At 43.4% G+C, this 288358-nt stretch overlaps 7 protein-coding genes across 13 annotated transcripts; 4 read left to right on the top strand and 3 right to left on the bottom strand.

Moving 5' to 3' along the window:
- Positions 1-10413: 10413 nt before the first annotated feature.
- Positions 10414-16688, top strand: LOC115105054 (tissue factor-like). The gene is made up of 6 exons (XM_029626596.2): positions 10414-10719; positions 11009-11117; positions 13003-13196; positions 13414-13598; positions 15369-15543; positions 16481-16688. Exons 1-6 carry the CDS (start codon positions 10644-10646, stop codon positions 16606-16608), a joined length of 867 nt encoding a protein of 288 aa, XP_029482456.1. The 5' UTR covers positions 10414-10643; the 3' UTR covers positions 16609-16688.
- Positions 16689-71168: 54480 nt separating this feature from the next.
- On the top strand, positions 71169-81801 carry LOC115105053 (tissue factor-like). The gene is made up of 6 exons (XM_029626595.2): positions 71169-71534; positions 71822-71930; positions 72576-72769; positions 73033-73217; positions 78967-79141; positions 80470-81801. The coding sequence occupies exons 1-6, from the start codon at positions 71465-71467 to the stop codon at positions 80613-80615; spliced, it is 879 nt and encodes a 292-aa protein (XP_029482455.1). The 5' UTR covers positions 71169-71464; the 3' UTR covers positions 80616-81801.
- LOC115105052 (tartrate-resistant acid phosphatase type 5-like) lies at positions 81731-89956 on the bottom strand. Its single transcript, XM_029626594.2, has 6 exons — positions 89687-89956; positions 89303-89493; positions 88310-88437; positions 83495-83686; positions 82661-82808; positions 81731-82517 (listed from the first exon to the last, which is right to left on the bottom strand). Exons 1-6 carry the CDS (start codon positions 89757-89759, stop codon positions 82278-82280), a joined length of 972 nt encoding a protein of 323 aa, XP_029482454.1. The 5' UTR covers positions 89760-89956; the 3' UTR covers positions 81731-82277.
- A 3002-nt stretch (positions 89957-92958) lies between these two features.
- On the bottom strand, positions 92959-109346 carry LOC115105050 (ATP-binding cassette sub-family D member 3-like). Of its 2 annotated transcripts, XM_029626593.2 has the most exons (20): positions 108663-109346; positions 107012-107048; positions 106814-106915; positions 106008-106096; positions 105019-105088; positions 104335-104432; positions 104027-104150; positions 103757-103813; positions 103528-103670; positions 103306-103375; positions 102237-102306; positions 101848-102037; positions 101453-101617; positions 101223-101286; positions 100826-100903; positions 100566-100631; positions 100201-100410; positions 99951-100055; positions 99651-99707; positions 92959-94547 (listed from the first exon to the last, which is right to left on the bottom strand). In XM_029626593.2, exons 1-20 carry the CDS (start codon positions 108770-108772, stop codon positions 94470-94472), a joined length of 1983 nt encoding a protein of 660 aa, XP_029482453.1. In that variant the 5' UTR covers positions 108773-109346; the 3' UTR covers positions 92959-94469. The 2 variants fall into 2 exon arrangements, with proteins under 2 accessions (XP_029482453.1, XP_064863177.1); XM_065007105.1 differs by lacking the exon at positions 108663-109346 and having other exon boundaries at positions 107004-107021.
- A 9128-nt stretch (positions 109347-118474) lies between these two features.
- On the top strand, positions 118475-206092 carry arhgap29a (Rho GTPase activating protein 29a). Of its 4 annotated transcripts, none has more exons than XM_065007101.1 (23): positions 118475-118611; positions 122365-122854; positions 149812-149955; positions 156841-156937; positions 157300-157372; positions 157753-157813; positions 161860-162015; positions 163501-163565; positions 163728-163838; positions 163989-164069; positions 187549-187710; positions 188343-188480; positions 188740-188942; positions 190172-190356; positions 191509-191637; positions 192767-192865; positions 196267-196430; positions 200350-200538; positions 200690-200827; positions 201071-201306; positions 201558-201894; positions 203328-203433; positions 203530-206092. In XM_065007101.1, exons 2-23 carry the CDS (start codon positions 122377-122379, stop codon positions 204537-204539), a joined length of 4362 nt encoding a protein of 1453 aa, XP_064863173.1. In that variant the 5' UTR covers positions 118475-118611; positions 122365-122376; the 3' UTR covers positions 204540-206092. The 4 variants fall into 4 exon arrangements, with proteins under 4 accessions (XP_064863173.1, XP_064863172.1, XP_064863174.1 ...); XM_065007100.1 differs by having other exon boundaries at positions 203325-203433; XM_065007102.1 differs by lacking the exons at positions 118475-118611; positions 122365-122854; positions 149812-149955 and adding an exon at positions 154938-155462 and having other exon boundaries at positions 203325-203433.
- A 64-nt stretch (positions 206093-206156) lies between these two features.
- Positions 206157-259198, top strand: abca4b (ATP-binding cassette, sub-family A (ABC1), member 4b). Of its 2 annotated transcripts, XM_029649637.2 has the most exons (49): positions 206157-206330; positions 208094-208205; positions 209000-209093; positions 209377-209518; positions 209920-210059; positions 211243-211370; positions 212002-212199; positions 216936-217025; positions 219287-219539; positions 219994-220133; positions 222808-222924; positions 229569-229766; positions 232825-233030; positions 233327-233503; positions 233727-233949; positions 234229-234450; positions 234772-234976; positions 235301-235603; positions 236459-236645; positions 236915-237046; positions 237606-237745; positions 237957-238094; positions 239433-239617; positions 239761-239863; positions 240131-240336; positions 240428-240482; positions 240882-240959; positions 241280-241455; positions 241642-241766; positions 241973-242071; positions 242423-242612; positions 242773-242867; positions 242958-242990; positions 243188-243293; positions 243389-243463; positions 243593-243762; positions 243945-244122; positions 244426-244541; positions 244946-245093; positions 245324-245447; positions 252909-253038; positions 253290-253410; positions 253646-253708; positions 255324-255430; positions 255621-255762; positions 256097-256231; positions 256359-256555; positions 256760-257009; positions 257649-259198. In XM_029649637.2, the coding sequence occupies exons 2-49, from the start codon at positions 208140-208142 to the stop codon at positions 257769-257771; spliced, it is 7029 nt and encodes a 2342-aa protein (XP_029505497.1). In that variant the 5' UTR covers positions 206157-206330; positions 208094-208139; the 3' UTR covers positions 257772-259198. The 2 variants fall into 2 exon arrangements, with proteins under 2 accessions (XP_029505497.1, XP_029505498.1); XM_029649638.2 differs by lacking the exon at positions 240882-240959.
- Positions 259199-259263: 65 nt separating this feature from the next.
- Positions 259264-272108, bottom strand: tecrl2a (trans-2,3-enoyl-CoA reductase-like 2a). Of its 2 annotated transcripts, XM_029649639.2 has the most exons (12): positions 271975-272108; positions 266790-266840; positions 265925-265976; positions 265652-265696; positions 262650-262753; positions 262377-262492; positions 262066-262171; positions 261493-261565; positions 261281-261324; positions 261024-261173; positions 260590-260635; positions 259264-260418 (listed from the first exon to the last, which is right to left on the bottom strand). In XM_029649639.2, exons 1-12 carry the CDS (start codon positions 271996-271998, stop codon positions 260291-260293), a joined length of 939 nt encoding a protein of 312 aa, XP_029505499.1. In that variant the 5' UTR covers positions 271999-272108; the 3' UTR covers positions 259264-260290. The 2 variants fall into 2 exon arrangements, with proteins under 2 accessions (XP_029505499.1, XP_064863802.1); XM_065007730.1 differs by lacking the exon at positions 271975-272108 and having other exon boundaries at positions 266790-266948.
- Positions 272109-288358: the final 16250 nt, after the last annotated feature.

Raw genomic sequence — 288358 nt, 5'->3', positions numbered from 1 at the left:
CATTTCAGCTAGCTAGCTGCTATCCGAGTGGCTACTCCTGGCTAACGTCTCTGTCCCGAAGCAAGCACCAGTTGGCCTGGAGTAGCCTCGAGCTAGGCCCATCTCACGGCTAGCCGAAGAGATCCATCAGACAATTCCTGGGCTTCAATACCTCTTTTGCCAATCACTCAATGCCTAGGTTTACCTCCACTGTACTCACATCCTACCATACCTTTGTCTGTACATTATGCCTTGAGTCTATTCTCCCGCGCCCAGAAATCTGCTCCTTTTACTCTCTGTTCCGAACGCACTAGATGACCAGTTCTTATAGCCTTTAGCCGTACCCTTATCCTACTCCTCCTCTGTTCCTCTGGTGATGTAGAGGTTAACCCTGAAGACCCAGCATCACACCCATTCCCCAGGCGCTATCATTTGTTGACTTCTGTAACCGTAAAAGCCTTGGTTCCATGCATGTTAACATTGGAAGCCTCCTCCCTAAGTTTGTTTTATTCGCTGCTTTAGCACACTCCACCAACCTGGATGTCCTAGCCGTGTCTGAATCCTGGCTTAGAAAGGCCACCAAAAATCCTGAAATTCCCATCCCTAACTATAACATTTTCCAACAAGATATAACTGCCAAAGGGGGCAGAGTTGCAATCTACTGCAGAGAGAGCCTGCAGAGTTCTGTCATACTAACCAGGTCTGTGTCAAAACAATTCAATCTTCTACTTTTAAAAATCCACCTTTCCAGAAACAAGTCTTTCACTGTTGCCATTGGTTATAGACCCCCTTCAGCCCCAAGCTGTGCCCTGGACACCATATGTGAATTGATTGCCCCCCATCTATCTTCAGAGTTCGTACTGTTAGGTGACCTAAACTGGTACATGCTTAACACCGAGCCATCCTACAATCTAAGATAGATGCCCTCAATCTCACACAAATTATTAAGGAAACTACCAGGTACAACCCTAAATCCGTAACCATGGGCACCCTCTTAGATATCATCCTGATCAACTTGCCATCTAAATACACCTCTGCTGTCTTCAACCAGGATCTCAGTGATCACTGCCTCATTGCCTGCATGCGTAATGGGCCCGCTATATGCAACTTTGAAGGGAAGTCAGGAACCAATATACTCAGTCAGTTAGGAAAGCTAAGGCTAGGTTTTTCATCCATAAATTTGCTTCCTGTAGCACTAACTCCAAAAAGTTTTGGGACACCTTAAAGTCCATGGAGAATATGAGCACCTCCTCCCAGCTGCCCAAAGCACTGAGGATAGGAAACATTGTCACCACCGATAAATCTACCATAATCGATCATTTCAATAAGCATTTTTTTTTACGGCTGGCCATGCTTTCCACCTGGCTACCGCTACCCCAGCCAACATCTCTGCCCCCCCTGAAAAACTTGCCCAAGCCCCCCCCCCCCCTGCTTCTCATTCATCCAAATCCAGACAGCTGATGTTCTGAAAGAGCTGCAAAATCTGGATCCCTACAAATCAGCTCTGCTAGACAATCTGGACCCTCTCTTTCTAAAATTATCCGCCAAAATTGTTGCAACCCCTATTACTAGCCTATTCAACCTCTCTTTCATATCGTCTGAGATCCCCAAAGATTAGAAAGCTGCCGGGGTCTCCCCTCTTCAAAGGGGAGACACTCTAGACCCAAACTGTTATAGACCTATATCCATCCTGCCCTGCCATTCTAAAATCTTCAACAGCCAAGTTAACAAACAGATCACTGGCCATTTCGAATCCCAACGTACCTTCTCCACTATGCAATCTGATTTCCGAGCTGGTCATGGGTGCACCTCATCCACACTCAAGGTCCTAAGCGATATCATAACCGCCATCTTCATCAACCTGGCCAAGGCTTTCGACTCTGTCGATCACTGCATTATTATCAGCAGACTCAATAGTCTTGGCTTCTCAAATGACTGCCTCGCCTGGTTCACCAACTACTCAGATAGAGTTCAGTGTGTCAAATCGGAGGGCCTGTTGTCCGGACCTCTGGCAGTTTCTATGGGGGTGCCACAGGGTTCAATTCTCGGGCTGACTCTTTTCTCTCTATATATCAATGATGTTGCTCTTGCTGCTGGTGATTCTCTGATCCACCTCTACGCAGACGACACCATTCTGTATACATCTGGCCCTTCTTTGGACACTGCTGACAAACCTCCAAACAAGCTTCAACGCCATACAACACTCCTTCCGTGGCCTCCAACTGCTGTTAAATGCTAGTAAAACTAAGTGCATGCGCTTCATCCGATTGCTGTCCGCACCCTCCCACCCGACTAGCATCACTACTCTGGACGGTTCTGACTTCGAATATGTGGACAACTACAAATATCTAGGTATTTGGATTGGAGATGCTTAATGTGAGTCTGGAAGGAGAGTTTACAGTTTAACCAGACCTGGTTAAACTGTAAACTCTCCTTCCAAACTCACATTAAGCATCTCGAATCCAAAATTAAATCTAGAAACAGCTTCCTATTTTGCAACAAAGCCTCCTTCACTCATGCTGCTAAACATACCCTCGTAAAACTGACTATCCTACCAATCCTTGACATCAGCGATGTCGTTTACAAAATAGCCCCCAACACTCTACCCAGAAAACTGGATGTAGTCTATCACAGTGCCATCTGTTTTGTCACCAAAGACTCATATACTACCCACCACTGCGACCTGTATGCTCTCGTTGGCTGGCCCTCACTACATATTCGTCGCCAAACCCACTGGCTCCAGGTCATCCATAAGTCTTTGCTAGGTAAAGCCCCACCTTATCTCAGCTCACGGGTCACCACAGCAACACCCACCCATAGCACGCCCTCCAACAGGTATATTTCAGTGAATATCCCCAAAGCCAACATTTCCTTTGGCCGCCTTTCCTTCCAGTTATCTGCTGCCAATGACTGGAACAAATTGCAAAAAATCACTGAAGCTGGAGTCTTATATCTCCTTCTCTAACTTTAAGCATCAGCTATCAGAGCAGTTTACCGATCACTGTACCTGTACACAGCCAATCTGTAAATAGCACATCCAACTACCTCATCCCCATATTATTACTTATGTAACAGTATAACTTTAGACCGTCCCCTCGCCCATACCCGGGCGCGAACCAGGGACTCTCTGCACACATCAACAACAGTCACCCACGAAGCATCGTTACTCATCGCTCCACAAAAGCCTCTTCAACAGAGCAACAGAAGCCTCTTGCAGAGCAAGGGGAACCTCTACTTCAAGGTCTCAGAGCAAGTGACGTCACCAATTGAAACGCTATTTAGCGCACACCACCGCTAACTAGCTAGTCGTTTCACATCTGTTACACTTACCCTCTTTCTCTTTTGCACCCCAGTATCTCTACTTGCACATCATCATCTGCACATCTATCACTCCAGTGTTAATGCTAAATTAATATTTATTGCCTACCTCCCTACTCTTCTACATTTGCACACACTGTACATAGATTTTAAATGTTTTCTATTGTGTTATGATTGTATGTTTGCTTATGTGTAACTCTGTGTTGTTGTTTTTGCCACAATGCTTTGCTTTATCTTGGCCAGGTCGCAGTTGTAAATGAGAACTTGTTCTCAACTGGCCTACCTGGTTAAATAAAGGTGAAATTAAAAAATAAAAATAAAATAAATTGTTTTCCCTCTTGATAGCTAGCTCAACAGTTGCTTAAAAACGATGACAGAAACAACAACGCTTTGGAGAGTATTTGCACAATGAATCCCAGAATGCATTATATTGTAGCGACCCGCACAGACAGCTGTGTGTTATGTGTTAGGCTAGGAGGTGGTTGTGTTGTACTGACCAGTACCCGGTGTTCGCGGGGCCCGACATGTCAATCAACCTGCTATCTGCCAATCACGGGAATGCCTGGAATGTTCTGATGCCGGGCATCCTGGTGGTTGGCGGAGTGGCGTGGAGGGGGGTTGGGCAGGGGGGTGGAGCATTGGAAGTTAAGACCAGGTTCAGCTTTTGTTCTCTCTCTCTTACGTCTGGGCTTCACAAGAGAAGGTCACGATTGGCTTGTGGGTTATCTGTCATCTTTTTGGCGTGTGCTACGGCCCAAACAGTAGCCTGTGTAAAGTTGGTTTAATAAACCGTCAATTCGCAAACTCAAGCCTCTGTCTGGACAATTGTTCATTTATGATCTAGTCAGGTCATTACATTGGTGTCAGAAGTAAAAACGTTGATACAAGTTAGCCAGCTAGCTAGCTGACTTATGTGGCTAGCTACCGTAGGTGAGAACGGGGATTGAAAATGCTTCGAGGGAATCCGAAAGTGAAGGTGGAGGTAGGGGACGATTATGGCCAAGGAGGTGTGTGTGAATGGACGTCGGGGTTCTGTCTGAGGAGATCGCCAGGGCGTCGGAGCGCAGAGGCCGCTTGAGGGAGGACGTTAGAGCGATGGCGGATGAAGCGGGCATGAGTGCTTCGTCGACTGTATTTCGCGCGGATTCTGGTGGGCGGACCGAAGTGGTGACGTCGACGCGGCGTGACGAGGAATCTGGGGCTCAGGATGTAAACAAACATGGCGGCGCCCAGTTCCCGGCTGCGTCCGTATCTGTTAAGACCCCGAAGTATTCCGGTAAGGCGGATTGGGAAGCTTTTCATGCTCAGTTTGAACTGTTAGCTCATTTTAGGGGGTGGTCGGATGAAGAAAGGGCACTGCAGTTGGCTTTATGCCTCACGGATGAAGCTCTGGCCTGTTTGATATTGATTAGCCCCGAGGACAGGCATGATTATGGTGCTTTAGTGGGAGCACTGAGGAGGCGCTATGGACAGTGTGTACAGCCCGGGCTACTGCGCTCCGAACTGAGTAATAGACGCAGGCAGCCTGGAAAGCCTCTACGGGTGCTAGCTAATGACATTGAGAGCCTCTCTCGGCGGGCATATGCTCACATGCCCCCCCTCCGTGCAGAGCGAGCTAGCACGGGACCAGTTCATACAGGCGCTCTCTCCTACGGAGCTGCGCATACAGACCCAGCTGGCTCATCCTGAGTCATTGCAGACAGCCTTGGAGATGGCTTTGGAGAGGGAGCTGGTGTGGGCTGGGGCTTCAGCTGGGGCTTTGGTGGGGGTGCAGGGAGACACACCCTCTGTGCGAGCTGGGGGGGCAGAGCAGCCCGGAGCCGGAAAAGCCTGCTTGGGTGGCCGAAATGACAAAACTCATTCGTGCTGTGTCGCTACAGGCGGAACGAAACACACGCCCTGGTCCCAGGGTCTGCTGGGGTTGTGGCCAGCCAGGCCATCTGCGCCGAGATTGCCCCATGTCCCCCAGAGCTCAGGGAAGCGGCTCGGGGTCCGCATAGACCGGGTAGTGCGGACCCCTGGCTTTCTATCCCAACCACCATCATCTTCAGGAGGAGCCCACCGGCACAGACGGGAAGCAAGGCTCCACTTCCCCCAGAAGCAGACGAGGGCAAGCGGATGGAGCCTGTTGTTGTGGTGGGCCGGACCTGTGTTGGGGACTTTTGTCATGTCCCTGTCACTGTGGAGGGGGTGCCCTGCTCCGCCCTGGTGGACACTGGGTCCACAGTAACCCTGGTGAGGCCAGATATTGTGCCAGGTTGGACTCAGTGTGAGCCTACAACTGTGCAGCTCCGCACAGTCACAGGTGAGCTGGCACCCATGAAAGGGAAGGGAATAATGACTCTGACAGTAGGGGGCAGGACTGTGCGTCATCCTGTGTGGGTGGCGGCTGTGCAGGACCCTTGTATCCTGGGGTTGGACTTTCTTAGGAGCACAGGCTGCCAGTTAGACCTAAATAGGGGCACACTGAGCTTCCAGGGAGGGACGGAAGTCACCATGGCCCCCCCTAATGTCACATTCACTCAACCCAACAAACCCTTTACTCCAACAGTTAAAGCAGCAGAGACTCATGGCTGCGCCCCCTCCCCCACAGCTGTGTGTGACTTTTCCCCAGTCCCCCTGTCACCTACGGCGGTGTGTTACGTTCCCCCAGCTACCTCCATGACACAGCCCTCTGTGAGCCCGGGCCGCACCCCCCCCCAGCCCAGCTACCCCAGATGGGAGAGGAGAGGACACTGTCTGCAGTGAGGGAGATATGGGGGAGGAACTGTGTTGGTCTTGACCCCGAGCAGCAGGAACGGTTGTGGCAGTTGCTGTTTGAATTCAGAGACAGCTTTGCGTTGAGTGAGGAAGAGGTGAGTCAGACTCATCTGGTGCAGCATGAGATCGACACAGGTGATCAAATCAAATCAAATCAAATCAAATGTATTTATATAGCCCTTCGTACATCAGCTGATATCTCAAAGTGCTGTACAGAAACCCAGCCTAAAACCCCAAACAGCAAACAATGCAGGTGTAAAAGCACGGTGGCTAGGAAAAAATGCTCGACCCATCAAGATGCGTCCCCGCCGTATCCTGCTGGCACGCCAGGAGGCGGCAGACAAGGCTGTGTTGGAGATGCAGCGGGCAGACTTCATTGAGCCCTCAGACAGCCCCTGGGCGGCGCCAGTCGTCATGGTTCCGAAGAAGGGGGGCAAGCTGAGGTTCTGTGCGGACTACAGGCGGCTGAATGAGGTAACCAGGAAGGACTCATACCCCATACCACGTATCGATGAGTCGCTGGACCTGGTTAGGGGGTCCTCCTGGTTCTCCTCACTAGACCTCCGCAGTGGCTACTGGCAGGTGCCCCTCTCCCCAGAGGCCAGAGCCAAAACTGCGTTCTCCACTAACAGAGGACACTGGCAGTTCAAGGTCCTGTGCTTTGGCCTGTGCAACGCTCCAGCTACTTTTGAGCGTTTGATGGACAGGGTGCTGGATGGCATCCCCCGACAGCAGTGTCTGGTATACATCGATGACATCCTGGCCCATGGCAGCTCCTTCCAGTCAGCCCTGGGGGCGCTACGGCGTGTGCTGGAGAGGGTGGCTGCCGCAGGTCTGAAGCTCCACCCCGAGAAGTGCCACTTCATGAGGAGAGAGGTGTCCTTCTTGGGCCACCGAGTGGGGAAGGAGGGGATCAGCACCATGGAGGACAAGGTAGGGGCTGTCAGAGACTGGCCCACCGCCACCGACCAGCGTCAGCTGAAGAGCTTCCTGGGCCTGGCCTCGTACTACAGGAGGTTTGTACGGGGCTTCTCAAGCGTCGCTGCTCCACTGAACCGCCTGCTGCCGAAGGACAAGGCTTTCACTTGGACAGTGGAGTGTGAGGAGGCGTTCAACACCCTCAAACGTGCACTGATCGAGGCCCCCGTGCTCGCCCCCCCTGACCTCACCTTGCCCTTTATCCTGGACACAGACGCGAGCAATGTGGGCATGGGTGGGGTGCTGGCCCAGGTGGGGCCAGAGGGGGAGAGAGTGGTGGCGTACTTCAGCAAAACATTTGACAAACATGAGCGCCGCTACTGTGTCACCCGGCGGGAGCTCTTGGCTGTTGTGGCTTCCGTCAAACACTTCAAGTACTACCTGGGTGGTCTGCCCTTTACTGTAAGGACTGACCACTCTGCTCTCCAGTGGCTCATGTCTTTCAGAGAGCCAGAGGGGCAGGTGGCACGCTGGTTGGAGGAGCTTCAGCTGTATGACTTCACGGTGGTGCTCAGGGCAGGGGCACGCCACTCCAACGCCGACGCCATGTCCCGTCGGCCCTGTACTGCAGACGGCTGCCGCCACTGTGAACGGAGAGAGGGACGGGAGAGAGAGCTGCGGGCAGAGGAGGGTGTCTGGGCCACAGTGTGTCGGGCGAGCGGGCCTGTCTGCTGTGAGCTGCAGACTGTCGACGTGGCTGAATGGCGGCAGCAGCAGGGACGGGACACAGACCTACAGCCAGTGCTACAGTGGGTAGAGGCGCAGGTGAGGCCACCATGGGAAGAGGTGACAGCGCTCTCACTCGCGACCAAAGGGTTGTGGTCGAAGTTTGAGAGACTGCGGCTGGCTGATGGCGTGCTACAGCGGGCATGGAAGGAGTCAGCTACGGGAGAGGAGAGGTAGCAGGTGGTGGTCCCAAAAGCATTGCGGGAGGCTGTGCTCCAGAGTACTCATGGGGGGGTGGGGACTGGACACTTTGGGGTCACAAAAACACTGCGCCGTCTCCGTCAGGGCTTCTACTGGGGGCAGCACAAGAGGGATGTGGAGGACTTTTGTCGCCGCTGTGACAACTGCACAGCGAGAAAGGGCCCCCCAGGCCGCTCTCATGCTCAGCTCCAACAGTTCCCCGTGGGGGCTCCCATGGAGAGGGTGGGAGTGGATGTAGTTGGGCCGTTCCCCACCACAGACAGTGGAAACCGCTGGGTGCTCACGGCCATGGACTATTTCACAAAATGGCCCGAGGCCTATGCTCTGCCTGACCAGGAGGCAGAGACCATCGTCGACGCCCTGACAGCGGGGATGTTCAGCAGTTTTGGAGCTGCAGAGTCCATCCACAGCGACCAAGGCAGAAACTTTGAGTCCTGTGTGTTCGCCACCATGTGTGAGAGGCTGGGTATGCACAAGACCCGCACTACTCCTCTCCATCCTCAAAGTGATGGCCTTGTGGAGCGCTTCAACAAAACGCTTGGACAGCAGCTGGCCATCGTCTCTTCCAAACACCAGCGTGACTGGGACAAGCACCTGCCTATGGTCCTCATGGCATGCCGCTCCGCCGTCCAAGACTCCACCTCCTGCACGCCTGCCCTCCTCATGCTGGGGAGAGAGATCCGCACCCCTGCGGAGATGGCGTTTGGTCAGCCCCTGGATAGCCCTCATGTTCCTCCGGGGCCGGAGTATGCCCGGAGACTCCAGGACCGCCTGGAGACAGCCCACACCTTCGCCAGAGAGCAGCTGGTGAATGCAGGTGTGAGGCAGAAAGGAACTATGACGTGCACACCCGCGGAAGGCACTTTGTGGCTGGGGAGCTGGTCTGGGTCTACAGCCCCCTAAGGAAAAAAGGCAGATGCAACAAGTTGGACAGTCACTGGGTGGGACCCTGCAGTGTCCTGGAGAGGGTAGGGGAGGTTGTGTACCGGGTGCAGCTTCCTCCCAGGGGGAGAAAGGTGGCACTGCACCGGGACAGGTTAGCCCCATACAGAGGGGCCTCTTCTCCCCAAACCCCAGGAACCCCCACAATTCCCCTCTCTGGCAATGACATTCTCCAGGCACCCACCCTCAGGTGCCGCAGAAAAGGCTCCAGACAGCCCACTCCCCCTGTCTCCCCCCCTGTGTCACCGCGTGGTTCCCCAGAGCCACGGACTGTATTACCCGTTCCCGCTTCCTTGTCCCCCATATCCCTGCCTTCATCCCCTGGTTCCCAGAGGGGCACTCTGCGACCATCACGGCCACGCAGGCAAAGGAGACCTCCGGGTCGCTTCAGAGACTTTGTTTGTTCCCTCGGGGACGAGGGACTTTGTGGTGGGGGGGCTGTGTAGCGACCCGCACAGACAGCTGTGTGTTATGTGTTAGGCTAGGAGGTGGTTGTGTTGTACTGACCAGTACCCGGTGTTCGCGGGGCCCGACATGTCAATCAACCTGCTATCTGCCAATCACGGGAATGCCTGGAATGTTCTGATGCCGGGCATCCTGGTGGTTGGCGGAGTGGCGTGGAGGGGGGTTGGGCAGGGGGGTGGAGCATTGGAAGTTAAGACCAGGTTCAGCTTTTGTTCTCTCTCTCTTATGTCTGGGCTTCACAAGAGAAGGTCACGATTGGCTTGTGGGTTATCTGTCATCTTTTTGGCGTGTGCTACGGCCCAAACAGTAGCCTGTGTAAAGTTGGTTTAATAAACCGTCAATTCGCAAACTCAAGCCTCTGTCTGGACAATTGTTCATTTATGATCTAGTCAGGTCATTACAATATTATCTTAACATGGTATTGAAACTATTGAATAATATGATTTATTTAGCACATTAATTTGATTTATTGTCATCAATACACTAAAATATCACCCTGGCTTATGTAGTGGCAAAAAAAAACATTTTGTTGGTGAAACCATTAGTTGGATCATTTATCATATAGCATAGGTTAAAGCAAGCTTCTTTTCTACTCGAAAACTTAATAGGCCAGTGTCAGCAATTAATGCTTAGGCATGGTGGTGTGGTATTCAAATTATATAATGTGCCCACGGCTCTGCAGATCTGGACCTGTACGGAGGGACCTGGAGTGACTGCACCGGCTGACGCTTCGCCACTGACTACTGCTGATAATTCATTAATACTAACTTAATGGCAGAGTGAGAGAGAGGCTAATGGTCAAAACTTGGTAGCCTATGTAAGCTGTGCTAGCTGGGGCTGGATAGGATAGTCTTTTGAACGATCCTTGGCCAGTGTGTACACAGATAGTGCGCGAAACCACTCACTCCCTGTCTTGTCTGTCAGTAAAGCCATCAAGGCAGCTAGCTAATTAACTCACATTACTTGTTGGTGGCCCTTATTGTAACTAACCTATCGAAAAGCTTGCTAGCTGGAGCAATGGTCATGTAACGTCAGATAGTCACATAGCTTTTACTTTGAAACCGATAGAACACGTAACCTGTTGCAGCTGCTCCTCTACACGCCCAAACAGTCTCTGCTCATTAATTCAATATTTTGGGTGACAGAAAAAGGAATTCATGCAGTCGAAATTATTATCCGTCTTCGTTGTTTAAGGACGGATATTGATTAAAGAAACCGTGCACGGATCAATCCAATCGGATTACTGTTTTTACACTTACCTGTTGGAATATAAAATGATGAGAATGGAAAGGAAAATGTTTTTTTTAACAAAATTGTGTACTGTACTCATCTTTACAAACTGTGTTTCAGGTGAGGCAAATGGGCTATTAAAATATAGCCTACAATCCTAAAAGCTATACACTAGACAAATAGTGTGGATAAATAAAATACTTATGCACATAGACCTACTGCATTATTTAAAAGCCATAATGTCCATATCTTTTGTTGATAACTTCTTGGGACTGCTTGGGACCAGCCTGATTTACAGTACAGGCAATGCACCCTGTGACCCTCTCATGAAAAGGCACACTGTACCTAATGTACCTAATGTCAATGTCTAACATTACATGTAGTTAAACTGATCTTGCTCTTTTTGTAGGGGACTATCCCAAGGCACAGAACGTTTCTTGGTTGTCTATCAACTTCAAAACACTGCTTTTGTGGGATCCTGAACCCACCAACTATTCATACACCGTTGAATATTCAGTGTAAGTAAATCATTCACATACTGATATTACTGGTTTATGCATTTACAGGAAGAGAGAACAATTTCAATCATTCCATGGAATAGTGTGTTTATCGGGCACTTCAATCATTATTGAATAGTTGGTTAAAAAAGGTCAGTTGCCGACATATCAAGTTATTACCAAATGCTGCATTACTGCCTTATACTATTCATTAAATGAAACGTCTCCATGAAATATTAAAAAGTTGTTGCCTATAATCACATTATCATGGGAGGTCTGCACTAACCTATTCCCAGTCTCAGTCTCTGACCCAGAAGAGTCAGGGTCAGGACTGATGCGATCAGACTACACTATTGATCTGCTAAAAGGGTTTTCAGAAATGCATGCATCTTATACACAGAAAAAGTCAATGGTGTACATTTAACTTGGAAAGTTTCAAATGTACACAATTTTCAGTGAACATATGATCCCCACTGTACTGGTCTTAAAATAACACTTTTGAAAGCGGTAAAGATTTAACTGTGTTTCCGTGTTCCCTTTTTACTCTTGAATTGTTCAAAGGAACTCGATTGTAGTGTTAGCATAGCTCTACTGTAGAGTAATACGCAACACCTACAGTGTAAAACATAACACTTGATTCAGAGTAAACTGGACTCACTTTGCTTAGTGCTGACGCTGTTACACTTTCTCAGTGTAAGAAGTTAAAACCTTTAGTGTTACAGTAAATCATTTTTGGTGTTGTTTTAACACTGGATGGTGTAAAGCCTAATTTGCAGATTTCCCAGGGTTCATTTTCTTTTTGACTAAATCGTAGAGTTAATACCCATGACTATATTTGTTAGTTGTTGAATTCATTCCTTTTGAAGTCCTGTGGCTTTCACCAAGTGAGTTCCTAGGCGAATGTTATCATTAAAATGAAACTATGACAATACATTACATATTGTATATCATAAGGTCTTGCTTATTGGCCTAGTTGATGGCCCATTTTTACTCTAACACGGTAGTGTTAGTAAACACCTGGTTAAAAGGCCTCATCAGGCCTGCAAATCACATTATGCTGGCTTGTAAAGTGATATGGAAATCCTGTTGCAATCCAGCCAGTTAGGTATCCAAGTTAGATATTTTTATTCACCAGGAACCTGCATTCTTAATTAATTGACATGGTTAGTAAACTTAATTTTTAAAAACAGTACTTAAACCATTTAAATGGGAACAACTATTTCCTTAATGGGTGCTATAAATCTTACTAACTGATTGGATTAGTTGTAAAAAATGTGTTCTATATCTTGGTGTAGCATAAGATTAATTAATCAATCAATCAATCAATGTTGGCAACATGCAAAAACACAGATATTAAAAACAATCCTAAAAAACATGCTGGGAAATATGAAAATAACAGGTGTGGTTTTGATGGGACTGTTTTAATGTCAACATTGTAAAACAATAACTCTGTTTATTAACACCAACACTTTATTTTACACCACTGAGTGTTATTTTACACCACTTTAACTCCTGAATGAACACTAGAAATGTTACTGAAAAATCAACACCGGCCAATTTTCTGTGTACCGTCGAATAGATCAAGGGAGTTTGGAGCTGAAAATAGAAAAAATACAAATATTTTTTTATGAAGTACAATGTGTGTGATATGTGGTGCAAAGAGCTCAATACTATGATTCAAGTCAAAGATTCATATTTGGTACTTTTCTTATTGTTGAACTAAGATTCCAATCCAGACCCAATGAATGACCTAAATGCAACAAAAAAACATGTTTGAAGATAATGATAATCCTTTGACTGAAACCTACAATTATGTCTATTTCAGTATTGGCCAGAACAGAGAGAGGAACGCTAACAGTATCAGAACGATGTTGTGACTGTATCATAAATATCTTCTTTATTTCAGAATCGGTCAGAACAGAAAGAAGAACCAACACTGTATCAGGACTATGGAGACAGAGTGTGACCTGTCCAACTCTCTGGTGGACCTGAAGGCCATATACTCCGCTGATGTCCTCTCAAAACCCCTACTTGGTGTGAACTCTGACCTCATAGAGTTCCCCCACACAACCTCGGAGAGGTTCAGCCCTTACAATGACAGTAGGTACCCCAGCCATACAATGACACATTTTTTGCATGCCCTGATACATGGCTGTTGACACCTGTGGTGCCATAGGAATCAACAGCCATGTATCAGGCCCATTTTCTGCATGCCAGTGTAGAAATGTTGGTTCTTCTATAAATCACAGGGAGAAAGAAGAGTGTGCGCCAGGTGTGACAAGCAGCTTGTCAACCTCTCATGGTATTTCCCTTCCAGCGCTTATAGGTAGACCTGAGTTCAAGATCGAGGTGAGCAAAGACAAGAGGAAGATCACCCTGCATGTAGAAGACCCTCCCACAGCCCTGTTCAATGAGCAGAACCAACAGAGAACCATCCGGGACGTCTTCGCTGATGAACTGCAGTACAAAGTCACCTTTGGAAAAGCAACAAGCACTGGCAAGGTAAGCTTAAAGGGGAGGGTAATAAAAATGGCAGCCCTACACTAGATATTTACATTTCCTAAAAGTACTCTAGGGCCTGGGGTCGAACCAAGTGAGACAGACGTTCATCAATGATGTATGCTCCTTAAAGGTTCAAGCTAAGGAATATAATTATGATGAACAAAAAGATAAATGCAACATGTAAAGTGTTGGTCCCATGTTTGATGAGCTGAAATAAAAGATCTCTGAAATGTTCCATATGCAAAAAAGCTTATTTCTCTCAATTGTTTTGCGCACATTTCTTTACATCCTTGTTAGTGAGCATTTCTCCTTTGCCAAGATAACCCATCCACCTGAAAGGAGTGGCATTACAAGAAGCTGATTAAACAGCATGATCATTACACTTGTGCATATTGTGCTGGGAACAATGAAAGGCCACTCTACAATGTGCAGTTTTGTACCATTATGTCTCAAGTCTTTGTGTGCATTTAGTTGGCATGCTGACTGCAGGAATGTCCACCAGAGCTGTTGCCAGAGCTGTTTTAGAGCATTTGTCAGTAAGTCCAACCGGCCTCACAACCGCAGACCACGTGTTACCACACCAGTCCAGGATCTCCACATCCGGCTTTTTCACCTGTGGGATGGTCTGAGACGAACCACCCGGAATGCTGATGAAACTGTGGGTTTGAACAACCGAAGAATTTCTGCACAAACTGTCAAAAACTGTCTCAAGGAAGCTCATCTGCGTGCTCGTCGTCCTCACCAGAGTCTTGACCTGACTGCAGTTTGGCGTCGTAACCAACTTCAGTGGGCAAATGCTCACCTTCGATGGCTACTGGCATGCTGGAGAAGTGTGCTCTTCACGGATTAATCCCGGTTTCAACTGTACTGGGCAGATAGCAGACACTGTGTATGGCGTCGTGTGGACGAGCGGTTTGCTGATATCAACATTGTGAACAGTGCCCCATGTTTGCGGTGGAGTTATGGTACGGGCAGTCATAAGCTACGGACAACAAACACAATTGCATTTTATTGATGGCAATTTGAATGCACAGAGATACCGTGACTAAATCCTGAGGCCCATTGTGGTGCCAATCATCCACCGCCATCCCCTCACGTTTCAGGATGATATTGCATGGCCCTATGTTGCAAGGAGCTGTACACAATTCCTGAAAGCTGAAAATGTCCCAGTGTTTCTATGCCCTGCATTCTCACCAGCCATGTCACCCATTGAGCATGTTTGGGATGCTCTGGTTTGACGTGTACGACAGCATGTTCCAGTTCCCGCCAATATCCTCCAACTTCGCACATTGAAGAGGAGTGGGACAACAGGCCACAATCAACAGCCTGATCAACTCTATGCAAAGGAGATGTGTCGTGCTGCATGAGCAAATGATTGTCACACCAGATACTGACTGGTTTTCTGATCCATGCCCCTACCTTTTTTTTATGTATCTGTGACCAACAGATGCATATCTGTATTTCCAGTCATGTAAAATCCATAGATTAGGGCCTAATGAATTTATTTCAATTGACTGATTTCCTTAAATGAACTGTAACTCAGTAAAACCTTTGAAATTGTTGCAAGTTGTGTTTATATTTTTGTTCAGTATAAATTAAATGCACTAAGTGGATGATTAGCAAGCTTACTTCTGATTATATTGCATGGGGAATCTCTCTGTGTGTGTTATGCATATTTGATGTTTTTATGATAGTAAAACAGTAATGAACAAGTTATACAAAATTAAATATATCAGAAGACATGCCTTCTTTATGTATTTCTCCCTCTAGAAAACAAAGATCTCTGCAAGCAGTGAGATAGAGCTAGAAGAGGGGGATATAGATCCTGGGGTGAGTTACTGCTTCAACGTCCAGGCCTACATCCCCTCCCGCAGCACAGACAATCAGCTGGGAGAGCTCAGTCAAAGACAGTGCTCACCGGGCGACGATAAGTCTGTCTTTGAAGGTAAGGATACTAACAATGCCAAGGTTGTGGGTTCAAGTCCCACAGGGATCACATACTAAAATGGAATGCTCTCATTGTCTCTGTACTGCAAATGGCTTTGGATTAAAGCATCTGCTAAGTGGTATACGTATATATGGGGTGGGAGGGTAGCCTAGTGGTTAGAGAATTGAACTAGTAACCAGAAGGTTGCAAGTTCAAATCCCCGAGCTGACAAGGTACAAATTTGTCATTCTGCCCCTGAACAGGCAGTTAACCCACTGTTCCTAGGCCGTCATTGAAAATAAGAATTTGTTCTTAACTGACTTGCCTAGTAAAATAAAAATATTATCGGGATAAATAGTACTTCTGAGGTGTACTGTAGCAGGGTTGGTGTCTTTTATTTTCCAGTATACATTTCTGGCTCATGGGTCAGCCATTATCTTTTTGACAAGTTGTGTTCAATAAGGAAATCTGGCCCTGTTTTAATATATTCTGTAACTCGATAATTCATGTTGGCCATTATATTTTTAAGGGAGTTCAGATATGCATCTGTGGTACTGAAGATATCGAATCCTTAGCCACTTAGCTAATGCCAAGTCCTAGTATGACAAATGTAGAATCATTCATGTGCATCTTACTCGCTGTGAGGAATGATGAGAAGAGGGTTAGAGGTGCTGATCTTATCTCCTAGTGGGCCAATCGGGATGGGAATGCGAAGGATAAAATAAGCAAATTAATTACTAATGTTTAGACTGAATGTGAAATGCAACACTGGAGAAGTCCTTTCCTAAAAGTACTCTAGGGCCTGAGTGTGTGTGTGTGTGTGTGTGTGTGTGTGTGTGTGTGTGTGTGTGTGTGTGTGTGTGTGTGTGTGTGTGAGTGTGTGTGTGTGTGCGTGTGCGTGCGTGTGAATCATTGTCCAGCCCAATAATGGTCGACAACCCTGTTTCTTCTCCAGAGTATGGGATCGGAGTGATCGTTGGGTTCATCCCAGCCGCTTTCGGGGCCCTAAGCGAGATTCGGTTGTGGGGGGGCTCCAACCTCGCGGCAAAACATTTTAGTGGAGACGATGGAGAGAAGCCTTAGGTTAATTTCCTACAATTCTACACATTTTGCCATGGGCCATATAGAAAATATATTGATGCTTTAAAGGTTTGAGGGCTCCGTAGATAGGTTATATGTTTAAACTAAATTGTTTTGCGTGAGTATTGTCTGGACATCTTTAATATATGAATAACAAACAGTTAGATGACAGAACATGATGTAAAATAATCAGAGCAAAATGAAACACAACTGTGGAATGTGGTACTAATATGGTACTCTGTTTGATTGTGATGGCATGTTCATAATAAAGTCTTGTCATTCATTTGTGGTAATGTGTTTTTCTTTGATTTGAGACACTGTTGAAGAGTGGGGGAAGGTTACGCAAATTGAGTGTTATCACAGCAGACATCAGTCTTATGTAGTTTCCTGCAAAAAGGGTCTAACTAGCAGCACCTACAGGTCATTCAACTGACATTAGTGTCACACAACAACTTGTAATTAAAACTTTCAAAACATTATACAATTACAATTCTGTGAAAATCTTATGCACACATTTTTTGGGGGAGTCCAAGGCAAATACTTTAAAAACACAAAGGTTAAAAGATCAATGGAAATGGAATGAGGAGATGTTTTCAGTTTTGTAAATGGATTAAAGATACAGTATAGTAACAGTCAGCATTTTAGGCCTGCAGTAGTTCATTGTTGACTATCTCGTGATGCCTGCATTTATTTTAATGCATTCCAAAGTATACTTAAATATACAAATAAATCAAATAATATATCTGGAGAATACTATAAATATAATATCATTACACTTCAACACACTTATTACAAGTGTACTTTTATATTCATTGTTTATTCAGTGTTTTAGTATACTATAATATGCTATCCTCACACTTCAATACACTTATTAAAGTGTACTATAAATTTATTGTTTTTCAGTCTATGTATACTATATGTTCACTATCATTAAACTTAAACACACTGTAATGTGTAATGATAATGAACATATAGTATACTTACACTGAAATATATATTTTTTTTAAGTGCACTTTTAATACATGTATTGAAGGTAGATTATATTATATTTATACTATACTAAAAGACTGAAAAAAATATTAATATAAAGTACACTTTTAATAAGTGCTTTGAAGTGTTGTGATAGCATATTTATAGTTTAATGAAAAATACTGAAAAAAACAATGAATATAAAGTACACTTAATAATTGTGTTGAAGTGTAATGATATCATATTTATACTGTACTTCAGATACACTGGAAAAATACATCTCGTCTTTGAAGTATGTTATTACTTTTGAGACTTTTTGTATATTTAAGTATACTTGTAACATATTATAATATACTTTTTTTCACTTGGGTGTTGATGTTATAAGTGGACATTTCCCACTCCTGCTGACCAAACAGGAACTCCCATCATCCTCTCTGAGAAACTGGTGAGAGTGTGGAGAGTTAGTTAACATCAAGTTTAAGTTAATATAGCGATCATAAAACATTTGGTTATTTCACCTCAAACTGCTATTTTAATGTACATTTTTGGTCATGATAATTATCCAAACAACGTACCCACCTGTATACTGTGGTCATGACCACTCAGGTAGACTGTGACATCATACTTATTCAGCAGTGGTCGTAGTCTGTTTACAAGACACATTGTGGGGCCATTGGGATTGATGGACCACACAGGATAGTGACCGGCTACCACAATGAACTCTGACCTGGGAGAGCAGGATAGACACAAGACTGTGCTAGCAGTCTGATCTAAAGCCTAGGCATTAGCTTCGGGGACCTAAAACAACTCTTCAGGTCTCAAGGAAAGGTTACTCATAATGTAAGTCTGGCTTACTGAACCTTTTCTCTTACAGGAGTATCTAGTCCTCATACAATAACAGTAAGAGTTAAGGAATGTGCAGTATGTGTAGCGGTGTGAAGGTCTCGCTTGATTAAAAGAGTGATTGGAGTTTTGTGGAGGACTGGAGTCATTCAGGGAACTCTACAAACATGCTCTGAAATCTTCACATTGTTTTCCTGAGGCTAAAACAACAACTTGTCGATTCAGAGACTTCTCTTTTCCTCTGAACTGTGACAAAACAAAACATTGAATCCATCCAAGCCATTATTTACCCACAGAACAAGTTGTCTACTGTTTTACCACAATGCTTTCCCAGATGCACTGAGCTATATTGTGTGCAAAAAAATATATACGTATATATATATATTATTTTATAATATTACAAATATTACAAGATTTTGTTAAACAATTCATCTTTCATTTTCTCAAAAAAAGATAGGTGACAAAATGATTGCCACCCCAGTTTGTAATACTTTGTGCACCCTCTCCTAGGATAACAGCACTGCACCTTTTTCTATAACGTTTTATGAGATTGGAGAACACATTGGGATGGATCTTAGACCATTCCTCCATTTACAATGTTTCCAGTTCCATTGATATCCATTGGTCTGTGCTTACGGACTGCCCTTTTCAAATCAAACCACAGGTATTCAATGGGTTTCAAGTCCGGAGACTGAGATGTCCATTGCAAAATGTTTATTTTGTGGCCAATTAACCATTTCTGTTTGGATACCGATGTGTGCTTTGGGTTATTGTCTTGTTGGAAGATTCACTTCTGGCCAAGTTTCAACCTCCTGGCAGAGGCAAACAGGTTTTTGGCAAAAATGTCTTGGCACTGGGTAAAGTTCATGATACTGTTGATCTTGCCAAGGGCCCAGGAACAGTGGAAGCAAAATATCCCCATAACATCAAAGATCCACCACCATATTTTACAGTAGGTATGGGGTTCTTTTCTACTGATGCATTCTCATCTCGATGCCAAACTCCCTACTGGTGTGCATGGACAAAGAACTCTATTTTCATGTCATCCAACAAATGTAAACGCATGGAGTTTGCTAAACGGCATTGGCACTTGGATTGGAACGGGTGCTTTGGTCAGACGTCATGAAAATAGAGCTCTTTGGCCACACAATCCAGTGGTAAGTTTGTTTTTGTATGGTTTATTAAAGGTGCAATATGAAGAAATCGTTCCGCCATTCCGTGGTTGCTAAAATTCTAATAGTTCACCTAATTTCAGTTTATGTGACAAAACAAGCAAGTATAGTGTAGAGAATCATTGTACCATCTAAACCGCTGTGAATTTTCCATAACCAAAAATATTGTATTTTCAGCTGTTTGAAGCTTGTGTACCAAACCAAATAGCGCACATAGAGCAGATCAGCAAATTCTTAAACTTGCTTTCAATGAAAATGACAGATCTATAACTCAAATTTCTATGTGAATTTGGTCAGGTTGCCGAAAAAGTTACATATTGCATCTTTAAGAGAGATGATCAGGACACCATGAGACAATTTTCAGCATGTTGCAACTATGAAATATATTTTTAAGGGACATTAATATAAAATGTTACCATTTGTTACCAAGACAAATTCTTTAGTGTGAATGTTTTGCTCTCTTTCAGGAAAACATAGAACTGGTTGTGGTGACATTCAATTAAAATGATGGAATTTTGTTCATGAGCAAAATGCGAAGTAGAACATTTTTACAAGCTCTCTGTGAACGAACTGTTTGTCTTTATATAGAACTGAAGTCTGTGATCTTTGCGTTGAATTCCATAGACATCCCATTTCTGTTTCATACAAGCACACCATGTTTTATGATCCACATCTCTTCTAAAATGAGTCTATAAACCACACTGAGTGGCCGTCTGCAGTTTACAGGCCTTTCAGGGCACTATCAACTTTTATGTCAGCAGTGTGATAACCTCTCATCCATGTCTGTCCCTACATTCTCAACCCTATTCTTAAAAAGCCACTGAACACAATGATTCTGAATGTGTTTCTCTGTTGCTCATTAAGAAAAACAAGATTTCAGTCTTGGGGTGTGGTTCAATGTGGCAGTTACGGATGTTTGTCCCCCATGAGACACCATAGGAACAAAGCCAGAATTACTTCCCCAAAATAGTCAGAATGAATCTAAGATTAAATTAATAACAGATTTCTTGAGTTGACGTTTTTGCGGAGGAGGTTTTAGTCGTGAAATTTGACATCTAGCTAAGGTGTTCGGGGAGTATTTCTCATGTTATAAAATGTGCGATGTGTTGTCTTACAAAAACAGTCAGATCCGCTGCTCTGATTGCAAGATCTGTCTCAATGTCTGTGTTCTGCGGTAGGATTGGATAGAGAGCAATCACCGCAGCTGTGTGTCCTGTTTTAGTTGTCAAGTGAGCATGTCAAAGTCAAAACCCCACCCTCAAGTAAGTCATGACTAACTCACTTACAAAACTCTGTTTTGGACGAGACCGACTTTGTTCATAAAATTATCCTATTTAAACTTTGTAGCCCATTTTGACAATACAATAAATGTTTCTGACTAATATTGATGCCACATAGATAACTTGTTTGTTGGCTTCAGTTACATTTTAAATATACATTATGAGTTTGTTCTATGTGATTAATGCCAAAACCAACTTTGAACTTAAAACAATAATTGTGTGCCCAGAGCAGTCATCACATCAAGTTGCTAAATTGTCCAATCAACTGCATGACAGCCCAAAAATAGAGTTGAACCTGTTCCTGAGTAGAGTGGAGGTACCATAGTCTGGTCCCAGATCTGTTTGTGTTGTTTTGCTAACTTTTATGGTCATTGTCATAGGAATTGGCAAGACAACACAAACAGATCTGGGACCAGGCTGGATACACCAGATACCTGCCGGTGGCCTTGGGAGATGCAATAGTCTCACTCACTACAGTAACAAAGACCTCATTGTTCTAAAGACCTGGCAGAGATTGCACAACCCTGTGGCATGCCGTGTACTCAACTTCATGGGACTGACTAACAAACTAACTAACTGTAATATGAGACATGCATGGCTCGATTACACGACTAGGTCTTTAGAATAGTTATATCATAAAAACATATTATATAAACAATTGGAGTCATAAATGTGTGATTGTGATTTATATGCTGGGAGGTTTAGAATCTGCTTGATTTTTAAAATATAATATATATATATATATATATATATATATACACTGCTCAAAAAAATAAAGGGAACACTAAAATAACACATCCCAGATCTGAATGAATGAAATATTCTTATTAAATACTTTTTTCTTTACATAGTTGAATGTGCTGACAACAAAATCACACAACAATTATCAATGGAAATCAAATTTATCAACCCATGGAGGTCTGGATTTGGAGTCACACTCAAAATTAAAGTGGAAAACCACACTACAGGCTGATCCAACTTTGATGTAATGTCCTTAAAACAAGTCAAAATGAGGCTCAGTTGTTTGTGTGGCCTCCACGTGCCTGTATGACCTCCCTACAATGCCTTGCCCAGGCTTCTGATGAGGTGGTGGATGGTCTCCTGAGGGATCTCCTCCCAGACCTGGACTAAAGCATCTGCCAACTCCTGGACAGTCTGTGGTGCAACGTGGCGTTGGTAGATGGAGCGAGACATGATGTCCCAGATGTGCTCAATTGGATTCAGGTCTGGGGAACGTGCGGGCCAGTCCATTGCATCAATGCCTTCCTCTTGCAGGAACTGCTGACACACTCCAGCCACATGAGGTCTAGCATTGTCTTGCATTAGGAGGAACCCAGGGCCAACCGCACCAGCATATGGTCTCACAAGGGGTCTGAAGATCTCATCTCGGTACCTAATGGCAGTCAGGCTACCTCTGGCGAGCACATGGAGGGCTGTGCGGCTCCCCAAAGAAATGCCACCCCACACCATGACTGACCCACCACCAAACCGGTCATGCTGGAGGATGTTGCAGGCAGCAGAACGTTGTCCACGGCGTCTCCAGACTGTCACGTCTGCCACATGTGCTCAATGTGAACCTGCTTTCATCTGTGTAGAGCACAGGGCGCCAGTGGCGAATTTGCCAATCTTGGTGTTCTCTGGCAAATGCCAAACGTCCTGCACGGTGTTGGGCTGTAAGCACAACCCCCACCTGTGGACGTCGGGCCCTCATACCACCCTCATGGAGTCTGCTTCTGACTGTTTGAGCAGACACATGCACATTTGTGGCCTGCTGGAGGTCATTTTGCAGGGCTCTGGCAGTGCTCCTCCTGCTCCTCCTTGCACAAAGGTGGAGGTAGCGGTCCTGCTGCTGGGTTGTTGCCCTCCTACGGCCTCCTCCACGTCTCCTGATGTACTGGCCTGTCTCCTGGTAGCGCCTCCATGCTCTGGACACTACGCTGACAGACACAGCAAACCTTCTTGCCACAGCTCGCATTGATGGTCCATCCTGGATGAGCTGCACTACCTGAGCCACTTGTGTGGGTTGTAGACTCCGTCTCATGATACCACTAGAGTGAAAGCACAGCCAGCATTCAAAAGTGACCAAAACATCAGCCAGGAAGCATAGGAACTGAGAAGTGGTCTGTGGTCACCACCTGCAGAACCACTCCTTTATTGGTGGTGTCTTGCTAATTGCCTATCATTTCCACCTGTTGTCTATTCCATTTGCACAACAGCATGTGAAATGTATTGTCAATCAGTGTTGCTTCCTAAGTGGACAGTTTGATTTCACAGAAGTGTGATTGACTTGGAGTTACATTGTGTTGTTTAAGTGTTCCCTTTATTTTTTTGAGCAGTGTATATTTTTACACAAAAACAAAACATATATTAGATACGAACAACAACTTACAGACACACACAAACATCGACTACATCTCATCTGCCCAGACCTGCATGCTCACACCCCCACCCCTAGTACCTGCATTATTGTTTTCCACTTGGACTTACTGTAAATTGTACCAATTTGTTTTTCTCGATGCCCATGCTATTTCAATATTTCAGTAATAAATTATTAGATTTTTCCATTGTGTTAATGATGGCTGATTGATTGACTAAGTTTTTAGTATACTTTTTTTCAAGATGAGGGATGATTAGAGAATCGTTCAGCCCATTGGATATCTCACTACACCTCCATAGACCATGTTTTGAAATATGCAGACAGATGGATTAAAAGTAAGTGTACATTGTAATACTTCTGGCAGCCAACTTTCTAGCTCCGCCCACAACTTCCGGACTTGGTAGCGTTCCAAGAAAGCATGGATTATTGAATCATTATTAGTTTTACACTTGAGACATGACTCTGCCATTGTGCTGTAGAACTTTGTCTCTTGTATAATACATTCTATACATTCGTTTATACTGGATTAAGCATACATTTTAGTTAACTGTAATTGAATTAGTTATGCTCCAACATTCCTTCCATCAATAGTTTATATATTTTTTCTAAGACATTGTCAGTTGGATATGCTCTCTGTAAGAGTTTGTATATCTTACCAATCATCCTTTTCTGACCCAAATAAGATTCCCTCAAGGTTGCTCTGATGTCCAAAATATTATTGTTTTTTTATTGTCACAATTTATTATACTTATGGGTCTATAATCAGCAGGGGACTCTCCCGATTTTCCTGGTTTTAATATAACTGAAATAATTGTTTGATAAATGGAACTAGGAAGTGCTGAATTGAGTGATGTGTGTTGTCATTTGTGTAAATAGGGGGGCTATTTCTATGGGAAAGCCATCCATTCCTGGTGCTTTTTTCTGTGTGAATGTTTTAACAGTATCTAATATTTCTTCCTGGGTGATCTCTGTTTTTAATAATCATTTTTTTGACTGCTGATATTTGCTTCCAAGTTGTTGAGTCTAAGAAGGCTACAGGATACGTACTTTTGATTTATTTACATTTTCATCGAAGATTTTAAAATGATCATTCATCTTTTTGTTGTTTGTAATTACAGCTTCTGTATCTTTAACTCTTAAAATAATAACTGGTTTAACATGTAATCGTTTTGTGAGAACTGCAAGATATGAATTAGGTTTATTTGACAAAGTAGTATGCTTTATTTGAGTTTAACCTGTAGTTGTTCACTCTCTTCAGAATTAAATGATGGTATTTCTGCTTAAGTTCAGAAATTGTATTTACTTCTTTACCTTTGTTTCAGATTTTTTTATAGGCTTCTTCTAAGATAGTGATTTATTTTTCTTAAATTTTAATTTCTAAATCACATTGAACTTTTGCCCAATATGAAACGACCATTCCCCTAATGTACACCTTCTCTGTCCTCCATGTCTACATTTAATGGTAATGGTAAAGCTTGAAATGTTTTCATTCACGTATTTAATACTTTTCAGGTCCAGAAGAGGCGCTCTGTTCATTCTCCAAATTCTGTCACTAAATAGGAATAGGTTTTATCGTGCCCTCTTCACCACTGTCTTGGTGTGCTTGGACCATGTCAGTTTGTTGGTGATGTGGACACCAAGGACCTTGGAACCACTACAGCCCCGTTGATAAGAAATGGGGGAGTGCTCGGTCCTCTTTTTCCTGTAGTCCACAATCATCTCCTTTGTCTTGATCACGTTGAGGGAGAGGTTGTTGTCCTGGCACCACACGGCCAGGTCTCTGACCTCCTCCCTATAGGCTGTCTCGGCGATGTCAGTGATCAGGCCTTCCGCTGTTGTGTCATCGGCAAACTTAATGATGGTGTTGGAGTCGTGCCTGGCCATGCAGTCATGAGTGAACAGGGAGTACAGGAGGGGACAGAGCACGCACTCCAGGAGGGCCCCTGTGTTGAGGATCAGCGTGGCAGATGTGTTGTTACCTACCCTTACCACCTAGGGGGTCGGCCCGCCAGGAACTCCAGGATCCAGTTGCGGAGGGAGGTGTTTAGTCCCAGGGTCCTTAGCTTATTGATGAGCTTTGAGGGCACTAGGGTGTTGAACGGTGAGCTGTAGTCAATGAATAGCATTCTCACATAGATGTTCCTTTTGTCCAGGTGGGAAAGGGCAGTGGGGAGTGCAATATAGATTGCATCATCTGTAGATCTGTTGGGACGGTATGCAAATTGGAATGGGTCTAGGATTTCTGGGATAATGGTGTCGATGTGAGCCATGACCAGCCTTTCAAAGCACTTCATGGTTACAGACGTGAGTGCTAAGGGTTGGTAGTCATTTAGGAAGATTACCTTAGTGTTCTTCGGCACCGGCACTATGGTGGTCTGCTGAAAACATGTTGGTATTACAGACTCGGACAGAAAGAGGTTGAAAATGTTTGAAGGTAGGCCTTGAAATACACCCACAGGCAATGTTGCCAACTCATCAGTAAGGAAAGTAGCTATTGGTTGTCCTAAATGTCGCTAGAAGTCGCTAAATGATGTCATCGCCTAATTTGTATAATTGGCCATGTGCATGTAATTGTGATGGATGCTGTAGGAGAGAGTAATAACGTTGTGGGAGAGACAAAAACGTGAATTGGGGACCCCGATCGGAAACGATGTCCTCAGGCACCCCATAGTGCCGGAAGACATGGGTAAACAAGGCCTCCGCAGTCTGCAGGGCCGTAGGGAGACCGGGCAACGGGATGAGACGGCAGGGCTTAGAAAACCGATCCACAACGACCAGCATCATAGTGAGGTCCGTGAGGAAGTCCACCGACAAGTGTGACCACGGTCATTGCGGAACGAGGAGGGGCTGTAACTTCCCTCTAGGCAGGTGTCGGGGAGCCTTGCTCTGAGCGCATAGTGAGCAGGAGGAGACATAAAACCTCACGTCCTTTGCCAACGTGGGCCACGAGTACCTCCCCCTAAGACTCCGCACTGTCCTCTAGATGCCAGGATGAGCCGAGGAGGGTAGAGTATGGGCCCAACGAAATAACCTATCACGGACACCCCGCGGCACATACTGAGCCTCTGCTGGACACTGAGGGGGTGCAGGCTCCAACCGTGATGCCCTCTCGATCTCCGCGTCCACCTCCCATACCACCGGTGCAATGAGACATGAGGGTGGAAGTATGGGGGTCGGCTCGATGGATCGCTCCTCGGTATCATATAGGCGGGACAGCGCGTCGGCCTTCGTGTTTTGGGAGCCTGGCCGGTATGAAATGGGGAAACTGAACCGGGTAAAGAACATGACCCACCTAGCCTGACGCGGATTCAATCTCCTCGCTGCCCGGATATACTCGAGAATACGATGGTCAGTCCAGATAAGGAAAGGGTTCTTAGCCCCATCAAGCCAATGTCTCTACGCCTTCAGAGCCTTGACTACAGCTAACAACTCCCAGTCCCACACGTCATAGTTTCGCTCCGTCGGACCGAGCTTCTTCGAAAAAAAAAGGACAAGGGCGGAGCGTTGGTGGAGCGCTGTGAACGCTAAAGAGGGGTCCGGATGCGCCAACATGGGCGCATTGGTGAACAGCTCCTTCAGCTGACTGAAAGCTCTGCCCGCCTCTGCTGACCAGCAAATACGTGCCAGTCCTCCCTTCAGTAGTGAGGTAATGGGAGCAGCCACCTGACCAAAACCCGGTTAAACCTCCGGTAGTAATTGGCAAACCCTAAAAACCGCTGCACCTCTTTTACCGTGGTCGGAGTCGGCCAATTACACACGGCTGTAACGCGGTCACACTCCATCAACCCCCCCAGAGGTGGAAATGATAACCCAGGAAGGAAACGGCTTGTTTGGAGAACACACATTTCTCAGCCTTGACGTACATGTCATGCCCCAGCAGTCGCCCAAGTACCTTACGCACCAGAGACACGTGCGCGGCGCGTGTGGCAGAATAGATCAGTATGTCATCGATGTACACTACCACTCCCTGCCCGTGCAGGTCTCGGAGAATCTTGTCTACGAAAGATTGGAAAACGGCTGGAGCATTCTTGGCATGACGAGGTACTCATAATGGCCAGATGTAGTACTAAATGCGGTCTTCCACTCATCTCCCCCCCGGATACGCACAAGGTTATACGCACTCTTAAGGTCCAGTTTTGTGAAGAAACGTGAAATGATTCCACTGCCGTGGCGATGAGAGGTAATGGGTAACTAAACCCCACTGTGATTGAATTTAAACCTCTCTAATCAATGCACAGACGCAGACCTCCCTCCTTCTTCTTCACAAAAAAGAAGTTCAAGGAGACGGGTGACGTGGAGGGCCGAATGTACCCCTGTCCCAGAGATTCAGTAACATATGTCTCCATGGCCACTGTCTCCTCCTGGGACAACGGGTACACGTGACTCCTAGGAAGTGCAGCGTTCTCCAGGAGGTTTATCGTCGATGGGGTCCCCTCGTAGATGGGGTGGTAATTGGGAAGGCGATAGCAGAAGGCGATAGCCAAATTGGCATATTCAGAGGGAATTCGCAACTACGGAAACTTCTATACACCTGCCCGAACACTCCTCTGACCACCCCCGAAAAGCCCTCTGTCTCCATGAAATCACCGGAATGTGATGAGCTAGCCAGGGAATTCCCAGCACCACTGGAAACGCAGGTGAATCGATAAGGAAGAGACTAATCCGCTCCTTATGATCCCCCTGTGTTACCATGTCCAGTGGAACCGTGGCCTCCCTGACCAGCCCTGACCCTAATGGTCGGCTATCTAAGGCGTGCACGGGGAAAGGTTGGTCAAACGACACCAGGGGAATCCCTAGCCTTAGCGCGAGCCCACGATCCATGAAGTTCCCAGCTGCGCCTGAATCGACGAGTGTCTTATGCTGTAGAGAGGGAGAAAACCCAGGAAAAGAAGTTAGCAAAAACATATGGCCGACAGGAAGCTCTGGGTGAGTCTGGTGCTGACTCACCTGGGGTGAACGAGTAGTGCTCTGCCTGCCTTCCCGACTCCCAGACGAGCTCCTCCAGCACCGATCGGCAGTGTGTCCTCGCCGACCACAACTGGTGCAGGAGGAAACTCCTCCTCCGGTCCCCCTCGATGCAGTCCTCCGAAACTCCATGGGGATGTGAGCAGGAGGTGGAATCGACAGGGCCCGTTCTGGACGCCCGCGGGCAGCCAGCAGGTTGTCCAGACGAATGGACATGGCAATCAGTTCATCCTGGGAGATGGTAGTGTCCCGACACGCTAGCTCCCTGTGGAAGTCCTCCCTGAGGCTACAACAGTAGTGGTCCATCAGCTAGGTACTACTCCAGTTGTAGGCATGACACCCAGCCGCCGTCCCATCGTACTCCCTGGGGAGCGCCAGACGCAGGGCAACGGAGCCAGACGCTGAAGCAGGGGTAGGTGGTGCTGGTGGAAGGGGTGCTGGAGGAGAGGTAGGAAGGCCACTCCTCTCCCATCGGTCCATCCTCTCCATAATCTGATCCATAGCTGACCCAATCCGGTGAAGAATGGTGGTGTGATGGAGGACCCTGTCCTCCATCGATGGGAGAGGAGGTGCGGCTGCTCCTGATGACTTCATAGTACCGGTGCGGGATTCTGTCACGGATGAATAGGAGTGGAAGGTAGGAGTCAGGTGCAGAGAGCAGAGGGTTCAAGAAAAATAGGTAATTTATTCCATGCCCAAACACACGGCGGAAAACACTGACCAACCCAAAACACAGGGTAAAACAGTCCGGAGCACAAATCCACATCCAACACAAAATAATCCCGTACAAACTAGAGCGGGCCCAACAGGCTTAAATAGACTAAACTAAACTAGGAAAAAGGGATCGGTGGCAGCTAGGAGGCCGATGACAACTTCGGCGGGAGTCGTGACACTAAGTGTATGTAAACATCCGACTTCAACTGTATATAGCGTGTGGGGATGTAGGGTGAGCAGACATTTAACAAAAAACACAAAATAAAAACATAAAGCAAAATACGACTTTTTACTTGAGGCGCTATGCCTTTTTAGGGCTTTTTATCTCCTCTCCTAATATACCAAAAAACAATGTGGATACATACATTGTACATACTTTTGAAAAAAGACTGCCACTTATATACTGTAGTTGGTTTGTATTACCTTACAAATTACATTCAAGTATAGTGGCTAGTGGGGGTCTGCTTGGGGTGAGTGGGTCCTCTGAGCGACTGAAATAGGATGAGTGGAGGCCTCACGCACACCTCAGAGAAGTGTCTGATGCCCTCCCAGTCATCCCATTCCAGTCCCCTGGATATAGCCCCTCACTATTCTCCCCCCCCTTGCCCTCCCTTACCCACCCAGGCCCAGTTTATCCCAACCTCTGTCTTTTCCCCCCTCCCCTCTTCTCATACACCTCTACACCCCTATATACTGTACATCCACCCACTTATCCGTTCTCATTCATTCACACACAACATACACCCCATGTCTCTGCACACCCATTCTCTCCTGCCTTCCCACACACATCCACATTCACCCTCCCTCACTCTCCCACTCATATGCACAGACATATACCCACACATACACCCACTCAGACACTCCCATCCATAGAACTATTCTTGACAATTCTTGACTTACATGCTATATTTCCTCTTTTATATTGTCTTGATCGCTGGTCCCTCCTTTGCTCTCAGAATGTTGACTTTGGTCTGATAGTTCCATACCTTAAAGATTCACAATGCAAGGGTATTTAGCATTCTCCTGCTTCACGCCAGATCCTCCGTCGACACATCCACGCCAGGCTCCTCCGATATCAGCTTGATCACGTAGCTGGAATGTTCCCTTTTTCCTCGTTCTCTGCTAAGGACAATATTCTCATATTATTTTGTCTCAATCTGTTTTGTAGCTGATCCAATTGATTATTTAATCTGTCTGTGAATGAGTGCAGTCTAATCTTCTAGAATAGACCTATACTTGGACAATACCATGCCCATAACAGTATGAGTGCAATGGTGCAATGGTGAGTATCTGTCATGACGTTACCTTAAACAATTGTGTCCATGTTAAAATACAGGGAGACAAATGCACTAACACGTACTAAATATTTACAAATCATAAAATGTACGGTAAGGCAGACCTGCCCCAACGGGAAGGAAACTCATACGTCCTGCATTCAGTGACACCAGCCCAACACACCCACCTCAGCGCTGGGAAGGGGCATTGTTTCCTGGGTGAGTCAACGAGGTAAGGAGGGGTCTCTCCTTCAACTCCAACAGAGATTCACATATCCATGAAAGGAGGCCACACTGCAGTGACGATGAGAGGAAAGTAGGGACCTCTCAACACAGAGTGTTCCAGTCAGAGACTCTGAGTATCAACATAGAGATAATGGAGTATGAGCTCATATGGTTTCAGACACACAAGATACAGCACACAGCACCATAAATTACATTTTGGGCAAAAAGGCGAACTCAGCCACATTCTTCATTGAATCAGATGGCTCATAAATGTTTTTATTTAATTTAATTAGGCAAGTAAAATTCATCTCAAAACCCACTGATATTGCCAACTTATTGAATGACATTTTCATTGCCAAGATTAGTAAACTTAGGCAGGACATGACAACAACAAACGCTGAACCTTCATATCCTTGCATAACTGATTAAATTATGAAAGACAAGCATTGTAACTTTGAATTCCGTGACGTGAGCTTGGAAGAGGTGAAAGAATTATTGTGGTCTATCGACAATGACAAACCATCTGGCACGACAATTTGGATGGAAAACCTTTGAGGATGGTAGCGGACTATATTGCCACTCCTATTTGCCATCTCTTAAAACTAAGCCTGCAGGAATTTGTGCATGCCCCCAGGCCTGGAGGGAAGAAAAAGTCATACAATTTCCCATGAATAGCAAAGCACCCTTTAATAGTTCAATCAGCCAACCAATCAGCCTGCTACCGACCCTTAGTAAAATGTTGGAAAAAATGGTGTTTGAACAAATGCAATGGAATTTCAGAGTAAACAAATGAACAACTGACTTTCGGCATGCTTTTGGGGAAGGGCACTCAACATGTACGGCATTAACACAAATTACAGATGATTGGGTGAAAGAAATTGTGGGAACTGTTCAGTATAGTTTTTTACATGATCGAAAATAGTCTTCTGCTGAAAAAACATATGTGTTATGGCTTTACATCATCTGCCATATCGTGGATCGAGAGTGCAGCTTTTGGCAGCAGCAAATGGAGATCCTAATATATACTCAAAAATACGGACAGGACAATGCAGCATACCAAAGTCAGACAGAGGAGGCACAGTTCATATGTCATGATTTTACTGTAAAAACCTTACTGCCGGAAGTCTCTGAGTCTTAATGAAATGAGAACAAGAGGGTCAATGTCATGATCAAAGTTTAAGAAAACACTAACAAAGAAAACAGCCAAGAAACACGGTGATAGAGACTAAATATAATTTTTTAATTTTTTTTTACAGTGCCCAACCACAGTAGTCAGTCTGTTTCTTTTTGCAAATGGTTTATACTGACTCTGTCTGACTGCCTTTGGTTTCTGTGCCGTCTCTTTAAAACCAAGCATGAAGTACAGCCATTCGGTATAATGACTTGACTTCCTGTAATGTGTGTGTAAAGCCCTGTTAAACTGGTCAACCTTGGTCTTGATGGAGTTGGTAGATCCTTGTTTTAATTTGTGCCAATCTCTCTAAACTCTGCTGGGCAGAGTGGTTGTGGAATGCATGCAGAGCAGGGCCAAAGCTAAGCAACACTACAGATAATCTGGATCCCCTCCAAACCAGACCCCTCTCAGCTGATAAAGACATTGTATGCGTCCCAGATGGCTCCCTATTCCCTATGCAGGCCTGTAGGCCCTGGTCAAAAGTAGTACACTATATAGGGAATAGGGTGCCATTTGGGAGGCGCCCAGTAACTTCTTCACAAGTACTTGTGCTGATGATAGATGACAGAGGTATGAGCCTGTACTGTACTGTACATCATGTGTCGTTCTGTTGCATGAGCACACAATGCACCAAACCCACACAGGACGTTCACTCATTGGAAGTTTGAATTTAATTAGAATTTGAAGATTTTCAGCAAGTCTACTCAAAGTAAGAACTAGGAATTGATGATAACCACTGAACTACTCCAAGGTGGTATATCTGTGGTCTAAGTTGAATGATACCCTGGTCCATATATTGCTACTGGCTGGCCAATTCTTTGCATGTCTATCCAAAGTCCATGGATTCACCCACTATTAGCCTCCTTAAGCTTCTTTCAGTAAATTATTTAGATTAAATGTGAGAGAAAACTGTGAGAGAGTCAAGACCAAGACCAGACACCATGAAGTGTCTGGAGAGCGTTTCCTTATCTGGTTATTTTCCAAACCTCCAAAGTAGCGTTGAGAAGAAATCTCTGAGGCAGACCTAGATGGATTGTGTGTTCTGCCTCTTAAACTAATTCTTGGATCTCTCCTTTATCAAACATATTGTTAGAAGGTTAAGCCAATGGTGGACAGTTGTAGACACAGTAATAGCACTCTGGTATGAGAGCTGTGTTTTAGATTTGTAGAATTACAGGAAGTCTAAAAGGGGACTAATTCAGGGAAGGGGCGTGTATGTTGGTGTAATTGTATCCCCTCACATTGTTTATCTGTTTGTAATTGCCATCAGGGTTAACAGAAGGTTTACTAACCACAGTCACTGGTTAGTATACTAAGAATAATCAGGGATAACTTGGCTCCAGAGAGTGGTGGATGGTACTATTGACCCATACTCCTAGTAAAGGAATGTTGTTAGGTATTGGTGTTTAGTTAGGATCCCCATTAGCTGTTGCGAAAGCAGCAGCTACTCTTCCTGGGATCCACACATGACATGAACCATGACGTAATACAGAACATTCATAGACAAGGGCATACATTTAAAAACGGCATACATAGCCTGCATATCAATACATACACAAACTGAAAGTCATGAGCCGTGAGGTGTTGCTTTATATGCTTTTTTAAAACCAGGTTTGCAGTAAGAGATGGAAGGGAGTTCCATGCAATAATTTCTCTATATAATACTGTACGCTTTTTTGAAATTGTTCTGTATTTGGGGACTGTGAAAAGACCTCTGGTGTCATGTCTGGTGGGTTAAGTGTCAGAGCTGTGTGTAAGTTGACTATGCAAACAATTTAAATTCTTCAACACAATTAATTCAACAATGAATGTTTATTTTTGTATTTAAAAAAAAAATTTTTTAGCCCATTTTCTCCCCAATTTCGTGGTATCCAATTGTTTAGTAGCTACTGTTAGCAATTGGATATGTAGATGGGTGAGCCGGTCAAGGATCGATTCAGACTAAGTGGTAAATTTTATGACAAGTAAACAGTTTATTCAGAGTGAAAATATTGTAATGACCTGACTAGCTCATAAATGAACAATTGTCCAGACAGAAGCTTGAGTTTGCGAATTGACGGTTTATTGAACCAACTCTACACAGGCTACTGTTTGGGCCGTAGCACACGCCAAATAGATAACCCACAATCCAACCGTGACCTTCTCTTGTGAAGCCCAGATGTAAGAGAGAGAGAACAAAGGCTGAACCTGGTCTTAACTTCCAATGCCCAACCCCCCCTCCACGCCACTCCGCCAACCACCAGGATGCCCGGCATCAGAACATTCCAGGCATTCCCGTGATTGGCAGATAGCAGGTTGATTGACATGTCGGACCCCGCGAACACCGGGTACTGGTCAGTACAACACAACCACCTCCTAGCCTAGCACATAACACACAGCTGTCTGTGCGGGTCGCTACACAGCCCCCCCACCACAAAGTCCTTCGTCCCCGAGGGAACAAACAAAGTCTCTGAAGCGACCCGGAGGTCTCCTTTGCCTGCGTGGCCGTGATGGTCGCAGAGTGCCCCTCTGGGAACCAGGGGATGAAGGCAGGGATATGGGGGACAAGGAAGCGGGAACGGGTAATACAGTCCGTGGTTCTGGGAACCACGCGGTGACACAGGGGGAGACAGGGGGAGTGGGCTGTCTGGAGCCTTGTCTGCGGCACCTGAGGGTGGGTGCCTGGAGAATGTCATTGCCAGAGAGGGGAATTGTGGGGGTTCCTGGGGTTTGGGGAGAAGAGGCCCCTCTGTATGGGGCTAACCTGTCCCGGTGCAGTGCCACCTTTCTCCCCTGGGAGGAAGCTGCACCCGGTACACAACCTCCCCTACCCTCTCCAGGACACTGCAGGGTCCCACCCAGTGACTGTCCAACTTGGGGCATCTGCCTTTTTTCCTTAGGGGGCTGTAGACCCAGACCAGCTCCCCAGCCACAAAGTGCCTTCCCGGGTGTGCACGTCATAGTTCCTTTTCTGCCTCACACCTGCATTCACCAGCTGCTCTCTGGCGAAGGTGTGGGCTGTCTCCAGGCGGTCCTGGAGTCTCCGGGCATACTCCGGCCCCGGAGGAACATGAGGGCTATCCAGGGGCCGACCAAACGCCATCTCCGCAGGGGTGCGGATCTCTCCCCAGCATGAGGAGGGCAGGCGTGCAGGAGGTGGAGTCTTGGACAGCGGAGCGGCATGCCATGAGGACCATAGGCAGGTGCTTGTCCCAGTCACGCTGGTGTTTGGAAGAGACGATGGCCAGCTGCTGTCCAAGCGTTTTGTTGAAGCGCTCCACAAGGCCATCACTTTGAGGATGGAGAGGAGTAGTGCGGGTCTTGTGCATACCCAGCCTCTCACACATGGTGGCGAACACACGGGACTCAAAGTTTCTGCCTTGGTCGCTGTGGATGGACTCTGCAGCTCCAAACCTGCTGAACATCCCCGCTGTCAGGGCGTCGACGATGGTCTCTGCCTCCTGGTCAGGCAGAGCATAGGCCTCGGGCCATTTTGTGAAATAGTCCATGGCCGTGAGCACCCAGCGGTTTCCACTGTCTGTGGTGGGGAACGGCCCAACTACATCCACTCCCACCCTCTCCATGGGAGCCCCCACTGGGAACTGTTGGAGCTGAGCATGAGAGCGGCCTGGGGGGCCCTTTCTCGCTGTGCAGTTGTCACAGCGGCGACAAAAGTCCTCCACATCCCTCTTGTGCTGCCCCCAGTAGAAGCCCTGACGGAGACGGCGCAGTGTTTTTGTGACCCCAAAGTGTCCAGTCCCCACCCCCCCATGAGTACTCTGGAGCACAGCCTCCCGCAATGCTTTTGGGACCACCACCTGCCACCTCTCCTCTCCCGTAGCTGACTCCTTCCATGCCCGCTGTAGCACGCCATCAGCCAGCCGCAGTCTCTCAAACTTCGACCACAACCCTTTGGTCGCGAGTGAGAGCGCTGTCACCTCTTCCCATGGTGGCCTCACCTGCGCCTCTACCCACTGTAGCACTGGCTGTAGGTCTGTGTCCCGTCCCTGCTGCTGCCGCCATTCAGCCACGTCGACAGTCTGCAGCTCACAGCAGACAGGCCCGCTCGCCCGACACACTGTGGCACAGACACCCTCCTCTGCCCGCAGCTCTCTCTCCCGTCCCTCTCTCCGTTCACAGTGGCGGCAGCCGTCTGCAGTACAGGGCCGACGGGACATGGCGTCGGCGTTGGAGTGGCGTGCCCCTGCCCTGTGCACCACCGTGAAGTCATACGGCTGAAGCTCCTCCAACCAGCGTGCCACCTGCCCCTCTGGCTCTCTGAAAGACATGAGCCACTGGAGAGCAGAGTGGTCAGTCCTTACAGTAAAGGGCAGACCACCCAGGTAGTACTTGAAGTGTTTGACGGAAGCCACAACAGCCAAGAGCTCCCGCCGGGTGACACAGTAGCGGCGCTCATGTTTGTCAAATGTTTTGCTGAAGTACGCCACCACTCTCTCCCCCTCTGGCCCCACCTGGGCCAGCACCCCACCCATGCCCACATTGCTCGCGTCTGTGTCCAGGATAAAGGGCAAGGTGAGGTCAGGGGGCGAGCACGGGGCCTCGATCAGTGCACGTTTGAGGGTGTTGAACGCCTCCTCACACTCCACTGTCCAAGTGAAAGCCTTGTCCTTCGGCAGCAGGCGGTTCAGTGGAGCAGCAACGCTTGAGAAGCCCCGTACAAACCTCCTGTAGTACGAGGCCAGGCCCAGGAAGCTCTTCAGCTGACGCTGGTCGGTGGGGGTGGGCCAGTCTCTGACAGCCCCTACCTTGTCCTCCATGGTGCTGATCCCCTCCTTCCCCACTCGGTGGCCCAAGAAGGACACCTCTCTCCTCATGAAGTGGCACTTCTCGGGGTGGAGCTTCAGACCTGCGGCAGCCACCCTCTCCAGCACACGCCGTAGCGCCCCCAGGGCTGACTGGAAGGAGCTGCCATGGGCCAGGATGTCATCGAGGTATACCAGACACTGCTGTCGGGGATGCCATCCAGCACCCTGTCCATCAAACGCTCAAAAGTAGCTGGAGCGTTGCACAGGCCAAAGCACAGGACCTTGAACTGCCAGTGTCCTCTGTTAGTGGAGAACGCAGTTTTGGCTCTGGCCTCTGGGGAGAGGGGCACCTGCCAGTAGCCGCTGCGGAGGTCTAGTGAGGAGAACCAGGAGGACCCCCTAACCAGGTCCAGCGACTCATCGATACGTGGTATGGGGTATGAGTCCTTCCTGGTTACCTCATTCAGCCGCCTGTAGTCCGCACAGAACCTCAGCTTGCCCCCTTCTTCGGAACCATGACGACTGGCGCCGCCCAGGGGCTGTCTGAGGGCTCAATGAAGTCTGCCCGCTGCATCTCCAACACAGCCTTGTCTGCCGCCTCCTGGCGTGCCAGCGGGATACGGCGGGGGGACGCATCTTGATGGGTCGAGCATCACCTGTGTCGATCTCATGCTGCACCAGAAGAGTCTGACCCACCTCTTCCTCACTCAACGCAAAGCTGTCTCTGAATTCAAACAGCAACTGCCACAACCGTTCCTGCTGCTCAGGGTCAAGACCAACACAGTTCCTCCCCCATATCTCCCTCACTGCAGACAGTGTCCTCTCCTCTCCCATCTGGGGTAGCTGGGCTGGGGGGTGCGGCCCGGGCTCACAGAGGGCTGTGTCATGGAGGTAGCTGGGGGAATGTAACACACCGCCGTAGGTGACAGGGGGACTGGGGAAAAGTCACACACAGCTGTGGGGGAGGGGGCGCAGCCATGAGTCTCTGCTGCTTTAACTGTTGGAGTAAAGGGTTTGTTGGGTTGAGTGAATGTGACATTAGGGGGGGCCATGGTGATTTCCGTCCCTCCCTGGAAGCTCAATGTGCCCCTATTTAGGTCTAACTGGCAGCCTGTGCTCCTAAGAAAGTCCAACCCCAGGATACAAGGGTCCTGCACAGCCGCCACCCACACAGGATGACGCACAGTCCTGCCCCCTACAGTCAGAGTCATTATTCCCTTCCCTTTCATGGGTGCCAGCTCACCTGTGACTGTGCGGAGCTGCACAGTTGTAGGCTCACACTGAGTCCAACCTGGCACAATATCTGGCCTCACCAGGGTTACTGTGGACCCAGTGTCCACCAGGGCGGAGCAGGGCACCCCCTCCACAGTGACAGGGACATGACAAAGTCCCCAACACAGGTCCGGCCCACCACAACAACAGGCTCCCTCCGCTTGCCCTCGTCTGCTTCTGGGGAAGTGGAGCCTTGCTTCCCGTCTGTGCCGGTGGGCTCCTCCTGAAGATGATGGTGGTTGGGATAGAAAGCCAGGGGTCCGCACTACCCGGTCTATGCGGACCCCGAGCCGTTTCCCTGAGCTCTGGGGGACATGGGGCAATCTCGGCGCAGATGGCCTGGCTGGCCACAACCCCAGCAGACCCTGGGACCAGGGCTTGTGTTTCGTGCCGCCTGTAGCGACACAGCCCGAATGAGTTCTGTCATTTCGGCCACCCAAGCAGGCTTTTCCGGCTCCGGGCTGCTCTGCCCCCCAGCTCGCACAGAGGGTGTGTCTCCCTGCACCCCCACCAAAGCCCCAGCTGAAGCCCCAGCCCACACCAGCTCCCTCTCCAAAGCCATCTCCAAGGCTGTCTGCAATGACTCAGGATGAGCCAGCTGGGTCTGTATGCGCAGCTCCGTAGGGGAGAGCGCCTGTATGAACTGGTCCCGTGCTAGCTCGCTCTGCACGGAGGGGGGCATGTGAGCATATGCCCGCCGAGAGAGGCTCTCAATGTCATTAGCTAGCACCCGTAGAGGCTCTCCAGGCTGCCTGCGTCTATTCCTCAGTTCGGAGCGCAGTAGCCCGGGCTGTACACACTGTCCATAGCGCCTCCTCAGTGCTCCCACTAGAGCACCATAATCATGCCTGTCCTCGGGGCTAATCAATATCAAACAGGCCAGAGCTTCATCCGTGAGGCATAAAGCCAACTGCAGTGCCCTTTCTTCATCCGACCACCCCTAAAATGAGCTAACAGTTCAAACTGAGCATGAAAAGCTTCCCAATCCGCCTTACCGGAATACTTCGGGGTCTTAACAGATACGGACGCAGCCGGGAACTGGGCGCCGCCATGTTTGTTTACATCCTGAGCCCCAGATTCCTCGTCACGCCGCGTCGACGTCGCCACTTCGGTCCGCCCACCAGAATCCGCGCGAAATACACTCGACGAAGCACTCATGCCCGCTTCAGCCACCATCACTCCAACGTCCTCCCTCAAGCGGCCTCTGCGCTCCGACGCCCTGGCGATCTCCTCAGACAGAACCCCCGACGTCCATTCACACGCACCTCCTTGGCCATAATCGTCCCCTACCTCCACCTTCACTTTCGGATTCCCTCAAAGCATTTTCAATCCCCGTTCTCACCTACGGTAGCTAGCCACATAAGTCAGCTAGCTAGCTGGCTAACTTGTATCAACGTTTTTACTTCTGACACCAATGTAATGACCTGACTAGCTCATAAATGAACAATTGTCCAGACAGAAGCTTGAGTTTGCGAATTGACGGTTTATTGAACCAACTCTACACAGGCTACTGTTTGGGCCGTAGCACACGCCAAATAGATAACCCACAATCCAACCGTGACCTTCTCTTGTGAAGCCCAGATGTAAGAGAGAGAGAACAAAGGCTGAACCTGGTCTTAACTTCCAATGCCCAACCCCCCCTCCACGCCACTCCGCCAACCACCAGGATGCCCGGCATCAGAACATTCCAGGCATTCCCGTGATTGGCAGATAGCAGGTTGATTGACATGTCGGACCCCGCGAACACCGGGTACTGGTCAGTACAACACAACCACCTCCTAGCCTAGCACATAACACACAGCTGTCTGTGCGGGTCGCTACAATATGTAGTACAGCGTAATTACGGCTCTTCCGTTAGTTCGTGTTGGAACAGCGTAAACAGTCAGCACAGCCCTTATATACGTCACAGGAAGTAGGTTGACTCTAGGAAGATCGGATCTCCGGATTGGTTCAGCTGGTTGTAGTCTGTAGTCTTCCGCCATTGGCTCAGTTGTCTGTCCGTCATCGTAGAATCTTCTTCGGGCACACAGTGTTCGGTTACAAAGGAGATTATGTGTGTAATGTGGGAGCTATCCTGTAGGGGACCCCACAGGCTTTACTGTGAGTTGTAGCCATGTAATTAGCAGTAAGTTAGTCACCTGCATACGAAATAGCAATTCCTTACACTATCTTGTCTCATCGCTACAACTCCCGTATGGACTCGGGAGAGACAAAGGTTGAAAGTCATGCGTCCTCCGATACACAACCCAACCAAGCCGCACTGCTTCTTAACACAGTGCGCATCCAACCCGGAAGCCAGCCACACCAATGTGTTGGAGGAAACACGTGCACCTGGCAACCTTGGTTAGCGCGCACTGCGCCCGGCCGGCCACAGGAGTTGCTGGTGCGCAATGAGACAAGGATATCCCTACCGGCCGACCTCTCCCTAACCCGGACAACGCTAGGCCAATTGTGCGTCGCCCCACAGACCTCCCGGTCGCGGCCAGTTACGACAGAGCCTGGGCTCAAACCCAGAGTCTCTGGTGGCACAGCTGGCGCTGCAGTACAGCGCCCTTAACCACTGCGCCACCCGGGAGGCCCAACAATGAATGTTTCTCATAAAAAGACAGACTGGCATTCGTAGTATTTATATCAGCCCTCTGATTACAATGAAGAGCAAGATGTGCTGCTCTGTTCTGGGTCAGCTGCAGCTTAACTAGGTGTTTCTTTGCAGTACTTGACCACATGACTGGGCAATAATCAAGATAAGTCAAAAATAGAGTCTGCACTCTGCAGTGGGGTGTCAAAATAGCAGAGCATCTCTTTATTATGGATAGAGCTCTTTTACAACCCCATCTTTCCCCATCTTTACAACTATTAAATCTATATGTTTTGACCATGACAGTTTACAATCTAAGGTAACACCAAGTAATTTATTCTCCTCAGCTTGTTCAACAGCCACACCATTCATTACTAGATTACGCTGAGGTCTGGAGCTTGTGGAAGGATTTGTACCAAATACAATGCTTCTAGTTTTAAAGATGTTCAGAACCAGGTTATTACTGGCTACCCATTCCAAAACAGAATGCAACTCATTATTAAGAGTTTCAGTGACTTCATTGAATCATCATCAAACGTGGACACACAGGCTTTGTTTAATGCCAGTGGCAGATCATCTGTAAAAATAGAAAAATGAGGGCCCTGCGATACATCACACCCGACATGTTTGATATTAGAGAGCCTTCCATTGAAGAAAACCCTCTTGAGTTCTATTAGATAGATACAGTAGCTCTGAATGCATGATATGGCAAAGGTTGAAAAGCTATAAAACATATGTTTTCTCAACAACAGATTATGGTCAGTAATATCAAAGGCTGCACTGAAATCTAACAGTAGAGCTCCCACAATCTTTGTATTATCAATGTCTTTCAACCAATCATCAGTACTTTGTGTCAGTGCAGTACATGTTGAGTGCCCTTCATGAGGAAAGACTGTATGCTGTTGTCAATTTGTTTGCAGAGAAATAGCATTGTATTTGGTCAAACACTATTTTCTCCAACAGTTTGCTGAGAGCTGGCAACAAGCTGATAGGTCTGCTGTTAGAACCAGTGAAGGCCACTTTACCCCTCTTGGGTAGAGGAATGACTTTGGCTTCCCTCCAGGCCTGAGGACAACACCTTCCTCCAGACTCAGATTAAAGATATGACAGATAGGAGTGGCCATAGAATCAGCTACCATCCCCAGTTGATTTCCATCTAAATGGGCAATTCCAGGAGGCTTGTCATTATTGATCCATAACAGTCATTCTGTGTAGTGTATGGTAAATATGAACAGTAATGAAAACTATTTCAGTTCATTTCAATTATTTATTCAATTCATCTTGCCTTACCACTGTCAGCATAAAGAAAGAAAATACCACTAGTCATGCTCTGAGTGTATAAAAAAAACTGTCTGTCAGTCTCAATGAAAGACCATACTAATGTTTATAATGACAAAGTGTTTTATGGAGTTGTTCATGTATCTATGACATCTCAACTAAGCTTGTGTATGCATTTCCATCATAGTTGTTTAGACATCTGGTGATATTAGTAAGAAGAATATCAATTTATGGAACATTTAAGGCTGGTTTCCCAGACACAGATTAAGCCTGGTCCTCGATTAAAAAGCATTCTCAATAGAGATTCTCCACTGAAAGCGCCTTCTAGTCGGGAGGCGGCTTGATTTGTGTCTGGGAAACCGCCCCTTAGATTCCTCATTTAAATCTACAAGATTATAGATCTTTTCCCTTCAGCTAAGTGAGGCACCTCACAGCTGGTTGCAGAACTCTCAACCTCTTGTCTTCCTAAGAGAGCTATAGATAATAATGCTGTGCTTAATTTAGCTAACCGACTATGGAGCATTTTTGATTTCCCACATGAGCAAAGGGATGCATCTACAGAGTGGGCGTCCTTAGCTCTGAGGAATTGTGAAAAGTTGCCTTGGGGCTGTGTGTGAGACAGACAGTATCTCCTCATATAAGCCTGTTTGGATAATCTTGGTACAGTTTTTAACTACATTTCCTTTCAGTGCTGTAATCTCTACATTTCTCTCCTTTTCTTTTTAAAACCAGTGGGTATCATATCTCGAAAGAGAAAGGAAATAAGAATAGGTTGGTTGGGGTGTTTGAGAAGTGGGCGTTTTGTAATGAAATATCTCACATGCTTGTGGTTAGATAACTGGTTTTATCATGTTTAAGACGTCCTAAAGAGAAGACAGTCTGTGCAGAACTGAATAATATCATACGGTAGCGGCAATCTGTCCTGTTCTGTTAATTGACAAACTGTACATGGTGGTTATGACTCAGAACAACAGCCATCCTGCATAATCCCTAAACCATTAAACCTGAGCAATAGAACTGTATTAAAAACACATCTAGCAAAGATGATGTTGAAAGAAATCGATGAATCTCTTTCTAAAAATGTAGGTACTGTACGAAATTAATGCTGTTGATTATTATATGTGTTAATGCATTTTGGCCTCAAATACACTACTGTTAAAACATCTTTCAATCAGCCTAGTATCTTAAGTTTAAACCATTGTGTCCTTACTTTGCGTCTATGGACAGTTAACTAAACATCATACTTCCCGGAGTATTGTGCTCTTGTGGTAGGAGAACATGATTTGTGGTTGTTTTCTTCCCCCGGTCTATGAGTCCATGTGATGTAAAACATGCTGTTGTGAACCACAGACGCATTCAGAATCATTTACTGTGTGACTGTGGTCTTGTCACAATGCAGTAGGCAGTCAGCTAAGGACAATCAGACATCCCTTACGGAGTGTGTTTCTTTTACACAACATTACTGTTCACAAACACCCACACACACGTATCGTGGTTGGGGAAACTCCTAAGCCTGATCAGACTGTACAGTATGTACAGCATGCCTAGAGTATATCCTTTATTACCACCTCTGTACACACCTTTTCTATTTATATAATGTTCATACTGTCTGTACACACCTTTTCTATTTATATACTGTTCATACTGTCTGTACACACCATTATATATATATATATATATATATATATATATATATATATATATATATATATGTACAGTAGTAACCAAGAAAAAGAAAAAAAAATCGAAAATATTTTATATTTCAGATTCTTCAAAGTAGCCACCCTTTTCCTTGATGACAGCTTTGCACACTCTTGGCATTCTCTCAACAAGCTACATGAGGTAATCACCTGGCATGCCTTTCAATTAACAGGTGTGCCTTGTTAAAAGTAAATTTGCGGAATTTCTTTCCTTCTTAATGAGTTTGAGCCAATCAGTTGTGTTGTGACAAGTTAGGGGAGGCATACAGAAGATGGTCCATATTAGGTATCAATCAAAGTTTGGACACACCAACTCATTCCAGGGTTTTTCTTTATTTTTACTATTTCCTACATGTGGCAAACAAAAAAGTGTTCAACAAATCAATATATATTTTAGATTTTAGATTCTTCAAAGTAGCCACCCTTTGCCCTGAACAATTTTGGCATTCTCTCAACCAGCTTCACCTGGAATGCTTTTCCAACAGTCTTGAAGGAGTATATATAGTTCCTACATATACAGAGCACTGCTTGGTTACTTTTTCTTCACTCTGCGGTCCAACTCATCCCAAACCATCTCAATTGGGTTGAGGTCGGGTGATTGGTAAAATTGCCCTTAAAAAGCCTGGAGGTGTGTTGGGTCATTGTCCTGTTGAAAAACAAATGATAGTCCCACTAAGTGCAAACCAGATGGGATGGCGTATCGCTGTAGAATGCTGTGGTAGCCATGCTGGTTAAGTGTGCATTGAAAAAGTGTCCACCAAAAGTGTCACCAGCAAAATACTCCCACACCATCTACACCTCCTCCTCCATGCTTCACGGTGGGAACCACACATGAGGAAATAATCCGTTCACCTAGTCTGCGTCTCACGAAGACACAGCGGTTGGAACCAAACATCTAAAATTTAGACTCATCAGACCAAAGGACAGATTTCCACCAATCTAATGTCCATTTTGTCACGTCTGCTCCTACCCGACTCCCCCCCCCCAGCGCTTGAGGGCGCCAGGCTGCCCTGCATCACGCACTCCTATCATCCATTACGCACACCTGCCTTCCCTCGTCATGCGCATCAGCAATATTGGACTCACCTGGATCCACTCATCACATGCTACTACCTCCCCTATATTTGTCAGTTCACCAGCTCTGTTCCCCACTTCTGCATTGATTGTCTTTTGTTTGTGTTATTAGTTTGCTGACGCTGTTCCTGTCTCGTTCCATGTCTGTTCTTTATTAATTGTTTTACTCCCCGTACCTGCTTCGTCTCTCCAGGGTCATCCCATTTGACAGAATGCAGAAGCCATCACACAAAGCATCAGGGAGTACTGGCTTTCCAGTTGGTATGGTGGCATCGGCTCTGGGTTGCCACCGATGGAACCGGGGATGCCTAGCCAGCTCATCGGGCTAGGGGGCGCATAAGCCAGCCTGTCAGGCATTCACACCCTGGCTGGCTCGAGAGGTTTCCGTGCCTCGGTTGGCTCGGCGGCTTCCCATCCCACGTCACACTCCACCGGATCTTCGGGCTTCCTCCCTGCAGCGGGATCGACAGGCATCTTGCCTCAGCTGGATTGTCGGGCTTCCATGCCTCAGCCGGCTCGCCAGCCTCTCACGCTCCTGCCGGTTCGTTGGGCTTCCACGCCCCAACCGGCTTGCCCAGCGCCCATGTCTCGACCGGTTCACCCAGGTGGGATGCCGGGTGGCGCCCCTAGAGGGGGGGTACTGTCAGGTCTGCTCCCGCTCTCCCCCCCCCGGTGCTTGAGGGCGCCAGGCTGCTCACTCGTCATCTGTTATTACTTCCATTATATTTGTCAGTTCCCCAGCTCTGTTCCCCGCTTCTGCATTGATTGTCTTTTGCTTGTGTTATTAGTTTGCTGACGCTGTTCCTGTCTTATTCCATGTCTGTTCTTTCTTAAATGTTTTACACCCCATACCTGCTTCGTCTCTCCAGCATCATCCCATGTGACACATTGGTCGTGTTTCTTGGCACAAGCAAGTTTCTTCATATTATTGGTGTCCTTTAGTAGTGGTTTCTTTGCAGCAATTCGAGCATGAAGGCCTGATTCACGCAGTCTCTTCTGAACAGTTGATGTTGAGATGTGTCTGTTACTTGAACTCTGTGAAGCATTTATTTGGGCTGCAATTTCTGAGGCTGGTAACTCTAATGGACATATCCTCTGTAGCAGAGGTAACTCTGGGTCTTCCTTTCCTGTGGGGGTCCTCATGAGAGCCAGTTTCATCATAGCGCTTGAAGAAACTTTAAAAGTTCTTGACATGTTCCGCATTGACTGACCTTCATGCCTTAAAGTAATGATGGACTGTTGTTGCTATTTGCTTATCTGAGCTGTTCTTGCCATTATATGGACTTGGTCTTTCACCAAATACAGCTATCTTCTGTATACTACCCAATACTTTGTAGAGTCACCTTTTGTAGCAATTACAGATGCAAGTCACTTGGGATATGTCTCTATAAGCTTGGCACATCTAGCCACTGGGATTTTTGCCCATTCTTCAAGGCAAAACTGCTCCAGCTCCTTCAAGTTGGATGGGTTCCTGCTGGTGTACAGCAATCTTTATGTCATACCACAAACATTTCAACGTTTTCCCTTAAACTAATCAAGTGGGGTCATTGCAGGGTAGCCTAGTGGTTAAAGCGTTGAACTAGTAACAAAAAAGTTGCAAGTTCAAATCCCCCAGCTGACAAGGTACAAATCTGTCGTTCTGCCCCTGAACAGGCAGTTAACCCACTGTTCCTAGGCCGTCATTGAAAATAAGAATTTGTTTCCTAACTGACTTGCCTAGTTAAATAAAGGTACAAATAATAATAATAATTGTCCTGCTGGAAGGTGAACCTCTGTCCCAATCTCAAATCTCTGGAAGACTGAAACAGATTTTCCCTCAAGAATTTTCCTGTATTTAGCACCATCCATCAATCCCTCAATTCTGACCAGTTTCCCAGTCCTTGCCGATGAAAAACATCTCCACATCTCCTCGATGGTGTTCTCGAGGTGTTGAGTTTGTGCTAGACATAGCGTTTTCCTTGATGGCCAAAAAGCTCAATTTTAGTCTCATCTGACCAGAGTACCTTCTTCCATATGTTTGGGAGTCTCCCACATGCCAGTTGGCAAACACCAAACGTGTTTGCTAATTTTTTCTTTAAGCAATAGCTTTTTTCTGGCCACTCTTCCATAAAGCCCAGCTCTGTGTAGTGTACAGCTTAATGTTGTCCTATGGACAGATACTCCAATCTCCACTGTGGAGTTTTGCAGCTCCTTCAGGGTTATCTTTGGTCTCTTTGTTGCCTCTACGATTAATGCCCTCCTTGCCTCATTCGTGAGTTTTGGTGGGCGGCCCTCTCATGGCAGGTTTGTTGTGGTGCCATATTCTTTCCCTTTTTTAAATTATGGATTTAATGGTGCTCCATGGGATGTTCAAAGTTTCAGATATTTTCTTATACCCCAACCCTGATCTGTACTTCTCCACAACTTTGTCCCTGACCTGTTTGGAGAGCTCCTTGGTCTTCATTGTGCCACTTGCTTGGTGGTGCCCCTTGCTTAGTGGTGTGGCAGACTCTGGGGCCTTTCAGAACAGATGGTACTGAGATCATGTGACAGATCATGTGACACTTGGATTGCACATAGGTGGACTATTTAATTAATTTTGTGACTTCTGATGGTAATTGGTTGCACCAGAGCTTCATAGCAAAGGGGATGAATACATATGCACGCATCACTTTTCCGTTTACATTTTTTTGCATGATTTTATTTCACTTCACTAATTTAGACTATTTTGGACATGTCCATTACATGAAATCGAAATTAAAATCCATTAAAATTACAGGCTGTAATGCAACAAAATAGGAAATAATGCCAAGGGGGTGAATACTTTTGCAAGGCACTGAATGACCAAAAGTATGTGGACACCTACTTGTCGACATCTCATTCCAGAATCATGTGTATTAACATGTTGTTAATTAATGTTGTTTAATGGGGTTGAGGTCAGGGCTCTGTGCAGGCCAGTCAAGTTCTTCCACACCAATCTTGACAAACCATTTCTGTATGGCTCTCGCTTTGTGCATAGGGGCATTGTCATGCTGAAACAGGAAATAGTCTTTACCAAACTGTTGCCATAAAGTTGGAAGCACAGAATCGTCTACAATGTCATTGTATGCTGTAGAGTTAAGATTTCCCTTCACTGGAACTAAGGGGCCCGAACCATGAAAAACAGCCCCAGACCATTACTCCTCCTCCACCAAACCGTACAGTTGGCAGTATGCGTTCGATCAGGTAACGTTCTTCTGGCAACCGCCAAACCCAGATACGTCCGTCGGACTGCCAGATGGTGAAGCGTGATTCATCACTCCAGAGAACGCGTTTCCACTGCGTCCAATGGCGGCGAGCTTTAAACCACTCCAGCTGACGCTTGGCATTGCGCACGGTCATTTTAGACTTGTTCGCGGATGCTCGGCCATAGAAACCCATTTCATGAAACTCCCAATGAACAGTTATTGTGCTGAAGTTGCTTGCAGAGGCAGTTTGGAACTCGGTAGTGAGTGTTGCATAGGAGGACAGAAGATTTTTATGCGCTACGTGCTTCTCGTTTTGTGAGCTTGTGTGGCCTACCACTTCGAGGCTGAGCCGTTGTAGCTCCTAGATGTTTCCACTTCACAATAACAGCACTTACAGTTGACCGGGGCAGCTCCTAGATGTTTCCACTTCACAATAACAGCACTCACAGTTGACCGGGGTAGCTCTAGCAGGGCAGAAATCTGACGAACTGACTTGTTGGAATGGTGGATCCTATGATGGTGCCACGTTGAAAATCACTGAGCTATTCAATAAACTCATTCTACTGCCAATGTTTGTCTATGGAGATTGCATGGATGTGTGCTCGACTTTATACACCTGTCAGCAATGGGTGTGGCTGAAATAGCCGAATCCACTCATTTGAAAGGGTGTCCACATACTTTTGTATAAATATATATTCCGGACTTAGACATTGATTGTTCTGATATTTCTTAATTTCTTTCTTTTTGGATCATGTGCGTATTGTTTTTGTATCACTATATATTATTACTGCACTGTTGGAGCTAGAAACACAAGCATTAAGCTTAAGCAGGGGCGTGGCTGTCTGTGTGAATTCCCAATCGGTGAATGTGATCGTTGAGACTATAGAGTAGGTTTCCCCACACCCATTTTTCTCTTGTTTGACATTATTCATCGTTCTGGTAGTGGCATGCCTTTTTATCACAACACTAATTTAGCTCTGGAACAATGTTATAAAAGTTGAGATGATGCACAGTTTCCATGTGTGTTGTTGTCAGATGGAATCTTAATAGCAGTATATTGTTCGTATAATTTTTCTTCCATATCTACATTTGTCACCTCTGAAATGATTTATTTGGCCATTCAGCTGTTGAAACAATTTCTCAATTTTAAATCATGTTCTTCATATCCTGTGGTGATCTAGTAAGCTACATCAAGATATCAGATGTCATTGTCTGGACAGCCACGTGATTGCATAAAAAAACGTACCATTTTGTCTGCATCTAGACCAAACAGCATTCCACATCTCGTGTTCCCGCGTCCATTATTTCCCGGCTAATCCAAGTCCATGGCAGGGAATAAGTAAATACAACCTCGAATGTTTATTTTTCCTGTTAAAGACATAAATTACACTCAAATTATTTAGGTCTTTAGGGAAAGACACATATGCCATTTGCAAATATTTGCACTCCTGTTGGATGATGTAAAGTCTGAAAGGAGAAGGCAGAGAAGGTAACAGCAAGACTCAGACAGCTTGCTTCACATATTTTCAGCCAAAATGTGGAACAAGTTTTGGTCTATTAGCAAACCACAGATATGTTATTTTTGGGGAGAAAAACTCATTTTCTATTTTGCTGTTCCAGAAATGTTTATCCATCTGTAAAATAGGTGGTTTTCTAATGCTAGCCACTGTATGAATCACCTTTGTTTGGTTAGGAGTGGTTGATTTTACAGTGGGGCAGAGAATAAGTAGACTCTAACTTGTATATTAGCTTATAAAATAACTATTTACTAATTTACGATAGGCCTACTACTGCTGTCTGACCATTTATGTTCATACAGTAATCCCCCCATTGGAATCATACCATGTTCTTGCAATTATTCAGCTAAGATATTTAACTTAAAAAGGTCAATAAACATACACTAGACAGACTAAAGGGATCAGCTTTTCATAAAAAATTCACTCAGTATTTTCCTGCTCGCCATCACAGTTATTTGTGAGATGATATCTGTGCAGAAGCTGAAAGTACTTTGGCCAGTTAAAATACCATTAGTACCCTTGGTCTTGTGGTATCTGGGCAGCAGGCCACCTGCCAGATGTGGTGCATCCATCTGCTCTCCACTCGCGTACTCCCTTCAGATAAAATACACAGTATGACTTCATAGTGAGATAGGTTTCCTATTTTACCACTGTAGGAGAGAGACGAAATCGGGATCGGAAGGTTCTTCTTAGTCATGATCCACAGTATGAAATTAAATCCACTTCTTTCCCATAGCATGCACATCATGACTTCATAGTGAGTTAGATTGGCCAGAAACATCATACGGACCAGAAAGCCCCAGTCTGGAAATGGAACATCCTGCCACTTTTTGGTTCCAGGTAGAATCCTTTCGGCCTTCATGTAAAACTCTTTCCACAAAGGGTTCTACATGGAACCCAAAAGTGTTCTAGCTGGAACCGAAAAGGGTTCTCCTATGGGGACAGCCGAAGAACCCTTTTGGAACCCTTTCTTCTAACAGTGTAGAATGAAATGACTGTCACAGTAGCTGTTATACCACAAACAGGGTTGTTCATGAGTCAGTAGGGTCAAAGTTCATCTATAGTATAATCTAATCTATCACTTCTTATTTTTGGCCAGACTTGTGATGAATGTAGCAGAATGTGGGAATATGATTTTTCATGGGTTTTTACATAATGCATGTACTTTAGTAGAGAGTTGGATTGTCTAATTGATGCAGAAGGATTACCCGGCATTGATTGAGCCTATTCCAATGAAATGCTTTGGCGGAGTTGTTTATCAGACGGATACTGTTCTCCTCTCCCAGGCTGACTGCATCTGTATGAAATAAAGTGGGAATAATCTAGAACCACAAAGGCCCCTGGGAACAGAATTTAGAAGGATTCCCAGAATTCAAGGGTCTAGGACAGTATATCACGCAGACAGGGAAAAATAAGACGAAGAGTTTGAATTCCGAATTAAAGCTAAAGCCTCGTAGTGACTGCATCATGTCATACTCATACAGCAACGGTTACCTCATACTTATTGGGAATGTAATCTACTCATTCCTGGGGGGGAAAACTGTTGATTACAGTATTCTTTCAGGAGAAGACACACCACGAACATTGGCTGTGTGCATACATGAAACATCTGCTGTGTGCAGCGGACGGCTATCCTATCGCCTCTTACCACAGAACATGGGCCTTCATTTTCTTTCAATTTTCCGATGATTCCACACGATGAATCACCACCATTCATCCACACCCAGCAGGTGATCTACTGTGCACGGCCACGCACAGCCGACGTTCATTATGGTGTGTCCAGTCTTTTAGACTGCTTCTGATCTACTTTGTGACTCCTACAATCCACTATCACTCATTTTTAGCCACCATGGGGGCTACTGTACTGTCATGTCTACAGGAGTCTCAGCTCCCTATCTGATTCCTCAATCTGTTATTCTCGAGGGGAGCAGCCAGGAATCTGCAGCATTGACGAGCAGACAGCATGTCATAACACGCCTGTACAGGTGAGCCGCTCCAACACCCAACCCGTGTTCCCTCCCATACCTCTACGGTTCCTCCGACTGCTATTTTATCTCCGCTAACCAACCGAGACTTCAAATTCCTAAGCAGGCAGGGGCGACACGCGGGGACCTGCAAAGAACCCGTGGAAAAATACTGTCTTTACCACAGATCAGGGACAATTCATGTTCTTGGGCATGCTTGAATTGTGTGAAAGAACTTGCATATTTTGGTTAAACTGCTGGTAACAAACTGGTGTAAAAACTTGGGTTACTAAGTTTAAAACTGTACAGTGAAACAACTCAAATAAAGACCATATTTTGAAACCATATGGACACAGCATCAACACTGAAATTAGTACAAATTCAATCTCTCTGTGCGAAAGCCTTTTCTACACAGTCATCTGTTCCGATCCGCTGGGCTTTGAACTTCCATTTGGATGTTTGTTTTGTGCCTGAGTAGAAAAAGACCATTAGCTCCTCTGATTGCTGCTTCACAGCAACTTGATGGCAGGCAGGCCATTTAGTCTGCCTGGGGCTTTGTTTTTTCCAAGGCATATTCTCATGGCTAGAACGGTAAGGGGTGAAAAAGGACAGCCCTAACTTTGCTGAACTTTGGCAGATTTTTTGTGTAAAAACAAATTTGCTTATTAATTGATTAACACTTCCTATCACTTATTCAATGTATTCTTTGTTTACTGGCAGTGGGGATTAGTATTTTATATCAGGCTTCCTGTGAAAACCTCATTTGCTTTTATCAACTTAATCCTTCCTATTGGCTTACTGTATTGTATTGTTCGGATATGGGCAGTGAGATGAAGATTAGTCTTTTAGTGACAAACAGCAGCATACAGAATTTTGCAGGATGCTGTTTTGACTGAATGGACATTGGGTCAGTGTTGTTGCTGGGAAACAATGTCTGTTCTGACAGCTCAAAATGCTGGGAATGCGGGAGGAATTGTTGGCACATCTCGATGTGGATATTGTTTGAACATTGCCATTGTGACACACTAATGTCCGTGCTGTTGTGGATGTATCACCTTTAACCAATAGCAAGCACAAATTAATTGGAGTGTTTAAGGTACTCTTTCCTTTTCACATTGTGTTGTTACGTGTTAATAACATTTAGACTATGTTACCCAGCAGGCTATGCGGGTGGCAAGGTGGATGAAGAATGCCTTGCATGGCTAAACATGGAGTTTTCTAGCTGAAGAATATGTTCATTAAAATTAGTTAAACCTACACCCCGGTTTGTCATTATATAAGGAACAAACATAACATGCTGTCAGATTGGAAGTCGCTATGACGAGACAGAGAAAAGAAAGGACTAACTCTGCAAATTTCCTGATGAAAATGGAACATTCTTCCACAATTGAAGTGGCGTGAGTAGTCGAAGATGCTAGCTTGCAAGAGCGAGGACCATGAGCCGCTGCAGCGAGAGTGACAGCAGCGAGAGCGACAGCAGCGAGAGTGAGGCTGCATTGGAATCTGTTGACGAGCAAGATGATGAGCAACATACTGAAGTAAGAGAAATTGACACTGTTCCTGTTCTCCGTCATGGATAGGCGTCGTCCTCCTACTCCTATGCAGTTAACAGGCAATCTAGCTGACAATTGGAAATGTTTCAAGCAGAGATTCAATATCTACCTAGCAGCAAAGTACCATTTCAATGTTTGTGTTTTTGTGTGTGTCTGTACTGCATCAAATTTCACTATAACATTTCACTAGTGAGTTTCACTAGTGAGTCTTTCAGATTTTCAAATTCAAATTTTTGCTCAGTGTGTTCAGCTCAGCCAAATACTGGTCAAAACTGACTCCCTGTTTCTGATCATGAGAGAAAAACTTGTATCTCTCAAACATGACGTTCTGGCTTGGTACAAAGTACATCCTCAAATTTAGCCATTAGCACAGTCAATATCAAGTTTGCCTCGTCTTGTTGAAAGCTATTGTAAATGTCCAATGCATCCTCTCCAATAACATGCAGAAAAATGGAAGCTTTCAATTTGTCATCATCTCCCCCTGCACCACTGGACAGTTCTGGTAAACACAAAATGAAATGAAAATATGTGTGTTATGTTTGTTCCTTATATAATGACACACTGGAGGTAGTTGGCAGTGTTGCTACTTCAGGGTAGTTTGAGTAGTAGTCGGTAACAACAATGTGACTTTTGCCATTGCGTTCAAAAAGGTCAACTCCAACTTTGTAGTAGGGTCTGTTGGGTATTGGAGGAGGCATTAGCGGCTCTGCTTGCTGCTTTGGCCTGTAGGCCAAACACAGTTCACATGAAGCAGTGGTCTGGCTGATTTCCTGAAACTAATCTAATGTGAACCTGTGTGAACTTTGGGTTGGAGGAAAAGTGCACTTCTGTGTGTGGGCAGGAAACGTGATAATTATCCGAACAGAAACTGAAACTGGGAATGGGAAATCAGGTGCCTAGTAAGAAAATTGAAGAGAAAGTACCACAGAAAATGTGATTCAACTGTCCCAGGAGGCCTCCCGAGTGGCGCAGCGATCTAGCAGTGCTAGAGGCATCAGTACAGAACCGTGATCGATCCCAGTTTCTGTCGCAGCCGGCAGCAACCGCAACCCATGAGGCAGGATATACTTGTCCCATCGCTCTCTAGCGACTCCTTGTGGAGGGCCGGGCGCATGTTTGCTGACTTTGGTCACCAGCTGTACTGTGCTTCCTCCAACGCATTGGTGGGGCTGGCTTCCAGGTTAAGTGAGCAGTGTGTCAGGAAGCTTGGTGGCGTCGTGTTTTGGAGGACGCATGGCTCTCGACCTTCGCCTCTCCCGAGTCCGTATGGGAGTTGTAGCGATGAGACAAGACTGTAACTACCAATCGGATATCACGAAATTGGGGAGAAAAAGGTGTAAAAATAAATACAAATAAAAAACTATATATTTTTTAACTATCCCAAGGATGTTAATTATGCAATGGAAGCATGATATTTGCCCATGGGACTGCCACCATCACACCAAGTGTTGTTAGGAGAGGTTACAAAAGCCTCCTTTAGAGATGACTATACAATTCATTGCACAGCACATTCACAAAGACCCCCACCTTCAGTCTGGAATGACTACAGTTTGCACTTTCCAGGAGAAAACTGCTTTTAAATGTTCAGTAAATCAGATGTTTATGCGTTAAACTTTGCTTCAGCTTTTTATGTTGTTCAGACTACTGATCCTCTAAGTCAAAGTCCCAGAGAGAGGATTATCTTCTTTCAGATCTCACCTCAACACAGGATGGATGCAGAAACATGGAGGGGAAGTTTGTACTAGAAACAATGCAACACTGTCATTAGTCATTTGAGAGAAAGGGTCAGTTTTGGGTCAGAAAACCTCAGGAATTTCATACAAACCCATAACCTTCCCAGAGCACATTTTGTTACTACATTACCTGGAAACCTAATAAGATCCTTAGGGGAATGTTCTGTGTTGTGGATATTACAGATGTTGTGCACAACATTTTTGTGAATGTTAGGACAACATTCCCAGGATATTTCATTTCAAACATTTTCTGAAAATATTATTTTAATGTTCTTGGGATGATCCTCATGTGATCCTAATCATGATCCTAATAATCCTAATGTTAGATAAAACATAACTAGAACTTAATGGGAATGTTAGCTAATGTCCTGGTAGTCTTCCCGGTTTGCTGGGGATATTCAACATGGTCCTCAAAACCAAGAGATTTGAGGACCATGATTAATTAGGATACTGATCCACCAGAAAAGAGAGAGATGGGGTTGAGACCATCTCCCAAAAGTTTAAATAGTCTCTCAATAAAAGTTAGTTGTTCAGCTGTGGTATAAAATGTCCAAATCAAACAAACAAGGAGAAGTCAGACAGCTACAGAGTATTGTTTTTAATCTACCACAGACTGAGAGAAAGGGGAGCAAAAACAAGACAAGAGGACATTTTATTCCAAATCGGAAAACAAATGAGTCTTATCATGGGAAATGTACCACTGTACATCTGGATATCATAGACCTCCCGCAAAAAATCCTGACCCCTTCACTGAGCCCTTCACAGCTACAGTATACCACCGACCACACTCCCTTTCTTCCTCTCTCCACCCCCCCCCTTCTCTGTCTCATTCTTTTTTCCCCCACTTTTTTTTTCTTTCTTTCTTTCTTTCTTTCTTTCTTTCTTTCTTTCTTTCTTTCTCTCTCTCTCTCTCTCTCTCTCTCTCTCTCTCTCTCTCTCTGTCTCTGTCTCTGTCTCTGTCTCCCCTCTCATAATTCGGCTGCTACAGAGAATGTAACACCTCTGGTATTCTGGCTCCGCTCCCAGGGTGCTGTTAGAAACCTGGACTTCCCATGGTAACTGTTGTTAGCCAATCCCTGTGGAGCAAGAGGAGCTAGTGTCCTGGTCACAGCTGTGTGATTGGGCGTACCTGCACTCTCTGTATCCTCCATGGACTTGAATGACACTTCAGGGACTAGACATTTTAGAATGGAGTTAAGATCATGGAAGAGTGATCAGACAGAGTGATATTTTGTTTAATCTGGATGAATGTTAATTCTTTGAGGATTTCAGGGAAGAGAGTCCATTCTGTGTTTAATATCTGTATGGACCAATGTATAGAAAGGCCTGACTGATCTTACAAATCATGCATAGTCTACACGAAACATATTTCAGTGATGTGTATACAGTTGAAGTCAGAAGTTTACATACACCTTAGCCAAATACATTTAAACTCAGTTTTTCACAATTCCTGACATTCAATCCTAGTAAAAATTCCCTGTCTTAGGTCAGTTAGGATCAACACTTTATTTTAAGAATGTGAAATGTCTTAATAATAGTAGGATTTATTTCAGCTATTATTTATTCATCATTCAAGTTTACGTACACTCAATTAGTATTTGGTAGCATTGTCTTTAAATTGTTTAACTTGGGTCAAACGTTACGGGTAGCCTTTCATAAGCTTCCCACAATGAGGTGGGAGAATTTTGTCCCATTCCTCCTGACAGAGCTGGTGTAACTGAGTCAGGTTTGCAGGCCTCCTTGCTCGCACACGCTTTTTCAGTTCTGCCCACACATTTTCTATAGGATTGAAGTCAGGGCTTTGTGATGGCCACTCCAATACCTTGACTTTGTTGTCATTAAGCCATTTTGCCACAACTTTGGAAGTATGATTGGGGTCATTGTCCATTTGGAAGACCCATTTGGAACCAAGCTTTAACTTCCTGACTGATGTCTTGAGATGTTGCTTCAATATATATCCACATAATTGTCCTGCCTCATGATGCCATCTATTTTGTGAAGTGTACCAGTCCCTCCTGCAGCAAAGCACCCCCACAACATGATGCTGCCACCCCCATGCTTCACAGTTGGGCTGGTGTTCTTCGGCTTGCAAGCCTCCCCTTTTTCCTCCAAACATAACGATGGTCATTATGGCCAAATAGTTCTATTTATGTTTCATCAGACCAGAGGACATTTCTCCAAAAAGTACGATCTTTGTCCCCATGTGCAGTTTCAAACCGTAGTCTGGCTTTTTTATGGCGATTTTGGAGCAATGGCTTCTTCCTTGCTGAGCGGCCATTCAGGTTATGTCGATATTGGACTCGTTTTACTGTGGATATAGATACTTTTGTAGCTGTTTCCTCCAGCATCTTCACAAGATCCTTTGCTGTTGTTCTGGGATTGATTTGTACTTTTCACACCGAAGTACGTTCATCTCTAGGAGACAGAACATGTCTCGTTCTTGAGCAGTATGACAGCTGCGTGGTCCCATGATGTTTATACTTGCGTACTATTGTTTGTACAGATGAATGTGGTACTTTCAGGCATTTGGAAATTGCTCCCAAGGATGAACCAGACTTTTGGAGGTCTACAATTTTTTTTCTGAGGTCTCGGCTGATTTCTTTTGATTTTCCCATGATGTCAAGCAAAGAGGCACTGAGTTTGAAGGCAGGCCTTGAAATACATCCACAGGTACACCTCCAATTGACTCAAATGATGTCAATTAGCCTATCAGAAGCTTCTAAAGCCATGACATAATTTTCTGGAATTTTCCAAGCTGTTTAAAGGCACAGTCAACTTAGTGTATGAAAACTTTTGACCCACTGGAATTGTGATACAGTGAAATAATCTGTCTGTAAACAATTTATAGAAAAATGACTTGTGTCATGCACAAAGTAGATGTCCTAACCGGTTTGCCAAAGCTATAGTTTGTTAACAAGAAATTTGTGGAGTGGTTGAAAAAACTAGTTTTAATGACTCCAACCTAAGTGTATGTAAACCTCGGACTTCAACTGTAAATCTGAAAACCATGTTTCAACAATATTGTCATTTGAGTTTCCCAGTCAGCGTGGAACTTGTAACTACTGTATATGGCGTAATTCGTGAAGACATTTATGGGAGAAGGAACACCTTGTTCCTGAGAAACAGACGTGAAACTACAATCAACCATTTGACACTGACTCATTCTTTACCTAAGCTAGCGAGATTCTCATCCTTTAGAAACACAAAACACTTATCCAAGCCAAACATTTAATCATCTGATACGGCAAACCGATATGTTTCCTCCCTAGTGTATGGGATGAGCTATAAGGGTCAATTCCATCGAATACAACCTGCATTGCAGTAGTCACCCAGTATCTGATGGTTAGAAGGAAACCACAGAATGATGATGAATAATGTTTTTGAAAGAAATAGTGACAAATTGGGCTGCGTGTGAAAGAAGAACTTTATCTTTGGCAGTAAATCATTTGCCACTCCTGTGAACTGAGCTACCTTTTTGTTCATCTCTAATTCCCCATGATAATACAAAACCTTCAGAGCAGTCTCTCTACGAAACAACAAATTCTTCTCCTCTGGCTAAGGCCTTATAGCTGCAAGCCTAATGATGTTGTCCCATAAAAAAAAGCCTTGCATATCTCCTAATCTGCAGTACTCTGCCCCTATTCAACCCCTGAACGTCTTCCTTTAAAGTGTGGCAGTATACCCGGTCCCTTAAATAAAACACATCTGGCAGCGTAGGAATGTAAACTATATGTTATCAGTCACCTGTGCTGGCTTGATGATAAACGAACCATGTAAACTGAGTCCTTTGTGACCTCTTATTGACTCTACAAACCACCAAACAAACATGCCAACTCTGGCCCTGCTCACATCAGAGCTCAGAAGATCCTGGTCGAGAGGGTAATTGTGATAATTATGAATAGGAATGTACTGCATGCATATCTGTGGGTGTTTAGTGTAAATCATTGAAAGGGGAGCAAATGTTTTTTGTTGCATGTTTAACTTGCTGTTCACTTAGCTTTGAACGTTTTGTGGTTGATCTTTAATAAATATAAATGTTGAAAATCAACTTACAGTGTCATACTTAATATGATAGATACAGTGCCTTCCGAAAGCATTCACACCCCTTAACTTTTTCCACATTTTGTTGTGTTACAGCCTGAATTTAAAATGGCTTGAATTTAGATTTTGTGTCACTGGCCTACACACAATACCCCATCATGTCAAAGTGGAATTATGTTTTTAGATTTAAAAAAAATTCTAATTAATGAAAAATGAAAAGCTGAAATGTCTTCAGTCAATAAGTATTCAACCCCTTTGTTATGGCAAGCCTAAATAAGTTCAGGTATCAAAATGTGCTTAACAAGTCACATATCAACCTGAATGGACTCACTCTGTGTGCAATAATAGATTTTAACATGATTTTTGAATGACTACCTCATCTCTTTACCCCACACATACAATTATCTGTAACATCCCTCACTTAATAAGTGCATTTCAAACACAGATTCAACCACAAGGACCAGGGAGGTTTTCTAATGCCTTGCAAAGAAGGGTACCAATTGGTAGATTTTTTTTCTTCAAAGCAGACATTGAATATCCCTATGAGCATGGTGAAGTTATTAATTACACTTTGGATGGTGTATCAATACACCCAGTCACTACAAAGATACAGGCATCCTTCCTAACTCAGTTGCCGGAGAGGAAGGAAACCACTCAGGGACTTCACCATGAGGCCAATGGTGACTTTGAAACAGTTACCAAGTTTAAAACATGCATCTTGTTTGCAATAAGGCACTAAAGTATAATTGCAAAACATTTGGAAAATAAATTAACTTCATGTCCTGAATACAAAGAGTTATATTTGGGGCAAATCCCACACAACACATCACCGAGTACCACTGGAGTTGCTGAACAAGACAACATTAAATGCACAATTCAGGTGAGCAAAGCTCTTAGAGACTTACCCAGAAAGTCTCACAGCTGTAAACGCTGCCAAAGGGGAGTCTAGCATCAGTGGCAGTCGGTGCTTTTTAAGGTAAGGGAGGACCATTCATTCTTAATGAGCATGGTCTTATTTCTATTACAGCATATTGGATGACTGTCATTCATATTACATTCACCCAGCTCAATGTAGCATCGCTAAGTTTAGGCTACTGCATGATATTAAAATATTTCCTATACATATCATGAGGTTGCTACATCCTAGCCTACGAATTAAAGTTTACAACGTAAGTGCACAGGTCGAGAGAAAATTTGAGTCATCAAGGTGGCAGACAGTGACACAATTAATACCGCCTTGCACACTCTTGCCTGTGTCTAGCTGATCTACAGTGTCATCATTCGTCCAACAGTTGCAAATGAGAGCTTCTATTGGACAAATTCAGGTAAGTTTATACCGGCTTCGTTCCGTTTGCTTCAGTGTAAGATATGTTTTTCAACAGAACCAGCAGAATGAATACACCCTTGATCACCAGCAAACACCATACAAACAAACAGCATGATCACTTTGCTCATTTTATAATTCCTTCTCGCATCTTCGCACTCTTGTGGACTTCAGTGCACAACACAACAGCTGTCTGTGACCAGGTGAAAAAACCTTTCCAAACTAAACCTTTATACCATGGCTAACCGCTACACACAGCGGTTAGCTATGTCACCATATTAGCCAACGTCATAGTCAACATGGCTACTAGAACTAACATGTTAGTAATTCTGCTACAATCATGCAGTACAGTGTAGTCAGCAAGCAGTTTAGCAGTAAAACCGGATAGCATCTGTGTCAATAAATGAATAAAACCAAAAGCTTACCTTGACTTGGAAGAGGTCCAGTGTTGGAAAGCCATAGCCTGCTAGCTAACATAGCATCCCTCTCTGTTTGAGCCGGGTGTTTGACTAGGCTAAACTAGCTAGCTGCATTCTAAGTAAGAAAGTGAAAGTGAAGAAAATTCTACAAAATATAGCTATCTCTCTCTCTCTCTCGCTTCTCCTTCATTTTTTAAGAAATTAATTTGCTCAAAACTGTTCAACTATTGTCTTTCTCTCGCTTTGAGTCAACTACACACCACATTTTATGAACTGTAGTGCTCGCTAGCTGTAGCTTTTGCTTTCAGTACTAGATTAATTCTCTGATCCTTTGATCGGGTGTACAACATATCAGTTCATGCTTCTAGATTGCTGTGTACGTCTATGGAAGGGGATGAGAACCACGAGCCTCCTAGGTTTTGTATTGAAGTCAATGTACCCAGAGGAGGATGGAAACTAGCTGTCCTCCAGCTACACCGTGGTGCTACCCTAGAGAGGTCTGTTGACACTACTTTAGACCTTCATTGCAAAACAATATGTTTTTATCAATTATTTGATGATGTGAATGTATTTACTATCTAAAAAGGAAAACTTATTTTTTGTTTCACCATTAAAAAAAAAAAATTCACTGAGGAGGATGGTCCTCACCTCCCTCCTTCGAGGAGCCACCACCGTAACGTGTTGACTCAGGGGTACTTAGGTAAATTAGATATTTCTGTATTTTTTTTTTCCAATACATTTGGAAACATTTCTAAAAACACGTTTTCACTTTGTCATTATGGGGTGTTGTGTGTAGATGAGTGAAAGAAAAATATTTTGGATCCATTTTGTATTCAGGCTGTAACACAACCAAATGTGGAATAAGTCAAGGGGTATGCATACTTGTTTTTTATTTATTTTATTTTTTTACCTTTATTTAACTAGGCAAGTCAGTTAAGAACAAATTCTTATTTTCAATGACGGAAGAATGGCAGATTTGTACCTTGTCAGCTCAGGGATTGGAACTTCCGGTTACTAGTCCAACGCTCTAACCACTAGGCTACCCTGCCACCCCTTCCTGAAGGCTCTGTATGTGAAACATAGAATAATTAACTCTAAGACTTGAACTCTTCACCATTTCATTCAGTTTGGTCATTTTTCCTGGAATTTTTATTAATATATAGGGAGGAGTACGGTACGCCGTAGGTGACTACCAGTGGAGACTGCAGATGGGAGAACGGCTCATAAGAATGTCTGGAACGGAGTAAATGGATTGGCATCGAACACCTGGAAACCATGTGTTTGATACCATTCCACCTATTCCGCACCAGTTATTACCATGAGCCCGTCCTCCCCAATTAAGGTGCCACCAACCTCCTGTGGTGGTTACATCAAACGTCAAAAGTCAAATCTGCACATCAAATTTCACAATTTAAAGTCGTTTTGAAACCCACAGAATACTATTGGGATTGCTCATGTCTTCATCTTATTTCTGTCTGGGACTTTTTTGTTTTGATTCAAACAGGTTTAAACTCGCCTCATTGGCCTCCTAGTCCCACTGTGAATCAAGCAAACTCATCTTGTTAATAACTACTGATGTACTGTTCTGTAACAGGATATGGTTTGCGTGACATTACATTGTATTAAATACACAATCCACTGAAATAATGACCAGCCATCCAATCATTATGGTGTACTAAAGTAAACAGTCTTGTATTCTTCCACAGCTCACTGTTGCAAAAGACCTGAAGACTCTAGATAAATACTACAACACAAACGCGGTAGAAAAACAGGATGCATCTCAATACCCTGCCCAACCTACCGGGTCATCAGTGCTGAAGAAATCCCATAAGAAAAGGAAATGTAGGATTTCCTTGGACACCAATGAAAAACATGGAATGTGAGGTTCGGCTTTAAAGACCAAACAAATTTAGCAGAGGGAGAACCCCCTAGCTGTGTCACAAAATGAAAGTTATATATATAGAGAGGTCCATCTTCCGTCTAGTGTGGTTTTCTTCCATTCAGAATGCAAAGGTCCCTATAAGCCTGCTTAGTCCTTGATATAAATTCAGATTTGGATCAAGCATGGTTAAAGTTCAGGGTGCAGAAGACGAGCAACAATTGTTTTGGCAACTACCAGGGAAGGTTATAACCGCCTTGTTAGGATGGGGCTTTACCGGGGTAGAAGGAAAGCAAAATATAGTTGGGTAAATTGCTAATGAGAATGCTGAAATCAGCAGACATGTTACTCATGGATGGAGCCTTCTGAAGATACAAGTGAATCTCAGCAAGCAGCTACAGTGGCTTGCAAAGTATTCACCCTCCCATTGCATTTTTCCTATTTTGTTGCCGTACAACCTGGAATTTAAATATATTTTTTTTGTGGGTTTGTATCATTTGATTTACACAACATGCCTACCACTTTGAAGATGCAAAATATGTTTTATTGCGAAACAAACAAGACAAAAAAAAGAAAACTAGATCGGGCATAACAAAGTCAATACTTTGTAGAGCCACCTTTTGCAACAATGTTACGTACGCCTCTAGGAAGAGGGAACGCAACACCCTGATACAACTCAACTCCCCGTGGAGTGAAAGAGGTATGGGATTGTAGGTGCGAGTAAGGATGACAAAAGGCAGAGAATGTACCGTTTACAGGGAATTTATTCTGTCACACTGTCATTTGGGGGGGAAAGGGGCTGGACGGAACCAAAGCAAAGAAAGTAAATGTCAAAGTCCCCCTCTCCTACCTTACCTGCCTACCCACTACTTACCTAACTAGCACCACCTGGCACACTAACCAAAATACAGGGGATGGTCCACCCAGGTCTTACCTAGTGTGCATACAGTATATACTACGGGTATATGTATGCCCGCAGGCCTCTTGCCTAAGCACTCCCAAGGTGCCTTCCCCTTCCCTCCTGGGAACAAAAACAGAATAATTACTAATCACAGACCTTTTGGCATACACATACCTTTACAGGACCGGCTACAAAAACACTATACACAAACAATTTGAGCAACAACCAGCACAAGATATCAAAGAAGCTCTCTCTGAGCAACAACCAATACAGCCTATACTGGGGAACGTAACAAGCAATTACAGCTGCAAGTCTCTTGGGGTACTTCTCTATAAGCTTCGCGAATCTAGCCACGGGGATTTTTGCCCATTCTTCAAGGCAATACTGCGCCAGCTCCTTTAAGTTGGATGGGTTCCGCTTGTGTACAGCAATCTTTAAGTCATGCCACAGATTCTCAATTGGATTGAAGTCTGGGCTTTGACTAGGCCATTCCAAGACATTTCAATGTTTTCCCTTAAACCACTCGATGTTGCTTTAGGAGTATGCTTAGGTTCATTGTCCTGCTGGAAGATAATCCTCCGTCCCAGTCTCAAATCTCTGGAAGACTGAAACAGGTTTCCCTCAATAATTTCCTTGTAGTTAGCACCATCCATCATTCCTTCAATTCTGACCAGTTTCCCAGTCCCTGCAGGTGAAAAACATCACCACAGCATGATGCTGCCACCACCATGCTTCATTGTAGGGATGGTGTTCTCGGGGTGATGAGAGGTGTTGGGTTTGCGCCAGACAGTGTATTCCTTGATGGCCAAAAAGCTCAGTTTTCGTCTCATCTGACCAGAGTACCTTCTTCCATATTTGGGGAGTCTTCCACATGCATTTTGGCGAACACCAAGCATGTTTGCTTATTTTTTTCTGGCCCAGCTCTGTGGAGTGTACGGCTTAAAGTGGTCCTATGGACAGGTACTCCAATCTCCGCTGTGGATCTTTGCAGCTCCTTCAGGTTTATCTTTGGTCTCTTTGTTGCCTCTCTGATTAATGCCCTCCTTGACTCGTCTGTGAGTTTTGTTGGGGGGCCCTCTTTCGGCAGATTTGTTGCCGTGACATATTCTTGCCATTTTGTTAATAATGGAATTAATGGTGCTCCATGGGATATTCAAAGTTTCTAATATGTTTTTATAGCCCAACCCTGATCTGTACTTCTCCACAACTTTGTCCTTGACCTGTTTGGAGAGGTCCTTGGCCTCATAGTGCCCCTTGCTTGGTGGTGCCCCTTGCTTAATGGTGTTGCAGACTCTGAGGCCTTTCAGAACAGGTGTATATATACTGAGATCATGTGACACTTAGATTGCACACAGGTGGACTTTATTTAATTAATTATGTGACTTCTGAAGGTTATTGGTTGCACCAGATCTTATTTAGAGGCTTCATAGCAAAGGGGGTGAATACATATGCATCCACCACTTTGCCGTTTTTTATTATTATTTGAAACAATATTTTTTTTTCATCTCACTTCACTATTTTTGACAATTTTGTGTATGTCCATTACATGAAATCCAAATAAAAATCCATTTAAATGACAGGTTGTAATGCAACAAAATAGGAAAAACGCCAAGGGGGGTGAATAGTTTTGCAAGGCACTGTACAGAGAATAAGCCAAACTAAACAACTACTTGGTAATTTGGCATATGAACTGATTTCAAGGCATGCTAAAGTTTTCCAGAGAGTAGTGACATTTCGTAAAGTGAGATGTACACTCAGTGGCTAGTTTATTAGGTACACCCATCTAGTACCGGGTCGGACCACTCTTTGCATCCAGAACAGCCTAAATTCTTTGGGGCACGGAAACATTGCTCAATTAGTTTCAAGGGACCTAACGTGTGCCAGGAAAGAATACCCCACACCATTAGACCACTACGAGCCTGTAACGTTGACCCCAGTAAAGATGGGGCCATGGACTCATGCTGCTTACGCCAAATCCTTACACTGCCATCAGCATAATGCAACAGGAGCCAGGATTTGTCAGACCAGGGGACGTTTTTCCACTCCTCAATTGTCCAGTGTTGGCGACCGTGTGCCCACTGGAGACGCTTCTTCTTGTTTTTAGCTGATAGGAGCAGAACCTGGTGTGGTCATCTGCTGCAATAACCCATCTGTGACAAGGGCCGACGAGTTGTGCGTTCCGAGATGCAGTTCTGCACACCACTGTTGTAATATGCCGTTATTTGATTGTTTGTGGTCCGCATGTTATCTTGCTAAATTCTTGCCATTCTCCTTCAACCTCTCATCAACAAGCTGTTTTCACCCACAGGACTGCCTCTGACTGGATTTCATTTTTTTCATTTTCGGTAAACCCTAGACAGGTTCTTGCCTGAAAAGCCCAGGAGGCCTTCCGTTTCTGAGATACTGGAACCGGCACGCCTTGCACTGACTATCATACCACACTCAAAGTCGCTTAGGTCACTCGTTTTGCCCATTCTAACGTTCAATCGAACAGTAACTGAATACCTCAATGCCTGCTTTAGCAAGCCATGGCCACATGTCTCACTGTCTGTAGGAGTGAACCATTTTCGTGAATGGGGTGGTATACTTATTAAAAGTGTAAGTGTTGCTGAGAAGAATAACACTAGAAAATACCAAATTCCTGTAAAAACACATCATGGAACTTCCCCTTGAACTGAATCTAATTTTATGCTTTTCAATTTATCATCCCTTATCATCCCTAATATATTTTACTAAGGTTCAATGAATGGAATTCCAGAGACATCTGGAAATACGTTTTCTCTTCATGTGGCTCACAACTTCTCTCTGAACATATGTCCCAAATGTGACATTTAGAAAATGACTCTCAGCCATCACCATAACAAGAACAGTAGCTTGTACTGAAAGACAATATTAAGTTGTTCCATTCCCCTATATGTCAGAGATTCTCCTTTGAAAATGAATCAGTCAACTAAACCTCTAAGTCTGCAAGTCGTTCACCCCATTTACTGACTCAGTCCCAATCCGCCATATGTTTTCCCTCCAACTTGGAATGAAAGGATGTAAATAAATTAATACAACCAAGATGAATAGAATTTTGGGATAGCCGACCATTCTAAATGTGGACCATGTCTCTTCACTTACTCATCAGTAGCTACCTCATTGAGCTGACGGAGTCTAATTCATGTTACTCATTCTATGAGTGTACTATTGGCAAACTGTGAGAGGGGAATATCATGAAATGAAGTCGTTTCATAGAAACAAGCCATGCTCGCAGTCAGACTTTCAGTATAATATCTTCTCATTTCCCAATGGACGTGACTGGTAAATATTTAGACAATGGAGTTCAGAGGAGGCCTATGATGTCATTTCCACATGCATTCTTCAGCCTAATTGTCCTGAAAGGAAAACAGTAGATCAGCGTCCAGCAGTAATGTATGGTGAATGACTATGCTTACTGTGCTGGCTGGTGTCTGAAGTGGGACTCGTCCTTTATATTGCTGATAATGAATGAATTGAGAGAGTCACACAGCACTGTTGGCCTTAGATTTGGTTGTTTGAGTGATGCTAGTTTGGTATTATTCCATGATTTATAACCACAAATGAACAGAACATGTGAATGTATGTATTTGGTATTATTCCATGATTTATAACCACAAATGAACAGAAAATGTGAATGTATGTATTTGGTATTATTTAAAAAAAATGTTGAGTAACTCACACAGCATAAATGTGGAATCAGCTGTTTTTAGTGATGCTTTGTAAATTATAATTTCCTCAAAAATATTATTTCATTTTGTCATCATGCTTTTAATTCCCTGAGTTTTTTTAGGGTTAGCCTGGGAATTACATTTACATTACATTTAAGTCATTTAGCAGACGCTCTTATCCAGAGCGACTTACAAATTGGTGCATTCACCTTATGACATCCAGTGGAACAGTAGTGCATCTAAATCTTTTAAGGGGGGGGGGGGTGAGAGGGATTACTTTATCCTATCCTAGAGCAGAATTAGGCCGATAATTATCAAGATCCAGAAAAGAGACGTTAAATTCTACAACCACCTAAAAGGAAGCGATTCCCAAACCTTCCATAACAAAACCATCACCTACAGAGAGATGAACCTAGAGAAGAATCCCCTAAGCAAGCTGGTCCTGGGGCTCTGTTCACACAGAGCACCAGGACAGCAACACAATTAGACCCAACCAAATCATGAGAAAACAAAAAGATAATTACTTAACACATTGGAAAGAATTAACAAAAAACGGAGAAAATTAGAATGCTATTTGGCCCTAAACAGAGAGTACACAGCGGCAGAATACCTGACCACTGTGACTGACCCAAAATTACTATGTACAGACTCAGTGAGCATAGCCTTGCTATTGAGAAAGGCCGCCGTAGGCAGACCTGGCTCTCAAGAGAAGACAGGCTATGTGCACACTGCCCACAAAATGAGGTGGAAACTGAGCTGCATTTCATAACCTCCTGCCAAATGTATGACCATGTTAGAGACACATTTTTTCAGATTACACAGATCCACAAAGAATATGAAAACAAACCCGATTTTGATAAATTCCTATATCTACTGGGTGAAATACCACAGTTATTTATTTTCCTTTTTGTACTTTAACCATTTGCACATTGTTACAACACTGTATATACAGTGCCTTGCTAAAGCATTTAAGGGACAGTGTATAATAAGTGTATTAAACATTTTTCTAAAGAAAATATAACGTAATATTCCCCTGTGAGACACAAGTCCAGAGAATGTGGGTGCTTTTCATTCCAACCTGTCCTCTCTGTCAATCAGCAACTCCTTCTAACTGTATTGGATATGGAAACTGTGCGAACGCTTTGCTTTTCTCTGTCGTTTCTTTCTAAAGGCATTCAGATTTGTATCATTAGTCATAGCTAGACTATAGTCAGTAGTCTAGTAACGGTGGTCACACATAATCTTCTAATGAGCCCGGTCTGCCTGTCCCAGGCCTGCTTTCTGTGCCTCGTTCAATGGAAGGCATTTTCCTGCTCCTGTAATGGTATTCAGACTCTCCAGTAAGTGTTTTTACATTCAAAGCCACAGGCGATTGTGTGAGGCACCATCCAGACCCTGATTAGCATAAGCTTATTGGGGGAAAGCCTCCCCTGGCATCGGTTCTGGAGTGAATGAGTGCCACTGCCAGTGAGCCAACCACATTGGTATTCTACCACACTGGTAGCTAAAAACTAAAGAAGATGGGAGTCATTCTTTCTCTTGTAGGCCTACCAAAGATGATCACACCATTAGTAAAATTGCGCCAGGTCGCAATTGTAAATGAGAACTTGTTCTCAACTTGCCTACCTGGTTAAATAAAGGTGAAATAAAAAAATAAAAATGTAAGCAACCAACATTGTTGTCATGGCAATCCATAAAAACTCAGACATGTTATCCACAACATGTGCTTATGTGGGGAAAGTTTGTATGACATTTAATTTCTCTTTTGTTGTGGAGCGTCTGACAATTAATTTTATGGATCGTAATTTTCATGCCTCCAAGAAATAAATCTGTATTTTCAATACTAGAACATGTACTCTAAAAGTATTCTGAAAGTACTTATTAGTGTATAAATTAATTTCTTCATCTTATTGCTACCTTTGAGAGGTCTGAAATATTTAGTCATATGAGGTTTGGCCTTGATATGTGAAAGAGAGCAAACCCGCTATACGTATTTCCTCGTCTGTGTTCCACTGCCCCCCCCAAGAGACAGCCCAAGAGTTAACACACTTTCAGCATGACATCACATGACATCATGCAGTGGTAAAAGTGTTCCTTTGCTGAGAGTGAGTTGTACATACCACCAGTGGTGGAAAAGGTACCCAATTTTCATACTTGAATAAAAGTTAAGATACCTTAATAGAAAATAATAAATAAAAGTACAATCCTACTTGAGTAAAAGTCTAAAAGTGTTTGGTTTTAAATAAACATATAAATATAATTATCAAAAGTAAATGTAATAGCTAAAATATAAAGTATCAAAAGTAGAAGTAAAAGTATAAATCATTTCAAATTCCTTAGATTAATTAAGCAAACCATACGGCACCATTTTCTTGTTGTTTTTAATTACAGATAGACAGGGGCACACTCCAACACTCATAGATCATTTACAAATTAAGCATGTGTTTAGTGAGTCCATCAGATCAGAGGCAGTACTTTTGGGTGCCAGGGAAAATGTATGGAGTAAAAAGTGCATCCTTTTCTTTAGTAATGTAGTGAAGTAAAAGTAAACGTTGACAAAATTATAAATAGTAAAGTACAGATACCCCAAAAAATGATTTAAGTAGTACTTTAAAGTATTTTTACTTAAGTGCTTTATACCACTGCATACCACAGGGACAAAATCACTGAAATGTAGTCTTCAGACGACAGTATTATGTATTTTCTAAGCTGCACAGCCAATATATCCTCTTGAACGGGCAGTTTTTTTAAGACTAGACACTTTACCCTAATGGACAATAAAGCTTTTGAACTTGACATTTAAGTTGACATGAAGCCATTGAAAGCATGACTGACTCCATTAAAGAACAACTAAAAATAAGATGCCTGTCTGAACACTTAATGAGGTGACTCATATGGCATTGTCATGGCTTTGTCTTAGTATGCAGATGCCTCGTACAATATATTTTACTAATAATATTGCTCAACATGTTTTAATGACAACACCCTTTAGATGTCCTCTTGTTGAATACCTGTGGTGGGCATCATGCCATGCTGTTTGTAGGATTCCGCTGGCTTCCCCCCTTACCCCATGGTCTCACCTTGACTCTGCCTCCACCAACAGGTAAATTAATCTCTCTGGAACAAGTGTGCTCAGGCCCAGTCCTGGCTGTTCTGCCGCCCTAGGCGAGACACACAAAATAATCCGCTCTCCTCCCCAGCAAAACCAGTTACCCCAGTACTTGCGTAAAACGCCCCTTTTCTTACATTGTATTAAATAACAAAAAATGTATAAACTATAGCCACTTATTCCCCTTCATAGTTTGTTTGCCTAAGCATGACCATCATCCACATACCAAATTTATATCAAACTTTGCTTTGTCAGCAATTGGCCATTGTTCTTAGGGGTGGCTAGTTACCCAATGTTACCCTACAAACCTGAACTCCCTGATTATCACTACAATTTAGCCCACGGGGGGAAACTCCTGGACAGCAGTTGTGAGTAGACTGATTTTCCATTCCAGAAAAAAATGCATGATGACATTGTCATGAATGTGATCTCCACAGTTTATATCTTAGGATATTATTATATTACACTGAACATAAATATAAACTCAACATATAAAGTGTTGGTCCCATGTTTCATGAGCTGAAAAAAAAGCTTATTTCTCAAAAATGTGTTTACATCCAAGATAATACATTCACCTGACAGGTGTGGTATATCAAGAAGCTGATTAAACAGCATGATCATTACACAGGTGCACCTTGTGTTGGGGACAATAAAAGGCCACTCTAAAATGTGCAGTTTAGTCACACAACACAATCCCACAGACGTCTCAAGTTTTGAGGGAGCGTGCTGACTGCGGGAATGTCCACCAGAGCTGTTGCCAGATCATTTAATGTTAATTTCTCTACCATAAGCCGCCTCCAATTTCACATTAAATCCAACTGGCCTCAAACGCAGAGCGGTTTGCTGATGTTAAAGTTGTGAACAGAGTAGCCCTTTGTGGAGGTGGGGTTATGGTATGGGCAGGCATAAACTACAGACATGAACACAATTGTATTTTATAGATGGCTATTTGAATGCACAGAGATACGGTGACAAGATCCTGAGGCCCATTGTCGAGACCTTCATCCGCCACATGATAATGCACAGCCCCATGTTGCAAGGATCTGTACACAATTCCTGGAAGCTGAAAATCTCCCAGTTCTTCCATTGCCTGCATACTCACCATACATGCCAACCATTGCGCATGTTTGGGATGCTCTGGATCGATGTGTATGACAGTGTGTTCCAGTTCCCGACAATATCCAGCAACTTTGTACTGCCATTGAAAAGGAGCAGCCTGATCAACTCTATGCTAAGGAAATGTGTCCTGCTGCATGAGGCAAACGGTGGTCACACCAGATGCTGACTGGTTTTCTGCCCCTACCTTTTTCTTTAGGTATATGTGACCAACAGATGCATATCAGTTTTTCCAGTCATGTGAAATCCATGAATTCATTTCAATTTACAGATGTCCTTGTCCTTGTAATTCTTAGAAATTGTTGCAGTTTCAGTGTCGATACTTTTTTGACCGAGCATTGGTGGAGCGACACAGCAGCTGCTCTTTGAAATACAGGCTACGATCATTTTCATCACATACAATTCAGCAAGTTGCAATACAATAAACTCTCATAAGCCCATCCCACCAGGCATGAAACCACAAACCGGACAATCCTTATTTGGTCGACACACGCGTCTTTATATCGCTAGACAGTACGTTTGACAGATATAGCTGGCTGAGACAAGGAGACTGAATTATCAGAGGTGAATCGTCGCCGACCACCCCATTCTAATCTTGCCATCATTTATTCCCCCCGAGACGCGCGCCTGTTCAAAGGGATTTTTCTAAACAAAGAGAGAGTTGTATTACTTTTGAGACCACCGCTGCTGTGTGCGTCTACATTCCGCATTCACCTATCTCTACCTCGACGGGATTACTGTTTTTACACTGACCTGTTGGAATATACAATGTTGAACATGGAAAGGGTAATTTTTACCACATTGTGTTCTGCATTCTTTTTTACAAACTGTGTTTCAGGTGAGTCAGAAACATCATGAACAATTAAAATATAGCCTACAATCCTAAACACTGTACACTAGAACGACAGTATATGGATTAATCAAATGATGCTGATACTGCATTTAAAAGCCATTATGTCCTAATTATTCGTTGGAAATTTCTTGGAACCAGTCTGGTTTACAGTACAGGCAATGCACCCTGTGACCCTCTCATGAAAAGGCACACTGTACCTAATTATTTTAAGTTTCACTCATTGTCAATGTCTAACATTACATGTAGTTAAACTGATCTTGCTTTTTTGGTAGGTGACTATCCCAAGGCACAGAACGTTTCTTGGTTGTCTATCAACTTCAAAACACTGCTTATGTGGGATCCTAAACCCACCAACTATTCATACACCGTTGAATATTCAGTGTAAGTAAAGCATTTACATACTGATATTACTGGTTTTTGCATTTACAGGAAGACGGAACACACACACACACACACACACACACACACACACACACACACACACACACTAGCCTATGTCTCCACTAAATATTAAGAAGACCGTGCCTGTATAACATTATCATGGTAAGTATGCACTAACCTATTCCCAGACTCGGTCTCTGACATTGAAGAGTCGGGGTGATGTGTTGGAGGGCAGGAAAGATGTGAGGAAAGTTGTGATCAGACTACACTTTAGAACCGCTAAAAATGATTTTCAGGAATTGAAGCATCTTAACCTGGTGAATAGTTCAAGAACAAAATAAGGAATACAAATGTTGTATTTATTTAAGTACAATTTGTGTGATGTGTGGTGCAATGAGATAAATATTCAAATGCAAGTCAAATATTAAAATAAAATGTGGTACCTTTCTTATTGTTGAACTAAGATATCAATCCAGACCCAATGAATGACCTAAATGCAACAAAAAACATGTTTGAAGATAATGATAATCCTTTGACTGAAACCTACCATTATGTCTATTTCAGTATTGGCCAGAACAGAGAGAGGAACGCTAACAGTATCAGAACGATGTTGTGACTGTATCATAAATATCTTCTTTATTTCAGAATCGGTCAGAACAGAAAGAAGAACCAACACTGTATCAGGACTATGGAGACAGAGTGTGACCTGTCCAACTCTCTGGTGGACCTGAAGGCCATATACTCTGCTGATGTCCTCTCAGAACCTCTACGTGGTGTGAACTCTGACCTCATAGAGTTCCCCCACACAACCTCGGAGAGGTTCACCCCCTACGAAGACAGTAAGTATTGCATCGCAGCCACCTACACTACATGTCATACCATTTATACTATGTTGTCCCTACGAGGACACTAAGTCATCCAACTACCACCTGTCTATAGTCTTATCAATACACATTTTCCACATTTACCCAGACAAGCACCCCATTGTTATAGAAACCTTTGGTTAAACTGCCATACTAGTGCATACTATATTTTCCACATGCGAAGTGGCTCCAAATGTGACAAGCAAGCATGTCAATCTCAACTGTTATTTCCCTTCCAGCGCTTATAGGCAGACCTGAGTTCAAGATCGAGGTGAGCAAAGACAAGAGGAAGATCACCCTGTATGTAGAAGACCCTCTCACAGCCCTGTTCAATAAGCAGAACCAACAGAGAACCATCCGGGATGTCTTCGCTGATGAACTGCAGTACAAAGTCACCTTTGGGAAAGCAACAAGCACGGGCAAGGTAAGCTTAAAGGGGAGGGTAATACAAATGGCAGCCCTACACTAGATATTTACATTTCCTCAATGAACTAGAGCCTGGGGCCGAACCAAGTGAGATAGAGGACATTTGTCAATCGTGTAAGCTCCTTTAAAGGAGCAAGTCAAGGAATATAATTAAATGAAATGCAGTGGATGATATAAGCTTTGCAAAGCTCACTTCTGATTATATTGCATGGGAAATCTCTCCCTCCCACTGAATCGGTCAGAACAGAAAGAGGTTAAAGAGGTTAAATCAACGTTGTTTCAGTGTAATTGGAATCTAGGTGGAAAATAAATTGTAATTGTTGTTGTTTTAAGGGTAAAATTTCAACCGCAGGATTATGTCATCATGGTAACCAATTTTCAACATACCGGTAGACAAACCTTGTATGAAATATGTTGAATTTGTACCTTTAAAACAATGGCAGATCTTCAACGTAATATCCACTATCAGAAAAAAAATAACTATAAGCTTGGCAGCACCTCCTACTGGAGAATGTATCTACTCTTTCATCTCCTGTCCAGGGTTATAACCAAACCCAGCCCTGCCAAGCTATGATATTTGTCACTGATTATAACCAATGTGCAATTGTGAGAATGATTGTTGAAAAATCTCCACTTAAAAACAAAATAGATTCACTGTTGCTATATATGTCATTCCAAAGGGTAGGTTTAACAGAGCAAATGAAATGTGACCATACTTTATCACTAATATATATTAAATGATGCTATTTAGGCCTATATAGCATTTGCGAAGTCCTCAACAGCTATTGTTTCGATTCAACCCAGAATTCACCTAAAATAGACAATACAATTGGCCTAGAGTTTCAAGCTGTGGTTGATTTCAAATGTAATGATTTTTTGTGTTATACAACAGCATTGTTGAATAGTTGTTTCTGATTGGCTAGAAGGGCATTCTAGAATGGACATTAAAACCAGATACCAGGACAGTTGGAAAGGATATCGGGAAAATTGGAAAAGATATTGGGACACCTTGTAATCATGACCGTACTTGCTACAACTTTACAGAAAAGCTAAACCAACAACCACACAAACCGAAATTGGATACCTTGAAAACGCAGGTCCAGCGAGGAAAAACGTAGCTAGCTAGCATTTATTTGTTTTTGTAGAGACATGTTTTTTTTAGAACATCTGATGACCTAACGTGGTGAGTGATGAACATGAATTTCTCTGGTCCCTACTAGAGGTCGACCGATTATGATTTTTCAACGCCGATACCGATTATTGGAGGAACAAAAAGCCGATAAAAAAATTGATTTATTTGTAATAATGACAATTACAACAATACTGAATCAACACTTATTTTAACTTAATATAATACATAAATAAAAATCCATTTAGCCTCAAATAAACAATGAAACATGTTCAATTTGGTTTAAATAATGCAAAAACAAAGTGTTGGAGAAGTAAAAGTGCAATATGTGCCATGTAAAGAAGCTAACGTTTGAGTTCCTTGCTCAGAACATGAGAACATATGAAAGTTGGTGGTTCCTTTTAACATGAAACTTCAATATTCCAAGGTTAGAGGTTTTAGGTTGTAGTTAATATAGTATTTATAGGACTATTTCTCTCTATACCATTTGTATTTCATATACCTTTGATTATTGGATGTTCTTATAGGCACTATTGCCAGTGTAACAGTATAGCTTCCGTCCCTCTTCGCGCCCCTACCTGGGCTCGAACCAGGAACACATCGACAACAGCCACACTCGAAGCAGCGTTACCCATGCAGAGCAAGGGGAACAACTACTCCAAGTCTCAGAGAGAGTGACGTTTGAAACACTATTAGCGCACACCCAGCTAACTAGCTAGCCATTTCACATCGGTTACACCAGCCATTAGGCTGATAGGCTTGAAGTCATAAACAGCGCTGTGCTTGCGAAGAGCTGCTGGCAAAACGCACGAAAGTGCTGTTTGAATGAATGCTTACGAGCCTGCTGCTGCCTACCATCGCTCAGTCAGACTGCTCTATCAAATCATAGACTTAATTATAACATAATAACACGCAGAAATGCGAGCCTTTGGTCATTAATATGGTCGAATCCAGAAACTATAGTTTCGAAAACAAAACGTTTATTATTTCAGTGAAATACGGAACCGTTCTGTATTTGATCTAACGGGTGGCATCCCTAAGTCTAAATATTCTTGTTACATTGCACAACCTTCAATGTTATGTCATAATTATGTAAAATTCTGGCTAATTAGTTCGCAATGAGCCAGGCTGCCCAAATTGTTGCATATACCCTGACTCTGCGTGCAATGAATGCAAGAGAAATGACTCAATTTCACCTGGTTAATATTGCCTGCTAACCTGGATTTCTTTTAGCTAAATATGCAGGTTTACAAATATATACTTCTGTGTATTGATTTTAAGAAAGGCATTGGTGTTTATGGTTAGGTACAGTCGTCCAACGATTGTGCTTTTTTCGCAAATGCTTTTGTTAAATCATCCCCCAGCATTGCATCGATTATATGCAACGCAGGACACGCTAGACAAACTAGTAATATCATCAACCATGTGTAGTTATAACTAGTGATTGATTGATTGATTGTTTTTTATAAGATAAGTTTGATGCTAGCTAGCAACTTACCTTGGCTTCTACTGCATTTGCGTAACAGGCAGGCTCCTCGTGGAGTGCAATGAGAGGCAGGTGGTTAGAGCTTTGGACTAGTTAACTGTAAGGTTGCAAGGTTAGATCCCCCGAGCTGACAAGGTGAAAATCTGTCGTTTTGCCCCTGAACAAGGCAATTAACCCACCGTTCCTAGGCCGTCATTGAAAATAAGAATGTGTTCTTAACTGACTTGCCTAGTTAAATAAAGGTATTTAAAAAAATAAAATCGGCGCCCAAAAATACCGATTTCCGAATGTTATGAAAACTTGAAACCGGCCCTAATTAATCGGCCATTCCAATTAATCGGTCGACCTCTAGTCCCTACTGTTGCAGTCATGACGCAAGTGGCGTTACGCTGTCAAATCCTCCCACAGACCAGCTGTTTTCAGAAACTGGTATTTTTGAATTTGGTCATATTGGCAGGATTGCTAGCAACAAACTATTTAGCTAGCTTCTAGTTTAGTGTTTATTGTGCAATGCGATCTCCTCATAATGAACCGGACTACTTTGCTGTAGTCTGGCTACAATTTTATTTGTCACATACACATGGTTAGCAGACGTTTGTGCTAGTGTAGCGAAATGCTTGTGCTTCTAGTTCCGACAATGCAGTAATAACCAACAAGTAATCTAGCTAACAATTCCAAAACTACTACCTTATAGACACAAGTGTAAGGGGATAAAGAATATGTACATAAAGATATATGAATGAGTGATGGTACAGAGCGGCATAGGCAATATACAGTAGATGGTATTGAGTGCAGTATATATATATGAGATGAGTATGTAAACAAAGTGGCATAGTTAAAGTGGCTAGTGATACATGTATTACATAAGGATGCAGTAGATGATATAGAGTACATTATATACGTATACATATGAGATGAATAATGTAGGGTATGTAAACATTATATTAGGTAGCATTGTTTAAAGTGGCTAGTGATATATTTTACATCATTTCCCATCAATTCCCATTATTAAAGTGGCTGGAGTTGAGTCAGTGTCAGTGTGTTGGCAGCAGCCACTCAATGTTAGTGGCAGCTGTTTAACAGTCTGATGGCCTTGAGATAGAAGCTGTTTTTCAGTCTCTCGGTCCCAGCTTTGATGCACCTGTACTGACCTCGCCTTCTGGATGATAGCGGGGTGAACAGGCAGTGGCTCGGGTGGTTGTTGTCCTTGATGATCTTTATGGCCTTCCTGTGACATCGGGTGGTGTAGGTGTCCTGGAGGGCAGGTAGTTTGCCCCCGGTGATGCGTTGTGCAGACCTCACTACCCTCTGGAGAGCCTTACGGTTGTGGGCGGAGCAGTTGCCGTACCAGGCGGTGATACAGCCCGACAGGATGCTCTCGATTGTGCATCTGTAGAAGTTTGTGAGTGCTTTTGGTGACAAGCCAAATTTCTTCAGCCTCCTAAGGTTGAAGAGATCGTGCCTGTGTTAGCTGTAGCGAGTTGCCTAGCTAGAAAGCAAGGGACAACTTTGCCAGCGAGCAAGGCAACGGAACATATAGAACGAACAACTGGATCGCGTCCATAAATATAAAACTAATCGAATGAACGACTGGGTCGCGTCTCTAGCAACCAAAAGATGAGAAAGTATCTCTTATAAAAATGAAAATGTAAACTTTGTTTTTTTTCTACTACCGGTAAATGTGTGCTTTGGTATTATTTTCTTTAGCAACTGTGGTATAAGCAGGATAAATTTGAACATCTTGGCCCATTTGAACATATTGGCCATGTTCTGTTGTAATCTCCACACGGCACAGCCAGAAGAGGGCTGGCCACCCCTCATAGCCTGGTTCCTCTCTAGGTTTCTTCCTAGGGTTTGGCCTTTCTAGGGAGTTTTTCCAAGCCACCGTACTTCTACACCTGCATTGCTTGCTGTTTGGGGTTTTAGGCTGGGTTTCTGTACAGCACTTTGATATATCAGCTGATGTAAGAAGGGCTATATAAATACGTTTGATTTGATAAATACCTCTGTTCTGTACATTACCTTGGAAAAATGAACTCCGCAAAGGGACTTGGCTACACCTTGTCCTGCTGAGTCGTTCATTATTTCCAAGGTAATGTACAGAACGTCGGCATTTATCCCTTACATATTGAATTGTGTTTGGTTGTCAACGCAACCAAATATCAACATTTGAAGATGCTCCATCTGCTAGGATAGTTCCATCTGTGCCACCAACTTAGTCTGGCTTTAATTCCAGTTTGTATACAAATGAATAATTGATATGCTGGATTCACATCTCCATCTCAACCAAACATTTAAGTTAAAGAATAAGACTAAATAAAATCAAACTTTATTGAAAGTGCCTTTAAAGTTTGATTTGATTTATTTAGTCAATTTTTTTTAACTTAGATTTTGGTTTGAGATGACAACCAAACACAATTCAATATTACCTTTGAAATACAATAACTAGCTTATTACCAAATGAACTAATAATATGTTGGATTCACATCGCCAACTCGCCAACTCAGTAGAGACTTTAAACGTTGATATATGGTTGCAATGTCAACCAAACACAATTTAATATGACTTTTGTAATACAGTAAATAACCCAAAGTTACAAACTCTTACAAACTAATGTAACATTCAACCTTAAAATGAGTAACACATCCATGGTCACATTTAGGAGCTACCGTAGCTATACATGTCTTCTTATGTAATCATATAAAGCATGTTCAAGATAGCATGCATAGGTCATCGCAGGTCTGTGAAGATCTTCACAGTTACTGTAACAATCTGCGCAGAATCAAACGGCATTGATTCATTGCACCATGTACTTTTAATGTAATCTCAACTGCAATCCAGGTCATTTGGTTCTGACCAAGCAAAGCGATAACACATTCATCTGTTGTATAAATAAACAAAATATTTGATATTGTATTCCCGTTTGAACTTTGCTGTGCTTTTAAATGGTTGAAAGCATTGTGATAAAAAAATGAGAAATTAAATAACTTTTGGCTGTCTTTTTGAGTGGGTGAATATAGGTTTGAATGTAATTGATCAACGTCTCAACCAAATGTTTTTATGAATGTGTTATGAATATTTTATAGATTTATGACATAATATAAGTCCTTCTTTATGTAATTCTCCCTCTAGAAAACAAAGATCTCTGCAAGCAGTGAGATAGAGTTAGACAGGAGGGATGTAGATCCTGGGGTGAGTTACTGCTTCAACGTCCAGGCCTACATCCCCTCCCGCAGCACAGACAAACAGCTGGGAGAGCTCAGTCAAAGACAGTGCTCACCGGGCGACGATAAGTCTGTCTTTGAAGGTAAGGATACTAACAATGCCAAGGTTGTGGGTTCAAGTCCCACAGGGATCACATAAAAACACTGTACTGTTAGTTGCTTTGGATAAAAGCATCTGCTAAGTGGTATTTCTTTATTTATCCGTTATTTTACCAGGTAAGTTGACTGAGAACACGTTCTCATTTACAGCAACGACCTGGGGAATAGTTACAGGGGAGAGGAGGGGGATGAATGAGCCAATTGTAAACTGGGGATTATTATACAGTGCCTTGCAACAGTATTTATCCCCCTTGGCGTTTTTCCTCTTTTGTTGTATTACAACCTGTCATTTAAATAGATTCCATGTGATAGACATACACAAAATAATCCAAATTGGTGAAGTTAAATGAAAAAAATAACTTGTTTCAAAACAACAACAAAAAATGGAAAATGTATTCGCCCCCTGTGCTATGAAGCCCCTAAATAATATCTGGTGCAACCAATTACCTTCAGAAGTCACATAATTAGTTAGATTGCACACAGGTGGACTTTATTTAAATGTCACATGATCTGTCACATGATCTCAGTATATAGACACCTGTTCTGGAAGGCCCCAGAGTCTGCAACACCACTAAGAAAGGGGCACCACCAAGCAAGGAGCACCACCAAGCAAGCAGCACTATGAAGACCAAGGAGTTCTCCAAATTGGTCAGGGACAAAGTCCAGATCAGGGTTGGGTTATAAAAAAAAACTACACTACAGACACCCTGGTTCGATTCCAGGCTGTATCACAACCGGATGTGATTGGTCCCATAGGGCGGCGAATAATTGGCCCAGCATCGTCTGGGTTTGGCCGGTGTAGGCCGTCATTGTAAATACTTGCCTAGTTAAATAAAGGTTACATATATATATATATATATTTAAAATACATTCATGGCCCATGTGTCAGCCTTGATATTTTTGACAAGTTGTGTTCAATAAGGAAATCTGGCCCTGTTTTAATATATTCTGTAACTCGATAATTCATGTTGGCCATTATATTTTTAAGGGAGTTTAGATTTGCATCTGTGGTACTGAGGATATCGAATCCTTAGCCACTTAGCTAATGCCAAGTCCTAGTATTACAAATGTAGAATCATTCATGTGCATCTTACTAGCTGTGAGGAATGATGAGAAGAGGGTTAGAGGTGCTGATCATATCTCCTAGTGGGCCAATTGGTATGGGAATGCGAAGGATAAAATAAGCTAAAGAATTACTAATGTTTAGACTGAATGTGAAATGCAACACTGGAAACGTCCCTGTGCGTGTTTGTGTGTGTATGTGAATCACTGTCTAGCCAAATAACGGTTCGCATCCCTATTTCCTCTCCAGAGTATGGGATCGGTGTGATTGCTACGTTCATCCTACTTATCATTATGATCATAGTAGTGGCTATCGGAGTCACAGTGGTGTGCTGCAAACGCAGAAGGAATGCCAACAGAAGTGGAAAAGAGGGAGTGCCACTAAGAAGTGTGTGAAAAGGGAGTGCATCATTGACAGATGCTTGGGAATACAAGGTACAACTTAACTGGATTTACTCTTTGAAAGGGAGTCTGCAGGGGCTGCCCCAGTTCAACATTCCACCGTCAAACACTGGAGTTCACCATTTTGTTTCTGTGAAACTGCACAGTGAATATGGTACATGTGCTGTAGTGTATACTTTGTTTCCATACAATGCTGCAAATATCCACCTTTTTGATTTTGTGTCTTTTACTACTGCTGTGAATATTATCTTTTAGAAACACTACCAACTCTTATTTTATTGTGTTTTATTAAGTTTTAACTTGATTTTGGGAGACTGCTGAATACTAAATCATATGGGAAATTAAGATTAGTAGGATTATATATATCATTTTTTATTAAGATGCTTAATTTATTATATGTAGCCATTCTGAAAGTAATCTTTGTATTTTAGGTTATTTTAAACATTTAGGGGATCAGTAGATAAATCATTTTGCCTTATATATATTTAATATATATTTACACTGAGTGTACAAAACATTAGGAACAGCTTCTCTTTCCATAATATAGACTGACCAGGTGAAAGCTATGATCCCTTATACATGTCACCTGTTAAATCCACTTCAATCAGTGTAGATGAAGGGGAGGAGACAGGTGAAATAATAGTTTTTAAACCTTGAGACAATTGAGACATGGATTGTGTATGTGTGCTATTCAGAGGGTGACTGGGCAAGACAGAAGATTTACTCTAAGTGCCTTTGAGCAGGGTATGTTAGTAGGTGCCCTGTGCACCGGTTTGAGTGCGTCAATAACTGCAATGCTGCTGGGTTTCTCACGCTCAACAGTTTCCCGTGTGTATCAAGAATGGTCCACCACTCAAAGGACATCCAGCAAACTTGAAATAACTGTGGGAAGTAGTGGAGTCAACATGGGCCGGCATCCCTGTGGAACGCTCTTGACACCATGTAGAGTCCATGCCCCGAAGAATTGAGGCTGTTCTGAGGGCAAAAGTGTTGCAACTCAATATTAGGAAGGTGTTCTTTATATTTTGTACACTCAGTGTAAACCAAACAGTTAGATGATAAAACATGATGTAAAATAATCAAAGCAAAATGAAACACTTTTATAACTGTGGAGTCTGGTACTAATATGGTACTCTTGTTTGATTTTATTGACATTTTCATAATAAAGTCTTACCATTCATTTGTGGTAATGTGTTTATCTTTGATATGAGACATTGTTGAATAGTGGGGTATGTTATGTTAATGTGACTACGTCTGGTGAGAATGCTCAAGTTACGTAATCTTTATCACAGCAGACATCAGTCTTGTATAGTTCCTGCAAAAAGATCTAACCACCACCATCTACAGGTCATTCAACTCACAATTATTTCACACAATTTTTGGGGGCGGGGATTTTCAATAAAAATAGAACACATTCAAAACATTAAAATTACATTAGAATTGCAATTCAGAGAAAATCATATTCATTTTTTTTTGTTACAGTCCAAGACAATTATTAACCAAAAGAAAACAGAGTTAAAAGATTAATTGAACTAGAACAAGGAGATGTTTTCAGTTTTGTAAACTGCTTAAAGATACAGTTTGCTCTTAGAAACAGTCAGCATATTAGGCCTGCAGTAGTTGATTGTTGACTATCTCGTGATGCCATTGCCTGTGTCAGACTTTGCGTTTTGCCAGTCCTGTTTGGTAAACACATTTCCCATCAGTCTGGATGTAGCTGACGGTCATATTGTTCTCTGTGACTTCAAAGTAAGCGAACCCACCGGATGTATGGTTGACAGCGTTGGAGAACCGTTGCCATGAAGTCGGGAAGCTGTTGATGTTATGAATGGACATTTCTGTAAAGGCCCCACTCCCGCTGACCACATAAGAACTCCCATCATCCTCTCTGATAAACTGGTAGAAGTATGGAAAGTCAGGTCAACATCAGTTGTTCAAATAAGTGACTTTGAAATGGTAACATTTGTCTATTCAAACTGTAACATTGAACCCATGTTATTGTATGTATGTATATGGTCCTAACATGCATGATAACCCACCTGTATACTGTGGTCATGACCACTCAGGTAGACTGTGACATCATACTTCTTCAGCAGTGGCCGTAGTCTATCCACAAGACACTTAGTGGGGCCGTGATCACCAATGGACCACACAGGATAGTGACCAGCTACCACAATGAACTCTGACCTGGGAGAAAAAGATAGACACAAGACTGTGTTAGCCAGCTGAGCTAAAGCCTAGGCATTCTCTTCGGGGAGCTAAAACAATTTTTTGTCTCAGGCAAGGTTACTCATAATGTAAGTCTGGCTTACTGAACCTTTTCTGTTACAGGAGAATCTAGTCCTCATACAGTAACAACTTGAGGAATGTATGTGTAGCGGTGTGAAGTGAAGGTCTCTTGATTAAAAGTGATGAGAGTGGAGGAGTGAAGTTTTGAGAGTGGAGGAGGCTAGTCAGTCAGGGATCTCGACAAACATGCTCTGAAATGTTCACATTCTTTTCCCGAGACTCAAACAACAACTTGTCAGATCTGAGACTTTTCTTTCCTCTGAACCGTGAAAAACATTGAATCCATCCATGTTTTATTTAAGTGTTAAGTTGTTCCACCTCAGTGGTTTGACAGATGTAATTGAACAGTGTACTTAAGAGGCTGTGTTTGACCAGTTGTATTTTAGGGCCAGTTTCTCGAATCTAGATTAAGCCTAGTCCTGGACTGAAAAGCAGGGTCAAATCTCCATTGGGCTTTTCAGTCCAGGACTAGGCTTAATCTAGATTTGAGAAACTGGCACTAAAACACAACAGGTCAAACACGGGCTCTTAAGTACACACTATGCTTACTCTAGGTCCAGGAAACTGGACCATATGGACCTTACTTGCTGTTTGCCAGTCTGGAGTTGATCCAGTCGAACTGCTTGGCAGCAGCCTCCGGGTCCTCTTCTCCTTTGGGCTGGGTCCCCTCATAGGTGTTCCCACAAAGCACTACGGTGTCAACCATCAGGACGGTCACAGACACGTTACTCTGGGGAACCTTGAACTGGAGCTCATAGTACAACTCAGGGAACCTCCTGAGGTAACAAGGAGAGAAGAACACAGCCGTTATGGTTCTGTGTAGCTCAGTTGGTAAGCAACAAAAAGGTTAGTGGGCAATTGCCACAGGGATCACATACTAAAAGTGTATGCACAACTTGGATAAAAACATCTGATAAGTTGAATATGAATATTGGGTCCCACTTTAAACTAATTACAACTAATAAGGCTATATACACTAAGTGTACAAAACATTAAGAACACCTGCTCTTTCAGTGACAGACTGACCAGGTGAATCCATGTGAAAGCTATGATCCCTTATTCATGTCACTTCAATCGGTGTAGATGAAGCGGAGGAGACCGGTTAAATAATGATTTTCAAGCATGGTGACAATTGAGACATGGATTATTTTTATTATTTTTTTATTTAGTTCACCTTTATTTAACCAGGTAGGCTAGTTGAGAACAAGTTCTCATTTGCAACTGCGACCTGGCCAAGATAAAGCATAGCAGTGTGAACAGACAACACAGAGTTACACATGGAGTAAACAATTAACAAGTCAATAACACAGTAGAAAAAAAAAAATGGGCAGTCTATATACAATGTGTGCAAAAGGCATGAGGAGGTAGGCGAATAATACAATTTTGCAGATTAACACTGGGGTGATAAATGATCAGATGGTCATGTACAGGTAGAGATATTGGTGTGCAAAAGAGCAGAAAAGTAAATAAAAAAATAAAAAAAACAGTATAAAAACAGTATGGGAATGAGGTAGGTGAAAATGGGTGGGCTATTTACCAATAGACTATGTACAGCTGCAGCGATCGGTTAGCTGCTCGGATAGCTGATGTTTGAAGTTGGTGAGGGAGATAAAAGTCTCCAACTTCAGCGATTTTTGCAGTTCGTTCCAGTCACAGGCAGCAGAGTACTGGAACGAAAGGCGGCCAAATGAGGTGTTGACTTTAGGGATGATCAGTGAGATACACCTGCTGGAGCGTGTGCTACGGATGGGTGTTGCCATCGTGACCAGTGAACTGAGATAACGCGGAGCTTTACCTAGCATGGACTTGTAGATGACCTGGAGCCAGTGGGTCTGGCGACGAATATGTAGCGAGGGCCAGCCGACTAGAGCATACAAGTCGCAGTGGTGGGTGGTATAAGGTGCTTTGGTGACAAAACGGATGGCACTATGATAGACTGCATCCAGTTTGCTGAGTAGAGTGTTGGAAGCCATTTTGTAGATGACATCGCCGAAATCGAGGATCGGTAGGATAGTCAGTTTTACTAGGGTAAGCTTGGCGGCGTGAGTGAAGGAGGCTTTGTTGCGGAATAGAAAGCCGACTCTTGATTTGATTTTCGATTGGAGATGTTTGATGTGAGTCTGGAAGGAGAGTTTGCAGTCTAGCCAGACACCTAGGTACTTATAGATGTCCACATATTCAAGGTCGGAACCATCCAGGGTGGTGATGCTAGTCGGGCATGCGGGTGCAGGCAGCGATCGGTTGAAAAGCATGCATTTGGTTTTACTCGCGTTTAAGAGCAGTTGGAGGCCACGGAAGGAGTGCTGTATGGCATTGAAGCTCGTTTGGAGGTTAGATAGCACAGTGTCCAATGACGGGCCGAAAGTATATAGAATGGTGTCGTCTGCGTAGAGGTGGATCAGGGAATCGCCCGCAGCAAGAGCAACATCATTGATATATACAGAGAAAAGAGTCGGCCCGAGAATTGAACCCTGTGGCACCCCCATAGAGACTGCCAGAGGACCGGACAGCATGCCCTCCGATTTGACACACTGAACTCGTCTGCAAAGTAATTGGTGAACCAGGCAAGGCAGTCATCCGAGAAACCGAGGCTATTGAGTCTGTGTGTGTGTGTGCCATTCAGAGGGTGAATGGGCAAGACAAAATATTTAAACCCCCTAGAGTCGATTAAATCCCCATCAAAACTCATCAGTTTAAACTAGAGATATCTTTTTTTATGTTGCATTGGATGCATCTCAATCACACTTCTACATCAACAGGGAAAAGTGGCAGAGCTAGAGCTGTGTTTGTCCTACCATGAGACATCCCAATTTCTCACGAAATTGTCTGTAGCACCCGAACAGCCTACAAACTATTATGACCACTCTATGGAAAGGCGAGACTCTCACTCACGAGCACGATGGTGTTCTCCGTTTTGCTCTATGACCCCCACAAGTGTCATGGGACTCATCTGAAGTCGGTACCGCTGATGTGCCAACTTCTGTTTTGAAGCGACCAAACCGTTTGGGCTACAAACTCATTTGACCCCACTGTGGAAACGAGACATTGTCACGAATATGATGGTGTTCACTGTTTTTCTCTAACACCTCCACTAGTGTCATGGGACTTGTCTGAAGGTAACTCGTAGAGAGAATTCTGGTGTATGGAGAATGGAGGTAGTTTTGTGCCTACCCCATAAAATGGGTTAAATATGTGTAAAAAAAATATATCATGACAATAATAATTGTAGTAAAGGCCAAATTCAATATTTTATCTCGAAAAAATGTATACATAGTAAGAGTCAAAAGTTTGGATACACCTACTCATTCCAGGGTTTTTCTTTATTTCTTTATTATTTTCAACATTGTAGAGTGTTAAACAAATCAAAATATATGTTTATTTTAGAATCTTCAAAGTAGCCACCCTTTGCCTTGATGACAGCTTTGCACACTCTTGGCATTCTCTCAACCAGTTTCATGAGGTAGTCACCGGGAATGCATTTAAATTAACAGGTGTGCCTTGTTTGTGGAATTTCTTTCCTTCTTAATGCAGGTGTTTTGTGACACGTTAGGGGTGGTATACAGAAGATAGCCCTATTTGGTCCATATTATCGCAAGAACAGCTCAAATAAGCAAAGAGAAACGACAGTCCATCATTACTTTAAGACATGAAGGTCACTCAATGCGGAACATTTCAAGAACTTTGAAAGTTTCTTCAAGTACAGTCGCCAAAACCATCAAGCTATGATGAAACTGGCTCTCATGAGGACCGCCACAGGAAAGAAAGACCCAGAGTTACCTCTGCTGCAGAGGATCAGTTCATTAGAGTTAACTACACCTCAGATTGCAGCCCAAATAAATGCTTCACAGAGTTCAAGTAACAGACACATCTCAACATCAACTGTTCAGGGGAGACTGCGTGAATCAGGCATTCATGGTCAAATTGCTGCAAAGAAACCACTACTAAAGGACACCAATGAGAAGAAGAGACTTGCTTTGGCCAAGAAACATGAGCAATAGACATTAGACCGGTGGAAATCTGTCCTTTGGTCTGATGAGTCCAAATTGATAATTTTGGGTACCAACCGCCATGTCTTTGTGAGACGCAGAGTAGGTGAACAGATGATTTCCGCATGTATGGTTCCCACTGTGAAGCATGGAGGAGTGATGGTGTGGAGGTGCTTTGCTGGTGACACTGTCTGTGATTTATTTAGAATTCAAGGCACACTTAACCAGCATTCTGCAGCAATACCCCATCCCATCTGGTTTGCACTTAGTGGGACTATCATTTGTTTTTCAACAGGACAATGACCCAAAACACACCTCTAGACTGTGTAAGGACTATTTGACCAAGGAGAGTGATGGAGTGCTGCATCAGATGACCTGGCCTACACAATCACCCAACCTTAATCCAATTTAAATGTTTTGGGATGAGTTGAACCACAGAGTGAAGGAAAAGCAGCCAACAAATGCCCAGCATATTTTGAACCTCCTTCAAGACTGTTGGAAAAGCATTCCAGGTGAAGCTGGTTGAGATAATGCCAAGAGTGTGCAAAGCTGTTATCAAGGCAAAGGGTGGCTAATTTGAAGAATCTAAACTCTAAAATATATGTTGATTTGTTTGTTACTACATGATTCCACATGTGTTATTTCATAGTTTTGATGTCTTCACTATTATTCTACCATGTCGAAAAATAGTACAAATAAAGAAAAACCCTTGAATGAGTAGGTGTGTCCAAACGTTTGTCCAATCAAATAGCTAAAGGATCCATAGTATGACCATCTTAAAACAATTCCACACATCAGTCTAGAACCCCCTCCCAAAGTGCCTTTGAATGGGGCAAGGTGATAGGTGCCAGGCGCACTGGTTTGAATGTGTCAAGTTCAAGAACTGCAACGCTGCTGGGTTTTTCATGCTCAACATTTTCCCGTGTGTATCAAAATAGGTCCACCACCCAAAGGACATCCAGTCAACTTGACACAACTGTGGGAAGAATCTCTGTGGAATGCTTTTGACCCCCTGTAGAGTCCATGCACCGACAAATTGAGGCTCTTCTAAGGGCAAAAGGGCGAGCAACTCAATATTAGGAAGGTGTTCCTAATGTTTTGTACACTCAGTGTACAGTATATAGCATATAGTAATAATTATATTAGCACTGCATAAAGGCTTCACAAATCCTCTGTAAGCTTATGTCATACATATTCACAGTGCCAATTAGGCAATTCACCTTTTAGTGGGATTGTTTATTTCACCCTTTTATATACCATGAAATTCTCTTAGAGGATTTGTGAATCCTTTCTGTATGCTATATAAAGCCTTTTTAAGTTGTACTTTTAAAGTGGGACAAAATATTGTGTTCACGATGTGGTGAAAACAATCAAAACACACAGTTTATCTAGTGCACCGTTAGAGATGCTCACCATCTCCCCGATCTGTTGGAGTAAGCAATCTGAGCAGACACATTTTTTAGATGGTCGTGGTTTCCCGCCACAAGGTACCACGGGACGTCAACGAGTGATGGTTGAGAGAAGACACGCTCGAAGGTGTGCTGCAGGAAGAAAAATGATATTATTATCAACCAGGAAAATGACTGATGCAAATTCACAAACAAGTCAATTAAAAAAGTAAAGAACAAAGAATGGTGGAAAGGCTCATGTTTTTTGTTCCTATTTTCTGTTATCCATTGTAACATAATTATGTTACAAATCATCCTGTGTGGTGCAAAACTACTAATATCCCAATGCTCTGTAGAACTAGTTAATCTACAATATGCTACCACAAGAGGGCAGGCATTTGCTTCACTTAAACAAAATTGACAAGAAGATAATCACATCCATCTTGTGGATCCAGTGGGATGGCTCTAGAAGAGTTCGTTGAGCGAAAGTGCCTTCTCCACTCTCATCTTAATACAGCTCCATCTGTCAATCTGTGTTACGTCACTCTGTGTACTCAACAAACTACATTCCCTCTGTTACAAAGCTGGGTGGCTAGAAACACGGAACCACTGTGAATAGCTCATCGTAATATACCTACTACTGTACATACCATTTTATCTTCCTAATTATATTGTCTGTACTCACCACATATTTATATTCTCACTAATATATCTACCTTGATCGTTATTTCTTGTTTAGAGTTTTATATTATTCTGTATTTGTATTGTATTTGCGAGACATTCTACTGAACTGACGGAATACAAGCATAACACCTGCAAATCTGTGTACGAGACCAATACACTTTGATTTGATACTGTACACAACACCAATGTACACAACACCTATCTCAACACAGACTGGATCATAATATATTTAGCCTGCCCTTTGTAGTTAGCAAAGTGTCATACGTTTTACAATATGATATTACCACTGTGTATTGAAGTGTGAACTATGAACTTGGTTTTCCTGTGAACTGACCTTGAAGCGTGGGTCATCCACGTCCTTCACTCCGCCATAGTAGAAGTGGTCTCCCAGACTGAGGACAAAGTCCAGTCCCAGGGTCTGGGCCGCCCAGGACATCTCCTCAGCGATGGCCTCCTCATGAGGGGTGTAGTAAGGGAAGAGCGGGAGTCCTCCCCAGTCCCCCAGCCCAATGAACCGCAGTGATGCTAAAGGACAGGTATAACCAACACAGCAGACCAATCACACATCATTCTTCTGCTACTTTTTATTTCATACTATCTCATGTGCTTGAACCAAAAACAGATGAGTCTTTGGTAAAATTACCTTACAGTCTAATTTCAAATTGATAATAGAAAACAGCCACACTTACAGATAACAGTGATAGATAGAAAACTGTACCTTGGTCCAGTGGTTGGCAGTGAGGCCAGAATGAATGTAAGCACACCAGTAGCAGCAGATACAACCTATCCATTATGCCAGAGTGGAGAGGAATAGACTTACTAACAAAGAAAACGAACAGTTGAGCAGTTGGTCAGTGTGTCACACGCTGTAACAGGAAGAAGATTTCCATTTGTTCTCTTTAGAACTGTTCCTATAGAGGAAGCAGTATTGTGGTTTCAGATAACTTCCTTTATTGAGCCATGTCAGAAGACAAGACAGAACAATGGACAGGCTAGCCGCTAGACAATCAATTTAAGTGATCAAATTAGCATATAATAGTATATTTGGAATGTGATACATTAGCTACATATATGAATATTACAATTAGATGAAAACAAGACATTTAGTAAAAATACATATATACACAATTTCACCTAAATGTATCACCTGGACATATTTACAGTCCAACTATAAAACTTCCCTTAGTCTGTCTCTTGATTTAATGATTAACATGGAAAGAAAGGTAGTCACGTGTGTACTTGAGTTCTGTACTCTGTACCAGTGGATGTCAATGACCTTTCACCTATTACACCAGAGGTGTACAAAGACAGGGTATGTTCAATGTAAAGCTCAGGTACCTTTTTACGACTCTGCTGTCTGTGCCAAGGTTCAAATGGGAGTCATTGTTACATCACGTGCCTTTACGAAACGCATCTATGAGCAACTCAAGTATCCTTATAAAACAAAGACATACTGTAAAATCACAGCACTTATCAAACTTAACTCTATGAAATAAAATATACAGCAAATTACTACTCTGTATGTGGAGTTAATTCAGAGGACGACAGAACACACTTATTTTCTGACGATATGTTTGAACTCTGACCAAGGTAACCTTTCACCCACATTCTCCAGAGAGGTATCAGCCGTTTCTGTCTCCTCCCATCAGGCGACCCCAGCACAGACTTCAGTCATACTACCTACCAAAGAGAATGCATTAAGGTTGAAAAACTCTGTCTACCTGCCCTTCCCATTTCTCCTATTTACAGTCTAGATCCTCTATGGGCTTTGTAGAACATAAGCCAACTAAACACCTGTTCCCCCATGTAACCTTGTGATAATATGGCAGTCTAGTCCAGTCACAGTCTCTTTTTAATGAAAATGTTATGTTGATACAGTTATTGCAGGTCCATGCTCTTTTTAGTGTCAAGCCACAATATTATAGTCTCTCTCCCATATAAAACCATGCGTTCTGCAGAGGCTGTTTATTTACAGTTCAGTAAAAAAATGTACTCTGTTACAGTATATTACACTGAAAAACAGAGGCAACTATTGGGTAGTAGTCACTGTAGCGGCGAGGGGCCAAGAAAAAAGGTTTCTGGGGTCTGCTGATCAAGTGCACCATCCTGATGTCACATTTCATACAATTCCACATAAATCAATAGTCAGTCATCAAGTGCCAAGCCTACATACTGCTACACGCAGCCTGAGAATTACTGTAGTGATGGAAGTAGTGCCTCAGAGACAGACGTTGTGTTCGAAGAGGGTCGCCTGAGCGCTGCACAGATATCGACCACATAGTGAGTACTTATTTGGAATGAAAGATTTGTCATTCTGGCAAGAGCCTTACTCAGGCTGCTCCTCTGGAACGCTTTGGTAGCATCCCAAATGGCACCGATCCACTAGATGGCACTGGACAAAAGTAGTGCACTATATATGGAAAAGGGAGCCATTTGGGACGAAGTCACTGAGAGGACGGGAGTCTCAAGCTTCAGGCTTCACTTCCCCTTTACTCTACAGCAGATCAGATATTCTCTCCTCCATAAGGAATAGCCTGGTCCTTGACAGTACCAAAGGATCAGGAACTAGGCTAGGAAATCACATGGAGCGATTTCACCCGGAGGGGCAAGCAGCAGCTTCATCTGAATATTATACAGCTGAAGTGGGAAGTTTACATACACTTAGGTTGGAGTTATTAAAACTCATTTTTCAACCACTACACAAATTTCTTGTGAACAAACTATAGTTTTGGCAAGTCGGTTAGGACATCTACTTTGTGCATGACACAAGTCATTTTTCCAACAATTGTTTACAGACAGATTATTTCACTGTATCACAATTCCAGTGGGTCAGAAGTTTACATACACTAAGTTGACTGTGCCTTTATACTGCTTGGGAAATTCCAGAAAATGATATGGCTTTAGAAGCTTCTGACATCATTTGAGTCAATTTGAGGTGTACCTGTGGATGTATTTCAAGGCCTACCTTCAAACTCAGTGCCTCTTTCCTTGACATCATGGGAAAATCAAAAGAAATCAGCCGAGACCTCAGAAAAAAAATTGTAGACCTCCGCAAGTCTGGTTCATCCTTGGGAGCAATTTCCAAACACCTTAAGGTACCACGTTCATCTGTACAAACAATAGTACGCAAGTATAAACACCATGGGACCACACAGCCGTCATACCGCTCAGGAAGGAGACGCGTTCTGTCTCCCAGAGGTGAAAGTACTTTGGTGCAAAAACTGCAAATCAATCCCAGAACAGCAAAGGACCTTGTGAAGATGCTGAAGGAAACAGGTACAAAAGTATCTATATCCACAGTAAAACAAGTTCTATAATCGACATAACCTGAATGGCCGCTCAGCAAGGAAGAAGCCACTGCTCCAAAACCGCAATAAAATAGCCAGACTACGGTTTGCAACTTTTTGGAGAAATGTCCTCCAGTCTGATGAAACAAAAATAGAACGGTTTGGCCATAATGACCGTCATTATGTTTGGAGGAAAAAGGGGGAGCCTTGCAAGCTGAAGAACACCATCCCAAACGTGAACCACGGGATTGGCAGCATCATGTTGTGGGGGTGCTTTGCTGCAGGAGGGACTGGTGCACTTCACAAAATAGTATGGTAGCATGAGGAAGGAAAATGATGTGGATATATTAAAGCAACATCAAGTCATCAGTCAGGAAGTTAAAGTTTGGTCGTAAATGGGTCTGAATGGGAGTGGTTGAAAAAAAAGTTTTAATGACTCCAACCTAAGTGTATGTAAACTTCAGACTTCAACTGTACATATACCTTGGTAAAAATTGCTCTTAGCAAAAGACAAGATATTGATTATACTGTTGCGTTCCCTCAGTTACTTGCCTACAGGATCACTAAACCCATCACCTAGGCAGTGCAGTTATCTGTATGAGCTAACTCATATTAATTATTATGAAATATGAATTCAGTTTGCAGGTGTATAATGCAATCATAATTCATCTAGGCCAACTTGGACCATAAATTACAAGTCATATTTTTATATAATTATTTATTCAACTAGGCAAGTCAGTTAAGAACAAATTCTTATTTACAATGACGGCCTACCAAAAGGCCTCCTGCCCGGACGAGGGCTGGGATTAGAAATAATAAAATGAAAATAGGACAAAACACACATCACAACAAGAGAGAGACCACAACACAAAGAGAGACCGAAGACAACATAGCATGGCAGCATCACATGGAAACACAGCATTGTAGCAACACAACATAGCAGCAGCACAAAACATGGTGCAAACATTATTGGGAAAGGGGGATACCTAGTCAGTTGTACAACTTAATGCCTTCAACTGAAATGGGTCTTTTTTAAGCCAACCGCACAGAATCAGAGAGGTGCGGGGGGCTGCCTTAATCAACATCCATGTTTTTGATGATTGGGGAACAGGGGGTTCACTGCCGTGCCCAGAAGCAGGACATTTTTATCTTGTCACCTCAGGGATTCGATCCAGCAACCTTTCAGTTACTGGCCCAACACTCTAACCACCAGGCTGCCTGCCGCCCCTATTGGGCACAGACAACAACAAAGGGCAAGAAGGTAGAGACAACAATATGTCACGCAAAGCAGCCACATCTGTAAGTATCCATGATTGACTCTTTGAATGAAGAGATGGAGATAAAAATGGTCCAATTTGAGTGTTTTTTGCAGCTCGTTTCAGTCGCTAGCTGCAGCAAACTGAAAAGAGGAGCGACCCAGGGATGTGTGTGCTTTGGGGACCTTTAACAGAATGTGACTGGGTGTTGTATGTTGAGGATGAGGGCTGCAGTAGGTATCTGAGATAGGGGGAGTGAGGCCTTGCGACGGGTATACAGAGATGACAAGTTTACAGAGGAGTATAAAGTGCAGTGATGTGTCCTATAAGGAGCATTGGTGACAAATCTGATGGCCGAATGGTAAAGAACATCTAACCGCTCGAGAGCACCCTTACCTGCTGATCTATAAATGGTGTCTCCATAGTCTAGCATGGTCATCGGAATCAGGATTAGTTTGGCAGCTGGGGTGAAAGAGGAGCATTTACAATAGAGGAAAAACCAAGTCTAGATTTAACTTTAGCCTGCAGCTTTGATATGTGCTGAGAGAAGGACAGTGTACCGTCTAGCCATACTACCAAGTACTTCTATGAGGTGACTACCTCAAGCTCTAAACCCTCAGAGGTAGAAATCACACTGGTGGGGAGAGGGGCATTCTTCTTACTAAACCACGTGACCTTTGTTTTGGAGGTGTTCAGAACAAGGTTAAGGGCAGAAAAAGCTTGTTGGACACTAAGAAAGCGTTGTTGTAGAGCGTTTAACAAACACATACAATCACCGTTGACAAATGTTTACTTAACCAGACTAACATATCTGATCATTTAAATACATCTTGTCAAAAGAAAACAACAAAAGAGGTTACAAATGATTAAAAACAGTAGTCTAGGTTTGTTTTAAGTGCAGAATTAGTGGGCGCCTTTCTTCAGGCCGGAGGATGGTGTGTGTGTCGTTGACGCTCCTCTAGGAGCCGAACTCTATGGTCTCCTCGGTGATAGGTTTGAAGTCGTAGTTCCCTCTTCCGTCCATGTGAAGGTAGTACTGGAGGAAGTTACAAAACAACAATTCAAAGGGTATTTCTGGCAGCAAAATGTTTTCAAAGTGTGGTTCCATAACCAGGCATTTACAAAAATAATGTAGGGTAGATCAGCTTTGATATTGCAGATAGATTGCAGATTGCAGCTTCCATCAATGTAATTGAAGTCCTGTCCTTCCTCTACCCTCAACCTCTCCCATCTATTTCTGATGTCCATCCAGTTTGATTTCTAGTTGCCACATATTTTTTAACTGTGCTGTTCCACAAAAGTTGTGAACCTATATACATTTTACAGACACAGTATATTTACCTTTGTTATCTTGTTGTCATTAGTCCCACCCTTCAGCTCCACTCAACCCCTCCCATCTATCTCTGAACACCGTCCATACTGGATTTCTATTTGCCATATATTTTTGAACTGTGCTGTTTCACAAAAGTTCTGTACCTTTCTATTCTTATAGTTTCTATAGATTTTAAATTACAGATGAACATTTTTGGTAAAATTATTATTATATTAGTGATTGATTGACTATGACTTTTCAAAATCCCATAATAGTGCTATCTGCAGAGTTAGCTCCAGGTAAATGTTGCATTTCTTCAGCCATTCCTGGACCTGCGACCAGAAACAAGCTACATATGGACAGTACCAAAACAAATGATCTAATGACTATGTCTCCTTGCAGCTTTCTGCAGAGCCCCCATATATATCTATATACATACAACATTCTCTTGTTTGGAAGAATTTTGTAGAATAATTTAAATAAAAACAATTGTGCTATGGAATCGGTACATTGAAAATCACTTCCCAACTTCCTTGCAATCTATATGGCACAGGTGCCAACTTTTTGGTCCTTAAATTAAACTGGTATACTTTTATATTTATCACAATTTTCTTTAACCAATTTTGGTCTTTAATGCAGGGCCGACAGACAAGTTCATTACTTTTCCCCCTTTCACTTGCCTCTTCCATTTTTGCGGTAATGCTTCAATTAGTAGGTTGTACTTTTGGGTAGAACCATATATTTTTGTTAGCTGCTTGTGTGACATAATTCCACCAGTCCTATTTATTATATAATTTACCAAGATTATACTTTTTTAAATTTTAAAATTGTATTGAATTTTTTTACATTTTTTTATCAGTTAGTATATTTGAGTTAAACCACAATATTTGTGGTATTATTTGTTCTGTCTTTTCTGGTGAATTAAACTGAAATTGCAACCAACTTTCTATGGCTTCTTTAAAGAAAAGTGATATTTTGGAGATTTCATTTTCAAATAACCGAAAGTGAGAGGTTGTAATCTGAATAAAGGGAAAAAGGCCATTCTTGAACATGGGGTGCGATATTCCTACTAATTTGTTAGAGGACCAGTTCGGATTGAAGTATAACTTTTGTATGATTGATGCCTTTAGTGAGAGGTCAAATGCTTTAATATTTCAGAATATCTGCCCTCCTAATTATAATTCATTATATAAATAAGACTTTAATTTAGTCTGACTTGCCATTCCAAATCAAATGGAATATTTTTTGCATTTTTCCATTTTTCCAAAAATAGACAGGTATTTTCCTTTCCATTGTAGCAAGATTTGATCCATTTTTGGTAACTTTCTATTAAATGTATTGGAGTGAGATAAAAAAAATTTTTCAGGATATATATACCGAGTATGTCCACATCACTGTCAGACCATTTTATTGGTCAACTACACAGTAATGTAAAAGTTGTATTTTTTGTGATCCAATACGTAATAGAGTACACATAATTTTGTTGTAAAAATATCAAGATCCTCTTAGCCTCGATGAGGCTGTGGCAGGATCCAAATTGTGGATTTAAAAGAAAAGTCATCAGCGTACAGTGGATTCTAACCCCTTGATATTATTGCCAGATCTGATTTTAACAGCTAACTTTTCAATGGCAATAAGAAATAGATATGCCAATAGTGGATAACCTTGTTTTACTCCCCTTGAAAGTTTAAAACTTTGAGAAGTAGCCATTTACTATTTTACACCTAGGGTTACTATACATAACTTTAACCCAAGAGATTCTCCACAATTGAAATATTCCAGGCATTTATACTGTATATAAACTCCAGTCGTACTCTATCAAAAACCTTTTCAAAGTCAGCTATGAATACCAGGCCTGGTTTCCCAGATGTTTCATAGTGTTCTATTGTTTACACTTGTCATATATTATCTCCAATGTATTGTCCATGTAAAAAACCTGTTGGTATTGCTGGATATTATTAATCCTTTTTAACATTTTAATCAGCTATGCATTTTGCTAGAAACATTTGCATCTCAACACTGAAGTGTAAGAAGCCTCCAATTGTTTTAGACTGGATCTTTATATTTACCACTTGGATCCTGTTTCAGTAATAATGAAATCAGACCTTGTTGAGTGTCCGATAATCTACCATTTATATAGGAGTGGTTAAAATATGCTGATAACAGTCCTCTGTGTATATCAAAAAGGTTTGGTATAACTCCTCTGGTATGCCATCCAGTCCTGGAGTTTTCCTGGAATTAAAGGCTTTAATTGCATCAAGATGTTCCTCCTCTGTAATTTGGCCTTCACATGAGCCTTTCTGTACAGATGTTAATTTGACATTATTAATAGGGAAAAAATCCATACAATTAGAGTCGGTTAGTGGGGATGGAGGAGACAAATGAAAACATGTGCTTAAAGTACTTTACTTCCTCTTTCAAAATGTTTTTTTTTATGAATAATGGTTGACTCAGTCATTTGTAACAAGTTTCAGGGAATTCTTTGTGCCTTTTTCCCCATATTCCATCCAGTTTGCTTTATTTTTTACAATATATTACACGGGATCTTTCTTGAATAAGTTCCTCCATTTCTTTTTGTTTTTGCTCTCACTTATTCTGAGCCTCTATGGTACGGTTTTTATTGCTATCTGTACTGTTAGTCCTTCCATTTCCTTTGTTTGTGTGGACTCCTTGACCTGTTGCTCCTACCCTCTACTTTTTTGAACATTTTGTTAAAAATCGCGCAACATTTCAGCGCCCTGCTACTCATGCCAGGAATATAGTACGTTCATATGGTTAGAATGTGTGGATAGAAAACACTCGGACGTTTATAAAACTGGTTAAATCACGACTGTGGCTATAACATAACGTGCGTTACATCGGAAAGCGCAGGAAAACCTGATCACAGAAAATGGAAATAAATATCATTGCGCCACTTCCAGCAATTGTTCACAGTGAGCCGAATTAGATAAGACCGAGGTTTCAACTCCCACAGCATCCCCATGTTGTCTAGAGTCTTGTGAATTGAATCAGCTTTGATTCTTGGTTGAACCGAATCAGGGGAACCACTTACCTCCAGTCTCCGCCCAGATCATTTGGAAGAACTCTCTCGTGAAATTTTTTCCAAGACGACAGCTAATGATTTTTACATCGCCTCCTGATGATTTTTATCGCTTATTAACGTTTACTAATACCTAAAGTAGCATTACAAACGTATTTCGAAGTGTTTTGTGAAAGTTTATCGTCTACTTTTTGAATTTTAAAAAAATGACGTTACGTTGTGAAAACGCTGTTTTTTTCGTTTATCACACAGTCTACATATAACGATATCTTGGCTTTATATGGCCCGATTTAATCGAAATAAAGACCCAATAGTGTTTATGGGACATCTAGGAGTGCCAACAAAGAAGATGGTGAAAGGTAATGACTGTTTTCTATTTTATTGTGCGGTTTGTGTAACGCCGAAATGCTAATTATTTTGTTTACGTCCCCTGCGTGGCTTTTGTGTTGTAGTGTATTGGTGCATGCTATCAGATAATAGCTTCTCATGCTGTCGCCGAAAAGCATTTTAAAAATCTGACTTGTTGCCTGGATTCACAACGAGTGTAGCTTTAATTCGATACCCTGCATGTGTATTTTAATGAACGTTTGAGTTTTAACTAATACTATTAGCATTTAGCGTAGCGCATTTGCATTTACCAGAGCTCTAGTTGGAACGCAAGCGTCTCAGGTAGAAGCAAGAGATGAGTACTGAATTGCATGGCCTCTAAAGGAACATTTAAAAGTGTCCCATACAATAAGGGGATCTGCTGTACCTATGTTACGTTGGAAAAAGTCCATTATAAATGATTCTGTCCTAGTTAAAAACAAGTCATCATCCAATAGGCTTTGATAAAATTTCCAATATCGTCATCCACATGGAAAGAATAATAATGCCAATTATTTGATGGTCTGACTGCATTCTGTCCCCTATCAACACTTTGTTAATTTTGGTGCCAGAGAGAATGACATAAGAAAGTAGTCAGGACGACTAGCTTGATTGAGCCTCCATCGTGTATGTCTCACTAGGTCAGGCTATTTAAGCCTGCATATATCCACTAATTCCAATATATCCATGACATTGGTGATTTCCTTAAGTTCATGAGGTATTTAAAACGTTATTATGACCTCCCATCATGGTTCAAAACATTTAGAATCATCCATCTACCTAGAGGATCTGTTTGGACAATTCGCACATTTGGATCAAAATGACTGTTAATGAATATCATCAGCCCTTTTGAATTTGATTGCCCATGGAAAAATATATTTTGTCCCTCCAGTCCTTTTTCCACACAATTTCATCTAAATTTGTAAAAAGGACCAAGCTACAAATTTTGTGTATATATATATATATATATATATACATATACATATATATATACATATATATTAGATTACTATTATTATAATGTCTTATTTTTTTATATAACATTTGATCAAATTGAATTAGTTTCCTGTAAACAATATATATTATATATACCTTCGCTTTTAGCCAGGTAAATACTGATATTTTTTTTCTTATTATCTGCTAAGCCATTACAATTATAACTGGCTATACTTATTTCACCATAATGAGATACAAGTTTCAAATCTATTTATCATTCTAAATGTTCTTAAACTCACCATTAAAATAACACTACCAGGGGAACTTAACCAAAACATTTTGACTGTCATGACACAAATGAAACAAAAGCTACATCTTAGAAAACTGCCTGAAGGAGTTTCCCACTAAAAACTCCCAGATGTATCACAGCATCAGAAGCCACAAAGACCCACGTAACGGTGTTTCCAGAAAGGATGTCATCTTACCTCATGGTGTTTCCACAAAGACTTTCTGTGAGAGACAGTGAACAGACTGATGCCAACCTGTGGATAAAGTAACAAACCAGTCATAAGAAAAGAGCCAAAAAGATGCGACACAAACACTTGTCAGACCAAATAATTACATGAGGAACTATATGAACTATGCTGCAGACATAACGTGTATGTAAGGTGTGCTGTTGTTTATTAAACTGAAGTTGTATAAAGATGGAAGTAAACACTCAGACCTATCACAGTACATGCTTAGAGTCCAGATTAAAGGCTGGAGGGGGTTGGGGCTATCCGTACCGTTCTGCAGTGACTGTAGATGAAGTCCTCCACATCTACACTCACAGCACTGGTGCACTCATCCAAGATGGCAAACTGAGGTTTGTGGTAGAACAACCTTGCCATCTACAGACAGAGACAAACATCACACATACAAAACAAAGTCAATCACCTTAATTCTGTAATAAACTGAATTAGAATGTGATGATGTAAGCTTGAGAAAGCTTCGATTAAAAACTGAAGAAAGAATCAAAAAAAGAAAAGGTCTTACCGCCATCCTCTGCTTCTCTCCTCCACTGAGGACATCCATCCAGTCCTGCACGGTGTCCCAAGTCCCCTCTCTGTCCAGGATGTGACCTAACTGGACGTTGCCCAGGTACTCCTTCAGCACCTGGTCAGAGATGCCTTTCCTCTTTTGCTCCTCATAGGTGTCAGGGTAGATCACCTGATCCCTCAGCGTGCCAATGGGCATGTAGGGTCTCTACATTAAGATGGAAGAGGTCAGGGGTCATGTACGGTCTCTACAATAAGATGGAACAGCCTTCCAGTAGAGCCAATATGGCTGCCAATTTACCAAAACATGGAATAGAATATAACATTGGTAATATAAGAGACTCAAAGTGTCCATTTAGTTACCTGAGGAACATAGAAGAGCTTCCCTCGCTCAGGCTTGGTCAGCTGCCCTCCGAACAGAGGCCAGAGCTATAGAGTCAACAACACACCTAATGTTACCTCCATGGCCTACTGTGCTCTTAAGACACTTTAACCAAAATGTTTGACTTAGTTGCAGTACTTCCATTATTACAAGATCTTCCATTGCCACATCTTATCTTACATAGACAGTCATGTCAGTATGAATAAATAGAACAAGATCGTAAAAACAGACAATTCTTCACCTCTCCCAGTACTCTGAAGAGTGAGCTCTTGCCACAGCCATTGGGCCCACACACTAACACGTTGGTACCAGACCGCACCTGAAGAAAGAGAGAGTGAAAGCGAGTGTCGGGGAGGGCATATAACCTCATTGTAACATCCAGCGTGGCCCTCCGAACTTTGAATGTCAACACCACTTCAACATCACCCATTAAAGTCTAAGTTGTTTGAGTGTACTTAGGTCCAACTGAATGACTAGACGAGTGGCACACATTCATTGGCGAGGGACTCCAAAGTCATGGTAGCTTTACCATCTCATAACATCTATTTTGCAAGAGAACTGTGAGTTCTCAGTGAGACTAACCATGCAAAAATAAAAAGGTTAAATAAAATATACAAAGGAAAGAAAGAGATGCCCACTTCAAAGGTCAGGTCCTTGATCAGGACATCTCCATTGGGTGTTGCTAGTGGTGTGTGTTCAAACCTGCAACACCAACACAGTCAGACACTGTTCTTAGTGACGATTCATGCTCAGACCTCAGAAAACACCTTGGCTTTGGACAACTTCAGTGAGGTAAAAGTAAAATATTAAAGTGATTTCATGCAGCCAATATTATGTACAGCAATGCACTGAGGATTGTCACACATACTTGATGATGTGGTCTACGTTGATGATCTGTCCGCTGCCCGGGACCAGTGTGACTCTTTCTACACCTAATGATTCTTTGTTCTGATGGGAGACCATGGTACGCTCGTATTTCCCAGAGTTCAGTTCTTTCAGGACCTTCCTGAGCTCAGTGATACGCATGGTGAACCTGTTGGGAAGGAGAGACAGGCCTATAGCAGAAGACCACCTACACAGCACTTGGGAGTGAAAGCATGAAGAGCCGTGATGGAAGAGTAGAGTGAAGGCATGGAAAGACGGGAGCGATGTCCGTTATGTGGTCTCTGGCTGGAGAAGCCGTCGGATTAAATGGCATCAATTCAAATCGATTCAATGGAATTGGCGATGGGGATCAGTGTTTTGGGAAGAGTGAAGGCTCACCCGGAAAGCCTGGTCATATCTCTGCCAGCCAGTACGATCCTTCCCAGAGCCTGGGCCAGACTCAGCAGCATCCTGCCACTCTGGTAATAGTCTTCCATCAGCTCAGCTTGGGTGCTGTTCATGTGGCGGGGGTCGGACAGGTTGAGGAAGGGCCGACTCACCACCAGGTAGCCCACCACGGTGGCCATGTCTGCAGGGGGGAAGAGACACAAGAAGTGACTCATAGCTCTGGTGGAAAACCAATTCTGTATTGAACAATGTTATTTTGTCGCCTAGCAAAGCAATAATTGGATGTCTGGCGAATGGCAAGTTGACTGACAGCCATATATCTCTGGCTATGTAACGGAGGACATGATCATAAGCTGTAGGTTTAAAACATCAGATCTTACACTTGGCGACCATGCTGTCTACAAAGCCCATAGAGAAGCGGAAGAAGATGAACTTGTGCAAATGGTCGACCTGAGAAGATAGAAGACAAAAAGGTATCACAACATTAGACACTGTAAAGACAGTTCCAACCACAATCAGCAGTAAAGGCATCACAATATTAAACACTGTAGAGACAGTTCCAACCACAATCAGCAGTAAAGGTATCACAACATTATTCGACACTGTAGAGACAGTTCCAACCACAATCAGCAGTAAAGGTATCACAACATTATTAGACACTGTAGAGACAGTTCCAACCACAATCAGCAGTAAAGGTATCACAACATTATTCGACACTGTAGAGACAGTTCCAACCTCAATCAGCAGTAAAGGTATCACAACATTATTAGACACTGTAGAGACAGTTCCAACCACAATCAGCAGTAAAGGTATCACAACATTATTAGACACTGTAGAGACCATTCCAACCACAATCAGCAGTAAAGGTATCACAACATTATTAGACACTGTAGAGACAGTTCCAACTACAATCAGCAGTAAAGGTATCACAACATTATTAGACACTGTAGAGACCGTTCCAACCACAATCAGCAGTAAAGGTATCACAACATTATTAGACACTGTAGAGACAGTTCCAACCACAATCAGCAGTAAAGGTATCACAACATTATTAGACACTGTAGAGACAGTTCCAACCACAATCAGCAGTAAAGGTATCACAACATTATTAGACACTGTAGAGACAGTTCCAACCACAATCAGCAGTAAAGGTATCACAACATTATTAGACACTGTAGAGACAGTTCCAACCACAATCAGCAGTAAAGGTATCACAACATTATTAGACACTGTAGAGACAGTTCCAACCACAATCAGCAGTAAAGGTATCACAACATTATTAGACACTGTAGAGACAGTTCCAACCACAATCAGCAGTAAAGGTATCACAACATTATTAGACACTGTAGAGACAGTTCCAACCACAATCAGCAGTTTGCCCGTTGAGATGGAAGTGAACGAAGAAATCTTTAATATCCCTCTTACTGACAAAGGACTAATGGTACCTACCAGTTTCTTAAATGTTGAATGAATCGTCTGTTTCTCTCTCATGTTGCCATTGTAGAAGGCAATCTCCTCACTATGGCAAAACAGTACATGTTTAACATAAGTTAGTTCTCTTTTTTAAAGACCTCGCTCCTTGACTGAGGATTTATTTAACAGGTTTTACTTTAGTCAGAAAACACTGTATTGCCAACCCATGACAAAGTCAGTGTAGATCCAGGTCTTTACCTGTTGGTGATGAGTCGTGAGTTGACGTATCGGTACTCTCCCTCGTAGCGCTGCTCAATGACAGTCATCTTACCGATGGGCTTCCGCAGTCTGGTCAGGAACAGGCCTGAGATCAGCAGGTAGGCCATCATACTCGATGGGCCCTGAGGGAAACAATGACATTACATCCTGTTAAAACCTGAATGGAATCTATTGGATGCCTCTGGAATCGGAGTATATATATATTCACCTGGGCTCCGATGGAAGACGTCAGCTTGAAGATGTACAGTCCAATGTCCAAGAGAGGCTAAAGGAGAGATGCAGTAAGTGTACATTTTACACAACGTAGCTTTCTTGATGGCTTGTTTTCAGCAATATTATGATTTACACAAGAAGTTAATGATTGACTAAGATGTTCTACAAATACTATACAAATTCGCACCAGACACCTTGGAACCACACACACAAACACAGAGGTAAACAGTAGTAAAAATGATGGTTTAGGTCAACTCTACTGTACCTTGCTGAGATTGGAGTAGAGGTCAACCACACTGTTACAAAACTTCTCTACGTCTTGAGTCAGCAGCTGGTCAGCGTTGGCAATGCGGTTATCCAGGTTGCCCATTTTGTAGTACGTGTATCCTCTGGGGATGGCACATGTTGAGTGAATTCGTTTGTAGATTGGTTGTTATTTATTGTTAGGGACCATGTACAACATACCATTGCACCATATTTAGTTAGATAACTATTTATCTGTAGTCCCTATTGGAATGTTTGCGAAAAAGCCAGACATCAAGGTTCTGAGATGAGGCAGTAGGCAATGCTTACTTGAGGTACTCGTCGTAGAGATGTTTGGTCAGCCTCTCTCTGAACTTCAGCTTCAGCTCGTTCAGACCCAGCTTCAAGAGGTTATTCACCAAGGCAAACTGGAAATGGACAGTCACAAAACACTATTACTATCAGAGCTTAATCAAAATACAACCTATTGCAGTGTCTGTTCTCCAAGCACAGTATGCATGTGATGAAATCTGGATTTGTTCGTTAAATGGGCAGAGGGACTGTTTAATACAAAACACGCAGAGCAAATTAAATACCAAGTGTCTAGCGAATAAGATACAGTACATTTGCACAGAATGTCAAGCTTATGTGTATGTACACGAACAACATATTATCCAGTATTTCAGCCAACGTATGAATTAAATATATGGTTATTAATACATTAGTATTGGTAAGTGATGAATTACAGTAGAGAGAGGTTAATGATTTATATTCAGTGTATATTGCCATGTTGATATCAGACCTCTGAGAATTTACACCAAAAGAACAATTATAACACTAAAGAAGTACTGTGGGACTACTGTAGCACATTCAGAAGTCTGGTATTTGTAAACTATTCGTTATACAATCAACTTACTACTGCAATATGAGATTTAAAATCAGACTCAAGTATATCAATTAACATCTAGACTCATGTACATTTTGGATGCGATGAAATACCAAAAACACACTTACAATTGGCATAGCTTTGCAACACTTGAACAAGTAGTTCTTGAAATCGGCGTTGTTGCGACTGATAATTGCACTGCAAACCACAACATGCACAAGAATGAGCAAACATGGGACAGATAGCTATTGTCCGATTGATTCACTTCAACATTAGTGGCAGTGATTAGCCTCTGTCCTCCTTCAGATCTGCTTGTGCTTTACCCAACTCCTCTGCCATGACGGTCATAGTAATTGGCAAGGAAAAGTGGCATTAGCTCAAGCACATAGAGTACATATCCGGTGACCGAGCTAGAAGTCATGGAGAGCGGAGAAAAAGTAACAACCAAACAAATTTAGAAAGATGATTTAGGATCATTCACATAAGGCCCAGCTAGTGTTTTGCTGCATTGGCCGTGAGATTGTATGGAAGCAGAGCTCTGACATTAAGGATGATTTGTTATACAAATAGATACACTGGCGTTGGAACAGCCAATGGCAATTAGTCATGTTGAGTTTACAAATGTTATGGCCTGAAAAGCTTAACTGTACTAGGCAACAAACAACGAAAAACACGGGTTATCGGTTTTATAGGTTTGGGTTCTATGAAAACCATCACGTGGTGGAGAGTTACGCAAGGTATGACAGCAACGTAGGAATAACAGAGTGCGATCTCTGCTAATGATACCACTGTGGGAGATTGAAAGACAGCAATCAATTCCTGAGCAGGAAAATAAATACGGTTTGATATGGGGCTGGTTTCCCAGTCCCAGACGAAGCCTAGTCATGGAGTAAAGAGCACTACAATTATTATCTCCATTGAACATGCGTTCCAGTACTAAGCTGAACCTGTGTATGGGGAACCGGACCATAAAATTTTAACCCTTTCAACACCAAACTCATTGGCTATCATGATCTGGTCATAGTCATAGTGAAGCAGCCTAACAAGTCACATGGAAAGTCAGTGTTCTAACCGTAGAACTGGTATTAGAACACTATTAGAGCTCTACGGTTCTAACCTTTCAATCATGGTTCCGTTCTGGATCATCCATACGTCACAGTATGTCCGGGTCACCAGCATAGCAGCGATGAAGAGAAGGTATCCAGTCTGGGGTGATAACAATGGAGGGAACGGAGAAGAGGTGCAGGACAGGTGGGGAACAGACAACACCAGATGAGCAAATCCCTCAGATTAAACAATACAATGTTCATAAACAAGTCAATCTTATGTTGTATTGTAAGTAATGTGTGCAAACTCATTTAAAAAATAATAATGAGTAAAACATGGCAGTTCAAATGTAGAAGGGGCCTGTCCTTAACTAACAGCATGACCAGTATTTCCGTCTTATTAGAGTTAATTGAGTTCAATAGAGGAGCAACTCTGATACGCCCAACAGATGTCATCGCAACCTTGGCTTATCAAACAAACGGATCAGTATATAAGGTCAATGTCTAGGCTCCATGGTTTTGTAGGACACACAAGTTTAGACAATATTGTAGAACATGTTGAGACACGCACACATAGAGAAAGAGATAAGTTGTGGGGTAAAAGTGACGCAATGAAGGAACACATATCCATCTTTACAAGGCAAGGGCATCGCCTGTTCCCACAGATATTGATTACTTCAAGGTTCAATGCTTATCATGATGTGACGCAACAGAACATACATTTACAAAGACATCCACTTAATATTATGATTCCGATGACATAATAATGTCCCTATAATAAGCCATTGGGAAATACTAAGATCTTGTTTTTTTTGCTCAATATGTGCAATTGTTGACCATATTTTCTGTAACAAAACAACCCAACCACTAGGCTCACCTCTTTGCAGAACCATCGAGGCACCATGATCCGGAGGATCTTGCTGATTCTGAGGAAGAAGACATAGTCCACCGCCGCCCGGTCTTTCTTAGCTGCTTTGTCCTGAACAAATAGAGCCAAAGCAGTTGTTGGGGACAAATGTGACAATGACATGTGGTTGGATATTTTATACGTTTGTTGATGCACTTACATACTTACTTCATTGCTCAACACCAGTTCTGAGCCCCCTTTTGTACTGTAAAAGACATAGGGCACATAGTCAGATACAATGTTCCAACAGACATGTGGGACATCAGGATAGCAACACAGTACCAAGGTAACATTAGTTTCATCATGACCATAATAAACCAAGTGTATGTTGTGTAGGCTAAACTAAGGTCACAAGGAGTCTTGACACGGCATTTAACCTGAAATGAATAAGCAATTTGTAACTGTCCAATGAACTTTCAATATACTACTGACAGGCTGCATGCTGCTAATAAGCGTCATTGTATCTTGCGGGAAAACTGACAGTGTTGTCTTTGTTACTAAATTTAGCAACATTTGCCCCAATTATCCTGCTGACCCAGGCTATGAAGACCTGTTTGCAAATGAGAACGGAGACTTACATCAGAGATATAATAACACATAATTACTGCAACATATGTTGTTTTTTTTACCTTTATCTAACTAGGCAAATCAGTTAAGAACAAATTCTTATTTTCAATGATGGCCTAGGAACTGTGGGTTAACTGCCTGTTCAGGAGCAGAATGACAGATTTGTACCTTGTCAGCTCTGGGATATGACCTTGCAACCTTTCGGTTACTAGTCCAACGCTCTAACCACTAGGCTACCCTGCCACCCCGTTTGCGTCAACCCTTGTCTCTTATGGATAACCGCAATATTATATAACTGCAATACATCACTGACTTTCAGATTTAAGACATTACATATGTCAAATTGGACATTCAATAATTCTGTCTAACTTGGATTGCTGGCCACAAATTCTGTGATACAAGAACACACCAAGGTAAAATTAGTTTTATATTGGATATTCAGACTTCAATAGGTCTTACACAAAGCATGCCATGACTATAAAAAGTATATATATTCTGAAAAGGGGAGGATGGAGAACAATCCACATAATTTTTGGTTTGAAATGTTGATATTTTTTCGAAAATAACTAACTGCTTTCGGGATTGTCTCTTTCTCTTAAAGAGGCAGGTTGTTGGGGTGGGATCAGGAGAGTGATTAATGAACGGACCCATTCACTCTGGCTGCAACACCACATGCAGTGATTAGGTCCACCTTAAAACGAGCATTTCGAAGCAGAGTGCTTTTGAATATTTAAAGCCACCCTAAAAATATAAATAATCCACCAAAAAAATCATAATTACATTTCAACTACTACAAAAAACAGGTATTTTTCTCCATCCTCCCTTTCATTTGGAATATGTAATTTTCATAGTCATGGCACATTTTTGTAAGAACTATTGAAGATTGAAAGTGGAAAAAAATTATAATAAATACAAATGAACTGGATTTTTGTCCATTCTCCCCTGATTCAGAACATAACGATTTTCATAATCATGACACGCTCTGTGTAAGATCTATTGAAGATTGAAATCTGGAATCAGATTTTTTTTTATAACAACAAAAGGTTGAGTGGATTGTTCTCCATCCACCCCTGATTCAGAATATAACATTTTCATAGTCATGGCATAATTAGTTCAATATAGAGAAAAAAATCATATCCACTGAATATCCAATATAAAACTCCTTTTACCTCAGTCAAGAACCGGTGGCATGGGCACTCTAGCAATGCACAATTAAAGTACAACCAAGATTATAATTTATTCAGCAACATACCTGCTTGACTTGCCTCCTCTTCTTCTTTGCTTCAGGATGCATAAAGCGAGTAGGACTCCCCCAGCTATCGAGGAGTTTTTAGCTGTAAAATATTTACTGACGGCTGCCATGTTTCCTAGAGTACCAGCTGAGCCGCAGAGTTGGCAACTATATTTCAAGGAAAGTAGCTATAGGCTGCTCCATTTGTAGCCTCTCTGCCAAGTCCCCAACAACCGGATGTTCCGGTTTTCAGGGGAAATGGAAAGAGAGTCTGTGAAGTGAATTCCACTTTTGAATATTAACAAGGTGACACCAAAGACAGTACAGTACGAAGATAGGCTGCAACTGCTTCTCTAATAGAAATCCCAGATCACACTTATAGTCTCAAGTAGAAACACATAACCGAGTCTAAAACTCATCTCGAGCCAAACTGAGCATGTGCAGGCCTTCATATCAAAGGCACTCGTTCGCTATAAATCTGTTTTTGACAAAAATGAAAACGTGTCAGTTTGTCACTTTCACTAGGTTATAGTAATAACATGTTCAACTACTTAGAGTTGCACTATGCAGGAATCTCTCCGCTATTTCTTGGTTTCTAAAATTCTAATAGTTTGCCTATTTTCAGTTTATGTGACAAAACAAACAAGCATAGTGTAGATAATCATTGTACCATCTAAACCGCTGTGAAATATGATTTCCATAACTAAAAATATTGTGTTTTCAGCTGTTTGAAGCAGGTGTATAAAACCGAAAGCAAAAGATGCAAAGACAAAACTTAAAAACAGGAAGCATAGAAATAGCACACATAGAACAGATATATTGCTTCTTAGACTTGCTTTCAATGAGAATCACAGATCTGTAACTCACATTTCTATGTGAATTTTGTCAGTTCACCCAAAAAGTTACATATTGCAGCTTTAAGACATATGCTAGAATCTAGGTTATGCCTTTAGATTTCGAGAAAATGAACAACTAAGGAAGGCATTTTCACTTCTCTCATTGACTTCTCAATATCCAACCCCCCCCACCCCCCACCCCCCCGCCTAGTCTGTTTGGTCTGTTTCACAAGCGTTGACGGAAGTCTCACGATGTTGCGCCTCTGGGTTTAGAAACTCTGCGGTAACACTCCATCTTAACTCCTCCTCCACATTAACTGGATTGGTTGAACAGTGCCGAAGAGAACCTCCCCTGACAGATTTTTTTCTTCTTGACAAGACCATGTATGTAGGGCAGTGGTCACCAACCGTGACCACTGAGTCAAAATGCAAGCTGAGATCTACAGCTCAGATTGTTTTTTAAATATGACTTTAAAAAAAAACGTAAGCCTATGCAACATTAACCACTTAAAAGCAGTTCTGCAGCAATGAGGTTTGTGCAGGTGGCTATAGGCCCAATACATGTTGTTCTTTTCAGACTATTTCAAAATTATAATTAAAAAATGTAGTTATCTGATCACACTGGTAATAATTTGTATTTACTTGTGAGGAACAGCTGAGTGAGTGGGATATGTTTTATTTAAAAGAATTACTGGACTGATGGCTTTTTTTTACCAGATTGATGGAGGGAGCACCGTGCCTCACCCGACTCACCATCTCTCCACTCTCCCTCCCTCCGCTGAGAATAGGGGACACAGTCACAGAGTTTCTAAACCCAGAGGCGCAACATCGCAAGACTTCCGGGAAGACTAGGCCGGGGTTTGGGGTTAGAGAAGCACTCTGTTCTGCAACCTCAGCTGTCTTGGGAGGGCAGCTTCTGCTCAGCCCAGTCCAAGCTCTTCTCTGTCCTGGCACCCCAATGGTGGAATCAGCTTCCCCCTGAAGCAAGGACAGCAGAGTCCCTGCCCATCTTCAAACATCTGAAACCCTACCTCTTCAAACAGTCTCTTAAATAATCCTCTTTCTCACTTCAACCCCCCCCAAAAAAAAAACAAACACTTAACCAGCACTTGCAGTTTTTGCCCATCTTCATACTGTACTGTCTTTGACACAGTCTTCCAGCTGGTGGTGAAACTCAAGTTGGGCTGCATTATTTCTGCCTCATGCACCAATTCATGTTGTTACTCCTATGACCCGAGAGATTGAAAAAAGACACAAGCCACTAACAATAACAACGCAACACTTTGCATATTTACATATTCATTGCAGCTGCAGTGCTGGTTGTAGCATGAGTGGAAGTAGGGAGAATGCGCATTTTATGGTTTATAAAAGTGTTGAACAAAGTGTTGACAGTAATGAATAACAATTTCAACATGAACTTACTCATCAAAATAGCAGCTCTTCACTGTATTCGTTCAGTCTCTCTCAAGTCATTGTATGAAAGTTTTTAAATCTCACAGTATCAACTTTGCTGTGTGTTTGAAGTGAGGCTTCTTTTTACAATCTGTGGCTCGAGGAAACCGTGCAGACACGGTGATCTGAGCTATCTGATTGGCCAGCGGTAGTCCTATAAGTGCACTTGATTCTACATTCAGACACATGAAATAGTTCAAAATGGGAACACTTTGCCTTCCTGGCGCTAGGGCTGCTGAATCAAGTGCCCCTACCACCAACAGCACTAGGGCTGCTGAATCAAGTGTGCTTACCACCAACAGCACTAGGGCTGCTGAATCAAGTGCCCCTACCACCAACAGCACTAGGGCTGCTGAATCAAGTGCCCCTACCACCAACAGCACTAGGGCTGCTGAATCAAGTGTGCTTACCACCAACAGCACTAGGGCTGCTGAATCAAGTGTGCCTACCACCAACAGCACTAGGGCTGCTGAATCAAGTGTGCTTACCACCAACAGCACTAGGGATGCTGAATCAAGTGCCCCTACCACCAACAGCACTAGGGCTGCTGAATCAAGTGCCCCTATCACCAACAACGCAAAATCAAGTTTCTTTCATGAATCAAGTTTCTTTCATGCCTGCTACATTAGGTTACTCCGTTTGTCAATAGAAGTCGCTAGATGAGGTCATGATGTAATATGTATATTTGCGCAAGCGCATTAAAAAAATATAATACACACTGCCGTTCAAAAGTTTGGGGTCACTTAGAAATGTCCTTGTTTTTGAAAGAAAAGCTCATTTTTGAATAACATCAAATTGATCAGAAATACAGGGTAGACATAACTAATGTTGTAAATGACTATTGAAGCTGGAAACAGCTGATTTTTAATGGAATATCTACATATGCATACAGAGGCACATTATCAGCAACCATCACTCCTGTGTTCCAATGGCACATTGTGTTAGCTAATCCAAGTTTATCATTTAAAAAAGCTAATTGATCATTAGAAAACCCTTTTGCAATTATGTTAGCACAGCTGAAAACTGTTGTCCTGATTAAAGAAGCAATTAGACTAGTTGAGTATCTGGAGCTTCAGCATTTGTGGGTTCAATTACAGGCTCAAAATGGCCAGAAACAAAGATCTTTCTTCTGAAACTCGTCAGCCTATTCTTGTTCGGAGAAATTAAGGCTATTCCATGCGAGAAATTGCCAAGAAACTGAATATCTCGTACAACGCTGTGTTCTACTCCCTTCACAGAACAGCGCAAACTGTCTCTAACCAGAATAGAAAGAGGAGTGGGAGGCCCCGGTGCACAACTGAGCAAGAGGACAAATACATTAGAGTGTGTAATTTGAGAAACAGACGCCTCACAAGTCATCAACTGGCAGCTTCATTAAATAGTACCCACAATGTCAACACTGAAGAGGCGAGTCCGGGATGTTGGCCTTCTAGGCAGATCTGCTTAGAAAATGCCATATCTCAGACGGGCCAATAAAAAGAAAAGATTAAGACTGGAAAAAGAACACAGACACTGGACAGAGGAAGATTGGAAAAAAGTGTTATGAACAGGCAAATCTAAGTTTGTGTTCGGATCACAAAGAACATTTGTGAGATGCAGAAAAAAATGAAAATATGCTGGAAGAGTGCTTGATGCCATCTGTCAAGCATGGTGGAGGCCATCTGGTGGTGCTTTGGTGTTGGTAAAGTGTGAGATGTGTACAGGGTAAAATTGATCTTGAAGAAAGAAAGGCTATCCCTCCATTTCGCAACGCCATACCATACCCTGTGGACGGAGCTGAATTGGAGCCAATTTCCTCCTACAACAGGATTATGACCCAATGTACAGCTTCAAACTATGCAAGAACTATTTAGGGAAGAAGCAGTCAGCTGGTATTCTGTCTATAATGTAATGGCCCTATTGAGCTGTTGTGGGAGCAGCTTGACCGTATGGTACGTAAGAAGTGCCCATCAAGCCAATCCAACTTTTGGGAGGTGCTTCAAGAAGCATGGAGTGAAATCTCTTCAGATTACCTCAACAAATTGGCAACTAGAACGCCAGAGGTCTGAAAGGCTGTAATTGCTGCAAATGGAGGATTCTTAGACGAAAGCAAAGTTTGAAGGACACAATTATTATTTCAATTCAAAATCATTATTTATAACCTTGTCAACGTCTTGACTATATTTCCTATTCATTTTGCAACTAATTGAATGTATGTTTTCATGGGAAAACAAGGACATTCTGCTGTTTTAAAGCTAATTTCCTGCAATTCTACACATTTTTCCATTGGGCAGATGGAAAGGTTTGCTGTTATATAGTAATTGTACAGGGAAAATTCACTTTTAAAAGTTCATATTTTGTTAACTCATACCCAAATAATGTTGTTGACTCATCCTATACTCGTATTTGAGGTCAGTGCATACATTGGAGAAAAGAAATGTAAAAGAATGCTTGCTATTTCCTCATAGAGGATGATGTCATCGTCCTGAGGAGGATGAGCTGGCCAATCAGCGTTCTACATGCGTTCATATTTTTAATGACAGGTATATGCCAGTGGCGGTTAAGATGAGGGAGGACAATGATTTTTTTTATGAGCATGGCCTTTTTTCTATTACAGCATATTGGATGACTGCCATTCAAATTCAATTCACCCAGATCAATGTAACATCGATAGGTTTAGGCTACTACATGATACAACATTTTTCCCTATACCCATCATGAGGTTGCTACAACCTAGCCTGTGAATGAAAGTTTACAAAGTCATTTGAGAAATAAAGGCTGCATCTGGCTGATCTAGAGTGTAATCATCAGTCCAACAGTTGCAAGTCAGAGATTGGACAAATTCAGGTATGTTTATCACCATTTCGTCTGTTTGCTTCTGTTTAAGAAACATTTCTCAACAGAATTGGCAGAATGAATTTACCTCTGATCACATGCAAACCCAGGTCACTTTCATAGAAGCCACATACAGAGAGTGGAGAGAAGAGAGAGCTGGGGAGAGAATGGAGAGAAGAGAGAGGTAGGGGAGAGAGGAGAGAGGAGAGAGGCGGGGGAGAGAGTGGAGAGTGAAGAGAGGCGGGGGAAGGGTCGCAAGTGACAGGTGCACTCACGCAGCAGCAGGTGGAGGCGGAGGCACAGAGAGGGAGCAGTCCAGCAGAACTCAGCCAGGCGGCCACATACACACAAACAGGGAAGTCGCAAAATCAATCCAAAGTCGCTGTGGCAGACTTACAGTAACACTGTATACTCTTTTACCAATACAAGTTGCTGGAGGGCTCTGAAAACCTTAGAAATCTAGCGACGATGTCCCTATGTTGGCAAAACTGGTTTTAGGGCAGACGTCACTGGAAACGGTACATTGCTGCCCACTACTGGATGTGGGAAATAAAAAAGAGGGGCAATAAACTAAAACTTTGAATCTGCTCAAAAATCCGAAAACAAAACACAAAACAAAAACAAAAAGCATCAAAATACACTCAGAGTACTTTACACTTTTTCAAACAAGCATTTCAGAGCTGGCTACAATTTCAATTCCATCCCCCTGAAAAGATAGAACAAATATTACAACAAATATTATGGCTGAACTCAAATGTGCTGGTTGATAAAATACCAGTATTTATGGTATTTTGTTCTTAAATTATATTGTAAATTAGAAAGGTAGAGTTATATTCTTCATGGAGTCATCACAATTGTACGGAAAGGTCTGCTCAATCCAAGAGTACAACCAATTGATTACAGCATTGTCCCAAAAATGGAGGAGGCGGGTGGCAGCAGGAGGAGGTAGGGAACTGGTCTGTCTGCCCAATATAAAGGATCAAAACTGGCAGAGGAATAAAAATAGTTTAAATTGGAAAGTATACCACTTTCATTTGAGAACCAGGATATTGACAACTGTGCCATGCAGATAGCAAAATAGTTGTGAAGAGATTTTTGATGTGCCGATTCCATGGTACAGGGTGTATGAGTTGATATTTAAAACAACGCAAGATTAAAGACTTCATGCTTTTCAGGTAGCCTGTTTCTGGTCTCAGGTTCAGGAATGGCTGAAAATGCATAGCATTGATCTAAAATTGACCCTAGAAATAGTACTGTTAGGAGATCTGGAGAGATCGGGTCAGTCAATTACTAAAATACTACTACTCTTATTTAAAGTATTTATCTTCAACTCACAATCTGTGGATTCTATTCGATTAGATAGATTGAAATTGTATGTTAAACATCACAGCATAGTTGAGAGATATGTGTTGCGTAGAAACCCAAAGTGGATGGCCAGCAGAGATAGATGGGATGGGCTGAGGGAAGCTGAGGGTTGTTATGTGGAATTGGAGACAATTAGGAGTGGAGTTGTTGTGTGAGAGACAGAATGATGGTCAAAGATAAAACAAAAAAAATAAAAATAGTAAAAAAAAAACATAATAAAAAGTACATTTGAATGACACTAGGTGGCAGTGTTTTTACAACTAATGCCGGTTTGCCTGAGGCTGATGTCGTGCAGGTGTTTGTACACATACATATACACACACTCTCATTCAAATAAACACATACAAGAACACACACATACATGTAATAGTGCCAGACACGCACACAAACATATATAGTTGGGATTGCTGTTATGATTTTAATTGTCCTTGATGTTCTTTGTTTTATATTAATTTAAACAAATATTTTTGCATTGTTGTTTGCTGTTTTCTTCTGTCTTTTCCTTTTTTCTTTTAGTTCATTCTCTTGGTTGTTGGTGCATTGGGGGGTTCTTGGGGGTGGGGAATGGAATTAATTGTATTTTTGATTTGATTTTCTTCCTGGGGGGGGGGGGACTGTGGGAGGGGTCTCGAATGGTTGAGGGACAGCTATTGGGGAACCGTGGGGGAAGCTTGGAGGGTTCATGTTTTTTGGCCTGGTGGTAGATCGGTCAACATGCCCTTGAGCAGGGCATTGACCCTGGGTGCTTCTGTGTGTCGCTCTGAATGGGAATCTGTTGGATGACTGGTATGATGTAGTTGTTGGATGACTGGTATGATGTAGTTATTGAGCGGCTTCACTACAAGTATATTGTATGTTTCGAATATTCAATAAATAATTTTAAAAATCATTTAAAAAATCAAATCAAATCCACTCAGAGCTCTACTCAGATCCAGTGACCTGAGAGGATGCTGCTGCAGTCAGTCCACCATGCAGCTCCTCAACCATTACATCCTTCATTCTCAAGAAGCGTTCAGCTGCAGATACAATGATATTGATCTTTCTTGAGTTCTTATCCACTCCTGCAGTGCAGTTTCTCACCATAGCAATAAATGCCCCAACATCTACTTTCTTCAAGGGTACCTGGGTCCTGCACCTTGCGAATGGCACCCACGGCACTGGAATGTGGTGTCTCCATGGCAACAGAAGCACTAGAATATCCTTGAACTTTTCTCGATGCCTTGGCATAAGAGACAGACACACTGAACAGCCTCTTTCACCCTTCAAAAAACATTAACACGTTCTCACTATCTTCTTTCCATTGAACATACGCTTCAATCGTCGAGCCCCAACTGCTCCAGGAATTTTCATCTTCTCAACCCCGACTTCCACAGAGATTTTTTTTTACATTTACTCAAGTAGTATTTTACTGGGTGACTTTCACTTTTACCCAAGTCATTTTCTATTAAGGCATCTTTAATTTACTCAAGTATGACAATTGGGTACTTTTTCCACCACTGGTTGTTCACTTGCATATCTACCCTTTTATTGGCTAAAATGATCCAACCTGGTGTTGCCTCCTCTCGCCTGCCTTCCATCTTTGAAGACATGTATTTCCATTGTTAGAGCAGTCACTTGATGATATAATAGATCATCTTTGGTAGTGGGGAGGGAACAAATGAGAGCAGTGTGTCATTGCTGACGAGTGAGAGCATAGGTCTGTGGGGTAGAGGGGATAGTTCAAATAACTGACCTTGGCTTAGAAACAGATCAGAATATCCAGCTCGGCCCTATTGTGTAGCCTATTCTAAGTCCCATGGATAGTTATACGACATGAGGATATTCCAAAGAATGAGCTTCTTCTGTAGAACCTGGTCCTGCGTCTCGCTAAATAGTAGAAAGCAAATGATTCAGTCAACATTCCTATCGGTCCTAGACTATGGCGACATCATCTAAAGGAACACAGATGCCACTTCATTAAAGCCGATAGATGCAGTTTATCATAGCGCACTGCACTTTATTACGGGGGACAATTTAGTACTCATCACTGCATTCTCTACCAGACAGTTGGTTGGCCCTCTTTAATGACATGTAGGTTGGATACATTGCTATGTTTTCATTTATAAAGCCATTTTACAAAAAGTCTCACTGTACTTAACGTCATTACTAAACTGTAGACATATGAGTTACCACACCTGGTCTCAGGGATGGCTAACTCTGGAAATGTCTTTGGTCTCTACTGGTTTAGGCGAATCAGCTTTAAGTTTTCTTGCACCTTATTTGTGGAACAATCTTCAAAATGTTCTGTTGTCTGTAGGGCCATTCAGAAAGCTGACTGAGGACCTTATTACTGATGAATGGGTTTATGTTATGACTGTGTTTTTCTTTCTGCTTGCATTTTGAATTTATGTTTTGATTTGTGTATTTTCTGTAATTTATGTAATTCGTCTGTAAAAGAGACATTGGTCTCAGTATGACTCCCTGGTAAAATAAAGGTAAAATAAAAAACATATTATCCAGTCAGTGATATGTACAGTAGACTAACTTTAAACTGTTATAAACAGTATTAACATATTACCCACGTGTGTGATCTTGTATATCCCTTTAAATGTGGAAGATGTCTAAAAGTAGGAATATCATGTTTCAAAACGCTGACAACATAAACAAACAGCAAAAAATGTGCAGTCTGAGTTTGGCACCAACATCAGGGGATAGGAATAGAGTGGATCCAAATTCGAATATCGTATGAATCTCGTTATTCTAACGATATGAGTGCAGTGCGTTAGCACACTTCTACCACTGGGTGGATTAAAGGGCTATAGAATTGATTGGGTCAAAAAAAAACTCTTCCAATCTTTTAACTGTTTCTTCTGCTCACAAGGTGGCATTCCCAGCCACTGAGTAGGTAGAAATACTGACAAGGCCAAGACCATACTCTTATACATATTGTAGCCTAGTCTTCTTCCATTCTTATTTTAGCTGATATGGATGGACATTAAATGTAGCCAACTGATACAACCATTTTACTGTAGCCCTGCAGCATTTAACGGAACAATGCACATAACCATACAGGCCTATTACAGTGTATAGGCTACACATGTTCGTTTTTATTGGGGGAAATTAAACAATGCATCTATCTCCCTCCAAGCCTATTGTTCAGTTTGAGTGAGAAGATACCAATATTGACATAGACCCGAAAGATTACAATTTGAGTACAGGACGCATCAAAAATATTGGACACCTGTTGTTGCGGGCAGGGGACCCAAACCTCTTCTTTACGAGACGCCTAGAACAACCAATCACACGTTAGCCTACCTACTGTGTCACGTGAGAAGAGGAGGAGGAGGACGTTCGTGCCCGAGAGCGAGCTGAGCGGCGGCGATCCCACAATTCCCGTTTCGGAAACTATTGTAGAAGGGTCATTCACAGATGTTTAGGAAAGAAAGACATAACCTATAACTGGATTCTGTACTCTACGACAGCGGGGATTTTTGAAGGTGCAATGTTTCAGGACTGTACAGCAGGTGAGTGGGTTGCTGCATTTGATGAAAGACTTCTATGTGGCGGCTATCATTTTTTGATTTAGTGAACCATTGCATCCATATAGGCACCTAGAGATGTGAAGAAGATTATTACTTCTATACGGAGAAAACGTTGTTATTTTGGTTAGATATTGAGCAAAATACAAAGAACAAAACATAATAAAATGCGTGTAATCTCAGCAATGGAATGACTTTTGGCCAGTGCTGAGGAGTAGTGAACTACAGTGCAACTAGTAATTTAACCACATTTTGCTGTAGCTTCGTGGTAGTTTAACTAAATTCTAGTCTTGGTAGTGTTTTCAGTAGTTAACGTTAATTGTTATTTTCGTGTGCCATGTCCAGCTAACTGCTGGAACCACATTTTGTTTTGCAAAAAGAAGAGACAATATGGTTTAAGTAGGCAATAATGTCCTTTCTTTTTCGGCATCAGACTTGGATGTAGGCCTATGAACTACTTTTTCAAAGTAACTTTTGTTACGTAAAATATATTTAGATTAGCTTAACTTCTTCCAGTGTGAAGTACTTGGTAGTTTGGTCCACTATATTTTCAGAATAGCTTCCACAATATTGCTTTTGGCTACAAGGTGCAGAAACTTCTGCATTTCTTAGCTAGGCCAGATTATTTGGATGAAAGATACAGGGGTAACGTTAAGAGAAAACGTGTAAAATGTTGTCCATTTATAATTATGTTGTCCACTTATAATTATGAAAAAAGTGTGTATAATACATACAAACGTGTTCATAATACTGCAATAACACATGCAAATTCAATACAATACTCCCTTAACTATAATGTATCAATTTAATTCAATATTATTCAATATTTAAACTGTTATTTATTTAGAAACAAACTGTATCATCCTAATGTTGTCATTTAACAGGTATTACAATGTTTGAAAGAAAAATGTGATGCATATTTAATGATCATTTTTCAAAATGTATTAGATTGTCTAGTTTGCATGTGTTAATATGAACAAAACACTTTTACTTAGTTATATGATAATCTATATGCTGTTTTTTTCTTCTTGATAAATGATGCACTGATTTGGGATTTGTAAAGTCTAATAATAATGGCTCCCAATATCTAGGCTGATCTAAATTTAAACTAAGTCTAGGTCGATTTAGGTTAATCCAGTAGGGTAAGCACCGGGGTCTTTCTATCCAACATGTGGTGGTCACAGTGGGATATGGAGATGACCAGTAAATGGTCCCTAATGGGATTCCTACTACAAGCTGTGCCCCCATACCTCCCGATTGGTTTAGTCTTTAACTCCAGAGAGTGATTCAGTAATTTACAGATTCTTTACAAATGAGTTATACTGTAGGCTAATCATTGAAAAAACTGATTTATGAAACTGAATAGAAATGTTCTATTTAAATCCAATGTTGTCATGTCTGGTGGTTATGTGCATGTTTGTGTGCGTGTGTGTTCTCTCTGGTCTCCTGTAAAGTTCATGTTTGGTAAAGAAGGATGTGCGGAGCCCCAATAAGCCACTGCCACGGTAGTGAGATGTGATGTTGAGATGATTATAGGGAGTGCTGCTAGCTAGGCCTGCATTCATTTGTCTTCCCTTTTTTCTCCAACCTAATGCAAGAGGGCCACTCTAGCACTCATTATGCCTCCGAACCCCAGTGAGACTCAGTGAGACAGACAAGGCCTCTGAAAGAGCCTGGTTGCCTTGTTACCGAGCACATTCTCTCAAAATATACTGAATAAAAATACAAACGCAACATGCAACAATTTTAAAGATTTTGCTGAGGTACAGTTCATATAAGGATATCATTCAACTGAAATAAATACATTAGGCCCTAATCTATGGATTTCACACGACTGGGAATACAGATGAGCATCTGTTGGTCACAGATACCTTGAAACAAAAGGTAGGGGCATGGATCAGAAAACCAGTCAGTATCTGGTGTGACCACCATGCCTCGTGCGGCGTGACACATCTTCGCATAGAGTCAGGCTGTTGATTGTGGCCTGTGGAATGTTGTCCCACTACTCATCAATGGCTGTGCAAAGCTGCTGGATATTGGCAGAAACTGGAATACGCTGCCATACACGTCGATCCAGAGCATCCCAAACATGCTCAATGGGTGACATGTCTGGTGAGTATGCTGGCCATGGAAGAACTCGGACATGTTCAGCTTCCAGGAATTGTGTACAGTTCCTTGTGACATGGGGCTGTGCATTATCATGCTGAAACATGAGGTGTTGGTGGCGGATGAATGATAAAAATGCAATTGTGTTTGTTGTCCGTAGCTTATGGCTGCCCATACCATAACCCCACCTCCACCATAGGGCACTCTGTTCACAACGTTGACATCAGCAAACCGCTAGCCCACACAATGCCATACACATACGAGGTCTGTGGTTGTTAGGCAGGTTTGAGATACTGCCAAATTCTCTAAAATTACGTTGGAAGCGGCTTATGGTAGAGAAATTAACATTAAATTATCTGGCAACAGCTCTGGTGTACATTCCTGCAGTCAGCATGACAATTGCAGGCAACCTCAAAACTTGAGACATCTGTTGCATTGTGTTGTGTGACAAAACTGCACATTTTAGCGTGTCCTTTTATTTTCCCAAGCACAAGGTGCACCTGTTAATGACCATGCTGTTTAATCAGCTTCTTGATATACCACACCTGTCAGGTGGATGGATTATTTTGGCAAAAGAGAAATGCTCACCAAAAGGGATGTAAACAATTTGGCGCACAACATTTTAGAGAAAAAAGCTTTTTGTGCATATGGAACATTTCTGTGATCTTTCATTTCAGCTCATGAAACATGGGACCAAATCAAATCAAATGTATTTATATAGCCCTTCGTACATCAGCTGATATCTCAAAGTGCTGTACAGAAACCCAGCCTAAAACCCCAAACAGCAAGCAATGCAGGTGTAGAAGCACGGTGGCTAGGAAAAACTCCCTAGAAAGGCCAAAACCTAGGAAGAAACCTAGAGAGGAACCAGGCTATGTGGGGTGGCCAGTCCTCTTCTGGCTGTGCCGGGTGGAGATTATAACAGAACATGGCCAAGATGTTCAAATGTTCATAAATGACCAGCATGGTCCAATAATAATACCAACACTTTACATGTTGCGTTTATATTGTTGTTCACTGTAGATCCAGTACTATTGCCCCTTTTAGTGTTACATCAGTGAACTCTTCAGTTTTTACAAATGCAACATTGACACATCTCTGAAAGACATATCCCTATTTCTTTTATAAGGTTTGTTTGATCTGTTTTGAGAGTTGAGTCTTTTACTCTGACCATGGCTGTTGATGAGTGGTTAGTTGTTGGAGAATTCAGCAGATGATGTTTAGCTGCAGTATGAAAGTCTATTCATGGTGCCTACACTCTTAGAAAAAAAGGGTCCCAAAAGGGTTCTTCGGCTGTCGCATATAGGAGAACCCTATTTGGTTGTATAATGTAATACCCTTTTTGGTTCCAGGTAGAACCCTTTTGTGTCCAGCATAGAACCCTCTGTGGAAAGGGTTCAACATGGAACCCAAAATGTTTCTACTTGGAATCAAAAGGGTTCTACATGGAACCAAAAGGGTTCTTCAAACTGTTCTCCTATGGCGACAGCCAAATAACTTTTTTTAGGTTCTAGATAGCACTTTTGTTTTCTAAGAGTGTAGATATTGGATGCTATTCATGAATCATGATCCTTCCTCTTGTTTTAGCCGGCGGTCATGTCTGTCTAAACACATATCTCTCTCCCTGCACAGGATCATCCATCCATGGTCTGGAACAGTGTGGGATCTGAACAATACAGAGCAGAGAGCCAGGCAGGACTACAGGTGCAAGGCAAGGGGGCTACCAGGCCTGGACAGGAGTGCATGCTGGCTACGGTTGGGATGTTGAGGCAGAGCAGTGGTGGAGGCAGCAGTAGCAGTGGTAGTGGTGGTGGAGGTGGTACCAGCGGAGGGAACAAACGATTGCTGGGCATCTCACGCACCTCCAACTCCCACTTCTTCCCGTTGTTCCCTGGCACGGGCATGGGCACTAGTACGGGTACCACGGCGAGTACCGGATCAGGGACTTGGGGGACGGGTGGCAGAGGAGCCAAGAGCAGCTCCGTCAGCTCTGGATTGGACAGTGTGGATGCTCCTGCCCCAGTCGGCACCACCGACCCAGACTACATCATGCAGCTGGTCAACGATGTGCGCAAGTTTGCCGACGTCTTACTTCACCTCAAGGAAGCTTTTCACTCCAAAGGTGAGTTCAGAGTTTGGACTAGAGAAGCAAAATGATCATTGGGATGATAGTGAATGGTTACAATGCTTGCCTGAATGTGGATGTATCCCCTGGTGTATTGTGGAAAATGTAGTGTAATGGAACTCCCGGTTTAGCTTAGGTGTTAGTCAAAGGCAGTGTACACAATTTGCCCCAGTCCACCTGTTTCTGTTCTCTCCTGGCCTGTCCTTGGCTGTGCGGTCACTGACCCTTTTTTATCTCTCTCTCTCTTGCTCTCTCTGACTCTCCCTCTCTCTCTCTCTCTCTGGCTCTCCCTCTCACTCGCTCTCTCTCTCTCTCTGACTCTCCCTCCCTCTCTCTCTCTCTCTCTCTCTGATTCTCTCTCTCTCTGACTCCCTCCCTCTCCCTCTCTCTCTCTCTCTCTCTCTCTCTCTCTCCCTCTCTCTCTCTCTGACTCCCTCTCTCTCTCTCTCTCTCTGACTCTCCCTCCCTCTCTCTCTCTCTCTCTCTCTCTCTCCCTCTCTCTTTCTCTCTCTTAAATGCCTCATTTGAGTCTTTAACCCATGTATTAGAGGTTAGTGTTTGCAATGAACTTAACCTTAATCCTTATCCTAACCTGTATTTTAAACCTAACCATAACCTTAGCAAGCTGTTGCTTATCAACAGGTAGTTTCTTGATATTATGATAGTCCATCTACAAGTTTGGATTTGAAATCAAACTACGATGTTAAAGTGCAGACTGCCACCTTTAATTTGAGGGTATTTTCAACCATATTGGTTGACCGTTTAGAAATTACAGTACTTTTTGTACATAGTCCCCCTATTTTAGGAGAGCAAATATATTCGGACAAATTCACTAATATATGTATTAAAGTAGTAAAAAGTGTACTATTTGGTCCTATATTTATAGCACTCAATGACTGCATCAAGCTTGTGACTCTGCACATTTGGTGGATGCATTTGCTCTTTGTTTTGGTTGTGTTTCAGGTTATTCAGATTGTGCCAAATATAAATGAATGGTAAATAATGTATTGTGTAATTTTGGAGTCACTTTTATTGTAAATAAGAATATAATATGTTTCTAAACATACCTACATGAATGTGGATGCTACCATGATTACAGATCATCCTGAATGAATCGTCAATAATGATGAGTGAGAAAGTTACGGACGCACAAATATCATACCCCCAGACATGCTAACCTCTCACCATTACAATAACAGGGGAGGTTAGCATTTTCAAATCAAATCAAACTGTATTTGTCACATGCACAGAATACAACAGGTAGACCTTACCGTGAAATGCTTACTTACAAGCCCTTTAAGTTGTAAGTTAAGGGGGTATGATATTTGTGCTTTCCCACTCATCATTATTCACGATTAATTCAGCATTATCTGTAGTAAGGGTAGCATCCACATTCATGTAGAATATTTATTTACAATACAACACATTTGTAGAGTCACATGCTTGATGTAATCATTGCGTGCTAGAAATATGGGACCAAATACTTAACTTTGAACTACTTTAATACACATAAGTGAATTTGCCACAATACTTTTGGTCCCCTAAAATATGGGGACTATGTTCAAAAAGTGATGTCATTTCTAAACGGTTCGCCCGATATGGATGAAAATACCCTCAAATTAAAGCTGACAGTCTGCACTTTACCTCATAGTTATTCTTTGATATCTATACTTTTGAAATATAGAGCCAAAGAAGAAAATCCCAATAATAACAGAGGGCAATGTCTATCTTGTTATCTAGATGTTGTTTGTGTTGTTAAAATTGTTGAAGCTAGTAACAAAGGAAAAAATATCGTTATGCTGTCATTTGTTCGTGTTGGACATACAGTATATAGCAGAAGGTAGTCATTCAAAGCAGAACCTCTCAGATGAGGAATTCCTTCTGTGGCCGGCTCAGTGGGAGAGAGACAGAGAGATAGAGGGGAGTATTTGAGCTTTTCTACTCCACATATTTTAGAAGGGTGGGAGTAGGGGGAAGGTGGGGTAGGACAGACATGGACGTGGAATGAAAAAAACAAAACAGTTTTGTCTCTGAGTCTGTCTTATATTTATCCTATACATTCTATACAGTCTTCCTTGTAGGTCCTATAACATGAATTACATCCAGTTTAGATTAAACACCTGAACTATAAGATAATGAAAATTAGCACCAGGGCTTCAGAGGGCCCATTTTCACAGCAGCTTCCATCCAGAGTGTAATGTACTCCAGTAATGAATGGTCGTTCCTCCTCTTCAACCCATCAGTAATCTGAAGTGGTGCATTTCTAATCCATTGGGAAAATGCTTTTAAAATGGAAGAGTAAATGCAGATTAAAAAGGGGTTGATTGCTCTTGCCTGTGTGATTATTGCATTCCTGTGCTGCCGGTGCTGTTGGGTCGGGCCCTTGGCTTGGACCAGACCCAGGTTCGCTAATCCCTCTCCTGGGTAATGATTGTCTGTGAGGGGGGTTGGATGGATGTGGTGGTACCCCTCTCCTCCCTCCCAGTAGAGCAGTGCCATGTCGTCCAGGCCTCTGAGGAATCTCAGCCTTTGTCTGGAGAGGAGAGCGAGGTCAGGCAGAGTGCTTGACCTGGCTGGATCAGACAGGGTTTTGGAGAGTCAGGACTTGTGACTGGTGTTTTTCAGCTTGAGGGACTTCTGAGTGGAGCGGTCACCGGTTCACTGATCAAAGTAATAAATCAACATGGGGAAGAGGAAATTCTGCTCAGGGTTGTGCTGGTTCATTTAAGCTTAAGGTCAATATATGTCACAATTACTGATTACCAGTTTTGACCTCACAAATGACCTATTGAAAATGTATTTTGGTTTTCATTGTAGGTAATTCACTAATAACTTAATAATAATACATTGAATCAAATTGTATTTGTTACATGCTTCGTAAACAACAGGTGTAGACTAACAGTGAAATGCTTACCCCACAATGCAGAGAGAAAAATAGACAATTATAGAAAATTGATAACAGTAGGAATAAATACACAATGAGTAACGATAAGTTAAATTGTCTTTGACAATTTTTAGAGCATTCCTCTGACACCGCCTGGTAAAATTAGGTGTCCTCTACAAATGGAACTTGTTTTGTCTGTCTGAGGTGAACTTCCTGCTTATGTCACTCATACAAATTAGTCTTAACAACAAATGCTCAGGCAGGCAGGTACTCAAGTTTGCATTGCTGTCATAGTACACATTTGTCCATGCAGCTTGCTTCATTGATTTATTTAACCAAGTCAGTGAGTTCATGGAACCAGTTCAGAATGCCAGTCTGTGCTGCAAAGCCAAACCTAAAACCTACCTAGCACACCAGCTATTGGAAACGTTTAAGTCCTATATCTTCTATGCCTTGAAATATCTGACAGTGAGTTAGCAAACCTTGAATTGAAACCACCTGAGGCAACGTTCATGACCTTGCTCTAACGCTAATAAACTACATTGCGCGGTGCTTGCAGCCCAATATACACACCATTATGTAAATTTGGTTACTGAAACCATAACAAGTGACTGTAAGAAAGCATTCCAGTAATCGGCCACAGTTAGGCTAAATACAGGAAAGGGCAGATTTGCGAAAGGAGAAAAAGTGCCCTTTAGGAAATGGAATACAGAGCAGTGGAGAGAGACGCGAGGGCCTGAGACCCATGTTACCTCAAACAAAGATTAAGTTCGAGTGAAGAGGAATGATAAACTACAAGGAATGTATGATAGAAAAACAGGTGAAGTTATCTCTGCGAAGTGATGATGAGGATGCACTCCCCAACATGCTAAATTAGGAAAATCTAATTATTTAAAAAAAAATGTAATCTAGTTAATTGCAGAATTTGTTGTGATTAATTGCAAACTGAGAATTTTATAAAAATCAAGCTGTAATTTCAAGATTTTTTTAATACTAAGACTATTGATGTTTTCATTTTGTCCAAATTAACGGTAAGTAAAATCAGGTAAATTGGTAAACACACTTTCTTTAACCTCAATGTCAACTCAATTGTTGTTGAAAGTGAATTATTGTTTTTAGCTGTATAGATGATGTAATTTGGATGTTTTCAGTGTATTTTGAATGCTTTCAGATAATGCGATTAATTGGGGTAAAAATAAATATATTGTTCACAAAAATTACAAAAAGTTAACTCAACTTAGCTGAGTAACTCTGACAGCCCTAATAAAATCATGTAATTGTTGAACCAGATTTTAAAATTACAACGTTATGTCTTAGTGTCCAAATCTAGCTTGTGTCGCTTTGTGCAAAGTAGGCTATAAAATCAGATCAGTCATTGTTTAATGGCACTTAAACATGTTAATGACTACATTCTCATCTTCATGCTCACAAACCAACACTTGAGTCATTCTAGTCACTACAAATGGAATTGAGGAAATTAACTTGCATGACATTGATCATATCAAAATGATTTGTGTTTCGGGTCACTGACCATATTCAAAGTGTGATTGTTGGCGGTTGGGAGTGCAGGGCAGGGCTTTAGCAAAGTGCAATAACACACTGCTGTTGTGAATCACTGGCTTATGGCATGATTGGACGTGATTTAAATCCCCTATCAATTTATGACTGTATTGTCTATGCTGTTCCTCACAAAAGCTAGTGATTCTCATTACCCTGACCATTCATGGAGAGAGAGGGAACCCTCCTCTCCCTTTTTCCCTTTCCAGCTTCTTGCCACGCAAAGCATAGCAGACCCAACAGTCAAGCGTAATGTTCAGGTCTGGACTCTTGGACCTTGACAACAGAGCTCTGTATTCACGGTCAGTGATGTGAGTCTGACACCCATTGTCTCAAGCAGTAGCTTCTCCAGACTAGCATGCTTGTAGATAACTGGCAGTTTTGGCTGGATATATACTTTCCCATGTAAGAATAGCAGTGGCCCTGGGACCGATCCCTGGGGAACCCCACAGCCAGCTCCAGTAAGATTTTTTTGTGTGCAGTTTTTCAGTTACATTTTTTTTAATGTCACCTTAAATGGCGAATATCAGTTGCAGTCATTTCTGATTTAGTTTGGATGGACTGGCAACGGACACGTACTTCACTTTAAAAATCTTTGTGAAACCATTTTTCAATGGTTTTTTTTTGCGGTTTGTTTTAGCATGTTTTGATTGTCCAGGCTTTGAGATGACTTTCATAATAACGTCTTAACAATGTGGATTTTTTTTTTACATATCCTGAGAGGTCATGACCTTGTCCAATGGCCACTTGTGAGGGACATGTCATTAATCGGTTGGGATTACTTCTGTGAGGTTCGTCCTAGTCAGTGTAACAATTGTCGTTTGGTGCTCTGACCAGTCTTGGAGGTCAGTGAGTGCAATATATTGTGTAATCGTTGGTAAGAATGGACCTTTGTTGCATGTTATCTTCATTAGGATATTTTGCATGGTTAAGGAGGATGCATATATGGTTAAAGATATAATCTCCCTGCTAGTGAGCATGATCAAGAAACAGCTATTTATTTTATATATGTAAAATGATGATGTGATTCCTATAAATTCAGGTGCTAGTTAAACTGTGTGATTCTACATTATGTGTATTCCTCAAACTTGTTATCTGATCTTTTTTCTTTGTTCTTCATGTTAATAATGGACTAACTGTTTTCCCCAGTTAGATAGAGGCTCATGCCGTTTAGATATGCCTTGTGGATGCAGCCTGGTATTTCTTGATCTTTTTAAAGTCTGTTGTGTGTGTACTGTAGTGAAATGCACTGTATTTGTGCTCTGATAGGCTGGACAGGACAGGTGTGTGGTGTTTATCTCATTCTCTCCTGGCTCACTGAGGCAGAATGATGGTTGTTCTGTGTGTCAGCCATTTAAGGACGAAAAACAACACCAACGGGGAAATGACTTGATCAAGCTGAAGAGAGCAGGGCGCTACGGGAAATATATTCCCCCTTACGAAGAAATGTATGAACATACAGTGAATCTGTTCTATATGTTGATGAGTATCCTGTGTCCGTTTGAGGTTAGCTTGTTCAGAATGTTGTGTAACTCATGTCATGTACAGATGCCGTATCTTAATTTGAGTTAGGGTCACACAGCAGGAAAATATAATTATACAGCAACAGGAAATGGGAATGGTTGTGGATCATAATTCATGTGCATTTTTTTGTAGGAGTTGATACATTTTTCATTAGGGAAAATCTGTCATTATTAAGTGTAAATTGCAAACTTTAGAAGCCTTTTTAAAACTTGTATATGCTACAAGTAAACATTTTTCTGATTAAATTAAAATTTGGCAGGAATCATTTGCTAGATTCAGCCGCAGGCCAATGTTTTTCTTAAGTAGATGGTCCGGGCGCCAGAACATAATTACCAATAATTTGTAGACTGCATATTGACCGCAAGAAGCCCAAACAGATATAATGTTTGACGAAAACATATAATTTCGAACCTTGCTAAGATTTGTACACAAGCACGTGTTGTGCGTGGGAATACTTGGGAACACATTTCATACATTTAAATCACTTGGAGCTGATTTCCTGGAGTTTTTACATCCAACATTTTTTGTGGGGACAAATTAAAACCACTTGCAGACCAAATTTGGCCTGCGGTCCACCAGTTGGGGAACCCGGAGGTATGGCATCTGTATAGATGTACAGTGTTGAGGCTAACAGACCACTATGTCGGTGTGGAGGCTTGGTCCAAGACGTGACCCTCCTGGCGTACTGAGGCAGTGTATATGTATGTCTGTATGGGTAGGGTCAGGAGTTTTTTCTGACCACTGGAAGAAACTCCAGGCTCTATGTGAAGCCTCTCCTGTCAGGGGTGTGACCCAGGCTTTCAGCAACACTCTGAGAGGGCAGACAGGACATTCTGTTAGTCTGGGGTTGGGCTGCTTTCAGACGCCTTGACCACCAGTGTCTATCAGTCTGAGTTTAAACGCTGACCAACTGGCTCTTCAATCAGACACATGTCAGCTACAGGCAAGTTCTGATCTGCACACAGTGGTAGTTGTGGTCGTGTCTTAGAATGTAAAGGGAATTTAGTCTACCTGGCATTATCTTAAGATTCACTCACACTTAGATACAGGTAGGTCTTTTGAACAGAAAACATTCTTAATTGATGCAACCCAATTTGCTCTTTTGAACGGCATTATTTTGTGTGCTGAATTTAGCATCTGCCTCATGGTACTCTGAAGTTCATGTTATTTTGTGCAAAACACATGTAAGTTGTGTCTCTGTCTCTTCTCACGTCACATACAGTATCTTTCCTAACATTTATTTTATGTTCACTGTTCATACTCTAAGAATCCTTTGTCCCCCCCCCCCTTTCTTAGCTCCGGCCTCTCAGTCCGGCAGCTACCTTTCCCCGTCTCTCCCCAGTGAAAACTATTGGTGGAGATCCTGAGTGTATCTTTAACTGCTGTATCAATATTGACCTGTACCATGTTGGCCATTGCTATAGGCACAGCTAATCATTTTGATAGGGGTGGGAAAAAAAACTTCTGGGAAAAAAAGCCTCTCCGTTGTAGGCTAGTTTTATCCACCCTCTCTCTCTCTCTCTCTCTCTCTCTCTCTCTCTCTCTCTCTCTCTCTCTCTCTCTCTCTCTCTCTCTCTCCGCATACCCTGCATTCCAGCAGAACAAATGCTCACTTGTTGCTTCAGTGCCTTAGATCAACAGTTGCTAAATGTGTGGACACTTTGTTAAAAAAAACAAGACATCTGAAGTGTAAACTTAGAAAATGAAAATTGTGATTTTTGGGTGATTTTCTTTGTGAAGTCATTTTGTGAAGTGTGTTCTTTTGCCAAATGGTAGTGCTTTGAACCGTTGATATCTATAAATGTTTTTTGGCCAATGATGGGGGCTGTTGTGATGAGATGAGGGAGTGGGTTGCGGGGGTCAATGGAGGGTGGTGCTAACCTCTATAGGAGCCGATGCTGTCACTGGTGTCCATATGGCTGACAGTTGCTTTACTCCCCATTTAAAATGGTTCCTGTCGTCACAAATGAATGGTGGAATTAGAGATAAAAAGTTTATTTCCCTTCATTTTGAGATTTACAATACCCTGGAATAACATCGTGGACCTGTCTCTTTAAAACATTGTGAATTATGGAAAATGTTGAAAAAAGATGAAAATATATGCACTCACTACTGTAAGTCGCTCTAGGTAAGCGCACCTGCTAAATGTACAAAAATGTAAATGTAAAAGTGTAAATTAGAACCAACTTTGTCACACTATAGTTGCATTAGGCCTGTTTCGTTCTGCTGGATGGTTGACTTGATTGGTCTGTACTTTAGCCAACCAAGCTCTTTCCATGAGTTTAATTTCCTTCTCGTTAATTTTAAATCTCTCTCTGACCTCAAACTGAGAGGTTCCGGGCCAACAGTGAGCTTCCCAATTCAGACGACATAAAAGATAAAAGCACCAAATCAATTATTGCTCTTGTTTCGAGTGCTTTCAAGATTACTGTGAGGTTCTGCTGTTCCATTGAAGTTTAATTTGACCCTCCATTTCATTTGAGAGGAAAAGTAAATTAATCATTCTTACATTGGACAGGGAATGCCTTTGAGCAATGAGCACATAGGGGTTCTGAGAGTGTATGTGTGTATTTGTGTGTGTGTGTGCGTGTGTGTGTGTAAGTGTGTGTGTAAGAGGAGACCCTCCACAGACACTCCACACACATTGTGGGGCACAGAGCAGACAGAGTCCATGGAGAGGGATTAAAGACCTCCACTACCCCAAGCTGTACCACAACATGCCTTAGAGATGGGGGTCCCGGTCCCTCTGATCAGCTAAATGTGATTTTCTGCCCCCCCGTTGCAGAATGTTTTGAGGGGTAGGCACTGTAAAGAGCAGTGGGGTTTAGAAGTAGAGTTTGGTCATGTATTTGCTATTCAAAGGCAGGGTGAAAAGCCCTTTGATTTTCATCCTGAGATGCAATGTAGTCTAGTATGTACATCCTCACTGGCTGAAGTGTCTATGTTTCATCTCAGTAATCCCAGAAATGACTGATATAATAAACGCATGATAAAAGATAAGACCAGATAAGAAAAGATCATAAACAGTCGTATTGTCCTTTATAAGATCCAGTCCTGTTATAGCTTTACATACTTCACATATCTCAGCATATGATTACACTTTTTTCATGGTGGATTTCGCGATCATCAGTTGTGTCACAATATCCACACTTTTAATTGATGGATACATTATCCTGGAATAGTCCCTTGTGACTTACTGCCCTATGTGTTTACGTGTGTGTGTGTGTGTGTGTGTGTGTGTGTGTGTGTGTGTGTGTGTGTGTGTGTGTGTGTGTGCGTGTGTGTGTGTTTAACATTAATTTGACATTTTCTCTGGACTATGTCCACAACCACAGCTGCGGTCAGACTTCAATTTCAACACTTTCTCCTCTTCAAGTCTCCCCGTCTGTGTGACTCACACCCTCATGTTTAGAACACATTTGTGTGTGACTCATTTGTTACTAGACGACTTCACTACTTGTGCTACTGATAAGGGTGAGTTGTTCCTGCACATGATTTTCTCACAGTGTGATTGGATGTCTAACAGGTTGTTGAGAACACCTGTCCATAGCAAGATTCTCTGTCTAATATGTCTGGTGTTGTCTATGGGAGTCATTCATGACAGCGTTCCAGAAAGGTTTTGGGAATTACTATTTGTACTCTTCCCCCATGTGATAATCCTTGACTAGAGGAACAGTAGGAATGATTTTTTTGTGGCTTCAACTAGCAACTTTCAAAAACAAGTTAATTTTCTATCATTTTCTTTCTTTTGTTCTTTGGTTTCAATGTAAAAATGTACAGCAGGAAGGAAAAATAGATCTCTTTTCTTTTTTTCCCTTTTTTTTTTGCAGCCCTCCTTCACGATACCAAAGCTTTGTGGGAAAGTGTCTCTGCCGTGGGTCCTTTGAGAAAACCCAAAATGCTTTTCAGTGATTTGTGGTCAAAATCACCCCTTGTGAAATCCCAACCTAAAATGATCCCCCTGATGGTCTGGTCACTGGCGGTTCCAGACTGTGTGAATGGATGTAGTGAGCGAGGCACTGTTGGGAGATTTCCCTGTTGGGTCTGAGATCCACTGTAAAGCGTCTCTAGCTGATTCTTTATTTAAAAAAACTCCTTTTATGGCCGCTGAGAACGGATCCGTATTTTAAGCCACGGTAAATTCACCTAGCCTAGTCCAGAATGGTTTGCCTTGACTTCATCAGTTACGACACTCCGTTAGACAATATATCTGCATGTACCACACGTTTGAACCACAGACCAGAACATGAGAAAGTCAGTAAATGTTGTTTCTGAGTGATTTTACAGGCTTCTTTTGAAGCATAGCCTTCTACATCTGCATTGCTTGGTGTTTGGGGGTTTTAGGCTGGGTTTCTGTATAGCACTTTGTGACATTGGCTGTTGTAAAAAGGGCTTTATAAATACATTTGATTGATCTACACTCCACTAAATGGCTAATAAGCTGATTGAAAGGATTTCTTACATTAGCTTAATTGTTTTTTTTGTTGTTGTTCTGGTCTTGTATAAACCAGCAGGGCATTGACCTCATCACGTATAACGACCATGCGAGAGGTGGTTCTGCAGATTAACTTCTCAGTAGGGGATTGAAGTGTGGGATGAGGTGACATATGGCTGGAATTTTTTATCCCTCCACGGAGGGAAAACGTGGATTGAAGTAGAGTTATCAGAGGGAGCGGAGGAACAGGGGCAAAGTCTGCCTGTAGAAGAAGCAGCAGAAGGAGGCACCCTGTGCGGTGTGAGCGTGTGCAGGCTGCGGGTGGCCATCCTCTGGCTGCTCTGTGCTGGTTTGTAGACTTTAATGGCCTACCACACTCAGAGTGAAGATTTGTAGGATGTTTTGTGTTTTTGTGTTCCCCGTCCTCTCTTTCTCCCTTCACCTCTCTCTCTCTTTCTCCCTTCCCCTCTTTCTCTCTTTCTCCCTTCACCTTTCTCTTTCTCCCTTCCCCTCTCTCTCTTTCTCCCTTCCTCTCTCTTTCTTTCTCCCTTCACCTCTCTCTTGCTCTCTCTCTTGTCTCTCCATCTTTCTCTCTCTCTCTCTCTCTCTCTCTCTCTCTCTCTCTCTCTCTCTCTCTCTCTCTCACGCTCACTTTCTCTACCCCTCCATCTTTCTCCCCCTCTCTGCCTCTGTTCCTCTCAGTGAGTAGATTTATGGTTATGGGCGCTGGTAAGGCCTGGGTGAATTTGTTCCAGGAAGGGGGTCCATCTGAGTAAGAGAATGAGGCCCTTCACCACATGCTGGCAGGCTGGTGTGTGTGGGCTCCAACATGGTGGCGTTTGTGAGACACCATATAGTGCCCAACTTTTGCCCAGATAGAAGTGCATAGTGTTTGGATACAGCCACCGTGCCTGTGGATACAGCCACCGTGCCTGTTGGACACCGTGCCTATTGGATACAGCCATCGTGCCTGTGAGACGCGGTGTGGGAGGATCAAACACAATCTCTGTTTAGTCATGGAAGGAGTGATGTGTGAGAACCGGCTGTGAGTTTCTGCTGACATAACATTATACAGTACTAGACTGGTCTGTCTGATGTTTCAACATGTGTTTTCCCATTGTCATTAGGTAGTACAGTACTGTTCAGATCAGGTTTGTGAGGAAAGGTTTATGTATCGTTTTTTTTTGTAAGTACCTATTGATAAGCTATTGTCAGAGAAATGCTGTCAATGCCCAAAGTTGAACCTTTTTGCTTGTTTGTTTGGTTGATCGTACTGGAGCCTCGACACTTGAGAACACTAGCGAGCATTATTTACTCTCTCACCACAGTTGACCTCACACACCACGACGAACGTGGGGTGGTCTGGTAAACGTCATTGTTTTTGTCCCAACAAGGTGAGCCTTGTAGCCATGTCTCCTGTAGCCTTCAATAGAATGACCTGGAGGATAGCAGGATATCAACCTACCTGGCCAAACATTTACTCACTTGTTGACTGTTATCCATCACAGTACTACAGTTGAAGAGGGTGGGAATAGATGCAGATCATGCCTTTGAAATCAACACCTCAAAACAAACTTAAAAGGGGCAATCAGCAGTTGCTACGTCCATTTCTGACCTATTAATGAATGATATGTACCCATTTATTCTTAGAGAATATAACTTATAAATGCCCCATGAGCTTTAGTTCGATTGTCATACTGCATTAGATCCCGAAATATAAGCTTGTTTTACTTGTAAACATACACTATATAGCCTCATAACATGATTAAAACAATAATGTCGATATTGCATCCATAGCTCTGTCTATGAATTTAAGTGTGATTAATTTCTCCAGCCACATCCCAAAGCTTTTTCCCAAAACAGGGGCAGGGAAGCACTTTGTTATTGTTGACTGCTGATTGTAGTTTTAAATAATTGGTGTATTTGCAACACAGTCCCTTATTTATCCTGCTTAACATTAGCAATTCATTGAACATTATAGCTTCATATTCATAGCTATTAAGTATTGAAAAGGACAGTATAACATCTATTTATGTAATCATATATTTTGTAACTGAAACCAAGGATGGCCAATTTGACTGTTAGATTACATTCAACAGACCCCCCCCCCCCCCCTTCAATCCACATATGACCTCCTGCTTGTCTCCAATCTTGGATTAAGGATTTGAAACCAAGATTGAAAATGTATCCATTGGATTAGATTAAGACACCCCTCGAATCTACCACTCCCAGCACAATGTTGGATTAAAATTGTCTAGGACCAGCCATAATTATTGTGATATCCTGCACTATGTACCAACATGCATAGCAGGAGCTGGGAAGGGCTCATCTTTGCCTTAAAGCTAGAATCCTTAATGGTGAAAATTCCACATCCGTTTGGAATATTCCAATAATAAAGAAGTAACTGCAAACAACAAAGACAGTTTTTTTCCCTCTGACATCTTTGCATGCGTCAACAAAACAAAAACTATAACAAAGGCGCTGGGGTAAACAGTGGAGCTGTATCCCCAAATGCAAATTCGATATTTAGCTCTGAATACAAACAGTGTCTAGCGGTTATATAATTGAGTGGTATGTTGTTTGTCTGTTATTGTTACTGATGTTAGTGTTTTACTGCATACAGCACATTGTGTGTCAGGATCCATCTTAACTTTGTGCTCAAGTCCTGATATGTTTGCTCCGATTAATTGGCCTTGTTTAGCCTCTATGGGCCTGAACCTTCAGGGCACGCTTGCATGAGAGAGGACGCATGCTGTGCAGAACTCATAACTGGTTATTGTCAGGCAGATCTGAAGACTGGAGAGACTGGTGAGAGAACTGGAAGCTGTCTTTACCCATCATACTCAATTATGCTAAACCACTCTGTGTTGCAGTTACGTGAAACAAGGGGGAGCCTTGTTTGATGTCGACCTAAACAAAACGTGAACAGACTGAGCGTGAAGCGTGGCTGGGACGAACCGTGCAGCGTCGTACCAAGATCCCTCCCTCCCCAAAAAAACAAATGAGACTTGGTTTTAGTAGAAAGGAGGGAGGAGGGGAAGGAGGGGGTACACGAGAGGGGATAGAGCGAGGGAACCGCCAAAGCTTAGGGCCCAACTTTGAACAATAAACCCATCTCCCGTCTGAACCTCCTCTTCTGGAGGGGAACAATACCTCCCTGGAGCAAATATCAAGTGTTCTCCCAGGAGCCATTGTTGTGACAGAATCTGCACACTACATTTACATAATTCATAATGGACGGTGAATGGAGACGGGTTCTTGGGCCTCTTTGAATTTCGCAAGCGGCCTTTTGGCATGAAGATGTTCCCCTGGTCCTTCTAGTGAGGCTGACACATTTTATAATCACCATCTTCCCTCCTCCACCCAGCCCAGAGAGAGAGACAAGCCCAAATAGAAAAGCCATGGACATGTTGTTACCATTGATCCTGTCTGCTCCAATCATTCACCCTACAATGACGATATTGAGTTGGACAACGGGTGCTTTGAACTCGCAACGCAAACACTGTTGTTTTTCCAAAACGAATACCATTACAGGTGCCTGGAGGGGAATCAAAGATTCCTTTGAAACAGTTAATTACATCTCTGCGTAATAAGATTATTTGATTTGACAAATCATTTTTCTTTCATGTTGTAACGAACTTCTTCTTCGTCTGATGAAGAGTAGGAAGGATCGGACCAATACAAAATAACAAAGTGAGGGAAAGAAATGAAAATCGGAACAGTTCTGTATGGTGAAAACACAGACACAAAAAACAACTGCCCACAAACACCAGGTGGGAACAGGCTAACTAAGTATGGTTCTCAATCAGAGACAACGATTGACAGCTGCCTCTGATTGGGAACCATACCAGGCCAAACACATAGAACTATAACACACAGAACAAACATAGAATGCCCACCCCAACTCACGCCCTGACCAAACTAAAGTAGAGACATAAAAAAGGAACTAAGGTCAGGACGTGACACATGTTTTGGAGGACAAATGAATTTGTCCACAGGCCCTGCCCAAGTATGTGCACTAATTCAGTCTAGAGACTTCTCTCTCCACGCAATATTGTCTGCGTTCCAAATGGCACATTATTCCTTATATAGTGCACTACTTTTGGCCAAAGCCCTATTCGCCCTGGTAAAATGTAGTGCACTATGTAGGGAAAGGGGTACCATTTGGGATGCAGACACAGAGAGTGAGAGATCGTCCGACAAATCTTCCGTTCGAACGCCATTCATGCAGGATTAGGATGCTAGCGAAGCTAAACAATGTCCTCTTCTCCTCGATGATAGGTTAAAGTTTGCTTCCATTCTACCTACTGACAGGTGTGCTGAAGAGCCTGTTCAGTTCGGCCATTTTGAGGCCTGTAAAGCCTCCAACTTCCTGGGCTGATGGAGCTACCCAGTCCATGCTAAACAAGGCTGCAGCGCTGAGTGGGCCGCTAGTCTCAGTCTCAGCTGTCTGGCTAATACTAGCCGATCTTGGCCGCCAGCGAGAGGTTGCACTGTGGGGGATTTTCAGTCTCTCTTAAATAAAGCATAGTTGGAATGCCAGGCTTCAGAGTGGCTCACAAACAGGAGTTGGGGGGGATCAGGAGAAAAAGGTTGACTGTCTTCCCTCAGTGTGACGGACAGGCAGCTCAGTGCAGAAATGAAAAGGAGGAAAAGCTAATTCTTGACTCCACGCTAAGCAGTTCATTGATATGCAAAGGACCAGGGAAAGGGATAGAGGGATCTCCAAGGGTAAACATAGTTGTTGGCTGGAAGAAGGAGATTTTGGGAATATTTTCATGAGAATTCATTCACTCTTGGACTTAGTAGTTTAAAAAAAAACACGATAGATAGCTTTAATCTGGAGCCAATATCTATCACTCACAGGAGTTTTGATTTCAGAATGTGTTTTCTGTTATTATATCTCAACATTTTCAGCAGATAGCTGTATGTAATGAGTTTACGTAGGGAATTCCAATAACATTGAGGTAGTTAATTTGCCTGTTTCTTCATAAAGTTGAAAAGAGCTGTTTATGTCAATGCAACATGATGTTAGCTTCACGTTAGCTTCATGTTAGCTTTAGGTTAGCTTCACGTTAGCTTCATGTTAGCTCCACGTTCGCTTTACGTGGCTCTGTGTAAGATCATCATGTTACTTTTACCTATCGAAACGCCCTGTCAGATCTGTGGACAGTGAATGGCTAAGGAAAGGGCTCAGAGCTCTAATGGACCTGGGCCAACGAGTTGTTTCAGAGAATCAACTGCCAGGCAGCTAGACAGCTTATTAGGTTGGCTAAACACACTTCACCATTCCATCATGTCATCTCAACATGCCATGCAAAATATTCTCTGTCAATGACACAAAAAGCCACTGACCTCAAATTCCCAGCCTTCCTTAGTTCATTGAGTGAATTGACTTTTTCTGCATAGTGTTTTCTCATGCTAATGACTAATGTAATGGCTAACCTGTGTGACTGGGGCAGGGCCTGCAGAGTAGAGTGAGTGGTCGGGTGGGGAATATAAAGGAGCCCAGACCTAGACGGAAGGGAAGGTGCTGTGTGTGTGTATGGGGGAAGAGTTTCTCTTTTAAATGGTTCCTCTTTGTGTGCAGTCATGGGAAAGAGCGTTTGAAAGGTGAAGCAGCAGGGAGGCACTGGCAGGACAGGGGGAAAATAGGGGAAGTCTGGGAAGGCCAATATTCTGTCCTTTAACAGTGCCGTGTAATCCGCTAATCCGGTGTGGAGTGGTGGAGTGGCCCAACCGCCGGTGGTCCGACTCCGGGGTGCAGGGGTGAACCGTGCTGACCGCGGCCACAGGAAGTGTAGGAGGGAGAGTGGAGGATGGGAAAGGCCTTGTCTCTCATTCCAGACCTGGGTTCAAATACTTTTTATTTATTTGTATTAATTTGGTAATTTTCTTGTTGGGGGGGGCGGGGCACAATACACAAATTAATATAATTTAATTGCTCGCATCCACCCGTGGGCTGCCACTCAAACAGAATATATCTTTTTTTGAAGTACACAAATACAAAGCATTGATCCCCATGATCATACCACAGAGCAAAAAGTAATAATACATGTGATATTTAAAGGATGGAAAAAGAGAAGAAGTGAGCTCCAATCCCAACCTCCCACCCCATTCCCCCAACCCCACTCATCCAACATGTCTCCATCCAAACATGTTTTCCACCACTTCGCACTCCCCTTACTTGTCAGTCCCTCCATCTCCACATACCAACCCTTCCTCATGGGCCTGAAAACCAAAAAAGGTTTTAAAAAAAGATGAAATCAATCAGTAACCCAGCCTAAAACCCCAAACAGCAAGCAATGCAGATGTACAGTAGAAGCACGGTGGCTAGGAAAAACTCCCTAGAAAGACCAAAACCTAGGAAAAAACCTAGAGAGGAACCAGGCTCTGAGGGGCGGCCAGTCCTTTTCTGGCTGTGCCAGATTAAGATTATAACAGTACATGGCCAAGATGTTCAAATCAAATTTATTTATATAGCCCTTCGTACATCAGCTGATATCTCAAAGTACTGTACAGAAACCCAGCCTAAAACCCCAAAGAGCAAGCAATGCAGGTGTAGAAGCACGGTGGCTAGGAAAAACTCCCTAGAAAGGCCAAATCCTAGGAAGAAACCTAGAGAGGAACCAGGCTATGAGGGGTGGCCAGTCCTCTTCTGGCTGTTCCTGGTGGAGATTATAACAGAACATGGCCAAGATGTTCAAATGTTCATAAATGACCAGCATGGTCAACTAATAATAATCACAGTAGTTGTCGAGGGTGCAGCAAGTCAGCACATCAGGAGTAAATGTCAGTTGGCTTTGCATAGCCGATCATTAAGAGTATCTCTACAACTCCTGCTGTCTCTAGAGAGTTGAAACAGCAGGTCTGGGACAGGTAGCACGTCCGGTGAACAGTTCAGGATTCCATAGCCGCAGGCAGAACAGTTGAAACTGGAGCAGCAGCACGGCCAGGTGGACTGGGGACAGCAAGGAGTCATCATGCCAGGTAGTCCTGAGGCATGGTCCTAGGGCTCAGGACCTCAGAGAGAGAGAAAGAAATAGAGAATTAGATAGAGCATACTGGATAAGACAGGAGAAGTACTCCATATATAACAAACTGACCCTAGCCCCCCGACACATAAACTACTGCAGCATAAATACTGGAGGCTGAGACAGGAGGGGTCAGGAGACACTGTGGCCCCATCCGATGATACCCCCGGACAGGGCCCAACAGCAAGGATATAACCCCACCCACTTTGCCAAAGCACAGCCCCCACACCACTAGAGGGATATCTTCAACCACCAACTTACCATCCTGAGACAAGTCTGAGTATAGCCCACAAAGATCTCCGCCACGGCACAACCCAAGGGGGGGCGCCAACCCAGACAGGAAGATCACATCAGTGACTCAACCCACTCAAGTAACGCACCCCTCCTAGGGACGGTATGAAAGAGAACCAGTAAGCCAGTGACTCAGTCCTTGTAATAGGGTTAGAGGCAGAGAATCCCAGTGGAAAGAGAGGAACCGGCCAGGCAGAGACAGCAAGGGCGGTTCGTTGCTCCAGAGTCTTTCCGTTCACCTTCACACTCCTGGGCCAGACTACACTCAATCATATGACCCACTGAAGAGATGAGTCTTCAGTAAAGACTTAAAGGTTGAGACCGAGTCTGCGCCTCTCACATGGGTAGGCAGACCATTCCACAAAAATGGAGCTCTATAGGAGAAGCCCTGCCTCCAGCTGTTTGCTTAGAAATTCTAGGGACAATTAGGAGGCCTGCGTCTTGTGACCGTAGCGCACGTGTAGGTATGTACGGCAGGACCAAATCAGAGAGATTTGGAAAGTAGGTACATATACTGAATATATATGCATTACCAGTCAAAAGTTTGGACACACCTACTCATTCAAGGGTTTTTCTTTATTTTGTTTACTATTTTCTACATTGTATAATAATAGTGAGGACATCACAACTATGAAATAACACATATGGAATCATGTAATACTAGTAACCAAATCAAAATATATTTTAGATTTTAGATTCTTCTAAGTAGCCATCCTTTGCCTTGATGACAGCTTTGCACACTCTTTGCATTCTCTCAACCAGCTTCACCTGGAATGCTTTTCCAACAGTCTTGAAGGAGTTCCCACATATGCTGAACACTTGTTGTCTGCTTTTCCTTCACCCTGTGGAGCAACTCATCCCTAACCACCTCAATTGGGTTGAGTGTACCTTGAATTCTAATTAAATCACAGACAGTGTCACCAGCAAATCACCCCCACGCCATCACACCTCCCCTCCATGCTTCATGGTGGGAACCACACATGCAGAGATCATCCGTTCACCTATTCTGCTTCTCACAAAGACATAGCAGTTGGAACCAAAAATCTCAAATTTGGACTCATCAGACCAAAGGACACATTTCCACCGGTCTAATGTCTATTGCTCGTGTTTCTTGGTCCAAGCAAGTCTCTTCTTATTATTGGTGTCCTTTAGTAGTGGTTTCATTGCAGTAATTCAACCATGAAAGCCTGATTCACGCAGTCCCATCTGAACAGTTGATGTTGAGATGTGTCTGTTACATGAACTCTGTGAAGCATTTATTTGGGCTGCAATTGCTGAGGCTGATAATGAACATATCCTCTGCAGCAGTGGTAACTATGGGTCTTCCTTTCCTGTGGCGGTCCTCATGAGTTTCATCATAGCGCTTGATGGTTTCTGCGCATGCACTTGAAGAAACTTTCAAAGTTCTTATTGCCTGACCTTCATGTCTTAAAGTAATGATGGACTGTCATTTCTCTTTGTTTATTTGAGCTGTTCTTGCCATAATATGGACTTGGTCTTTTACCAAATAGGGTTATCTTTTGTGTACCAAACCTACCTTGTCACAACGCAACTGATTGGCTCAAACACATCAAAATAAGGAAAGAAATTTCACAAATTAACTTTTAGCAAGGCACACCTGTTAATTGGTATGCATTCCAGGTGACTACTTCATGAAGCTGGTTGAGAGAATGCCAAGAGTGTACAAAGCTGTCATCTAGGAAAAGGGTGGCTACTAAGATTTCAAATATAAAATATATTTTTATTTGTTAACCTTTTTTTGGTTACTACATGATTCCATATGTGTTGTTTCATAGTTTTGATGTCTTCACTATATTCTACAATGAAGAAAATAGTAAAAATATAGAAAAACCCGTGAATAAATATGTGTCCAAACATTTTACTGTACTGTATATACAGTATATCCTTTTTTTGTATGGTTGTGCTTTATAGATTGTTTATGTGTTTGTGTTGGGCTTCAGCTCAGATTATTCTTTACAGAGTCAAATGTGTTCTCCAGGCCTCAATTGTTCCTTGACTAGCGCCATTCATTCTCACTTTCAATAATTCTAATGTTATAACTGTATCCACTGGCAAATTGGGAAAGAGTGAGGTGATTGCAGTGCTGCCTGCCTGCAGTAATCGTTTCTGATTTTTTGACAGATTCAAGGAGCTATCATCATTAAGTAATATAGTAGATGCAAAGGATTGAGTATTTACATTCATGCACTTTGTAACTGTGTCCCAGAAGCATTTAACTGCTGGGCATTTCCTCGTCATGTGAGGGAATGTGCCTTCCTAATTTAGGAGACACAATGACCAGTTGAGAGTTGGGGACAATTTCATCGTAAAACGTTTCCTTGGTGTTAAATATGGTCTCTAAACCAACTTTTAAGTATATAAATTAATGGTTTGGATTTTCGCAATGCTAATGTCATATTTTGGAATTATTCCGTTGGTTTGATAGCGCCAGGCAAGCTCAGTTAAGTGCAGATAATTAACAAATACTATTTGAAACCAGGATTTGTCTGCCTCACACTCCTCTGGCCGCTGGACTGGTCCACCTGCTGGGGTGCCTCTTATAAAAGGCTTACAGTGTCTGTTAAAAGTTAAGCAGGCCTGTTATTTTCTGCCCTTTAAAGTTTGGACACAATAGTTGATTTTGTTTATTAGGAGGAGCCTGCCTGTTAGTTAACGTTCACAGAGTTACTGCCGTGGAACGTCCTACACAGCGAGCCTTGGCTTTTAAATCACCATTAGTTTTAGCAGCTTTTGGCAATGAGCTCAGCTACACTTCGGTGTAGGTCTAACATATAACGTTTAGCAGACATTTTATAATGTAAGTGTAAAATATGTTTTTTTCTTTTCTGTGAGAATCACTCGAAAGTATTGGGATGACGCCATCTTGAAAAATGGAGATGATAAGTCATGCATTGATCAGTCCTCTAAAGCTCTCAAGGCCTACTGTCAGTAGACTATAACTGATTACGGTAATGCACTTCTTTGACAACCCTCCTACCTAAGCCCTCCTACATAAGCTCTCATACCAAAGCCATCCTACCAAAGCCCTAGCTGATTATTTGAGGGGGGAAGTCACAAGAATGTCCAGCTGTAGGTTGACTCAATGGGCCACACTGAGATTGGTCGTGTGATTGACGTTAGTCATGGCTAACACGGGGTGTCCAGACCCAGCACCGTATTTAGCCCAGATAGTGCTAACTTTCCCAAAGCTATGTTAGCCTATGAGCTCCTTGTGTTTAATCGGGCCCCCCCTGAACCCAGTTGTGACATGTTTAGTGATTTCACACTTGCTTTGTACCGTGAAGCCCCCTCTGTCTTCTCAAATGTTTTGAAGCATAAATAATAGGTTGCTCCCATGATTTTCATCATGCATGACTGAGCATATCTAGAGTCACAGGAAAAGGAATTTTGCCAAGTCATATCGGATGGATCCAACCATTAGAGGCCATTGACAGTTAGGTGTTACAAGAGAGGATCATGAAAATCCGTTTTTTTTGTTGTTGCTGAAAATATTTCCTTCTGTCACTCCATGAACAAATAGTATTTTTTCGAAAGCATTAAGGTATCACATTTTTTCCAGACACATACTTGCTATATTGTATTTACTTCACCACCATGGCCTTTTTAAAATATTTTTTGGGGGCCTTTACCTCCCTTATCTCACCTCATTTGCTCACCTCATTTGCTCACATAGACTTATTTTTCTACTGTATTATTGACTGTATGTTTGTTTTACTCCATGTGTGTTGTTGTATGTGTCGAACTGCTTTGCTTTATCTTGGCTTTATCTTGGCCAGGTCGCAATTGTTAATGAGAACTTGTTCTCAACTTGCCTACCTGGTTAAATAAAGGTGAAATAAAAATAAATTTTAAAAATTGGATAAGAGAGTGGGACATTTTAACATATCAAATGAGATATTTTTTATTCTTTCAAAAGACAAGGGTGTCCCTGGTCTATGAGAAGTTACTATTTCAGTTGCGTCACCATTATATTGAGGAATCTGTTATGTGGAGCCTAGTGCATGGTAGATCCATACATAGGATCACTCAGGCCTTTTGAGCGACATGACCTCTGTTGGCGAAAGAAATGCCTATTTGAATGCCTAACTCATTAGATAGCTGCCTATAGAGTCGGAGGGGCTTTGAATGTTTTCGTATTGAGGTGTCATCTCGATGGTGAATGATCCAACAATGTTTTTATTATGGATCCCCCCCTCACCCCTTGCGCTCGCCCCACTTCCTAACAAGAGACACAGCCAGGCTGGAATGCAGTGGTTTCCATGACGCTAATGAAGTAAAAATGTGGCGATGTGGTTCTGGCAAGCCCTCTCCTCTCGCTCCCTTGGCCTCTTCATTGGAATGGGAGACTGATCCCTATAGCTTCTATTCCCAACAGAGCGTTCCCGGGAATGTCTCTCTCTGTTCTCCCATAACCTGGCTAAGCTTGGATGTGGGTTTAAAGGGGCATGTTTGGGACAAAACCCAGGGGAGGGTACCACCACCGACCAAACAACCTCGCTTCCTCCAGCCCGACCCTCCCTCCCTCCTTACCCCAGCACCCCTCCTCCTCCTCTCCCTCTTTCCTCCTGTGAAAAGTGAAAAGCCTGGCGTTGTGATTTATTGTTCCAAAAAATGCTTCATGTGGCAGGCAGGCCCTCAAGCAGACAGGCCCCACTGTTTGCAAATGGCCTCTGAGACAAAAGGAAAGCTTTTCCCACTCAAACAGACTCTTCTCAGCAAACTGATGGTTTTCCTGCATTGTGAAAAAATGCTCCTTTCCTGGCAGCTAGCATACTATTAATTTGTTTTTCCTTTTACCAAATCTCATAATTGTTTTGCTCTAAAACTTTTGCACAGTAAGTAAAACAAAGCGGCTCTTCCAGTTCCCAGTACTCTGAGTGAGGGTGGTTTTCATGGTGAAACTGTCCCTCTCATCCTTTGTGAAATAAGTCTCCCAGGCCTGTGGCTGCAACAGACAGGGGTCTAAACCCGCTATGCTGGGGAGAAGTGTGGATAGCTGGAGGTCCCTGCCAGGGCTTGGGGTCCCTGGTGGGAACAGGGTTCTGTCCCATTGTGCTCCTCTCTAACAGGGAGGCACAGGGTTAAACCACCAGCCTCTGTACATCATCCTGTGTCCTGCTGGGCCAGTGGACTAAACACAATGTCCTTCTAGTAGCTCCACACAGGATGGCCTGGACGTAAAGACCAAGCAAAAGCCATTATGAGGCGCCCGCCATCCTGCACCTGCAGAAGGAAGAGCCTCTGTCTCATTCAGGCTTTTTAATCTGCACCACCTCCAGACCTTGGAGGATTCTGTTACTCTGTGTCTATGTGAATGGGCCATAATGTACTGTATGTGTTGACAGACGGTTCAGGCCACTGTGTGGGCATTGTCATTCAAAGTGCATTGTCTTTAAATAGGGGTCTAATCTAACCCCTTGCCAATAAAGACCCGGAGGTTTGGGGCGGCTGGCAACCCTGACCCACCCAATGATGTACAGTATATAAACCCCTGATTGCTGATGTTATTTATTGGCAAATGAGAGGCTTTGAAGCTACTGGTTAGCCATATTGGCACTTCCCCAGAAGAAGCAGTCCTTCAAAGGAATGTTACATGTATTAAATGAAATGTATTTAAGTGTTGTGCTGTTGTAGTGGGGACAGTACTTTTTTTTTGTACATTTAGCTCATATTGTATAATTTAAAAGTATGCATTAAGGTGTGTGTGATATAATAAACGTGGCAAATTCAAAGACGTAGACATTGTTGAATGCATATAGCTTCCAAAATCTTTTTTTTTACAATGGTAGTTCAGTCAGTCATGTAGTATATATATAAATCATTGGACACACCTGATCATTGTGTGCTGGCTGGGTTTTCAGTCTTTTCCAATCTAATGGGGATAGGACCCAATCACACACTAGCTTGGGAAAGACGGTACTGCAGGTCTGTGAAGCAAAATAACACAGACAGAAAGAGAGAGAAATAGAGAGGAGCGGGAGACAAAAAAGTGATAGAGTGGGAGAGAGAGAGAGACAGACAGACAGACAGACAGACAGGTAGCCTGTGGTGAGCAGCTGCACTCTGCTGAATGTGCTCCTTCGAGGGGAACACCCCAACAGAATAGGAAGTTGGGATTTTATGAATCACTCAGCTACATCCGTTTTGCATTACATTCTTGTTTCATTATGATCTTGTCCCAACATACCCACATCAGACCAAATAGTCTTTATTAAACCTGTAGACACACAGAACAACATCTTCATCTCCATAGACAGAGATAAAGTAGGCCTGTTTAGGAAGTACCCCCACCTTACATCCACTCCCTAATGCAGTTACAGCCTGCTGGATAATGGGGCTCAGTGTTGTGCATTATGGGGGCCAGAGGCACACTGCGAGGCTCTTCCTCGCAGGAGCCAGGCTCAAACATTTATTTTATTTAATCTTTATTTAACAAGGCAAAGTCAGTTAAGAACAAATTCTTATTTACAATGATGATTAACCCCAGCCAAACCCTAATCCGGAAGACACTGGGCCAATTGTGCGCCGTCCTATGGTATTCCCAATCACGGCCGGGTTGTGATACAGCCTGGAAACGAACCAGGGTCTGTAGTGACAGCTCTAGTACTGAGATGCAGTGTCTTAGGCCACTGTGCCACTCGGGAGCCCAAAACATGGCAGAAGCCAGGCTGAAATCAGGCTAAAACATGGCAGGAGCCAGAAAAAATAATGTCAGGAGCCAGGCTGAAACATGGCAGAAGCCAGGCTGAAACATGGCAAGAACCAGGCTGAAGCATGGCAGAAGCCAGGCTGAAATATGGCAGGGCTGAAACAGCAGAAGCCAGGCTGAAACATGGCAGGGCTGAAACAGCAGAAGCCAGGCTGAAACATGGCAGGGCTGAAACAGCAGGAGCCAGGCTGAAACATGGCAGGGCTGAAACAGCAGAAGCCAGGCTGAAACATGGCAGGGCTGAAACAGCAGAAGCCAGGCTGAAACATGGCAGGGCTGAAACAGCAGGAGCCAGGCTGAAACATGGCAGGGCTGAAACATGGCAGGGCTGAAACAGCAGAAGCCAGGCTGAAACATGGCAGGGCTGAAACATAGCAGGAGCCAGGCTGAAACATGGCAGAAGCCAGGCTGAAACATGGCAGAAGCCAGGCTGAAACAAAATTAAGAGAAAGCACCAGGTTCTCCAGACACAGGAAGTAGCTGTAGTTTGACATCCAAAGAAGATGGATGGAGGCGGTTGCCATGAAACTAGGTATGGTTACCATGGAGCTGGGGAAGACTCCAGACATCCTGTAGAGAGACTGTTGGCAGAGCAGAGATGCTGCCGGGAATTTTACAATATACAATCAGTTGGTTTTGTAGAATCTGTTGAATCTGTTACTGTTGAGCCAATGAAGGGTTCTGTTCTCTCTCGTATTCGGTCTGATGTTTATTGACATCATCCAATAAAGAACATTGATCTATGGTTGGTTCACTTGTTGTTTTGACTTAATAATGAGGTCACTTGTTGGGCTAGTGGATGTTGTTGACTTGTGACTGGTAGTCCTTATAAAGTCGTCACGTCATGCTGTTAGATGTAGCTAGTGGTTGTTACAGTAACTTGTTCCCTGTGGTTCTATTATGAAGCAGTCGCTTGTTGACATTTACTGTTGGTCCATATGAAGCAGTCCGACAGTCACCTACTGGTCAGCTGGCTGTATTTCCTGGTTGGAGGACAGCTGGCATTGTCATGGCGATGGCAGCCACATCCACCCAGAAACATTAGTTCCACCGCCGGCCCTTTTTGTCCCGCTCCAAAAAAAGAGGGGGAATGAATAAAAGAAAAAAGGGGAGACGGCTAAAGTCTCCCTGATCCCCTTTTCCATACGCGGGGTAATCCAGGGGCGACTGTCAGCACAAATGTGGCTTTGACAGGGCTGCGTGTGTGTGTGTGTGTGTGTGTGTGTGTGTGTGTGTGTGTGTGTGTGTGTGTGTGTGTGTGTGTTTTGACTCTGACCCTCTCTGTGGCTCTCAGTTTCACTGGGCTCTGGGAAAAACAGTCCTCGGTGGATACTGCGAGGCTGTGTCAGTGGTGGCACTGCCACACTCACTCGCCTGCGGTGGTGTATCACAGATTCAAGGGAGTCGTAAAAGCATCTGGAGACTGTTAGATTAGTCCTTTCTGTCCTCCCATTCAACTGCTTTCTGATGAGCTCACCCTCTAACTATGTGGTGTATACATTAACAGGCTGGTTGAATACCAAAGTGCTCCTGATGTTACCATCTGTAGAGCCAGGCAGCACTGTAGTTACTGACGCATTAGTAATGGTCTGTTTTATTATGGATGTGTCAACACTACAGATAAATACTACACTAACTACAGGAAGACCACTACAGGTCATGTTTAGTTATGCATTAGTTATCAGGTAGTCACATTTACCGTCACACCTGAGTCTGCTAAGGCCTCTTTCTCTCAATGGTTAACACCTAGTGTTAGACCCACATGTCTGACTAATGTGAACTAACACCGAGGTGGAATTGCTTGACTGGTGTCTCCTCTGTATATTGAAATGTGTAACTCAGAAGTCCTTATCATACGTTGTAAACACTTACTGTACACTGAGTGTACAAAACATTAAGAACACCTGCTTTCTCCATGACAGACTGACCAGGTGAATCCAGGTGAAAGCTATGATCCCTTATTGATTTAACCTGTTAAATCCACTTGAATCAGTGTATTTTTAAGCCTTGAGACAATTGATACATGGATTGTGTATGTGTGCCATTCACAGGGTGAATGGGCAAGACCAAAGATTGAAGTGCCTTTGAACAGGATATGGTAGTAGGTGCCAGGCACACCAATTTGTGTCAAGAAAGACAATGATGCTGGGTTTCTCATGCCGAACAGATGCCCACACAAATCAAGAATGGTCCAACACCCAAAGGACATCAAGCCAACTTGACACAACTGTGGGAAGCATCGGAGTCAACATGGGCCAGCGTCCCTGTGGAAGGCTTTCGACACCTTGTAGAGTCCATGCCCCGATGAATTGAGGCTGTTCTGAGTGGGACTGACTTACATGTTGAAGAGATGGTTCTCTTTACAGTTGTGTCTTTGTGTCTTTTCCCTCCAGATAAAATGTGCCTTATACAGTATATGAATATGAACAAACACTGTAGCCATTGTGTTACTGAGATGGTTCTCTAACAGTCTTGTCTTTGTGTCTGTTTGTCCTCCAGAGCACCAGGACTGTCTCCACCAGGTAGTCCATGAGCGTCTGGGGGAGCTGCTGCGCGTGTTGAAGGCCGTCATCAGCAAACACCAGACCCTCAACTCTGTGGACATCCTCAGTGCTGCAGGCACCGTCATCGCACAGGTCAAAGGTGAGCAGCACTCCCTAGAGCATAGAGACATGTCTCAAACACACCCCGACTCTCTGTCTCTCTGTCTCCTTCTCTCCCTGCCACCCTGTCTCCCTGACTCATTTTCCTCTTGCCTCCCTGTCTTCCTGCCTCCTTGTCTCCCTGTCTCCCTGCCACTCTGTCTCCCTGATTCCTTGTCTTCCTGTCTCCCTGCCTCCCTGTCCCGCTGACTTCTTGTCTTCCTGTCTCCCTGCCTCCTTGTATTCCTGTCTCCCTGCCTCCCTGACTCCTTGCCTCCCTGTCTCCCTGCCTCCTTGTCTTCCTGCCTCCTTGTCTTCCTGTCTCCCTGCCTCCTTGTCTTCCTGCCTCCCTGTCTCCATGACTCCTTGTCTTCCTGTCTCCCTGTCTCCTTGTCTTCCTGCCTCCCTGACTCCTTGTCTTCCTGTCTCCCTGCCTCCTTGTCTTCCTGCCTCCCTGACTCCTTGCCTCCCTGTCTCCCTGCCTCCTTGTCTTCCTGCCTCCTTGTCTCCCTGCCTCCTTGTCTTCCTGCCTCCTTGTCTTCCTGTCTCCCTGCCTCCTTGTCTTCCTGCCTCCTTGTCTTCCTGTCTCCCTGCCTCCTTATCTTCCTGCCTCCCTGACTCCTTGCCTCCCTGTCTCCTTGCCTCCTTGTCTTCCTGTCTCCCTGCCTCCTAGTCCTCCTGCCTCCTTGTCTTCCTGCCTCCCTGACTCCTTGCCTCCCTGTCTCCCTGCCTCCTTGTCTTCCTGCCTCCCTGACTCCTTGCCTCGCTGTCTCCCGCCCTAATGGCTCACAGTCCTTGCCTCCCTGTCTCGCTGACTTCTTGTCTTCCTGTCTCCCTGCCTCCTTGTCTTCCTGTCTCCCTGCCTCCTTGTCTTCCTGTCTCCCTGCCTCCTTGTCTTCCTGTCTCCTTGCCTCCTTGTCTTCCTGCCTCCCTGACTCCTTGCCTCCCTGTCTCCCTGCCTCCTTGTCTTCCTGTCTCCCTGCCTCCTTGTCTTCCTGTCTCCCTGCCTCCTTGTCTTCCTGTCTCCCTGCCTCCTTGTCTTCCTGCCTCCCTGACTCCTTGCCTCCCTGTCTCCCGCCCTAATGGCTCACAGTCCTTGCCTCCCTACTGTACCTCCCCCGTACTGTACCTCCTCCAGGCCTCATTTGGCTGGATTAGGTCTGGAAGAAGGTTTGTGCTTAAGCATTACAGGGCCAGCATGTTTGTCTGTTTAGCAAAACTAGAAGATGTATTTGCAGCAAACCTTTGAAGATGAATTCACTCTAAATATCAGAACTTCGCTCAAATAACACACACAGTATGTATTCAAACCCCTGACTGTAAAATACAGACCATGTATTATTTGAATGTTTAAATTTGAATTCCTATTGAATCCAGTGGTAGGAGGGAGAGGAGTGTGTTTGACTCAAAGACTGAAGTCTTTGTGCTTTGTGTTGCTGTCCTGAGGGAATAGGGCTCAGGAATCCCATTTATCTCCTCTCCTCGAGATTATGATCAGCCATGGAGGGCAATTCTTCACTTGGCCCGCGCACAAGAATCTCTGAGTGGAGTATACCTCTGCTCAATTGGAATTGCATAGCAGCCTGGCCCTGGTTTGACAGCATAGTTTTGGCAATGCTCTATGTTAACGAAGTACGCTGACACACTGACCTGGAACAAAAGCTGGGGAGGTGTTTGTGTGTGTGTGGTAGTGATGTAAATACCTATCCTTCCTTCCACTCTAAATGCATTCTACCAAATGAATAAAAAGTGATTGAACCAAAGTCGATTCCAAGTGTTGGCTTACACTACGGTATGCAGCCTGGGTGCATTTCAAGCAGAACTGAAGGAAGCTATTGTATGGCGGCTTGGACAGAGACAGAGACAAAGACAGAGTGAGCGTTAGTGCTGGCTGCTGTCGATCTGCATGCTCTACTGTGACAGTTGGAAAGACTTCACATAGAGTCTGCAGTGGCTAGCTAGCCAATAGTCATGTGATGCTACTAATGGCTAATCTGGTTTCAAGGCTGTGGGGCTTTCTCTTGGGAGCAGTTTAATATTAACAGTGCTTTGTGTATATAGGAACAGAACAGCAGTATCACTGCTGAATCAAAATGCCATGTGCTTAAGGTACAAGCCCCAGTACACTCCCAATAAACTAACCTGTTGTTCCTTCATTCTTAATTCCATACCTCACCCTAATAACATTTCTCACCACTAGAGGGCCAGAATATGTGTCCTCTGTACTAGACCCTCACACAATGAGGCTCAACAGGCTATACACATACTCATTGGCATCCTTCCTTCTTTGCCAACATTAGTCACTTCACACACACTCACATACACACACACCTGGCCTGGTCCCCAGGTAATGTGAGACTGAAGTAATCAATTCAGGTATATTCAAATAAGAGAAAGTGGAATATTCACCCTGTGCCTAGGGGGAGATAACAGGGGTTTGTATCTCTCTGTCTGTCTGTCTGTCTGTGTTTGTGTGTGTGTGTGTGTGTGTGTGTGTGTGTGTGTGTGTGTGTGTGTGTGTGTGTGTGTGTGTGTGTGTGTGTGTGTGTGTGGGTGGGTGGGTGGGTGCGTAGGTGGGTGTGTGCGTGTTTGTGTGTATGTCTCTGCCCGCCCATACTGGCTCAGTGGATCAGGAACAGGCCCCATTCGCTCATGCCTGGCCTAATTCATGCTCTCATAGTGGGGCTATGACTTTCACAACACTGGTCTCTGTCCAGGGAGAGGAGACACACACCAGGAGGAAAGAGAGAGGGAGAGAAAAGGGTATCTATCTATCTCAAGATAAGCAAGATATCCTACACATAGTCTTACAAAGATCTTTATACAATGAGCAAATTAAAATACTTTTTCTGTATGTGGTGTATCACCCCATTAGCTAAGCCAAGGTATCTGAGAAGGACACCAAAATGATATGTGATGAACACCATGACACCTGTCATTTCCTGAATGAAGAGATGTGGTTGTTTCCCCTCCCTACATTGGTACAGTGTATGGTTGCAAAGTTCCAGTAACTTTCCCAAAATGTAGGATCCCAGAATCAAGAATCCCAGAATGCCTCGCCTGGTTCACCAACTACTTCTCAGACAGAGTTCAGTGTGTCAAATCGGAAGGCCTGTTGTCCGGAACTCTGGCAGTTTCTATGGGGGTGCCACAGGGTTCAATTCTCAGGCCTACTCTTTTCTCTGTATACATCAATGATGTCGCTTTTGCTGCTGGTGATTCTCTGATCCACCTCTACGCAGACGACACCATTCTGTATACCTCTGGCCCTTCTTTAGACACTGTGTTAACTAACCTCCAGATGAGCTTCAATGCCATACAACTCTCCTTCCGTGCCCCCCAACTGCTCTTAAATGCAAGTGAAACTAAATGCATGCTCTTCAACCGATCTCTACCAGCACCTGCCCGCCCGTCCAGCATCACTACTCTGGACGGTTCTGACTTAGCATATGTGGACATCTACAAATACCTAGGTGTCTGGTTAGACTTTAAACTCTCCTTCCAGACTCACATTAAGCATCTCCAATCCAAAATTAAATCTAGAAACGGCTTCCTATTTCGCAACAAAGCCTCCTTCACTCATGCTGCCAAACATACCCGCGCAAAACTGACTATCCTACTAATCCTTGATTTCGGCGATGTCATTTACAAAATAGCCTCCAACACTCTACTCAGCAAACTGGATGCAGTCTATCACAGTGCCATCCGTTTTGTCACCAAAGCCTCATATACTACCCACCACTGCGACCTGTATACTCTTGTTGGCTGGCCCTCGCTTCATATTCGTCACCAAACCCACTGGCTCCAGATCATCTATAAGTCTTTGCTAGGTAAAGCCCCGCCTTATCTCAGCTCACTGGTCACCATAGCAGCACCCACCCGTAGCACACGCTCCAGCAGGTATATTTATTTCACTGGTCACGCCCAAAGCCAATTCCTCCTTTGGCCTCCTTTCCTTCCAGTTCTCTGCTGCCAATGACTGGAACAAATTGCAAAAATCATCGAAGCTGGAGAATCATATCTCCCTCACTAACTTTAAGTACCAGCTGTCAGAGCAGCTCACAGATCACTGCACCTGTACATAGCCCATCTGTAAATAGCCCATCCAACTACCTCATCCCCATACTGTTATTATTATTTTTTGCTCCTTTGCACTCCAGTATCTCTACTTGCACATTCATCTTCTGCACATCTATCACTCCAGTGTTTAATTGCTAAATTGTAATTATTTCGCCACTGTGGCCTATTTATTTCCTTACCTCCCTTATCTTACCTCATTTGCACACACTGTATATATACTTTTTTTCCAATTGTATTTTTGACTGTATGTTTGTTTATTCCATGTGTAACTCTGTGTTGTTGTTTGTGTCGCACTGCTTTGCTTTATCTTGGCCAGGTCGCAGTTGTAAATAGCCTACCTGGTAAATAGCCTACCTGTAAATAGCCTACCTGGTTAAATAAAGGTGAAAAATGGAAAAAAAGAGGGTACAAACAGGAAAACCGGAACCCTCCAACCAGGATTTCTGGAAAACTGAGTCATTTGGGGATGTTGCTGGAATGTTTCAACTATTACTGCCTCAACATTACCATGATGGCCCCTATGGCCCGATGGCCCCCAATGACCTAAAGGCACCGTGGCCTGATGGCACCATGTCCCCCAATGGCCTTCCTCCTATGTCCTGGCTAAGTCATGTATGTTTGCTTCCATCAATATCTGTTTTGTCAGCAGGCTTCCCCCTGCAGTAGGCTCAGAGGTGTAATTTATTAGTGTTCGTTCAGGAGTCAGTCATGTGCTTTCCCAGTGAAAACAATGCCGTTTTTGCCTGATGATGTAACATCCACGTTTGGACTGTGGTTGGCCGGAGCGAGTGCTGGCATTGTGTTCTAGTGAGCTTCAGGATGTCCTGTGTTGCGGGGAGGGGAGGAGGGGGTAGGAGAGGACGTAAAGGCCAGAGAGACGCAGCGATAGCGTTCTAGGCAGAGGTAGCTAGCTAGCTGCGTTCACAGACAGACTCTCCCGGGACCCAAACTAACTTGCACCACTAACTCTGCTGTCCCGTCTGAAAGGGTTCTACCTCTCATAAGAGCTTCTGGAACTTATGGAATTGGCTTGAACCCTGTACTGGAGACATTCCCTGGAAAGAAATGCCTTATTAGGTGACACAATTGGAGATAAAGGAAGAGACTTGTGCGGCCATTTCCCCTGTGGCAGTTGGAGAAAGCTTTAGTGCATTAAAAGGGCTGTAGATCAGCTTGACCACTAGAGGCAGATCCCCCTTTGGAACCACTGAACCACGAAGGACCTACTGAGTAAGGAGTGGCTCTACGGTCAAGGAGTGGTTGTACCATACAGCCAGGAAGACCAACAGAGAAGAGAGAGAAGTCCTTGAGAGCAGCTTGGGTAGAAGGAGTTTGGTGCTACAACAACCGCCCGACTGCGGATCACATCATACACACAGACTGAATGCTAAAAAGGGTTCAGCCTCTGGAGGGCAAGGCTGGTCGTGGGTAAGTGGTGGCTGGCATGTGTGTGTGTGTTTTACGGTAAAGTTCCTCTTGTTCTATAGAGACAGGAAGCCTGCACTGTAAGAGCATAGAGAGCTGCTGGTCTCTCTCTCTCTCTCTCTCTCTTTGAGTCTCCTAGTTCCTTTGTCGCTTGCTTACCTATTTCCTGTATGACGAAGAGGATTCTAGAATGGAAACTGTTTGTGGTTCTTGTGCTGCTAAGTGTTGTTTGAACTGTTTGGAACTAAGTCTCCATGGGGCTCAACTAACTAGAGAACCTTCAACCTGGACAACCGATCATTTAATTAGAGCTTTCTAATATATCTCATGTAAAAGAAGACAACTCAGAGAACTTTCTGGTAAGAAGAAGAAAAAGTGCTTTCTGCAATCCTTTTTCCTTGAACCAGGCTCTTGATCTCCTGCTCCCCTCCTGATCTCCAGACATCTCTATTGTTAGGCGGAGAGAACATCGACACTAGGGGAATGGCCTCAGGGAATGGCGTCACTGGCGACCCAAATGGAACCCTATTCTCCTATAGTGCACTACTTTTTAGCAGGGTCCACAGGGATCTACCATACCGCTCTGGTCCAAAGTAGTGCAATATATAGTGAATAGGGTGCCATTTCAGATGTGGCTTGGGCTGCTGGTGCTGCCTGTTGAGCTCCTATTCTGGTTTATTTTCTCTCCTCCCGAGTGAGACAGGAAGTTTATTGTGGAGACTGATTATAGACCTATTTACATTGGTGTTTTTCCCTTCTCTTTTTCAGTCATCACTTTGTTTAGACTTAAGGCAGGAAACAGTGTGTCTTTTCAGATTACAATTCAAATCAGTACTGTTTCAGTCAAAACTGCTTTTTCTTTCAAATCTCTACTGTTTCAGTCAAATCTCTACGGTTTCAGTCAAATCTCAAATCTCTGCTGTTTCAGTCAAATCTCAAATCTCTGCTGTTTCAGTCAAATCTCTACTGTTTCAGTCAAATCTCTGCTGTTTCAGTCAAATCTTTACTGTTTCAGTCAAATTTCTACTTTTTCAGTCAAATCTGTACTGTTTCAGTCAAATCTCTACTGTTTTAGTGAAATGTCTTATTTTTCAGTCAAATCTCTACTGTTTTAGTCCTTTCAGGCCTAACTATTCTGATGAAGTGTTTTGGGGATATATGGTGATAGAGACGGACTATTTCACAACACTCATCACTACCTCATGTTATGTAGGCTCTCAACCTGTATAGCAACATATTCGGATAATGATTAGTCTCATGTTCATGTAGGTTATATGTTTTGACATTACAGCGCATCTTGTCTTCAGTTCTGAATAGGTATAGGTTGTCCCAGTTATTTGTTTTCACAGTTTAGCCTAACTTGCTTCATCCGTTTTGACAGGTGTTAACTTCAAGGAGGTGAACGAGGAGAACAAGCAGAAGCTTTTCGGAGAGATATACACTTCCATCGACACATTGGCATTCACCTTTGGCAATGTGTAAGTACAACGTTGTAATAGCGATTGCAATAACTAGCTCTGTTTTTCTGACTCTTTATGGCGACACAAACAAACTATTTTTAAATAGGTACAGGGTATCCTTGTCTTACATCTCTAGATCATGTAAAATTCTCAACCTTCAGTCTGTGTTTCCTTGCATAATGGCTGCTTGTGTTGTTGACTCTTAAAGTGTTGCCAACACTTCAGGGGAAGTTGCCCACACAACCACCGATCTAGGATGAGATTTGCCCTACCCCGATCCATACACTTACCATCGTTCTAAACACAACACATCTGACCCCAGACCAGTGCCTAGGGGTTATTTCCATGCCTTTCATTGTTGTTGTGTGTTCCTCTTTCAGAGTGTCTGACTTCCTTATGGGAGATGTAGAGAATGGATCAGCGTTGGGGCTGCCCCTGACTCGGAGAAGCAGGGTAAGACAAACACGCAAAGATACATACACAACTGTCTGTCTGGACATGATGTATGTATTTACAGTAAACGCAGGTGATTGACTGTCTAAAGATACCCAGGATGGAGAGGTCAAAGGGTGTGGTGCTCTCAGGAAACAACAACATAACACTGTATGATGGGGCTGAGAGATTGTTTCCTGTTTGAAGTGGAGGGTACTCCTGAAATACCTTCTAGTGATTAATCACAGCATGACAGGGTGTTGATGTAGTTTGTAGCTTTTAACGATAACACAAAGGGAAATTAAAATGCTCACTAGCCATGGTCATTCTGTAATGTCATGTACCATCCGGTTCCTTACTCATCACCGTGGAACCGTTCTGTCTATCTGTCTCATTCCCAGTCGTTTGAGAACCTTTCCGTGGAATCTGCAGTATCCGGTCCAGAGAAGGATGATCCGTCAGGTAACATGCACAACAACCACCATGACACCTTACTACTCCATCCACTTAACAACTGATAGCACTTCTCAATTTACCATGTACTCTATGACAGCTTGGCTTGGCTCTCCCTTATAAAAACATGACATATCGACATAAACCAGCCCTGTCTTTGTGGATTTTTGAATGGAAAATAATAACAATAAATTACATTTCTATAGCGCTTTTCATAGAATCTCAAAGCACTTCAAGAGCAAGAAAACAAACAAGCAATATACCATGACAGGTCAACCAATAGAGGCCAAGTCTTTGAAAGCTGCATCCTGGATGGAGAGGGTCAGTTTATGGCTTGAGCCAAGGGAGCTGGTCAGAGGATGGTAGATGACGGGGATGGATTCTGCTGATGATCTAGTAGAGGACAAGTCTGGGAACCAGCCTTATAGTCTTATAGCTACAGAACTTCTCCTCTTCCTCTCTGTGTAGAACCCACTTGGGGGATTCCTCAGCAGCTGTGGGCTCCAGAAAGTTAACCACGCAAAGTTCAGAATAGTAGCCAGTCGTCCTCATTACGAGCCCTCTTTCTCAGCACGGCTGTATTCCTCTGTCTCCCGTTCCTCTCACGCTTCAGGCGATTCCTCAAATGATGTTCTCAAAGCAGCTGGAATTGGTAGCCAGGTGAAACAAAAAAAGACGGTACTGTGCTCAGATGCATTTTTTTTTAACAAATCTAATTAGCCAAGTCAAAAATTGTTAACCAGTCAGTCAATCTGCAAATCCGTGGTTCAAAAATGTCAGATATAAGCAATAAAAACTAAATGTCATCAAAAACAACAATTGAAAGCCCCTAAAAATAACTAACGATGATTAGGTGTCAATGTGTTGATAGGCTATATGTCACTTGGGGTGACAGTACACCCAAAGAACTGTGGGGAGCATTGGAGTCAACATGGGTTGTGGAACACTTTCGACACCTTGTAGAGTCAATGCCCATACGAATTGAGTCTGTTCTGAGGGCAAAAGTGGGTGCAACTCAACGTCTGTGCCCAGTGGGATGGCTCTAGAAGAGTTCGTTGAGCGAAAGTGCCTTCTCCACTCTCATCTTAATACAGCTCCATCTGTCAATCTGTGTTACGTCACTCTGTGTACTCAACAAACTACATTCCCTCTGTTACAAAGCTGGGTGGCTAGAAACACGGAACCACCGTGAATAGCTCATCGTAATATACCTACTACTGTACATACCATTTTATCTTCCTAATTATATTGTCTGTACACACCACATATTTATATTCTCACTCTAATACTGTGCCTTCGGAAAGTATTCAGACCACTTTTTCCACATTTTGTTTCGTTACAGCATTATTCAAAAATCGATTACATTTTTCCCCTCATCAATCTACACACGATACCCCATAATGACAAAGCAAAAATAAGTTTTTAGACATTTTTGTATAAAAAATGTAATACTGAAATATCACATGTACATAAGTATTCAGCCCCTTTACTCAGTACTTTGTTGAAGCACCTTTGGTAGTGAATACTGCCTTGAGTCTTCTTGGGTATGACGCTACAAGCTTGGCACACCTATATCTGTAGAGTTTCTCCCATTCTTCTCTGCAGATACTCTCAAGCCCTGTCGAAGTTTGATGGGGAGCGCTGCTGCACAGCTATTTTCAGGTTTCTCCAGAGATGTTCAATCGTGTTCAATTCCGGGCTTTGGCTGGGCCACTCAAGGACATTCAGAGACTTGTCCCGAAGCCAGTCCTGCGTTGTCTTGGCTGTGTGCTTAGGGTCGTTGTCCTGTTGGAAGGTAAACCTTCACCCCAGTCTGAGGTCCTGAGCACTCTAGATCATCAAGGATCTCTCTGTACTTTGCTTCATTCATCTTTACCTCAATCCTGACTAGTCTCCCAGTCCCTGCCGCTGAAAAACATCCCCTCAGCACGATTCTGCCACCACCATGCTTCACCGTAGGGATGGTGCCAGGTTTCCTCCAGACGTGACGCTTGGCATTCAGGCCAAAGAGTTCAATCTTGGTTTTATCAGACCAGAGAATCTTGTTTCTCATGGTCGGAGAGTCTTTAGGTGCATTTTGGCAAACATGGCTGTCATGTGCCTTTTACTGAGGAGTGGCTTCCATCTGGCCATTCTACCATAAAGGCCTAATTGGTGGAGTGCTGCAGAGATGGTTGTCCTTCTGAAAGGTTCTCCCATCTCCACAGAGGAACTCTAGAGGACTGTCAGCGTGATCATTAGGTTCTTGGTCACATCCCTGACCAAGGCCTTTATCCCCCGATTGCCCAGTTTGGCAGGGGGGTCACCTCTAGGTTCCATTTAATAATGATGGAGGCCATTCTATTCTTGGGGACCTTCAAATGTTTTGGTACCCTTCTCCAGATCTGTGCCTCAACACAATGCAGTCTCGGAGCTCTACGAACAATTCCTTCGACCTCGTGGCTTGGTTTTTGCTCTGACATGCACTGTTAACTGTACGACCTTATATAGACAGGCATGTGCCTTTCCAAATCATGTCCAATCAAGTTGTAGAAACATCTCAAGGATGATAAATGGAAACAGGATGCACCTGAGCTCAATTTCTAGTCTCATAGCAAAGGGTCTGAATACTTATGTAAATAAGGTAATACATTTGCAAATAAAAAAACTGTTTTTGGGGTATTGTGTGGAGATTGCTGAGGAAATTGTTTTATTTAATCCATTTTAGAATGAGGCTAGAGCCTAACAAAATGTGGAAAAAGTCCTGGGGTCTGAATACTTTCCGAAGGCACTGTATATATACAGTTCAAAAGTTTGGGGTCACTTAGAAATGTCCTTGTTTTTGAAGGAAAAGCACATTTTATGTCCATTAAAATAACATAAAATTGATCAGAAATACAGTGTAGACTAATTGTAATTTTGGAAATGACTATTGTAGCTGGAAACTTCAGTTTTTTTAATGGATTATCTACATAGGCGTACAGAGGCCCATTACCCCTGTGTTACAATGGCACGTTGTGTTAGCTAATCCAAGTTTATCATTTTGACAGGCTAATTGATCATTAGAAAACCCTTTTGCAATTTTGTTAGCACAGCTGAAAACTGTCGTCCTGATTAAAGAAGCAATACAACTGGCCTTCTTTAGACTAGTTGAGTATCTGGAGCATCAGCATTTGTGGGTTTGATTAGAGTCTCAAAATGTCCGGAAACAAATAACTTTCATCTGAAACTCGTCAGTCTATTCTTGTTCTGACAAATTAAGGTTATTCCATGCAAGAAATTGCCAAGAAACTGAAAATCTCGTACAACGCTGTGTACTACTCCCCTCACAGAACGGAGCAAACTGTCTCTAACCAGAATGGAAAGAGGAGTTGGAGGCCCCGGTGCACAACTGAGCAAGATGACAAGTACTTTAGAGTGTCTAGTTTGAGAAACAGGACTGATGATTGCTGATAATGGGCCTAATTTACAACATTAACAATGTCTACTCTCTATTTGTTTATTTTATTTTAATGCAAAAAAATAGCTTTTCTTTCAAAAACAAGGACATTTCTAAGTGACCCCAAACTTTTGAACGCTAGTGTGTATGTATATATCTGTGTGGGTGTGTGTGTGTGTGTGTGTGTGTGTGTGTGCGTGTGCGTGTGTGCGTGTATATAGTCTGTCTCTATGTAGTCTCTATGGTATAGTTAAGGGGCCTATATAAGCTCTCCTGTCACACAGAGTGACCTATTAGCTCAGTCATATTAACACAGGAGGAGGCAATCCCTGTCTTGTCCAGTCTACTTAGCATTACAATGTATTACCAACACATAACCCAAGGTCAACAGGGACTTTACTTTCTGACAGATCTGACACACACAATGGTGCACATACAGTCATGCGCACTCGTACACACTCACAAACACACACACACACACAGTCACACACAGATACTCACACATGCGATAGAGAGGGGCTTGTCCGTAGCTAGTTGCCAGTAGCCGTTAGCCAGTAGGTAGCAATGCTCGGTCTCAGGCCTAGGCCCACTAACTTCTTCTTCCCCAACCCATGGCGTGTTACCATTACCATCACAGGTCCATCACCGCCGGCGAGGGAGGAGGAGGTGGATGGTGTGGACGTGGCGCTGCAGCGGAGTGAAGGCGGGGTGGAGTCAGCTCTACTATACGCCAAGGCCTGGTCCAAGTACACCAAGGAGCTGCTGGCCTGGGTGGACAAACGACTCAGTATGGGTGAGTCTCTCTCCCTCCCACTACCTCTAATACACATAGGATTAATACAGAGAAACATCTCATTATTGGTGAGTCGGAGCCACAGAATTAAATAGAACACTGTTATTAGATTATATATTATAAACCGTGTGGTTCGAGCCCTCAATGCTGATTGGCTGAAAGCAGTGGTATATCATTCCGTATACCATGGGTATGACAAAACATTTATTTTTCTGTTTTAATTACATTGGTAACCAGTTTATAAAAGCAATAAGGCACCTCAGGGGTTTGTGGTATATGGCCAATATACCACGGCTAACGGCTGTATCCAGGCACTTCGAGTTGCGTTGTGCGTAAGAACAGGGGGTTGGTGTAAGCTGTGTCACCGTTGGTATTTGGTATTTTATTAGGATCATCATTAGCTATTGCAAAAACAGCAGCTATCTTCATGGGGTCCACACAAAACATGAAACATTACATAATACAGAACATTAATAGACAAGAACAGCTCAAGGACAGAACTACATAAATGTTTTAAAAAGGCACACATAGCCTACATATCAATGCATACACACAAACTATCTTTCGGGGTTAGGGGTCTTTGCTGAACTTTAACTGCTTTTGCATCAGCTCTGGAAGTGTTTTTTTCTTAGCGTTAGCCTAGCATTAACTACTGTACATTAGCTTAGTTTGTCCTAACATTAGTTAAGGTATATTAGCATAGTTTGTCTTAGCATTAGCTACTGTATATTAGCTTAATTTGTACTAGCATTAGCTACTGTATATTAGCTTAGTTTGTACTAGCATTAGCTACTGCATATTACCTTTGTTTTTCCTGGCGTTAGCTACTGTATATTAGCTTAGTTTGTCCTAGTATTAGCTGCTGTATATTAGCTTAGTTTGTCCTAGCATTAGCTGCTGTATATTAGCTTAGTTTGTCCTAGCATTAGGCCTACTTGTATACAATAATAGATAGTTTCACACCGGTTCTATATTGCCCCAGATATACAGTAGGACAAACTTGCATGGGTTTCACTACAGTAAACACTAAACTTACCTAAGCACAGTGTAGTGTAAAATCTTAGAAAAAAGGGTTTCCAAAGGTTCTTCAGCTGTCCCCATAGAATAACCCTTTTTGGTTCCAGGTAGAACCCTTTTTGGTTCCAAGTAGAACTCTTTTGGGTTTCATGTACAACCCTCTCAGGAAAGGGTTCTACCTGGAACCAAAAGGGTTCTTCAAAAGATTATCCTATTGGGACAGCCGGAGAACCATTTTAGGTTCTAGATAGCACCTTTTTTGCTAAAAGTGTAGTAGTGTGATTAGTCATTTGTCGTCAGGTCCTCTATTTGGATGAATAGGTTACTGGGCATTTGTGGTTTTTGTCCTGTACTTAATCACTCAATGTCTACATACTAAACACAGGGACAGTAGCTACTTAATCATGCTGTATTGAACATTTATGACATAACCAGGCTAGGCAGGTAACGTTGAGTGTCTGATTGCAGATATCGAGTGTGCGAAGAGCTACGCCAAAATGGCAGAATCAGCGAAGACACTCGCAAGTCAACAGGTGATTATGATGAAATATGTTTTCTGCTCATATCAGTTGCATTTGTTCACCGGTTAATTGTATCTCAAAAGATAACAGCTGTCAAAGCAATGAATCATTTTAAACCATCTGCACTACTTCTTTGAATTGTGATTAGTCACTTTTGTTGTCTTCCCATCAAAGGAGTTCATGCCATTCCGGGACATTTACATGTCAGCGTTCAAGAACGATATTGAGTACAGCCAGCTCCTACTGCATACAGCAGCTACCCTTCAAACCAACAAATTTATGCAGGTATGTACATCTGTCTACGTGACTTTTCTACAGTATGTCCTGCTCTGATCTGCATAATCCATACTCACAGGCATTTGATGGATAATTTAGCAATGACTCACTGGAGCGTGTGTGTGTGTTTGTGTGTGTGTGTGTGGGGGGTTTCTCTAGCCTCTCCTCGCACGGAAGAACGAGCTGGACAAACTGAGGAAGGAGGTCAAGGAGCAGTGGCAGAGAGAACAGAAGAAAATGGTGGGTGGAACTTCAGAACTTTAAAAGGTCACATTAAAAGGAAACTTAAAGCAAACAGAGCCACAGTACTCAAAGAATATGTAAACCCCACGCTGTGTGTGTGCGTGTGTGTGAGCCAAGCTCTTGACATTATTCAGGCGGTTTAATAGCTGCAGAGTGTTGAAGGTAATCTCTTGGAAGTCCAATTGCACCACCAGTGTGACAAGATGAGAGCAGACCCTGAACAAACTGGGTTGGTTAGTGTGTATCTCTAAGGACTGGGTTGGTTACTATGTATCTCTAAGGATTGGGATGGTTAGTGTGTATCTCTAAGGACTGGGTTGGTTAGTGTGTATCTCTAAGGACTGGGTTGGTTAGTATGTACTGTATCTCTAAGGACTGGGTTGGTTACTGTGTATCTCTAAGGACTGGGTTGGTTAGTATGTATCTCTAAGGACTGGGTTGGTTAGTATTTATCTCTAAGCACTGGGTTGGTTAGTATATATCTCTAAAGACTGGGTTGGTTAGTGTGTAACTCTAAGGACTGGGTTGCTTAATGTGTAACTCTAAGGACTGGGTTGGTTAATGTGTAACTCTAAGGACTAGGTTGGTTAGTATGTACTGTATCTCTAAGGACTGGGTTGGTTAGTGTGTAACTCTAAGGACTAGGTTGGTTAGTATGTACTGTATCTCTACGGACTGGGTTGCTTAGTATGTACTGTATCTCTAAGGACTCGGTTGGTTAGTGTGTATCTCTAAGGACTGGGTTGGTTAGTGTGTATCTCTAAGGACTGGGTTGGTTAATGTGTAACTCCAAGGACTGGGTTTGTTAGTATGTACTGTATCTCTAAGGACTGGGTTGGTTAGTATGTACTGTATCTCTAAGGACTGGTTTGGTTAGTATGTATCTCTAAGGACTGGGTTGGTTAGTATGTAACTCTAAGGACTGGGTTGGTTAGTATGTACTGTATATCTAAGGACTGGGTTGGTTAGTATGTACTGTATCTCTAAGGACTGGGTTGGTTAGTATGTATCTCTAAGAACCGGGTTGGTTAGTGTGTAACTCCAAGGACTGGGTTGGTTAATGTGTAACTCCAAGGACTGGGTTTGTTTGTATGTACTGTATCTCTAAGGAATGGGTTGGTTAGTGTGTAACTCTAAGGACTGGGTTGGTTAGTGTGTAACTCTAAGGACTGGGTTGGTTAGTGTTTAACTCCAAGGACTGGGTTTGTTTGTATGAACTGTATCTCTAAGGACTGGGTTGGTTAGTGTGTAACTCTAAGGACTGGGTTGGTTAGTGTGTAACTGTAAGGACTGGGTTGTTTAGTGTGTAACTCTAAGGACTGGGTTGGTTAGTGTGTAACTCTAAGGACTGGGTTGGTTAGTGTGTAACTCTAAGGACTGGGCTGGTTAGTGTGTATCTCTAAGGACTGGGTTGGTTAGTGTGTACTGTATCTCTAAGGATGGGGTTGGTTAGTGTGTAACTCTAAGGACTGGGTTGGTTAGTGTGTATCTCTAAGGACTGGGTTGGTTAGTGTGTAAGTCTAAGGACTGGGTTGGTTAGTATGTAACTCTAAGGACTGGGTTGGTTAGTGTGTATCTCTAAGGACGGAGTTGGTTAGTGTGTAACTCTAAGGACTGGGTTGGTTAGTGTGTAACTCTAAAGACTGGGTTGGTTGGTATGTATCTCTAAGGACTGGGTTGGTTAGTGTGTAACTCTAAGGACTGGGTTGGTTAGTGTGTAACTCTAAGGACTGGGTTGGTTAGTGTGTATCTCTAAGTACTGGGTTGGTTAGTGTGTATCTCTAAGGACTGGGTTGGTTAGTATGTATCTCTCCTGGGTTGGTTAGTGTGTATCTCTAAGGACTGGGTTGGTTAGTGTGTATCTCTAAGGACTGGGTTGGTTAGCATGTATCTCTAAGGACTGGGTTGGTTAGTGTGTATCTCTAAGAACTGGGTTGGTTAGTGTGTATCTCTAAGGACTGGGTTGGTTAGTGTGTGTCTCTAAGGACTGGGTTGGTTAGTGTGTATCTCTAAGGACTGGGTTGGTTAGTGTGTATCTCTAAGGACTGGGTTGGTTAGTGTGTAAGTCTAAGGACTTGGTTGGTTAGTATGTAACTCTAAGGACTGGGTTGGTTAGTGTGTACTGTATCTCTAAGGACGGGGTTGGTTATTGTGTAACTCTAAGGACTGAGTTGGTTAGTGTGTATCTCTAAAGACTGGGTTGGTTGGTATGTATCTCTAAGGACTGGGTTGGTTAGTGTGTAACTCTAAGGACTGGGTTGGTTAGTGTGTATCTCTAAGGACTGGGTTGTTTAGTGTGTAACTCTAAGGACTGGGTTGGTTAGTGTGTAACTCTAAGGACTGGGTTGGTTAGTGTGTAACTCTAAGGACTGGGCTGGTTAGTGTGTATCTCTAAGGACTGGGTTGGTTAGTGTGTACTGTATCTCTAAGGATGGGGTTGGTTAGTGTGTAACTCTAAGGACTGGGTTGGTTAGTGTTTATGTCTAAGGACTGGGTTGGTTAGTGTGTAAGTCTAAGGACTGGGTTGGTTAGTGTGTAACTCTAAAGACTGGGTTGGTTGGTATGTATCTCTAAGGACTGGGTTGGTTAGTGTGTAACTCTAAGGACTGGGTTGGTCGGTGTGTAATTCTAAGGACTGGGTTGGTTAGTGTGTATCTCTAAGTACTGGGTTGGTTAGTGTGTATCTCTAAGGACTGGGTTGGTTAGTGTGTAACTCTAAGGACTGGGTTGGTTAGTGTGTATCTCTAAGGACTGGGTTGGTTAGTGTGTAACTCTAAGGACTGGGCTGGTTTGTGTGTAACTCTAAGGACTGGGTTGGTTAGTATGTATCTCTCCTGGGTTGGTTAGTGTGTATCTCTAAGGACTGGGTTGGTTAGTGTGTATCTCTAAGGACTGGGTTGGTTAGCATGTATCTCTAAGGACTGGGTTGGTTAGTGTGTATCTCTAAGAACTGGGTTGGTTAGTGTGTATCTCTAAGGACTGGGTTGGTTAGTGTGTCTCTAAGGACTGGGTTGGTTAGTGTGTATCTCTAAGGACTGGGTTGGTTAGTGTGTATCTCTAAGGACTGGGTTGGTTAGTGTGTAAGTCTAAGGACTTGGTTGGTTAGTATGTAACTCTAAGGACTGGGTTGGTTAGTGTGTACTGTATCTCTAAGGACGGGGTTGGTTATTGTGTAACTCTAAGGACTGAGTTGGTTAGTGTGTATCTCTAAGGACTGGGTTGGTTAGTGTGTAACTCTAAGCACTGGGTTGGTTAGTGTGTAACTCTAAGGACTGGGTTGGTTAGTGTGTAACTCTAAAGACTGGGTTGGTTGGTATGTATCTCTAAGGACTGGGTTGGTTAGTGTGTAACTCTAAGGACTGGGTTGGTTAGTGTGTATCTCTAAGGACTGGCTTGGTTAGTGTGTAACTCTAAGGACTGGGTTGGTTAGTGTGTATCTCTAAGGACTGGCTTGGTTAGTGTGTAACTCTAAGGACTGGGTTGGTTAGTGTGTATCTCTAAGGACGGAGTTGGTTAGTGTGTAACTCTAAGGACTGGGTTGGTTAGTGTGTATGTCTAAGTACTGGGTTGGTTAGTGTGTATCTCTAAGGACTGGGTTGGTTAGTGTGTAACTCTAAGGACTGGGTTGGTTAGTGTGTATCTCTAAGGACTGGGTTGGTTAGTGTGTAACTCTAAGGACTGGGCTGGTTAGTGTGTAACTGTAAGGACTGGGTTGTTTAGTGTGTAACTCTAAGGACTGGGTTGGTTAGTGTGTAACTCTAAGGACTGGGTTGGTTAGTGTGTAACTCTAAGAACTGGGTTGGTTGGTGTGTAACTCTAAGGACTGGGTTGGTTAGTGTGTATGTCTAAGTACTGGGTTGGTTAGTGTGTATCTCTAAGGACTGGGTTGGTTAGTGTGTAACTCTAAGGACTGGGTTGGTTAGTGTGTATCTCTAAGGACTGGGTTGGTTAGTGTGTAACTCTAAGGACTGGGCTGGTTTGTGTGTAACTCTAAGGACTGGGTTGGTTAGTATGTATCTCTCCTGGGTTGGTTAGTGTGTATCTCTAAGGACTGGGTTGGTTAGTGTGTATCTCTAAGGACTGGGTTGGTTAGCATGTATCTCTAAGGACTGGGTTGGTTAGTGTGTATCTCTAAGAACTGGGTTGGTTAGTGTGTATCTCTAAGGACTGGGTTGGTTAGTGTGTGTCTCTAAGGACTGGGTTGGTTAGTGTGTATCTCTAAGGACTGGGTTGGTTAGTGTGTATCTCTAAGGACTGGGTTGGTTAGTGTGTAAGTCTAAGGACTTGGTTGGTTAGTATGTAACTCTAAGGACTGGGTTGGTTAGTGTGTACTGTATCTCTAAGGACGGGGTTGGTTATTGTGTAACTCTAAGGACTGAGTTGGTTAGTGTGTAACTCTAAGCACTGGGTTGGTTAGTGTGTAACTCTAAGGACTGGGTTGGTTAGTGTGTAACTCTAAAGACTGGGTTGGTTGGTATGTATCTCTAAGGACTGGGTTGGTTAGTGTGTAACTCTAAGGACTGGGTTGGTTAGTGTGTATCTCTAAGGACTGGCTTGGTTAGTGTGTAACTCTAAGGACTGGGTTGATTAGTGTGTAACTCTAAGGACTGGGTTGGTTAGTGTGTAACTCTTAGGACTGGGTTGGTTAGTATGTATCTCTAAGGACTGGGTTGGTTAGTGTGTATCTCTAAGGACTGGGTTGGTTAGTGTGTATCTCTAAGGACTGGGTTGGTTAGTGTGTAACTCTTAGGACTGGGTTGGTTAGTATGTATCTCTAAGGACTGGGTTGGTTAGTGTGTAACTCTAAGGACTGGGTTGCTTAATGTGTAACTCTAAGGACTGGGTTGGTTAATGTGTAACTCTAAGGACTAGGTTGGTTAGTATGTACTGTATCTCTAAGGACTGGGTTGGTTAGTGTGTATCTCTAAGGACTGGGTTGGTTAGTGTGTATCTCTAAGGACTGGGTTGGTTAATGTGTAACTCCAAGGACTGGGTTTGTTAGTATGTACTGTATCTCTAAGGACTGGGTTGCTTAGTATGTACTGTATCTCTAAGGACTCGGTTGGTTAGTGTGTATCTCTAAGGACTGGGTTGGTTAGTGTGTATCTCTAAGGACTGGGTTGGTTAATGTGTAACTCCAAGGACTGGGTTTGTTAGTATGTACTGTATCTCTAAGGACTGGGTTGGTTAGTATGTACTGTATCTCTAAGGACTGGTTTGGTTAGTATGTATCTCTAAGGACTGGGTTGGTTAGTATGTAACTCTAAGGACTGGGTTGGTTAGTATGTACTGTATATCTAAGGACTGGGTTGGTTAGTATGTACTGTATCTCTAAGGACTGGGTTGGTTAGTATGTATCTCTAAGAACCGGGTTGGTTAGTGTGTAACTCCAAGGACTGGGTTTGTTTGTATGTACTGTATCTCTAAGGAATGGGTTGGTTAGTGTGTAACTCTAAGGACTGGGTTGGTTAGTGTGTAACTCTAAGGACTGGGTTGGTTAATGTGTAACTCTAAGGTCTGGGTTGGTTAGTGTGTAACTCTAAGGACTGGGTTGGTTAATGTGTAACTAAGGACTGGGTTGGTTAGTGTTTAACTCTAAGGACTGGGTTGGTTAGTGTGTATCTCTAAGGACTGGGTTTGTTTGTATGTACTGTATCTCTAAGGACTGGGTTGGTTAGTGTGTAACTCTAAGGACTGGGTTGGTTAATGTGTAACTCCAAGGACTGGGTTTATTTGTATGAACTGTATCTCTAAGGACTGGGTTGGTTAGTGTGTAACTCTAAGGACTGGGTTGGTTAGTGTGTAACTGTAAGGACTGGGTTGTTTAGTGTGTAACTCTAAGGACTGGGTTGGTTAGTGTGTAACTCTAAGGACTGGGTTGGTTAGTGTGTAACTCTAAGGACTGGGCTGGTTAGTGTGTATCTCTAAGGACTGGGTTGGTTAGTGTGTACTGTATCTCTAAGGATGGGGTTGGTTAGTGTGTAACTCTAAGGACTGGGTTGGTTAGTGTGTATCTCTAAGGACTGGGTTGGTTAGTGTGTAAGTCTAAGGACTGGGTTGGTTAGTATGTAACTCTAAGGACTGGGTTGGTTAGTGTGTATCTCTAAGGACGGAGTTGGTTAGTGTGTAACTCTAAGGACTGGGTTGGTTAGTGTGTAACTCTAAAGACTGGGTTGGTTGGTATGTATCTCTAAGGACTGGGTTGGTTAGTGTGTAACTCTAAGGACTGGGTTGGTTAGTGTGTAACTCTAAGGACTGGGTTGGTTAGTGTGTATCTCTAAGTACTGGGTTGGTTAGTGTGTATCTCTAAGGACTGGGTTGGTTAGTGTGTAACTCTAAGGACTGGGTGGGTTAGTGTGTATCTCTAAGGACTGGGTTGGTTAGTGTGTAACTCTAAGGACTGGGCTGGTTTGTGTGTAACTCTAAGGACTGGGTTGGTTAGTATGTATCTCTCCTGGGTTGGTTAGTGTGTATCTCTAAGGACTGGGTTGGTTAGTGTGTATCTCTAAGGACTGGGTTGGTTAGCATGTATCTCTAAGGACTGGGTTGGTTAGTGTGTATCTCTAAGAACTGGGTTGGTTAGTGTGTATCTCTAAGGACTGGGTTGGTTAGTGTGTGTCTCTAAGGACTGGGTTGGTTAGTGTGTATCTCTAAGGACTGGGTTGGTTAGTGTGTATCTCTAAGGACTGGTTTGGTTAGTGTGTAAGTCTAAGGACTTGGTTGGTTAGTATGTAACTCTAAGGACTGGGTTGGTTAGTGTGTACTGTATCTCTAAGGACGGGGTTGGTTATTGTGTAACTCTAAGGACTGAGTTGGTTAGTGTGTATCTCTAAGGACTGGGTTGGTTAGTGTGTAACTCTAAGCACTGGGTTTGTTAGTGTGTAACTCTAAGGACTGGGTTGGTTAGTGTGTAACTCTAAAGACTGGGTTGGTTGGTATGTATCTCTAAGGACTGGGTTGGTTAGTGTGTAACTCTAAGGACTGGGTTGGTTAGTGTGTATCTCTAAGGACTGGCTTGGTTAGTGTGTAACTCTAAGGACTGGGTTGGTTAGTGTGTAACTCTAAGGACTGGGTTGGTTAGTGTGTAACTCTTAGGACTGGGTTGGTTAGTATGTATCTCTAAGGACTGGGTTGGTTAGTGTGTATCTCTAAGGACTGGGTTGGTTAGTGTGTATCTCTAAGGACTGGGTTGGTTAGTGTGTAACTCTTAGGACTGGGTTGGTTAGTATGTATCTCTAAGGACTGGGTTGGTTAGTGTGTAAGTCTAAGGACTGGGTTGGTTAGTATGTAACTAAGGACTGGGTTGGTTAGTGTGTACTGTATCTCTAAGGACGGAGTTGGTTAGTGTGTAACTCTAAGGACTGGGTTGGTTAGTGTGTAACTCTAAAGACTGGGTTGGTTGGTATGTATCTCTAAGGACGGGGTTGGTTAGTGTGTAAGTCTAAGGACTGGGTTGGTTAGTATGTAACTAAGGACTGGGTTGGTTAGTGTGTACTGTATCTCTAAGGACGGAGTTGGTTAGTGTGTAACTCTAAGGACTGGGTTGGTTAGTGTGTAACTCTAAGGACTGGGTTGGTTAGTTTGTAACTCTAAGGACTGGGTTGGTTAGTGTGTATCTCTAAGGACTGGGTTGGTTAGCATGTATCTCTAAGGACTGGGTTGGTTAGTGTGTATCTCTAAGAACTGGGTTGGTTAGTGTGTATCTCTAAGGACTGGGTTGGTTAGTGTGTAACTCTAAGGACTGGGTTGGTTAGTGTGTATCTCTAAGGACTGGGTTGGTTAGTGTGTACTGTATCTCTAAGGACTGAGTTGGTTAGTGTGTATCTCTAAGGACTGGGTTGGTTAGTGTGTAACTCTAAGGACTGGGTTGGTTAGTGTGTATCTCTAAGGACTGGGTTGGTTAGTGTGTAACTCTAAGGACTGGGCTGGTTTGTGTGTAACTCTAAGGACTGGGTTGGTTAGTATGTATCTCTCCTGGGTTGGTTAGTGTGTATCTCTAAGGACTGGGTTGGTTAGTGTGTATCTCTAAGGACTGGGTTGGTTAGCATGTATCTCTAAGGACTGGGTTGGTTAGTGTGTATCTCTAAGAACTGGGTTGGTTAGTGTGTATCTCTAAGGACTGGGTTGGTTAGTGTGTGTCTCTAAGGACTGGGTTGGTTAGTGTGTATCTCTAAGGACTGGGTTGGTTAGTGTGTATCTCTAAGGACTGGGTTGGTTAGTGTGTAAGTCTAAGGACTTGGTTGGTTAGTATGTAACTCTTAAGGACTGGGTTGGTTAGTGTGTACTGTATCTCTAAGGACGGGGTTGGTTATTGTGTAACTCTAAGGACTGAGTTGGTTAGTGTGTATCTCTAAGGACTGGGTTGGTTAGTGTGTAACTCTAAGCACTGGGTTGGTTAGTGTGTAACTCTAAGGACTGGGTTGGTTAGTGTGTAACTCTAAAGACTGGGTTGGTTGGTATGTATCTCTAAGGACTGGGTTGGTTAGTGTGTAACTCTAAGGACTGGGTTGGTTAGTGTGTATCTCTAAGGACTGGCTTGGTTAGTGTGTAACTCTAAGGACTGGGTTGGTTAGTGTGTAACTCTAAGGACTGGGTTGGTTAGTGTGTAACTCTTAGGACTGGGTTGGTTAGTATGTATCTCTAAGGACTGGGTTGGTTAGTGTGTATCTCTAAGGACTGGGTTGGTTAGTATGTATCTCTAAGGACTGGGTTGGTTAGTGTGTATCTCTAAGGACGGGGTTGGTTAGTGTGTAAGTCTAAGGACTGGGTTGGTTAGTATGTAACTAAGGACTGGGTTGGTTAGTGTGTACTGTATCTCTAAGGACGGAGTTGGTTAGTGTGTAACTCTAAGGACTGGGTTGGTTAGTGTGTAACTCTAAAGACTGGGTTGGTTGGTATGTATCTCTAAGGACGGGGTTGGTTAGTGTGTAACTAAGGACTGGGTTGGTTAGTGTGTACTGTATCTCTAAGGACGGAGTTGGTTAGTGTGTAACTCTAAGGACTGGGTTGGTTAGTGTGTAACTCTAAGGACTGGGTTGGTTAGTGTGTATCTCTAAGTACTGGGTTGGTTAGTGTGTATCTCTAAGGACTGGGTTGGTTAGTGTGTAACTCTAAGGACTGGGTTGGTTAGTGTGTATCTCTAAGGACTGGGTTGGTTAGTGTGTAACTCTAAGGACTGGGTTGGTTAGTGTGTAACTCTAAGGACTGGGTTGGTTCGTGTGTAACTCTAAGGACTGGGTTGGTTAGTATGTATCTCTCCTGGGTTGGTTAGTGTGTAGCTCTAAGGACTGGGTTGGTTAGTGTGTATCTCTAAGGACTGGGTTGGTTAGCATGTATCTCTAAGGACTGGGTTGGTTAGTGTGTATCTCTAAGAACTGGGTTGGTTAGTGTGTATCTCTAAGGACTGGGTTGGTTAGTGTGTAACTCTAAGGACTGGGTTGGTTAGTGTGTATCTCTAAGGACTGGGTTGGTTAGTGTGTACTGTATCTCTAAGGACTGAGTTGGTTAGTGTGTATCTCTAAGGACTGGGTTGGTTAGTGTGTAAGTCTAAGGACTGGGTTGGTTAGTATGTAACTCTAAGGACTGGGTTGGTTAGTGTGTATCTCTAAGGACTGGGTTGGTTAGTGTGTACTGTATCTCTAAGGACTGAGTTGGTTAGTGTGTAACTCTAAGGACTGGGTTGGTTAGTGTGTAACTCTAAGGACTGGGTTGGTTAGTGTGTAACTCTAAGGACTGGGTTGGTTAGTGTGTATCTCTAAGAACTGGGTTGGTTAGTGTGTATCTCTAAGGACTGGGTTGGTTAGTGTGTAACTCTAAGGACTGGGTTGGTTAGTGTGTATCTCTAAGGACTGGGTTGGTTAGTGTGTACTGTATCTCTAAGGACTGAGTTGGTTAGTGTGTATCTCTAAGGACTGGGTTGGTTAGTGTGTATCTCTAAGGACTGGGTTGGTTAGTGTGTATCTCTAAGGACTGGGTTGGTTAGTGTGTAACTCTAAGGACTGGGTTGGTTAGTGTGTATCTCTAAGGACTGGGTTGGTTAGTGTGTAACTCTAAGGACTGGGCTGGTTTGTGTGTAACTCTAAGGACTGGGTTGGTTAGTATGTATCTCTCCTGGGTTGGTTAGTGTGTATCTCTAAGGACTGGGTTGGTTAGTGTGTATCTCTAAGGACTGGGTTGGTTAGCATGTATCTCTAAGGACTGGGTTGGTTAATTTGTATCTCTAAGAACTGGGTTGGTTAGTGTGTATCTCTAAGGACTGGGTTGGTTAGTGTGTGTCTCTAAGGACTGGGTTGGTTAGTGTGTATCTCTAAGGACTGGGTTGGTTAGTGTGTATCTCTAAGGACTGGGTTGGTTAGTGTGTAAGTCTAAGGACTTGGTTGGTTAGTATGTAACTCTAAGGACTGGGTTGGTTAGTGTGTACTGTATCTCTAAGGACGGGGTTGGTTATTGTGTAACTCTAAGGACTGAGTTGGTTAGTGTGTATCTCTAAGGACTGGGTTGGTTAGTGTGTAACTCTAAGCACTGGGTTGGTTAGTGTGTAACTCTAAGGACTGGGTTGGTTAGTGTGTAACTCTAAAGACTGGGTTGGTTGGTATGTATCTCTAAGGACTGGGTTGGTTAGTGTGTAACTCTAAGGACTGGGTTGGTTAGTGTGTATCTCTAAGGACTGGCTTGGTTAGTGTGTAACTCTAAGGACTGGGTTGGTTAGTGTGTAACTCTAAGGACTGGGTTGGTTAGTGTGTAACTCTTAGGACTGGGTTGGTTAGTATGTATCTCTAAGGACTGGGTTGGTTAGTGTGTATCTCTAAGGACTGGGTTGGTTAGTATGTATCTCTAAGGACTGGGTTGGTTAGTGTGTATCTCTAAGGACGGGGTTGGTTAGTGTGTAAGTCTAAGGACTGGGTTGGTTAGTATGTAACTAAGGACTGGGTTGGTTAGTGTGTACTGTATCTCTAAGGACGGAGTTGGTTAGTGTGTAACTCTAAGGACTGGGTTGGTTAGTGTGTAACTCTAAAGACTGGGTTGGTTGGTATGTATCTCTAAGGACGGGGTTGGTTAGTGTGTAACTAAGGACTGGGTTGGTTAGTGTGTACTGTATCTCTAAGGACGGAGTTGGTTAGTGTGTAACTCTAAGGACTGGGTTGGTTAGTGTGTAACTCTAAGGACTGGGTTGGTTAGTGTGTAACTCTAAGGACTGGGTTGGTTAGTGTGTATCTCTAAGTACTGGGTTGGTTAGTGTGTATCTCTAAGGACTGGGTTGGTTAGTGTGTAACTCTAAGGACTGGGTTGGTTAGTGTGTATCTCTAAGGACTGGGTTGGTTAGTGTGTAACTCTAAGGACTGGGTTGGTTAGTGTGTAACTCTAAGGACTGGGTTGGTTCGTGTGTAACTCTAAGGACTGGGTTGGTTAGTATGTATCTCTCCTGGGTTGGTTAGTGTGTAGCTCTAAGGACTGGGTTGGTTAGTGTGTATCTCTAAGGACTGGGTTGGTTAGCATGTATCTCTAAGGACTGGGTTGGTTAGTGTGTATCTCTAAGAACTGGGTTGGTTAGTGTGTATCTCTAAGGACTGGGTTGGTTAGCGTGTAACTCTAAGGACTGGGTTGGTTAGTGTGTATCTCTAAGGACTGGGTTGGTTAGTGTGTATCTCTAAGGACTGGCTTGGTTAGTGTGTAACTCTAAGGACTGGGTTGGTTAGTGTGTAACTCTAAGGACTGGGTTGGTTAGTGTGTAACTCTTAGGACTGGGTTGGTTAGTATGTATCTCTAAGGACTGGGTTGGTTAGTGTGTATCTCTAAGGACTGGGTTGGTTAGTATGTATCTCTAAGGACTGGGTTGGTTAGTGTGTATCTCTAAGGACGGGGTTGGTTAGTGTGTAAGTCTAAGGACTGGGTTGGTTAGTATGTAACTAAGGACTGGGTTGGTTAGTGTGTACTGTATCTCTAAGGACGGAGTTGGTTAGTGTGTAACTCTAAGGACTGGGTTGGTTAGTGTGTAACTCTAAAGACTGGGTTGGTTGGTATGTATCTCTAAGGACGGGGTTGGTTAGTGTGTAACTAAGGACTGGGTTGGTTAGTGTGTACTGTATCTCTAAGGACGGAGTTGGTTAGTGTGTAACTCTAAGGACTGGGTTGGTTAGTGTGTAACTCTAAGGACTGGGTTGGTTAGTGTGTAACTCTAAGGACTGGGTTGGTTAGTGTGTATCTCTAAGTACTGGGTTGGTTAGTGTGTATCTCTAAGGACTGGGTTGGTTAGTGTGTAACTCTAAGGACTGGGTTGGTTAGTGTGTATCTCTAAGGACTGGGTTGGTTAGTGTGTAACTCTAAGGACTGGGTTGGTTAGTGTGTATCTCTAAGGACTGGGTTGGTTAGTGTGTAAGTCTAAGGACTTGGTTGGTTAGTATGTAACTCTTAAGGACTGGGTTGGTTAGTGTGTACTGTATCTCTAAGGACGGGGTTGGTTATTGTGTAACTCTAAGGACTGAGTTGGTTAGTGTGTATCTCTAAGGACTGGGTTGGTTAGTGTGTAACTCTAAGCACTGGGTTGGTTAGTGTGTAACTCTAAGGACTGGGTTGGTTAGTGTGTAACTCTAAAGACTGGGTTGGTTGGTATGTATCTCTAAGGACTGGGTTGGTTAGTGTGTAACTCTAAGGACTGGGTTGGTTAGTGTGTATCTCTAAGGACTGGCTTGGTTAGTGTGTAACTCTAAGGACTGGGTTGGTTAGTGTGTAACTCTAAGGACTGGGTTGGTTAGTGTGTAACTCTTAGGACTGGGTTGGTTAGTATGTATCTCTAAGGACTGGGTTGGTTAGTGTGTATCTCTAAGGACTGGGTTGGTTAGTATGTATCTCTAAGGACTGGGTTGGTTAGTGTGTATCTCTAAGGACGGGGTTGGTTAGTGTGTAAGTCTAAGGACTGGGTTGGTTAGTATGTAACTAAGGACTGGGTTGGTTAGTGTGTACTGTATCTCTAAGGACGGAGTTGGTTAGTGTGTAACTCTAAGGACTGGGTTGGTTAGTGTGTAACTCTAAAGACTGGGTTGGTTGGTATGTATCTCTAAGGACGGGGTTGGTTAGTGTGTAACTAGGACTGGGTTGGTTAGTGTGTACTGTATCTCTAAGGACGGAGTTGGTTAGTGTGTAACTCTAAGGACTGGGTTGGTTAGTGTGTAACTCTAAGGACTGGGTTGGTTAGTGTGTATCTCTAAGTACTGGGTTGGTTAGTGTGTATCTCTAAGGACTGGGTTGGTTAGTGTGTAACTCTAAGGACTGGGTTGGTTAGTGTGTATCTCTAAGGACTGGGTTGGTTAGTGTGTAACTCTAAGGACTGGGTTGGTTAGTGTGTAACTCTAAGGACTGGGTTGGTTCGTGTGTAACTCTAAGGACTGGGTTGGTTAGTATGTATCTCTCCTGGGTTGGTTAGTGTGTAGCTCTAAGGACTGGGTTGGTTAGTGTGTATCTCTAAGGACTGGGTTGGTTAGCATGTATCTCTAAGGACTGGGTTGGTTAGTGTGTATCTCTAAGAACTGGGTTGGTTAGTGTGTATCTCTAAGGACTGGGTTGGTTAGTGTGTAACTCTAAGGACTGGGTTGGTTAGTGTGTATCTCTAAGGACTGGGTTGGTTAGTGTGTACTGTATCTCTAAGGACTGAGTTGGTTAGTGTGTATCTCTAAGGACTGGGTTGGTTAGTGTGTAAGTCTAAGGACTGGGTTGGTTAGTATGTAACTCTAAGGACTGGGTTGGTTAGTGTGTATCTCTAAGGACTGGGTTGGTTAGTGTGTACTGTATCTCTAAGGACTGAGTTGGTTAGTGTGTAACTCTAAGGACTGGGTTGGTTAGTGTGTAACTCTAAGGACTGGGTTGGTTAGTGTGTAACTCTAAGGACTGGGTTGGTTAGTGTGTATCTCTAAGAACTGGGTTGGTTAGTGTGTATCTCTAAGGACTGGGTTGGTTAGTGTGTAACTCTAAGGACTGGGTTGGTTAGTGTGTATCTCTAAGGACTGGGTTGGTTAGTGTGTACTGTATCTCTAAGGACTGAGTTGGTTAGTGTGTATCTCTAAGGACTGGGTTGGTTAGTGTGTATCTCTAAGGACTGGGTTGGTTAGTGTGTATCTCTAAGGACTGGGTTGGTTAGTGTGTAACTCTAAGGACTGGGTTGGTTAGTGTGTATCTCTAAGGACTGGGTTGGTTAGTGTGTAACTCTAAGGACTGGGCTGGTTTGTGTGTAACTCTAAGGACTGGGTTGGTTAGTATGTATCTCTCCTGGGTTGGTTAGTGTGTATCTCTAAGGACTGGGTTGGTTAGTGTGTATCTCTAAGGACTGGGTTGGTTAGCATGTATCTCTAAGGACTGGGTTGGTTAATTTGTATCTCTAAGAACTGGGTTGGTTAGTGTGTATCTCTAAGGACTGGGTTGGTTAGTGTGTGTCTCTAAGGACTGGGTTGGTTAGTGTGTATCTCTAAGGACTGGGTTGGTTAGTGTGTATCTCTAAGGACTGGGTTGGTTAGTGTGTAAGTCTAAGGACTTGGTTGGTTAGTATGTAACTCTAAGGACTGGGTTGGTTAGTGTGTACTGTATCTCTAAGGACGGGGTTGGTTATTGTGTAACTCTAAGGACTGAGTTGGTTAGTGTGTATCTCTAAGGACTGGGTTGGTTAGTGTGTAACTCTAAGCACTGGGTTGGTTAGTGTGTAACTCTAAGGACTGGGTTGGTTAGTGTGTAACTCTAAAGACTGGGTTGGTTGGTATGTATCTCTAAGGACTGGGTTGGTTAGTGTGTAACTCTAAGGACTGGGTTGGTTAGTGTGTATCTCTAAGGACTGGCTTGGTTAGTGTGTAACTCTAAGGACTGGGTTGGTTAGTGTGTAACTCTAAGGACTGGGTTGGTTAGTGTGTAACTCTTAGGACTGGGTTGGTTAGTATGTATCTCTAAGGACTGGGTTGGTTAGTGTGTATCTCTAAGGACTGGGTTGGTTAGTATGTATCTCTAAGGACTGGGTTGGTTAGTGTGTATCTCTAAGGACGGGGTTGGTTAGTGTGTAAGTCTAAGGACTGGGTTGGTTAGTATGTAACTAAGGACTGGGTTGGTTAGTGTGTACTGTATCTCTAAGGACGGAGTTGGTTAGTGTGTAACTCTAAGGACTGGGTTGGTTAGTGTGTAACTCTAAAGACTGGGTTGGTTGGTATGTATCTCTAAGGACGGGGTTGGTTAGTGTGTAACTAAGGACTGGGTTGGTTAGTGTGTACTGTATCTCTAAGGACGGAGTTGGTTAGTGTGTAACTCTAAGGACTGGGTTGGTTAGTGTGTAACTCTAAGGACTGGGTTGGTTAGTGTGTAACTCTAAGGACTGGGTTGGTTAGTGTGTATCTCTAAGTACTGGGTTGGTTAGTGTGTATCTCTAAGGACTGGGTTGGTTAGTGTGTAACTCTAAGGACTGGGTTGGTTAGTGTGTATCTCTAAGGACTGGGTTGGTTAGTGTGTAACTCTAAGGACTGGGTTGGTTAGTGTGTAACTCTAAGGACTGGGTTGGTTCGTGTGTAACTCTAAGGACTGGGTTGGTTAGTATGTATCTCTCCTGGGTTGGTTAGTGTGTAGCTCTAAGGACTGGGTTGGTTAGTGTGTATCTCTAAGGACTGGGTTGGTTAGCATGTATCTCTAAGGACTGGGTTGGTTAGTGTGTATCTCTAAGAACTGGGTTGGTTAGTGTGTATCTCTAAGGACTGGGTTGGTTAGTGTGTAACTCTAAGGACTGGGTTGGTTAGTGTGTATCTCTAAGGACTGGGTTGGTTAGTGTGTATCTCTAAGGACTGGCTTGGTTAGTGTGTAACTCTAAGGACTGGGTTGGTTAGTGTGTAACTCTAAGGACTGGGTTGGTTAGTGTGTAACTCTTAGGACTGGGTTGGTTAGTATGTATCTCTAAGGACTGGGTTGGTTAGTGTGTATCTCTAAGGACTGGGTTGGTTAGTATGTATCTCTAAGGACTGGGTTGGTTAGTGTGTATCTCTAAGGACGGGGTTGGTTAGTGTGTAAGTCTAAGGACTGGGTTGGTTAGTATGTAACTAAGGACTGGGTTGGTTAGTGTGTACTGTATCTCTAAGGACGGAGTTGGTTAGTGTGTAACTCTAAGGACTGGGTTGGTTAGTGTGTAACTCTAAAGACTGGGTTGGTTGGTATGTATCTCTAAGGACGGGGTTGGTTAGTGTGTAACTAAGGACTGGGTTGGTTAGTGTGTACTGTATCTCTAAGGACGGAGTTGGTTAGTGTGTAACTCTAAGGACTGGGTTGGTTAGTGTGTAACTCTAAGGACTGGGTTGGTTAGTGTGTAACTCTAAGGACTGGGTTGGTTAGTGTGTATCTCTAAGTACTGGGTTGGTTAGTGTGTATCTCTAAGGACTGGGTTGGTTAGTGTGTAACTCTAAGGACTGGGTTGGTTAGTGTGTATCTCTAAGGACTGGGTTGGTTAGTGTGTAACTCTAAGGACTGGGTTGGTTAGTGTGTAACTCTAAGGACTGGGTTGGTTCGTGTGTAACTCTAAGGACTGGGTTGGTTAGTATGTATCTCTCCTGGGTTGGTTAGTGTGTAGCTCTAAGGACTGGGTTGGTTAGTGTGTATCTCTAAGGACTGGGTTGGTTAGTGTGTAACTCTAAGGACTGGGTTGGTTAGTGTGTAACTCTAAGGACTGGGTTGGTTAGTGTGTATCTCTAAGTACTGGGTTGGTTAGTGTGTATCTCTAAGGACTGGGTTGGTTAGTGTGTAACTCTAAGGACTGGGTTGGTTAGTGTGTATCTCTAAGGACTGGGTTGGTTAGTGTGTAACTCTAAGGACTGGGTTGGTTAGTGTGTATCTCTAAGGACTGGGTTGGTTAGTGTGTAAGTCTAAGGACTTGGTTGGTTAGTATGTAACTCTTAAGGACTGGGTTGGTTAGTGTGTACTGTATCTCTAAGGACGGGGTTGGTTATTGTGTAACTCTAAGGACTGAGTTGGTTAGTGTGTATCTCTAAGGACTGGGTTGGTTAGTGTGTAACTCTAAGCACTGGGTTGGTTAGTGTGTAACTCTAAGGACTGGGTTGGTTAGTGTGTAACTCTAAAGACTGGGTTGGTTGGTATGTATCTCTAAGGACTGGGTTGGTTAGTGTGTAACTCTAAGGACTGGGTTGGTTAGTGTGTATCTCTAAGGACTGGCTTGGTTAGTGTGTAACTCTAAGGACTGGGTTGGTTAGTGTGTAACTCTAAGGACTGGGTTGGTTAGTGTGTAACTCTTAGGACTGGGTTGGTTAGTATGTATCTCTAAGGACTGGGTTGGTTAGTGTGTATCTCTAAGGACTGGGTTGGTTAGTATGTATCTCTAAGGACTGGGTTGGTTAGTGTGTATCTCTAAGGACGGGGTTGGTTAGTGTGTAAGTCTAAGGACTGGGTTGGTTAGTATGTAACTAAGGACTGGGTTGGTTAGTGTGTACTGTATCTCTAAGGACGGAGTTGGTTAGTGTGTAACTCTAAGGACTGGGTTGGTTAGTGTGTAACTCTAAAGACTGGGTTGGTTGGTATGTATCTCTAAGGACGGGGTTGGTTAGTGTGTAACTAAGGACTGGGTTGGTTAGTGTGTACTGTATCTCTAAGGACGGAGTTGGTTAGTGTGTAACTCTAAGGACTGGGTTGGTTAGTGTGTAACTCTAAGGACTGGGTTGGTTAGTGTGTATCTCTAAGTACTGGGTTGGTTAGTGTGTATCTCTAAGGACTGGGTTGGTTAGTGTGTAACTCTAAGGACTGGGTTGGTTAGTGTGTATCTCTAAGGACTGGGTTGGTTAGTGTGTAACTCTAAGGACTGGGTTGGTTAGTGTGTAACTCTAAGGACTGGGTTGGTTCGTGTGTAACTCTAAGGACTGGGTTGGTTAGTATGTATCTCTCCTGGGTTGGTTAGTGTGTAGCTCTAAGGACTGGGTTGGTTAGTGTGTATCTCTAAGGACTGGGTTGGTTAGCATGTATCTCTAAGGACTGGGTTGGTTAGTGTGTATCTCTAAGAACTGGGTTGGTTAGTGTGTATCTCTAAGGACTGGGTTGGTTAGTGTGTAACTCTAAGGACTGGGTTGGTTAGTGTGTATCTCTAAGGACTGGGTTGGTTAGTGTGTACTGTATCTCTAAGGACTGAGTTGGTTAGTGTGTATCTCTAAGGACTGGGTTGGTTAGTGTGTAAGTCTAAGGACTGGGTTGGTTAGTATGTAACTCTAAGGACTGGGTTGGTTAGTGTGTATCTCTAAGGACTGGGTTGGTTAGTGTGTACTGTATCTCTAAGGACTGAGTTGGTTAGTGTGTAACTCTAAGGACTGGGTTGGTTAGTGTGTAACTCTAAGGACTGGGTTGGTTAGTGTGTAACTCTAAGGACTGGGTTGGTTAGTGTGTATCTCTAAGAACTGGGTTGGTTAGTGTGTATCTCTAAGGACTGGGTTGGTTAGTGTGTAACTCTAAGGACTGGGTTGGTTAGTGTGTATCTCTAAGGACTGGGTTGGTTAGTGTGTACTGTATCTCTAAGGACTGAGTTGGTTAGTGTGTATCTCTAAGGACTGGGTTGGTTAGTGTGTATCTCTAAGGACTGGGTTGGTTAGTGTGTATCTCTAAGGACTGGGTTGGTTAGTGTGTAACTCTAAGGACTGGGTTGGTTAGTGTGTATCTCTAAGGACTGGGTTGGTTAGTGTGTAACTCTAAGGACTGGGCTGGTTTGTGTGTAACTCTAAGGACTGGGTTGGTTAGTATGTATCTCTCCTGGGTTGGTTAGTGTGTATCTCTAAGGACTGGGTTGGTTAGTGTGTATCTCTAAGGACTGGGTTGGTTAGCATGTATCTCTAAGGACTGGGTTGGTTAATTTGTATCTCTAAGAACTGGGTTGGTTAGTGTGTATCTCTAAGGACTGGGTTGGTTAGTGTGTGTCTCTAAGGACTGGGTTGGTTAGTGTGTATCTCTAAGGACTGGGTTGGTTAGTGTGTATCTCTAAGGACTGGGTTGGTTAGTGTGTAAGTCTAAGGACTTGGTTGGTTAGTATGTAACTCTAAGGACTGGGTTGGTTAGTGTGTACTGTATCTCTAAGGACGGGGTTGGTTATTGTGTAACTCTAAGGACTGAGTTGGTTAGTGTGTATCTCTAAGGACTGGGTTGGTTAGTGTGTAACTCTAAGCACTGGGTTGGTTAGTGTGTAACTCTAAGGACTGGGTTGGTTAGTGTGTAACTCTAAAGACTGGGTTGGTTGGTATGTATCTCTAAGGACTGGGTTGGTTAGTGTGTAACTCTAAGGACTGGGTTGGTTAGTGTGTATCTCTAAGGACTGGCTTGGTTAGTGTGTAACTCTAAGGACTGGGTTGGTTAGTGTGTAACTCTAAGGACTGGGTTGGTTAGTGTGTAACTCTTAGGACTGGGTTGGTTAGTATGTATCTCTAAGGACTGGGTTGGTTAGTGTGTATCTCTAAGGACTGGGTTGGTTAGTATGTATCTCTAAGGACTGGGTTGGTTAGTGTGTATCTCTAAGGACGGGGTTGGTTAGTGTGTAAGTCTAAGGACTGGGTTGGTTAGTATGTAACTAAGGACTGGGTTGGTTAGTGTGTACTGTATCTCTAAGGACGGAGTTGGTTAGTGTGTAACTCTAAGGACTGGGTTGGTTAGTGTGTAACTCTAAAGACTGGGTTGGTTGGTATGTATCTCTAAGGACGGGGTTGGTTAGTGTGTAACTAAGGACTGGGTTGGTTAGTGTGTACTGTATCTCTAAGGACGGAGTTGGTTAGTGTGTAACTCTAAGGACTGGGTTGGTTAGTGTGTAACTCTAAGGACTGGGTTGGTTAGTGTGTAACTCTAAGGACTGGGTTGGTTAGTGTGTATCTCTAAGTACTGGGTTGGTTAGTGTGTATCTCTAAGGACTGGGTTGGTTAGTGTGTAACTCTAAGGACTGGGTTGGTTAGTGTGTATCTCTAAGGACTGGGTTGGTTAGTGTGTAACTCTAAGGACTGGGTTGGTTAGTGTGTAACTCTAAGGACTGGGTTGGTTAGTGTGTAACTCTAAGGACTGGGTTGGTTAGTATGTATCTCTCCTGGGTTGGTTAGTGTGTAGCTCTAAGGACTGGGTTGGTTAGTGTGTATCTCTAAGGACTGGGTTGGTTAGCATGTATCTCTAAGGACTGGGTTGGTTAGTGTGTATCTCTAAGAACTGGGTTGGTTAGTGTGTATCTCTAAGGACTGGGTTGGTTAGTGTGTAACTCTAAGGACTGGGTTGGTTAGTGTGTATCTCTAAGGACTGGGTTGGTTAGTGTGTATCTCTAAGGACTGGCTTGGTTAGTGTGTAACTCTAAGGACTGGGTTGGTTAGTGTGTAACTCTAAGGACTGGGTTGGTTAGTGTGTAACTCTTAGGACTGGGTTGGTTAGTATGTATCTCTAAGGACTGGGTTGGTTAGTGTGTATCTCTAAGGACTGGGTTGGTTAGTATGTATCTCTAAGGACTGGGTTGGTTAGTGTGTATCTCTAAGGACGGGGTTGGTTAGTGTGTAAGTCTAAGGACTGGGTTGGTTAGTATGTAACTAAGGACTGGGTTGGTTAGTGTGTACTGTATCTCTAAGGACGGAGTTGGTTAGTGTGTAACTCTAAGGACTGGGTTGGTTAGTGTGTAACTCTAAAGACTGGGTTGGTTGGTATGTATCTCTAAGGACGGGGTTGGTTAGTGTGTAACTAAGGACTGGGTTGGTTAGTGTGTACTGTATCTCTAAGGACGGAGTTGGTTAGTGTGTAACTCTAAGGACTGGGTTGGTTAGTGTGTAACTCTAAGGACTGGGTTGGTTAGTGTGTAACTCTAAGGACTGGGTTGGTTAGTGTGTATCTCTAAGTACTGGGTTGGTTAGTGTGTATCTCTAAGGACTGGGTTGGTTAGTGTGTAACTCTAAGGACTGGGTTGGTTAGTGTGTATCTCTAAGGACTGGGTTGGTTAGTGTGTAACTCTAAGGACTGGGTTGGTTAGTGTGTAACTCTAAGGACTGGGTTGGTTCGTGTGTAACTCTAAGGACTGGGTTGGTTAGTATGTATCTCTCCTGGGTTGGTTAGTGTGTAGCTCTAAGGACTGGGTTGGTTAGTGTGTATCTCTAAGGACTGGGTTGGTTAGCATGTATCTCTAAGGACTGGGTTGGTTAGTGTGTATCTCTAAGAACTGGGTTGGTTAGTGTGTATCTCTAAGGACTGGGTTGGTTAGTGTGTAACTCTAAGGACTGGGTTGGTTAGTGTGTATCTCTAAGGACTGGGTTGGTTAGTGTGTACTGTATCTCTAAGGACTGAGTTGGTTAGTGTGTATCTCTAAGGACTGGGTTGGTTAGTGTGTAAGTCTAAGGACTGGGTTGGTTAGTATGTAACTCTAAGGACTGGGTTGGTTAGTGTGTACTGTATCTCTAAGGACGGGGTTGGTTAGTGTGTAACTCTCCTGGGTTGGTTAGTGTGTAGCTCTAAGGACTGGGTTGGTTAGTGTGTATCTCTAAGGACTGAGTTGGTTAGTGTGTATCTCTAAGTACTGGGTTGGTTAGTGTGTATCTCTAAGGACTGGGTTGGTTAGTGTGTAACTCTAAGGACTGGGTTGGTTAGTGTGTATCTCTAAGTACTGGGTTGGTTAGTGTGTACTGTATCTCTAAGGACAGTTGATTTGTGTTTCCTTTGTGTGTTGTGGAACCATGTTTTGCCTTTGCAGTGTGAAAGAAAATTGGTTGAAAAGTTAACAGTGATCAGGGCTGAGTCAGTCATTTTGTAGCAGACATGTTTGTGTGCGTACATGTACAGTGCCTTGCGAAAGTATTCGGCCCCCTTGAGCTTTGCGACCTTTTGCCACATTTCAGGCTTCAAACATAAAGATATAAAACTGTATTTTTTTGTGAAGAATCAACAACAAGTGGGACACAATCATGAAGTGGAACGACATTTATTGGATATTTCAAACTTTTTTAACAAATCAAAAACTGAAAAATTGGGCGTGCAAAATTATTCAGCCCCCTTAAGTTAATACTTTGTAGCGCCACCTTTTGCTGCGATTACAGCTGTAAGTCGCTTGTGGTATGTCTCTATCAGTTTTTCACATCGAGAGACTGAAATGTTTTCCCATTTCTCCTTGCAAAACAGCTCGAGGTCAGTGAGGTTGGATGGAGAGCATTTGTGAACAGCAGTTTTCAGTTCTTTCCACAGATTCTCGGTTGGATTCAGGTCTGGACTTTGACTTGGCCATTCTAACACCAGGATATGTTTATTTTTGAACCATTCCATTGTAGATTTTGCTTTATGTTTTGGATCATTGTCTTGTTGGAAGACAAATGTCCGTCCCAGTCTCAGGTCTTTTGCAGACTCCATCAGGTTTTCTTCCAGAATGGTCCTGTATTTGGCTCCATCCATCTTCCCATCAATTTTAACCATCTTCCCTGTCCCTGCTGAAGAAAAGCAGGCCCAAACCATGATGCTGCCACCACCATGGTTGACAGTGGAGATGGTGTGTTCAGGGTGATGAGCTGTGTTGCTTTTACGCCAAACATAACGTTTTGCATTGTTGCCAAAAAGTTCAATTTTGGTTTCATCTGACCAGAGCACCTTCTTCCACATGTTTGGTGTGTCTCCCAGGTGGCTTGTGGCAAACTTTAAACGAAACTTTTTATGGATATCTTTAAGAAATGGCTTTCTTCTTGCCACTCTTCCATAAAGGCCAGATTTGTGCAATATACGACTGATTGTTGTCCTATGGACAGAGTCTCCCACCTCAGCTGTAGATCTCTGCAGTTCATCCAGAGTGATCATGGGCCTCTTGGCTGCATCTCTGATCAGTCTTCTCCTTGTATGAGCTGAAAGTTTAGAGGGACGGCCAGGTCTTGGTAGATTTGCAGTGGTCTGATACTCCTTCCATTTCAATATTATCGCTTGCACAGTGCTCCTTGGGATGTTTAAAGCTTGGGAAATCTTTTTGTATCCAAATCCGGCTTTAAACTTCTTCACAACAGTATCTCGGACCTGCCTGGTGTGTTCCTTGTTCTTCATGATGCTCTCTGCGCTTTTAACGGACCTCTGAGACTATCACAGTGCAGGTGCATTTATACGGAGACTTGATTACACACAGGTGGATTGTATTTATCATCATTAGTCATTTAGGTCAACATTGGATCATTCAGAGATCCTCACTGAACTTCTGGAGAGAGTTTGCTGCACTAAAAGTAAAGGGGCTGAATAATTTTGCACGCCCAATTTTTCAGTTTTTGATTTGTTAAAAAAGTTTGAAATATCCAATAAATGTCGTTCCACTTCATGATTGTGTCCCACTTGTTGTTGATTCTTCACAAAAAATACAGTTTTATATCTTTATGTTTGAAGCCTGAAATGTGGCAAAAGGTCGCAAAGTTCAAGGGGGCCGAATACTTTCGCAAGGCACTGTATGTGGTTTAGTGTTTTTGTTTGCCTTGTGTTTCACTTGTGTTAACGCTGTGTGTATTTTCAGCATGAGGCAGACAGTGCCCTGAGGAAGGCCCGTGTTCTGCAAGCCCAGAGACAGGAGGAGTATGAGAAGGCCCGGGTGTCCACCAGCCGAGTAGAGGAGGAGCAGCTGGGAGCAGCCAAGCTGGAGAAGAGACGAAGGCTGGAGGAGGAGGCTCTGCAGAAGGTAAAATATCTTGTCCCTTAGGTTTATAGCTCATCCATGTCATGTCTGAGGCCCATAGCTCATCCATGTCATCTCTGAGGCCCATAGCCCATCCATGAGGCCCATAAATCATCCCTGAAACACATAGCTCATCCTTTAAGCCCATAGTTACCTACTGAGGCCAAAAGCTTGAGGCCTCGGGTTACTGAAATACACAATCAAGTTAACATTTACGGTGACATTTTTGTCAATTAGTAGACGCTCTTATCCAGAGTTAACCACTTCTGAACAACTAACCCATTTTTTAATTTTTTTATTTTTTTATTTAACTAGGCAAGTCAGTTAAGAACAAATGCTTATTTACATTGACAGCCTACACCGGCCAAACCCGGACTATTGTGCACCGCCCTATGGGACTCCCAATACACAGCCGGTTGTGATACAGCCTGGATTCGAACCAGGGTGTTTGTAGTGACGCCTCTAGGACTGACATGCAGGACCTTAGGCCACTACGCCACTCGGGAACCCATAACTGCTACATGGGAATCCACATTGACATATTGAAGATGTTACTCTTTTGATCACTGGATTGTAGTTGTGAGCAGTTCTGCTTGACAGGTTACCCCCCCCCCCCCCCCTACTCTTTTCCATAGGCGGATGAGGCCAGAGATCACTGCAAGGCCTGTCTGTCAGATGTAGGGGTGAAGAGAGTGGACCTGGCCAACACCAAGTGTGAGATCCTCACCCAGTTACGAAAGCTGGTCTTCCAGTGTGACCTCACTCTGAAAGCGGTATGTTGACAAATACATCTTACAGGATCCAAATGTTTGAGTAAAATCAAATATTCCCCAAAATATAGTAGATAGTAATATAGTATGTCCAGTGACTACTAAAGGCCATTTTTGGACATTCTGTCTGGTGTGGATAATGTCATAAGAGAAGATACTGTAGATCTGGTGTAGGTGTAGATACTGTCTGGTGTAGATACTGTTATTCTAATTTTATGGGTGCTGTATCTCATGGGCTTTCTCTGTGTGTACGTCTCCCCAGGTGACAGTGAATTGGTTCCAGCTCCAGCAGGCCCAGGTTGTGTCTCTACCTGTCAACCACCAGTCTCTGTGTGAGAGCGCCAAGCTGTACGAGCCGGGTCAGCGATACGTTGGCTTCGTCAGGAGTCTTCCTGCCCAGTCAGACAGACCCAGGGTGGAGTCCTACTCCTTCGACGCCACCGTCTCACACTGTAACAACGCAGGGTGAGGGGAACACTGGATGGATGCTGTGATTTTGATTATCTTACTACTTTGGCGTAGTGTGTGTGTGTGTGTGTGTGTGTGTGTGTGTGTGTGTGTGTGTGTGTGCGTGTGTGCCTAAAAACTTGTGAAGCATCATCGTAAATTGGATTGAGATCTCCATGAGTGCCATCATATGAACAAATGAGTGAGTTGCTCTCTGTGGGAGAGCAGGAAGATTGTGAGAAAAAAGCCTTATGGAGAATAGTATTATATTTAGTTATTTGCTGAGAGAACAAGTGACTGGGAGAGCTTGAGAGAGAGCGAGAAAGAGAGAGAGAAAGAGAGAGATGTTTTTTCGAGAGATTGTGTTAAGAGAGGGGAACACAATTGAGTTTGGTCTGCAGGACTTCCTGAGGTAGTGACTGGTCATGGGAAAGAGAAAGAGAGAGGGAGAGGTGAAGAAAGAGGTAGGGGGAAGGGGAAAACTCTGTTTTCATAATACTATTTCAGGCCATGCCTTCTGACGGAAACACCAATCTAAGTTGTTCAACTCTTTTGCTGATCCGTGTACAGATATAAGATAGGCCCAAGTTTGCCCACTGGACCATTCTTAACTTCATACAAAAAAAAAAAATGTTTTAGCCCTTCCGTTCATGAGTGGTCGTCATAGACTCGTGTAAGGATGTACGTAGTGAAACAGAGTGTGGACGTAGATACTTTGTTCTTGGTTTGTTTACTTCTCTGAGCAAAAGCAGTGGGGCGACACGTAGGGGAAGCAGGGGTTCATTATAGACCTATATCCTATAGACTGCCTATATGCACGTCCTTGTAGGAGGGCCCGTTGATTGGTATTGGGCCCGTTGATTGGTATTGGGCCCGTTGATTGGTATTGGGCCCGTTGATTGGTATTGGGCCCGTTGATTGGTATTGGGCCCGTTGATTGGTATTGGGCCCGTTGATTGGTATTGGGCCCGTTGATTGGTATTAGATCCATTGATTATTAGTAGTCGGTTATCAATTTCCACATATGTGAATGTTGATTGGGCTGTTAATTTCAGATTTCTATTGATGTTAATGGGAATAATACATTTCCTTTCTCAACTATTCAGTTTGGTGATTATGTATGTAAAGGCTATGGGTCCGTCCATGACAGTTCATGTTGATTGATTACAGTACCGTCACATGACACTGGATAATCTCTATGTTGCCTATATAACGTGAGATGGAATGTTCATCCAAACTCTTCCCAGGTTGCCCCTCGCCAAGCGGTCATTGAGTAGCACCCACTGCAGTACCCACAGTTCCCACGGTAACCTGTCCCAGATGTCGGTCACCTCTGGGGACTTCCTGGGGACCGACGAGGTGGAGAGCCCGGTCAACACACGGCCCGCCAAGATCTCTGAGAGACGGTCCAACAGCAGCACCGACATCCAAGGTAGTCTAGTGGTAGCCTAGTCATTTATGGAGAAGTACATGATGAGGGCAGGATCCTATAATACAGGTTAATAAACAACAAGAGGAAGGGTTGAAAACACTCATTTTACTTTTAAAGCATACATGAGATAGAGGTCAAATCCAAATCAAATCAGATCATATTTGTCGCATGCTTCGTAAACGACAGGTGTAAACTTACAGTGAAATGCTTACTTACGGGATCTTCCCAACAATGCAGAGAGAAAGAAAATAGAGAAATAGTAGAAAAGTAATAATAAATACACAATGAGTAGTGGTAACTTGACTTTATACACAGAGTACCAGTACCGTGTCCATGTGCAGCGGTACGAGGTAAATTAGGTAGATATGTACACCTAACTTGGGTGAGCGAGAGATAGAGAGAGTGTGTGTGTGTTGTGCTTGTGTTGGTGTGAGTGAGTCTGGAAGCCTCCAGGTTGATCCAGTCCTCATCTGACTGTTTGTCATTCAGGGAAAAACACACACCTTCACACACACTCTCACATACTCATTCACACGCACTCAGATCAGCTCATGACACTGATAGACTCATCTCACTCTTCACTGCAGGCCAAATTAAGACTTAACCCCAAATATTTTTTTTGTAGGCAAAACTTCCACATGTCATAATCTATGGTAGATGTTGAATTCCTTTTACAGTTTGATAATCTCTATCTTCTTCATGTCCAGGACCTCATAGGCATTGAGAAAAAAAATACATGTTTTGAATGTAAAATGAATGCTTACATAATCAACAAATTCATGATAAATCATTTTTGTTTGTATTCGTTTGATGTGTACAGAGGTCTATGGGATGATGATATCCTTTTGTGATTATCAAGTGTTTCCATGTAAACCACTTGATACTGAATTAATGTGTCCTCTATCCCACACATAACCCACTCATTATGCCTTTATCAATGAGGATGCAATCAGCCAGTCTAGTCCATGTTTCCTTGACTGAATTTGAATGAGCTGAATTTCTGAATAGCTACATTCATGCATTCATTTTGTTTAAAATGTTTCAATAACTAAATGTAAAAGATTTTCAGTTATGAACGATTGGATAAATGCAACTGTATTGGAAGAGTACAGTAACAGACGCAGAATGAGTATTTCCTATTGTGTGTTCCAGCTCTGAGGATCCAGGGCCCGTTCCGACCCTGGGGAACGGGTAGCCAGGGCGGGGGGATGTGCAGTGACTCGGAGAGCGCCGGAGGCAGCAGCGAGTCCAGATCCATGGACTCCCCCACTGCCAGCCCAGGTGAGGCCCCATCTCTCCACCCACCTCCTTCCTATATACCCTTCCTAGCCCAGGGCCATATCTCCACACAACCTTCTATCCATTGGCTTAGCAGCCACCTTCCAAACACCTGGCACCAACCAGCACCGCCCCCTGTCTGCCTTAGCTTTCATCACCTGTTGAAAGGAATTGATTGATGGTTGTTATGTCATAGCAGCCACCCTCCTAGACGTGACAGAGACAGACGTCAAATTAAATGACCAGAGACAGACAGACTGACAGTGGGGCCATGTCTGAGTCCTGAAGGTGTCTCTATAATACCCTGGAGAGGGACGTGATCTACAGGCTGTGTAAATAACAGTGACATTTTCTGGTGTTTTGGGTTATTCTGGTGTTGTTTTGTGTTGATTATCTAATTGTGTTACGATGTGTTTCCTTCAAATTAATTATAGCGTTACAATCATGTTATAATCATACAAAACAAGTGTTCCAGAGTGAGATGTTTTATTTAACTAGTTATTGTTCATTTAACTGGATTAAGCAATCTGACTCGTTAGCACCTTTGGACTCATACAAATCTGGAATGATTGGAATGAGAGTTTGCTATCTAGTCAGTCCTATATTTCCAAAGTGCCCCAATGTCTGGAGAAATGTGGGGAATGTGGCCGATCACTTGTCTGACGTTGGCCTCTAGTCCAAGCCATTATCAGAACAGTAAGGGATCAACCAGAAGGATTGATCATTGAATGTAGCTGTGAAGCACCCATAATGACTCGTGGGTGGTCCCCTGTTGGTCCCCTGACCTCTTGCCATTGGAGGGTCCTGTGTTATAATAGCTGGACACTCTTTGACAGCCACTCAGTTCATACCAAGCCAGGCTTGAAGCTATTGCTAGAAAGGAGCAGACATTCTGAGATGTCTGAGAGCAGACAAACCAAGGATCTATTAATAAATATAATATATAATATGTGCCATTTAGCAGACACTTTCACCCAAAACGACCTACAGTCATGCGTGCGTAATGCATACAATTGATATTATTACTAGACCAGGCCTCAGTTAGACGGTGGACAGTAGTACTGAGTAGCTAGACAGTTGTATTGAGAAGTTACTATGAGAATATGTCGTGCGTTCACTGCCTCCTGCTTAGGTGACTTCAAGAGGAGGCTACCCAGAACCCCCTCCACGGGGACCATGTCGTCAGCTGATGACCTGGACGAGAGAGAGCCGCCCTCGCCGTCAGACAACGGTGAGTCAGATAGTTCATTCATTTGATATGTTTCTATATGCTTGCTTTGGCAAAGGGAAGTTCAGGGAAGGTGTGTGTCTTCAGCAGCAAAGCAAAGGTAGGCTAGCAGTTAGAGCATTAGTCCAGTAAATGTTGCTATTTTGAATATCCATGGTGAACAAATCTACCGATGTGCCCTTGAGCTAGGCACTTAACCCTTATTGCTCCAGGGTCGCTGTTGATAATGGCAGACACTGGCCGCGACCTCACTCTCTGAGGGTGTCTCAGGGAGAGTTGGGATATGCAACAAACAAAAAACATTTCCAATTGCAAACATGCGTAGAAGAGATCTTCTTTTTAAAAATATATATCCATTTTCAGAAATGTGGGAAGTTAGCTTTTATTGTTAAAAGATCTTATGAACGAGATTGGTGTGTTTTTTCACTATCTAATCATGGCATGGGGTCGTTTAAAAACAGACGTATTTGTTTTGAAATGTATCATTGATGGTTTCATTTCAGAGAGACAAGTAATCATGTTTTTTTGCTAAATGCTAAATATCCGCCTCACTCAGAGAAATATGTAGTACCGGTTTTACACAGTCAAATGTCACAAATAACTATATTTTTTATATATTTCTTTTTACCTTTATTTAACTAGGCAAGTCAGTTAAGAACAAAATCTTATTTTCAATGACAGTCTAGGAACAGTGGGTTAACTGCCTTGTTCAGGGGCAGAACAACAGATTTTTATCTTGTCAGCTCAGGATTTGATCTTGCAACTTTTTGGTTACTAGTCCAACGTTCTAACCACTAGGCTACCTTCCAGCCCCAGTAACTGATATATTTGTGTAATCAACATTTTAAAAAACAATGAATCAATACAGTAATAGATCTGTATGTAAAACATTTACAGTGCCTTCAGAAAGTAGTCATACCCCTTGACTTATTCCACATTTTGTTGTGTTACAGCGTGAATTCAAAATTGATTAAATATATGTTTTGTTCTCACCCATCTACACACAATACCCAATAATGACAAAGTGAAAACATGTTTTCAGAAATTTGTGCAACTTTATTGAAAATAAAATACCGACATATCACATTTACATAAGTATCCACACCCCTGAGTCAAAACATGTTAGAATCACAATTTGCAACGATTACAGCTGCGAGTCTTTCTGAGTAAGTGGCGGCATGTAGTCTAGCGGTGAAGAGCGTTGGGCCATGGCCTCCTGAGTGGTGCAGCAGTCTAAGGCAATGCATTGTAATGCTAGAGGCGTCACTACAGACCTGGGTTCAATTCCAGCCTGTGTTGCAGCCAGCCACGACCTGGAGACCCATGAGGCGGCGCACAATTGGCACAGTGTTGTCCGGGTTAGGGGAGGGTTTGGCCGGCCGGGATGTCCTTGTCCCATCTCGCTCTAGCAACTCCTGTGGTGGGCAGGGGGCATCCACGCCGACACGGTTGCCAGTTGGACGGTGTTTCCTCCGACACATTGGTGTGGCTTGCTCCGTGTTAAGCAAAAAGTGTGTCAAGAAGCGGCGCAGCTTGGCAGGGTCGTGTTTTGGAGGACACATGGCTCTCGACCTTCACCTATCCCTAGTCTGTACGGGAGTTGGAGTGATGGGACAAGGATGTAACTATCAATTGGATATCACGAAATTGGGAAAAAAAGGGCACCCATAAAAAAAATAAAACAGCATTTGGCCAGTGACTGAAAGGTTGCTTGTTTGAATACCTGAGCCGTCTAGATGAAAAATCTGTCGATGTGCCCTAAAGCAAGGCACTTAACCCTAATTGCTCCTGTAAGCCGCTCTGAATAAGAATGTCTGCTAAATGTAAGTCTAAGAGCTTTGCACACCTAGATTATACAATTATTATTTAAAAATTCTTCAAGCTATGTCAAGTTGTTTGTTGATCGTTGCTAGACAAACATTTTAAAGTCTTGCCATAGATTTTCAATCCAATTTAAGTCAAAACTGTCATCTTGGTAAGCAACTCGAGTGTAGATTTGGCCTTGTGTTTTAAGTTATTGTCCTGCTAAAAGGGGAATTTGTCTCCCAGTGTCTGTTGGAAAGGATTTGAACTGTGCTTAGCTCTATTCCTTTTCTTTTTATCCTAAAAAACTACCCAAGTCCTTGCCGATGACAAGCATACCTATACCATGATGCAGCCACACCTGGGTTCAAAATATGGAGAGTGGTACTCAGTGTTATGTTGTATTGGATTTGCCTCAAACATAACACTTTGTGTTCAGGACATAAAGTACTTTGCCACATTTTTAGCATTTTTTATTTAGTGCCTTATTGCAAACAGGATGCATGTTTTGGAATATTTTTATTCTGTACAGGCTTCCTTCCTTCTTTTCATTCTGTCATTTACGTTAGTATTGTAGAGTAACTACAATGTTGTTGATCCATCCTTAGTTTTCTCCTATCACAGCCATTAAACTGTTTCAAAATCACCATTGGCCTCATGGTGAAATCCCTGAGCGGTTTCCTTCTTCTCTGGCAACTGAGTTAGGAAGGACTCCTTATCTTTGTAGTGAGTGTATATGTAGTCGGTGTATACTGGGTGTATTGATACACCACCCAAACTGTTATTAATAGCTTCACTGTGCTCAAATGGATATTCAAAGTCTGCTTTTTTATTTTTACCCATCTACCATTAGGTGCCCTTCTTTGTGAGGCATTGGAAAATATCCCTGGTCTTTGTGGTTAAATCTGTGTTTGAAATTCACTGCTCGACTGAGGGACCTTACAGATAATTGTATGTGCGGTGTACAAAAATCATGTTAAACACTATTATTGTACACAGAGTGAGTCCATGCAACTTATTATGTGACTTGTTTAGCTAATTGTTACTCCTGAACTTATTTAGGCTTGCCATAACAAAGGGATTGAATACTTATTGACTCAAGACATTTCAGCTTTTCATTTTTTATTCATTTGTTTACATTTCCAAAAACATAATTCCACTTTGACATTATGTGGTATTGTGTGTAGGCCAGTGACACAACATCTCAATCTAATCAACAAAATGTGCAAAAAGTCAAGGGGTGTGAATACTTTCTAAAGGTACTGTACATTTGACATTTTAGTAATTTAGCAGATGCTCTTATCTAGAGCGACTTACATTTAGTGTATTCATCTTAAGATAGGTGTTACAACCACATATCACAGTCAAACATACAGTATACAAACCTCCATTCCAGCTAAATAATGGAGTTTTGCATAAGCACCCACCAAAATTATGATTATTATTAATATTACACTCACTGAGCAAAACAACATTTGGACCAACAACAGAACAGACCAATAATACTGAGTGTGATGCTTTTAATGGAGATGATACTGACTCCCTCCCTCCCTCTCTCTCTCACTTTCTTTCCCTCCTCTCCCATCTCTTCTCTCCCTCAGGTCTGAGTGAGATGCTGATAGAGACAGCCAGTTCCCCAGGTCCGTTCCGTAACACCCAGATGTCCAAGGCAGCCCAGACACACAAGCTGAGGAAGCTGAGGGCCCTGTCCAAGTGCAGAGAATGTGATAGTCTGGTGGTCTTCCATGGGGCTGAGTGTGAGGAGGTGAGTGCAGTGGTTCTCAATCTGGGGTGCTCTACCCCTGGAAGTACCTGGCCTATCCACAGGGGGAATTGGAAAGACTCTTAAGACCATAGGCCTAATGATCAGTGGAACATGAGGGGGTACTTCAGGTAGAGCAAAATGTGATTTTGTGTACAGTAAGTAACCAAATAAGACATACAGGCACTGAAAAACATGGCTAACGTTTTACATTCTCCCAACCAATTGTGCTATTTTGGATGTATTTTTTATTTTTATGTAACTTATTTTTTAAACTTATTGTGTACATAATGTTGCTGCTACCGTCTCTTATGGCCGAAAATAACTTCCGGACTTCAGAAAAGCGATTACTCACCATGGACTAGAAGAAACTTTTTCCTTTAATGAGTCCGACAAGAAGGATATCCTGCTTTCACTGGAACAGGCCCAGATTCACGCCTTTTACGTGAAGAAAAGATGCCGGAAAAGGGGACGCAGATCGGGGATCCTTCTGAGAATCCGGAGGCGAGCGAGTAAACTCCCAATGCCCAATCCATTCTTCTTGCTAACGTGCAATCATTGGAAAATAAAATTGATGACCTACGATTAAGATTATCCTACCAACGGGACATTAAAAACTGTAACATCTTATGTTTCACTGAGATGTGGCTGAACGAAAGATACGGACAATATAGAGCTAGCGGGATTTTCCATGCACCGGCAGAACATAGACGCTACCTCTGATAAGACGAGGGGTGGGGGTGTGTGTCTTTTTGTCAATAACAGCTGATGCGCGATGTCTAATAAGGAGTCTCAAGGTATTGCTCGCCTGAGGTAGAGTACATTATGATAAGCTGCAGACCTCATTATCTACCAAGAGAGTTCTCGTCTGTATTATTTGTAGCTGTCTATTTACCACCACAAAACAAAGCTGGCACTAAGACTGCTCTCAACCAACTCTATAAGGCCATAAGCAAAGAAGAAAATGCTCACCCAGAAGCGGGGCTTCTAGTGGCCGGGGACTTTATTGCAGGTAAAATAAAATCAGTTTTACCAAGTTTTTTTTATGTGCAACCAGGGGAAAAAAAATCCTAGACCATCTTTACTCCACACACAGAGATACATACAAAGTAGTGGTCGACCGATTAATCGGAATGGCCGATTAATTAGGGCCGATTTCAAGTTTTCATAACAATCGGAAATCTGTATTTTTGGACACCGATTTTTTTTTCCCACCTTTATTTAACTAGGCAAGTCAGTTAAGAACACATTCTTATTTTCAATGACGGCCTAGGAACGGTGGGTTAACTGCCTTGTTCAGGGGTAGAACGACAGATTTTTACCTTGTCAGCTCAGGGATTCAATCTTGCAACCTTGCGGTTAACCAAAGCTCTAACCACCTGCCTTACATTGCACTCCACGAGGAGCCTGCCTGTTACGCGAATGCAGTAAGAAGCCGAGGTAAGTTGCTAGCTAGCATTAAACTTATCTTATAAAAAACAATCAATCAATCATAATCACTAGTTAACTACACATGGTTGATGATATTACTAGTTTATCTAGTGTGTCCTGCGTTGCATATAATAAGATGCGGTGCACATTCACGAAAAAGGACTGTCATTGCTCCAATGTGTACCTAACCATAAACATCAATGCCTTTCTTAAAATCAATACACAAGTATATATTTTTAAACCTGCATATTTAGTTAATATCGCCTGTTAACATTAATTTCTTTTAACTAGGGAAATTGTTTCACTTCGCTTGAAACAGTCAGGGTATATGCAGCAGTTTGGGCCGCCTGGCTCGTTGCGAACTGTGTGAAGACTATTTATTTCTAACAAAGACAGCTAATTACACCAAACGGGGGATGATTTAACAATCGTTGCACGACTGTACCTAACCATAAACATCAATGCCTTTCTTAAAATCAATACACAGAAGTATATATTTTTAAACCTGCATATTTAGCTAAAAGAAATCCAGGTTAGCAGGCAATATTAACCAGGTGAAATTGTGTAACTTCTCTTGCGTTCATTGCACGCAGAGTCAGGGTATATGCAACCGTTTGGGCCGCCTGGCTCGTTGCGAACTAATTTGACAGAATTTTACGTAATTATGACAAAACATTGAAGGTTGTGCAATGTAACAGGAATATTTAGACTTTTGGATGCCACCCGTTAGATAAAATACGGAACGGTTCCGTATTTCACTGAAAGAATAAACGTTTTGTTTTCGAAATTATAGTTTCCGGATTCGACCATATTAATGACCTAAGGCTCGTATTTCTGTGTGTTATTATGTTATAATTAATTCTATGATTTGATAGAGCAGTCTGACTGAGCGATGGTAGGCACCAGCAGGCTCGTAAGCATTCATTCAAACAGCACTTTCGTGCGTTTTGCCAGCAGCTCTTCGCAATGCTTCAAGCATTGCACTGTTTATGACTTCAAGCCTATCAACTCCCAAGATTAGGCTGGTGTAACCGATGTGAAATGGCTAGCTAGTTAGCGTGGTGCGCTCTAATAGCGTTTCAAACGTCATTCTGTCTGAGACTTGGAGTAGTTGTTCCCCTTGCTCTGCATGGGTAACGCTGCTTCGAGGGTGGCTGTTGTCGATGTGTTCCTGGTTCGAGCCCAGTTAGGAGCGAGGAGAGGAACGAAAGCTATACTGTTACACTGGCAATACTAAAGTGCCTATAAGAACATCCAATAGTCAAAGGTATATGAAATACAAATTGTATAGAGAGAAATAGTCCTATAATTCCTATAATAACTACAACCTAAAACGTCTTACCTGGGAATATTGAAGACTCATGTTAAAAGGTACCACCAGCTTTCATATGTTCTCATGTTCTGAGCAAGGAACTTAAACGTTAGCTTTTTTACATGGCACATATTGCACTTTTACTTTCTTCTACAACACTTTGTTTTTGCATTATTTAAACTAAATTGAACATGTTTCATTATTTATTTGTGACTAAATTGATTTTATTGATGTATTATATTAAGTTAAAATAAAAGTGTTCATTGTTTATTCAGTATTGTTGTAATTGTAATTATTACAAACATACATATAAAAATTGGCCGATTAATTAGTATCATTATTTTTGGTCCTCCAGTAATCGGTATCAGCGTTGAAAAATTGGTCGACCTCTATTACCTATGCATAGTCACTTCGCCCCCACCTACATGTACAGATTACGTCAACTAGCCTGTACCCCCGCACACTGACTCAGTACCGGTGCCCCCTGTATATAGCCTCGTTATTGTTATTCTTATTGTGTTACTTTTATTATTACTTTTTATTTGAACCTACTTGGTAAATACTTTCTTCTTCTTAAACTACACTGTTGGTTAAGGGCTTGTAAGTAAAGTCTACACTTGTTGTATTCGGCGCATGTGGCAAATAAAGTTTGATTTGATTAACACCAATAGGAAGGAGGTTGTAGATGACAAGTAGCCACACAGGGGCTGAATGAGAGTCCACAGACCATCAGTTGTCATTTAGAGTGACCTCTCCATCATCCAGCACTAGCTATTTGGACTCATTAAAAGGGTATGTGCAGCGGAAACCAAAGACCTTTTGTTACCCTCTGGGAGCCTGTACGATCCTCTTGTTAGAATGTTCTCTCAGCTCTGCTTATTTTAGATAGTGTTGCATTACATATTTATGGAAACATTCATATTTGGATACATTGGAACAGGACAGTGAAAGATGGTTACTTGAGGGGAATGGTTATTTAGACGGTTATGTAACACTGTGGTCCTGTGTGGCTCTGTGAGAGTGGGGTACTAGCAACGTCAAGGTCGTGGGACCAATTCCCACAGGGATCACATACACTTACTGAAATATATGCACTCACTGCTAAGTGAGCATATAGTATACAGTATTATTGCTAGCTGACATGGATATTCACTCTTTGACTCCTCTACTGTTTCCCAGTGCTCCCTGGCCTGCCATAAGAAGTGTTTGGAGACACTGGCCATCCAGTGTGGTCATAAGAAACTCCAGGGTAGACTGCACCTCTTTGGTGTTGACTTCACCCAGGCAGCTAGGAACAACCCAGACGGTATTCCTTTCATCATCAGGAAGTGTACCTCGGAGATTGAGAATAGAGCGCTGGACATCAAGGTAACATTATGCTAGCTTTTTGAAGTAAGAATATGTAGCCTAGCTATATAGTATAGCTAATATTCTCTATTGTTTTAGACATCCACCCCAGTTTAAATTAAAAAAAATATCTCAGGATAAAATGGGCTGCTGTGTTGTCTTGGTTGTCCAGGGGATCTATCGTGTGAATGGGGCCAAGTCTCGTGTGGAGAAGCTCTGTCAGGCATTTGAGAACGGCAAGGACCTGGTGGAGCTATCTGACCTTTACCCCCATGACATCAGCAACGTACTTAAACTTTACCTGAGACAGGTGGGTTTCACACACACACACACAATTCTTCAGGACAAGATATTTGCTGGTTACAGAGTACATCAGACAGACCACACACTAGCCCAATAATATTTACTTATCTACCTTCTCTTCATTCATTGCTAGTTTATACTCCCAAATGCTTATCTCTTTGTCTCCAGTCCTGTCTGTTGTATATTTGTCTTCATATTTTTGTCATTCCAGTTTAAAATTAACTTCCATGTTTATTTTCTCTTCCTGCAGCTTCCAGAGCCTCTCATCCTGTTCCGTTTCTACAACGACTTCATCGGCCTGGCCAAGGAGAGCCAGAACATCATCGTGGACGAGGTGGAGGCATCCAGGGTCAGCCCCTCCTCCCTGACCCCTCCACAGGTCAGCGTGGAGCTCAACCGGGTCCTCTTCAAGATCAAAGACCTCCTGAGACAGCTGCCTCAGGCCCACTACAAGACCCTGCAGTTCCTCATCCAACACCTGCACAGGTACCGAATCTATTCAGAGAATATAAATGAGTTAACCAGCGCTCACAACTCTGACTTTCACCTAAATCATTTATTGATTTCAATGGGACACTGAGTTAAGTCAGCGGATCTCAAGGCAGAATACAACTCTATAAATACACATACACAACTTAAAACCCACACGTCGCACAAAGTAACAACAAAAAACTGCAACAGCAGTAACAATGAACAAGAAGTCCACCTTCATATTTCATCCTTCCTCACCCCTGTAGGGTGACCGAGCAGGCGGAGGAGAACAAGATGACAGCCAGTAACCTAGGCATCATCTTCGGCCCCACGCTCATCAAACCAAGACAGACGGACGCGGAGGTGTCCCTGTCCTCCCTGGTGGACTACCCCTACCAGGCACTCATCGTGGAGCTCCTCATCAGACACTATCAGATGATCTTTGATGCCCCCCTCAGCCCTCTGCCACGGCCCCAGGGCCCACCAGGCCCCTCTGGGGAGGGCTCTCCTCTGAAGGGTCAGGACGCTAACCCTTGCCTCACCCCTCAGGAGAAGGAGCAGCTTCTCAGCAGACACTCCAAGTCTCTAGTAGACATTAAGGAGGTGAGTGACTTGTCTGATCCCATATTAAAATAGAAGTCAATAGAAATTTGATTAACCTCAGCACTGACTACAATACATAACATGGCCAAAAGTGGACACCTGCTTGTCGAACATCTCATTCCAAAATCATGGGCATTAATACGGAGTTGGTCCCCACTTTGCTGCTATAACAGCCTCCACTCTTCTAGGAACGCTTTCCACTAGATGTTGGAACATTGCTGTGGGGACTTGCTTCCATTCAGCCACAAGAGCATTAGTGAGGTCGGGCACTGATTTTGGGTGATTAGACCTGGCTTGCAGTCGGCGTTCCAATTCATTCCAAAGGTGGGGTTGAGATCAGGGCTCTGCAGGCCAGTCCACGTTCTTCCACAATGATCTCGACAAACAATTTCTGTATGGACCTCGCTTTGTGCACGGGGACATTGTCATGCTGAAACAGGAAAGGTCATGCAGAAACAGGAAAGGTCCTTCCCCAAACTGTTGGCACAAAGTTGGAAGCAGAGAATCGTCTAGAACGTCATTATATGCTGTAGCGTATAGATTTTTCTTCGGGGCCTTACATGAACCATGAAAAACAGCCCCAGACCATTATTCCACTTCCACTTGGCACTATGCATTCGGGCAGGTATCGTTCTCCTGGCATCCGCCAAACCCAGATTCGTTCATCGGACTGCCGGATAGTGAAGGGGGATTCATCACTCCAGAGAACGCATTTCCACTGCTCCAGAGTCCTATTGCGGCGAGCTTTACACCACTCCAGCCGATGCTTTGCATTGCACATGGTGATCTTAGGCTTGTGTGCGGAAAGGAAACCCCTTTCATGAAGCTCCAGACAAACAGTTAGTGTGCTGACGTTGCTTCAGGAGGCAGTTTGGAACTAGTGAGTGTTGCAACCGAGGACAGACGATTTACGCACTTCAGCATTCGGCGGTCCCGTTCTGTGAGCTTGTGTGGCCTACAACTTTGCGGCTGAACCATCATTGCTCCTTGATGTTTCTACTTCACAATAACAGCACTTATAGTTGACCGGGGCAGCTCTAGCAGGGCAGACATTTGACGAACTGACTTCTTGGAAAGGTGGCATCCTATGACGGTGCCACATTGAAAGTAACTGAGCTCTTCAGTACCGGCCATTCTACTGCCAATGTTTGTCTGTGGAGATTGCATGACTGTGTGCTCGATTTTATACACCTGTCAGCAACTGGTATAGCTGAAATAGACAAATCCACTAATTTGAAGGGTTGTCTACATACTTTTGTCCATGTAGTGTGCCTCACCATCCATATGTTACGGATCTAGCTACTACTACTGACTGAAACAGTAATGATTACTGACTCTCTCTCTCTCTTTCTCGCCCCCACCCCCCTCTCTTTCTCTCCTTTGTGTTTTCCCACTCTGCCCATCTGTTTCCTGTCCTCTGTCCATTGCAGCAGAGCTCTAAAGTGTATAAGCGTCATTCCTCCGTAATCCCCTCCACCCATTTAATGGACGAGGTCAGAGAGGGGAAACCCAGGCCTGATGGGAGGGACTATGCACCTGGTCAGTATTACCCCACTATAGCTGGACACACTGGGCCCATAGATACACTGTATACTATATACTTTATTACTGACGTGTCTCCTCTTTACTCTGTAGTAGTAGACGAGGACTCAGAGCAACTGAACGGGCTCCTGTCTGGCAGCGTCCCTGAGGTACAGAGAGCAGAGGGAGAGAGGGACAGGGGGGAGAGGGGTCTTACCCGGGCCCGCCACACCACTTCCCGGGTCCACCTCCGCCACCCCCGCTCCAAGCTTGTCTCCCGACCCATGAGCATGCCTGCCGAACGCCTCCTGAACCCCGCCCACGGCGTGGATGAGAGGAATGCCAGGAACACCGCTGACCTGGACAGCGAGGACGTTACCGGGAGCATTGCGCGGGACCAGTCAATTGAGGAGGTGTCGGAGGACGAGAAGCCAAAGTCGAGGGCGAGCAGCCACTACCGGAGCACGTTCATCGACACGGGGACGTTACGTAGGACCTGGGACAAACAGTACAAGCATTATGACATCACCCCCAGGACAGCTAAGATCATTACCAACCTGCCTACAGCAGACAAAGAGGTGGAGGACTCGGCCACAAGCCTCTCCACTTCTGTACCATCATCCTCTTCCATCTACCCCAACAGACCCTACACCATCGCAGTGAGGCCGGGCAGGACTCTGAAAAGGGAGGAGAACGTGTGCGAGTACAGCTCTGTGCCCACTGCGTTCAGGCCCCCCCGGACTCTACAGCCACCGCCTGGAACCTTCTACAAACCCCCCTCGGGGAGCAAGGACAAAGTGTTAGGGGACGCGCCGCAAAAGAAGCGTGCCGAGGCAGCTAACAGCGCAGAGGAGGAAGAACAGGAGGACGATGATGATGAAGATGAGGAGGATGAGGAAGAGGAGATGGGTCTGGAGGTCTCTGTAGACGAGCCCTCTGTGGATGAAGACAATATGGATGAGGACACTGAGGCTCCGCAGCAGGCTGCAGGCTCCTCTCTGTCCCTGCCCCAATCCCCCAGCTCCAGCCCTGAGGACCTCAGTGACGAGACCAAGCCCGTGTACCAGAGACTACGGGCCAGACGCTTGCAGGAGTTCGAGCACCGCGAAGCCCATTTTGTATGACCATATTTATCGCCATTACTCACAGGTCGTCATTATAATTAATCAAGAGTAATTTTCCTTCCATGATTAGGATTGAAATGGTCAAATCTGTATAATATGTGCCATATTGTATAAGAAGAAGAAGAAGAAAAAACTTCAAATCATTTCATGAACTGTGAAAAAAATGACCCACAGGATGTGTTATATACATTAATATATTCCTTGTTATCTTTTTTGGAGTTCCGCAGTTGGTGCTGGAAGGAACTGTCGTACTGCAGGTCCCCAAAATAAAGACAGGATGCACTTAGTTAACTACATAACAGTGGCTGTATTTTAAGTCACTACACCTATTCTAGGTTTCTGTAAAAGGTCTGTATAAAGAAAGCCACATAATCAAAACCGTGCTTCCAGTACCAATCACTACAAATGTTAAAGAAATAGTTAATTTCCCAAAAGTTAAATCCATCATTGTAGATTTAAATGTACAGTATTTTTAACATACGGCTCAATACAAAGTAATGCCAGGATAGCATGTTTTTCTCTCTTTTAAACTGTGCAATTACTTTTTATTAAAGAAATATCATACTGTATCTGTTGTATAAAGTTTTGGTACACTGTATTTGTATGTTTATATGCCAAAAAAATATTATTTCAACAACTGTTACAGTATAGTGTGTATCGCCACTTTATCAAAACTGAATTTGACGCACTTACTTAATCCAGTTATTTTAATCACAGTTATTTTATGCATTACACATTTCAACTTTTTTTTGTAATGCAGTATTTTGTATACAGTATTACTTTTGTATACCTTTGTATGCAGTCATTTGAAAAGTTACAATGTTTAATATAAAACTGCATGTGTTGCTCGTTCAACGTGGACAAACTCTTATTTATCTTTGACTTGATTGACACTTAGGCATTATATATGGAAAGTGTCTGTATGTAAGTCAATGGAGATATGCTACAAAGCCACACTTCAACCAAACATCAACCTGCTCCTTTTAGATGTTTACCTGGAAGGTAACAACCTAACAATTCAACTGAAAAACATTGAATAATATAATTCGAGGTCAGTCAGGTCGTTTCTGGCCTGTTGTAAAGAAGTCTATCACAATATTACGGCCAAAGCTGTTCTCTTTTTGAAAGTACTATTCAGTTCAGTCAGTACTGACCAGATATTTTAATCATATCAATTATACTCACTTTGTACAGGTTATAAGTACCAGTAAGTGCTACATTCATGTAAATGGTATATCCGTCTATATTTTATAAATATTATCTATAAGGGTCTTTGCAGATTGTCTCCAATGTATTAAATCCCCTTCATTGTACAAACAGGTACATACGAACATACACCTTTTTGTAACTTATTAAATATAGTTGACAACTTCCAAACACGTTTCTGTAATCTTTTGTATTCTCACACCTACATTATAGATAGTTGATAAACCAGATTTTGGAGCCTAGGTCAATTCCTAGTTGATGTGAATCAATGGAGCGTAAGAGGAAGAAACCATTACATGTAGACCCAATTTTTTTCCCCCATAACCTTCAATAAAATGATCCCTCTCTTTCTCGGGTGGTTGTCAGGTCATTCAGGTCTCTGTGAAAATGGATGAGCGGTGTTAGCAGGCTCTGAGGCATTGAGAAAGAAGATTAAATCAATCAGATTAACTATTCGCTGGGTCTGTAGTTACTAAAGGAACTGCGTGGTTAGCTGTTAGCACCAGACATGGGACACACAACGCAACGTCCTGGGTTACTTTATACTCACTACTAGATGGTACTCCACGGTTCTATTCTTCTGAAGTAAGTGGTCTTTCATATTTGTTGAGGTGTCCTATATAGTTGTTTTACTAGTCTGTTCATTCATGTGTAATAGCTACGCTTGCTAGGACAGCCTATGTTGTGGTTGTAGGCTACACTGTGGCAAAATCTGTATGCTCCTGGGAATTCTTAAAGCAACCAAATCCTATCGTCAACATCTCAGCCTTGTTGCTAACAGCATGCACAGATGTTTATTTATTAACAAACACATTTGGTCAGAAGAGGGGAATACATCTTGGTACAACACCAGTTGAGGATTTTACATTGTGCATAACATATTGCAATGTAACAACTACTGGCGGCAGGTAACGTTCGCGTAGCAATTAAGAGCGTTGGGCCACATAAGAAAGATCGCTGGTTAGAATCCCTGAGCGAACTTGGTGAAAGATCTGCCGATGTGCCCTTTAGTAAGGCATTTATCCCTAATTGCTCCCGTAAATCGCTCTGGATTTTTAGAGCGTCTGCTAAATGACTAAAATGTAATTGTACTAGTCGTACTACCAGTAAATTTAACTGCTAGTAGAGCTACCAGTAAATGTAACTACTAGTAGTGCTACCAGTAAATGTAACTACCAGTAGTGCTACCAGTAAATGTAACTACCAGTAGTGCTACCAGTAAATGTAACTACCAGTAGTGCTACCAGTAAATGTAACTACTAGTAGTGCTACCAGTAAATGTAACTGCTAGTAGTGCTACCAGTAAATGTAACTACCAGTAGTGCTACCAGTAAATGTAACTGCTAGTAGTACTACCAGTAAATGTAACTACTAGTAGTGCTACCAGTAAATGTAACTACCAGTAGTGCTACCAGTAAATGTAACTACTAGTAGTACTACCAGTAACTATAGTTTTAAGTGACAGAATGCATCCTTTAATTGCAGTCTTCCTGTGCTTTCCTGGGTTCCCCTGAGGCCACAGAGATGGAGTTGTCAATCAGTCTGTACATGTGCCATACATCGTAGTGAGGTTGTTGACCCTAAAAAGTAGCTTTGATTACTGCACCTGTGGCAGCACATACTCACACTAATTGAGTTAGGCACTGTACTTACAATAGTAGCAGTACTCTGACACTGTAACGGCATCATTTTTATTCAGCTTAACCAGCAGGATGTTTAGATCAGACTATGTACAATTTATTTATTTGAGATATCTGACAACTAGAGGTTGACAGAACAGCACCATTAATCAGTCAGATTTTCAAAAGGCTGAATTGTTATATTATTACAGTAATCCATTCTGCAAGCAGTCAGTCCACTGGGAGTAGTGGCCATTATGTGTGCGTTATTATGTCATCACATGACATAAACAGCTCAGCCAATGAGAGTTGTTCTTCCCTCCCTATTGTTATATACTGATTGGCATGACCTAGAAAAGCGCTTTGCCCTTCCCACCCTCCCTCCCCATGTGATACACTTGTCTACTTCAATCAGTATCAAAACACTCTGGAACTAGGAGTAGCCCAGCATGCTTCTCAGCGCATGGAAGGATCACTTCCTGTTCTGAGGTCCTAGAATCACATGAAACTGGAACTGTTCTACCTGTATGATATTCAGTGAGAAACAGATTGTTTAAGGATTTGGAAATGTGTTAATTATGTCAGCGTTGTGAGGTGGATGAGGTATGGTTGTGAGGTGGTTGTGTGATGGTCGTTTGGTGGTTGTGGCATGGTTGTGAGGTGGTCGTTTGGTGGTTGTGGCATGGTTGTGAGGTGGTTGTATGATGGCTGTGTGATGGTTGTTTCCAGGTCTGTGCCCTGGTGGTGACCCCTACGAGGGGTGAAGAGGAGGATCATGGGTACGGGCAGTCAAGTCCGATTGCTGCTGTGGAAGAACTGGACCCTTCGCAAGAGACAGAAGGTTAAACAAACACACTTCTGATGATTGTCTATCTCAATCTAGCACATCTTTCGTTTTGAAGACATTTCCATCACCTTCTGTGAAATTATTTGCAAGCACTTGCTTTGTGTGTCACTGAATTCTGAAAGCTACTTTGCCCCTTAGGGCCTCCGTGCTAAAACAGAACCGAAATGTAGGATTTAAAATCTACGTATTGAGAATGCCACATTATCTAAATAGAAAATAGATCCACCCTGTCATTGACTGGTTCTGGATAGATTCTCAGACCTGTCATCGTGTTAGTAGCCTAAAGGTCGTGAGAGGACAATCACATGAGGATGATGCCTCTGAGGGCTGCTGGGTGACAGGAGGTTGTTACACAGGTCTGGAGCCCTGCTTAGCTTAGCAGCCCGGCCCGCCGTGTTTAGATTGCTGTGTTTAGCTCAGTCGCCCATGATCACGTCTCACATCGTGCCAACTGCATACTGTAACTAAACTAATGAAGCTTGGCCCGATTTGAACCAACACACACACACATACACACACACGCACACACACACACACACACAAGCCAAACGACGGGAGTCAACTTTGTGTTGTGGACATTCAGATCTCTTTGTGCTTCATTAACAAACTAAAGTCACACTCCTTCATTTATGCGTACCCTCAAAACAAATGTACGCACACAAATCAACTCTCACCCAACACTCACTTCTGCTACTCTAATACAGATAGATGTTTTTTCAGCTTATTCATTCAAAATTAACAGCTGCCTTCCAATGTGAAGAGTATATTGTTCGTTGTTTTCCCCCCAGATGCGGTTCTTCATGGAGATTATGTGGCCAGTGGTTCTGTTCATTGGACTCGTGTGGTTGAGGACAGCTAACCCTTTATACCGTCAACATGAGTGTAAGAACATGATCTTCTGACAATCTAAACACTGGCGTTACCAACATTATCAGCAGTTTATGCACAGACAATACAACCCTACAAACCAGCAAATGGTCAGCTCTGATGAACAAAATATTTTCAATATATTTAGAAATCTTTTCTAGTCAAATAGTGAAGCAAAATAATCAATTTTGTGACTAGAGTTATACCAATCTATACGGGATGATCAGAGCTGTGTCAACTCTTCCGGCCTTTGCTATTGACCAGTGCCGTCTGTCCTGTTCTGTCCACTGTTGTACAGGTCACTTTCCCAACAAGGCCATGCCCTCGACTGGCATCCTTCCATGGATCCAAGGAATCTTCTGCAATGCCAACAACCCATGCTTCCAGTACACCACCAGGGGAGAGGGCCCCGGGCTCGTCTCCAACTACAACGATTCCATGTGAGCAGAGGAGCAGGGCTGTGATAGCTGGTCCCAGATCTGTTGGTGCTGTCAAGCCAACTCCTATGGTCATTGTCTAGGGCTGTTTGTGATGATGGGCCAGCCAGATAGGAGAGGGTTGAGCAGCAGTACTGCCTGCTTATGTACCATTTGATGGCAGATGAAAGGAGGGTGTTACATGTTATAATACAGTATGTTCTCACTGAAGACATTTCATCGGCACTTGGCAAGGCTCTGCACTCACGCCAATGAGGTTCAGGGTTCTTATGTATGTGTGAATGGGTTGCTTGAATGAATGTGTGTACCTATCTGTGTGTGTATCTGTTTGTCTGTGTTGGTGTTTATGTGTGTGTGTGTGCGTGTGTGTGTGTGACCCATCCTCTGCTCTGCTCCTCATGCAGACTGGCTCGGTTCTACTTGGACGCCCAGGAGCTTCTTCTGAGTGACCCAGAGTTCCTGCAGCTGGGTCGGCTCTGGAGGGAACTGTTCACCATGAGCACCTTCATGGACACCCTGCGGACCAGCCCAGAACAGGTCTCAGGTCAGAGGAACTCCCATCAACTTAAAAGCTATGGTTCATAAGTACAGATCCAGGACAGGCCTGGGTTCAAATACATTTGGTTGTTATTTCAATACTAGACACATTTTTCTAAACTGGAAATAAAAACACTCACACAGCAATGTGCAGTCCTCACCAAATAATGTGTATTTTCTTTGTACTATGACTATGAGAGTCATTGATCATGTTTTACACAATCATCTGGTCCGAAAGCACTCAGGGGCAATTGTATCCCATCTTCGCCAAACCAAACAAATGAACCCAACACATCCCATCTCTCCCATTCCTCTCCTCCTGCTCTGCAACATGTGTAGACTGGAGGTGGGTTACATCACTTAGCTAGGCTTTTAGAAAGCCATTTCCCCGTAGTGGGAACTAGGATCCTAAGCAGCAGCACTGTTTATTTTGTCAGAAAGCAATTCAAGTGTTTCCCTTCCCAACAGAGCACATAAACATGGTTATATCTGGAAGCCAATGCTAACATTCCCATACTAATGATCGCTTATACATTCTCAATCTGATCTGACAACTACAAATGCTATTCCGCTGGGATAATAGCCCCTTATGATGGATCGACTAACTACACTCTTAGAAAAAAAGGTGCTATCTTAAGAACCTTAAAGGGTTCTTTGGCTGTCCCCATAGGAGAACCCTTTGAAGAACACTTTTTGGTTGCAAATAGAACAATTTTGGGTTCCATATAGAACTCTTTCTACAGATGATTCTACATGGAACCCAGAAGGGTTCTACCTGGAACCAGAAAGGGTTATCCTATGGGAACAGCCAAATAATCCTTTTGGACCCCTTTTTTCTAAGAGTTCAACACTTATCTCTTCATTCCACAGTGAGATGGACACTTTTGTCTTCCTATACTTCTGAGACCATGTCTGGATATATCACTCTTATTCAATTGGTCTCTGTGTCTCCTCAAAGTTTCAAAGGATAATCTGGCAGTCTTCAATGTAAAGAAATACCACTTCCATTTTCACTGAGGACCTGTCAAGTTCCACATCACTATCTTCCCGTTGATTATCATCTCAGGGGTACTTCCTTCTCCTCTTATCTGAGGTCTTAACTATTCTTCTCTCTTCCTTTTCCTTTTCCTCTTCCCATTCCTTTCGCTCCCCCTCCCTCTCTCTCTCTCTCTCTCTCTCTCTCTCTCCAGGCCGAGGGCTGAAGGTAGAGGACATTCTGAAGGATGATGAGACCCTGACGTCCTTTCTCCTAAGGGATGTTCCTCTGTCAGAGTTTGTGGTCAATGAGCTGGTCAATGCCAAGATCAGGCCTGAGCAGGTCAGACTACGCCTTAGTTGGCCTACTGTGTGTGTGTGTTTTGTCCCCACTTAGACAGCTGTAACACTCCATCACCCTGAGTATCCCATCTAATTATTAGCTAAGGATTTATCCAGCCAGCACATTTTCCTGGGGGATAGCCGTGCTGGCTGAATAATCCAACAGTGCTGGCTGAATCACAACCCTGAGAAAGGCAGTGTGCTTCTATGAAAGCTCAGGACAGGATCTCCATTTGAAAGCTGTGGTCAAGAGGGCTATTGGGATACTGATGTCATTACACTGGGTTGTGCTGTGGGCTTTGTCTGGTGGCCTGTGGCTCCTGCATACCTTCTCTTCCCCCCAGTGAGCGACAACACCAGCCCTGGATCAAAGGGCTATGCAGTGGGGGGTGAATCATCACTAGGTCTTTGTTCACACAGAAAACACATACACAAAGAAAGGAATACAGAACCTAAAATTAAATGGGACTGGCTAAAGGCTGTGTGTGTGTGTGTGTGTGCGCGTGTGTGTCCACATGCGTGCATGTATATAGGCTTACTACTTCCTGAAAAAGAGGCCTTCTCTTCACTGAGGAGTTTTGCTCAATGTTACAAACCCCCTCCCTCTGTGACCCTTGACATCTGCCCCTCAGTTTGTGTTTGGCGTCCCTGACCTCCACCTGAAGGACATTGCCTGCAGTCAGACCCTGCTGGAGCAGTTCATCATCTTCCCCAGCCGCAGGGGGCTGTACAGGGTGCACAGCAGCATTTGTGCCCTCACACCACAGAGACTACAGACCATAGAGGACAGGCTCTACGCCAACGTGGACTTCTTTAAACTCTTCCGTCAGGTCTGTCAATCTCAATGTGTCCCATCCTGCCTCTAGTCTGACCTGTCTGCTATGCATCACATACCTATGTATATATACCTATGTGTATATATATATGCCTTGCAAACCAAGGTCCTGGACTCTACCCTGGATTTTGAATGAACAATTTCCATATTGTCCAAATATGGAAAAACGCACTATGGCTGCGTTTACACAGGCAGCCCAATTCTGATCTTTTTTTCCACTAATTGGTATTTTGACCAATCACATCAGATCTTTTTCAGAGCTAATCTGATTGTTCAAAAGACCAATTAGCGAGGGAAAATATCAGAATTGGGCTGCTTGTTAAAACGCAGCCTATGTATGCCTTCATCGTATAGCCACATGAAGTCCTCAATCTGTATTATCATACAGTAGTATTCACTTTTGAATGGACCCTTGTGGTCTGTGGCACTGAATATCTGTCACATTTGGGGCGCTGCCATCTTGTTTATTTACTTACCAACAAAGATTGGCCGGCGTGGGTCACTGGGGACTACTATTGGCTGTTCCAACCCTCTGCCAAACACCCACAGCATGAGCTGATGGACATACGTTGGAGAGAGTTGGCGCCAGTTAGGGTGAGTTGAGGAGAGTTGGCACCAGTTGGGGGTGGTTGAGGAGAGTTGGCACCAGTTGGGGGGAGTTGAGGAGAGTTGGCACCAGTTGGGGGGAGTTGAGGAGAGTTGGCACCAGTTGGGGGGAGTTGAGGAGAGTTGGCACCAGTTGGGGGGAGTTGAGGAGAGTTGGCACCAGTTGGGGGAGTTGAGGAGAGTTGGCACCAGTTGGGGGGAGTTGAGGAGAGTTGGCACCAGTTGGGGGGAGTTGAGGAGAGTTGGCACCAGTTGGGGGGAGTTGAGGAGAGATGGCACCAGTTGGGGGGAGTTGGCGTGAGTCATGATGGAATTGCATGGCTTAAAACAATGTGTATGTTGTAAGTCATCAGTACACATTTCCTTTAACGTTGTACTGCCTAGATACAAAACATTGAATTTCCAAAGGTGAAAAATCACTACTGACAAAATTAAACAGGAAAACAACAATCCACTACTGTGTAATGAAACTGAAGTATAATTCATAGTGGAGCTGCAGTAACATTAAAGTATCTGTACATATATGGTTACAGTACTTCACCTAATATATACATACTGTACCTGCCATCTACTTTCCCTCTGCATGGTTGAGATAGATTGAGGCAACATACAGTGAGTTGAATGGCCACCGACTGCTCAAGTACCAGTTTTAGGAGAGTATATCAGGTTTTGGGACTTGACCTCTTTCAATAATGAGATTATAGATGCCATGCCTCCCTTCCAGACTAAACCTAAGGGAGCTTTTGTATAATCACCCGTGTTTATGGTCCCATGGTCACGTCCACACACACTGTTGGCCCCAATAGGGCTGTGTGTGTGTGTGTGTGTGTGTGTGTGTGTGTGTGTGTGTGTGTGTGTGTCACTTCTTTGAAACAAGCCCATTAGATCTCACGAGATAGTGAGGAATGTCAGAGAGGAAGGACGTCTTATTTTGGAGTTGTGCGTCGCTGCCGTGCGCGATTTCCTGACCTCTAGCCCATTGTGTTGTGAGCTAGTTAGAAGTTTCCCCAGCTGAAATAGTCCCTGGAAGAAACAGTTACTGGAGATACTGTAGTTTAGGATACAGAAGATGACAATGCACTGTTCAGCAGATTTGGTGCATTCTCTGTTCCTATGTGGGCATAAGGGAATGACGAGTGGATTAGAGGCAATCCGTAATTTCGATTAAGACATTAATGAGCATACAGTATTCAATGATTAGATTTCTCTAAAACAGGTTATAGGCTACATGTGCACCACCGTGCTTCTACATCTGCATTGCTTGCTGTATGGGGTTTTAGGCTGATGTAAAAGGGCTTTATAAATACATTTTATTGATTGACCAAGTCAGAACAATAGGCTACGTTATGAGGGAGGACAGGGACCAAATTATTAGGGTGAGGCACATGGGCTACTAACAGCTTACCATACAACAAACACTTAGTATTACTTTCTTAGGTACAGTATACACATCTCCCTGGCATATTACATCATTTATGCAGCAGCATAGAATACATTGTGCTGTGCTCACTTGATCAGGAAGGTGGTCCGGCGGTCCTTCTTGTGGCTTCTAGAAAGAGGCCTGAAATCCTGACTTGGAATTCCGAGTTGGATGACCGTTCAAAATAATGTTTTCTATTTTCCCAGTCAGAGCTAGTTTTATCCAAGCTCCCAGTTGTCTTGAACTCACTGAAGTCTGAGATTTCCCAGTTCCGAGTTTCCAGTTGTCTTTAATGAGTCAGAAGTCATGCTGCGTTGACAGCATGGCCAATGTATTCAAACTTTTTTCGTGATATCCAATTGGTAGTTACAATCTTGTCTCGTCGCTGCAACTCCCCTACGGACTCGACGAAGGTCGAGAGCCAAGCCGCACTGCTTCTTGACACACTGCTCGCTTAACCCGGAAGCCAGACGCACCAATGTGTCGGAGGAAACACTGTCGAACTGACGACTGAAGACAACTTGCAGGTGCCCGGCCCGCCACAAGGAGTTGCTAGAGCACGATGAGACAAGGACATCCCGGCCCGCCACAAGGAGTTGCTAGAGCAAGATGGGACAAGGACATCCCGGCCCGCCACAAGGAGTTGCTAGAGCACGATGAGACAAGAACATCCCGGCCCGCCACAAGGAGTTGCTAGAGCACGATGGGACAAGGACATCCCGGCCCGCCACAAGGAGTTGCTAGAGCACGATGAGACAAGGACATCCCGGCCCGCCACAAGGAGTTGCTAGAGCACGATGGGACAAGAACAGCCCGGCCCGCCACAAGGAGTTGCTAGAGCACGATGAGACAAGGACATCCCGGCCCGCCACAAGGAGTTGCTAGAGCACGATGAGACAAGGACATCCCGGCCCGCCACAAGGAGTTGCTAGAGCACGATGGGACAAGGACATCCCGGACGCCACAAGGAGTTGCTAGAGCACGATGGGACAAGAACAGCCCGGCCCGCCACAAGGAGTTGCTAGAGCACGATGAGACAAGGACATCCCGGCCCGCCACAAGGAGTTGCTAGAGCACGATGGGACAAGAACAGCCCGGCCCGCCACAAGGAGTTGCTAGAGCACGATGAGACAAGGACATCCCGGCCCGCCACAAGGAGTTGCTAGAGCACGATGAGACAAGGACATCCCGGCCCGCCACAAGGAGTTGCTAGAGCACGATGGGACAAGGACATCCCGGCCCGCCACAAGGAGTTGCTAGAGCACGATGGGACAAGGACATCCCGGCCCGCCACAAGGAGTTGCTAGAGCACGATGGGACAAGGACATCCCGGCCCGCCACAGGAGTTGCTAGAGCACGATGGGACAAGGACATCCCGGCCCGCCACAAGGAGTTGCTAGAGCACGATGGGACAAGGACATCCCGGCCCGCCACAAGGAGTTGCTAGAGCACGATGGGACAAGGACATCCCGGCCCGCCACAAGGAGTTGCTAGAGCACGATGGGACAAGGACATCCCGGCCCGCCACAAGGAGTTGCTAGAGGACGATGGGACAAGGACATCCCGGCCCGCCACAAGGAGTTGCTAGAGCACGATGGGACAAGGACATCCCGGCCCGCCACAAGGAGTTGCTAGAGCACGATGGGACAAGGACATCCCGGCCCGCCACAAGGAGTTGCTAGAGCACGATGGGACAAGGACATCCCGGCCCGCCACAAGGAGTTGCTAGAGCACGATGGGACAAGGACATCCCGGCCAGCCACAAGGAGTTGCTAGAGCATGATGGGACAAGGACATCCCGGCCTGCCAAAGCCTCTCCTAACCCGGACGACGCTGGGCTAATTGTGCACCGCATCATGGGTCTCCCGGTCACAGCCAGCTGTGACACAGCCTGAGATCGAACCCAGGGCTGCAGTGGTGCCTTAGCACTCATTGTTGATTTAGCGATTTCCAACTTTTTGTGTAATGTTTTTGTCCAATGGCTGATAAATTGTATCTATAATTTCTCTTCATATGACAAGGATTAAAATGGATTTGCCAGTAGACTGCTGACTTGATGCATAAGCATGACTGCTTGTCTAGCTTGCTACAGTAACTAAGATTTTGAAAGTATGATGTTGACATGATCCAATCCAATCAAAGCTATGGTAGATATAACGTGATTTGACGTCATTTTATCTGTGGCCAATGACCTTGAGCCTTTTTGAATGGGCACTTCTAATGTAAGTCTATGGCAGCACCCAAGGGGCTTGAATTTTCCAGCTCTACGCGTAGATTTTGCAGTGTCCCCATGAGTGACATAACACTGAGCCAATCACGGTGCAACTAGAGAACACTGCCAAGTCCATACGCTCCGTATTTTCCTCTGGCTGCCCCACTACCACAGAAAGCACTGAGCTCGGCTGAAACACCTGCATTTTGGAGCTGCCTTAATCAAGAAAGTAAAAAAGAGACCATGTTTGTATCCTGCTTTATGAACTCAATGATTTATTTATTTAACATTGTTTGCAAACTGATATGTGACTCGTATTAATGCCAAAATAACATGCCAAACAGGTACCAAAAAAATTATAAAATAATATTGTATTTTTTTCTGCTAAACAGGTAGGGCTCAAAACAAGCATCATCCATCTGCCCTGATTGACGCATCGCCACTGTTGGTAAGGACGTGACAGTCATTTTGACAGCTCTTTTCCTCCTTCCAGCTTCCCCGGGTGTTGGATAACCACTCCAGCGGTGTTGACCTACACTTCTGGGCCAGAATACTCTCTGCCACCTACGAAAAGCTGCGAGAGGTAGGCAAACACACGCGCGCGCACACACAATTCTCTCCACCGCCTCTAAAACTACCAGAGGTCAACCCTACTACCGTTAGAACCATCATCCATCCCAAAGTTCACCCACCACTATATTTCTATCCCTCAGGAAACCACTGCTTCCTCCCTGCTCGGGTCTTTACGCAAACACAGACGGCAGGGATATCATGAGTGCGTATGAGGAAGGCTAAATCCAGCCCTAATAACCCTTTAGTCTCAACATGAAGCCGCATTCACAGGCTGTGTCCCAAGTGACACCCTAACCCTTACTTTTGACCAGAGTCCTATGGGCAATAGTCAAAAGCAATAATAATAATAATTACATTTGTAGAGCGCATTTACAGACGTGAATCACAAAGCTTTTTACAGATTAGGGTGCCATTTGGGATGCAGAAACAGATAAATCAACAGGCAATCTGTCCGGACAGCTGTAAGTGAGGGTTATAGCACAGGTGAGGGCCTCAGACAAATGTCAAAGGTTGACGGGTCAGGTGGATGACCCCAGGGGAAGTGGTGATTGCAGGGAGAGGGAGGCGGGGGGAGGGCGCAAGAAGACATTCTGCAGAGGTAACATCCTGTTGGTGGGGCCGTCTGGATTCTTGTCTGCCGCCCGGTGACAAAAGACGTGACGCCAGTCGGTCATTTTCAAAGTTCCATTTTTGTCTGGTTCCATAAACCGAACACTGTAGCTGTACAGTAGATAGGCCAGCCAGCTGAGTGGAAACTCTGCCTCAGATATCCCACTGCTCTGTTGGCTAGAACAGAAACTCTCCTTTTCTCTATTTCTGTTCAGTCTAGAAGTGGTGTTAGTTACAGTGTGTGTCTTCCAATGTAGAAGAAACCACCAAAAATATCTTCAAAGGAGTGGAATTCAATCAATCAATCTTCTCTGACATTTTCTTTGTGGTATTTATGTAAACATTGTGGTGCTGTCCCATTACTGTGGTTTCTATGTAAACACTGTGGTGCTGTCCCATTACTGTGGTTTCTATGTAAACACTGTGGTGCTGTCCCATTACTGTGGTTTCTATGTAAACACCGTGGTGCTGTCCCATTACTGTGATTTCTATGTAAACACTGTGGTGCTGTCCCATTACTGTGGTTTCTATGTAAACACTGTGGTGCTGTCCCATTACTGTGGTTTCTATGTAAACATTGTGGTGCTGTCCCATTACTGTGGTTTCTATGTAAACACTGTGGTGCTGTCCCATTACTGTGGTTTCTATGTAAACATTGTGGTGCTGTCCCATTACTGTGGTTTCTATGTAAACACTGTGGTGCTGTCCCATTACTGTGGTTTCTATGTAAACACTGTGGTGCTGTCCCATTACTGTGGTTTCTATGTAAACATTGTGGTGCTGTCCCATTACTGTGGTTTCTATGTAAACACTGTGGTGCTGTCCCATTACTGTGGTTTCTATGTAAACACTGTGGTGCTGTCCCATTACTGTGGTTTCTATGTGAACACTGTGGTGCTGTCCCATTACTGTGGTTTCTATGTAAACACTGTGGTGCTGTCCCATTACTGTGGTTTCTATGTAAACACCGTGGTGCTGTCCCATTACTGTGGTTTCTATGTAAACACCGTGGTGCTGTCCCATTACTGTGGTTTCTATGTGAACACCGTGGTGCTGTCCCATTACTGTGGTTTCTATGTGAACATTGTAGTGCTGTCCCATTACTGTGGTTTCTATGTGAACATTGTGGTGCTGTCCCATTACTGTGGTTTCTTTGTAAACATTGTGGTGCTGTCCCATTACTGTGGTTTCTATGTAAACACTGTGGTGCTGTCCCATTACTGTGGTTTCTATGTAAACACTGTGGTGCTGTCCCATTACTGTGGTTTCTATGTAAACATTGTGGTGCTGTCCCATTACTGTGGTTTCTATGTAAACACTGTGGTGCTGTCCCATTACTGTGGCTGTTTGTTAAGAGTGGTTGTGAGGAGCACTGTAGTACACACTCTCAACACCTCCCCTGGTTCTAATGGGCCCTCAGGGACCTACACTGGACAATCCCTTCTCCCCCCTACAACCCACCCCTCCTCCCTTTGGAATCTTTTTAGTTTGTTGTGATTCATTTAGAGGGAAAACTTTGTTGACAGATAACCTAAAGAACCTAATATGGCTGTACATATCCTTCTATTTGGTCACATTATATAACCCTGTCATACATGATTCAGAGTCATAATTTACATACAGTTTCTAAATAACAACACCCTCCCCTACCTCACCCCCCAGTTGTCAGAGAGGAACAGCTCCAAAGCGCTGGTGGAGGTGATGTCCCCCCTGCTCCAGTCCCAGGTGGGCTCTCCCCCATCTTTCAGACAGCTGATGGGGGCTGTGTCCAGCCTGGTGTGTGGCTACATGGAGGGGGGCTTCTCTCGGGTGGCCTCCTTCAACTGGTATGAGGACAACAACTACAAGGCCTTCATGGGGATCAACGATAGCACCCGGGGAGGACAGGGACAGTACACCTACGACCATACCGCCAGTGAGTACTAATACAGTAATGAGCCACTAATATAGTAGCCAGTTTCATTTTAATGAAGAGACAGATAGAGGCAGGGTCAGTACACCTACAGTCACACCGCCAGTGGGTCAGCATTCAGTCACTGGGTCAGCATTCAGCCCCTCTCCTCTGCCGACTACGCCAAATATAGCAGCTGATTGGGAGCAGGAAAGGCATTGCATTTTCCGTATAAATTCAGTCGAAATTCAGTGGTATTATGGGACAGGTCGTTTTATCTAGTCTGCTTTACTTGTCTCTTGAGATAAAAAAAAAAGAGTATTGCTTGACCTGAGAGTCTTTACCGTTCTCTTCTGTCTTATCCCAAAGTCTGTTCTGATCTGATGCAGGATTTGGAGTTTAACCCTATCACGGGGTTATAGGTTCTCCCAATCCTCTCTAAGTTTCTTCAAAAGTTCTGTACTGTCTTATTCCCCAGCTCCGTTCTGTAATGATCTGATGAAGGAGCTAGAGTCCAATCCCATCACCAGGATCATGTGGAGCTCTGTCAAGCCCATGATGATGGGGAAGATCCTCTACGCACCCGACTCCCCAGCCGTCAGAAAGATCATCAGAAACGTAGGGGAGCTACATACAGCGAATGCATGTGGTGGACTAGGGATGATTCACACTATATTATAGCGGAGTCTGCTGGATTTAGTCAGTTCATCATTTTAGACTTGGGAAACCAGGTGAGTTAATCGGGAGACAGAAGTGTTAGAAACATGAACATCCATTGCAGATTGTTCAATAGATGGTGACAGACTTGTTAAACAGTCGTCTTCGTTTCTGAACACACGGCAGTATTTAGGAATTTGGGAATCAGGGCTTGGCGCTCTGTAGAGCGTTGCTGTATAGACATGTCTGTAAGAAGCCTGTAGGGCCTAGGAGTCACGGCTGGGTGTATCACAATAGGAGCACACATCTGTATCGTCTACTACACATAGTAACCGTGACACACTCCGTTGCCTTGTATTCTCCTCCTCTTGTTATGTAAGCAGAGCCTGACACTGTGAGCGTCACACTCACACGCACGCACGCACACACACATTGACACACAGACACACACACACCAGCTTCCTCTCCCCCGACCTTTAGTGCCCTCTTTGTCTTCCATTTCCCTCAGATCTGGATGTTAATTGCATGGAAGGGAACTACGGGTTAAGCCATCAGTCTGCTGCACATACCAAAACATGGCCTACACTCTCCCTCATTTCTCCATCCCTTCCTCCTCCAGACCTGATGACCCCCTCCTTGAACTGACCCCTTTTGAGTAGTGTAACTTGGTGGTGGGGGGGGGGGGTGGAACAAAACCTTTTATTTCGCCTCATTTGAACATTCTGTCGTAAGTGCCTATTATGTGCCCCCCAAAAAAACCAGTGTTGACTGTAACAGGTTTGACGACTAAACCAGCCATGCAGCCCCTTGTGACAGGGGGAATGGAAGTGTGTTGTGTGCAACAGGGAGGGGAATTGAGTGCAAGCTTCACAACAACAACAAAAAAACATTTCTAACCTAACCCTCTATGGGTAACAGGGTTGATGTTTTATGCTCGACCCGCTCAGTTTTCCACCACAAAACACCAGACAATGGCCAAAAAGAGTAGAACCAGCTCACCTGAATGTCTCATTAAAAAATATATATTTTAAAAAGAATAGGTTGACCTTAAAATGAGGGACAGGTTGTTTTTTTCCCTCACACTTTTTATAGTGGAGATCAAGCCCTGCCTGGGCTGATGAGACAGTGGATTGCCCAGTCAGATGGAACAGAGTAAATAGGCATTTTAACGTCATAGATTTAGCCTGTGGTAACTTATGGAATAGACACCGGCTGGAATGATCTTTTGAATCAGCATTCAGGATTTGACCCACCCGTTGTATAACACATAATAGATATGGGAGTTGATCAAAATTGGGTTTGTTTTCAAATTCTTTGTGGATCTGTGTAATCTGAGGGAAATATGTGTCATTAATATGGTCATGCTTTTGGCAAGAGGTTAGGAAGTGCAGCTCAGTTTCCACCTCATGTTGTGGGCAGTGGGCACATAGCCTGTATTCTCTTGAGAGCCAGGTCTGCCTACAGCGGCCTTTCTCAATAGCAGGGCTCTTCTCACTGAGTCTGTACATAGTATCCTGCCACTGTGTACTCTCTGTTTAGGGCCACGTAGCATTTAAGTTTGCTCAGTTTTTTTTGTTAATTCTTTCCAATGTGTCAAGTAATTATCTTTTTCTTTTCTCATGATTTGGTTGGGTCTAATTGTGTTGCTGTCCTGGGGCTCTGTGGGGTCTGTTTGTGTTTGTGAACAGAGCCCAAGGTTCATCTCTCTGTAGGTGATTGCTTTGTTATGGAAGGTTTGGGAATTGCTTCCTTTTTAAAAAAATTATTTATCCTTTATTTAACTAGGCAAGTCAGTTAAAAACACATTTTTATTTACAATGACAGCCTAGGAACAGTGGGTTAACTGCCTTGTTCAGGGGCAGAACGACAGATTTTTACCTTGTCAGCTCGGGGATTCAATCTAGCAACCTTTTGGTTACTGGCCCAACGCTCTAACCACTAAGCTGCCGCCCCTTTTAGGTGGTTGTAGAATTTTAACGGCTCTTTTCTGGATTTGGATCATTACCGGGTATCGACCTAATTCTGCTCTGCATGCCTTATTTGGTGTTTTACGTGGTACACTGAGGATATTTTTGCAGAATTCTGCATCCAGTCTCAATTTGGTGTTTGATCCTTGAGGCTTCTCTTTGTGGGATCCTGTGGGAACAGGGTGAATCAGTAGCCAAGCTGAATGCGTTCGGCCAATTGTCACCAACCTCATTGTCCCTCATTGTCCCTTTGTCAGCAGAGATCTGAGACACAAGAGGAAGGTGTTTAATTGGGTGTTGCTTTTCCACCCTTTTCCATGCTTTTATCACACGCATTCATGTAAATGCACCAGTCAGCCTCCCTTGGTATGTGTGTACCACAGAACGCTGTAGGACAGGCTATACACATTGTAGAGTATGCTAAATCATAATCGATATCTTTGGTTATTTTCACAGGCAATATAATGTGTGATTGGTATGCAACTAGAAATGAGAAACAGTGTGTGTGTATTCTCGTGCATGCGTAGTGTGTGTGAGTGTGTGTGTCTATGTGTGTCTGTGTGGGTGTTCATACGTGCATATATGCATGCTGCCTGAGCGTACGTGAGTATGTGTGTGTGCTGATGTGTGTGTGTGTGTGTGTGTGTGTGTGTGTGTGTGTCCTCTAGGCCAACACCACATTTGAGGAGCTGGAGAGGCTGAGGACCATGGGTCGGGCCTGGGAGGAGGTGGGCCCTCAGGTCTGGGCCTTCTTCCAGGACAGCGTTCAGATGAACATGATCAGGGTAAGGAAGGCTACAGTCCCATACACTCTATAAACACACTCTATAAACACACTCTATAAACACCAACATGGTACATTCAAACTAACTGAGTCTACAGTCCCATACACTCTATAAACACCAACATGGTACATTCAAACTAACTGAGTCTACAGTCCCATACACTCTATAAACACCAACATGGTACATTCAAACTAACTGAGTCTACAGTCCCATACACTCTATAAACACACTCTATAAACACCAACATGGTCAATTCAAACTAACTATCATTGTTATCTCAAAATAATCCATTGACCCAGTTTTGGTGTGAAATGGCATAACTTTAACGTCCCTCCACTCCTGCTATGGTTTTGTCAGAGTTCGGCCTCTGTAAGATGTTTAAATAATGTCAGCTGTGGCAAACTAAGTTGTATATCTTTACAAATTAGCCCTGTATAAACTATGATATATGTCTGTTTAGTCCTAAATCATTTCCTCCCCCATACCTTTCTCATGAGGGTTCTAGTCTCATGCTGTCCCAAGGCAGAGAGAGCTGGCGTTCCTGTGTAACTTCATGTTGTTATTCCACTCAATAGCTCTTATCTCCCCTATCTTCTCTGTCTCTCTCTCTCTTTCTCTCTCTCTCTCTTTCTCTCTCTCTCTCTCTCGCTCTCGCTCTCTCTTTCTCTCTCTCTCTCTCTCTCTCTCTCTCTCATGGGAAACATAGTCTTAAATTGCCAAAACAAGTGAATTGAACAATGTGAACGAACAAAAAACAACGTAACATCAACAACAAACATTGCACTCAAATATTTATTCTGGGATCGCACTGTATTATGCCTAATAGATATGGGAGTTTATCAATGTTTAATTTGTTTCCAAATTCTTTGTGGGTCTGTGTGATCTGTGTAAAATATGTGTCTAATAAGGTCTTACCGTTGGCAGGAGGAAGTGCAGCTCAGTTTCCACCTCATTTTGTGGGCAGTGGGCTGACTATGGCGGCTCTTTCAATAGCAATTTTGGGTCTGTCACAGTGGTCAGGTATTATGTTACGATGTATTCTCTGTTTAGGGCCAGATTTCTGGTTTTAGAATTTAACAGCTATTTTCTGGATTTTTATCATTAGCAGGTGTAGTCCTAATTCTGCTCTTTATGCATTGTTTGGGGTTTTCCGTTGTACATGAAAGATATTTTTTGCAGAATTCTGCATGCAGAGTCTAAACTGGGTATCTGTCGCTATGTGTACATTTTTGGTTGATGAGTGGACCCCAGACTGCACAACCATGGGTTCTATAACTGATTGAAATAAAAAATCGGGATATTGAGTTTTATGTTCCTTTTCATGGCATAGAAAGCCCTTCTTGCCTTGTCTCGTACATCGTTCACAGCCTTGTGGAAGTTACCTGTGGTGTTGATGTTTAGGCCAAAGTAGGTATAATTATTTGTGTGCTCTAGAGCAAACGGTGTCTAGATAGAATTTGTGTTTGTTGTCCTGTTTTTTGGAACACCATTATTCCCCCCCCCCCCCCCCCCCCTCCTTGATTGGGGACAGAAACAGCAGATCAAATCAAAAATCTAATCAAACTTTATTTGTCACATGTGCCGAATACAACAAGTGTAGACCTTACCGTGAAATGCTTACTTAACCAACAGTGCAGTTCAAGAAGAGTTAAGAAAATATTTACCAAATAAACTAAAGTAAAAAATTATAAGAAGTAACACAGTGTCGTGTCTTTGGCTATGCCGGATTAAGTGATATGACATCCTATTCTATAAAATCATTTCTCCGTAATTAATATTACCTGATTGAGCTAATCATGTAAATGTAATTAACTATAGAGTCGGGCACCACAAAATAATATTTATAGAGCTGTTATCTTCCGAATAAACTCTTAAAGACCTAGTAATATTTTATATCAATAGCAGTCAATATTAATCGTCATCTTAATTCAGTCTCATCTGAAAGTTGTAAATTCTTGGTTATCTGCACGAACCCTGGCTAACAAGTTGAACCAGCAATATAAAATTGGGTTTAATTATTTATTTACTAAATACCTAACTAATCACACAGAATTACACATACACATAATTAAATCATAACTTGATTACAAATTACGTCATAAAGGAAAACGTCCCTAGCGGGCGGAACAGATATGACAGCTTGTTACACAAAAGAAAAGGGGCTGGGTTTGAGTGAAAGAGCGGGAAGACTGAGGAACAAAGGGCAAAGCTGTGCTATCGTAAATACAGTATCTTATGCATTCTAAATTACCGCCCATTTGGAAAAGGAAAATGCAATAAAAATTTACTCTGAGCTGTGCTTCGGTAGGTTGGTGGTAGATGGAAGGCGGTGTTGCCCAACCGAGTTCTTTGAAGAATGTCTCTGGTTGTCAATTGAATACGTTGTAGTAACGTCGTTATGTGATAGATGGGACACTCTGTTTGTTCCTTCCTAACCCTCGTTTGCAGCGGCTGTTGCTAACTCAACGGCTAGGAGGTATCACTTCCGTAGTGAATAAGAGTTCAAAGTTCATACCATTCGCAACCAAAGCTCACGCTGATGTTGGCTTCGTTCTGTAGTTATTATCTGAACCATTCTGACTTCGGACCATCGTCCTCACGTCCTCGGAACAGCAGGTTTTATTGTCGTCAAGGGCTACTATAGGAAGGGAGAGGAGGGTGTGTTTGAAAAGTTTTATAGCCCATGTCCCTTCACAGGGGCAGGCCACTGATTGAGCAGAGCCCTATCTTATGAAAACCCAAATCTCACATTTTAGAAGCTAAAATCACATTTCATCCCATCACGAATAATTTCATATTCAAACATTTAAATTTAACAACAATTCCATGTGAATCCGATAACTGATGTGCAGACTTTCCACTGTAGAGTTTGTCATCTTATCATTGATGAGAATGTCTCAGATGACAACCGAACTGACATCATATTCATTAAGTACCACCGCATATGTTCAATTGGTCGGATTACCAGAATATAGTTAATATCCCCCTACCTTCTGATGTTCCCAGAATCTCTATGTTAACCAAGGGTTTTGCAAATGTAACATCAGTAGGGTAGAGAGAGGAAAAAGGGGGGAAGAGGTATTTATGACTGTCATAAACCTACCCCCCAGGCCAACATCATGACAACAGTAAATAACAATAAAGAGGCTATATACAGGGGATACCGGAACAGAGTCAGTGTGCTGGGTTGCAGGTTAGTTGAGGTCATTTGTACATGTAGGTAGGGGTGAAGTGACTATGCATAAATAATAAACAGCGAGTAGCAGCAGTGTACAAAACAAATGGGGAGGGGGTCAATGTAAATGGATCATCTGCAAACAGTAGACATTTGACTTCAGTCTAGTAGGGTGAGGCCGGGTACTGCAGACTGTTCTAGTGGCCTCGCCAATTCATTGATATAGTGCCCTCGGAAAGTATTCAGACCCCTTGACTTGTTCCACATTAATTAAGGTGTGCAGGGGGTGTATATGTGGTTTGTTGTACAATATTTTGATAAGAAGCCATTATGACATTTTCTCATGACATTGTTTCACTGGGGAAATGTTGGAGTCTGCTGTTGATGATACTGCAGTGGATTTTTCAGAGGTTACTGTTGACGCAGATTCCACGGTAATTATTTGTCATTAAATTTGTCTACACTTTTGTGGACTGGAGTGATCAGACCTTGGTTCCAAATTTTGGGGAAGATCAGTGGTGTAAAGTACTTAAGTAAAAATACTTGAAAGTATTACTTAAGTAGTTTTTCGGGGGTATCTGTACTTTACTTTGCTATTTATATTTTTTACAACTTTTACTTTTATTTCACTACATTCCTAAAGAATGTACATTTTAAATACTTACAGGAAAATGGTCTAATTCACACACTTATCAAGATAACATCCTTGGTCATCCTTACTGCCTCTGATCTGGCAGACTCACTAAACACATGCTTTGTTTGTAAACGATGTCAGTGTTGGAGTGTACCCCTGGCAATCCATAAAAAATAAAATAAAATGGTGCCGTCTGGTTTGCCTATTGTAAGGAATTTTTAATGATTTATACTTGTACATTTACTTATTTTAGCAATTACATTTACTATTGATACTTAAGTAAATTTAAAACCAAATACTTTTAGACTTTTACTCAAGTATAATTTTTACTGGGTGACTAACTTTTACTTGAGTGATTTTCTATGAAGTTATCTATACTTTTTCTCAAGTATGACAATTGGGTAGTTTGTCCACTAGTACTACTTAAGTACTACTTTAAAGTGTTTTTTACTTATGTACTTTATACCACTGGGAAGATGGCCAGAGCTGATGATAATGTTCAAGAGTTTGTGGTCTGTATATTTTATCATTTTGTTTAGTATTCCATCAACACCACAGGCCTTCTTGGTTTGGGGGGGTTTGCATTTTGTCCTGTAGCTCATCCAATGTTATTGTAGAGTCCAGTGGGTTCTGGTAGTCTTTAATAGTTGATTCTAAGATTTGTAAATGATCATGTATATGTTTTTGCTCATGGATCTTTGTTATACGAAAAAAGGTTGGAGAAGTGGTTTATCCATACATCTCCATTTTGGATGGATAGCTCTTCGTGTTGTTGTTTGTTTAGTGTGTTCCAATTTTCCCAGATGGGATTTGATTCTATGGATTCTTCAAATACATTGCTGTTTCTACTTTTTTCTTAGTGTATTTCTGTAGAGTCAGGTTTTCTGGGTCTCTGTGTTTTTGGTTGGATAGGTTTCTCAATTTCTTTCTTAAGTTTTTAACATTCTTCATCAAACCAGGTTTTCTGCTAGAATTTGATATGTTAGCTGATAGGTCAAATATTATATTCAGGTGTCCTACTGCTAGGTTTACACCGTCACTATTACAGGGAAACATTTTGTCCTGGAAGTTGTCTAGGATGGATTGAATTTGTTGTTGACCAATATTTTTGGGGTAGGTTTCTACACTACCCTTCTTCCAGCTATAGCGTTTCTATAGCATGCAGTTTGTTCAGCTTTGATGCCTCATGGTTGAGTATTGCTCTGTTCAAGTAGATTGTGATTTTGCTGGGGTCTGACAGGGGTGGTAATTGGCTGATGGTGGATGTTCTGAGAGACTCTGAACAGTAGTCTACAGTACTACTGCCAAGGAATGAGCTGTAGGTGTACCTACCGTAGGAGTCCCCTCGAAGCCTACAATTTGACTATGTACAGACCCAGCGTGCGACAGAGCTGCAAGAGTTGTGACCTGTTTTTGTTGGTTGTTTTGTGGTAGTTGTGTCTAGGGGGACACACCTTCAGGGACAGTGCCTTCAGAAAGTATTCATACCCCTTGACTTTTTCTACATTTTGATGTGTTAAAGCCTGAATTTAAAATGGCTTAAAGTGAGATTTTATTTCACCGGCCTACACACAATGCCCCATCATTTCAAAGTGGAATTATGTGTAAGGTCCCTCAGTCGAACAGTGAATTTCAAACACAGATTCAACCACAAAGACCAGGTAGGTTATCCAATGCCTCGCAAAGAAAGGCACCTATTGGTAAAGTAGTTGGGTACAAAAAAGCATGGTGAAGTTATTCATTACACTTTAGATGGTGTATTAATACACACAGTCAATACAAATATAGAAGCGTCCTTCTTAACTCAGCTACCAGAGAGGAAGAAAACTGCACAGGGATTTCACCATGAGGTCAATGGTGACTTTAAAACAGTTACAGAGTTTAATGGCTGTGACAGGAGAACACTGAGGGTGGATTGTAGTTACTTTACAATACTAACATAAATGACAAAGTGAAAAGAAGGAAGCCTGTACAAAATACAAAGCGTTATGTTTGGGGTAAATCCTACACATCAAATCCCTGAGTACCACATTTTCATATTTTCAAGCATGGTGGTGGCTGCATCATGTTATGGGTATGCTTTTCATCGGTAAGGATTAGGGAGTTTTTTTATGATAAAAGTAACAGAATAGAGCTAAGCACGGGCAAAACACTGTTTGTCTGCTTTCCACCAGACACTGGGAGATTAATTCACCTTTCAGCAGAATAATAATCTAAAACAAAAGGCCAAATCACACTGGAGTTACTTACCAAGACGACAGTGAATGTTGCTGAGTGGCCTAGTTACAGTTTTGACTTAAATCGGCTTGAAAATCTAAGGAAAGACTTGAAATGGCTATCTAGCAATGATCAACAACCAGCTTAACAGAGCTTGAAGAATTTTTAAATAATAATATTGTACAATCTAGGTGTGGAATGCTCTTAGAGACTTAACCAGAAAGACGCACAGCTGTAATCATTGCCAAAGATGATTCTAACATGTATTGACACAAGGGTATGAATACTTATGTGAATGAGATATTTCTGTTGAAAAAAAACATGCTTTCACTTTGTCATTATGGGGTATTGTGTGTAGATGGGGGATATTTATATATTGTATTAAATACATTTTGAATTCAGGCTATAACACAACAAAATGTGGAACAAGTCAAGGGGTATGAAGGTACAGTAGGTGCCCCCCCGTGTGCTGAAGGTGTCAGGTTCTTGTCCAGTTCTGGAGTTTAGGTCACCACAGACAAGTACTTGTCCCTGGGCCTGGAAATGTTTGAGCTCCCCTGCTAAGATGGAGAAGCTGTCTTCATTAAAGTATGGTGATTCTCTCCCACCCCCCCACAGGATACCATACGGAATCCCACGGTGAGGGACTACATTGACAGGAGTCTACAAGACACAGAGTTCTCCTCAAAACACATCCTCAACTTCCTGTACAACGGGCCAATAGAAGACAGGGACTATGACATGGCCAACTTTGATTGGAGGAATGTCTTCAACTTCACAGACCAAGTCATCCGTATGATGAACCAGTATGGAGAGGTGAGCTGGTCAGGACTGGGACAGGACTAGAGTGGGCTGGGCTGGGCTGCAAGCTATTCACAATGGTGGGGATTGACGACCACAAGACTATATTTTCAGAAACATAACCCTTGGTGTTTTGATTCATGGGTTTGATACTTTTTTTAATAGCTTTTCACCAGAATCTGCATTGTCTTTCTCAATACAAAATGCCAAACGTCCAAATCGCAGGTTTTCTCCACAAGAAAATATTGAGCACAGTTCTCAGACCTGTCGCTTGTTGCTTTCTATAAACATGAATCAGTTCCAGACAACAACACCCACTCAATACAAACTCTATGTGATATAAGCATACGATCGCTGTATGGCCTTTCAATGGCCTTCTAATTTGCCCCTTACTAAAGACATGTAAATCTGCTCAGGAGGGGGAGAGGGAGAACAACAAGCAAAGCTGTCAGTCTCTTTTGTACCCTACTAATCTAGTGGAGGGTAGAAAACCCACCCGGGCCTTTCTCCCTTCACTGTCTCTCCGAGGACACTCCATCTGAGTAGGCCAAACTGTGTAACTCACCCCTCGGCCCCTCAAAGCACTTTGGGAACAGTTCAACTCGCCCCTCGCCCCCTCGATACTAATCAGCGTAAGCAGGTAAGGCCTCTTGCCCCAGGGGTGGCAGAATGGGGTAAAATGGCACCCTGGTCCTCACTGTGTGGATCGCATGGCCCCTCTGTCTTTATCTTCTGTGAGGCTTACAGCACTTCAGTGTGACAGAGTAGACCGGCCCGATTTAGCCCAATTCGCTACAGCTGTCAGTCTTACCACCCTCTTTCAGCTCCGCCACAATGAACGCAGTCTACGGAATCCGATGGGCTTGTGTACAGCACAGCAATGGCATAGTCTGATTGAAGAGTGTAGCAACAGTTTTGTCATTGGAGGCAATTAGGGAGGGGTGATGCAAACTAATGAGTGTGTGTGTATGGTTTGTTATGCAGTCTTAATGAGTGTGTGTGTGCGCGTCTATGTGTGCATGTTTGTGCGTGTTTGCGTGCATTCCTCTGCATGTGTGTGTCTTGGTGGTTCTGTTTGTCTCAGTTCTTCCCCCAGGGCCCATGCAGGACCTCCATGGTGGTAATAGGTAGTGTTTTGTTAAATGGCTCAATCAGATGAGGAGCAGCTGCAATAGGAGGCCTGGTGGTGAGGTGTCAGAGTAGATGAGAGTGGATCTGAACTCGGGCCCCCTAGCCAACACTGGCCTTAGTGCCCCCCCCCCCCCTAGCCCCCTGGATGGGAACCCATGTCCAAGTCCACAGTCCACAAACACTGGTGGCCCCAATTAGGACCTGATGGGGTGGTGTGTGTGTGTGTGGGTGTGTTATTCTTCCTCATATAGAAACCAAAATGTCCCACAAATGTTATGGTTCCCCCTTCCAAATTCAAGTTTATGTTAATACTGTACCTACATGGCAGTCAAGGTACGGTGCCTTCGGAAAGTATTCAGACCCCTTCACTTTTGACACATTTTTGTTATTTTACAGCCTTATTCTAAAATTGATTAAATTGTTTTTTCCCTCATCAATCTACACACAATACCCCATAACGACGAAGCAAAAACCGTTTTTTTTTCTCGCAAAAATAAAAAAATAAAAACTGAAATATTAAATTTACATAAGTATTCAGACCCTTTACTCAGTACTTTGTTGAAGCACCTTTGACAGTGATTACAGCCTCGAGTCTCATTGGGTATGAAGCTACATGCTTGGCACACCCATATTTGGGGAGCTTCTCCCATTCTTCTCTGCAGATCCTCTCAAGCTCTGTCAGGTTGGATGGGGAGCGTTGCTGCACAGCTATTTTCAGGTCTCTCCAGAGATGTTAGATCGGGTTCAAGAACGGGCTCTGGCTGGGCCACTCAAGGACATTCAGAGACTTGTTCAGAAGCCACTCCTGCGTTGTCTTGGCTGTGTGCTTAGGGTGGTTGTCCTGTTGGAAGGTGAACCTTTGTCCCAGTCTAAGGTCCTGAACGCTCTGGAGCAGGTTTTCATCAAGGATCTCTCTGTACTGCCCCGTTCATCTTTCGCTCGATCCTGACTAATCTCCCAGTCCCTGCCGCTGAAAAACATCCCCACAACATGATGCTGCCACCACTAATCTTCACCGTAGGGATGGTTCCAGGTTTCCTCCAGACGTAACTCTTGGCATTCAGGCCAAAGAGTTCAATCTTGGTTTCATCAGACCAGAGAGTCTTGTTTGTTTTGTGTGTTTTGACAAACTACAAGTGTGCTGTCATGTGCCTGAAGTGGCTTCAGTCTGGCCACTCTACCATAAAGGCCTGATTGGTGGAGTGCTGTAGAGATGTTTGTCGTTCTGGAAGGTTCTCCCATCGCCACAGAGAAACTCTGGAGCTCTGTCAGACTGACCATCGGGTTCTTGGTCTCTCCCTGACCAAGGCCCCTCTCCCTCGATTGCTCAGTTTGGCCGGGCGGCCAGCTCTAGGAAGAGTCTTGGTGGTTCCAAACTTCTTTCATTTAAGAATGATGGAGGTCACTGTGTTCTTGGGTACCTTCAATGCTGCAGAATTGTTTTGGTTGCTTTCCCCAGATCTGTGCCTCGATACAATGCAGTCTCGAAGCTCTACGGACAATTCCTTCGACCTCATTGCTTGGTTTTTGCTCTGACATGCACTGTCAACTGTGGGACCTTATATAGACAGGTATGTCTTTCCAAATCATGTCCAATCAATTGAATTTACCACAGGTGGACTCCAATCAAGTTGTAGAAACATCTCAAGAATGATCAATGGAAACATGATGTACCTGAGCTATATTTTGAGTGTCATAGCAAAGGGTCTGAATACTTGCGTAAATAAGGTATTTCTGTATTCTTTTTTAAATACCTTTGCAAAAATTGTACAAACCTGTTTTCACTTTGTCATTATGGGGTATTGTGTGTAGATTGAAGATAAATATTATTTTTTAAATCAATTTTAGAATAAGGCTGTAACGTAACAAAATGTGGAAAAATTGAATGGGTCTGAATACTTTCCAAATGCACTGTACATAATCGTTGAGTTTCTTTCCACAGTGTCTGATCCTGAATAAATTCTCTGGGCTGAACGATGAGGAGCAGATGACCCACAGAGCTCTGAGTCTGATGGGGGAGAGTAAGTTCTGGGCTGGCCTGGTCTTCATGGACACCTACCCCTGGACCACCAAGGTTCCACCCCACGTCCGGTTCAAGATCCGCATGGACATCGACTCAGTGGAGCGCACCAATAAGATCAAGGACAGGTAAGTGTATATAACTCCCTAATGAATGAGTGGATTTGACCTTACCTTACGTACTCATCAGGGTTACTTTCAAGATCCTGATGCTTGTATGAACTGTTTTGCAACATAAGCAACTCTTACTTGAAATGGGATTAATGGGATTTTCAGGTATGGTGCCCAGTGTGGAATTTGTCTTTGTTAGGTAACTTAGTGACAAACATATTCATTTAAAAACAAATCCATTTCCAAATGCTTAAATGCAGATCAAGCCCTCAGATATACCCCTCTCTTCCTTATGTCTCTCCCTCTGGCCACAGATACTGGGACCCTGGTCCCAGGGCCGACCCCGTGGATGATCTCCGTTACGTGTGGGGGGGGTTTGCCTATCTGCAGGACATGATAGAGCATGGCATCATCAGGACCCAGACAGGCAAGGACTGGCCCCTCGGTGTCTACCTACAACAGATGCCGTACCCATGCTACGTGGACGACCTGTGAGTGACACACCTTAAGACACAAATGCCAACCCAAGGCCTGCCTGTCAATGTTAAATGTTATTGTTGCATTTAGAAATGGCATTTTTTGATGGTCATTTCTCATCGATTACCCCCATCATTTTTATATCCTCTCTATCTTCCCCCCTTTCCTATTTTTCGTCTTCTCTCTCTCTTTTCCACCTTTCCTCTTTCTTTTCTCGTACCACCTCTCCTCCTCTAGCTTCATGCTGACATTGAACCGTTGCTTCCCCATCTTCATGGTGCTGGCATGGGTCTACTCAGTGTCTATGACCGTGAAGAGCATCGTCTTGGAGAAGGAGCTCAGGCTCAAAGAGACCCTGAAGACCATGGGGGTCACCAATGGGGTTCTGTGGGTCACATGGTTCATAGACAGCTTCCTCATGATGGCTGCCAGCACTTCCCTGCTCACTGTGATCATTATGGTCAGTCCTAATTGGCTTCAAGTTGTAAATAACCAAAATGGCTAGTTGGTCAATGTTAATTTATGTCATAGATCAGAGCCTCTCAGAAGGCTGCTGTTTTGAATGTACTGTTGTGACCTCTAGTGGAAGATTTGGAAAATAAGCTAGAACTTTTTACTTTTGTCCCCCAAATTTTGTAACAATCAATTATATGTGAATTCAATGTGTAACTTCTCCTTTGTGCATGACGCAAATAGGGACTCAATTCAAACCAATGAAATTCTTTATTCTGTCTTCCAGGGCGGTAAGGTGTTGAACTACAGCAACCCTCTGATCCTGTTCCTGTTTCTGCTAACCTTCACCACGGCCACCATCATGCAGTGTTTCCTACTCAGTGTCTTCTTTAACAAGGCCAACCTGGCTGCAGCCTGCAGCGGTATCATCTACTTCACCCTCTACCTGCCCCACATCCTCTGCTTTGCATGGCAGGACCGCATCACCAAGGATGACAAGATCATGGCGGTGTGTAACCTCCGTATTAGTCCCCCCTGGGACACATGTACCTATCTTCATTCTCTACTCTTCTAGCTGTGTTTCAATATCCACACTAGCATATCACTTAGCATGAAGAAATGTATTGGCATTCGTTCTAAGTGATACAGTATGTTAGCATGGACATTGGTACATACTGTGGCTTCTGACTCCTGACCCCAGACATGTTTTTGCTGTCTTACACCTTTAAAAAGACTAACATTTCATACAGTCAGTTTAGATAACCATCTCAACAGCTAACATCAGTTGATGTTCCTTCCGTGGCCTGTCTCTCCATGTCTGTCCTCTCAGAGCCTGATGTCCCAGGTGGCGTTTGGCTTTGGGACAGAGTACTTGTCCCGTTATGAGGAGCAGGGTCTGGGTCTGCAGTGGGACAACATCCAGACCAGCCCTCTGGAGGGGGATGAGTACTCCTTCCTCACCTCCATCTCTATGATGGCCCTGGATACTGTACTCTACGCCGTCCTTGCCTGGTACCTCGACAACGTCTTCCCAGGTAACCACCATGCTAATAGCCTAGGTACTAGTTTGTGCCATCATGCCACTCCTCGTCAGGCCATGTTTGGAGTCGACATGATAGCACGAACAGATCTGGGACCAGGCTATAATGCTTTGACTCATGGCAGAAATGCATATAGTAAGTATGCCTAAATCAGTTACAAAAACTCATAATGAACGTCATAGAAGGAGCAATGTTGAAACTCAGCACCAGTTGGTTACTTTTGTACTTTTGGAGTTGATGTTCATAACTATTGGTCTTATTTGATGATTGGATTCTAAAACCAGCACCGCCTCCGTGTTTATTTCTGTTCTCCTATAGGGCAGTATGGAATTGGTCGGCCATTTTATTTTCCCATCCTGCCCTCCTATTGGCTCAACTCCAGACCCCCAAAGCCAAAAGAGTTGGAGAAACCCAGGTTTGACAACCTGGTAAACCAGGCTGAAGAGAAGCAGAAGACCAATCATGAACCAGGTGACGAGCAGAAGACTAAGGCACCAGATGAGGAGCTGCCATCCTGCAAACACCAGGACAAACGAGAGAGGCTGGGGAAGGGGAAAACAGAGGAGGAGGAGGAGGAGAAGAAGAAGAACCAGGAGGAAAAACAAAATGGAGAAAAAGAGGGTAAAAACACATTCAAATAAATCCACTTGTCTTCTAAAGAGAATAACTAAGTGGATTTTTTTTTTAAATATGTAAGTATCAGGACCATGGACTCTTTGTCTCAGTCCAGCATCTCTGATGAATCGCTGATGAGGTTTGAAACAATAGAGCTCTCTCCCTCTCTCTCTGTGGCCTGCTTGCCCGGCCCATAATGCTTAGCGGCAGGCAGTGTGTGGGAACCTGCTGTCCTTGAGTGTGTTTGCTCTCCAGGTCGGGTCTCAATACAGACTGACACATTGGTACATTTCCCTCAGTCAGAGTTAGTTAATATGTGATTCAGCTCCCGTTTGGTTCGCTCCCTTTCACACAGTCAAAGTGGCAGCATTCCTTTCCCCTGATTTCACCTTCACTGTTCGCCATTGTTTTTCTTAAGACATCTCATTCAATGGTGTATCAGCAACGATTTGTCAGATTAGGGATATGAACAGTGACTAGATAAAATAACGTCTTTCAGGTCATGATGCAATGTGGTGGAAGGTCATGTGAAGTTGCTATTTTTGTGAGGCAAAAATAACATAAACAGCTTTGTTACAGTTATTATTCACTATCAGCACAGACAAACACCAGTATTTCATAACCCTGTAACAACTGTGTAACAGTACACCCATTCCTTATCAGTGCACACTACAGTGTAGATGTTGTATAATATGAATGACACACTATAATACCCTGACAAGGTAAGCTTGTTGTTCACATCTATCTGATTGTATTGATTATATTGGATTCTATCTATTAATTGTATCAGATGTTGACCTCACAACTCCTATCCCAATGACCTTTAACATCTGACCTCCAACCTCTCACCTCTCCCCCCAGGTCAGCCCAGCCATGCCTACTTTGAGGGGGAACCGGCAGGACTGGTGGAGGGTGTGTGTGTTCAGAACCTGGTCAAGGTTTTTGGTAGGGGACAAAAACCTGCGGTAGACGGACTGAGCATCACCTTCTATGAGAGCCAGATCACTGCTTTCCTGGGGCATAATGGAGCTGGGAAGACCACCACCTTGTATGTCACCCACAGTCAAATGATTCACATTTTGACCATCTGAATCAGTTCAGGGCTGTGTTTCTCAACCTGTGGTACCTTCTATCCCCTGGGATACCTGACCTATGAGCAGGTTCTTTGGGCAGAATGTGATCAACCAAAATAGATTGAGAACCACTGGTTGGGGGACAGCTTTGTGACAGTAGGTGTAGTGACTATGACTGTGACATCTGGCCATGTGACTCTGTCTGTCCTCTACATCCTCTGTCCCTCTGTGTGGTCTCCACCAGGTCTATCCTGACGGGGATGTTCCCTCCCACCTCTGGGACAGCCTCCATCTATGGGAAGGACATCCGGACAGACATGGACACCATCAGGCACTCTCTGGGCATGTGTCCCCAACACAACATCCTCTTTCACCAGTAGGTGACCTCTTACAGTGCCTGCTGCCTCAGTGGGTTAACGAGTCATATAGACACAAGGAGTGATTAGATGTGGTGATGCATTTGTCTATTGTCTTTCTCTCCACCATGTCCATGTCTCTCTCTGCACACTTATTTTCTTTCTCTTTCCCTCATCCTCTCTGTCCATCTCTCTTAGCCTCTGTCTCTTCTCTCGCTCCCCTCTCTTTCTGCGTTAGTGCATGGGGAGGGGGAGGTAAGGTGCGGGTACTTCCTAAACAGGTCTAATTTATCTCTGTCTATGGAGATTAAGATGTTGTTATGTGTGTCTACAGGTTTAATAAAGACTATTTGGTCTGATGTGGGTATGTTGGGACAAGATCATAATGAAACAAGAATGTAATGCAAAAAGAATGTTGCTGAGTGATTCATAAAATCCCAACTTCCCACTCTGTTGGGGTGTTCCCCTCGAAGGAGCACATTCAGCAGAGTGCAGCTGTTCACCACAGTCTGTCTGTCTGTCTGTCTGTCCGTCTGTCTCTCTCTCTCTGTCTCTCTGCTCTCTCTCTGTCTCTCTCAGTATGACCGTAGAAGAACACATCCTGTTCTACAGCCTGCTGAAGGGGAGGTCTCTGTCTGAGGCTCAGCTGGAGGTAGAGAACATGCTGGAGGATCTGGGCCTGCCCCACAAGAGAGACGAGGAGGCACAGAACCTCTCAGGTTTCACACACACAAACACACACACACACACTGTGTTGGGCCTCGGGCACAGTTACAGTATATAGTTCATCATTGCTAGTTCTGTTTCACTGCCAGCGATAATGAAACAAACACTTCTTCTCATCTTTAACTTGTGTTTAGAGTGTCATAATCAAGATATGAGATACCAGTATTGTTGTCCTCTCCTAATGTCCTCATCTTCTCCTCTCAGGCGGCATGCAAAGGAAGTTGTCTGTTGCTATGGCGTTTGTGGGCGGTGCCAAGGTGGTGATTCTGGACGAGCCCACATCGGGGGTGGACCCCTACTCCAGACGATCTATCTGGGACCTACTACTCAAGTACCGATCAGGTACACACCAGACCTGGTTTATAGTTACATGTGTATTTTTATAGTTACATGTGTATTTAATTATTTGTTATTTAAAACTTTTTTTTTCTGTGAATTTGAGTATTTTCAAATACACAGCCCAAAACAATAACTTTTATTTAAGTATTTGATAGTTTTTTTGTTAAAAAAAAATAGTCTACCAAATAGATTTGAAAGTATTTTCAAATACTTATTTCAAATATTATTTTTAAATTCCTCAGTTTAATGCATAGGAGTGTATTTGAGTCAGTGTATTTGAGTTTTTTCAAATACTTTCCAAGTGTATTTACAAATACATTATAATATTCAACTACTTGTTTTTTAAAAATTAAGGTTATCTGAATACTTATTTTGAATTGTATTGAAAAGTAATTGGAACACACTACATTACCAAATTAAGTGGTCCTCGCTTTGCTGCTATAACAGCCTTCACTAGATGTTGGAACATTGCTGCGGGGACTTGCTTCCATTCAGCCACAAGAGCATTAGTGAGGTCGGGTACTGATGTTGGGCAATTAAGCATGGCTCGCAGTCCAATTCATCCCAAAGGTGGTCAATGGGATTGAGGTCAGGGCTCTGTGCAGGCCAGTAAAGTTCTTCCACACCGATCTCGACAAACCATTTCTGCATGGACCTTGCTTTGTACACAGGGGCATTGTCATGCTGAAAGATGAAAGGACCTTCCCCAAACTGTTGCCACAAAGTTGGAAGCACAAAATCGTGTAGAATGTCATTGTATGCTGTAGCATTAATATTTCCCTTTTTTGGAACTAAGGAACCTAGCCCAAACTATGAAAAACAGCCCCAGACCATTATTCCTCCTCCACCAAACTTTACAGTTGGCACTATGCATTGGTGCAGGTAGCATTCTCCTGGCATCCACCAAACCCAGATTCATCCGTTAGACTGCCAGATGGTGAGTGATTGATCACTCCAGAGAGCGCATTTCCACTGCTCCAGAGTCCAATGGCGACGAGCTTTACACCACTCCAGTCGACACTTGGCATTGCGCATGGTGATCTTAGGCTTGTGTGCGGCTTCTCAGCCATGGAAACCCATTTGATGAAGCTCCCGACGAACAGTTATTGTGCTGACGTTGCTTCCAGAGGCAGTTTGGAACTCGGTAGTGAGTGTTACAACTGAATACTCCTGCTGGATGGAGCAGGAAAAACAGCTGATTAACTGGAATTTACCAACATCGGAAATGTATAATATCAAATGCTATCTCATAATGCTAACCCTATATAACCCACTCTCTCTCTCTCTCTCTCTCTATCTCTCTCTCTCTCGCCCTCTTTCGTCCTCTCTCTACCTCCCCAGGACGTACAGTGATTCTGTCCACTCACCACATGGACGAGGCTGACCTGTTGAGTGACCGTGTGGCCATAATCTCTCAGGGTCGTCTTCACTGCTGCGGCTCCCCGCTCTTCCTCAAGAACTGCTTCGGTGCCGGGTTCTACCTCACCCTGGTTCGACGAATGAAATACGAGGGACCCAGGACCAAGGTGGGATGGATACGATCTCGGAAAGAGCCTCTAAAGTGTGTTGTTGTTTGTGTGAGAGAGGGAAGTGTGCGTTAGGGTGAGTGAGTGCTTTCATTGCCTAGACAGAGGTGCGTGTCATCGATGCCGTTTTCTCTTTGTCCTAGATGAAGTGTGACTGTACTGATGAGTGTTCGTGTAAATGCTCCACCTGTACCACGTACAAAGAAGAGTCACCTCAAGCCAAAACCCCGGGCAGACAGATGGACGGTAAGGTTTTCATTGAGGAATTGAGGTGACATAAAGTATACGGGACCATAAAGCCCCTTTACACATGGCCACTTTCCTCACTAGGTGTTGTATCTGTGTATGTTCTGTATGTGTTGTAACATACTTGTAACAGGTGACATAGCCAGAACCACAGCGTTGGTTCCACCACTAGTGTTGACTCGGTTTGTGTGTGTGTGTGTGTGTGTGTGTGTGTGTGTGTGTGTGTGTGTGTGTGTGAGTCTGTGTGTGTGTGTTTCTCCCTACTAGGTGACTTGTCAAGCATCACAGGGCTGGTCCACCACCATGTCCCAGAGGCCCGTTTGATCGAGGCAATCGGCCAGGAGTTGACCTACCTGCTGCCCAACCAGGGCTTCCAGCCCAGGGCCTACGCCTCCCTCTTCAGAGAGCTGGAGGAAACCCTCTCTGACATCGGCCTCAGCAGCTTCGGGGTCTCCGACACATCACTGGAGGAGGTGAGCCTATATTCAGTCACAATACATCAGTCCACTGCATGTTTCCATGTTTGATGGCCATGTACCATTGCACTTTCTTTTTCTCTTGTAGATATTCCTGAAAGTGACAGCGGACGGTGAAGCCAAATCTGGCAAAACTACACAAGGTAATTTAAAAAGAAGAAGATCTGAACTGTATGTCTTTTATAAATTGTGTATTGTCTGTGATGTTCTGTGTGTTGGTCTGTATAGTACTGTACTGTACTGTGATGTTCTGTGTTGGTCGGTGCAGTACTGTACTGTGATGTTCTGTGTGAAGACTGTATAGTACTGTACTGTGATGTTCTGTGTGAAGACTGTATAGTACTGTACTGTGATGTTCTGTGTGTTGGTCTGTATAGTACTGTACTGTTCTGTGTGAAGACTGTACAGAGCTGTACTGTGCTGTTCCGTGTGAAGACTGTACATTACTGTACTGTGATGTTCCGTGTGAAGACTGTACAGTACTGTACTGTGATGTTATGTGTGTGACAGTTATGTTGAATTTGCCGTCATCTACCCCCCAGACCAGAGATTGTGGCAGCAGACACTTCGACCCAGTGTAGGACACAACAAAGTAGCACTTTATGTCGACCAATCTGAAGGTGACAAGCTACAAGCAACAAGCTAGAAACTACTGCAATGGCAATAATGCTGCAATGGCTATAATGAACAGATATTTTATAAGCCATGGCCTTTAAACTAGGACTATCAACGTTAATTATTGACCCATATACTGTTCTCTAGTGGCATTACAGGAAGCTGTCATAGATTCAGGCTTACGCTGAGTGGTGGCGCTGCAGGCTTGCAGATCATGCAGAGTGTTTATGGCTTTCACTGTAGAAGACCATTTAAGCTGTTTAGTATCACTCTTTCTGTCTGCAGACAGGGAACATTTAACTCCCAACCTCTCCCTACGTTACAGAGGCAGACGGGGAGACCCAGGCCAACAGGCAGGGCAATTCTGGGGGCTCGGAGGGCAGCAAGGGGCGGGGCTCTAGACAGGTCAAAGGTGTCTGTCTGGTCCTGAAACAGTTATTTGCCCTGCTCATCAAACGGTTTCACCACGCCACAAGATCACATAAGGACTTCTTTGCTCAGGTACCATTCTCCACAGACGGCTGTTTGCGCTGTGCATTTTGTGTCCCCTCTATCATGTGCATTGGCTATAAATCCCTATTTATAATAACGTGCAATAATGTTACCCATTTCTTGATGGTTCCAGTTTCATGATGCAGAATTTGAATATGGAAACGTCCCCTGTGTCCTTTTGTTTGGCTTCTTCAGATAGTTTTGCCTGCCAGTTTTGTGTTCGTATCACTGATGTTCACTACGATCGTACCTCCGTTTGGAGAGTACCCCAGCCTGACCCTTAGTCCCTGGATGTATGGACGACAGTTCACCTTCTTCAGGTGAGCATAGAGACTTCGGTCCTGCCCTGAGTCTGGCACCATTTGTTAAATCACTCGTCCAGCCAATTCAGAGCAGATTCAGTCTGAGGAAGTGCAATTCCACTGGCACAACACATGAGTAGAACGCAGAAGTCGCGAATGATTATGTGGATTTTGATCACGTTTGATAAAGACTGCTGTTGACTGTTGGATGTGCCATCTTCCAGTAACGAGCGTATCCTGGACCCTGAGATGAGGTACTTTGGAGAGGTGCTGCTGAACAAGCCTGGCTTTGGGACTCGCTGCATGGTGGATGAACCTCTGGAGTGAGTGTTGACCAGGGACAGTTCACTTACCATACAATATCCTCTGTTTGCTAAGTGTCGAAGTATAGCATCACCTTAAGACTCGATTCCAATAGGAGTCAGATATCAGTCTGGAGGCCAGAAAGCAACTCGCAGGCCAGATGTGCGCTAGGCTTGAGTTTGAGACCTTCTTAAAGAATGTCATAGTTACTGATATCATGTCGGCTACTGTATGCCCAAAAGTAACAAACACTAGGGGAGGAGGGAGGCGTCGTTGCATATGCCCGAAAAATGATTTTGTGTATCATGTTGATCCTGATAGGCACTTCAAGTGTAACAATGTGCATGTGTGCATGCGTGCTCCCGGTATAGGGATTTCCCATGTAATAACATCACAACGGAGTGGGAGATGCCGCTACTGAACCCTGCTCTGATAGACATGTTGGATGGACCAGAGTGGACCGCAGTTAACCCTTCCCCAGGCTGCCAGTGTAGTACCCCTAGGAAACTCACCATGCTGCCTGTCTGCCCTGAGGGAGCAGGGGGGATAACACCACCACAGGTTAGTGGAGACATATGCATAGGCTTTAACTGGGCTGATACAATATTGTGGTAATCAGGTGGCCCCGGTTTAAATCCCAGTCAGTCACCAATGCACACAGTTATACATACACTGTTTGTTCGTGTGTGTGTGTTGTGTGCGTGCGTGCGTTGTATTATAGAGGATCCAGTCGACAGGTGATGTTGTGGTGGACCTAACAGGCAGGAATATCTCTGATTACCTGGTGAAGACTTACCCCTCTCTCATCAAAGCCAGGTACTGTGGAACTATTTCAGCCTTCATCTACTTTCTTCTGTTCTACATACACAGCTCTAATAGTAGAATTCATGTGTCTTTCTTGTTCAGTTTGAAGAGCAAATACTGGGTGAATGAACAAAGGTACTATTTCCATATTTTACAAATTCGAAACGTAGTATATTTGCAATGAGCTAGGTGGGTGTTACCTTTGCTTGTGGCCGTCATGTAACGAAAAGTGATGTTGTAGCGCCCTCTGGTGGCCAGGGGCATAGTACCGTTGTCTTACTCCTGGTGTTCAGATATGGAGGTATATGTGTTGTCTGTTGTCTGTCATCCAGGTATGGAGGTATATCTGTCGGGGGACAGCTTCCTGTGTTAGATGTGGACCCTAAGACCATTCAGGACGCAGCGTCACAGCTGGGACGACTGCTCAATGTTACTGGGGTATGACTACTAAAGATGTCTCTGGTGTGGATCTTTACACACTTCAACAGCCCTGTAACTGTCCATGTAACCAATCATGGTACTCTTCTTTTCAGGGTAAATACTCCAAACAAACTCTGAAGGACATAGGAACCTTCCTCCGATACATGGAGAGTGAATACAATGTCAAGGCAAGGCATATATTGCACTTGTCTACACTGTATACAATTTAACCCTCTACTGCAAATCCACTGTCTTACTTTTGTACCATACACCAGCAAAAGAAGATTCACTAGAATGTCCATTCTGTATTTTTGAAGGTGTGGTACAACAACAAGGGCTGGCATGCCATGGTGGCCTTCATGAACGTGGCCAACAACGCCATCCTCAGAGCCAACCTGCCCAAAGATGCCAGCCTGGATGTATACGGCATCACCACTATCAACCACCCTCTCAACCTTACCAAGGAACAATTGTCTGAAGTCACTGTGTGAGTACTGGCCTTTCAGGAGATTTGATACTTTAGGTCACTGTGTGAGTACTAGCCAGGCGAGTTGATTAAAGACAGATCTCCTGGATCACCTAACCCCGTTCTGTGTCCCTGTGAGCACCTCAGTGGATGTGGTGGTGGCTATCTAACCCTACTCCCTCTCCTCTCCTCTCCTCTCCTAGTCTGAGCACCTCAGTGGATGCGATGGTGGCTATCTGTGTTGTCTTCGCCATGTCCTTTGTCCCAGCCTCCTTTGTGCTCTACCTCATCCAGGAGAGGGTGACCCAGGCCAAACACCTCCAGTTCGTCAGCGGGGTCAGTCCCGTCATCTACTGGATGGCCAACTTCCTCTGGGACATGGTATGTCTCCCCGTCATACTCTCTCCAATCTCACATTGACACACACACACCAAGTTCTTGACATGCCAAAGCGGTTCGTGGCGAGGCTACCCACTCTCTTAAATGATCGATATCAATGTGGCATGGCAGATCATTCCAGTGAAGAGAGATCACAGTGAAGTGATAGGTTGTAGAAACGCTATTTACCATCTGTGACATACCATATTCCACCTAATGTCATGTAGTTTATTACCTGAAGGGCATACGTGTCTACTCAAACAGGCCAACGGATTGACATTCATTGTGCCACTTCCCCCTCATCAGGTGAATTACTCTATCAGTGCAGCACTGGTGGTGGCTATTTTCATGGTCTTTGACAAGAAGTGCTACACGTCGCCAACCAACCTCCAACCCCTGACAGCCCTGCTCATGCTCTATGGGTAAGTCAGTGTACTACAGTACAGGACGCCCCGTTTACTTGGGCTAAAGGTGGAAGGTTACCGATTTAGGTTAGCGGTAATTTATCCTTGGAGAGTGCATCTTCGAACAGCTCTTTATAGCATGCTCTAAATGATGAATGGATTGTACTGTACAGCGATACAGGCGACGAGAACTTGAGTGGTGTTAATGGGGCTAAACTTGTAGCAGGTTTATAGTGCTGCTCACGCCACTCAACTCCATCCAACAGTAACAGAATAAGCTGACATTCTGGACCAGAGGAAACCCTTCTTCTAGAATGAACATTTAGGCAAGGACCACATGTAAATGTTAAGATGATCCTAAAAAATATAAGCTTGATCAAACGACGAGAAAAACCCTCCCTACCTGTCTCTGTTCACTGCAGGTGGTCTGTGACTCCCATGATGTACCCCATGTCCTACATCTTCAGTATTCCCAGCACAGCCTACGTCTCTCTGTCCTGCATCAACCTGTTCATTGGCATCAACAGCAGTGCCATCACCTTCATCCTTGACCTGTTTGACAGCACAGCGGTGAGTGGAGAGCACAGACTGGGATAAATGCTTCCTGTACTTACTCACAGACCTGTCTGTCTCTACCCCCTGCTCAATGACTCTTCAAATACTAATACTTGTTGAGTGACTCGATTCTACTGTGTGGTTTGGCCCTCCATTTCTGTCTCTTCCTCCCCCTCCCCTCTCTCTCTCTCTCCCCCACTCCCTCCCTTTATTTATGTATCACTCTAACTTCCTGCTTCTCTCAGGCGCTGTATAAGTGTAACCAGCTGCTGAAGAAAATGCTGCTGATCTTCCCCCACTATTGTCTTGGCCGGGGTCTGATCGACATGGCTATGAATCAGGCTGTTACTGACGTCTATGCCCGCTTTGGTGAGTCACACCCCCTCCACCCCCTGCCCCGTCACCCTCCAACCCCTCACCCCCTTCAACCCCTTGCCACCCCCACCACTCGCTCCAAGGTCTGCATTCTGATTGGTCAGCAGGGAAATGCCGCTAGCAACCCTAGCCTGTTCTGCAGGTCTTGGACACCTCCAGACCCCAAAGCCAAAAGGACGGGAATACCATTGGCCTCGGATGACCCCGGGTCGGGCCGACTGCCTCTGAAACATGATGCTGTGTATTTGTCCTGCCGAAGCTCTAGGAGGTTTACACCCAAGACACTTCTTAAATAACTGTGGAACTGAATAAGCTTTCCCCTAATCGGCTGATAAGACCAGTCAAAGCCAGTGGCGACCGAGTGTGGTTAGCTAGGTACAGAGCCTTCCGAAAGTTTCACATTTTGTTACATTACAGCTTTATTCTAAAATTGCAGACCTGCCAACATGCATGCATTTGCTACAAACTACGCAATGTTCTGTCCATGTAAAACAGATATGAGATCCGAGTTAAAAGTATGCCGAAATGAATAGGGCCTGATTTTATTTCTTTTTAAACTTAAAAAAACAAACATTTTAATAAAAAATAAATCCACTGAGTAAATCTAACATCCCGATTCTCGAGCTGCAACACACAGACATGTACGGAGTTTGTGTCAACGAACATGGAGATGAATACATCATTATTCGACGTAGCTACCAGGTGTCTGCCCCTCCTGTTTGTTGTGATGCTGAGTTTGCCGACTGTCAGCTGTACGTAAACACCTGGACGTGTGTTGTGGAAAGGCAAACACTGATTGTTTCAAGCTAACGTTAGCGAACATAAGATGGACATTCAGTGGGCTCTAAACTGCCATCAGTTCACTCGCATTAGCTAGTGAAATAAATGAAATGCAAATACGAAAAATAACTGGTCGCATTTGTGCGAGTATGATATACATTTAATTCTGCGTCCCATTAGTTGTCTTTCTCACGTAACATTACGAGGATCACTCAACCAGATAGACTGTAAATGTAATAATGATCCACGTCACATTACAAAAGTAAAAGTATAATCAAAAATACATATAAACATCTTGGCATTAAATGGAGTCAGGAGTTTAGAAGACCGCGATGAAGAATGAATGAGTGTCTGGTATTAGCGATAGAGGCAATGCTTCTAAAATGCTTTTGCACTAGATTTGAGATTTGATCAATTTCGAAAATCTGAAATGATGTATGTGCTGCAAAGAAATACAATAGGCACCTTCACATAGACTGAAACAGCGGACTCTTCTAGCGAACAGCGTTCTGATTCCCATTGCGTAGCCAGTTTGCGATCATTTGTTTTTGTTTTCAAAATGATTGTTGAGTGTTGATTAGGAATGGTGTCTAAAAAGCCAATACTTGTGAGCAGGCACTAGTGATTGGCCCTGTTTGAGAGGTGACAAGCGTTCCTCTACTATAGAGACTAAACTTATGTAACAATTTGTGCTAAGAAAAACGTTATAGATAATTATCTTCATTCTACACTGTACATGTAATCTCCATGAATAAATGCCTTTTGTGTGTATTTTCTAATGACATATTGTTAGTGACTTTTACCATTTGTGCAAATGGGATGCTGTCAATGAAGTATTCCAACCTTTTATAGACTTGATTTGGTACAATTCCATAATTGCAATCAGACTCACCAGCAGCGTGTGGACGAGCGTGCGTGCTACTCGCGCAAGTGAGTCTCCAATTTGCCGTGCGCATCAGGTACTCTAAAAAGTTGGACAGGGTTGGCAGGTCTGTAATGGAGTAAATTGTTATTTTCCCATCATCAATCTACACGCAATACACCATCATTTTAATACATTTTTTGCTAATTTATATATATAAAAAAACGGAAATATGGCATTTACATAAGTATTCAGACCCTTTACTCAGTACTTTTTTGAAGCAACTTTGGCACGGATTACAGCATCGAGTCTTCTTGGGTATGACGCTACATGCTTGGCACACCTGTATTTGGGGAGTTTCTCCCATTCTCTGTAGATCCTCTCAAGCTATGTCAGTTTGGATGGGGAGCGTTGCTGCACAGCTATTTTCAGGTCTCTCCAGAGATGTTCGATTGGGTTCAAGTCCAGGCTCTGGCTGGGCCACTCAAGGACATTCAGAGACTTGTCCCGCAGCCACTCCTGCGTTGTCCTGGCTGTGTGCTCAGGTTCGTTGTCCTGGCTGTGTGCTCAGGTTCGTTGTCCTGGCTGTGTGCACAGGTTCGTTGTCCTGGCTGTGTGCTCAGGTTCGTTGTCCTGGCTGTGTGCTCTGGTTCGTTGTCCTGGCTGTGTGCTCAGGTTCGTTGTCCTGGCTGTGTGCTCAGGTTCGTTGTCCTGGCTGTGTGCTCAGGTTCGTTGTCCTGGCTGTGTGCTCAGGTTCGTTGTCCTGGCTGTGTGCTCAGGTTCGTTGTCCTGTTGGAAGGTGAATCTTCGTTCTGGAGCAGGTTTTCATCAAGGATCTCTCTGTACTGCCTCGTTCATCTTTCTCTCAAGCCTGACTAGTCGCCCAGTCCCTGTCGCTGAAAAACATCCCCACAGCATTATGCTGCCACCACCACCAAGCTTCACCGTAGGGATAGTGCCAGGTTTCAAAAATGGCGCCGGAGGAGATGGCCGCCGTTTTAAGGTCTCCTAACCAATTGTGCAATTGTGCTATTTTGTGTTGTTTTTTTCGTGATATTTGTAAATGATTTTGTACATACGTTTCTGCAACCATATCTTACAGAAGAAAAGCGCTTCTGGATATCAGGACAGCGATCACTCACCTCGGACTATACAAAGAGCTTCTGGATATCAGGACAGCGATCACTCACCTCGGACTATACAAAGAGCTTCTGGATATCAGGACAGCGATCACTCACCTCGGACTATACAAAGAGCTTCTGGATATCAGGACAGCGATCACTCACCTCGGACTATACAAAGAGCTTCTGGATATCAGGACAGCGATCACTCACCTCGGACTATACAAAGAGCTTCTGGATATCAGGACAGCGATCACTCACCTCGGACTATTCAAAGAGCTTCTGGATATCAGGACAGCGATCACTCACCTCGGACTATACAAAGAGCTTCTGGATATCAGGACAGCGATCACTCACCTCGGACTATACAAAGAGCTTCTGGATATCAGGACAGCGATCACTCACCTCGGACTATACAAAGAGCTTCTGGATATCAGGACAGCGATCACTCACCTCGGACTATACAAAGAGCTTCTGGATATCAGGACAGCGATCACTCACCTCGGACTATACAAAGAGCTTCTGGATATCAGGACAGCGATCACTCACCTCGGACTATACAAAGAGCTTCTGGATATCAGGACAGCGATCACTCACCTCGGACTATACAAAGAGCTTCTGGATATCAGGACAGCAATCACTCACCTCGGACTATACAAAGATTTCTTCAACAACAACAACAACAACAGCAGCAAGCAGGACTCACACGATCTACTCCAAACACCCCACAGGGCAGACATCCCAATTATTTGCAAAAGGAAGCGACGCAGAGGAAGAAGAGCCAGATGCCTCGTCCGGACCCGCAGAAGACAACTAGGAAAGCTGCCGTTACCGTCGATATGACTCGCCAACGTGCAATCAGTGGGCAATAAACTAGACGAGGTAAGATCACGAATATCCTATCAACGGGACATCAAAAACTGTAATACCCTATGCTTCACGGAATCGTGGCTGAATAACGACATAGATATTCAGCTAACGGGATACACAGATGCCGGCACTAAGACCGCACTCAGTCAGCTGTATAAGGAAATAAGCAAACAGGAAACCACTCACCCAGAGGCGGCGCTCCTAGTGGCCGGAGACTTTAATGCAGGGAAACTTAAATCAGTTCTACCAAATCTCTATCAACTTGTTAAATGTGCAACCAGAGGGAAAGAAATTCTAGATCACCTGTACTCCACACACAGAGACGCGTACAAAGCTCTAACCTCGCCCTCCATTTGGTAAATCCGACCACAACTCTATCCTCCTGATTCCTGCTTACAAGCAAAAATTAAAGCAGGGAGAACCAGTGACTCGGTCTATTAAAAAAATGGTCAGATGAAGCAGATGCTAAACTACAGGACTGTTTTGCAATCACAGACTGGAACATGTTCCGGGATTCTTCCGATGACATTGAGGAATACACCACATCAGTCACTGGCTTTATCAATAAGTGCATTGAGGACGTCGTCCCCACAGTGACTGTACGTACATACCCCAACCAGAAGCCATGGATTACAGGCAACATTCTCACTGAGCTAAAGGGTAGAACTGCCGCTTTCAAGGTGCGGGACTCTAACCCGGAAGCTTAAAAGAAATCCTGCAATGCCCTGCGATGAACCATCAAACAGGAAAAGCGTCAATACAGGGCTAAGATTGAATCATACTACACCGGCTCCAACGCTTGACGGATATGGCAGGGCTTGCAAACTATTACAGACTACAAAGGGAAGCACAGCCGCGAGCTGCCCAGTGACACGAGCCTACCAGACGAGCTAAATCACTTCTATGCTCGCTTCGAGGCAAGCAACACTGAGGCATGCATGAGAGCATCAGCTGTTCCGGACGACTGTGTGATCACGCTCTCCGTAGCCGACGTGAGTAAGACCTTTAAACAGGTCAACAGACACAAGGCTGTGGGGCCAGATGCATTACCAGGACGTGTGCTCCGGGCATGTGCTGACCAACTGGCAGGTGTCTTCACTGACATTTTCAACATGTCCCTGATTGAGTCTGTATTACCAACATGCTTCAAGCAGACCACCATAGTCCCTGTGCCCAAGAACACAAAGGCAACCTGCCTAAATGACTACAGACCTGTAGCACACGTCCGTAGCCATGAAGTGCTTTGAAAGGTTGGTATTGGCTCACATCAACACCATTATTCCAGAAACCCTAGGACCCACTCCAATTTGCATACCACCCAAACAGATCCACAGATGATGCAATCTCTATTGCACTCCACACTGCCCTTTCCCACCTGGACTAAAGGAACACCTATGTGAGAATGCTGTTCATTGACTACAGCTCAGAGTTTAACACCATAGTACCCTCAAAGCTCATCACCAAGCTAATGATCCTGGGACTGAACACCTCCCTCTGCAACTGGATCCTGGACTTCCTGACAGGCCGCCCCCAGGTGGTGAGGGTAGGTAGCAACACATCTGCCACGCTGATCCTCAACACTGGAGCTCCCCAGTGGTGCGTGCTCAGTCCCCTCCTGTACTCTGTATGGTTTTTCCTAGCCACCGTGCTTCTACACCTGCATTGCTTGCTGTTTGGGGTTTTAGGCTGGGTTTCTGTACAGCACTTGGATATATCAGCTGATGTACGAAGGGCTATATAAATACATTTGATTAGATTAGATACTCCCTGTTCACCCATGACTGCATGGCCAGGCACGACTCCAACACCATCATTAAGTTTTCTGACGACACAACAGTGGTAGGCCTGATCACTGACAACGATGAGATAGCCTGTAGGGAGAAGGTCAGAGACCTGGCCGGGTGGTGCCAGAATAACACCCTATCCCTCAACGTAACCAAGACTAAGGAGATGATTGTGGACTACAGGAAAAGGAGCACCGAGCACGTGCCCATTCTCTACAACAAACTAGATTGGTCCAAACACACCAAGACAGTCGTGAAGAGGGCACGACAAAGCCTATTCCCCCTCAGGAAACTAAAAAGATTTGGCATGGTTCCTGAGATCCTCAAAAGCTTCTACTGCTGCAACATCGAGAGCATCCTGACCGGTTGCATCACTGCCATCCAGGACCTCTACACCAGGCGGTGTCAGAGGAAGGTCCTAAAAACTGGCAAAGACCCCATAGACTGTTCTCTCTACTACCGCATGGCAAGCGCTACTGGAGTGCAAAGTCTAGGACAAAAAGGCTTCTCAACAGTTTTTACCCCCAAGCCATAAGACTCCTGAACAGGTGGTTACCCAGACTATTTGCATTCTGTGCCTCCCCAACACCTCTTTTTACGCTTCTGCTACTCTCTGTTCATCATATATGCATAGTCACTTTAACCATACCTACACGTACATACTACCTCAATAAGCCTGACTAACAGGTGTCTGTATATAGCCTAGCTACCCTTTTTTCAAATGTCTTTTTACTGTGGTTTTATTTCTTTACTTACCTACACACACACACACACACATACTTTTTTTCTTCTTTTTTCGCACCATTGGTTAGAGCCTGTAAGTAAGCATTTCAGTGTAAGGTCTACACATGTTGTATTCGGCGTAGTGACAAATACATTTTGATTTGATTTGAGGTTTCCTCCAGGTGTGACGCTTGGCATTCAGGCCAAAGAGTTCAATCTTGGTTTCATCAGACCAGAGAATCTTGTTTTTCATGGTCTGAGATTCTTTAGGTGCCTTTTGGCAAACTCCAAGCTGGCTGTCATGTGCCTTTTACTGAGGACTGGCTTCCATCTGGCCACTCTACAATAAAGGACTGATTGGTGGAGGGCTGCAGAGATGGTTGTTCTTCTGGAAGGTTCTCCCATCTCCACAGAGGAACTCTAGTGCTCTGTCAGAGTGACCATCGGGTTCTTGGTCACCTCCCTGACCAAGGCCCTTCTCTCCTGATTGCTCAGTTTGGCCGGGCAGTCAGCTCTAGGAAGAGTCTTGGTGGTTCTAAACTTCTTCCATTTAAGAATGAATGAGGCCACTGTGTTCTTGGGGACCTTCAATGCTGCAGAAATTGATTGGTACCCTTCCCCAGATCTGTGCCTCGACACATTCCTGTCTTGGAGCTCAACTGTCAATTTCTTGGATCTCATGGCTTGGTTTTTGCTCTGACATGCACTGTCAACTGTGGGACCTTATATAGACAGCTGTGTGTCTTTCCAAATCATGTCCAGTCAATTGAATTTATTACAGGTGGACTCCATTCAAGTTGTAGAAACATCTCAAGGATGATCAATGTAAACAGGATGCACCTGAGCTCAATTTCGAGTCTCATAGCAAAGTGTCTGAATACTTATGTCTATAAGTTATTTCAGTTTTTTATTTGTAATACAACCTGTTTTCGCTTTGTCATTATGGGGAATTGTGTGTAGATTGCTGAACATTTGTATTTATTTAATCAATTCTAGAATAAGGCTGTAAAATATCAAAATGTGGAAAAAAGTGAACAGTCTGAATACGCCCCGAAGGCACTGTCGGTGGGTAGTGGATATAGGAGACTATAGGAGCATCTGCCACCGAGTGTGCATGCACCATCACCCAGTTTTCTTGATGAATGTTTTATGTGAAGATAAGCTGACTGATTAAAGTGTAACAGGAGCATATTCCGTGTTGTCAGCACTCAAACTTTTCCCCACTTCTCACACATCGGTTAGATCAGATGGTGTACGAATGCGGATTATTCCATGCTACATGCTGATCCTATTTGCTTTGCTTTGTGTGTGTCAGGCGAGGACTTCAGTCTGGACCCCTACAGTTGGGACTTTGTAGGGAAGAACCTGGTCTTCATGGCTGTTGAGGGCTTTGTCTATTTCATCATGAACATCCTGATCCAGTACCGCTTCTTTCTGGATCACTGGTAACCAACAGCTTCACTTCACATCTAATATACAAGTCTACATTGCTTTAGTACTTTAAAAGATCATCTAATTGGTGAAGCTAATTCATCTTTGTATGGTGTTTTTGAATCTGTTGGATCAGAATCGCACGACTCTGTTGACCATTACCAGTTGACTAGTACCAGTAACTCTATGCGTTATTGATTGTGAGAGCAGTCCAGAACAGCACTTCGCCACTTACCTTAAACCTCTGACCTCTTACCTGTAATAGGATCACAGATTGTAAGACGGATCCCATCATGGAGGAAGACGTGGATGTGGCCCAGGAGAGAGAACGCATCTATAATGGGGGAAGCAAGAATGACATCTTAAAGATTAGAGACCTCACCAAGGTATGCTAACTAACTAACTAACTAACTGACTGACCACTTAGGACTCCTGTGTTATGTGTTTCTTGATTATTGACTCAATAATTTGCAGTGTGAACAAGATCGTTATATCTTTCTCAATCTCTTTCTCTTCCTCTCTCTATTTATCTCTAACTACTCCCTCTCTCTCTCTCTCTCTCTCTCTCTCTCTCTTGCTCTCTCTATCTCTCTCTCTCTTGCTCTCTTTCTCTCCTCCCAGACATACATGGGGAAGACAAAGCCAGCTGTGGACAGGATCTGTGTGGGAGTGTCACCTGGGGAGGTCAGTACAGTACCACTCTATACTATAGACCTCTATATAAACTCAGCAAAAAAAGAAACGTCCTCTCACTGTCAACTGTGTTTATTTTCAGCAAACTTAACATGTGTAAATATTTATATGAACATAACAAGATTCAACAACTGAGATATAAACTGAACAAGTTCCACAGACATGTGACTTACAGAAATGGAATAATGTGACCCTGAACAAAGGGGCGGTCAAAATCAAAAGTAACAGTAACAGTCTGTATCTGGTGTGGCCACTAGCTGCATTAAGTACTGCAGTGCATCTCCTCCTCATGGACTGCACCAGATTTGCCAGTTCTTGCTGTGAGATGTTACCCCACTCTTCTACCATGGCACCTGCAAGTTCCAGGATATTTCTGGGGGGAATGGCCCTAGCTCTCACCCTCCGATCCAACAGGTCCCAGACATGCTCAATGGGATTGAGATCCAGGCTCTTCGCTGGCCATGGCAGAACACTGACATTCCTGTCTTGCAGGAAATCACTCACAGAACGAGCAGTATGGCTGGTGGCATTGTCATGCTGGAGGGTCATGTCAGGATGAACCTGCAGGAAAGGTACCACATGAGGGAGGAGGATATCTTCCCTGTAATGCACAGCGTAGAGATTGCTTGCAATGACAACATGCTTAGTTCGATGATGCTGTAACACAGCCCCAGACCATAACGGACCCTCCACCTCCAAATCGATCCCACTCCAGAGTACAGGCCTCGGTGTAACGCTCATTCCTTCAACACTCCTTCCTCCAACCATCACCCCTAGTGAGACAAAACTGCGACTCGTCAGTGAAGAGTACTTTTTGCCAGTCCTGTCTGGTCCAGCGACTGTGGGTTTGTGCCCATAGGTGACGTTGTTGCCGGTGATGTCTGGTGAGGACCTGCCTTACAACAGGCCTACAAGCCCTCAGTCCAGCCTCTCTCAGCCTATTGCGGACAGTCTGAGCACCGATGGAGGGATTCCTGGTGTAACTTGGCAGTTGTTGTTGTCATCCTATACCTTTCCCACAGGTGTGATGTTCGGGTGTACCGATCCTGTGCAGGTGTTGTTACACGTGGTCAGCCACTGCGAGGACAATTAGCTGTCCGTTCTGTCTCCCTGTAGCGCTGTCTTAGGTGTCTCACAGTACGGGCATTGCAATTCTTTGCCCTGGCCACATCTACAGTCCTCGTGCCTCCTTTCTGCATGCCTAAGGCAAATTCATGCAGATAAGCAGGGACCCTGGGCATCTTTCTTTTGGTGTTTGTCAGAGTCAGTAGAAAGGCCTCTTTAGTGTCCTATGTTTTCATAACTGTGACCTTAATTGCCTACCTTCTAGAAGTTGTTAGTGTCTTAACGACCGTTCCACAGGTGCATGTTCATTAATTGTTTATGGTTAATTGAACAAGCATGGGAAACAGTGTTTAAACCCTTTACAATGAAGATCTGTGAAGTTATTTGGATTTTAACAAATTATCTTTGAAAGACAGCATCCTGAAAATGTCTTTTTTTCTGAGTTTAGTACCACAGCTATACAGCACGGGAAGGTTACGTGTAGAGACCCAGTGATAAAATATTTTCTCATCATCCTTTTCTCCCCTCCTTCTCTCCCCAGTGCTTTGGGCTCCTGGGTGTGAACGGAGCAGGGAAGACCACCACCTTTAAAATGCTGACCGGAGACACTGATGTCAGCTCAGGAGAAGCCTCTGTCACTGGTCACAGGTACAGGGCATGGGGCATTGCCATATTGCCATATGCTTTCTGAATCACAGTTGGCATGATCAATGTGTTTACCGATGCTGTTGATATCATTAGTAAATAACAGTGGACCTAAAACAGAGCCCTGTGGCACACCAGAGCACAGCCCTATGCTTTTCACCTGTAATCGTACCTTTCTTCCCTGTCCCTGCAGCATCCTTACCAATATCCTGGACGTGCACCAGAACATGGGCTACTGCCCCCAGTTTGATGCCATAGATGATCTGCTGACTGGCAGAGAGCACCTCCATCTGTATGCCCGCCTCAGAGGGGTGCCTGAGTCCGAGATCAGCAAGGTGAGGCTGTGGTCAGAGGTCAGGGGTTAGGTTCTGAGTTTAGAGGCTAGGGTTAGGGTCAGGGTTAGAACAATGAACGTTTTTGAACTCAAATTAATAGCTATATCCACCTCCGTGTGTTAATGTATTTCACAAACCCATATGGTTATCTACCCTGGCCATGACCTCACTCTCCGAAGTTGTCTCAGGGAGAGTTGGGATATGCAAAAAAACAACATTTAATGTGTGAAATAGGACAAATATAAGCACCCACTAAATTATTATTGTTATTGTATTATTATTTATTTATTTAGCCAGGCAGAGGTGGCAATAATGTGTCCTTCTGCTGCCTCAGGTGGCAGACTGGGCAATTCAGAAGCTGGGTCTGGCTGACTATGCTGGCCACACAGCCGGGACCTACAGCGGCGGCAACAAGAGAAAACTATCCACGGCCATTGCCATGATCGGCTGTCCTCCTCTGGTCCTGCTGGTGAGCTTACCATTACTGGAGTCACCCATGGGCCTTCAGTTAGGGGGTTAAGGGGAAATCAGAAATGGTTCTGTATTCTGCTTGCTAGTGTGTATCTGAAGATGTTTCTATGTGTGTTACTATCCAGGACGAGCCCACGACAGGCATGGACCCCCACTCACGTCGTTTCCTGTGGAACTCCATAATGAGTGTAATCCAAGATGGCCGAGCAGTGGTCCTCACCTCACACAGTATGGAGGAGTGTGAGGCTCTGTGTACCCGTCTGGCTATTATGGTCAATGGCACCTTCCAGTGTCTTGGTACCATCCAGCACCTCAAATACAAGTAGGTTCTGTCTCTATTTACTTCAGATATAGTTACTACTGAAGAGTTTAGTGTGTAGATCTGAAACCTTACAACGTTAACGCTACTGCCTTAATGTTACAGTACAATTTCCCTGCTGTAATTCATGTACCTTCTTCATCTGTACCCAATTATCTACTATGAGTTTAACCAGCCCTGGATTGTATTTGACTGTGTGTTTTGTAGGTTTGGTGATGGTTACGTGGTCACTATGAAGATCCAGGCCTCCACACCAGGTTGTCCCCCAGACCTGAACCCAGCCGAGGCCTTCATGGAGAGCACCTTCCCTGGCTGTGTCCAGAGGGAGAAACACTACAACACTCTGCAGTATGAAATCGCCTCTTCCTCCCTGGCTAAGATCTTCCAGCTGGTCCTGGCCAACAAGGACCGCCTCAATATAGAGGACTACACCGTCTCCCAGACGACACTAGATCAGGTAAACACTCAGCTAGTCTTTCTCGCTCAACTTTATTATTGAAGGTCTAGCTAGCTAGACAGATACTTTGAGTATGGCTCATGAGATAATTACTAAACAGAGATGAATGGACAGTAGCCAGGAAATATATTGTATGTTCTATATTGATTGAAGTTTAGTAAGAAACACCTAAGAAATCTGTGGACTTAGGGGTAAAAAAACAACAACAACCAAAATACCAATACTTGCACCCTCCATTGTTAGTATTTGATGCAACAAATACAGTACCTCTCAATAGTTGCATCTATTGATAAGCAAAGTAATTATAGTTGGAATTGAAACCATCGTATTCTGACATCGTTTCTCAAGTTGTACGGCCATGTGTTAAATAGACTTCTGCGTCACCCACATTCTTACACGTCAGCCATCTTCTATCCAGTGTCATTTTTCCTCATGCCGTCTTGCAGGACTTCAAAGGATAATAGGCTGACTTTTTGGATCTTCATTCTGTGAAATTCTGTGAATGTAAGATGTTTATTCTTTGGTATGTGTATCCCCCCAGGTATCGTGTTCTTTTCTCATTTTTATCCAAGGTTAATAAGCGTCCATTTTGGTTCTTGACTGTGTTTATTCCCTGGTGTATCTCTCTCCTCTCACCAGGTGTTTGTGAACTTTGCCAAGCAGCAGTCAGGAGAGGACGACGGCATGGTGCTGCACCCGAGGGCCGCTGGGGCACGGAGAAAAGAAATCAAGGTCACACCCCTAAGTTGTCTGGGGAAATGAACCGTCCCTCCCCACACGCACAGACACACACACATGCACGTTTGTGCGTAAACACTCGCACACACCCACACACATGCACGCGTAAACACACACACACACGCGCGCGTTTGTGCGTAAACACTCGCACACACCCACACAAATGCACGCATAAACACACACATACACACACACACGCACACACACACACACACACCAGAAACTAGTTGGTGACACTACTGGTGACTGGTGAGAGACTAGTTGGGGACACTACTGGTGACTGGTGAGAGACTAGTTGGGGACACTACTGGTGACTGGTGAGAGACTAGTTGGTGACACTACTGGTGACTGGTGAGAGACTAGTTGGTGACACTACTGGTGACTGGTGAGAGACTAGTTGGTGACACTACTGGTGACTGGTGAGAGACTAGTTGGGGACACTACTGGTGACTGGTGAGAGACTAGTTGGGGACACTACTGGTGACTGGTGAGAGACTAGTTGGGGACACTACTGGTGACTGGTGAGAGACTAGTTGGGGACACTACTGGTGACTGGTGAGAGACTAGTTGGTGACACTACTGGTGACTGGTGAGAGACTAGTTGGTGACACTACTGGTGACTGGTGAGAGACTAGTTGGTGACACTACTGGTGACTGGTGAGAGACTAGTTGGGGACACTACTGGTGACTGGTGAGAGACTAGTAGGGGACACTACTGGTGACTGGTGAGAGACTAGTTGGGGACACTACTGGTGACTGGTGAGAGACTAGTAGGGGACACTACTGGTGACTGGTGAGAGACTAGTTGGGGACACTACTGGTGACTGGTGAGAGACTAGTTGGGGACACTACTGGTGACTGGTGAGAGACTAGTTGGTGACACTACTGGTGACTGGTGAGAGACTAGTTGGGGACACTACTGGTGACTGGTGAGAGACTAGTTGGGGACACTACTGGTGACTGGTGAGAGACTAGTTGGTGACACTACTGGTGACTGGTGAGAGACTGATTGAAAGAAGAAACTTATTCCCAGCAGTTGCAGCGCTACATTTCTGCAAGAAAATTGTAACATTGAACTGTTACCAAAAGCAAAGCCTGTATCCGCTTCATATGCTCGTATACTGCCAAGGAAGATGATCCGTTTTGTTTGGCCTTTGTTTTTTTTAAATGAAAATCTACTAGTGCAATATAGAATTTGACTGTAAAAATACATTTGCTGTTATTGAATTCATATTGAAATTATGATCTGATTTTGTAAGCCTATATGTACTGTTCAAACATTGCGCTTCCTTGTGTGTATGCAATTTTTAAGTTCTATGTTAATGGCAGATAAATGATTAGTTTGCAAATCAGAGATTATTTTTACAACAAAAAAATAAATATATATATATATATATAAATGGTCTCTGCAATAATAATAATTTCCAATAAATATTTTCTGTAAACACTGATTGATTCTTTGTGAAATATGCATGACTCTCCTTTTAGATACATTGACACGATAGAGGACTTATCTTTGAAATGATCAAAATTATTTATTTGATATTTACACTTTGTATACAAAACGAGTTTGGCTATAATTTGTACAGTATGTAAACAGTACCTGTTGCATCTAGTAACACCTGAGAATTTGACAGATCGTAGTTATCTTGAACGATATATAAAGTAATACATTACTGAATTATCCTCAACTGTCTGACAAAGGTAAAAGCATCAGGTTGTTCGTTACATTCAAACATGTACAGCTTCATTGTAGAGGGGGAGATAATCAGCTTGCAAACTTAGACATCTCCTAGTTCTGTGTTCCATCTCCTGGTTCTGTGTTCCATCTCCTAGTTCTGTGTTCCATCTCCTGGTTCTAGAACTCAGCTTTCCCTACTGAAAATAGCCCCGTTACACTTCAGTCATAATAAAGACTTCCTTAGCAGGTATATCATATCAAGTTACACACACACACACACATTTCCTCTAGGAAATGCACAATAACTTATTACTAAATAATATGGTAGATTATATAGAACTTCAATCATATATTCATAACTTCATAGTTTTCAGATGATTGCCACTCTGTAGACTAAGAATGCCAACAATTGTCGGAACATTCAGTAGCTGCACTGTACATGATCAGTAACAGGACTAATACCAATAACTCCTTAATATGGCTGTGTTTCAATGATTGAACTAAACATTATCAAAGCAGAAATGATCATTAGTTGTTCATCAACAGTATTGTTGAGATGAGACAATCCTTTCTGTCAATTCACTATTATATATTCATTAAAAGTTCATCCACACGTCAACAATACTCCATGTCTATGAATCTTTAACACGGTTGGTTTCCTCCTCTTTCTAAGACAATGGCATAGTCTATCCTTGCATAGTGGTTGTTGAAAAGATAACAGACCATTGCCATGGCGATAGATGAAGGAGCAGTGGTTCTTCTTGCTTTGTGAGAAACACAGTAACCCACTAATCATCACAACCTTTCAAGCAGGCTGAAGACCCCAATGCTCCAGTCCGAATGGTAAACCTTTGTAGCGTGGTCAGAGGAGGAGCGGGATGATTGGCATGCGCAGGTGAGGGTAGTCCTTAAACTCCCTGGAGTAGGTTTTATGCTTCCCTTTGGCCCAGATGGTCATCTGGATGAAAGCTAAGAAGGTGAACAAGGCCACTGTGGAGAGATGGAAAAAATAATAGTGCGTGTATTGTACCTTAGTGGCAACAAAGTGCAACACACAAACGAGTTGTGTATATAAAATGCCTGGGTGAGTAAAATGGCCAACATATTAATTAGATACTAGAAAACAAGAAAATGTTTAAAATATGATATGAATCAACTGACCTGGTAGACACTGGGTCATGACAGAGAAACTCGCCCAGGCTCCTACCTAAATATAAGAAATACAGATATTTTGTTACTCCATTGATATTCCATATTATTAACAGACGTGTGTGACTCTTCCCGACTAGCAAACATTGAGCATTCCATAAACCTCCGCTATATAGTCAGAACACATTGTCATAGGGCTCCCAAGTGGTGCAGCGGTCTAAGGCACTGCATCTCAGTGCTAGAGGCGTCACTACAGACCCTGGTTCGATACCAGGCTTTATCACAACCGGCTGTGATTGGGACTCCCATAGGGCGGCGCACAATTTTCCCAGCATCGTCCACGTTTGGCATAGTCTATCCTTGCATAGGGGTAGGCCGTCATTGTAAATAAGAATTTGTTCTTAACTGAATTGCCTAGTTAAATAAAACATATCCTTCAGCCTTACCTCGTAGGTATAATTGGGGCAGGACACGAAGAAGAACAGCCATGTGAATGGGTTCTTCGTCGGGTGAGGGAACCTTCTGCACTTGGGCCCACCATCTGCCTTGAGGTTATTTAGGGCCACGTGAATGGAGAAATTCCCTAACTCACAGAGCTACAGTCAAAACACAAACACATATCGGGTTCACACACGTCCAAGTCATCTGTAATAATGATGTCTCATGTTTATGACCTCATTGGGTGTCTGTCAGCAATACATACCACAAATATGGCCAGTGCATAGTTCACTTGCATATCCCCATACGCTGTGGAGAGATATAAGCCAGTGGTTAGTTTAGATGTTTTGGTGAGCCCACAATAATTCCTATTATTGTGATGTGGTGTACCTATTTATGGAGTACAGGAGGGACTCCTGTCTTGAGTGGCATTGAGTGGAGGCATTGAGTGGTAAGTCTGAATGATAGAGGACTTACATGGTGGTGTATACAGTGGATGGTTGATGTAGAAGGCTAACCATGCTGAGAAGGCCCAGTAATATACACAGTTCTGACAGAAAGGGAGGGAAAAACACCAGTAAAGATACTGTCAGATTGGCAGTTAAAGTCATCATTGTAAAATATTTCAATGGCAAGTCTATGAGAGAATTATACTGTTGCAGTTGTATAAGAAGCCTTTGATAGGACAATGACAGAACATCACTGTATGTTTTGTATTGTGAACTTGAGGAGCAGTAGTTGTTAATGACAATGTACTGTAAAGTACATGACCCTAATGTAAAGGCAGCACTGTGAAGTATGATAGTAGTACTGTAAAAATACATGCCTCTAATGTAAAGGAGCACTGTAAAGTATGATAGTAGTACTATAAAGTGCATGACTCTAATGTAAAGGCAGCACTGTAAAGTATGATAGTAGTACTGTACAAATACATGCCTCTAATGTAAAGGAGCACTGTAAAGTATGATAGTAGCACTATAAAATGAATGGCCTTAAAGTAAAGTAGCTCAAGTCAAAGTGAAACAGTGTTCTGGAGTATGTGGTCCATACCCTGACTATAGTCCTGAGAGGCATGGTACCATGGGAGAACCGGTGCACAAAGATAGCCTCAATCAACCTCTTGATGTAGTGGCAGGTGTGACAGGCACAGGCTAGTCTGAAGGAGAGAAGAGAGAAAGAGAGAGAGAAAGACAAAGAGAAGATAGGAAGGAAGATCGTCAGGTGGGGAGAGAGAGAAAGGTAAGGATAAGAGAGGCGGAGGGGGGATGGAGGCAAAGAAAGAGAAAGACAGACAAGTGTTGGATTTGGATGTTAGCTAAAACTGATCAGTATATTACTGGGAGTGTTAGTGACTGACTTACGTGACCACTGAGTAGGGGCTGGAGGTGAACACATCCTGGTGTGAGTAGATGTACGGAGCTCGGAAATAGAACAGGAGGTAGATAAACAGAGGACCAAGGTACTCCGCTAAAAACACCTGCCAATAGAAGAAAAGGGTTAAGATGTCCAAGATGTCATTACACACGTCAAATCAACATGAGACTTGAAAGACGAGGCTCATGTCAAATATCAAAGTTAATAAGAGTTTGATGGGGGACTGCAGTTTGAATCTTTAGTATGTCACAGCCTCTTACCATTGTCCACCCGACCTGTGGACCCAGGTCCTTAAAATATATGGTTGCTGTGGTCCCAACTGGTAGGTTTTGTAATACATCGTCATCCCTCAGTGATTTTCCTTCTGAAAAAACATTATAAACAAGACCTTGTGAAAATAAACTGCAGAGATTGGTTGCCCTGCTCCTTTTCTCACAGAGCAAGGACTTCATTTGCCATGTAAAATGTATTGGATTCTAAGAATATTTCTCTATTAGAACCAAGTCATTGTTCATGTTCTCTTGTCCTACAAGCTCAGCTAGGTGACCTTACTCCTAACCTGTTACATGGAAGAATAATTGAATGTAATTTTAGTGTAAGCTCAACAGGGCAGATATTGACCCATTTAGCTACAGTGTTTTCTGCTAAATGAGATTGTATAACGGTAGACCTTTGCTCTTCAGTAATGAGCTACAGTGGGAAGAAAAAGTATGTGAACTCTTTAGAGTTACCTGGATTTCTGCATAAATTGGTCATAAAATTGTATCTGATCTTCATCTAAGTCACAACAATAGACAAACACAGTCTGCTTAAACTAATAACACTAATAACATGTCTTTATTGAACACACCATGTGAACATTCAGTGCAGTTTGGAAAAAGTATGTGAACCCTTGGATTTAATAACAGGTTGACCCTCCTTTGGCAGCAATAACCTCAACCAAACGTTTTCTGTAGTTGCAGATCAGACCTGCACAACGGTCAGGAGGCACTTTGGACCATTCCTCTTTACAATACTGTTTCAGTTCCACAATATTCTTGGGATGTCTGGTGTGAACCACTCTCTTGAGGTCATGCCACAACATCTCAATCGGGTTGAGGTCAGGACTGATTTTGTCTTCTGTTCAAGCCATTCTGTTGTTGATTTACTTCTCTATTTTGGGTTATTGTCCTGTTGCATCACCTAACTTCTGTTGAGCTTCAATTGGATGGACAGATAGCCTTACATTCTCCTGCAAAATGTCTTGATACATTTGTGAATTCATTCTTCCAGGCCCTGAGGCAGCAAAGCAGTCCCGAACCATGATGCTCCCTCCACCATAGATGTCACGCTTGTTCAAAGGAGAGGACCAAGGTGCAGCTTGGTGAGCGTACATTTTCTTTATTTTAAATCAAAATGATGCCAAACAAAACACTAAACACTAAACACTACAAAAACAAACCGTGAAGCTCAAAAGCAAAGTGCTCTAAACAGAGTCAACCTCCCACAAACACAGGTGGGAAAAAAGGGCGCCTAAGTATGGTTCCCAATCAGAGAAAACGATAGACAGCTGTCCCTGATTGAGAACTATACCCGGCCAAACACAAAGAAATAGAAAACATAGAACACAAAACATAAAATGCCCACTCCAACTCATGCCCTGACCAAACCAAAATAGAGACATAAGCAGGATCTCTAAGGTCCCCCCCCCTCCCCAAAGGTGCGGACTCCGGCCACAAAACCTGAACCTATAGGGGAGGGTCTGGGTGGGCACCTATCCGCGGTGGCGGCTCTGGTGCGGGACGTGGACCCCGCTCCCTTGCCGCCGACCCTGGACTGGGGACCCTCGCAGTGGGCCCCGGACAGGAGGGCGACTCTGGCAGCTCCGGGCTGGAGGGCGACTCTGGCAGCTCCGGGCTCACCAGGCTGGGGAGACATACAGGGGACCTGGCTCTGGGAGCAGGCACAGGACTCACCAGGCTGGGGAGACATACAGGAGGCCTCTTCCTTGGCCGAGGCACCGGATACACTGGGCCGTGGAGGCGCACTGGCAGTCTCGAGCGCCGAGCTGGCCCCACCCGTTCTGGCTGGATGCCAGCTTCCACCCGGCACCGAGCACACCGGCCTGTGAACGCTCCGCCTCGACACCATTAATATCACCCCATAGCACGGGGCCTGACCAGTCCCAAGCTCGCCACGGTAAGCAAAAAAAACGTTTTTGGGGCTGCCTCTCACGCTTCCTTGCCAGCCGTCTTCAGACGTGCAGCAATGTTTTATTTGGACAGCAGTGGCTTCTTCCGTGGTGTCCTCCCATGAACACCATTCTTGTTTAGTGTTTGACGTATTGTCGACTCGTCAACAGAGATGTTAGCATCTTCCAGAGATTTCTGTAAGTCTTTAGCTGACACTAGGATTCTTCTTAACCTTATTGAGCATTCTGCGCTGTGCTCTTCCAGTCAACTTTGCAGGACGGCCACTCCTAGGGAGAGTAGCAACAGTGCTGAAATTTAAAATGAGTAGCAAACTCAAATTTTGTGAGTGTTTTTTATGGGGCAGGGCAGCTCTAACCAGCATCTCCTATCTCGTCTCATTGATTGGATTCCAGGTTAGCTGACTCCTGACTCCAATTAGCTTTTGGAGATGTCATTAGTCTAGGAGTTAACATACTTTTTCCAACCTACACTGTGAATGTTTAAATTATGTATTCAATATAGAAAAGAAAAATACAATAATTTACATGTTATTAGTTTAAGCATACTGGGTTTGTCTATTGTTGTGACTTAGATGAAGATCAGATACAATTTTATGTAATTCCAAAGGGTTCACATACTTTTTCTTGCCACTGTATATTAAGAGTGTACATGCTTGTTTTACAACCTAGTGATCTCATGTGGACATCAGGGAATTTTTATTTTACTTTTATCTAACTAGGCAAGTCAGTTAAGATCAAATTCTAATTTACAATGACAGCCTACTCCAGCCAATTGTGCACCACCCAATCATAGCCAGATGTGAGACAGCCTGGATTTGAACCAGGTACTATAGTAACACTCTTGCACTGAGATGCAGTGCCTTAGACCGCTGCGCCACTCAGGAGCCCAAATCCTTTATTAGATGTTTAGCTTTTGTTTCAGCTTTTAACTTTGTAGATTGTATTGTATTAAATATCCAATTCAATGAAATCTTTAAAAACAAATGCGGATGTAAAACTGAGTAACTCAACACTCTGCTGTAGTTTAGATTGATAGTACTAGTAATCTAAGCACATACAGTATTCACTTACTGGGGTCGAGCTTGAGGTCCTGTCTGGCTGGATACAACTGTTGATCTGAGACACACACACACACGCGCGCGCAAACACACACACACACACACACACACAGTTTAATTTGACTGCAGGCCTAGTAGTAAGTAATCAGAATGGAGTAGACTTCAGCTGTAGTGTTCTCATTGCCTCTGACAGTTCCAGGCTCAATAGACATAGCATCTAGTCAGTCTGGCTACACACATGGAATATATAAATTCTAGACTAGATTATAAATCAACAAACACATACATGACTTATGAAAAAGACTCTTGATTTCTCCTATTGTAGCATGGGGCTCCACCTGGAAATAGAGACCAAATATCAGTGATATGAGTATAAGTAACACCAACATATTAAAATGCTTCCATGATAAGCTAGATGTTCAAGCTCCTGCCATTTGTACTGTAATTCATGCACTTGTTATAGACTTCTGAATGTCCTGAATGTTTTGTCAGGACTGGCTCCAGGTCATCTACAAGTCCATGCTAGGTAAAGCTCCGCCTTATCTCAGTTCACTGGTCACGATGGCAACACCCATCCGTAGCACGCGCTCCAGCAGGTGTATCTCACTGATCATCCCTAAAGCCAACACCTCATTTGGCCGCCTTTCGTTCCAGTTCTCTGCTGCCTGTGACTGGAACGAATTGCAAAAATCGCTGAAGTTGGAGACTTTTATCTCCCTCACCAACTTCAAACATCTGCTATCTGAGCAGCTAACCGATCGCTGCAGCTGTACATAGTCTATCGGTAAATAGCCCACCCAATTTACCTACCTCATCCCCATACTGTTTATATTTATTTACTTTTCTGCTTTTTTGCACACCAATATCTCTACCTGTACATGACCATCTGATCATTTATCACTCCAGTGTTAATCTGCAAAATTGTAATTATTCGCCTACCTCCTCATGCCTTTTGCACACAATGTATATAGACTCTTTTTTTTCTACTGTGTACATGTTAATTGTTTACTCCATGTGTAACTCTGTGTTGTCTGTTCACACTGCTATGCTTTATCTTGGCCAGGCCGCAGTTGCAAATGAGAACTTGTTCTCAACTAGCCTACCTGGTTAAATAAAGGTGAAATAAAAAAAATAAAAAAACAAAAACCTACCTTATCTAGAAAACAAAGCTGTTGCCTGGTCCTGCCATCCAGAACCTCCACCTGTGGGAAAGAAAACCCAGTGTGTGACATCAAACAGTATACAGTAGCTAGTAAGCAGCATGTACAACTTCTGGACATTACACAATAACTACAGGAGGACTGGCGCATCAACAAGTTCAGTATAATTGTCAGTAAATCAGGAGGTGTCAGTGTGATAATCTGTTGATAGCATCGAGACCTCTCTCCGCTGACTCATCAACACTTCCCAGAAGTAACACCCTGACCTTAGTCAGCCTCACTCTCAAGAAGCAGAAAACGAAGACAAAGAAAAAGGTGAAGAAGAAGGTTCAACGCAGCTTTCTTAGTGGCTTCTTCAAGTAACACACAGCCTATGCCAGGCTTCTGTCTCTCTTAGCGTGGGTATTCAATCATACCTTCACCATTGTCATGGAAAGCCACGGAGATCACGCTTTCAGGCTCGATTTGTCCAAATTGAAGTTGAGAGGACAGCTTGCATCTAATTCTTCATCCAGTCAAACTGCCTTTGAGTCAACATCTTACCAACTGTCCCCTGACACCACCAGATAGCTCCACTCAAGACAATATTGATAATCTCACCCAGGAGCACCCTTCAGTCACAGCATGGCCACCTATATTGTGACATGACCTTCATAAACCAAACGTGTAGGTCGAAAAGAGAATCCTTCCTTTTTAAGATGGGCGACTTTACGAACTAGTCCAAGTCAAGAAGGATGCGTCGGGTCTGGCAGAGGTTGCAGTGGAAGCAGATCTTTTTAATCTAAATTAGCCTTTGTCAGGTGGTGATCTACCGTATATGCACAGAGAGGCCCGTCGGCAGGCAGCTGCAATCTGCCCTGAAAGCACTCGGTGCTCCATCCATAGTGTGGAGCTCAGCAGAGCTGTCGTATCTGAATTGCTCTTTTACTGGATAGTGTAATAACCCTCTAATGGATACCTAAAGATTTGCTGAATGCACAGCTAAAGAAATGAACAGAGAGAGGGGGAGAGAGAGAACGAGTGAGAGGGGGGAGGGGTGGAGAGAGCGAGAGGTCCACCAAGGATGGACAAAGAGTCGATTACATCCTCACCCCTGCTTGCCTGTGATGTAATGTTTTGATGTTATGATGTACAATTGCATCAGAGAGTTATCATAACTGCATTACAGGGGTGTTTGTTTGTCCTGCTAATGGTGTGCGAGGAGTGTCAGGGGTGTCATCAGCGTGGTGTCGTGTAAAACACTTTGTACTCAGTGTCGTGGTGCCCTTGTCAATCCAATTATCATAGATGTCTCTCCCCTCTCAGGGGGACACAAGGCTCTGCCGATGGAGGACGGAGAGAGAGAGCGAGAGAGTGAGAGAGAGAGAGAGAGAAAGAGAGAGCTAGAAAGAGCGCGAGAGAGAGCGAGAGAGAGACAGAGTGAGCTACAAGGAGAGAGTGGGCACATGCTAGAGTGAGAGAGAGGGAGAGAGTGCGCACGTGCTAGAGTGAGAGAGAGGGAGAGAGTGTGCACGTGCTAGAGTGAGAGAGAGGGAGAGAGTGCGCAAGTGCGCAAGTGCTAGAGTGAGAGAGAGGGAGAGAGTGCGCAAGTGCTAGAGTGAGAGAGAGGGAGAGAGTGCGCAAGTGCTAGAGTGCAAAAGTCCTGCTAGTGTCAAACCAGAGAGCTGCGAGAAAGAGAAGCCAGTAAATGTAAAAGTCCTGTAATTGCTGATCTACAACCTACACAGAATAGTTGTAATGTAAAACCATATCATAACTGACCATAAGGGAATGACAATTCAATTGAAGGCAACAGTAAATGGCGTAGCACATAGGTGTATTCACTTGGCATTGCCTACTCCAGGCCGCTCACGCAGAGATACTAAATGATTGAGATGTCTATTCTCTCTTTAAAAGCTGTCAGGCCCCTCCCCTGGCCAGACAATGACTGTTGTTGTAAATCAGCTCTTTTTTCAATCAGGAGCAGTTGATTTCTGTGCTCTCCCTATTGACAGCCTGCCTTAAATCTGCCCTAGCCTCCACTCCAGCTGCTGTAAATACACTAGTAATGATGAGTGATGGACAAGGCCTTCCCAGCAACACACTCTAAGTAATGGCTGACAGATCCACTGATGTCTCTGAGTGCTGGAGCTAGTGTTTTAGCTAAAGATGCTTTAGGGTTCTAGCTAAAACACCGGGACTGATGAATGAATTTACATTTTAGTCATTTACAGACACTCTTATCCAGAGCAACTAGGGTTAAGTGCTTTGTTCAAGGACACATCAACAGATGTTTAATCTATTCAGCTCAAGGATTTGAACCAGTGACCTGTTAGTTTCTGGCCTACGCTCTTACCTGACCCCCAGGTCAGGTAGCCTAATATATTTCTGTGTCAAATCGTCTATTGGCGCATTAACCATGTTTCCATTAAAATATTTTTATGCACGTGAAGTACCTATCGTAAAAATAACTTGCGACCGGCCTGATGGAAACAGCAAATTGTCATTGAACTTCCTAAATATCGATAAAACAAAAAACATTTGACGGATGGACAATTTTTTGTTGGTTAAATCATTCGATAAATGGCAGTGGAAACAATTGTTTGCATAATTATTGAAAAAATAACTCTCATGTCACAGTAGATTTGCAGTCACGTGATGCCTTGTTGTGTGGTCCTCCAATTACTAGTTGGAAAAGCAGGCAGTTTATTAGGCTTACAGAGGAAATAAGTTATAACGAACGTCACAGGGTGGTGAAAGTGCATGTTGATGATCTTGATGCACTTTCCAGTAAATATTGATTTCTTAATATGCTAGTGACATAATGACTGGTGCTTGGCTGACAATTGGCAACTAAAAATGATCTGACTCTTAACCATAATGTCATCATGTAGCCTACCCGGAGCTTTTAGCTCCCAACTGGGCACACACTGGTTGAATCAAAGTTTCAATGAAATGGCGTTGAACCAACGATGAATAGACGTTGAATTTACGTCTGTCCCCAGTGGGTAGAGAGCATGTGCCAAGACCAGAGTGGGCACATTAAATGGTTTTGGCACATATTTAGCTGTTTATTGCATTACTTTTTTTGTGCCAAAACCTTAGGCAGGGAAATGGGATGGAAAACCAAGAACTTCTGTTTTTTATTCGGCAAATGAAAAGTTATATGACAAAGTGCTTTTTATGCGCACTACGTTATTACACACAGGTTTTGATGGAAGAAGCCAGTTTGATCGAAAACAACGCTACCGTTAAAATGTACACATTTTCTTGTGCGAGTATTTGAAAATGTTTCAAGAAATAGATGGAAACGTAGCTATTGTTAAACAAATGCAATATACATTACAGTGATCCTTCCGATGTTCCGCTGCACCATATAAAGAAAGAACAAGTATTAATACATAATATCAGTAGATATGTTTAACCAAACAATAATCCCTAAACTAAAATAAGTAAATAAAATAGATGCATTGAAGTAAATGAAACAAAAAAAGCATCAGGAAATATTAGCATAGCTAATGCTAATATTAACCTATCAGCACAACACTTACATGACATAAGCAAAGTATAGATTCACTAATGCTAGTCTGCTGTCTTGGGGTTGCCTTTCACCATTGTGGTCTTTACTTAATAATTATCTAACGAGACGGATACTTGAAGGTGCTGGAGCTGGTGTTTTTACTAAAGATGTTTTAGTGTTCTAGCTAAAACACTGGGAGTAATGAATGAATGAATGAATTCCTTCATTTACTTAGCAAAAAAATGTGTGTCAAATTGCCTATTGGCATTGTTAACCAAATATATAATATAATTACAGTTCTTCCGATGTTCCGCTGCACCGCGTAAATGAAGAAAAAAGATCAATACATAATTACAGTAGATACAGTTAATAACCAAACAATTACCCTCAAACTAAAATAAGTACATAAAAGTTATTCATCATACAGGTGCCAGGTGATAAATATAAGTAAATTAAACAGAAGAGACATCTAAAAATATTAGCATGGCTAAAGCTAATATTAGCCTGTTATTACTAATGACATAAATAAGTACCAAGTAAACTAATGCTAGTTTGCTATCTTTGAGTTGCCTTTCACCCCGTGTTCTTTATTTTAATTAATATCTTACGAGACGGATACTTGAGGTTTCTCTCCCTCATGTTGTTTATCTCTAGACTAGACCACAGCACCGGGAATGTGTGTTAATTTAGCATGTGGCTTCCCTGTAACTCTGACTAGCTCTGAGAACATGCCGGTGGGAGGCTATAAATCAGGCGGCTGACAGACCTGTTGCTCTAGTACTCAATTACACATGCGCTTTATTTATGATTAGACCACAGAGAGAGAACTAGCTAGCCTTGCAGACATGCTAATAGAGTTAGCCCAGCTAGCATGGCAGCAGCAATATGCTGTAACACCAAGTCAATGAATGCTAAAGCTAATGACAAGGCAAGGCCGTTGGAGGAAACTGAACAGTTTCACAGAGCCATAATGGGGATTCACAGAGTTATAATGAGACCAAAGACCAAGGAGGATTTGTCAGAATATTAAAGTCAGACTGCTGTGCTGTCCATTTTATTGCAAAGATTGTCACAATTAGAATAAGAAAAGGCTGTCAAGTGTGATATAAGATTATCCAAAAAGCTAAATGTGAGAAACGTCTATTTTTACCCAGACAGATCAACAATTTGTCAGAATTATTGCAATGAAATACAATTAGACACAATTCAAGTGAAAATCAATGCAGCAATGCTAACTAGCAGTGCAGGGAAGTTTCTCAAGTGTAGTCACTCATCTACACACTTTTCTATAATTGACCACCATCACTCTGTTTGGACTGACGTGACCCAGTATCATTCTAATGGTCAAGACCTTTCTTGACCCACTTCTTGACTCAGACTTCCGTTCTTCTTCATTAGCGTTGACATAAATAATGTTTCATTCGACTGAGGCATCTTATAAGAGGTTTCAAACTTCTGTGTGTTTGACACACAACAAATACAATAACAGTCCTATTATGCATATCACAGACCTACTGTAGTCATGATAATGGAAATGAATATTCAACTTTATAAACGTAACTTTTTCCACATGCAACCACATGTCAAAAATGTGTTTAAAACGCATCACTTAAAATAGGATTTTAAACTGTTGTGGACGCCTATATGTTCAAGTATACATTCAAACACCAGTCTTACCTCAAAGAAGGTGGTTCTGCTCATATTGTAGGTTTATACAGTATGTCCTTATCCTATGTTCCTTAGTACAAGTGCCCCTCACACCTAACACACTCAGAAGGAGCAGCTCCTTCCCTTCCCGTGACAATCCCAGCACTGACCCCCTCCTCTCCCTCCTTCACTCCTTCCCTCCCTCCCTCCATCTCTCTTTCTCTCACTCCCTGCCCTCACTGCTCATCTGTTCATCTGAGAGTAGCACCACAGACACTCCAGAAACACAACACCCTCAATTTCTCTCCCTCGTCCCTCTCTTCTACTCGATGCCAGGGAATTTGGGGAAGCCCTTGGCAGGGTCCAGGCTGACAAAGATAGAAAAAGTATTCGCCAAGTTATGGTTAGGAATGTATCTGGGCTGCAAATTACTGCTGCTTGGCCAGCTGTGAGAAAAAAGAGAGAGAGGGGGGGGGGGGGGGGGGGGGGGCAGGCAGGCAGACAGACACACATGGTGCATAGAGAGGAACCCTGCCGAATCCTACAGGAACAGTGACGACTCCTTCCACCACAGCACCCTTGATGCCGCCTGCCTAAGGAGAGAGTTATGGTGTAGCTAGCCCCCCTGTGCCCCTTTATGTTCATCTGTGTCAGCAGAAGATAATCCCAGTGGACCAGAAGGAAACCTGGCATTGGATGGATGTACTCGGCCACTTGTTCCTACATTGACTAAGCAGCACATTTAACATATTATTCTATTCTTCTTGTGCATAATTTTCTGGAAGGACATAATCTCCCAGCTCTCTAATTGAATATCGTTGGGATATAAATAGATAGCCATTATAAAAACCCAGCACAGTAAATTATGTGAACTCTTGCACTGTGCATGCCTGTTTCAACCCACAACCTATTGTTCCCACTAAACCGCAGTGTCTGCCAACGAATCAATTACAAGAGCAATATTTCTGTGTCTAACCAATTGGAGCAGTGTTCTGATAGCAGGTCTCTGAGATACTAATACTCTGTGTTTCCCCATTCTCGGGTTCCCTCTTTATATTAAGGGGTTCTTGCGCAACACCAGGGTTGACCGACCGGCCATGCGGGCCCCTTCTTCGAGGCGTTTATGGCTTCACATGCTTTCCCATGCTTTAGGTTTCAGTCCTCTTCGTCTCCTCTCTCTCGCTGTGGTTTCTCCTCCAGTCCACCACAGCATACCAGTTATTATTAGGCAGTGGGTTGGAGTGCATGCTTGGCTAGAGGGGGGTTTCTTCTGTATGTCTTGTTAGCAGCCTCTATGCCAGGGCCAACCAAATGCATGAAATGCCAACAGACAAGTGGTGATCAGGGTCCTAATGTCATGTGCTTAGGATGTAGTTCTCATAGTAACCAACTCTGTAGCTGTGTTATTTACGATGTTATGAAGTTATGGTATGAAGCTTTAACATTTTGATAATTCAATCTAAAATATGCCTGTGTAGGTTAGGGGGAAAGCTGTTTTGAAGATCTCTGTCTGTCTGTCTGTCTGTCTGTCTGTCTGTCTGTCTGTCTGTCTGTCTGTCTGTCTGTCTGTCTGTCTGTCTGTCTGTCTGTCTGTCTGTCTGTCTGTCTGTCTGTCTGTCTGTCTGTCTGTCTGTCTGTCTGTCCGTCTGTCCGTCTGTCCGTCTGTCCGTCTGTCCGTCCGTCCGTCCGTCCGTCTCTCTCTCTCTCTCTCTCTCTCTCTCTCTCTCTCTTTCTTTCTATCTCTCTCTCTCCTCTCTCTCTCTCTCTCTCTCTCTCTCTCTCTCTCTCTCTCTCTCTCTCTCTCTTTCTATCTCTGCCTCTCTCTCCCTCTCTCTCTCTCTCCCTCTCTCTCTCTCCTCTCTCTCCCCCCTCTCTCTCTCTCTCTCTCTCTCTCTCTATCACTCTCTCTCTATCACTCTCTCTCTATCACTCTCTCTCTCTCTGTAGTGACTTTATGGTGCCACCCTCAGTCACTGTCACTGCAGCACACTAGTTTTTTTCTCCTCTGATGGGAGCCAGGCCTGGTGAGAGCCACCCACGTTACAGAAAGATAAGAGGCTAGGGATGCACTTGATGCTTATTTCTCCCAGAACTAAGACAATGGGACAGGTGTAAGCAATCTGGCAGAGATTTCACTTAGCCTGTTGGAGGGGAGAGGCTCAGTAGAACCATCATCATAATGCCTCCACCATCCAGTCACCTCAGATCTGCCATGGGCAGGGGAGAATGCTCAAGGGCAGAGGGAAGAGAACACTTGAGAGAGAGAGTGAGGTAGGGAGGGAGAGAGAGAGAGACAGACAGACAGAGAGAGAGAGAGAGAGGGGGGGGGGGAGAGAGAGCGAGAGAGAGAAAGAGAAAGAGAGAGGCAGGCAGACACACATGGTGCAGAGAGAGGAATCCTGCAGAATCCTACAGGAACGGTGACGACTCCTTCCACCACAGCACCCTTGATGCCACCTGAGTTTTTCCCTCTGACATCATTGCACACGTGATAGAACAGCACAATATGTATTGCAAATGTTTATTTTTGCAGTGCTGAGCGACGCTCTTCAGCTCGACAACAAAACCAGTATCAAGGGTACAACAGTGGTGGAGTGGCCAGTGGCGCTGTTTCCCCCTACTGCGGATTCCATCTTTAAGGCTGAGCTGCAGGCACCAGGCACATTCCCCATGGGAGTAGACTGCCCTCTACTGGAGAGAGAGGACAGTGGATCTCAGTAGAACTACAGTATAATGTGTGGGCATTCTGATGTTTTGATAATTATGTCTCGCTGCTTTTCACACCGCCATATCATACATTTCACACATTTCATATGCAATTTCATTATACAAAAATACACTTTGATCAGGGCATTTATACGGCAATATGAGCTATGATCTGCGTTCGCAGGGTATTAGGCTAGATCTGTTGCTTGTTGAAAACTTTTCTTGCATATCAATCAGCCCTTCACTATATTTGATAAAATAACAGGATTTGATTGAGCCACTCAAAGTGTATGCTCCACTGTGATGGTACAAGAAGTGATCTGCATGGGTAAAGAAAGAGTCATGAATGTTCAAGTCATTCTCCTTGTTCTCAGCAGGACACACAGGTCCATGCACACGTTGAACCTGTTGCCATTAAATCAGACAGAGGAGAGGAGAAGGGGTGATTACTAATGCATGAGTAAGAGTCGCTCTCTCACACACACACGCGCTCTCTCTCTCTCTCTCTCTCTCTCTCTCTCTCTCTCTCTCTCTCTCTCTCTCTCTCTCTCTCTCTCTCTCCAGTCTGAAAGTAGAACCCTTCAATAGAGACCCTTTCCATTTAACCCAACGTAGAAGACCTTATCATTTTAGCCCAATTAATAGTATCCATTTGCATGTGAAACTCAATAGCGTTAGGGGGGCTGGATAAATCAATGGCCTTTAAACACAGAGATAGAAGGTCGTCGGCCATTAGGGAAGGTCACCCTGGAGTTTATGCTATGTAGCGATCCGAGCCTCACCATGGCAACTGCTTCTCATGATCAAAAGTTTGAGAGGCACTGGGCGTCACGGTAATAGACACGTCTCTCCAAGGTCGGCGAGGTAGTCATTGTCTTTTCAGCCGGTGTCATCCTCAGTCCTCGCCGGGTGTCAGGGAGTAGCAGTCTGTCTAAGACCTTAGTTCTCCCTCCTTGGCCAGGCTTATCAATGAGCAGGAGCATGCCTGGAAGTGTTGAAGTTGGGGAATTTAGATGAAGGGAACCTGAGGCTATGGCTAAATACAATCGACCCACTGCAGAGGGAGCAGAATGTCATGATTGCCTGCAGGATGTATTTTTTGACTAGGTCAGAGAGCTGGGTTAGCATTCTGATCATGATACGTTTCTACTGGTGGAGCGCACCAGTGTTTTATCATAGTGTTCCCCAGAGACAGAACAGTGGTCTGAGAGGGGACCCTTATAAGTGGAGAATGCACTTCTCATGTGAGGACGTGTGTGTGTGTGTGTGTGTGTGTGTGTGTGTGTGTGTGTGTGTGTGTGTGTGTGTGTGCGTGCGCGTGCGCGTGCGCGTGCGCGCAAAGGAAACCCCACAGAGCTCTTCAATCATATATTGCATTTTGCCGGGAGGCTTTCTCCATTTACGGGTTGAAAGGATTGGTTAAGACTGGAAAACAAATTTTCTGGCATGATAAGAACATGAATCACACCAATCTGCAAGCTATTGCTTTAAAATGAAAAAGGTTTTCACTTATCATAATTAAATGCTTTTTCATTGTCACTTGTCTGCTCAACTCAGTTTTTAAACCTGCTAACTCAGGTGGTACATGGATTAGTACAATTTCTTGCCAGCAGGGGGAGATATAGACATTCTGTATACTGTATTGACTGTTTGGTCATGTGGAGAGGAAGAGACCTAAAAGGTCTAAAGTCAAACATACTGAACAAAAACATGCAACAATTTCCAAGATTTTACTGAGTTACAGTTCATATGAGGAAATCAGTCAATTTAAATAAATTCATTAGGCCCTAATCTATGAATTTCACATGACTGGGAATACAGATATGCTTCTGTTGGTCACAGATACCTTAAAAAAAAAATTGGCCTCACAATGGGCCTCAAGATCTCGTCACAACATTTCTGTTCATTCAAATTGCCATCGATAAAATGCAAATTTGTTGTCCGTAGTGTATGCCTGCCCATACCATAGCCCCACCGCACTATGGGGCACTCTGTTCACAAAGTTGACATCTGCAAACCGCTCGCCCACACGACGCCATACACATGGTCTGTGGTTGTGAGGCCTGTTGGACGTACTGCCAAATTCTCTAAAACGTCATTGAAGGCGGTTTATGGTAGAGATACAAACATTAAATTCTCTGGCAACAGCTCTGGTGTACATTCCTGCAGTCAGCATGCCAATTGCCGCTCCCTCAAAACTTGAGACATCTGTGGCATTGTGTTGTGTGACAAAACGGAACATTTTAGAGTGGCCTTTTATTGTCCCCAGGACAAGGGGCACCTGTGTAATGATCATGCTGTTTAATCAGATTCTTGATATGACACACCTGTCAGGTTGATGGATTATCTTGACAAAGGGGAAAAGCTCACTAACAGGGATGTAAACAAATTTGTGCACAAAATCTGAGAGAAATAAGTGTTTTCTGCATATGGACAATTTCTGGGATCTTTTATTTCAGCTCATGAAACAGTGCTCCCTCTGCTGTCTCCTGTAGTCCACGATCAGCTCCTTCGTTTTATTGATGTTGAGGGAGAGATTATTTTCCTGGTAACACTCCGCCAGGACTCTCACCTTCTCCCTGTAGGAACTCGTTATTGTTGGTAATCAGGCCTACCTCTGTTGTGTCGTCAAACTGGATGACTGAGTTGGAGTTGTGCGTGGCCACACGGTGTTGAGTGAATAGGGAGTACATGAGGGGGCCGAGCATGCACCGCTGTGGGGCCTCCATGTTGAGGATCAGCGTGGTGGAGTTGTCGTTGCCTACCTTCACCACCTGGGGTCGGCCCGTAAGGACGTCCAGGACCCAGTTGCACAGGGAGGGGTTCAGACCCAGGGCCCTGAGCTTAATTATGAGCTTGGAAGGCACTATGGTGTTGAAGGCTGACCTGTAGTCAATGTACAACATTCTTACATAGGTATTTCTCTTATCCAGGTTGGACAGTTTGAATAACCTATCAGGCTGAACACAAGCAGAGGGTGGGTGGACACCAGTCTGATGGAAAGGTGATCTTTGGTTGTGTCAAATGTAAACCACCTGGACATGAACTCTTGGTTAGACTGTCTCAACCCTCACCTTAGCTTTATGTCCACATCCCGGCTCAAGTGTTGGACTAGTAACCGCAAGGTTGCAAGTTCAAACCCCTGAGCTGACAAGGTACAAGTCTGTCGTTCTGCCCCTGAACAGGCAGTTAACCCACTGTTCCTAGGCCGTCATTGAAAATAAGAATTTGTTCTTAACTGACTTGCCTAGTTAAATAAAGGTTTAAAAAAATAATAAAAATAACTTTAAAAAACACTAAACTTTGTCACTACCCAAACCCTAACCCTAGTTGGGATGAGGACATGAAGCTAAGATTAGGATTAGGGTCCATGACCTTAAAGGGTTACTTTGGGATTTTTGCAATGAGGCCCTTTATCTACTTCACCAGAGTCAGATGAACTTGTGGACAACATTTGTATGTTTCTCAGTATGAAGGAAGTTAGAAGGTGTTTTGCGAGCCACTGCTAACTAGCGTTAGCCCAATGACTACAAGTCTATGGGTCTGTGTAGCATACTGCCAAAATCCCAAAGTATCCCTTTAATCTTGGTATCCCTCTCCTTACCTAAACCTACTGTCAGGCCATGTGAAGAGGACGACACATTCACATTCAAACAAGCATTCCAGTGAGGCTTATATGTAAAAGTTTGCTAACCTTTTATTTCCTTCAGAGGCCATAGCAGAGGCCATATGTTGTTCAATCTAATTCTGCACTATCTCTCTACCAAGTCATTCATCGAAGGACGTTTACCACACAGCTCACTGTCTGAACCAAAATAAAGCAAGCCTTGGGCAAAGAAAATAATAACTCCATTATCAGGAAGGATGGCAGAAACCTCATGGGTTGACAGAAATGGGAAGATTGCTCATTGAATTAAAGCAGGGGAAACCAGGTCAGTGTATTAGAGGGAAAGTATTTGTTTCTATTTTCCAAGAATTCCTTTTGGTGGTGACTGCTGGCTGGCCCACACTGAAGGCCAACATTTTGGTGTGAGCTGATAAATTGGTGAGCTCCTCCTCTTGTGTGTCACCAACCACTCCGTTCCTTATTACCCCTAACTACTAGAAAAAGTGTTGATTCTATCGTTAATAGAAACAGTTATGTTTTGATGTTCATTTGGACAGTGGATTTATATCCCAAGTCTAATTGAGGTTTAGACAATAGAACATCATGTAGTCACATGTTTTTACTTCTAACACGGCAGCATCCGATTTGTCGGATATGAAGTCGGGTGTGGTTTCTTTGCATCCAATAGCAGTGTCCACGATAAGGCAACGCTTGTGGATTTGACAACGCAGTACCACCTCCGGCACAGCCAAAACAACCGCTACGTGGATGTCAGCTAGTGAGAGTTTGATAGAATCTTACCCTTAATTGCGGCCTCATGGTAATGCCACTGAGAGCAACGTGAAAGGAAATAGCTGATATTGCAATAAAAACAATTGTCTTTACTCAGCCTCTGCCTTGCCACCAACACAATAAACTCATTAACTTAATTTCTTAATCAATAATAATGGACTGATGGTCGTGACTTCCGGGGTGACCAGGGCACCCAATTGGACAGTTTTCACCCCGACAGCAGAAAAAGAGACAGAGGCAGAGTGCAATTTCAGTGTTTCCTGAAACGACCTGAAGAAAATGAACAGAAAGTGAAGTGGCCTAAATCCAAGAACATCATTATTTCTGGGAAACCATGACCTGAAAGGACCTTTTGCCACTTTGCAAAAGGTACGGTGTTATTATTTTTCCTTTTCAGAAATCTAGTGTGGGTGAATCAGACAGCTATTGCAGAGAACGAGTTTCACCCCAGTTGATGTTTTTCTCACCGTTTATTGCAATCTAAACTGTAAGAAAAACATATACTGAGGTGGAAACTATTTCTCTGTAATGGCCGTCTGATTCACCCTGTCAGGTTATTTGGTTTTTGTCCATGGCGAACTACTGAGTAGTAGAAGTGGTATTTCTCATGATGGATGTCATGTATATAGCACTGGTTGAATTAATGAAATTATGTTGAACCAACGTGGAATAGACTTTGAATTGATGTGCCCAGTGGGTTAGCTCTCAAAGTGCTTTAAATTGAATGGACAAACAGCCCATCTGCCAACACTTCAATTGGATTCAATCTTTATTTAACCTGGAAAGACCCTTAATGTTAGGAACCTCTTTTGTAAAGGCAGCACGTGGGTGATGCATGCATGGCAGCCATTTTGCAAACAGAATAAATGCATAAGGGGGGTAGCTACTTGTGGAACAACTAAGACTCTCAGTCTAGTCTACTTCATTCCACATCTATCCATTTTATTGCTTTCGTTTATTGCCTCTAAATCAATTTCCCAGAACAGTCATTCTGTATAAACCTCAAAAAGTTATTCCTGTTGGAAGCGTCTTCCGATGAACTTTACATCACTTCTCTTCTTAACGCTTAAATGCTCTTAAGATTGCCATGAATTACATCATCCATTTCTCAAATCATGTTTCTCCAAATTACACCTCCACCATAGTACCTTTATAAATCACATATTCCTCTGTCTCTGTTTACCTATTGCACTCTCTCCTCTCTGTTTCATAGAGAAAAGCTTCAGGCCATTGAACTTCCCTTCACATCCTGACAGGTTGAAACTCTACAGGGTTCTGCTGAGTAATGAAGAATGTTCTGGCAACTTCTTTCTTTGAAATTTGATCTGCCCTCAGATTGCAAAGGCTAGCATGCTAATTGCTAACCAACCCCAACCCCATGGCTGGTTCAAACGCTGGATATACCTGTAGCCTTCACAGTACACAGGTGCATTCTGGATCTAATTCCACTCACATGACTGCTGTCCTCAGCATTGCCACTTCTCCCCTGTTTGTAACAATAAAAGTCACATATATATATATATATGATAGCCCGGGGCAGTTCAGTGCTAGCGGGGGTGTTTGATTCTAGGAGGACGTCCCCGGTGATGACAGAAAATGCCTCCACACAGACTCAACTAGAATCTTCCATGGTTTATTCAGCAAGTGGAGCAGCTAGCTCAAAGCAGTGACACACTCTGTAGGTTTTTTTTGCATCAGCAGATGAAAGGGCAATCATATCTCTGTGGGGATAGGGAGTTTATCAGACTGGGCTCTTGTTGCTGACGCCCTGTCACTGTGTTCAACACTCATCTCCTTGACAGCAACTGGCTGTGAATGTTAAAGACTGGCGGCTTGAGGAGGAAAAAGATGAGGTCCTTTAACAAAGAGAATAGCCATGGAATGGACATTTAGAAAGAAAGTTTCAACGGAAACTGAAGTGTGACCCCAAAGTTGTATGCATGTATAGGTCTGAAACAATTTTTAAAACTAGGCATGTCAGTTAAGAACAAATTCTTATTTACATTGACAGCCTACCAGGGAACAGTGGGTTAACTGCCTTGTTAAGGGGCAGAATGACAGATTTTTACCTTGTCAGCTCGGGGATTCAATCCAGCAACCTTTCGGTTACTGGCCCAACACTCTAACCACTAGGCTACCCGAGGGGTCTTTCATAGTAATTGGTCACAGTGATCATTTATTTAAATGTTGTATTGTTGCTTATACGTCACATAAGCCACACATGAGCGTATGAATAACGTGGTGACATATAACTGAAACATTGGTGCTCAACCCAGGGCCAAATCAATTAACCTCTTGTTTGCCAAACACTTTTCCATATCTACTCACGTTTGGGGAGGAACCTGTGACCCGAGTGTCTTTCCTCCTCCGTGTGGTCTAGATGAACCCTGATTCTCAAATCAACACTATCCCCTCAACGCGAGAGAGGAGTGGAGGAACCTGTGACCCGAGTGTCTTTCCTACTCCGTGTGGTCTAGATGAACCCTGATTCTCAAATCAACACTATCCCCTACCCCCTAGATGTAGATCAAAGCGAGAGAGGAGGGGGGGATCACTCTGGTATGCATAAGGCAGACCTATCTCATCCTCGCCGTGGGCCAAATGACCTCTTTGTGCCCCAGAAGGAATTGTTATCGCTTGGTAAGAGTCACCAGGAGATCAGCCATTAGTTTCCATCAATTTTGCTTTGTGGCAAGCCACTAGTAAGCAGGCTAGGTGGAACACCGACTGACTGGCTGCCAAGGGTCTTGCAAATGAATGGTATTTTTCTCTTTGATGTATGAACACTTTTAAAATATAGATGGCAAATCAGGGGCATGTACGATCATTTGCTCGTATATACTGAAGACATCTCCTCTGCAAATCTACTTTCCTGTTCCTGAAAAGGTAGCTCAGAATAAGAGCCGCTCAGGCTGTGATGACGTGAGGTCTCTGATCTGTGTAATCATATTTAGCTAGCGTTTGTTTCGTGGATGGACCGGTGCAGTAGGTGATTTATATGCTTTGAGACAAGAGGCTGGCCTATTCTAAAATAAAACCAAAACATGATCAAGTATCTCCCAAGCTCACATGAAGATAATATATAATTCATGAGTATCTATAAATCCTGTTCTCATGTCTCTTGCTGATGGGGACACCAGGCTGTGGCTCAATTTAACTGCTTTGTAATCAAAACCGCTGAACCTTGTTGTTGATGGGGATATTTACTCACATGTTGTTTTTTTACCCACTCACCATTAATGGTCTTGTAACTTTGGCTGAATTGATTTAATTTACCATGCTTCCAGAGGAAATTAATTGCCATGAGATGAACACCACTTTTTAATTCTATGTAGTGACTCCCTTTACTAATGATGATTAAGTCCTATAGAGCTTGATGTGACAGTGGGATCATATTAATTGTCCTTTATAATTTACCTGCGTTGGGAAATGGATTTAATTGTAATTGAATGAAGTGAAGCTGTATTATTGAACTATGTATTTGCTGTAGGGCACAATGTAATGAAGTGAAATTGAAGAGTTTTTGTTGTTATATTTAGTGTGCATGGGAACTCACACTTGCACACAGCCGGCAGCACGTGCGTACACACACACGCGCACACGCACGCACGCACGCACAAACGCACGCACGCACACGCACACGCACACACACACACACACACACACACACACACACACACACACACACGTACCGCCGAGTCTGTTGGCGGAAGATAAGGAGCCGGAGCAAACAAGGACAATAATGATGTTCCTCCATCTTTACCCCTCTCCCTCCCTCGTTGACTCTGTTCCCTAAATGTCATGGCAACCAAGAAATCCCCATTCCTTCCTCACAAGTTGTTTTATTGAAGACAAGGCATTCTGCCTTAACTACACAGACCCTGGCAGCTTCCCAACTGGCACCCTATTCCATACATAGTGCACTACTTTTGATCAGGGCTTGTAGGGCTCAGACCAGCGCCCAAAGTTCTCTGACCAAAAGTAGTTCTAGTCAAAAGTAGTGCACTATATAGGGAATAGGGTGCCATTTGAGATGGAGATCCATAGATGAGTTAATGTATTTCAGTCATATTGAACCAGCAGCTGCATAGTCACAGACTGATAGAGAGTAATTATATTGGGCTAATGGATGCGGTAGAGAGCAAACATGATTACGGGCCCAGATTTTCAAATAAATGGCCTGAGGAGAAGTGTCTCTCTGTGTGTTGGGATACATTTACTTGTTTACCTCTGCTGCAGTTTACCTGCCTTAATTGACTTAATGTTTTCTATTCTTATTCTACTGCTGCCTAGAGCACTCACTTACTCTATGACAATCAGGGGCGGACTGGGACAAGCATCCGGCCATGAAATTTTATCCACAAAAGCCCACATCACTGCGTGCTTCCCCCCTCTCCCCCACCAGCCACACAGTGGAGATACAAATCACCACTATAAATGGGCCATTTTGTTTGCTTCCTTGTTGTGCCGCCTGCATGTCTCGGCATCTTCTCTGCTGTCACTCTGTGCTTCTTGTTCTCTGTCTGTCTGTCTCTCTGCCTGCGTGTCTGTCTGCTTAAGAGGTATACGTTATTAAAGCCAAATGATTTAAGCTATATTGCAAATGAGTTCCTGTCATATGTGTTCCCCTGAATCAATACCTACCCTAAGTGTTAATTACTAAATCAAATCAAATCAAATGTTATTGGTTGCATACACATATTTAGCAGATGTTATTGCGGGTGTAGCAAAATTCTTGTGTTCCTAGCTCCAGCAGTACAGTAATATCTAACAATTCACAACAATACACACAGATCTAAAAGTAAAAGAATGGAATTAAGAAATATAGAATGTCAGAGTCGGGAGTATAAATACTGTATATATGTGATGGGATGTATAGACATTATAGACATTATGGACAGTATGTGGATAGGATATTTATTATATCTGTACAATACGTAGTATAGAATAGTATATATACAGCAATAATTGAATAGGATGGCATTAACTAGAATACAATATATACAGTTGAAGTAGGAAGTTTACATAATCTTAGGTTGGAGCCATTAAAACTTGATGGGGATACATGATCCCCTTTGGGATCACCCCCCATCCCCCCTGAGCTGTAATGTGGCGCAGGGAACGCAAGAAATAATCCTAAAAATATTTAACCTCCACAGAATCGCTTGAAAAATGGCTCAAATGAAAGATAAAGAAGTTATTTATCTACCCAGCAAGTCAGATTTCTAAAATGTTTTACGGCGAAAACATAGCACATATTTATGTCCAACCACCACTGCATACATACCTCATTAGCTTAGCCAAGTAGGAAAAAATATGCAATCAACAAACGCAGGATTAAAAGAAAAATCATTTCACTAACCTTTGAAATCTTCATCAGATGACAGTAATATAACATGTTACACAGTACATTCATTTTTTTTTCAATAATATGCAATATATATCCATAAATCTCTGTTTACAATTATGCATCGTTCAAAAAATGCTACTGCAATGTCAGGAGAAATAAAATAGCTCCGGCAGATAACGTCAGCTAACAAGGAATACACATCATAAACTTTGACTAAATATGCATGTTTTACATATGTATGGCAAGATAAACTTCTTCTAAATGCAATCGTTATGTTACAATTATTTTTAACGTTACATTTGGCGTTCACTAGGCTATAATAGAGAGTCGGCGCTCCCATTTAGCATACTGACTCCTCTATCTTGGAGTCGACAGAAACCCAAAATGAAGACATAAATATTCCCTTACCATGGCTGTTCTTCCTTCAGAAGACCTGGAAGTTTTCAAGTCTGTGTCTTTCCGTTCTCAAACTAGACACTTTTCGGTCGAAATGTATGCAAATTTCAAGTGGATGCGCACCAAAACGTCGAAAGTATACATTATATTTCTTGTAAACTTGTCAAACTATGTTTATAATTAAGCCTTAACATGTTATAAAGGTCTACAGCAATCGTGAGGGCGTTCAGAGAAACACACGTTGTTCAGTCCATCATGAGGGAAAGAGAGAGAAATTTCCCAGCTCCCATTGGTGAAACTTTTTTTTTGCGTCACCGGGACGTTTGGGCACGCTGAACGTCTCGTGAGCGCGCGATTCTCACAGTTACACGCCTCATCGAAAGCAGGCTTCACGCTGAAGACGTAGAAACTGTTTCCATGGTTATAACTGCTTGGGAAGTGTGTATACGATGACGTTGAAGTGGTGGCAACTTTTTTCATTACAAGAGAGACTTTGGGAGAATGCATGCCCTGAGACTTCTGCTTTACATAGAGACAAAATTTAAACGGTTTTATAAGCTTTAGAGTGTTTCCTATTCGATAATAATTTTTATATGCATATATTAGCAACTTTTGACAAAAATTTATCATGGTTTATATGGGTGCCGAATTCCTCCAGAAGGGGCAGTATTCAGGGCTAGCCCTAACAGGATATATATATCCTGTTAGGATTCATGTTCATATATTAAAACTTGTTTCTCAACCACTCCACAAATTCCTTGTTAACAAACTATGGTTTTGTCAAGTCGGTTAGGACATCTACTTTGTGCATGACACAAGTCATTTTTCCAACAATTGTAGTGGGTCAGAAGTTTACATACACTCAGTTGACTATGCCATTAAACAGCTTGGAAAATTCCAGAAAATGATAAAGCTTCTGATAGGCTAATTTATATAATTTGAGTGAATTGGAGGTGTACCTGTGGATGTATTTCAAGGCCTACCTCCAAACTCAGTGCCTCTTTGCTTGACATTATGGGGAAATCAAAAGAAATCAGCCAAGGCCTCAGAAAAAAAAATAGTAGACCTCCACGAGTCTGGTTCATCCTTGGGAGCAATTTCTAAACGCCTGAAGGTACCACGTTCATCTGTACAAACAATTGTACGCAAGTATAAACACCATGGGACCACGCAGCCGTCATACCGCTCAGGAAGGAGACACATTCTGTCTCCTAGAGATGAACGTACTTTGGTGCAAAAAGTGCAAATCAATCCCAGAACAACAGCAAAGGACCCTGTGAAGATGCTGGAGGAAACAGGTACAAAAGTATCAACACAGTAAACAGTCAAATGAGTCCTATATCGACATAACCTGAAGGGCTGCTTAGCAAGGAAGAAGCCACTGCTCCAAAACCGCCATAAAAAAAGCCAGACTACGTGTTTGCAACTCCACATGGGGACAAAGATTGTAGTTTTTGGAGAAATGTCCTCTGGTCTGATGAAACAAAAATAGAACTGTTTGTTCATGATGACAATCGTTATCTTTGGAGGAAAAAATATATTGAAGCAACATCTCAAGACATCAGTCAGGAAGTTAAAGCTTGGTCGCAAATGGGTCTTCCAAATGGACAATGACCCCAAGCATACTTCCAAAGTTGTGGCAAAATGGCTTAAGGACAACAAAGTCAAGGTATTGGAGTTGCCATCACAAAGCCCTGACCTCAATCCCATAGAACATTTGTGGGCAGAACCCATCTTATTGTGGGAAGCTTGTGGAAGGCTATCCAAAACATTTGACTCAATTTACACAATTTAAAGGCAATGCAACCAAATACTAATTGAGTGTATGTAAACCTCTGACCCACTGGGAATGTGACGAAAGAAATAAAAGCTGAAATAAATCATTCTCTCTACTATTATTCTGACATTTCACTTTCTTAAAATAAAGTGGTGATCCTAACTGACGTAAAACAGGGAATTTTTACTATGATTAAATGTCAGGAATTGTGAAAAACTGAGTTTTAATCTATTTGACTAAGATGATGTAAACTTCCGACTTCAACTGTATATATGACATGAGTAGAACAGTATGTAAACATTTGTCACATGTGCTCCCTCTCCGGCCTCTAGGTCACCAGTCTCTCGTTATGGCGCACACCTATCCCCATCGTTACGCGCAGCTGCTCGTCATCAGACTTACCTGGACTCCAATCACTTTCCTGATTACCTTCCCTATATATGTCACTCCCTTTGGTTCCTTCCCCAAGCATTGTTGTTTCTGTTCCTGCGTTATTCGTGTTTTCTATTATGTTGTGTTTATCTATTAAAACACTCACTCCCTGAACTTGCTTCCCGACTCTCAGCGCACATCGTTACAACATTATTAAAGTGACCAGTGTTCCATGTCCTGCCTCGGGCCGGCTTGTGATGGCTATTTGACAGTCCGATGGCCTTGAGATAGAAGCTGTTTTTCAGTCTCTCGTTCCCAGCCTTTATTCACCTGCACTGACCTCGCCTTCTGGATGATAGCAGGGTGAACAGGCCAAGGTTCGGGTGGTTGGGGATCTTTTTGGCCTTCCTGTGACGTCTGGCCTTCCTGGTCTTCCTGTTACAGGGCTCCACACTAACATTTCCCCTGGTGTCAATGGTGCCACTGCTAATAACCTTTACAGTTGGTGGCACCAGCCCATGATTTAGTCAGACCAAAATCATCTTATAAAGTCATTCATAATGCTTAATTAAGAAGTTTAATAAATAGACAACTGACATATTCAAGAAATAAGTTGTTTCATCTAACATGTAAAAGCAGGACTGCATGATTAATCGTCATGGATTTTGGTTTGACAATTAGACTATAGCCTCCCGAATTTCCTAAATCTATTTTCTGTTCAATAGAGATGAATTACTTATGTCTTTATGTGCACTAACTAATATCATGGGTAAATTAATTTGGGGTTCAACAACTGAGGAAGTGGAAAGGCAAAACACATGGACTAGATTGCTCAATATAATAACCACTGCTAGTATCCATGTATTGTATGTTGCAGTTGAGACCTATGCCCTTTTAATGCGTATTTTAATGCGTATTTTAATGTGTACTTTAATGTGTATTTTGCGAATGCACTGCTCCATATCTCAAATCCACGTCATATATCTTTATTGTAAATTAGTTGCTATTGAGATGAATATTAAGAGTTGAGAAATACACATTGTACCTACAGAAAGCTGAGAACAACCTCAGCTTACTGAGCTGTATTTTTTCCCGCAATTGCATTTTTGAAACGTTACATGATCAGAAAGCATTTTTCTGTTGATCGTATGGGGGGAGAGGAGTGGCTTCCTCATCATAGTGGCAGGCCCCAGCGAGGGCACAGGCACAGGGCAGACATTTTCATTACAGGAATCATGAAGGTATTGCACTGTTTGACCAAATAATGGTTTTAGCTGCCTAAAAAAAGGTTTTCAGTGAGGTGACAATGTAGAATGTGGTTTTCTACATTTATAGGAACCCTTTCTGTTTGCGTGATTTCAGCTCAGCCTATCACAAAACCGGGGGCTGGCAGTTGCCCACTGTTGAGCCAAAG

Source organism: Oncorhynchus nerka, linkage group LG22, assembly GCF_034236695.1.
Source record: "Oncorhynchus nerka isolate Pitt River linkage group LG22, Oner_Uvic_2.0, whole genome shotgun sequence".
NCBI lineage: Eukaryota > Metazoa > Chordata > Actinopteri > Salmoniformes > Salmonidae > Oncorhynchus > Oncorhynchus nerka.
Note: the sequence above shows the minus strand (reverse complement) of the source record. Positions and strands in the feature narration are given on the sequence as shown.

Bases quoted from the DNA above. Each gene is read 5' to 3' on its own strand.
- LOC115105052 (XM_029626594.2), bottom strand. From the start codon at position 89,759: ATGGATAGGTTGTATCTGCTGCTACTGGTGTGCTTACATTCATTCTGG. The intron at 89,494-89,686 runs GTACAGTTTTCT...CCTGTCCTTTAG, and splicing joins CTGCCAACCACTGGACCAAG to CATCACTGCGGTTCATTGGG. The intron at 82,518-82,660 runs GTGGGTTATCAT...TACTTCTACCAG, and splicing joins GTCATGACCACAGTATACAG to TTTATCAGAGAGGATGATGG.
- LOC115105054 (XM_029626596.2), top strand. From the start codon at position 10,644: ATGATGAGAATGGAAAGGAAAATGTTTTTTTTAACAAAATTGTGTACT. The intron at 10,720-11,008 runs GTGAGGCAAATG...CTCTTTTTGTAG, and splicing joins CTTTACAAACTGTGTTTCAG to GGGACTATCCCAAGGCACAG. The intron at 15,544-16,480 runs GTAAGGATACTA...TTTCTTCTCCAG, and splicing joins CGATAAGTCTGTCTTTGAAG to AGTATGGGATCGGAGTGATC.
- abca4b (XM_029649637.2), top strand. From the start codon at position 208,140: ATGGGTACGGGCAGTCAAGTCCGATTGCTGCTGTGGAAGAACTGGACC. The intron at 233,031-233,326 runs GTAAGTGTATAT...CTCTGGCCACAG, and splicing joins ACCAATAAGATCAAGGACAG to ATACTGGGACCCTGGTCCCA. The intron at 256,232-256,358 runs GTGAGCTTACCA...GTTACTATCCAG, and splicing joins GTCCTCCTCTGGTCCTGCTG to GACGAGCCCACGACAGGCAT.
- LOC115105050 (XM_029626593.2), bottom strand. From the start codon at position 108,772: ATGGCAGCCGTCAGTAAATATTTTACAGCTAAAAACTCCTCGATAGCT. The intron at 107,049-108,662 runs GTATGTTGCTGA...TGTCTTTTACAG, and splicing joins AGAGGAGGCAAGTCAAGCAG to TACAAAAGGGGGCTCAGAAC. The intron at 103,671-103,756 runs GTGAATATATAT...TGTTTCCCTCAG, and splicing joins CGTCTTCCATCGGAGCCCAG to GGCCCATCGAGTATGATGGC.
- tecrl2a (XM_065007730.1), bottom strand. From the start codon at position 266,948: ATGCGCCAGTCCTCCTGTAGTTATTGTGTAATGTCCAGAAGTTGTACA. The intron at 262,754-265,651 runs GTAAGTGAATAC...ATGTTTTTTCAG, and splicing joins GGACCTCAAGCTCGACCCCA to AAGGAAAATCACTGAGGGAT. The intron at 260,636-261,023 runs GTAAGGCTGAAG...TCTTATATTTAG, and splicing joins GCCCCAATTATACCTACGAG to GTAGGAGCCTGGGCGAGTTT.
- LOC115105053 (XM_029626595.2), top strand. From the start codon at position 71,465: ATGTTGAACATGGAAAGGGTAATTTTTACCACATTGTGTTCTGCATTC. The intron at 71,535-71,821 runs GTGAGTCAGAAA...CTTTTTTGGTAG, and splicing joins TTTTACAAACTGTGTTTCAG to GTGACTATCCCAAGGCACAG. The intron at 73,218-78,966 runs GTAAGCTTAAAG...TTCTCCCTCTAG, and splicing joins AAGCAACAAGCACGGGCAAG to AAAACAAAGATCTCTGCAAG.
- arhgap29a (XM_065007100.1), top strand. From the start codon at position 122,377: ATGGTCTGGAACAGTGTGGGATCTGAACAATACAGAGCAGAGAGCCAG. The intron at 122,855-149,811 runs GTGAGTTCAGAG...TTTGTCCTCCAG, and splicing joins GGAAGCTTTTCACTCCAAAG to AGCACCAGGACTGTCTCCAC. The intron at 200,828-201,070 runs GTGGGTTTCACA...CTCTTCCTGCAG, and splicing joins TTAAACTTTACCTGAGACAG to CTTCCAGAGCCTCTCATCCT.